Source organism: Artibeus jamaicensis, unplaced genomic scaffold, assembly GCF_021234435.1.
Source record: "Artibeus jamaicensis isolate MK-2021 breed Jamaican fruit bat unplaced genomic scaffold, CSHL_Jam_final contig_797, whole genome shotgun sequence".
Lineage (NCBI taxonomy): Eukaryota > Metazoa > Chordata > Mammalia > Chiroptera > Phyllostomidae > Artibeus > Artibeus jamaicensis.
Window position 1 is genome coordinate 87,349 of NW_026521977.1, and position 285,826 is coordinate 373,174.

General features: G+C 48.6%; 7 protein-coding genes across 18 annotated transcripts; 2 read left to right on the top strand and 5 right to left on the bottom strand.

Moving 5' to 3' along the window:
• Positions 1–14,597: 14,597 nt before the first annotated feature.
• LOC128628552 (olfactory receptor 10A3-like) lies at positions 14,598–15,566 on the bottom strand. Its single transcript, XM_053673158.1, has one exon. The coding sequence runs from the start codon at positions 15,564–15,566 to the stop codon at positions 14,598–14,600; it is 969 nt and encodes a 322-aa protein (XP_053529133.1).
• An 8,686-nt stretch (positions 15,567–24,252) lies between these two features.
• Positions 24,253–25,197, bottom strand: LOC128628551 (olfactory receptor 10A3). Its single transcript, XM_053673156.1, has one exon. The coding sequence runs from the start codon at positions 25,195–25,197 to the stop codon at positions 24,253–24,255; it is 945 nt and encodes a 314-aa protein (XP_053529131.1).
• A 9,539-nt stretch (positions 25,198–34,736) lies between these two features.
• Positions 34,737–42,478, bottom strand: NLRP10 (NLR family pyrin domain containing 10). Its single transcript, XM_037133836.2, has 3 exons — positions 42,430–42,478; positions 38,394–38,712; positions 34,737–36,701 (listed from the first exon to the last, which is right to left on the bottom strand). Exons 2-3 carry the CDS (start codon positions 38,671–38,673, stop codon positions 35,026–35,028), a joined length of 1,956 nt encoding a protein of 651 aa, XP_036989731.2. The 5' UTR covers positions 38,674–38,712; positions 42,430–42,478; the 3' UTR covers positions 34,737–35,025.
• Positions 42,479–46,270: 3,792 nt separating this feature from the next.
• EIF3F (eukaryotic translation initiation factor 3 subunit F) lies at positions 46,271–53,540 on the top strand. The gene is made up of 8 exons (XM_037133855.2): positions 46,271–46,682; positions 49,613–49,683; positions 49,919–49,998; positions 50,430–50,567; positions 51,877–51,968; positions 52,399–52,535; positions 52,670–52,783; positions 53,334–53,540. The coding sequence occupies exons 1-8, from the start codon at positions 46,301–46,303 to the stop codon at positions 53,409–53,411; spliced, it is 1,092 nt and encodes a 363-aa protein (XP_036989750.1). The 5' UTR covers positions 46,271–46,300; the 3' UTR covers positions 53,412–53,540.
• Positions 53,541–63,923: 10,383 nt separating this feature from the next.
• Positions 63,924–143,965, top strand: TUB (TUB bipartite transcription factor). 6 transcript variants are annotated; one of them, XM_053673064.1, is made up of 12 exons: positions 63,924–64,019; positions 128,959–129,010; positions 129,462–129,624; positions 132,703–132,846; positions 134,263–134,484; positions 135,420–135,541; positions 135,891–136,088; positions 136,376–136,488; positions 137,303–137,417; positions 138,830–138,928; positions 139,078–139,249; positions 139,689–143,965. In XM_053673064.1, exons 1-12 carry the CDS (start codon positions 63,964–63,966, stop codon positions 139,820–139,822), a joined length of 1,590 nt encoding a protein of 529 aa, XP_053529039.1. In that variant the 5' UTR covers positions 63,924–63,963; the 3' UTR covers positions 139,823–143,965. The 6 variants fall into 6 exon arrangements, with proteins under 6 accessions (XP_053529039.1, XP_053529042.1, XP_053529043.1 ...); XM_053673065.1 differs by lacking the exon at positions 63,924–64,019 and adding an exon at positions 119,264–119,587; XM_037133834.2 differs by lacking the exon at positions 63,924–64,019 and adding an exon at positions 119,266–119,587 and having other exon boundaries at positions 134,263–134,430.
• Positions 143,926–200,968, bottom strand: RIC3 (RIC3 acetylcholine receptor chaperone). 7 transcript variants are annotated; one of them, XM_053673069.1, is made up of 7 exons: positions 200,819–200,968; positions 173,516–173,745; positions 172,461–172,536; positions 169,841–169,934; positions 161,021–161,169; positions 147,999–148,382; positions 143,926–147,659 (listed from the first exon to the last, which is right to left on the bottom strand). In XM_053673069.1, exons 1-7 carry the CDS (start codon positions 200,940–200,942, stop codon positions 147,619–147,621), a joined length of 1,098 nt encoding a protein of 365 aa, XP_053529044.1. In that variant the 5' UTR covers positions 200,943–200,968; the 3' UTR covers positions 143,926–147,618. The 7 variants fall into 7 exon arrangements, with proteins under 7 accessions (XP_053529044.1, XP_036989742.2, XP_036989743.2 ...); XM_037133847.2 differs by having other exon boundaries at positions 143,926–148,382; positions 161,021–161,166; XM_037133848.2 differs by having other exon boundaries at positions 143,926–148,343.
• Positions 200,969–246,697: 45,729 nt separating this feature from the next.
• LMO1 (LIM domain only 1) lies at positions 246,698–282,462 on the bottom strand. Its single transcript, XM_037133835.2, has 5 exons — positions 282,178–282,462; positions 277,453–277,711; positions 251,332–251,545; positions 248,668–248,793; positions 246,698–247,004 (listed from the first exon to the last, which is right to left on the bottom strand). The coding sequence occupies exons 2-5, from the start codon at positions 277,475–277,477 to the stop codon at positions 246,899–246,901; spliced, it is 471 nt and encodes a 156-aa protein (XP_036989730.1). The 5' UTR covers positions 277,478–277,711; positions 282,178–282,462; the 3' UTR covers positions 246,698–246,898.
• Between the last annotated feature and the right edge of the window lie 3,364 nt (positions 282,463–285,826).

The following is a 285,826-nucleotide window of genomic DNA, read 5'->3' on the forward strand; positions in this document are numbered from 1 at the left end:
TGCTGGTGGGCCCTGAAAAGGAGCCACACGGTTTTCGATTAACCAGAGAACATGGTGGCAACACAGTGGATGGTGCCAGAACCAAGAAGCTGCCAGAACCACAGACTTCTACTTCTTTTTCTGAGATATGGTGCCCCCGGACTGGGCAAAGGGGAGAAGGATAGACTGTGAGTTTATGGGTATTCTAAAGGACTTTAGTATTTTTAATGAAGACATTAAGTCATTACTCTAAGTCTGTATAACTTTTTAAATAAATAATTCCTTTTCTTGTCAGGAATCTCTGGCATTGAGGGACATTTTGCCCTGTGGCAGGCAAGGCAGACCCCTGGAGCACAAGAGTGGGTCTATTCAGTAATAGTGTATCATTCACCATCCTCCCCCCCACCACAGGTCTGTTCTATAACAGCTTCACTTAATTCTCATCTGTTCTGGAGGCACTTTTTTAAAAAAATATGTTATATTCACTATGCTATTACAGTTGTCTCATTTTCCCCCTTTTATTTCCCTCCACCCTGCACATCCCCTCTCACCAGCTTTCCCCACCTTTAGTTCAAGTCCATGGCTCCTACATATAAGTTCTTTGGCTTCTACATATCCTATACTATTCCTAACCTCCTCCTGTGGTTTTCTACATACCATTTGTGCTACTTATTCTCTGTACCTTTCACCCTCTCTCTCTGTCTCACTTCCCCACTGTTCTAGAGGCTCTTAATCTCAAAAAGATATGAAAGTGCAATAAGAGATAATGAGAACATAGCCTCTGGAAAAGTGAGCATAGGATGGATTACCCTGATCTCATTAGATAACTTCCCTTCTAGGGACAAGCACACCCTGTTTGATCTCAAGTCCACTGAGTTGATGCTGAATTAAAAGCAAAAAATTTTAGAGAGTAAATTGGTAAGAGTTTGTGGATATGCCTTCCGGGACACTGCCAGGACTCTGATTGCTACTGGTGTCTACTTCTTGATCAGTCAGCTACAAGAAACAATGGAAGTGAGGTAGCGAATATATCGGTAGCAAAACCCACTCCAGTATGTGTTAGGGCTCTCCCAGAGAAGGGGTAATAATAACACATTGAACCAGCAATGAAGCTGGCTATTTTAAATTATTAAAAGAATTATTTTAAATTCACCTAAGGGTTATAGGCATTTCATGATGTCACAATAATTGCGGCAGAAACAATAATGACAAACAGATTTGAATAAACTTTTTAAAGATTTTGTTTATGATTTTTAGAGAGAGGGAAAGGGAGGGAGAAAGAGAGGGAGAGAAACATTGATCTTCTTGCCTCTCACACACGCCAAACCAGAGACAGCCCACAACCCAGGCATGTGCCCCAGCCAGGAATCTAAATGGCCACCTTTCACTTTGCTGGATGATACCCAACCAACTGATCCACACCAGTAAGGCCTCAATAAACTTTTCTCTAGTAGAAAAAGAATTGAATTTTCCAATTGAAAGAACTCACATTCTAGGCAAAAATAGGTGAGTAGAGATCAAAACCTAGATCCCTTTATATTCTCAGGGAGGAAAAGGTGAATAATAAGTAGCCTGCTTAGGACAGACACATTACTTTAAATTCACAGCAAACAAAAAACATATCAGTTGTAGGAGTTACTATCCTTTAGTTGCAAGTGGAAGAGAACACACCCACATTGACTTACACAAAAATAATATAAAATCACATAAAAGAAGGTCTTCAAGTTGATAGTAGTTCCAAATGCATCATGATGCAAGGGTTCAAACCAGAGCTTGATTTTGGGGAAAGAAACAAATACTATCCAAGTCTAAACAGAAAGTCTTTATTCAGAATGGGTTTGGAAAGAGAGTCAGTCACCCTCACTTGGGTCTACTTCAAAGGCAGGCTGCAGAGTTGGAAAAAGTAAAGATTACAAGTATGAAAAAAAAAGATTACAAGTATGTTTTGTTTGGAGGTTGATGGCATGAGAAAGCAGGAGGTGGCAAACTAGAAGTGGGCATCTTATGGGATTGGTCTGGGGATCATACTCAGCTTTCTCTAGTTTTTCTGAGTTGGAGTAGGAGTGATAATAAATAAGGAAATACCAGTCACTGATCAAAAATTAAGGAAACTGGCAGTCATTGACCAAGTTCTGACTGTTCTGGTCTGATTGCTATAGAGGGTGTAGGTCAGAGCTCTGTTGTCCTATATGGTCTAGCCATTGTATATTCAGTTTCTCTATTTATATTTATCAACTGTAATTCATGGTGTGTTTGCTCCATTCTGCATGTTTTATTCTGGTGGTTTTAAAAATGTCTCCATCAGCATTAGGGTTTAGATCTTTTCTCAACTGAGTTCATCAGAGAATATGACTCTCTTTTTCTAGAATTTCTGTTGCAGGGTGGAATTGGCCTTCGCATTTCATTAGCTCTGACTGCATCATATTTCACACTTGAGCCAACCACAGTGGTGGGCAAGTAGAAATTGTGAGTAGCAAGCATTTAGCTGAGTGTAGGGGGGAAATAAATCCCCAAACAAAATTTGGGGCTATTTTGGCTTGAATGTTAGGGTCATATCCGATAAGTTGTTATTGTAGAAATAAATGAATAATAGTGAGTCTGACCTCAGTCTGCTTAACACCAAATCTCAGAATACAATTACAATATTTTCAGACTCTTAAATAAAACTGTCATCAAAAGTAGTATCACTAGGACATGTTGTCACGTATGTGTGAAGGCAACAAAACCAAATTCTGCTGTGCAATTACTTCTCAAATTAGTCCACACTTGTATTCTTCTTAAAAATAATTACTCTGGGACTTCCGCCAAGATGGAGGCATAGGTGGATGTGCCGTGCCTTCTCACACAACCAAGTTTAGAGACAACTAAATATTAGCAACAGAAAACATAGCCAGAACACGGAAAATTGAACTTTTCGGAAGTCTGTTAACAACAGATTCTTCAGCCTGACTGGTAAGGGGAGAAACCAGCGGCTGGTGAAGCGGGGTTGCACAGGAAAACTCGGTCAGATGGACTCAGGCTCCCGGAATCCAGGCACGCAGAATCCAGGCACGCGGAATCCAGGGGCACGGAATCCAAGTGCAGGGTTGGACCTAGTGAACAACACAGCTAGCAACCAAGTGAGCGACCACGGGGGAGACAGCAGGGGAGCAGGGCTGCGTGTTGACTGTGGTCGCGCATTTATGTGCAGATAGACAAGCAAGGGAGTGGGCGATTGGACTGGAATCCAGCGGGTCCCCACAGCAAGCGGCAGGGAGGGCGCCGCCATTTCCCTGCTCTGACCCCACCTCCACATACAGCTTCATAACCCAGCAACTCTGAGTGGCCCGGCCCAGGTGAACCACCTAAGGCCCTGCTCCTCACCCAGCTGTGAGAAACAGCAGAGGGGGTCTCCATTTCCCCGCTCTGACTACGCCCCCACATACATCGTCACAGCCCAGCGACCTGGGAGTCCAAGGCGCCTCTTCTCACACTTAAAGGGCTCAAACGGACCAAAAATGGCTCAAGAACAACTCAGAGCCCCAGAGCCTATAGATCTAAGTGATGAAGAAATAGCAAAACTCTCAGATGCACAGTTTAAAACACTGGTGATCAGGATCCTCACAGAACTGGTTGATTATAGCCACAAATTAGACAAATATATGAAGGTGAAACTAATTGAAATGAATGGAAGTGCACAGGACACCAATAGCAATGAAGAGGAAACTGGGACTCAAATCAATGGAGTGGACCAGAAGAAAGCAAATAATGGCCAAACAGAAAAGAGTCAAGAAGCAAGAATTCAAAGAAATGAGGAGAGGCTTAGGAACCTCCAGGACATCTTTAAATGCTCCAACATCCGAATTATAGGGGTACCAGAAGGGGGAAAGGAACAGCCATAAGTGCAAAACTTATCTGAACAAATAATAAAGGAGAATTTCCCCAATCTGGCAAAGGAAATAGACTTCCAGGAAATCCAGGAAGCTCAGAGAGTCCAAAACAAGTTGGACCCAAGAAGGAACACACCAAGGCACATCATCATTACATTAGCCAAAATTAAAATGAAGGAGAGAATCCTAGAAGCAGCAAGAGCTAAGGGGACAGTCACCTATAAAGGAGTCCCCATCAGACTGTCAGCGGATTTCTCAAAAGAGACCTTACAGGCAAGAAGGGGCTGGAAAGAGGTATTCCAAGTCATGAAAACCAAAGACCTACAACCAAGATTGCTCTATCCAGTAAAGTTTTCATTTAGAATGGAAGGACAGATAAAGTGCTTCTCAGATAAGATCAAATTCAAGGAGTTCATCATCACCAAGCCCTTATTATATGAAATGTTAAAGGGACTTATCTAAGAAAAAGAAGTTAAAGAAACATGAACAGTGAAAGGACAAAAACTCACAGTTATTAACAACCACACCTAAAACGAAAGCAAACTAAAAGGACAGCTAGATCAGGAGTGGAAACATAGAAAGGAAGATCTCAAGGAGGGTTAGCAACAGGGGAGTGGGAGGAGGAGAAGGGGGGAGAAGGTACAGAAAATAAGTAGCATAGACAGTAGATAGAAAATAGATGGGGGGCAAGAATAGCATGGGAAATATAGAATCTAAAGGACTTGAGACACATGGTCATAAACTAAAGGGGGGGTAATGGTGGGGATGGGGGGTAGGGTGGAGGGGACTGAAGGGGGGAATAGAACAACTGTAACAGCATAATCAATAAAAAATTTAAAAAATTACTCTGATCAGACATTAAAATTATGCATTCAAGAATAGTAATTGTTTTTTTAAAAGTTGTACACTCTCCAACAAAACCAGCGAAGTTTTGTACTGACCCAGCTTCCAACTCATAATAAGTATCTTCAGGGGAAATTATACTTCAGCACCTAATCTACTCATAATTCTAAAGTAGTGAAACTTCAGGAATGTAAGTACAGTGGGTTTTTTTATTAAATTTTAGAGAGGGAGAGAGAGAAACATTGATTTGTTATTCCACTTATCTATGCATTCGTTGGTTGATACAAGAATCAACCAATGAATGAATAAATTCATTGCCTCAACCAGAGATGAACCTACAACCTGGAGTGTTTTAATGTTCATGATGGAATTTATATGAAGCTCAAGGCAAATTATTGAACTACTGATTTATATCCCTCATTATAAAAATAATTCTGTAATATATGGAAGAGCTTCCTTTCAAAGAATCATTCTGGAGATCATCATCTGAATTGTACTATTACTGTCTTCTTAAATATATACTTATAGATGCCAAAATATTGTTTGGTTGATTTCAAGTCATGGAGCTTCTACAAATTTTCTTTAGTGAACAAATACTGCCTCTCAATGAAAAGTAGAGTTAAATATCTCTCCAGAATATCCATGTATTAGTTTTCTAGGGCTACCATAACAAAATGTTTATACCATAACTAAGTATTTATCTTACCACACCTTAGTAAGTTAAACAACAGATATTTATCATCTCACAGTTTTACAGGTTAGAAGTCCAAAATCAAGTTGTCAGTGACTTTGGTCCCTTCTGACAGCTGAGGAAAAGATTAATTCCAGGCCTCATTCCTTGGCTTCTATTTGGCCATCTTGTCCCTATGTCTCTATGACTCTTCACATTGCCTTCTCTGTCTCCATCTTACCTTCTCCAAATTTCCATTTTTCTAAGGACACCTGTCATGTAGTATGGTAGCTCACCCTGGTGATTTCACTTTAAGTTTATCATCTCTGTAATGATCTTCTCTCTAATTAAGGTCCCATTCTGAGGTATGGGGGGTTAGGACTTCAATGTGTAAATTGGGGAGGAACACAGTTCAACCCATAGCAATCCTATTTAATAATAAGTATAGAAATATACAAGATATTTATGTCCTTCAGATTCTAAGTGATCCAATGATCCTAATTAATGATGACACAGAAATAAGAAACAATCATCTTGTTATTCCCTCAGAACTCTGGCACCATAGGGCACCCTCTGGCACTGTAGCTCATTCAGGATGTCAGGGGCTGGGCCATCAGTGTCTCTAGTCCCTTGCAGGTGGTCTGCCTCACTGCTGCAGGGTGATGTCAATAGGCTCTGCTGACAGATGTTGATTGAACTTATAATGCAGCCTGTCCCTAGAACTCCAGTGGGTTCTCAGTTATTTTACTTTACTTGTTTGACAAAGACACCAAACACTTGCCCTAACACCCCTCACTGACTGAGAGCACAGCAGTAGAGCATTTCTCTGACCTTCTCAACAGCATGTGGAGTCCCTCTGGAGGCATAGGAGATGAGCCTTGCACAACCTGCCCTTTCTTGCTGGCCACTGTGACCTCTCAAATGGCAGCTTAGAGAGGGGTTTTTTCCTTTCCTTCCTCTGGAACTAGACCCATCCTTATGAAAAAGCTATGGGAGCAGCCTTGCACTACCTTTAAACAGTGTCACATAATGGACATTTCACACACTGAAAAAACAATCCTATTTACACCTGAAGGAAATGGAAGACCATCCTCATAGGTCAGTGAGGGGATTCCCCCAGGAGAGTCCTTGGAAATCAGCCAAAGGGCACAGCCTCAACCAGGAAGTATGCTAAGTAGAATGACATCTTTGTCTCAGCAGGCTGCTCCTATTAATGGGAAGATCAAATAAAAATGGTCTGCCACAACCAACCTAGAGAAAAAAAGAAATTAGCCCAGCAGCAATGCACCCTGGGATCCTCAGTCCCCACAATAAGTATGTCTGTTTGTCCTTCAGAATCTGCACAATCACAGGTATTTCCAAGGTCCTGTGTAACTAGGCAGAACAAAGGACAAGCTTGTGACCTATTGGCAGGGTAAAAATAGAGGGACCTTGGAAACACAAAAGGCTCCTTATGTTAAGAAGATGATTCCAGCACTTAAGCCCAGGGCTCACGTGTCACAAGCAGTATTAATTTGTTAGGGCTGTGTGTAGGTATTCCTGCTTTTCTAAAGTTCACTTTGCGTCACTCCTCTTTTACGAAAGAGCTACATTATTATAGTGATGGCTTTTTTTGTAAAGTAAAAATCCTCTTCAAATTTCTCTTGATTAGAAAAAGCATATACTAGTTTAGGTCTTCTGTAAAAGTGAAGTGACTCAAAGTGAACTTTTGAAAAGCAGGGGTATCTGTACCTCTTTCTGCTAACCAAAAACATCCAAAGAGGATTTTTGCTTTTACACAGAAACAAAACGGCAAAAGCAAAACTAATGGTTGGTGTTTGCGTCGTAGTGAGCCTGGAAAGAGGCAGCCTGCTCCCCAAGCAGTGAGAGTGGCACTGCCAAGCCCCTGTCTCAGGACTATCCCACTATCAAGCCTGTTGGCTTTGAACCATGTCTGTGAGCCTCTGTGCTTTATCTCAATTTATTTTGTGCATTCAACTAGCAAGATGTGTCCTGAGTTATCAGTAAAGGCTAACACAGCTCTTAAGGGTGTTATACTTGTGGTAAAACTGGATTTAATTAAAAGTTTCATCATGGGGAATGGCATGAAGATATTCTGCCTCCATTGAATTTGCAGTCTGGAAATGCTCAATTTTTTCCATGTAAATTAATGGTAATTGTGTCTTCACTGTTTTAGCATACAAAAGGCTTCAAAGGAAAGCTTTGCTTTTGGATAGTGAGGAAAACCTGTATTAGTAAAAAATCTGAGTTTTCTACCTGTTGCTATTCTTTACTCTCAATCTACTACCACATACAAAACACGTCTGGTCAGCAAATGTGTGGGACTTTTCCCACACCAAGCAATTCTCCACATCACCAGCTGGGTGTCCAAAGATTGAATTCGGTTCTTACACTGTCTATAACACTTGGAGGTAGCTTTACATCCTACTGGTTAAGGACTTAGTCCAGCAAGATGTCTCCCACTCCATTTCAGATGCCAGTTGCAAGAAGTAGGTCACTAGGTTATGTATAACTTCTGTCCAGCTTGGCTACAAATCACAGGTTGCCATGACCCCTCCCAGACCTTAATTAATATATTTACCAGTTTATTAAAAAGATATGATAAAGGATACAGACGAAGAAATATATAGGGTGAAGTCTGGGGCTTCCCAATTGGAGAAGCTTCTGTCCTTAGTACATGGCTATGTTCACCAACCTGGAAGCTGTTCAAACCCCATACTCTTTGGAATTTTATGGAGGCTTCATTACCTGGGTGTAATCCGCCCTTAACTCCAGTTTTAGCCCTTTTCCTTTCTCAAGAGAATAGGTAGGGTAGAGGGGAGGCTGAAAATTTCAAGTTTCGTATCATGGCTTGGTCTTTCCAGTGACCAACCCACCACTCAGGAGCCATCTGGGATTCCACCCAGAGTTGCCTTATTAGAACAAAAAACACTCCTATCACCCAGGAGAAATCAAGGGTTATAGGAGCCCTGTGTCAGAGGCAGAAACCAATACATATTGTTTCTATTATCTCATAGATCCCTGATGAATATAGATGCTAAACTTCTCAACATAATATTAAACTCAACAGCACATTAAACAATGAACTCATCCCTGTCTGGGAAGCTCAGTTGTATGGAGCATCATCTCAATACTCCAAGGTTGTAGGTTTGATCCCCAGTCAGGGTACATGTAAGAATCAACCAATGAATACATGCATAAGTGTAACAACAAATCTATGTTTCTCTCCCTCCCTCCACCCAAATTAATAAAAATGTTTTAAAAATTTAAATATTGTACTCCAAAAATACTATGATCAACGATCAAGTAGGATATACCCCTGGAAACCAAGGATGATTCCGTGTATGCAAATCAGCAAACATGGTATATACTACAAAGGCTTCTAGTCAAGATGGAGGCATAGGTAGACATGCTTTTTCTTTTTGCTCGACCACAAGAAGAATGACAACTAAACCTCAAAACAAAAAACATACAGAACTGTCAGAAAACCAAACTGTATGGAAGTCTGACAACCAAGGACTTAAAGAATCCACATTCATCCAGAGTGATAGGAGGGGAGGAAACCTGGAGTCGGGGCAGAGAGGCTAGGTGATGTGGTGTGGTGCAGAGAGGAAGTGGCTGTGGCAAATCAGCAGTCCTACATTTCTATGTGGTAGATAAAAATCTGAAGGGACACCTTGGAAGTGAGCATTCCCAGCCCCAGGCCTGACCACACAGCCCAGGGTTCCAGCACTGGAAGGTAACCCCATAACTTCTGGGTCTAAAAACCAGTGAGGGTTGGGGTGGAGAAGAAACTGCCAGTCTTTCAGGAGAGTCCATTTAAAAGGCCCTTATGGACTTAGAACATGTGTAAACTCACCCACCTTGGGATTCATCACCAAGGCAACAGTTGGAAGAACATGAGTCACATTTGGGAAGTGGGTGAAGTGACTAGAAAAATTGAAAATACCAGGCAAACCTCCAGAAGCCAGGCAGGAACACCGTCCCCTCTCTGAGCCCTCCTCACCACACAGAGCCACAAAGTAGTGAACCAGGTTGCCCCACCCTGGTGAAAATTTCAGGCTGTGTCCCATACAACTTAACAGGTACATTAAGAGAGGGAGTCACAGGCAACAGATGGCCAACAGGGACCCAGCATATAGGAAGGTAAGATTCCAGAAATTGTAGTGGACACTGAATGACCAGACGGTGAGGAGAGGAGACAACTGCAGGTCAGCAAGGTCCAAGGGAACGGCACAGAGGCTGCAGGCCCTCTGTTGCGTCAGTCTGCCTCGGTCTCTGGGAGCCAAGGGCTGGCAGCAAGGTCCTTGGGAGAGAGCCAGTCATCAGCTCCCTGCCTACCTGGCCCTGGTGCAGATTGAAAAACGCCAGAAGAGATCTGTTTGCTTGGAGAGTCAGAGAGAGGAGTGGGCATTAGAAAGCAAACCAGAGAGCTCTGATCACCCGTGGAGACAGCCTACGGTTGCCAGCTTGGGAGAATTGAGAGTTGCCTGTGCGTTCCACCATAGCACTGGGAAAGGTTTATGCCCAAGCCTGCGAGACCAGGGAAGCCTGGCCAGGAGCACATGCCCACACCCCAGGCCAGGACAGTGAATCCTGGGGAAAATCTTCTCTCAGTGGAATGCTGGGGAGAGGCGCCAGTCTGGATCTTAGGAGGACACTGGTGAGACTGGCTGAGTTAACCCAGAAGAGAGGACAGCCACACTAATTGCCCCTCAAACTGCTGCAGCTAGTGTGACAAGAAGAAAAGTTTTGACCATCTGGAATCCAACAAGAGGTTTTTTTGTTGTTGTTTTTGGGTTTTTGTGGGGTTTTTTTTGCTTTTTTTAAAAATAATCTTTTATTTCTTTAACTTTATTATTGTTTTATCTTTAAGACAGGGAGTCACAGAAGTTCTGTCTAAGACAGAAAGAAACACAGGGGGGCTGCCAAATGGAGGAAACAAAGAAATATGGCCCAAATGAAACAACAGAACAAAACACCAGAAAAGAATGTAAATGAAAAAGAAATAACCAACCTGTCAAATGCAGAGTTCAGACACTGGTGATCAGAATGCTCAGAGAACTCACTGAATACAGCAACAACATAAAGGAAGAAATGAAGGTTATACTAAGTGAAATAAAGAAAAATCCACAGGTAACCAACAGTTAAGGGAAGGAAATCAGGATTCAAATCATTGATTTGGAACATAAGGAAGAAATTAGCATTCTACAAGAACAGAAAGAATAAACAAGAACTCAAAAAAAATGAGGATGCTATAGGAAGTCTCTGGGATAGCTCCAAATGCGCCAACATCCAAATCATAGGGCTGTCAGAAGGAGAAGAAGAAGAAGAGCAAGAAATTAACAGCTTATTTCCTAATGGTGAAAGAAAACTTCCATAATTTGGCAGAGGAAATATACATACAAGTCCAGGAAACACAGAAAGTCCTAAACAAGTTGAAATGAAAGAGGATCACACCAAGATACATCATAATTAAAGTGTCAATGGTTAAGGGTTTCCATAAGATTGTCAGCTGATTTCTCAAAAGAAACTTTGAAGACAAGAAGTATTCAATGATGAAAAGAAGCACCTACAACCTAGATTACTGCATCCAGCAAAGCTATCATTTAGAATGGAAGGGCAGATAAAGTACTTCCTAGACAAGATAGCTAAAAGTTCATCATCACCAAGCCATTATTACATGAAATGTGAAAAGGACATATTTAAGAAAGAGAAGAAGATCAAAACTATGAGTATTAAAATCACAACAAACTCACAACTATCAACAACTGAATCTAAAACAAATAAACTAAGCAAACACCAGAACAGGAATAGAATTATAGGTATGGTGATCCTTTGGAAGCTTAACCACTGGGAGAGGGAAAAGGAGGGATGGGAGAAAAGGTTTAAAGATTCAGAAGCTTAATGGCTGGTACAAAATAGACAAGGGAATGATAAGAATATATAGAAAATGGAGAAGCTAAAGAACTTATATGCACGACCCCTGGACATGAATTAAGTGGATGAATTCCTGGAAGGAAGGGGGTTGCTGAGCAGAGGGGAACAAAGGAGGGGAAATTTGGATAACTGTAATAGCATAATCAATAAAATTTACTTTAAAAACATGATATACTACATTCATAAAATTAAAGTTAAATATTATATCATCTCAACAGTTAGAGAACTTTTTGACAAAATTCAACATCCTTTGATGATAAAAGATCTCAACCAAGTGGGTATAGAAGGAACACACTTTATAATAAAACCATGTGTGATAAGCTCACAACTAACATTATGCTAAAGGTGAAGGTTGAAGCTTTTCCTCTAAAATCAGGAACAAGTCAACAGTGCCAGTTTCACCCCTCCTATTCAACAGAGTAAGGGATATCCTAGTCACAGCGATTAGACAAGACAAAGAAACAGAAGCCATCCTCATTTGAAAAGAAGAAGTAAGATTGTCTATGTTGGCAGACAAGATGATCTTATACATAGAAAATACTAAAGACTCAAACAAAAAAACTGTGAGACCTAATCAACAAATTCAGTAAAGTTGCAGTATATAAAATACATTCAGAAATTTGTTGCATTTCTATACACTAACAACAAAATATACAAAAATAAATTTTACAAATCTGTTCGTGATAGCATAAAAATAAAGAGTAAATTTAACTCAGAAAGTGAAAGATCTGTATAATGAAAACTAAAAGACTCTGATGAAAAGTACTGAAGAAGACACTAATAAATGGAAAAATACTTACTGCTCATAGATTTGAAAATTAATATTGTTAAAATGTTGATACTACCCAAAGCCATCTATATATTCAATGTAATCCCTGTCAAAATCCCAGTGGCATTTTCACAGAAATAGGAAATATACTAAAATTAATATGGAATTACAGAAGACCCAATTAACCAAAACAATGCTGAGAAAGAAAAACAAGGCTGGAAACATCACACATTCTAATTTCAAACTATATTACAAAGGCATAGTAACTAAAACAGTATGGTACTGGCATAAAGATTGACAACACAGAAATAAAACTTCACCTATACAGTTACGTAATATTTGACAAGAGAGACAAGAAGACTCAATGGGGAAAAGATAATCTCTGCAATCAGTGGTGTTGGGCAAAGTTCATAACCACACACATAAAAATAAAATTTGGGCCCCTGTCTTGCACCACTCATGAAAATTAAACAGGATTAAAGACTTAAACCTAACACTTAATACCATAAAACTCCTAGAAGAAAACAGAGAGAGAAATCCCCTGACATAAGTCACAGCAATTGTTTTTTTGGACATGAGATCAAAAGCATAAACGAAAAAGCAAAAATCAACATGTAGGACTACAGGCAAATTAAAGAGCTACTACACAGCAAAAAAAAAAATAATTAACCAAATGAAAAGGCAATTTACAGAGTGGGAGAAAATATTTGCCAATCATATATTTGTTAATGAATTAATGTCAAAGATATATGAAGAACTCATACAAGAGAATAACAGAAAAATAAAATAACATAAATAAAAATTGGGCAAAGGAACTCAATGGACACTTTTCCAGAGAAGACATACAAATGGTCAACAGGTACATGAAATTGTGCTCAAACATCACTAATCATTAGGGAAATGCAAATCAAAACCACAGTAAGATACTATGTCATACCTGTTAGAACATTTATCATCAAGAAGACAAGAGATAAGTGTTAGTAAGAATGTGGAAAAAATACAACTCCTGTGCACTGCTAGTGGAAATACAAATTCATACAGCCACTTTGGGAAACAAAAAGGAGGTTCCCTAAAAAGTTAAAAATAGAACTCCCATATGATCCAGCAATCCCTCTTTTGAATATGTATCCAAAGAATATGAAGTAGGGATTTTGAAGAGGTGTCTGCACTCCCATGTTTATGGCAGCATTACTCACAATAGCCAAATATCAAAACAATCTACATGTCTGTCAATGGAGGTATGAATTCAACAATGTGATATATATATACAACATAATACAATATGTTTGTGTCATAAAAAAGAAGGAAATCCTGCCATTTATGACAATATAAATGAACCTGGTGGGCATTACGATAAATGAAATAATCCAGACAGAGAAAGACAAATACTGTATGGTAACACTTATATGTGGAATTTTAAATAAATATATGTAAATAAAAATTTCAAGTTTAACATACAAACAGACAGTAGAATGGTTGGTTCCCAGGGGCTGGAGGGGGTGGCAGGGAGGTGTGGAGAGGTCCTGGTCAAAGGGCAAAAATGTTTAGTTGCAAGATGAGTTAAGTTTGGAGGATCTAATGTTTCATATGGTGACTATAGCTAATAATAATACATTGTATACTTGAAATTGGCTCATAGATCTCAAGTGTTCTCAGCCAAAACACAAAAAAGCTAACTATGTAAGGTGAAGGATGGGTTAATTAACTTGATTGTGGTAATCATTTTATAGTGTACATATATCAAATCATCACATTGTACTCTAAATATATTAATTTTAATTGTCCATTATATCTCATGAAAGCTGAAAAAATAAATAAAATAAGGTATTAAAAATTTGATTTATATGTTCAATGAATGAACAAATGAACTAAAGAATGATTAAAAGGAAACTCAGTGTTTAGCTTCCTTTTTGTTTGCTTATTTGTTTCAGATAAGCCTTATTTGTATTGGTTCTTTTAAGAGCTATGAGACAGAAATTTAAGATATCAAGAAATGAGATTCAACCAAACTTTCTTACTGATGCTACTTTGATGTTTGACTGAAAATAATATTATATAGCATTTGGCTATTACCCAAGGTTCAGTAATCTGTTGAAAAAAATTTAAAAAGTAATTTGGTAATATTCATGAAAGTTTTCAAATTCACAGTTGCTCTAACCCAACAAACTCAGGTTTAAAAACCTCCTCTGCAGCAATTAAAGCACCAGTATTTATAAATATATAAAAGAAGGTTTTTATTTAGCATATTCTGAAGGTACAAAAATCTAACACCTGTATGGTGTCCAATAAACAGTATTTTGAAGAAACAGTGTTATACCCAACATAAAAGGAATATAATGCATCTATGAAAAACATGTATATAGATAAGCCTACTATATTAGCAGATTTGGAGAACTTAAAAAGTTAAGCATACTCATGCCAAGAACTGCAAACTTTTCCGCCATTTAATAAACGTAAAAGAGTTCAATCAGATGGTTACCAAATAACTATTTCATGGCTTCTCAACACAGTCAAAGAGTGTGTAAGTCTACTTTTTTCGCCATAATTTCAACAAAGCTCTTTTCATCTCACTGTTTCGCAAGCTGTAGATCAGTGGATTCAGCAGAGGTGTAAGAAGTGAGTAAGCCAATGACATCAGTTTCTTGGTTTCTAGGGAGTAGCCAGATTTGGGTTGTAAATAGTTCATACTGGCTGTGCCATAAAAAAGGGTAACAGAGGTGAGATGGGAGGCACAGGTGGAAAAGGCCTTCTGCCTCCCAGTGTTTGATGGCATCTTCAGGATGGCAAAGAGGATTCGAATGTAAGACAAGAGTATCAAAAAGAAAGGAACCATAATAATCAAAACAGTGCTAATGAATGCATAGATTTCAAACCAAAATGTGTCTGCACATACAAGTTCTAGCACTGCTGGGGTTTCACAAGAGATATGATTAATTACATTGGGGCCACAAAATGGAAAACTAAACACCCATGATGTTGGTACAGCAGCCATTATGATTCCTAAGACCCACGAGAACATTACTAATTTCATGAAAAAACTTTTGTTCATAATCATTGAGTAGCTCAGAGGACGACAGATTGCAGCAAATCTGTCATAAGCCATTGTCCCCAGGAGACAGCATTCTGTCCCACCAAAAAAAAGAATGAAATACATTTGTGCAAAACAACTCACAAATGAAATTGATGCTTTCTCAGTGAAGAGAACCACCAGCATTTCAGGCATAATGACTGCACTGAAACTCACATCCAGCACAGACAAGTTCAGGAGGAATAGATACAGGGGAACATGGAGACTCTGTTCCAGGGAGATGATGACTATGATCATGGCATTTCCTATCAAGGTCACCAGGTAAACAACCAAGAAAATCCCAAAGAGTTGCTCTTGGAGTTCAGGAAAGTCTGAAAAGCCCAAGAGGATGAATTCAACCACAGAACTTTGATTTTGCCTTTTCATTTCAGTAGGAGAGCATGTTTTGCTTTTATGGACATAGTACATGGAGTTATGAAGTCACCATCCAATAGCTGAGTCAGTGTCTGCACTTACCCCTGGTGTACTTGGCAGATGATCCAAAAAGAGAACTCGCCCAGAAAGGAACTCTGTGTGGCAATTATGGAGAATGGCCAACTACTCAGATTAATGAATGTTTCAAATAGAAAGGAGGAAGTAGAGAATTCTGGCTCAGAAATCTTGTCTGTAAAGTTCAAAATATATCAAAATTCTTTTGTAACTTTTACAATATGTAGTTTGAAAATTAAACATAACCTTAAAATACATAATTTAAATTCCATCTTCATGACATTACTATCAGTATCATTCACTTTTCCCAATTTTAAATAATACAAAATTTAGGACTACAAAAAATAAAGTATTAAAAAGTTGACAAATGAAAAAAGATACCCCCAGAATTTTTATAACAACATAACAGTTCAAAGTTACCGCAAACTTGTTTTATATTTATTACAAATATTTATCATACATGTATGTGACTTGGGTGAATATGAAAATGACACAGAACACACAAAGGGGGGTTGTGCTTCAGATACACCTACCTTAAGTGATCTGTAAAAAATGTGAATTGCCTCCAGTCTTACTTGTCTATGCATAGACTGGTCATAGCCAATTACATTAAAATTGGACCACATGGGAAATTTTAAGAGCCAGTTCTCTCTGGCTCATACATGTGACCATGATGATTTAAGGAAGGTCCAATTTTGGTCACTCTGAAACTAATTTCATGTTTCCACTCTCTCCTTCTTTTTCTCCTTTCTCTCCTCTAATTTGTCTTCTCATGAAGAAGTTCATTTCATCATCAGTTATTCAACACACACTGATTAAGCAACTAAGGTTTTCTAGGCTCAGTCATCTCAGGCATACATTTGATTTCCAGAGAGCTGGAAAGGCTACATAAACTAGCATTCCACCCTTCCCTCAGTAACCTCTAACTCCTCCCATGATACGTTGCTCTATTTTCTCCATGGCCGCCAGCTGACATTATAAATATATCTTTAACATACAACTATAAACTATATCTGTAAGTTAAATATTATAATTTATATGTAAGTAAATATATTTTATATATAATATATATGAAATCTAACTCTCTTACTAAAACATGAATTCCAGGATTCAAAGACTTTTTTTGTTCTTTGCTATAGTCACAATGTCTAAAACAATCCCTGACCAATAATAAATGCTAGATCAATATTTGATGAATTTGGGAGGGAAGTGAGGAAAATCCAGGATAACTTAGGAATAGAGTGTCTTTAAAAAGTGAAACCAGCACACAAAACTTTTGGGAATCAAAAGTAATAACAAGTCGGTGGGACATTTCAAAGAGGGTCAGATTAATTCTGAATGGGTGGGGGTGGGGTGATCAACCATAACATAGGTGTCATCAGTGGAAGTCACATTACAAGGAAGGAGAAAATAGAAAAAAGGAATGCTCAGGTCAGAGGTATCTCATGGCACATTATTATTACAATCGAGGCCTACTGTCCTTTGTGTGCTGTTTTGCAAACCAGCAGACACAGCCTGGGAGGTGAGAAACCCAGAACACAGTAAGGACAAAGTAAGCTGAAGTCATTTCATGTTGTCTGAGTGCAGATCACTGGAACATTAGAAGGCAGAAGGCAGGCTGATTTTTTTCTGTGCTTGACCACAATCATCCATTAAAATTAAGTGGCTGTGTTAACCACAGTAATTAAAATTGGGATATCAAAAACTCACCTAAAATTACTAAAATGTGGTCACAGGATCAAACAGTTAAAACCCACTTCTAATGGGAAAAAGAGAATAATATATATTCAGTTGCTAATATTTAAAAATGGATAGATTTTCTTAAAATCAGAAAATCTGGGGTATCACATAAATAAAGACGAAAACCTTTTAGGACTCACTGTGAGTGTGCTATGGAACAGAATATTCATGAGTGGTAGAGAGTAGCTGACCACAGACGTTCTTATTTCCTCTATAACTTAGAAGACGTTGATCACTCCCTTCTTTCATCCTTCCAATTGAAAAAAAAGAATTAGACATATTTACCAAGTTTCCTTCCAGATGCAAACCTCTAAGATTTGGTGATTAGTTCATGCAAAATACTTCTACACATGATTTTTGTCTGAACTCCTCTCTAGAAAGAGAAAACAAATAGCATCAAAACCAAGAGTCTACTGATTCAAATGGTTTAGCTGTGTCTCTTGATTCCTGAGATCCCTTCCCTCTCTCCCTCAAGGGAAGAGGAATCCCTCCCACTGCATCTCCAACTATCAGGGAGAAGAAATATACATGGAAAGCCCACCAGCAGGCACACAAGCAGAAGCTTCACTTTCTTACCTATTGACTTAGTCTCTTTAAGTTTCCCACTACTGTATCAGGAGTTCTTCCTGTAGCCAAAGCCACCTTCTTACATACAACTCAGTGATTTAGTGCACTGATTCTAGAACGTTTTATGACATTGCATGTATGCCCTGGAGAGTCCCACCCTGGTGAATGTCTAATCATTTCAAAAAAGCTTTTCCATAATAACTAAAGAGGCTTGAACTTGGCCCCTCCAGGGAGAAAGCTCAAGAGCACAAACCTGGAGCTATCCCTCCCTCACATTCCCACAGGGATCAATGCCTCTTCACACAAGAGACTCAGTTTCACCATGACATCCCTCAACAGGAGGTGAAAGCAGAGGCTGCATAAAGGTTGTCAGTGGGGAAAGAAGAGAGTGGTGGGGTGAGGGGTGAGGGTGTGAGCAAAGGCAGGGGACCTACAGGCAGGGCATCTGACTAGATGGGGGCACAGTTTGGTTGTGGTCAGAAATGAGTGAAGGCATTCTAGGGAAGCTTTGTGGAAAGCCTGGATGCCACCCCCCGTCCAAGAACTTTTGATCATTTGAGTTCACTGAAAATTTTTGAGAAAAAAAAGTCATGACCATTGTTTTCATACATAGAAATTTTAAACTAGGAATCATGCAATCTGCACTATTTTGTATGATTAGAGCAAGTCATTTTGCTCCTCTGAATCTCTTACCTTGTCCATAACATAAACATAACATCATTAATATCCTGAGACACATGTGAGAGCCAGGGACTCAGGGATCAGTCCAAACTGCTTTGAACAATTATTAAGCCATTGGCTCAGTCCCAGCAGAGCGAAGAGATAAATGAGTCTGAAGGCATGGCTTTCTTCAGAACTGAGTGATGTGGCCAGATTACCTATGTCTACTTATCATTGCCACATGCCTGCAGTAGGATTCATTCTCAAGGAAATTAATCCCTCCTGGCAGCAATAAGGCTTCTTTCTTCTGATCTGTGTGCATTGAAAAACATACCAGTTCTCCTGAGAAAGGGAGGTTTCCATTCACAGCTTCTAATCCAAAGGCCCTTCCCATAACACTCACCATGGTTGGATAGAACCCCACGTGTGAACTAGTCACCTGTGCCAGGTGTGGGAAATGCTGCCCATGATCCATGTCCCATAAAAATCTCATGAGGGCTTTTATCATACTGATGTGTTGTATTTATTGGTCAGGGATGGTAATGCAGGTGATGTGTACTCTGTGAGAAGTCATCAGGATGTAGAGTTACAATTTTTACACTTTCCTAGGTGTGTATCACACTTCAAAGAAAAGTGTATAGAAAAACTTCAGATACATGCAAATGGGGGTATAAAGGATGTAATGTTGTTAATATCAAACTGTAATTCCTAACAATAGTATGAAATTGATAAAACAAAAATCAAAATGTGGAAAGTTTAACACTTCTTTCTCAATGATTGACATACAAAATAGACAAAAACATACAGGTGGTAATATTTTAATAATAAAAATTTGATTTAACAGATAACAATGAGAGAGTAAATATATGACAGAAACAAAACTTTTTATGCTGCTAACTATATTTTTCCCAAAATATTTATGGAATATCTATAAAAATTGATTATGTCCTTGTTGGAAAGAAAATATTAATAAATTCAAATGCATGACAATAATATACATAACATACTTTGCAACAAAACTGAACAACAGCAACCAAATATGGAAAAAGAAAGCTAAAGTCTCAGAAACTTTTAGGTAATCTGCAAGTATCTCTTACATTTACAGGAAGTCAGAAGTGAAATATAGACTACTAATAAATACATTTTAAATTAAGTGAACACATTTTCATTTATTAATGTGTCCAAAATGAACGCTTGGTGGTTTCCTAAAACCTGCTGCACCTTCATCATTCCTCATCCAAAGTAACAGCAACTTAAAGCTTCTAGTTCCACAGATCAAAAGCCAAGGAGTCCATTTTTTCTCCCAAAGCATATGAAAACCATAACCTCTCTGTGGCTCCATCTTCAAAATACAGTGTTAAAAATCCTCACCTTTCCTAGCTGTGGCCGGGTGGCTCAGTTGTTTGGGGCATTGTCCTACACACCGAAGGCTGCTGGTTCTATCTCCAGTCAGAGCCCTTACAAGATGCAGCCAACGGATGTTTCTCTTTCTCTCCCAACCACCCTGACCTTCTTCCTCTGTCTCTAAAATCAATAAAACAGCCCTGACTGGTATGGCTTAGTTGGTTGAGCATCATTCCACAGCGTGAAAGGTTGCCAGTTTGATTCCCAGTCAAGGCACATGCCAGAGTTGCTGGTTTGGTCCCCACTCATGGTGTGTGAGAGAGGCAACTAATTGATATGTCTCTCCCTCTCTTTTTCCCTCTCTAAAAATAAATAAGTAAAATCTTTTTAAGTAAGATCAATAAAACACTCTTAGGTGAGGATTAAAAATATTGTCACCTTTAGTAAAGCTAACCTTCTGGTCCAAATTACTTCCTTCTCTCATTGGATAATTGCCATAATCTCCAAATTAATCCTTCCTTCCTTCCTTCCTTCCTTCCTTCCTTCCTTCCTTCCTTCCTTCCTTCCTTCCTTCCTTCCTTCCTTCCTTCCTTCCTCCAGTTCAAAATACTCCCATAGCACCCTATCCCATTCACTGTTCAAGCCAAAGTCAAAAAATGTAGACTAAATGTCTACTTCCCTGTTAGTCTCTTGGGTCTCTGGGCTCATCTTTGGCACAATAGTTCCCCCTTGTTCACTCCTATTCAGCCATGCAGCTGCTTTGCTCTTTCTCACATCCACGAGCAATGTTCTACAGAGTCCAATGGTCTAAACATGGACTATGCTCACAGAAAACTCTAACTCTCTTATGTCCCTTTGCCCAAGGTGCATCTTCTCCATGAGATCCTCCCGAATTAACCTCTTTAAAGTTGAACCCCAACCACAACACTGTTGTCCTGATTTATTCTTTCTCCACAGCACTCCTCAGTGTAGATACATCTAAATCATAAGGATATGGAAACTCTAAACATAAGGAGAATGATACTCCAAAATAATAGTTACATAAAAGGAAATGTATATAATTATACTACAATTCAATTATAATTGAACAGAAAATGTTCAATTCTCCAAGAAGGTAGAACAATTCTAAACCTGGAAGTGTCCAATAATACAGCTGAAAATATGTCCAGGATTTATTGACTGAATCACAGGGAAACTTAAGAGTGTCAATCACAGTGGCATACTGTAAATTCCTCTTTAATTGATAGAAGAAATGAATAAATCAAAAGGAGAAAGAAAATATTCACAATGTGGCTTAGTCCTATACATGTATAGAGAACACTGTAAAAATGCAGAAGAAAGCACATCGTTTTTAATCATATGCAGAACATTTTTAAAAATCTGATGACATACTAGGCCACCAATTTAGTGATAAAAGCTTTCAGGAATAGAGACTTAGAATGATGTAACTATGTCAGAAAATGTACTAGCCAGTGCAACAATTCGGGCATCAAAAGGTAGGAAAGGATGAAGGCTGATAATTCAAAGCACAGTAGAATTATATAGTCCTTATAGTGTTGCACTGATCCCTGCAGATAGATAACCACCAAGCTGAGTCCAATCAGTGAACCAGTGAAAGTGAAGTGTGAGAGCCAAAGAATATTTCAGTGGTTCACAAACACCCTCATCTCTCACAATGACCAGGCAGAAAAAGCTGAAGTTCAAGTTCCATGAATGGGATTCTAAGATAATTCAGTGTTTAATCAAAGAAGTTCTATTATGCCAGGTTAAAGCCAAAGTTGGGAAAATCTAAAGATTTGACACGTGTGATGGGAAATCTGGATGGGTGTCTCAAACGATTTTCACTCCCAAGAATCTCTGAACCTTCTGAAACTGCAGAAGTGGCCCGTGTGTCCCATAAAGAGCAGGAGAACTATATGCAAGGTGCCACATTAAGAACCTTCATCTCCACTCCTGGACACCAGGACTGTACAAAGGGTGAAGTCACAACAAAACCCACCCAGGGACATAATGGGCCTGATAAGGAACAAAGGAGCTGTGTCATAAAGCAGCCTGGAGCTGTCAAATATCAAGCAGGCAACTGCTGTGAGATATACAGTTAAATAGAGGGCTATGAAGAAAGGACAGAATTCAGAGGGAGATTTGAGAAAAGACAGGGTTGAGGAGTTCAAGAATGGTTGCCTTAAGGAAAGGACACTTTAAGGAGGTCTAAGGAAAGAATAACAATTAATCAGGTGAAAAACATCAGATGGTGAGAAGGGCATGTTTTGACATGGTTTAAGCCAAAGGAGACATCATAGGTTTTACATTTTAAAAGTTCACTCTTTTATTTTCCACGTTGCATGTGGTTGGAAATCTCTGTGTCAGCCTCCAAGCCAGGAAAGCATGATTTCAGGTATCTGTCCTATTAGCTGCTATAAGACTAAAGTTGGTGTCACCAGAATTGCTGCTCTTTAGTGTAGAATCATAACATTTAATTACGACTTTTGTCAAAGTCACAACTAAATGGAGAACCATTGTGAGTTTGAAATCATCACGTGTACAACCTTGCCAGTTCAGCTTCTGTTCCTCACCTGAAGACAGAGGTATGGTCTGCCTGGACTCTGTGACCTCCCAAAATCAGTGATCTTCTAATCTGCCAACTTGGAATTCCTCAAGGACAGAGATTGTATTTCCCCAGGGACGGTCACATTAAGTCACCTCTAACAAAACTTGTACAATCAATGAAGGACTAAACAAATGAAGGAAAGAACAAAAATTGAAATGAAAGTTGTGTATCTGTCTTGGGATTTAGGAGGTTGTTTTTCTCTCGATGGGCCTTATTTAACTGGTCTCTCCGTAAGGGCTATGAGGACATTTCAGGACACCAAGGGACACAATCTGATTAAAGGACTCCCTAATGCCTGTTCAATGCCTACTGAAAAGAGTATATGACATTCAAATATTACACAAACTGGTTTTGACTATTTGATGATGAAATTTTCTTTTGTGGAAATCCACCAGCTTTGCATCTTTACTTCTCATTTGTGGCAAAGGTAGTAGTAATTAAAAGGTTGTTTTCCTCACAACTGAGTGACAGTGGGAATAATGTTTTACCCCTTTGTTATCTTCCTTGGAGCAGACACTGAGAGCAATAGAAGCTCATGTCTTATAAATTCAACAAAGGGGCCCCTCCCTCTTTATAAATAGCAATGCAAAATTGGAGGCAACATTAAATGTTTCAAATGTTGCTAGGTGAGAAATTATTCTTTTTTTAAAATATTTTTTTATTTATTTTCAGAGAGAGGAGATGAGGATAGAGGGAGAGAAACATCAATGTGTGGCTGCCTCTCACATGTCCCGCACTGGGAACTGGCCTGCAACCTAGGCATGTGCCCTGACTGGGAATCGAACCATGATCCTTTGCCTCACAGGCCTGTACTCAATCCACTGAGCTACATCAGCCAGGGCAGAAATTATTCTTTCTTTCTCTCCATGTGATACTTAATGACATGACTGGAGAACATGGAAAATATGAACAAATACTTAAGCACTTAGTTTTCTATAATAAAAAATGAATCATCTTAGTTTTATAAACAAAGTATCATAGCATTTTGGGGCCTACAAAGGGGAATTTAACAAAAGTCTCGACATAGAGTGGTCTCTGGCTGAAAAATATATGGACACCATCAAGTGATACTTCAGAGAAATTCCATGTAGTTCTCTGCTCACCAACATTCTGATGAGTATCTGGAAAAATACCAAAGAAGTCCTCTTTTGAATAATAACCAGTGTGAGTCCAGGACACAGAACTAGTGTCGTCTCCCCAAAATGACTACTAATTTAGCCATTCATAGAACACGTTTCCTCTCCAGAAATAAAATTCTCCCCAGTTTGTTGGTCTCTTGAAACTCAACCCTCTTGGAGGGCCTTCAGGTCCACCTGGAGTTGCAATCTCTTTGAAGAGTAATTCTACAGTAGCTATCAAAATGTGTGAGCACGTACATTCCATCCCATCAGTCCAACTTTAAGAAACCTATGCTACAGAAAGAAAACATCAGTACATGAGCACATCTTAAACTAGGTGTTTATTGGAGCTTCCTCTTAATGACAATAATTCAGTAATGACCTGGAAGATCATAATAGAGGAACTGATAAGTAATTGTTTTATATGTTATGAAAACTGATATACCCCTGAGAAATGAATGACAACAGTACATGATCAAAAGGGAGCCCTAATATATTATTGGACTCAAAAACTCAAGCAATTAAACATACTCATGCTAAGAACTGCAAACTATTCCACCATGTATTAAATTTAAAAGAGTTCAGTCAGACAGTGACCAAATAAATATTTCATGGCTTCCCAGCACAGTCAGAGAGTGTGTAAGTCTACTGTTCTTCGCCATAGTTTCATCAAAGCTCTTTTCATCTCACTGTTGCGCAAGCTGTAGATCAGGGGATTCAGCAGAGGTGTAAGCAGCGTGTAAGCCAACGACATCAGTTTCTTGGTTTCTGGGGAGTAGCCAGATTTGGGTTGTAAATAGGTCATAGTGGCTGTGCCATAGAAGAGGGTAACAGACATGAGATGGGAGGCACAGGTGGAAAAAGCCTTCTGCCTCCCAGTGTTTGATGGCATCTTCAGGATGGCAAGGAGGATTCGAATGTAAGACAAGAGTATCAGTGACAAAGGAACTATGACAATCAAAATGGTGCCAGTAAATGCATAGATTTCAAACCAAAACGTGTCTGCACATGCAAGCTCTAACACTGGGGGAGTTTCACAGAAGAGATGGTTGATTTCACGGGGGCCACAGAAGGGAAAACTAAAAACCCATGATGTCTGCACAGTAGCCACCATGATTCCTGAGACCCACGAGAACATTACTAATTTCATGAAAACACTTTTGTTCATAATCACTGGGTAGCTCAGAGGATGACAGATCGCAGCAAATCTGTCATAAGCCATTGTCCCCAGGAGAAAGCATTCTGTCCCACCAAAAAGAAGAAGGAAATACATTTGTGCAAAACATCCTGAAAGAGTAATTGTAGATTTCTCAGTGAAGAGAAGCACCAGCATTTCAGGCATTATGACTGCATTGAAACTCACATCCACCACAGACAAGTTCAGGATAAACAAGTACATGGGAACGTGGAGGCTCTGTTCCAGGGAGATGATGACTATGATCATGGCATTTCCTATCAAGGTCACCAGGTAAACAACCAAGAAAATCCCAAAGAGCTGCTCCTGGAGTTTGGGAAAATTTGAAAAGCCCAAGAGGATGAACTCAACCACAGAACTTTGATTTTGCCTTTTCATTTTGGTAGTGGGGTTCACAGTGTTTTTATTGACATTGTATGTTAATTACAAAGTTGCCTTGGAAAGTTTGAGACTGAAATTCTTGGCAGAAGATGAAATGATGACTCATTTGGACAGCTCTTCAAGTTGGCCATTTTGAGAATGGTTAGGATGTTGAATAGTTTATCTTTCAAATACAAGTGAAAAAGTAAAAAATTTTTACTTAGACCTCATTTTAAAAGTACAAAATAATAGCAGATAGCTTTCCAACTTGGGCACAGCAGAACAGCTCCTTCATTCAAGGGTACCAAGAAGAAACAGGGACAGCCTGCCACCAAAGAGGTAGTGAACAGAGAACACACTGTCAACATTCACAAGCACATCCATGGAGTGGGTTTCAGGAAGTGTGTCCCTCGGGTACTCAAAGAGATCTGGAAATCTGCCATGTACGGTACGGTATGGGGACTCCAGCTGTGTGCACTCACTCCAGCCTCAAGAAACCTGTCTGAGTCAAAGGAATAAGGGATGCCCCATGTTGCATCCAGATGCAGTCATCAAGAAATCACTATGAAGGTGAGGATTCACCAAACAAGCTTCTATATGCTTGTTACCTGTCATCACTTTCAAAGATCTACCATCAGTTAATGTGGAATAGAGCTGACCACTGGTTGTCAAATCAAGTCATAAAACTGCAAAAAAATAATAATAATACCAGCATGTATTTTCTGGCATCTATTTTGTTAAGTTGAAAATCAATCCTGTTCTTAAAACATACATAGACATTATGTTATTTAGAATCCATTGTCTAGTACATTGATGTGTACACATCTGTATACAATTTCAATCGTGTATTTATTTAAGAATTTTTAAATAAACAAGTAGCAAAAACTTTTCAGGAAAAAGTTGTAACATAATTCAAAATTAAAGCATAATATTTGAGGAATATATATTATAAATGCCAAAGCTCAAAATGCACTTATGTTACTTTATTTAAAATGAAGTATATGAATAGTGCACCTAAACAAATACAGAAACATTCACAGGGATTGAAGTCTAGATGCACTTATCTCAGATGAACATAAGTAAATTTCATCAAGCATACTGATTTCTGACTAGAGTAGATCTGACTAATTACTTGAAATTTGCCTGTCTTACAAATTGTACAGTTAATTTCTCCATGGCTTATTTTTGTGGCCATAAAGTAGCTTTCAGGACTATACAAAAAACATTTTTGGTCATTCTGACCCTGTAATTTAAGCAGTCTCCATCCCCCACCCCTGCCTCTCTCTTTTTCTGCCTTTCTCTGTCTCTCCCTCTCTCCCTCTCTCTCCTTCTTTCTCTCTCTCACACACACAGTAGGAAGTTTATTTCAGCATTAGTAGTTCAATAAACACTGGTGGAGCACCTACCTTGTGGATGCCTGTGTACCCTCAGGGATGAATTTGAGCCATAAACCAACAGAAATGTCTTCCCTGACCACAGGGCATAAAATAGCAACCTACCACAACATTGTCTGGCTCCCAACTCCCTGGTTTATTTTCTGCCATAACACTCATCACCAACTGAAATGAACCATATTTGTTTGGGTTTTATGCTTGTTTCCTAAGTCTCCCTTATGGATTATAAGCTCCAGGAAGACAGGAAATTGGTGTATTTTCACCAATTCCTTTGCTGTATTTTCAGTGCCTAAAATAGATAATAAATGACACAGTAGCTGCTAAACCAATATTGATTCAGTAGATGGAAGAGTAAATATTAAAATTAGGAAAACCCAGACTCTGCCCTTAAGGAATGTAATGCCTGAAGAAAAACTAAACACAGGGAAATAGAAGGCTGCAGAATTAATCCACAACTTTTGCAGAACATTGAGGCTCTTTGTGGGATTGAAAGTACCACTGCGCTGGGGAATTGGGCCCTCATCTTTACTCGGCCACTACCCCCAAGACAAGTGTCTGACTCTCCCTGCATTCAGGTTCCCCTGTGGGTCAGAAACAGGAAAATGACTCTACAATCTTTTCTGGCTCTGCCATGGGTATTCCTCTGATTTGTTCCTGGAAAACTTCAAGCTACAGGGCTTCCCTTCCATCCATATGACAGCCAGGCTGAACAGACCCTGGAATAGTGTCAGGTGGCAGGTAGGAGGCACACATGCTCCCTGAATACTGTGTACCAGCCAGTGCCAAGCAGAGCTGACCATTGTACTCCCAGTCCACCTGCCCTTCCCAAGCTCCTCTCTGAGCAGCACACCTCACTTCTCTCCACTTCCTCTCCCCAGTCCCCCAACCAACTCTCCCCTGTTCCCAGATCCTATTCACTGTCAGGCCCAAGGATCTTTAGAATCTGGAGTCCCTCTGGCCTCAGTGAGTTCATCCCCTCTGATATTACTCCAGCTCACTGCTCCCCTCTTCCCCTATGGCCTCCCTCCATTATTAAATGGTCTCCTAACTGGCTTCTCCATTTGTTGTAAATCCTCTAATATATCCCTCATGCCTCTGCCAAAATATTATCAGCCTCACTCCCAGAACCTTCAGGGCCTCCTCTTAACTATGAAATAAAGTGCCCACAACCTGGAACTTCAGGGAAACAAGAGTGGGAACAAGTGCTGTAGAAATTTACAGAGGAAAAAAATGACTTCCAAATGGAGAGAGTGTGTGAACAGCTATAATCATAGGATGTCACAGGTCAAAATGCCGTTAATTGGAAGGAGGAAGGCATAAGGAAGACAGCTGACATGCTCAAAGGTATGAATGGCATCTTAGCACTAGAAGAGAGTCCTCTGGTCTTGGAGTAATGCTTAAAAACCAGCAGAACTTTACTGTAGGACACAGAGAAGCCTGGAGAACAGATGGACAAGCATGCTGGAGACATGTAATGTGTTCCTGAGCTCAGATCATTAGGACATTAGTAGATGAGAGTAAAGGCAAATTGAGTTACTGAGTTTGACCATAACGATCTATATTAAAGGCAAATATCTTCAGCAAGTGAGTGCTTAGACAACTTGCAGTACACTTACACCATACAATACTAGGCAGCAAAAAGAGAGAAGGAACTCCTATGTCTTTGCAAGAGTATGGGTGGTACTGGAGAATATTATGCTAAGTCAATTAAGCCAGTCAGTGAAAGAAAAATACCATATAATCTCACCTATAAAAGGAATCTAATGAACAAACTAAACCAATGAACAAAATAGAACCACAGGCATGGAACCATAGTACAGACTGACGGTGACCAGAGGGGAAGGGGAGGGGGATAATGGTGGAAGGAAGGGGAAGGGACTAGACAAAAATATGTGTGAATGACCCATGGACATGGACAACAGTGTGCTAAATAATTGACTGTGGAGGCTGGGGGTGGAATGGGCAGAGAAGGGCAAAGCAAGGGAAATGGGACAAATCTAATAGAATAACAATAGAAAGTGATCAAAGAAATACATGTTTAAAATATCAAATGTCTGTATTAATTTTAATAATTATAAATTGGACATTAAAAAGTCTTCTAAAAGTAGACTCTGCAGGAAAAATTCAAGTACCATTTCTAAGACAGAAAAGTATTTATTGAGTTCAAGTGTATAAAAATCAAGTTATAAAAAATAATTTAGGGTATCCTATGCAACACAGACAGGCTTCAGGGGGCTGACAAAGTTAAGGAATCGATCTAAATGGCTGCCTTTGTGAGTAGTTAAGAACAACAACAGCAACTGGACCTCAACCCTCCATCTTTTCCCTTCAGCATGAAATACCTAACATGTAGCTTCTGGCTCCAGTATTTACTTTCCATGACTTGGGTCAGATCACTCCCTCTTCTCAGTCTCATCTTTCTGCATGACCAGCCTTATTTCTTAACACCTCCCACCCCAACTATAAACCTCTAAGAATTCATTATTTATGAAAGCAAAACCACTTACAGCTCTAATCATTAACCAGATGATTGGATATATGGATATGAAAGGCAGAGTAGTTGACAGCCTTACCTTAACACTGAGATATCACTTGACAAGCATGTCCAATTGTCATGTGAGTGATAAATGGTAAACCCAGTGACATTTACATAAGCAGAACCTGACCTATGAACTGCCTCTCATTTTCATCCCATTTAATAAGGTTTCACCTCTTTAGTTAAAGAAATAAAAACTCTCCCATAAATACAACTCAGAGATTTAACGAACTGATTTCATGACATATATGGCATTAAGTTGTTGCCCTGGGAGAATCCTTCTCCAGATAACTTACACTCAGTTTATGTAGACTCTCCCATATGGATATAAAAAGCTCAATGCACACACTTACAGCAACACTGTTCAGGTTTCCATGGGGAATCAACAGCTCTTCACTCAAGAGACTCAATTCCACCATGGCCTCTCCTGCCTTGTTAGAAATCAAAGCAGAGGCTTAGTGAAAGTTAGTAAATAAGCAGAGTGAAGGGAGGAGAAATGGGTGAGGGTGTGAGCAGAGACAGGGTGATCTAGACAGAAGATCTGATTGCATGGAGTAGACAGTTTTTATAATGATAGGAAACACATTGAGGCAAGTAGACTGAAGTTACTTTGTGGAAAGCCTGAATGGCATTACCAAAATGTTCTATGTCTTCTAGTAGAAATGTAGAAACACTGAAAACTGCGGGGAAGGGGTATCATTCAGAAGATTTTATAGTTGGAACTTTTTATTTAGAAGTCAAAACATCTGAACTAGTTATATGACTTCAGGCAAATATGTAACTTCTTTGGCTCTTTTATCTTCCTGCTGAAATAAAGATAATGTTATTAATCTCACAGGGTATGTATAAGAATCAGAGGACTCAGAGTTCAGTCTATACTGACTTGAACAATCAGTGAGACCACCAGCTCAGTCCCAGCAGAGTTCAGGGATGACTGAATGTTCAGGCATGGCTTTATGTGGAACCCAGATGATGTAACCAGGACCTGGATGGGTTTTCTTTCTCTGTTTCTCATCTCTGCTTTCCCAGAATAGGTGCCATTCTCCAGGAAGCTCCTGCTTCCTAGAGGCAGGCACTAGGGTTGCCAGAAACACTTAGGGATACATCCTCTCTAATCTGTGTGTTATGGGGAACACACTAGTTATCCTGCAGTAAACAAGATTCTCACTCACAAAAACCAATCCAAGGACTCCTGCCATATTGTTCACTGTTGTGAGATCACCTGTGAAAGCATACACCGGTCACTGTGGCTGTGACAAAGCTGGGAAATGCTGCTCACTATGTACTTTTCATGGTTTCTACCCCATAACTTGGGTTAGTATCAATCCCAGCTATGTATACCTAAAAGGGTTTAATGAAGAAAATTCCCCAAGAGAAATGAAAGTACTGCTGGCAGGAGAACGATGCCAATGAATGATGGCAAGTCAACACTCCAGTGCCCCTACATGTATGAGAAATTACACTGTCTCCATTAAATTATTGTATGACTAAAAAGAGGCAGATGAAAGCTGAGACCCAACCAGATTTCATTTGTTGTTTTGGCAAGACAAACTGGAAGGATAGGTAGAGAGAGTGGAAAGAAAGAACAAAAAACAAAAGGTACTTCAGGGTGCATTGATAAGTCCTGGAGGACATGGATGTGGTGGGTGAACAGCAGAGGATTTCAAATCTTGGCAAAAGAGAGGGTAGAGAATAAATAGAAATTAGGCCAAGGGAAGTCCATAAATGAATCATTTCAAGGACTTTGCACACTTTGGGGCTGGTTCTCAAGTCTAGCAGTCATGGGTAAAAGGGTATAAAAGAATCCAAGGGATGAATAGTCACACACTCTACTAATGACTGGATATTCCTGGTTGACTCTCCCTTCACTGAACAGGCTGAGAGTCTGACCTTAAAGACATTGCTAAGAGCCCTGTACCAATGAATGCCTTAGTCACCTTCTGGCATGGTAGGACACTCACTGGGATCTGGAAATAAGAAGGAAAGCAAGAAGTTAAGTCCCATCAGCAGGCAGTGAAATCAGTAACTATCCTTTTCTATGATGAGGAGTGGATTGCATTTCTGCCAATGTTCCAAAAATAGAAGTAGAAATTCTGGATTGTCTGAGAAAGAGCACTGTCAATGCCAACCATGACAAAAAAAAATAGATGCATAAAATTCTTGGTGCAGTGCCTGACAGTACTAGAGTCTGAGAGGTGTTCATGTTGATGCCCCACCAGTGGCCAAGATGAGGGCAGCAGCCCTCAACAAATTTGGTGCAGAAGGGACATACCTCCATATAATAAAGACTGTATACAACAAACCCACAACTGACATCACACTTAATGGTAAAAGATTGAAAGTGCTTTCTCTAAGATCAGGAATAATACAAGGATGCCCACTCTCAACACTCTTATTCAACATAGTAGTGGAAGTCCTAGCCAGAGCAATCAAGCAAGAAAAAGAAATAAAAGACATCCAGATCAAAAAATAACAAGTAAAATTGTCACTATTTACAGGTCATATGATCTTATCTATAGAAAATCCTAAAGACTCACACAAAAAACTGTTGGAACTAACCAACATTCTCTCTCCGAATTTCTAGCCATTTCCCAGATATCTTCTGCTAATTGCATAAGAAAATTTTAATGTAAAGAAAACATTCCAGTTGCTTTATAGAAAGAGGCCCATTTCCAAAAATGAGTAGGGGAATAGATTCTTGCTTGGGCAAAGAGGTCAGAAATAATCCTAAGAATGAGGTTTGCAGGATTCAAAAATGACTATAAAATGACCCCTTAGGAATGACAGGAACTAGACAAATTTCATTTCACAGAGGTACACAAAAATCCTTGCCTCTGGGTGGAAACCATGAAAAAAAGAATCCCCATACTTTAATTAGAAAGGGAGGGCCTACGGTGGTACATGTGCTTTTGGGGAAGGGATAAAAATATAACAAGTTTCTGCCTGTACCCTGAGTGTAGCAAGCTTAATCTTATTTTTATCCACATCTGTCCACATACTGATATAAAAAAGACACACCAAAAGCAGGAAACAGGTAGAATCAAATGACTGTTCTCTGTAAGTGTCAAGCTACCTCACACTCTTCCAACTTGTTGCACTTTCTGCCATCCACTCCTTACCTGGTAATTGTGTTCCAGATTTCACTGGACAGTACAGGCAATTGTCACAAGTAGCACACAGACCCAAGCTCAAAGTTGCCACAGATTTACTTATGTAAGTTCACTCTTGTCCTGGGAACCCTTCCCCAAATATTACCAAGTATACTCACAATTTTAACCTGTTGCAGGAGCCCCACCAGTCTGTGAGTTCCAGAAAAGGCCATTTTTCTTTAAAAGTCCCAGGGAAAGGGAGGAGAGTCAGGCAGGATTTCAGAACTAACTGGAGCTGCAGCGGCTGATGTCTTCCTCATGTGCTCAAGGCTGCAGCCCACTCCAACACTAGCCTCCTCCACTTGGGGTTGCCAGATTGAGCAAATAAAAACACAGGACTCCCAGTTAAATGTAAATTTCAGATAAACAACAAGTAATTTTATTATAAGTATCCTGTGTTGAAATATTACCTGAAATTCAAATTTAACTGGTCTCTTGTATCTTGCCTGACACCCTCCTCCACCTACCACTCTGAAACCCCACTCTTTAAAGAGTTCCCAAAGCTCTTCCCTAAGGATGGAGCTCCTTCCTTTTGGCCACAGACTTCTCTTTCCCATGGTTCATACCTCCCACTCCTCAGAGGAAGGCTAAGTAAGGAACAGGTGAGCCCAGACTCTTTCTGTTCCTGGAATCACTACACCCTCTGACCATCAGGGCCTTGTAGCCTGGTTGGGTCCAGAGTTCCAGACTTCCAGACTGCTACACACAGGGGGCTCATCGTGTCTCCCTTTTGCCCAGACCCTCAGGGAACTCCAATCCATCAGACACACTGTATCTGTGTGGCATGCTATTTTTTTTCTGTTCAAAATGCTATCATTTGGGGAGCCACTCTCCCATTCTGTGCATTTCTGGAGGTGTTGATGCTTTCTTACTCAGCCCTAGGTACATGGCAAAATGACTTGAGAAGTATGGCTATATGACCTAGGCCTTGAAAGTCAAGTCTATCCAGCCAGAGAAGTTCATCTTCCAGGCCGCAGGGAGTGTTCAAGGCATGGCATGTACCCAGGGTCAGGTCAGAACCTTCTCCCAACTTCCCTGCTGCAGCTATTAGTAAAGATTAATCCCTCCCTTTGGGATTACCAACTGTAAGGATGGTTTAAATTGAAGTTCGTAAGCCCTCCTTCTCTGACACAGAAAGGTTACTTTCTAAAATAAGAGCCAAAAGCAGCTATAAAAAGGACCAAGAGGAGAAAGAGTGAAAGCCTTGATGGTGTTGTTAGAATGAGCATGAAATACCTAAAACTGGAAATCAGTTTTTTTTAATTGAATTGAATACAGTAAATCATTTAAGTTTTGCTAAAGCTAGTTTGAACTGAATGTGAATCCTAAGTGAAATATGTCTTAACCTCAACTAGATGTTAGAACCATGTTTATTTTTTGAAACAGATCTCCTTGGCCACATGAACATCCAGCAACGTGGCTGGGCACCTTCATTGTTTCACTGTTCCCAGATTCACTATGACACTCAGGAGTTGGCCTGCTGAGAGGATCCAAGCTTGTTGGGGGGTTAACACAGCCTAGCTGAGTGATACAGTACAAATTGCTCTTCAAATAAGTACATGCACACACATACTGTTTCTTATAACACATATTCTATGTTACTGGCAAGCAATCTGTGTTTGACATGCTATGCATAAAATTATGAAATGTAGGGCTACCAAACTCCCTGTGAAGAGAAGAGTTAATCACTGGTGTTGTGGCATGCCAAGTTGACCACTCAGGGTGGAGTTCCCTTGGATTCAGATGTCTGGCAGCATCCAGTGGATTGCTATCTGTAGATTGGTATACATGGAATCACCTGACAAGGAGTCATGACAGCAATAAAAATGTGTGAGAAGCCAAGACACGTGCCTGTAACTTTCCGTGGGGCACTGGAGTCCCAGGCAGCAACAGCACTCTCAGTCCCACTGGAGCCAGCAGCAGCAGCTGGGATGGGGTGCATTCGGGGTACTTGCAGTCTTCTAGAGCCTCTGCAAACCCTGGAAATGAATGGGGCTCCTGACTTAAATTTCCTCATCTGTGATAAGGGAGTTGGGAACTAACCACACACCTACGTCTGTAATGCCTTTCCTCCTTCTTTTTTATGCAGAGGGAATCAAAGGAGAAAGACATTATGAGTTAGGGCTTGGAAATCACTGGTCTTTCCAAAAAGAAAACTCCACTAATCATACAGCTGGAGACCACAGTGGCATGTTATTAGCACAGAGGTAAGTCAAGTCACAGTACAGCCTCAAAGACCAAAGTCTGCCCTAGCCAGGTGGCTTAGTGGATTAGAATGTCATCCCATGCACCAAAAGGTTGCTGGTTCCATCCTTGGTCAGAGTACAACCTGATTTCTCTTTCTCTCCATTATATCACAGTACAATATTTCCTTTAAATGTTGACACCAATATGTTTCACATTATCTAATCTTACACAATGAGCACAATCCACATGGTATTATATTAAGGAGTTTATTTTATAAGAAAGACCCAAATGTCAGACACTGCACTTTGGGAAGTTACAAACAGCCTAGGTAGGGGGAGGAGAGTGCTAAATAACTGAACTTGAGTCATTGTTGACACCGGTGATTGTTCCTGGGACCCATTCTACATGGCTTTAAATCCCCAAGTCCTGTCTTCCAAGTCTCATCTTTTTCTACTTGTCCTTTCTATTTGCTCCTCTGTCCTTCCACTCCTGTGCGCATTGGTCTAATCTCACATCTCTCCACTCCTTTCTACTCTCTCCCCCACTCTCTTGTCTCTCTATCCCACCATCCCCTTCAGCTCTAGTGTCTCCATTTCTCTGCTTCCTGTCCTCCTGACCCCCTTGTCTCTAGTTCCCCTTCCCTCTCTGTGCCTTTTCCACTAGAAGCCTTCTTCTGTGTCCCTGTTATATTATTATCTTTGTCTACAACTGGACATTTTTGCTCCTCTTTCTTTGCTTTACTCAATCGTGTTTTCACGGATACTGTTTTCGTGCTGTCAGATTTCTCTTTTTTCGAATGTTTCATCTTAAATGCAACATCACTCATCTGAACACTCTTTACCAGATTCCTTGTCGACTCATACAGGTTGAATTCCAAATCCCAGGTCCTGCTGTGCTTCATAGAGTTCATTTGTTCTTTGAAGTTCTTCAGATCCTGCTGTATTGAAGGGGAGATTTTGAAGCAGAACGTTAGCTCAAAGTTTGAGGAGCTCTCTTTTTTCGACATGTCCAGTAAGAACTGCATACTGAGGGTCATCTCCTCATTCCCTGCCTGCACCTTGTCATCCATCAGCCTAGTCACTTCCCTGAAGGCCTCTTTCCCCAGCTGGCTCTGGTCCTGTTTCACCAGGTAGGACATAGCATGAAAAAATTCCTGGAAGCTTATGTGGCGGAAGCTGTAGAACTTCTTGATGTCAAGTCCCTCTTGGTAATCGTGGCTGGTCAGGAAAGCAGCAAGGCTGGGCCCATCCAAATTGTGCTTCCTGAGGTCAGCCTCTTCAAACAGGAACCTCTGCTGCTGGATCCCCTGAGCTGCTAAGGAGCACAGACCCCTCAGGACCTTGTGTCGGGTAGGCTCGGGGCAGCCCTCATTGTCAGTAGGTGGCAGGAAGGTGGAGACATAGGCCATGAAGATGTCAGTGTCATTACTAGGAATCTCTGGGAACTCTCCACCTCTTTCCATCTGCCCCTCCAGCCAGGAGCAGACCACCCAGCAAAGGCCTGGAACCTGACATGCTTTGTAGAGAACGTCATTTCTACATACAAAGTCAGTGGCCTTTTTGGCTTGCTCCTCATCTGTGAAATAGGAGTGGAGGTACTTCTTCTTCTCATCTTCAGAGAAGCCCAGGACGTGGACATGACGTGGTTTTTTCAGCAAGGACTGCAGGTTCCGCAAAGCCAGAGGCCGAGTGGTGATGAGAAGGGAGGATGTGGGAAGGACCTCTCTCCTAATTAGACGGTGGAGCACATCCTCTGTGCGACTGGGCCCTGGCCTTCTCAGCCTCACCACAAAAGGCCTCTGTAGCTCATCGTAGCCATCCAGGATGAACAGGAGCCTCTCTGGCTGCCTCCAAATCTCTGTGACAGGTGCTTTATTGTCCCCACAACACCAGATGAGGAGCTGGTCTAGTGTGCCCTCTGGCAGCAGGACCACTTCTCTGCAGCTCACGTAAAAGACATAATCAAACTGGCCTGGGTACAAGCTGCCAGTGGCCCAATCCAGCACCATTTTTTTTGCCAGTGTTGTCTTTCCAGTGCCAGCCGACCCTTGTAGCACCACTGTGGGTGGGCATTGGTTGGGCTCTTTTCCTGAATCAAATAGAGCCTCCAGTGTGACAGAGTCCAGCTCCTGCTCCTCAGGGACACTCTCTGAGCTGGGCTTGGCCACCAGGAGCAGCTGGTTGTAGCTGCGGCTGATGCCCTCTTCTTGCCTCTCCTCCAGGCAGCGCACATACTCTCGGTATATGTCTCTGTAATCTGAGCCAGACACATGGGGTATTAGGTGGTGAGATGGGAATACAGAAAAGAGAAAATGACCACTCAGATTCTGGACTCTGCTCTTTAGTCTCATATTCTATGCCGTCTAACTTGTACCTCCTGAAGGTTTTATTGGGTTGGCCAAAAACGTTTCTGTGTTTTTTTTCCATAAAAGAAAAGACACACTTTTCATTTTCACCAATACCTTTATTGATTTGGATATTGTGAGTATGTCAGCTATCTCCCGCATGGTGAACATTGATTGGTCTCAAGTAATGCCTCGATTTGATCACTATCAACTTCAACGGGTCTACCTGACCATGGGGCATGGTCAAGCAAGAAATCTCCAGCACGAAACATTGCAAACCATATTTGACACTTTCGGTCAGTCACAGCACCTTCTACACACACTGCACAAATCTTTTTTTGCATTTCAGTTGCCTTTTTATCTTTCTTGAAGTAATGAAGCATACTATGCTAAAAATGTTGCTTATTTTCTTCCACCTTCAATATAAAAATAGGTACACAAAAATTCACCAATTGTGATTAGTTTTTAATGCACACTGATATGACAGCTATCACAATACAGCCTTAAAAATGTTTCAAAAGAAGTGAAAGACAACTAAGAGCTACTAGGGCCTTTTGATGGAAAAAATGAAATGAACTTTTTGGCCAACCCAATACTTACAGCTTCATGGGAGGGAGCACTGTACATATATACAAATGCGTGTGCATGCACATGTGTATTTGCATGTATGATGTTCATGTGCACATCCATGTAAGTGTGCAAGGTGTGTTTAGTGTGTGAATATCTGTGGGAAGGGGGCGAATACTTGTCTCCACACATGCTCGTGGGAGTATGCTTACAGAAGCTCATATATTTTTCTGTAGAGAAGGCATGTCAGTGTGCATCAGCCAGTATATGTTAGTAAGAATATGTGTATATGCAAAAGGCTTCGTGTGCATGAATGAGTGTGCATGTGAAATGTCCTCATTTGAAATGGTGAGAGCAGAGAGGGAAGGGAAGCTGCGGGATGGGGAAGCCATAGGAGCCTGTTCTAGGTAAAGGTCAGGCCAGATGGCGCTACAAACCAGCCCCTGAGCAGGAGCCATGACTCTGAGTCTGTTGCACCTCAGATGGGCATCAGAGGAGCTCTCGGGCATGAAAGGAGCCCACAGAGGGAGCATGGGCACCAGCAGACACTCTCTCCTCAGCACCCCACCAGAAGGAAAAGGATGGGGCTTCAGGCCCACCCCACTCTCTGGGGCACCATCAGTCCACCAGTTCCTTGAGAGAGCTGGGCACAGGAGCAGGCTGTCCTCTCGGAGAGTCAGCCTGAACTGCCTGCCAGGAGAGCAGCGAGGGAGAGGTCTGGGGCCCATTCCTCTGGTTAGTGGGAACCCTTCACCAACATGCCCCCAATCTTTAAGCCCCATTCTCCATAGTCTTCCCTTCTCTGGAACTACCACTGGAGATAGGAAGTAGGGCATAGTGGCCAAAAATACCCTAATCCTTCTGTAAATAAATCACCACCCTTGGCTCAGGCCCTTCACCCCACAGTTGTCAGAGTCTTCAGCTGAGACTAGTAGGACCACTAGGACCCTCAGGCACTGAAAAGTTTTTGGAAATGTCATGGGGGCAGAAGAGTCCCAATGCCACCCTGGCCTCCCCTTGTCCCCTGCTATACTCACCATTTAGGCAAATGTGGCTGAGCTGGTCTACAAGTTCTAATAGGTTCATGACCTCCAAGACCTTGAGCACCACTTTCACAGCCTCCTGTGCGCCGTACATCGAAATCAGCCGAGAAGCCAGATCCACCCGACTCAGGCCCTCTAGCTCCCCCCGGGCCAGCCCTTGGCCCGCAAGCAGGGTTCTATCCCGTAAGTGGAACTTTAATATCTTGAAGTCATGTTCATTAAGATCACTCAAGGCCCAAAGCAATGCCTCCCGTGGGTTCCTGGACAGGGCCATGGTATTCCGTGTGAAGTGTCAAGTTCAGACCTGTGTGATCTGGAGAAGGGGGTGGGGTGAGAGGTGAGGAGAGAAGAGAGACACCTGCTGAGAGAAGAATGGCCTGAGGCGCCTCAGTCTGCCCTGCTTTCTGGGTGCTTGGCAAGCTAATAAGCACAAGTTAGGGAGAGAGATACATGCCAAGTTCCAAGAAAGTCAGGGAATGACCAGGAAAATTCCTTGACTGCTTTTTCATTATTGTCTCCGTGGTAAATAGAAGTAAGGTATGTGGGTGTGTTGATCTCTCTCTCTCTATCTATCTTTCTCCACCCCTCCTCCCTCCCTCTCACACATATTGTTTAGCAGGCCCTGTATGCCTCCTTAAACAGTTTGGGTTAAGAAAACAATTATGTTTTTCTTGGCTGGGACTTCAGGCAAGAAGGTAAAAAAAATCTATACTCATAAGCCCATTGGCCTCACATATCAGCCTCATGGACTCAGTAACACACAGGATTTCAAAGCTGGAAGTCTTCTCATTCAGATAAGGAGACAAGTTCAAAACGTGACCAAAGAAATGGCAGCAACCCTGGATGGTGTAGCTCAGAAGGTTGGGCATCATTGCACAAACAAAAAGGTCACCAGTTCGATTCCTGGTCAAGACATAGTCCAGGTACCCGGTTGGGGGCACATGCAAGAGGCAACCGACCAATTTCTTTCTCACATTGATGTTTCTCTCCCTCCTTTCCCCTCTCTCTAAAAATAAATGAGATCTTTTTTAAAAAATAAATTAAGTAAATAGAAAGAAAGAAATGGCAGCTTTGAGGGCTCACTTTGTGCTGGGCAATTAGTGTATATTATGCCCTTTGCCCATCACAGAAACTGGTCTTGGGGTGACTCCAGACGAGAAATTGACAGTCAGAGAAAAAAAAGATTTTCAGAATTTTCCAGAGCTAGACAAGGAGGCATAGAAGCGAGATTTAAATACTGGTCTATGACCTGGATAAACACAGAGACAGAAAGAGATGAAAACAGGGAGACGAAGTAGATGGCACAGAAGCCAGGTAGTTAGGCTCCATGCGGCCCAGAACTGGAGAGATATGTGGAGACAAAAGCAGCAGAGACAGAAGAGCAGGGTCTTGAGGCATGTCTGACATAGAGAACTACAATTCTGGCAGGATGGCAGTCTCCAGAGAAAGAAAACCAACAGCTGATAGGAAGATTTCAGAGTTTAGGATTACACCTATGATCTAACACCAGTGGGGACTCCATCTTGGTAGTAAAATGTCTGAGAGTAAGCACAAGGTATTTGGGAATGAGGAAAGGTGTTGAGATTCAAATATCAGCATCTTGACTATATAGCAAAAGAAGAGAAAATTTTAGCAATACGTTAGGATGCAGGGACTTTGGCTGCAAGTCATAAGGCAATGTGGAAACGCAGGCTGGCAGATGCTGGAGCAATTTACAATTAAGCCTCAGGCTCCCCTGCAAATCTCTGTTGTTAGCAGAGCTAATTCAGGAAAGAACAAGAGAAGACAGCACTAGCTCTGGCTGGTGGCTCAAGTGGTTAGAACAGAGACCCAATACACCAAGGCTTGATCCCTGGTCAGGGTGCATACAAGAACGAATCAGTAACTGCATAAATTATTGGAACAACAAATCAATGTTTCTTTCTCTCTCTTTCTCAAAAAATCTATTAGAAAGAGGAAAAATACCACTAGAGCCAGCCTAGATGTGCCCTCTAGGCTGTTCAGTGGGTGTAGGCTGGGAGAGCTAGAGGTGAGCCAGTGATAATGAGCTTCCTGTTGCAGAAGCCCAACAAGCAAGGTCTTGGGGAATGAACCGAAACAGATCCCTTTTCTGATTAGACAGCTTCCCAAGCCAGGCCTGGTTCACTAGTCCAAACCCATGAGTTCACTTTTGCTAGGTGAGGCTGCTATTAAAAGGCTGGACATCTACCCTTATCTAGACATCTACCCTTACATCAAGTATAAAACCCACCAGGCCCTAGTACACACTGAGCTAGACCAGATGAAGAAGCATAAACACCCACACACGCCATCTGACTGTCATTGGATGAACACTACTCACCAGAGGAGAATCTGACCTCATTCCTCCACATATTAAAGTTGAGAAACAAGGGAGGAGCCAAAGGACTGAATTCTTCTGTCACCAACAGAAAAGGAGCCCAGCAGACCCTCCATCTCCCTCTCTGGAACCCCAGCCCTCCTCAACAACTTGACTCCAGGCCAGGCTGGGCAGTCTGACTTGAGAAACAAAGGAATTAGGGCACTGTCACCTACACATCCTTGGCCACAACACCCTTTCTTTAAGTTGTTGAAACCACCGGAGGGTGTGCTCACATCCACCAAAACGTAAAAGGAGGAAGACAGGAGCTTCATGAAACAGGAACCCAAAGGAGGAGCAAAACAAAGTCCTAGAAGGCAGCCAGTCAGAAGGCCTGGAGAGCCTGTGGCCCAGGGAGTCCCGACAGAGTAGAACGGGGTTCTCAGAAAGATCCTCGCCATGGAGGAAGGAATTGACAGATTTACTGGTGTCACTGACCTTCAAAAAAATCCTACTGAGATGCTATTAGAAGGTACGGGAAAAACTAACAATAAATACCAAGAACGCTAGACAAGGAAGTAAAATGAGGAAATTACTAGCTCTAGAAAAAAAATAACAAAGGAAAAATAGAAGGAATTTACATAATAGTAAGTTACAACACTCAGGTGTAAATAATATTTGCATAGAAATAATAATGTAACCACTGACTTTTGTTTTAACTAAAATGTATAACTATACTGAAAGGATAATGGTGGATCACCCTGGAAGTCAATAGATAATGACTAAAATTGATGAATCAGAAGGTAATGGTATACATGCATTAGAAAGGCAGAGATGTAAGGAGAAACCTTTTAAAATCTAAAGTAGTTGCCCCCAGAAGAAAGACTGGCATAGTGGCAGGAGGGGTGGACCAGAGATCTACTTTATTTGGAGCATAACCTGTTTAATTCTAACTGTCTTTTTAAATTATGAGTATGTGACACTCTGATAAACTAAAAATTAACAACAAAAGGATGGGATAAAAAAGTGAAGATGTGTAGATGCAAAAAAGAAAAACACACACAGACAAATCTTTCAAGAAGCTTTGGCACAAAAGGAGTCAGAGGGTTTCCGAAGTAATCAGAGTGAACAGGGTTTCATTTGTTTTAACGTGAGAGAAGGTGGCAAATGCTAACAAAAACATCCAACAGAGGAGTCAGGTTAGAAATGCTGGCAGGAGAGAGAGAGAAGTGCCAGAGGAGAGAATGGAGAATGTGGATTGGGATAGGATTCAAAGCCTTTGGCAGGAGGAAAGAGAGAACATCCAGGCCTAAGGAGAGTGAGAGAGGCTGTTTGGTAGAACTAGGCAGGTCTGTGGGGTTTATTGTCAGAAAATGAGGGTAGTCGTGTCTGGTGGCCCCTGTATTCTCCATGAAAGATGAGTAAGAGCATCCTCTAAGGTGAGAGGCTAGGTGAGGAGTGGGGAAAGCCTCTCCCATGCACCTTTCCTCCCTTTACAAGCATCCCCTGCCCATTGCTCTGGGAGGTCTTCTGGAGTCCAGGAGAACAGGCAGGGACAGGAATTAGTCTCTCCCAGAGCCTTATCCAAGCTGAGGCTAGAGACAGAAATGTGGCAGCAAAGAGCCAAGCCCAAGAGACCTAGGTGGGAAAATAGAGTGAGGCACAGCCTCGTAGCTCCCATGTGTGACAGAAGAGAGGAGGGAGGCCACTTACTGTAAAGGCTCCAGGTCTGGAGATCACTGAGCCAAGAACTGAGAATCACTCCTGAAGGAAGTAGAATTGAGATGCCAAAGAACCAATTTTAATTAGAGGGTGGAGGCAGGAAATGAAATGAGATCTGCCTCCCTGTTAACCCTGTCCTGGCTATGGGCAGAACTGACAACTGGTACAACTGAGTCCCAACAATGGAAGGAATGCAGACAAAAGACTCAGAGATCAAGGGTGGAAACAGTCAGAAGAGATACAAAGAGAGAAAAGAGCAGACAAAACCAAGTCAGCGAGAGAAACCAATGAAGCTAGCTGATAGGTACCACACTCTGGCTCACACTGGAGCTTTCTCTCTCTCTCCCCTCTTCCTCATCCCTTTATCTCTCCCTCCCTCCCCACTCTCTCACATGGGCAAGCATGTGTGGGCAAGCATGTGTGCACGCACATACACACATTTATATACTCATTCTATAAATAGGATTCAGCCTACCTAGATCCCCCAGGCAGCCATTGAAAAGCCAGCATCCTGGATGTACGCACTTCCTTGTCCTGGGCCATCAGGATCCCTAGGAAGACAATGACAAAGATCTCTCTCCACCTGCCCCTGAACTCTGTGGCTGAGGAAAAATACAAAAGCTGACCAGATCCTCGAGGTCTCCAGGCTCCACTGGGTCCTCCCATAATTGACCACTGAGTGTGCCTTTGATGGCTCACTCTCTGCCCTTCTTCCAAACACTGTCCATTGACCCAAGGCTGAACCCCACCCTTGCACTGCCGTTCTCAGCAGACCAGACTGCCTTGCCTCTACTTTCCTGAGGAAAACATCATTTGACAGGAGCTCCTACAACTTTCCTTCCCTCTCCAGAGTGTCTCTGATTCTTCATCTGTCCCTTTATTCTTTCCTACCAAAAAGAAAAATCCTAGGCCATCCATATAAAGGCAAAGTTTTTGACAATGAAGTGTCCACACCCAACTCATATCCACATATGAGTAGGAGGTCCCAAGATTGTACCTGGTCAGCTGGGGCAGCAACTTCTCTTCTCCAAGGGTGGTTCTTTCCCCTCTAGTTCTCACCATGGAATGACTTCAGGGCACCAACCCAGGCTAAGGCAGGCTCCCCTCAGGTACCCATAACGGAGGTCATAGCTCAGGGCAATCTCTCCAGCATGTCCCTCACCCTGCCCAAGACCATCCCCCTCATCCAGGCTTCTCCATTTGCATTCCCCTTCCTGCCTTGTTTCATTACATGGCTCCCCTAACTCACACTTGTGCCGCGGACCAGCCTCGCCAGGAGAGGGGAGGAGGTGGAAATGAGTCAAGGACACAGGGAGTCAGGTTGGAGAGGTCTCAGCATCCCGCTGAGCCCCGAACTCCGTTTATTCAAGGCTTTTATTACAATTATGGGGAATAAGCAGGAGGGGGCCGCACCCAAGCCAGTTTCTTTGTCCTTTCTGCAAAGCTACTCCACGGAACAACAGGGGAACACAGGGTGCTATCAAAACTTCCCTGTTTTTCAAGTACCGGTGCATGACCTACCCTTCTACAGGGAAACAGGCTGTCTAGCTTATGCTAATAAGTTCTTGGGAAACCTATTGTCTACCCACAGCGGGTTCTAGGCAGGGAGCCAAGCAAGGTGGAGAGGAACTGCGGCCACGGGCAGCGGCTTTGCCAAGGGGGGCTTGCGGCGCGTCTCCACGAGCAGTGGCTATGCCGGCTGGTCCTGGCCCCCTGGCTTTGCCATGGGGGGCTAGTGGCGCCCACACACTTGCATATTCAATCATTCTCTCTCCTCTAGACCCTGACCCTTAGTTTAAAAATATATGTAAAGCCCTTCCAGCCTACATTGTCCCCCTCTCAGTCCTGCTGTTCCCCCAGGTACTGCTTCAAATGTCTCTTTTCTTTCCCAGCAACTTTATCGAGAGAGAGTGGCACCCACTGCCATTGTTTCAAACTGACCACTCTTTCACACCTGAATTCTGGTTTCCTTGTGCATACCACCCCCTACCCCCACAGCTCAGTTCCACTGATGGTGCTCTACTAGGGCTGCTGCAGATCCAGGATATCAAATCCAAGAGTCACTTTTCAATCATTCTCTGATAGGCTGTTCACCTGTATTAGGGGGGATTAAAAAATAATGTATGCCTGCCAGGGGCACTGACAGGGGAGCAGGATTATGTGAATTCTACTTATAGAAAGCATCTCCAAGGGAAAAGCCATTCTTGGGCATAAGAGTCAGGGCTAAGAAACCCAAACTCACACACCCAACTTGACAGCTGGATGCTGGGATTTGACCTAATTAAGGGAGATGATAGTTTCCTGACAAACAGATGTTATCCCTCCCAATATACCAACAAGGAAAGCGAGGCTCAGAGAAAAATTATAGATTGTCCAAAGTTAAACAGTGAGTTGGGATCAGACCTCCTTTCATTGCATAGTAATGGTACCACTTAATAACTACTGGATATCAGGCATATGCCAAGCACTTTACCGAGCATTACTGGTTTAATCCTCTCCCAAAGGGCAGGCTAGAATCTCCACCTGACCACTCTACAATTCTGCTGCAATATCTAATGAACATTTCCATGATGACACATCCAAAAATGATCTTTTCCCAAAAACCTGCTCCACTTGTAGTTTTCACTATCTCGTTAGACAATTTCTTCACTATTTAACTCAAGAAAATTGCAGTCATCTTCTCTTTCACACCTTACATACAGTTTCTCAGAAAATCCTCTTGTCTCCACCAACATCTGCTACTTCTCACTACTTGTACTGCTACTGGTTTGGTGCCAACCACTATCATTTCTCGCTTAGAGTACTTCATATCTCCTACTAGTATCTCTGCTCCTCTCTCCCCCAGTAACTTCCGCCCCCCATTATATTCTTCTCGTAGCAACCAGTGTGATCCTTTTAAAACTAAGACAGATCATGGCACTGCACTGCTCAAAACTTCACAATGGTTCCCTATCTCACTCAGACTAGAAGGCCAAGTTCTTCCTATGGCCTCCCTTCCTGGGAGTCCTTAATGATCTGCGCCCCCAACCCCTATTTAGAGACCCATCTCCTGCTACTCTCCTGCTTCATCTTAACACTCCAGCCATCAAATAGCCTCCTCAAACACACCAGACCTGCTCTACTTCCTGACCTTAAGGCCTTTGTACTAGCTGCCCCCTCTATGCGGAGGCTCTTCCTCCCCCCACCCCCATGGCCACTTCCCATGACTTTTTCAAGTCCACTCAAGCCTCATATTCTCATTGTGACTACCCTAACTCTTCACAACTCCTGATTCCTCCTTACTTTCTGCCACATTTTTACTTTCTCTTAGTACTTATCATCTTCTAACATGCTATATAAGGTACTATTTATTTTTCACTACCGTCTAGAATGTAAATATTTCAGGGACATCGATTTTTGTTTTGTTCACTGATATATCCCAAACGCCTAAAAAAAGTGTCGGTCGCATATTCAATTTGTGGAATGAATAAAACAACAGACTGACACCTTATGACGCTGTCAAAACAAAACCCTTTTTTTATAAGACACTTTTGACAGTCATGCCACTGAAGTCGGAAAACACGATTTGCGACCCTTATTACAGCTCTCTGCCTCCATCTGCAGGCAAGTGCTCAGACTGTCTTTTCTTTTCCGGCACGATCATAAGTTTGTTAGGAACTATTCGTCTAGCTCTCACTCAGTGCGCATCGGACTAATATCAAAGAGCACAAGGTCCGCGGGAAAAATGGTACTGCTGTGAAAAGCGTTACCAGCAACCAATAGGAACAAAGATCTTGCTCACGCGGTGGGTTCTCAGCCTATCGTGCTGTCAATGTTTGCTAACTTACTCCTTTCCGCTGCACGCTCCTTCTCTCTCGACAAGATGGCCACGCCGGCAGTACCTGGGAGTGTTCCTGTGGCCACTCCGGCCCCAGCTGAGGCCCCCGCCTCAGCCCCAGACCCTGCCCAGGCCTCAGCTCCAGCTCTGGCTCCAGTTCCCGCGCCGGTTCCAGCTCCCACTCCAGCACCACCCTCATCCCCAGACCCGGCGGCAGCTGCGGCTGCGAGCACGGCGCCGGGCCAGACCCCGGCCTCTGCGCCGACCCCGGCGCAGACCCCGGCGCAGTCGCTGGTTGGCCCTGCTCTCCCAGGCCCCTTCCCCGGGGGCCGTGTGGTCCGGCTGCACCCGGTCATTTTGGCCTCCATCGTGGACAGCTACGAGCGACGCAACGAGGGTGCTGCCCGAGTTATCGGGACTCTGCTGGGTGAGTGTTCGAAGAAAATTGACGTTCTCTTCTAACCTTCCCCCCTTTATTTTGCTCCCTTTCCCATCCCCATTGATCTCTTAGCTGTTTCTCTGCGATTTTTATTTTCCCAAGAAAGTTGAAACTACCTGCCTGATTGCTGTCATTTGGGGCAACATAAGGTATGTAAGGAGTAGTTATGCATTAAATACCGTGTGCTGAATAATTTACATTTTAACCTTCCCAGTAGCATTTCACGTCAAGTATGATTAGTCCCAGACTACCAAAAATGAGTTAAAACGCCGACTAGGTTATCAAAAATCCTTGACTCCCTAAGCCTGGTGACCAAGTTTCCCCCCTTATCTACGGACTAGATACCTTTCTTTTCAGGTGTTTACCAAGAAGTTTCTAACCATTTGTCAAAAGGGAGCATGTAGTGAAATATATCCCTCTTAACAAGTGACCTATTTTGCAGGAACCCATTCAGGGCTTCTGTGGTAATCTGCTTTCCTAAAAGTGTAAGCCTGATGCTCTGTCCCTCAGTCTCACTGATGCTCATCCTTAAAGACCCAGTGTCCCCCCTGAGTTGTCTCTGATTCTATATTTGGACACAAACAATTGCATTGTCTGTTATATTGCTTAACCTTCACATTGGAGAATAACCTTTACCATACCCATGTTCCACATTGGGGGGATAGGTATTTTATGTTAAAGTAATTTGCGAAACTGAGAAGCACTGAAGAGGAATTACTGACAATATATTCCTTTCTCTGGGGACTGCTGGCTCCATCAAAATCATTGCCACCTCATCTTTGTTAAAAATTCTAGACACCTTTGTGAATCCACTCCAGTTGCATGCATCATTTCTTTTTCTTGTCTTGAACTTATAACAGTCCTCCTACCTTAGGAGGCAATTGGTATGTTATAAAGAGGACACAATTTGTAGGCAGACTCCATCAAATATTAACCCTGAGCCTTGGGACAAATCACCTGAAGTCTGGTTCTTTCAGGAGCTTCTTTAGACTTGGTTTCTGTGAGAATTAGATTATTACAGAAAGCATCTAACTGTTGGCACACTTTTGGTACAAAACAGCTGTTGGCAGCCCTCCTTCACCACATCAGACCTGTACCCCCCTAAAACACCCACACATCCTCCCCCTTTTTCTTTGAGAGGGTAGCATTTTACAGAAGTTTCAGTTAATCCATTATCTCCCAAATATAGCCAGGGGTTTTCTCAAACCTATCCTTTGTATTCTCTTTGCCACAAGTGCCTTCCCTACCCCCCACCCCCTTATTTGTTTCTTTAAGTTCTACTCACCTTCCAGGTTCCCAGGAAAAGTGTTCAGTATTGGTCCTTCATCCCATACTTCCACCCTCACCCCCATTCTTAGCCTCCCAAATGTGCTAGCATTCTGTGACTGGCCCCTGCTTTTGAGCTTGTAAGAAATGATGTTTGCATCACCGACTTGGCACTCATGAGTACTTTTTCAGCTTCACTGTCAAATTTTCCAAATTCACTGGAGCTGTTTAACTGAAGAAACAGTTCTCTACTCAAGGTCTGTGCTGAATGGCCCCAATATTCCAGCAACTCTAGTCGGGGACTGTTGTCCTGGTCTTCAGATTCTCTTCCAGACAGACAGCCATCATGGCACAGTGTGAGCTGTTACAGAGGCAGTGTTTGTTGAAAATGAAGCATGGATTCTTGGCAAGGACGTAAACATTTTTCCTATTTAGACTTTAACATGTGAAACATTTCATTTAGATGAAGTTACTGGTGCTATTTATCATAAAACTGTTGGGCACTTAGAGTTCAGAGCTTGGTAATACCAGCTCTACTGAAACCTTAAGTTGAAGATGAAGGCATACTCTCCTATGCAGATAATTAGGATATAATGTGGTCAGTGCTCTAGTAGAAGGTGTCCTGGTGGCATAGAAATAGGGAAGACTTAACTATTTCAGAAGCTTGAAGCAGTTGGGTCTGTTGGATGCTAATGAGAGGTCAAGTAAGATAAAGAATATATACCCATTGGTTTGAGGGACGTAGTTTCCCTGAGGAGCCGGAGCCCTTAATAAAGTGGAATCAGCCACTAACAAGTGTAGGCCTCATGCTCTGTGCTAGAGAGGGAGGCTCTCAAAGCCTGGGGGTGGGAGTTAACAAAAAAAATAGAGAAGTCAAAGGACTCGCAGTCTTGATGAGGGCACAAAACAAGTGTATGCAGTGGAAATAAAGTTATCAGAACTGCAATAGAAGTTTGTGGTAAAAGACTGGCATGGGCGTTGAAGGTTCATAGGCAGGTTTCTGGGCGATGATGGGGTTAAGGTTAGGGCCATAGGACCAGGTGGCTGAAGAGAGGTACAGGTGAAGCTCCCTCAACTGTGTTCTCTGAGCCTCGGCCACTGTAGGGGTGGTCTGTGTAGACTTAATTGAAATCTTCCAGGTAGCTCTGCAGACTAATTACAGGGAGAAAGTCTAGAGGCTGAAAATGAGGGTCACAGTAAAGATCTGGAGTAGGGACTTAATAGTGGACAGTAAGGCAAAAGCAGACCTTGTGAAAGAAGAATAGACCTTATTGTTGATGGCTAAAGGAAGGAGTTATAGGTCTCTCCAGAGTTTCATTTCTTTGGAAAATCCTGGTCCCATTGAGGTGCATGGCTGATTTATTTTTAGAGAGAGGGGAAGGGGAAGGGAAAGAGAGGGAGAGAAACATCAGTGTGTGGTTGCCTCTCATGTGTCTCCTACTGGGGACCTGTCCTGCAACCCAGGCATGTGCCCTGACTGGGAATTGAACAGGCAACCCTATGGTTCGCAGGCCACCACTCAGTCCACTGAGCCACACCAGCCAGGGCTGTTCATAGACTTTGACTCTAAACATCTGAAAGCGTTAGGAAAGTGATCAGGGGCTGTTAGGGGCCTTTGGATTACGTAACACATGGACAATTCTCTCTTGCAGGAACTGTTGACAAGCACTCAGTGGAAGTCACCAATTGCTTTTCAGTGCCTCACAATGAGTCAGAAGATGAGGTGAGTTGGGGATTGAGCTGCCCCTGAGCAGCCATTTTTTTGCTAGGCTCCCCTTTGGGCCCTCTACCACGCGCTGATTGTGCTCATCATAACTACAGCTCCTACAGTTCAAAGAGCTTCGTTCTGTTTGGACATGCTTCATGTGCCTCTTCTGGCTGGTGGGTGGCTTCTCGCTCTTTTTATCCATTTTTTCCCTCGACTTCTGGCTTCTGAGCTTCCTTTTCTGCCTTCTTAGGTGGCTGTTGACATGGAATTTGCTAAGAATATGTATGAATTGCACAAGAAAGTCTCTCCAAATGAGCTCATCCTGGGCTGGTAAGTTGGGGTACAGAGGGAACTAAGTCTTTCAATAATTGCCAAGGTCGTCTGCCACCAGACTAGATATTGTACTCCTCGTTCAGGAGACAGCATGGAGGTGTACTAACTCAAGGAGCTGTATGAATTCAGTGTGTTTTGCTATCAATTCTGTTCCTCTGAAGCCAAAAGTGTCTCTTTTTAATTGTGGCTTTTACTGAACAAGTCTTTTTTGCCTTGCTGATGACTTGGAATTTTTCAAGAGCTCTAAGTCAGCTTTCCATTTGATTTGATAATAGTTTTCGATGTGTTTGTATTGTTTTAGTATTTGCAGTGTCACTGGGTATCACTGCCATAGGGACTTCAGGTACCACGGGACACCCATGCCACCATCGTGTTTGGTGTTGACATCACATGTAGACAGGCATCCTCAGCCATGTGTTGTTTTCCAGGTATGCGACAGGCCATGACATCACAGAGCACTCTGTACTGATCCACGAGTACTACAGCCGAGAAGCCCCCAACCCCATTCACCTCACCGTGGACACCAGCCTCCAGAACGGTCGCATGAGCATCAAGGCTTATGTCAGGTGACCGGGGTCCTAGGCCACAAGGGCATACATGGCTATCTGGTCCATGCCAGACATGGGAACCCACGTCCACCACAGGCAGTTACAACCCTCTGCCTCCTGAGGAAGCCCATGCCTCACTCAAGAGTGGTCATTAGAAGGGCTTTATGCATTTACTCTGAAACAAGATCTGTCGTGGGAATTTCCATTCACTGACCCTAGCTGTACCCCAGATTTCTATGCATTGCTCTTAACCAATTTCAGATGGCGGCCCTTTAGGTATGTGAGCGTGGTGTCATGTTCTTTGTGTCGTTTTTCCTGGAAGCCAGCTCCGCACAGTGCCTCTTGCCGATCCTTACATGGTATTCTGGTTGTGATCCTTCACCATGTTCACTGCTTTTCTGAGTTACCTTTTATAGCCTGTCCTTGCCCCCAGAACTGAGCACAGGACTTGGGGTAGTACAGATTAAATAATGCTGTCCTTATTTTGACATGTCTAGTAACTCAGAAGTATGTCCAGTTTGGTGGCTGTAACGGGACAGCGTTGACTTCCGGAGGCAGTGAGAGTGCTGGTTGACGGGGTGTGTCCGGGAAGGCTCTTGCAGCTCACTGAAGAGGGGGCTGCTCTGGGAGCTGGGAGGGTTCTATTTCCTGGTTAGAGTAAAGGCATTCATTAAGTTTGTGTGCTGTTCAACTTTGTGCTGTTTCCATGTCTGACACTGATGTAATAGTTAACTACTGTGCAGTAAGGCAAGAGGGTGGATTGCAAGTCCTTGTGGCCAGTTGGTGTACCACTAAGCTCTACCTGTTGCTTGACTTCCCTGCCTTCCCAGATATTTTATGCTCCTTTCAGATCTGGTTGAAAGCGTATAGTTAACATAGTAAAGGCAGTCACCCGTAGTGAGATGACTTGCAGCACCCAGTCTCACCTTGGTGGGCTGGAGTCCATTGTTTTTTAGATGCAGCTGAAGAGCTCAGTCCCAGAAGAGACCTGTCCTGCCTCCTCGTTTGCTGGGGGTGGGTGTCTAGCAGCTGGCCACACAGGAAACCCAGTGTCAGCCCTCTCATCACCGAGATTGCGCAGTGTGTGGTGTACTCCTCTGTCAGCACCAGGCCAGGTCCGAAGGCAGAGTCCTCACTCACAGCCAAGGGTTTGGTGTGTGCATGAGCTAAGGGAAGAAAGTGACTTTCTCCCATGAGACCTCTGGGGTTCAAGCCTCTCATGTCAGAAGCTTGGAAGCCATACTCCTGGTGTGACTGCTTTCCCGGCCGGGCCGGACGTGGAAACCGTCTCGAGGCCGTCTGTTTACCTTGACTGCTCTCTCCCCAGCACTTTAATGGGTGTCCCTGGGAGGACCATGGGCGTGATGTTCACTCCTCTGACAGTGAAGTACGCGTATTACGACACTGAGCGCATTGGAGGTGAGTGACCGTCCTGTGCCCTCCTTCAAGGTCTTCGGCATTTTTCATGGGAGGGGGTTGCTGCTCTCTAACAAGGATGGAGGGCCTTGGGTGGATTAAAGAGGAACCATTCACCTAAAGCGTGTGCTGACTAGAAGTCAGAGTCATTCTCCTACATGAAGGGGGTTCACGAAATTACATGTGGCGTCGTTAGAGATGGGGATTATCAGTACTAGAGGCTACCTGGCTATTCATATGAGACCAAAGCCAGTGACTGGCACCCCAGGAGCTGAGCCCCGTCTGCAGGAAGCAGTGCTGCAGCAGTGAGGGCAGAGCAGTTGATGAAGTCCAGAGGGAGGTAGGAGTCTTAGCAGGATGGTTAGAAACCATCTCTTTCGCACTGGAATCACTGAATTCTCTGTTTCTTCTACCTCCCAACCCAACCCCACAGTTGACCTGATCATGAAGACCTGTTTCAGCCCCAACCGGGTGATTGGACTCTCCAGCGACTTGCAGCAGGTAGCAGGCTCATCGGCCCGCATCCAGGACGCGCTCAGCACAGTGTTGCAGTATGCAGAAGATGTCCTGGTGAGGAGGGGAGGAAGGAAAGGAGGAGGGCACAGATCTCCGCTCCTGGGTCACTGAGAGAGGGGCTGCTGAAACGACAGTCCTCAGTGGTGAGAATTAACTCTGCCTCATTCAACCTTGGTTTTGGTGCTCAGTCTGGAAAGGTGTCAGCTGACAATACCGTGGGCCGCTTCTTGATGAGTCTGGTTAACCAAGTACCCAAGATAGCCGCCGAAGACTTCGAGACCATGCTCAACAGCAACATTAACGTGAGTGTAGCTTCTGGGCGCCTGTGCCTGCCTTCCCCTGCCTCGCCACGGACATGACGGGGATTGGGGGAGACGGCCTGGTTGGGGACGGGAGACAGGACTTCGCCTTTGCCCCCTTTGCTGTCCAGTTAGAGAGGAAGGAAGAGATAGTACATGTGCTCGTAGGTCCCTTCTCCTTCCTTGATTCCATTGGCGCAGGTACTGCTGATACTGTGACCTGTCATCTAGATTCGTGGTTGAAAGGAACGCTTAAATTCAGTGGTTAATGAAAATGCAACTTATTTTCCTTATCTGAGTTCGCCATCCCCCCAATAATTTTACCCATGGATCTCAACTCAAGCACCCCTAGTCTGTAAGTTATCAGTAGAGATGAGAAACTGTTCTCAAGCATTTCCCTCCATCTTCTGCCTTCAGCTCTTACTTACACTCTCCAGCTGTCGTTCATCCAGGACTGTCCTCACTCCCAGGGTCTGTCGTAGAGCTGCCAGGACCAGCTTCCTGCTCACCTTCCACCCAGCTTCTCACTCATCGGGGCTGCTTTCTCTTCCAGGACCTGCTGATGGTGACCTACCTGGCCAACCTCACACAGTCACAGATCGCCCTCAATGAGAAACTTGTGAACCTGTGAATGGGCCCCAGCAGCGTGAAGACTCAGATGGCGGCGTGAAGTGGGAGTGGCTTCTTGTGGTTTGAGTCACACTGCATGAGTCAACTGCCTATGACTCTAAATAAACTTAGCCTCTCTTTTGTAAAAGGATTCCATCTCATGTGAGTTTACTACTGGGTGGAAGGGAGGCAACTCTTCTGGAGCTCATGCAGAAACCAAGAGTGGGTACGTTGGGTAGAAGTAAGTTGTATTTTTGGCACGACTTGTGATCAGTATTGTACCCGCAGCCCAAGCCACTTGGGTTCCACCCGACCCCAGACCAGATAGCCTAGCATACTGGTTTATTGGGACAACCTCCTCACTCCCTCTGCCTATGATCAGAGCAAACCAGCTCTGCACAGAAAGTTTCCTTTACCACTCCTCTTTCAATAGCATCTTACAGAGGTAGCAGTATAAAGGGTTACCTTATGCATGGTTTCAAGTACCTGGAGAATATGAGTGAGAGAAGAGGGTGCATACAGATCTCAGTCCTGGGACCCATGAGTCCCGATAGAAAGACAGCTTTCTCCATGGTGAGAATTACCAGTGCCTTATCGAATTTTTCTCTTGGTTTTCAGCCTGGAAAGGAGTCCACTGAGTACTGTGAACCATTTCTCAATGGATCAGGTGGTTTCCACAGGAAACAAGAATGAGGATCCGCCAGGGAAAATGATGGAGAGGCTTGGATACTTACCTAAACTGAAAGAGCAGAGGGTGTGGTCAGTGTTTTAAAATAAGTAGATAGTGGGATAGAAATGTGGGCAGTGTCTGCGGCGTTATGGATGAGATACGAGATAAATTCACACGGACTACCGAGTCCTGTGGAGGAAAAGGGACCACACGGCTACTCCCTCAAGGGGGGAGCGCTTCAGAGCGGGCTAGCCACCCTCTCAAGGGGAGAGTGCGCTGACCCTTGCCTGGACAGGCTTTTATTGGGTTCAGTTAGCACAGGAATACAGGTAAAGTTCATTCATCATTGTCAGGCAGTAAGGGTCAAACAATAGATAGAATACAAAGAGATCTGAGGGCCTATTCTGAGTCAGGGTCTGTTAGCTGAAGGGCTACAAAACTTTGGGAAACAAACTCATTTCCTGCTCGGACCCTTGAGAGCATTCTTAGCAAAGCAGGTTTCACAGGATTTTACACATTTCTTTCTCAGGCCTGATCACCTGGGGAGCCTGCCCTTTCCAGCACAGGGCTGCACCGCCCTCTTATTGTTTCAGGCTTAAGTCAGGGAGTGGAAGTAAGGCAGCCAAGAGATTAGGAGACTTCTTGCAGACAGAATGAGGACTCAGGCTTCGTCAAAGCCAAGGGGTGAGGATCCATCACCTCCTTTCTCCACAGCCCCCCATGTCCTTCCCTGGGGCCTTCATGTGATCATGCCTGTCTTAGGTGGTTCCCCTCTTGGGGAATCTTACCTGTCATTGGATAACCGATCAAGCATTGGAGGCCAGTTATGGAAGGAGCAGAAGTGGAGCTCCTGCCAGGGAGATAAGCTTTGTCTCCTTAGTGGCTTATGGTCTGAAGGTCGCTCACTCAGCCTTAGCCATGGGGGGTTTACAGCTCCTGAAACCAGGCAGGGTGGTCCCCAACAAGATAGAGCTGTGTGACTCTGTGGTTCAGAGAGGCAGAATTGGGATCTCTGGGTTGAGCTTTTCCCCATTTTAGTGGGGAAAACAAAAATAAATAACTAGTTGCGGAACAGTAGGAAAGTGCTGGATCTAATATTGTGCATCTATTACATTTGGGAGCAGTTTTTATTTTCATAGTACAGAGGGAGCTGGGGTGCAGAGGAGTTGAGTACATTACTGGAGGTTACGCAATTAGTAAGTAACAGAACAGGATTTGGACCCAGGTCTGGATTTTAGTTTCACGTGTAGTTCTCTGCGTCACAGTTGAGCAGCCCAGTGATACCATTACTCTCCTGGGGCAAAAATGAGCACATTGTACGGACTGACCAGCTACCAGAGGACACCTGGGAACAGTCTACCCAGGTGTTTTTGTGTGTGTGTGTGTGTGTGTGTGTGTGTGTGTTTACTAGGATGAACGGGTAATCGAGGCAGAAGAAACAGAAAAGCTTAACCCATTCAGAACCTAAGGTGACACATGCAAGAGCCCGGCCATCAGGGCCTTCAGGCCCTGGAGGTTGGCCTTTTACCCTGGAAGTTGTGGGAAGGCACTGACTGGGTGATTTAAAGCAGGTTTACTTAGATTTGGATTTCAGGGGGATCGCCTGGTGGTAGTGTAAATAGGGAAAGAGAAGGCAGGGGGTGAGTTCGAGGTCCACTGTGACTGTGGAGGAAAGGAGAGGAGTGCCCAAACCGATGCCTAGCAGTGGGGTGGGGACAGAGACTCGGGTTCTCAAGGTTACAGCCTCAAGGCAGGCTCAGGAAGACTTAGAGATGGTTGAAACGTGGATGGTGAGAGACGGGAGCCCAGGACGTTGCCTGTTTCTGATAAAGGTGATTGAAGAGTGAGTGGTCTGTGGGAACCGGCTGCCCCACAGCAGGTGGTGGAAGCTTTGAGGACGCAGGGAGATGCGATCAGCGTTAAGGTTGGAGGGGTAGTGTGGGACCAGTTGGTGACATTTTCAATGCAAAACAACAGAATTGTGGCTGCCCTATTTTGGCAAGTTGTAGGGCTCCACCAAATCTTTCTGGGAAAGGCTGAAAAATTCAAGTTACCCACCTGCTTATGTAACACCAAATACCAAACTGTGTGCTAAGCAGAAAGCTGTGGCATTTGCTCATGGGAGCGTCCCACTCGTGGGTTGCGTGTGGCCCAGGATGGCTATGCATGGGGCCCAACACAAAACTGTAAGTTACTTAAAACATTAATGAGATTTTTTTTTGTGCTTACATGTCCTAGTGTACTTAACGTGTAGCCCAAGACAACTCTTCCAGTGTGGCCCAGAGATGCCAAGAGGTTGTACACCCCTGGGTAGGATCTGTTAGGACAGAAATCATTGCCTTGGGAATCACAGGTATTGAAGGTGATGGAAGGCATCTGCTCAGGAAATGAAATCTGGGCTGGTTGTGAATGAGGAAAAGGAACTGGAAAGAAAGAAAACAGCACTCTAGGCACAGAAAAGAGCATGTGCAAAGGCTCAGAAAGGCGCTGTTGACCTCGTGGCTCCCTTGTTGCTGACTCCTTGGGAGATGTTTGTAGGGAAAGAAACGCTACGTGTTCAGGTCGAATGAAAATGACTGTTGTTTCGCTTTGCAGCCTGTGCTTAGGCGTGCACAAATTTGTCTCTACCCTGAACGTGTCACATGTTCTCTGTTGCGTGGCTGTGCATATGCCAGACAGCGAGGCATGTTGCTTGACTTCCATGACACACCGCACTGGGCCGGTTTTCTCCCAGTGGCCGTAAACACTCCTCGTTGGTGCTGCTTCTGGGTCCTTCCTCCTCTGACCCTCAGTGTTCATTCCCCAGGGTTGCACCCTGGGCCCCCTTCGCCTTCTCTGCTCCCTCTGATCGGAAGAGCTCCGTGAAGTCGTGACAGCTACGACTGCCTGTAAGTTAAGGGGGCCAGGCTCTGGCTCTGGCTCTGGCTCTGGCCCCCACGCAGCACTGGTGTCCTGATTCTGGACTAGTTAAAGGGACTCAAGATACCTCACCTGGATGTCTCAAAAGCGTCTTACTCAACATCTTCCATGTTGAACTAATCGTGTCTTCTTCCCCCACAAATCACCTCCTGAATTTCCTGCCTCAGGTGATGAAACCCTGTACCCAGTTGTCCAAACCATAACCTTGGTGAACCTTGGATGAATCCTTGATTCACCCCTCTCTTCCCACCGCCATGCCTCCACTAGTTCATTACAACTCTGCCTTCAGTCTTGCCCTCTATGACATTAATATATATATATGTATTTTGGTCTTCATGTTCCTGGCAAGTAGGTGTTAAAGTTTCCTAGGTAATGAGAGCTATAAAGACAGTTTTGTTATTCCTTTCAATAGCACCTAAGTTTATGTTAATAAAGTGACTTTTTGGAAAGCCTCTAGATAACCATAAAATGAGGACCGGTTGCCATTCGAACCAACTTGTATGATCAGAGGTTAGAACTTTGAGCTTGACTTAAGTGCCAGTGATTTGATCAAATGTACCTGTGTAGTGAGCCCTCCACAGGAGGGTGGCGCACCCCAGATGGACAGAAGCTCCGGTGCACTGTACTCTTCCAGACCGCACTCTGTGCCTCTCCATCTGGCTCTTCATTCATATCCTTTGTAATAAATCGGTAATGGCAAGTAAACCGTTTCCTTTAGTTTTCTGAAGTGCTCTGGCAAACTAATCGAACCCAAGGAGTGGTCATGGGAAGATCCAATTTATAGTGGGTTGGGCAGAAGCATGGGACAGCCCGGGCTTGCAGTGGTGTCTGGAGGTGGGGGAGGCAGTCTTGTCGGACTGAGCTCTTAACCTGAGGATCTGACAGCTGTAGACCGTGTCTGAACTGAGCTGAATTGCAGGGCACTCAGCTGGTGTCAGAACTGCATAGTATGGGAAAATCACCTGCACATCTGGTCAGAGATGTGTTTGATGTGAGGAGTAAATTCAGAGTAGAGCAAAACAAGGGTTTTCCTGTTTGCCCTCTTTGATCTATTCTCACAGCAGCCACGCTGCTCTTTGTAAATCTGACCAGGACACACCCCAGATGAAATCATTTTGGAGAGGCCCCCTTGCCCAGGATAAAGTCCACCCTTCTCAATCACAGTCCGTGTGGTCCCTCAGATCACCTGGCCCTCCCGCTCCGTCCCTGACACTCCCACCCGGGGCTCCCTTTGCACCTGCTCCGCCCTCTGCCAGAACCTCTGACCCTCTAGCTGCCTTCCCACTCCTCACCCTTCAGGTTTTAGTCTAAATGGAGTGTGGAAGTAGATGCACCATGTTCTCTGTTCCCTAAGGGTCTCGACGTTATGGTGTAGATGCACAAAAATAAACAACAGTGACAAGAGAATGACTGCCATGAAGGATAGAACAGGTCTTGGGAAGACTCAGTACAGGTCACACTTAAATCTGCCTCAGGGCCAGAGGAGGGAGTCAACTTGCAAGACAACTGGAATTAACTGGGCACAAAAGACGAGGAAGATCCTCTTATTTAGAAGAAATAGGAATGAAGATCGAAGCATTTTGATTTTACAATGACCCATGTGTAGAGTTGTGTTTCCAGGGAGGCAGCAGCTTAGAGGTGGAAACAGGGCTGCAGTAAGAGCCGCAACACAGTCTCTGCCTCCTCGGACACCAGCTTCCTGGATCCTTCGAAAAGTGGTCTGGGACCCCTCATGAGTTCTCTGAACCCGGAGTCAATTTTATATTTTTGAGAATTTTTATAAATTTATTTTTCAAAAACATTGTATGTATCCCCTTTTAGAGAAAGGGGAAGGGTGGGAGAAAGAGCAGGACAGAAACATCAATGTGTGAGGGATACAGTGATTGGTGGCCGCTCACAGCCCCCAACCAATAATCTGGCCTGCGACCCCGGCATGTTCCCTGACTGGGAATCGAACCAGTGACCCTTCCATTCGCAGGCTGGCACTCAATCCACTGAGCCACACCAGCCAGAGTGTATTGTGGAAATTTTAATTAAACTTTGTAAAATAACATTTAACTGAACAAAATAATCATTGTGCTTGTAGCAAAAGTTCTTACAGAGCTAATCAAAGACAAATTTGTCTCTTACAGAGACAAATCACAGTTGTCCCCTTTCCCCATCCCCGTGGGGGCAGACAGCTGGGTTTGGTGATCTGGGCTGTGATTAGGTCTGTTTGTGCTGTGATCTGTCTAATCCGCCCTGATCTATCCTCTCTCTCATTGAGGTCGCTGGCCCTGTGCTTGTGATTCTGTCGCAGGACGAGGATGATGGTTGTCAGTCTTAGAACTGTTTCTGCCTCCAAGTGTTGGTGCTCCTGTCATGATGATGAACCACCAGTCCCAGAAGCAGCGCTGCCCTACGCCTGAAGTTTTAAGTCATTGCCACTAGAGGGCTCCCTCGTGCCACTTATCAGCTGGTGTTTGCTCATCACCATTCCCTCAGTTCCTGAGCAGTTTTCTACACTGTGGTTTAGAAAAAGCACCTTCAGCTTTGGAGAGGCCAAGACAGTACAGAAAAAGTGGCCAGCGCTTCTAGAGATGCTGCTCTGTCCACCTTTGAGCCATAGTGGTGATACCATAGCAGCTGCCTCTTAACCCACCTCAAAATCAGTATGTTTCAAAATGTGGTTTGGCCCTGGCTGGTGTAGCTCAGTGGATTGAGCATGGGCCTGCGAACCAGACAATCGCAGTTCAATTCCCAGTCAGGGCACATACCAGGGTTGCAGGCCGGTTCCCTGCAGGCCAGTTCCCAGCAGGGGACGCACGAAAGGCAACCATACACTGATGTTTCTCTCCCTCTCTCCTTCCCTTCCCCTCTAAAGATAAACAAATAAAATCTTTAAAAAAAAATGTGGTTTGGAAAGTTTTAGGTAAATCTAGAGTCCACTCCCCTTCCAATCAGATTTTAATCTAAGAGGCTTCTGGAGCTGCCACTTCCCAGGAGAATCTCTGGCCTAGGCCCAAATGAGGTTTCTGGGGTCCCCCCAGGGAAGGGGTGGTGCCAGAGCTGGTATACAGTCCCCGGCCCTAAAAAGGCCACAGCCTTTCCATGTGGTACTAGAGTTGTGGGCAGCTGAGTGAGGGACGCTCACCCATCTCTGGAGGTTGGAAAAGGAGATGGTACCAGTCAGGGTCATGTCCAGTCCCAGGGGAGACGCTCAACTGGCTGGGAATGTAAGAGATGGGGTACAGCAAGGACTAGCTGAGTTTGGAAACTCCAAATCTGGACCTAAAAATTCAGCTGGAGGGGTAACATACTCAGTTGGATCTCTCCAAAGCAGAACATGTGACAAGAACTTGGGGGAAGATAGTTCACGTCTAAGACAATCTATTCGCTAGTCCTAGAGTTGCAGTAAAAAGTGCCACAAGCTTGGTGACAAAGCAACAGAAATTTATTCTCTCACAGTTCTGAAGACTAGAAGTCTGAAATCAAGGTACGTTCTGAGGACTGGGGACTCAGCGCTGTGTATCAGCAGATGGTGGAATGCACGCACTGTGTCCCTGGGGACAGCGACCGGTCCACAGAGTTGCATCCCAAAGCTGGCTCCTTGGCTGAGCCTGTAATAGACCACTCTCACTTTCTCCCCTTTGTTTGCAGGTAATGAAGTGTATGGTAGGACTCCGTTTTACCAAACCATTGTTGCACATCCACACCTCCTTCACCACACAACAGACCCTTCAGCTGAAACCTCCCTGAAATCTCAGGTTGGTAATTAGATGTCTCTAAGCCATTGGAAAAGCATCATAGGCAAAGAAGATAAATCTGCATTGAGAAAAGGGGCCGGTTCCAATAAGCACACTGGGGTGGGGGGTGGGGGGCGGAACGTAGTCTGACGTAATCCAAGCACCAGAGAAGTGACACAAATGACACCACAGTTTGAGCAGACTCGGAGGTGACCACATGCCCTTGTGGTCTGTTAAGGGAGCGCCTCAGTGGTGCGATTGTAGGTAACAACTGGCTCTCTGGAAAGAAAGCAAAGCCTTGATTCATAGCATTTGCTAATTTCATGCACGCTCCACGGTGAATGCTCCCACCATGACCAGTTTAAAGCTGCCAACACGGCATTTCTGATTACAGAGTGGGGAAGAGCTGCTAGCAACGGCTCGGCTCGTGGCACTGGCTGCTCCAGGGCACCACTGAAATGCTGCAGTGGGAGGCAGGGGAAGGAGTGGGCACAGGGGCCCAGACACGGGAGGGAGGGGGGGAGGGAGGGAGGGAGGTGGTCAGAGTCCCACTGAAGCTGCGCAGCGCAGCCCAAGCCTACAGGGACACTCGGGAGTGCAAGTCCCACCTCCGCATTAGACAAGGGCCATCCGGTGAAAGTAAGTTCCTGGGCGCCTACCACTCCACGTGTGGGTGAGCAAAGCGGCCCCAGCAGAGGGAGGGCAGTCCTAGGAAGAAGAGGTGCAGGGGTTGGGTTTGGGAAGCAGACGTACGCCAAAGCTGTGGGTGAGCGTGGAAGGTGGCAGGATACACAATCGGTAACAAGGGATCCAGAAGCATCTGAGGGAATCGGCAGCATCTACTGCACCATCTCTCCGAGGGCCACACCACGTCCAGGCTCCAGGGGGTGACCACAGACAATGTATTAGACCAGCCTTTCCAGAACATTCCATCCTAGGTCACAGGAGAGTGCTTCCAGGCCAATAAGCTCTCCTCTGTCTGACCTCGTATCAGCCCCACTGCCCCCTGAACACCTTCTAGATCAGCTCCTGCACTTGTCCTCCCATGTGTAGTAGTCCTCTGACTACTACACTTTACCAGAGAGGTTCAATCGGAGAAGCAGAACCCTCCCTCCGAAAGGGCACAGAGGCCTCTGTCTATCTTTGGGTGATGTGTGCTTCCCTTTCAGCTGAGTCACACTCCTCTTTTAATGCCACGCAGCTCAAATAGTGAGACGAAAGTTTAATTACTATTTACACGTCTTGTATTAGATGGTAAGGGAATGGGAGAGGAGAAGGAAAAATATTGCTTAATACACACACAAACACACAAATCCGGGGAGCAAGGGCCCTTCCCATGGACCGGGGTGATGCTGCAGGAGCAGGGCCAGTCTCCTGAGTCCCTTCTTAGGTCTCCGTTGCCTTCCATCAGTGCTTCAGAGGAAGCTCATCCTTGGAGGCTCAGGAGCAGTGGCTTCTAGTTCAGCAGTGTCTGTGGGAAGGGCAACAAACCCATTCTCCAAACACGGAGGTTCCCCCCCACCCCTCCCCAAACAATGAAGTAAGGCTCCACACTTGAACGCCGTGTTTCTGGAGTTCCAATCCAGCACTCCTGAGCTCATGGCCAGACCAAGAGCCTCACTATCAAGATGTGCTTCAGGAACAGGAGTCCACGCATGTCAGTCTGTAAACCCCTTGCTGTACACAGCAGTTTGCTGAGGACCTGCCCCATGGTAAATACCAGCTAATGCTACATTTGGGCAGCTCTGAGGGCCATGGGAAATGAATGATTGCAGGGATGACTGTGTTCTGAATGGTGGCCAACTCCACAGCTAATGAGACCAGCAAGTTATGTAAGTGAGAGGAGCTGGGTGGCTGGGGCCTGAGGCCGTAGGAGATGTGCTCCCTGTGAGGATGGCCGCTGCTTCTCTGCCCTGTGCCTGCCTGCCCTGCTGAAGGCAGGCCCAAGGGTGCCAGCTCTTCTTAGTTTTCAAGAGAAGACAACACTGCAGGTATTAAATCTCCCAATTTTTAAATGTCATCAACTTAATCAATGAAAAGAACACCAAACCTGCACTGGACAAGCAGAAACACACCTGTGGGCTGGATGCAACAGGTGTGCTGGCTGCCAGTTGCAAGTCCTGTGATTAAGGGTTAACAGGCAAGTCTACGGTTTCTCTGAAGCTGTCCCGGATCCCCGGATTCCTGGATTAGTGTAGCTCAACCCCTACCGCCACCTCCAGGGATTTAGGCACCTCCACCCACCCCAGGTCCCAGCCTGTTAGCTCTGCCTCCCCGCAACTGCACTGAAAGGTTCTTCTTAGGCTTCCATGACCTTGCAAGGAGATTATACCTGTAAATCCCCGCAGGCCCGGGAGGGGCGGGAGGGGAGCGGGCTGGAAGGTGGCGGCCAGCTCTCTCACCCCACTTTACCCCACCCGCATGCGGACCCAGTTCTTCCCTTGGGCCAACCTCAGCCACCAAGTACAGACAAAGAAAACGCTCTCCGCTTAGTTGAGCCAACGCAGCTGGATTTAATGAATGGAAAGCAGAAAGGCAAATAAACAAATGATGGCCTAGAAATGGGAATGTTTACAGGGCCGGGTCCTCGGAACCCAAGGGGCCACGATATGCTGAAGAGCGGGGCCGAGGGAATCTAGTAGGGACCTAGTAGGGGAGGAGGAAGGGAGAAGTGGATTTCCATTCGGGGAATGAAGGTGCTGAGTCCCGACGGTTTTAGAAGTGGGATGGGAGGTCAAAGAACTTCCAAGCTTGGGGAAAGGGGGCGAGGAGAGGCAGGGAAATCTCCGGAATTCCGGGGACAGGTGTTCCCACTCCTGAGAACGGGGACAGTTGGTGAACGGATAGAGACACCCCCGACCCCGCCAGAAAGGAGGGCGGTCTCCGCAGAGGGGCCGGGAGCGCATCTCAAACTACAGGAGGAAGGACAGCCTCTTAGTCTCTGTCCCGGGAAGGTTTGAAAGAGCGGCGCCTTAGTAACGCCGGAGAAGATGGAGCGGTTGCCATGGGGACGTGGAGCACACACCAGAAATAAATAAATAATCAGCGAGGCTGCAGAAGCCGCGCCCCCACGGGACTCCGCGCGGGGGAGGGAACCCCTCGGGCCCGGGTCCCCGCGGCCCGTGCGTCCGCGCCATTGGCAGAGCCGGAGGGGGCTCCCCCCGGGGGAATGGTACGGTCCTCCGCCCGCCCGGCCCGCGGCGCGCCGGCTTCCCGCCCCGCGCAGCCTCAGCCGCCACCCGCCGAGCCCGGAGGCGGAGATGGAGGGAGTCGGCAGCCACCGGACCCTGTCCTACAGCCGCTGGAGCTACGACAGGTAGGGCGCGCGCCCGGAGGATGGGCTCCGCCGAGCCCCTCGGGGTGGCCCCACGTGGGCGCCCGTGGACACTCGCCTCCAGCGGGAGAAGCCGGCGTTCCGGGGGCTTGGGAACCGGCGGGAGCGGCCAGACCCTCCGGGTGGACTCGGACCCTCGGGCATCCGCGACGCCGGCGCCGATAGCCTCGGTTATCCGAGACCGGAGCCAAGCGCGGGCGTCCTCGCACCTGCGGGGCGGGGCTGCCGGAGTGGGGCACCCGGGCACAGGGACTGGCGAGCTGCCACCACCCCCTTCCCTCCGCGGCGTCGGTGGGCACTGGACCCGCGCGGAAGGGCGCCGAGGGGCTGCGGGGCCGCCTGGGCCGGTGGGGTGCCGCTCGGCTCCCTGCGGTCGCCCGGGTCTGCGCCCCGGGGGACCCCGTCGGCCGGGAGGCGGGCGGCCCGGGTGGAGTGCGCCCCGCCCGCCTCGCGCGAACTGAGCGTCGCTGCCCGCGTGGGCGGTTTGGAGCCGCGCTGCCCACGCACTGGTCTCAAAAGAAGGAATCATCATCCTTCCTGGTGAAATGGGAAAAATAAGGACATTGGAGTGAGTTAGTCATAGCGCAAAGTACTTATGCTGAGATTTTGTCCTTTCTACTCTTTTTTGGTGTGTTAAATTATCCCTCTTTTAAAAATGAAGCCATAATGATAGTAGATAGATTTTCGTTGCTTTTATTTATTTATTTTTAAGATGATAATCAATCTCCAGAATTCTGGAGTTAAATTTGTTAATCCATGGCCCTGAGTGACGAGAGCTGGAAAAGAAACTTCATTAGCGCGCTGCTGTCACCTCCCTGAAGATCTGCTTCCCGCCCCCCTTCTCTCTGTTACAAACCTCCTTGCGCCCCGTGGCGGCGTCGATCAGTTGGTTAGAGCCTCCTCCCCGTGGACTCTCTAGACTTTGGGTTCCATCTCAGGTCAGGGCACATATAAGAAGCAGCCAATGAATGCATCAATAAGTGGAATAGCAAACCGCTGTTTCTCTCCTCTCTCCCCACCCCTCTCTAAAATCAATTAAAAATAAAAGTAAAAACCTTCTTGCATCTCTGACAGCCCTTGTTTTCCTAGATTCAGTGGAACAGGTGTTTATCCTGCCCCAGGCCAATTCCCCTGGGACCCCTCCTTTCCCCTCCCCTTGATCCTATCTGTATCTTTCTTCCCCATCCTCACCTCCCTGTCTACTGGAGCTCTTTGCTCAGCCTGTAAACCTACCCAAGTGTGTCCAGCCTCCTCCTCAAAATGGGTGCAACTGGGCCACCTCTCTCTTTGCTTTCATTGCGGTCTTTGAGGAAACACGTCTCTCTGATTGTTTCCTCATCAACCCATCATTGCACAATCCTATCAATCTGCTTGCTGTCACCTCACAGTCCCAGGGACCTTGACCTTTGGAAAAGCAGTGCTCCCTATGGAAAGGAACTTTGAAATGATTGAAATAGTAAATTTAACAAAACCTTCAAGATTGTGCTCTGATCCCAAAACACATGCGTGCACCTATTCAGCGACATGTTCAGGGCAAACTATGCTGGGCCCTGGAGTTAAGGAGATAAAAAGACATAAACCCTCCCCTCCCCCTCCTGAGCTCACGGTCTGGATTCTGGTAGAAATGAGTGGCAGCATTTGCTGAAGTGCGAATGCATATCTACGAGGAAAAATTTTTTTTAAGATTTTATTTATTTATCTTTAGAGGGTAAGGGAAGGAGAGAGGGAGAGAATATCAATGTATGGTTGCATCTCGTGGGTCCCCTGCTGGGAACTGGCCTGCAACCCAGGCATGTGCCCTGACTAGGAATCGAACTGCGATCCTCTGGTTTGCAGGCCCACGCTCAATCCGCTGAGCTACACCAGCCAGGACTAGGAGGAAAATTTTTACATCAAGATAATTTTATATAGTTACTGAACTTTACTGGACAACTGAACAATAGCATTTAAAAATATTTACAATTTTATTGAAAAATATACAATTTTTATAGTGTTTTTGCAGTGTTTTGTCCTGCAAACACAAACAAAAACAGCTGTTAGTTGTGAACCATAACTTTCCAACCCTGTTCTCTGGCTTCCACTCCCGTATCTTTGAGTCTGGGAAACCTCTCACCTTCGGGTCCCCACGGAGGTCGATCTCATGCCACCCAGTTCTCAGGGAACCACTGACCAGAGCTGTTCACATTGCCCAGAATTTTATATAAACGGAGTCATTCAGTATGTGCTCTTTTTCAGGCCAGTTTCTTTCATGCCCCAGAGTTATTTTGATTTTCTTCCCTGTTGCGGAGTGAATTGCTCGTTCATTTCTTTTTATTGCTGAGTAATGTTCCAGTATATGGAGGTACCATCGTTTATTTACACGTTCACCTGTTGGTTGATACTCAGATTGTTCCCACTCTTTGGCTACTACAAATGAAGCTTTGTGACTTTGTGCATGCGGCTTTGCATGGATATATGTTTTTATTTTGCTTGGGAGCGGGCTGGCTGGATCCTATGGTAGGTGTACATTTAACTTTTTAAGAAGCAGTATAACTTTTCCAAAGTGGTCATGCCGTTTTACACTCCACAGAGCAATGTAGGAGAACTCCAGTTCCTCCACGTCCTTGAGATGAGTTGGTATAGTCAGTTTTCTAAATTTCAGCCATTCTAATAGGCATGTAGTAGAGGATCACTGTGGTTTTAATTTGCCTTCCCCTAATGACTAATGATACCGGACACGTGTTCATGCCCTTATTTGTGATCCGTGTCTCTTCTCTTAGGGAGTATCTGTTAAAAACCTTTTTTTCCTATTTTTAATTGGGTTATCTCTCTCCTTATTCTTGAGTTTTGACAGTTCTTTGTATATTCTGGATATATGCCCTTTGCCAGATTTACGACTTGCAAATATTTTCTCCAAATCTGTGCCTTTCTGGTCATTCCGTTATGTGTTCTGAGCAGCAGAAGTGTTTCCTTCTGACACAGTCCAGTTTATCAGTTTGCTCTTTTATGGACTGTGCTTCTGGTATCATCTCTAAGAAATCATTGCCTAACTCAAAGTGACAGAGGTTTCTCCTAGGAATTTTCCAATTTTAGGTTTACTATTTTAGGTCTGTGCTCTATTTTGAATGAACTGTTGTACATGTATGAGGCTCATTTTAAAAAAAGAGAAGATATCCAGTTGTTCCAGCACCATTTATTGAGAGGACTTTTCCTTTTTCTTTCACTTCCACTGAAAATCAGTTGACCTTATGTGCAATCTACTTCTATATTATGCATTCAGCCTCATTGATCTACTTACCTTTCTTATGTCTTGATTACTACAGCTTTATAATAAGTGTTGACATCAGGTTGTTCAGGACTTCCAACTTTGTTTTTTTCAAACCAGAATGCCTATTTATTACTCCACAGTTGTGGAGATCCCTGGGCAGTTACCACAGAGGCCCCGCCCAGGGCCCATCCCCAACCCAGAGTCAAGCTACCTGACCAGGGAAGTCCAAGATCGCTTGGCGAGTGTGGGGTCCCAGCGAGAGAGAAGGAATGAGTGGGAGAGGCTCTTTCCCCCACGCCCAGGAGAGACCAGGGTTTTCCTCTTTCTCAAAGTTGTTTCGGCTGTTCTAGGTCCTCTCCAGTTTCACACTGATTTTTAAAAGTCTCACACAATGAGACTTTTAAGTTCTACAAAAAAAGGAAAAAAAAAAAGGAAAGAAAACCTGCTGGGATTTTGATTAGGATTGTGTTGACTTCGAAGAGCAATATTGGAAGAGTTGACTCTCCCCAAAGAACGCTGGGCCTTCCAACCTCTGAACATGGTGTATCTCTGTTTTCTTTTATCACCTTCAGTTTCTCTCAACCATATTTTGTAGTTTTCAGTGTGTAAGTTTTTCACTTCTTTTGTAAGATTTATCCCTCAGAATTGCATATTTTTCAATAATATTGTAAATAAAATTTTCAACTGCTTGCTGCTGTTGTACAGAATACAGTTGGGGTTTTGTGGTAAGATGTGTATAACGACATGAGCTGTGTCAGTGATTTCCAAGAATACAACTCCGCGGCTGCAGTTCCCCGCGCTGTGCCGTGTTACCATCACCGCCACCTGCTCCCGGAACTCTTCCACTCCCCACACAAGAACTCCATCGTCGTCGGGACGTAACTCCCTATTCACCCTTCTCCCCAGCTGCTGGCGGCCTCTAATTTACTTTCTGTCTCTGTGACTTGCCTATTCTGGATACTGCATATCCGTGGAATCATACAACCTTTTATCTTTTGTGTCTGGCTTATTTCACTCAATGTAACATTTCCGAGTTCCATTCATGTGGTCGCGTGTGGGAGAACTTTGTTTCTTTTCTGAGTGATACTTCACTGTATGCACGGACCACATTGTGTTCATCCTTCTGTTGATCGATGGGCGCTTGGGTTGTGTCTTAATATCTGTTGCATACTAAGAAAATGCTGCAGGGAACGTCGGTGTGAAAATGCCTGCATCGGCCCCGTTTCTTGGTTTTTGTGGCACACACCGAGGGGCGGAACTGCCGGGTCCCGTGGTCATTGTATGGCAGCTTTCTGAGGGGCCGCCCAAATGTTTCCCACAGCAACCGCACCGTCTTACATTCCCACCAGCGAGTGTTCTCATTTCTCCGCATCCTCGCCAACACCTGTTATTTTCTGTTTCTAAAATATCATTATTATATCCGCCTGGGATGTATGGAATGGGTTTTCACTGTGGTTCTGATTTGCACTTCCCTAATGACTAGTGGTTTGAGCATCTTTTGATGCGCCGATTGACCATTCGTATCTCTGCCGTGGAGACATGTCTATTCAAGTCTTCGCCTGTCTTGTTTGTTTGTTCGTTTGTTTCTAAAAACCTTTTGGCCGATGCACGTCCTGCACAGGGAGACCTGCACAAGCCAAAGGGAAGAGCTTGGGGAGTTTCCACAAAGCAGATGCACTGCCGTAATCGCTGCCCCGATGCAGGGGTGACCCCCCCCCCGGCTTCCCTCAGACTGACTTCTAACAGCAGAGATTGGTTTTGCTGATTTTAACTTAATTTCTGAGTACCAGGAGTACTCTTTGGTGTCTTCCTATTTAAGCTCAATAGGAGTTGCACCCGGGGTTTGGCCTGCAGTGTGCGGTTTGCTCGTGCCCACGCTGTGCGGTTTGTGCCCACGCCATGTAGTTTGTTTGTGCCCATGGCTGTGCGGTTTGTGCCCACGCCGTGTAGTTTGTGCCCACGCCGTGTAGTTTGTTTGTGCCCACACTGTGCGGTGTTCTGCTGCAGGAACTTGCCACCACCATCTCTTCCGCTGCAATGGGCCGTTGGCACAACCCAAGGTTCTGGCTGTTATTCATAGTGGACAATTTAATGCCTGTGTTTTCATGGATATCATTATTGTTGTTTTGATATTTTTTCTAGCTTTATTGAGGTACAGTTGATGTATGGGAATTGTATATAAAGCGCATAATGATGTTTCCCTGTATGTGTGTCTGTTATGTGCTGTTGAGTTGACTCCTTATGTTGACACTGTACTACCGCAGCTTTGTATTAAGTTTTTTTTAAGACTTCATTCATTAATTTTTAGAGAAAAGAAGGGAGGGAGAAAGAAAGGGAGAGAAACATCCATGTGTGGTTGCCTCTTGCACGCCCCTCACTGGGGGCCAGGCCTGCAACCCAGACATGTGCCCTATTGGGATTCAAACCAGCAACTCTTGGGTTTGTAGGTCAGCACTCAAACCACTGAGCCACACCAGCTGGGGCTGCACTAAGTTTTGAATAGGAGAGAAAGGCAAGGAAGCAAGACATGACCTTACTAAACATATCCAGGGAGGGCTGGGACTCCCAAGGTTGCTGAGACGGCCAGAAGGGGGCAGTAGAAAGAGCTCGAGCTCGGGTGTTACAGGGACCTGGTTTGAATACCAGTGCCACCTCTTATGAGCCGTCCAGGTGGAACACAGGAAGGGAAAGCCCTATTGTTCTGGTTGATTATAAAAATCATATCTGCCACTTGTAAAAGTAAAAGAAACAAAGGCCCAACTGTTTAGAAGTACATCAAGTAAATTGTTACTTAATATTCTTTAGTCTCAGTTTCCCCATCTGTAAAATGGTGGTGCTGTTTTTTCTTATAGTAAAGGAGATAATGTTTGTGTACAGTTTTAAGCGGGCTGTGAATTAGCAGAAACAGACCAGATACCTATGGGCCACAGGATTAGGTAAAGTGCAGTTCCCAGTTTAATTGACCTGGAGCTTATTGGAGACAAGTGACCGGCAGTTTCTACAACACACCTGGTAGAACTTTCTTCCGGCCCAGTGGCGCCCGAACAGCGCACGCAGTTGCTGGTGCTACTCTCTGCACAGGCGGGTTTCCATCAAGTTGAGAAGCGGCCATAGTTTTATTGTGAAGGTGGCCCTTTTGCACGAAGGCTTACTTTGCCATTCCTGGAGACTTCAACACTAACAGAATATGTTGCTTCTGTCTTCAAAAGTTAGTTAGGCTCTCCTGGTTCTGAACCTACCTTGGTGACAGCAAAGCCACATCCTTTTGGCTGGGGTGCGGCTGGGCAGGGAGGGGACGCCAGACTCAGTGTCTGGAGGCTGCTGAGCTGTGACTCTGGCTTCTGCTTTCCAGTGTTCCCGAAAGCTGTCCCTTGTCCCTTCGGAGTTTTCCGCTCACCCGCACAGCATGCGTGTGTGACCTTAGGAAAGCCACTGAACAGCCACGAGCCTCCAGTCTTCATCTTTAAGTTGGATGTAGTAACAGTGCCCATCCCTCAGGGTTGTTGGGAGGATTAAATGTGCTAACACACATGAGGCTTCGTAAGTGTAGGGCAAGTGCCAGTTCATTGCTCGCTGTTGCCACGCCTTTCACCTGGCCTGCAGCAGGGCTCCTGCACCGACACCAGGACTTCTCCGTCGGTTGGGCTCTGCGGGTTCGGCCACCCCTAGGTGCAGAGATAGGTGTGGTGAGTGCGGCAGGTCCTGCCTGGGTATAACCAAGAGCGCTGTGAGGAGAGTGGGCGGGGAGGCAGGGAGACTTCGGCGGGTCAGCACAGCATCTAGGGAGGCAGTCCAGGGGCTGGAGAGGCACAACTAACAATCGGGACCACTTGTGTGACAGGGACACAGTTATAGGACTTCCAGGCCAGGGATGAGGAGCAGGGTCAGCTGAGGACTCCAGCTCCAGGGCTGGGGACTTTAGCCAGTGCCTGAGGCATGGGTGACAAGACGGAGCATCTCCAACAGGGACTGGGCCTTTCGTCCCAGGAAGATCTGGAACCGAAACAGAGTCCTCTCTGAGCACTTGGCCCGTGTCACAGCTGTAGAGAGACCACCCTGGAGGGACCCGTGGGACCGAGCCAGCTACCCCTGCCCTGACTGCAGGATCAGGACCAGCAGAGGAGCCGGCAGGGCCACGCAGCAGCAGGGCAGGCCCAGCCTGGGGGCGGCTGCACCTGAAACACGGCGGTGATGCTTTCACTGTCTGTGCACCGGGTTTTCTGAAGCAGGTCTATGGGTTGGCAAGAACACTGTGAAGGGGGTGAGGGGTCCAGGGTTTGATTCTACCTGCTCTACTCACTCCCTTTCTGGATCTGAGAAGGTCATGGCATCTCTGGGCCTGTTTTCCCTGAGGTTGCAGGGTGGGCTGGTTGACTAACCGAGCGTGCAGTCCTGGGGAGCTGTAACGCATGATCGATGGCCCCAGTGTGTGTTCTGTGATCAGAAGGGCCAGGCTGGAGAGATTAGGACAGGGCAGGCCGGGTTGGACACCCCAGCAATGGCTCTGCGACGTGGGGGCTGTTGGCAGGGGCAGCCACCAGAGGTTGGCGATGGGAGGCCCTGCTTCGTTCCAGACCTTTTAGCAACTTTTGGTGCATTTCTGGCCGTATGGGACCGATGACTAGACCCGGTGGGGGAAATGGGAATGGTGGCACCAAGCTCTCTGAAGGGCCAGCTCTGGAGGAGGTGGAAGGTTGGGGCTCAGGGTGGTGAGGGGGAGAGATGTCAGCCATGGAGGTGAGGCAAGGACTTCCCAAGTCCTTTGGGACTGGCCCACACAGAGGTGTGAAGTCTTCCGGCACCGTGGGTTCCCATGTGTGGGGTGCACACAAGTGGAAAGACCCTGGGACAGAGACATCCTATCTGTGACCAAAGGCAAAAGGAAGGGCCAGTGATGCCCACAGCCTGGAGAACAGGACAAGCATCTGCTGACAAACGGGCATCCACTGACATCAAACTCGCTCGCTCTGGGAAACCCTGTGCCTTAGTGGTAGGTACATGTCAACTGAGCCCGAGGCCCATCTGGGAGATGCTGCCCAGCATGTGTCTGGGAGACACGCTCCTTTCCTGTCCATCCTGAGCAGCAGCGTGGGCCCACCTGCCATTGGAGCAGTTAGGTCTGGGTCAGGCCTGTGCTCCCAGTCCGCCCGCCTCTGAGGCCTTGGGCAGATGCTCTGGTCTTGTTTCTTCTGAACAAAGGAAGCCCTAATGTGCGTGTATGGGGGCGGGGGGAGGAAAGGGGTTCTGTCGGTGAGTGCCAGGCCAAGTTGTGGGGAAGTCAGCAGGCTTTCGGGAACGCCCTCCCATGCCATTGTCGGGGGAGACAGCTTTCCACAGGTGAACTAAAGCACCATGCCAGCTGACTGGAACCTAATGTGAGAATGAGGGGCACAGAGTTCAAGTCAGGGGGACGGGGTCCAGCGTCTGGGGACCTTTGGAGCCAGGGAGAAGCCTTGCCAGGGTAACTGGAAGCCAGGATTATCTGCTTGCAAGGTCATATTCCTCAGCAAAGACATAATCCCAACCTGGCTCTGCCTCCAGGCGCTCTCGGGCACTGCAGACCAACTAAACACCGCAGGAGCAATGCTGCAGGGCACCAGGAGGGCGCTTTCGTTGCACCGAATCTCCCGTCCATTTTCTGGTCTGCCCTGGGTGGGACACTGTGGTATTCCCTCTCCATCACCAAGGGTTAGACAGCAGACACAGTGATGGATCAGGCTCCTCTGGGAGAAGGTTTCCGTTAGTGTGTTTCCCTGTGTGTGCAAGTGGGTGTGTACACCAGTGAGAGTATATGTGGGGCATGTGTGTGTTATGCCAGGACGTGTGTGCACAGTTGAATGTATATTGATAGAGTTGGGGCGCCTTTTGCCGGCAGGGACGTGTGCGCCACCCAGTGGTTATGTGGATGTGTGCGAGTGGTGCGTATTCCAGTAGAGGCAGATCTGCAGGAGGGAATTGACTCTGTGTGGGGGGTGGGGCTGGGAAGGAGACTGGCCTGCTCCCTCTCTCTCCCCCTCCCTCTATTGCCCCTGCGCCAGGCGGTGTGTGTGGAGGGGTGGGGGGTGGGTTAGGATTAGGAACTAGAGTATGGGGGGGCGCAGTGCCCCTTCCCCTGGCCTAGGATTTGGCAACCCCCCCTCCCATCCCCCTCGCCCTCCCTCCCCACACTAGAGAGTCGTTAGATCCAGGAACTGAAAGGTACCTGTATGATGCTGGTGGTGAGTTGCGGTGTGTGTCCTTCCCTGCCCGCGGGCCCTTCCCAAAGAATTTTGGAGCCGGGACCCCGACCCCCATGAGGGGCTCTGGGGCAGTCCCGGGCCCCATCAATGTTGGATGAGTACGCGCGCTGCCTCTGTGTGGCCTCGATACCATCTTCCCCTGTCTCACTTTTAGTGTAACTGGAGAGGCTAGGGACTGCCTGAGCCTAGGACTCTCGATCTTCTCGCCACGGCGCCACCTACGGAGGCCCGGAGCTGGGGTGGGGAGGCTGGCGCAGGCTCCGGTGGTGCGTTCCAGGACGGGGTGGGGGCCGGCCGGGCCTAGCCTGGCGGGGCAGTGGTCGGTCCCATCCTGGCCTCTCCTGGGCCCCTGGGCCCCTGGGTCCCGGTGCTGGATTACACCTCCTCCCCCCTCCAGCCACCTCGTCCTCCTTGGGGTGTCATCTGTCCCGTGGCCTGTCCTTGGGGCAGTTCAGTCCCATCCCCCCGCCTGCCTTTGGGGGTTTCCTGTTTGGGAAGGGGCTGGAGGGACCTCAGCTGGACTGTGAGCGATCCCTGCGGGGAAGAAAGGAGAGTAGCTGAGGCTGCGCAGAGCCTCCCACTGCAGGTGAGTGCTCGGGGAAGTGGAGACAGGGTGGGCCTGGGATCTGGGGACCCGCCTGCCAAGATTCTCACCACCCTGATCTGCTCTACTCTGGCCCCCTGGGACACCACCTCCGACCTTGCTCTGGGAGGGGAGGCAGCCGTGAAGTGGGCTGGGAGTCCCTTTAAGAACCATGTACTTTTGGTCATTTCTTGGGCTGAAGTTATTGGTCTCAGTGGTGGGGCATGGACAGCCACTGTGGGGAGCAGTGAGCTTGGGTTAAATAGGCCAACCATGTCCAGGCGAGCTGGCAGCCAGTTTTTGTAAACAGATAAATGGAACACACATACGCCTGTTTGTTTACATGTGGTCTGTGGCAGCTTTCACACTTGTCTCAGAGTTGAGCACCCCCTGCAAGCCTCAAATATTTCCTGTCTGGCCCTTTAAGAAAATGTTTGCCCACCCGCTCAGATATTCCCCAGTGCAGGTTCCCCTCTACCCTACACTTGCCTGTCCCCTTCCTCTCCCCCACACCTGGGCGTATTCCCTCCTCCCTCCCTCTGCATCCCTCACCCCCCTGGCTCCCCCCAGGCTGATTGCTTTCCAGCCTGGGCACTTTACTTTGGGGGCCACTCACGGCACCTCACTACTCCTTTCCTTGGCAAGGAAGGAAAGTGCTTGGGGGCCACAAGCACTGCAGAATCCAGTGGGGTACCTGAGAGCTGAGCCCCTGCAGCAGCCTTGCCTGACCCCAAGAAGAATGTGAGGCCCTCGCTAAGCCACAGGAGCAGGATGAGTTAGAGAAGCAGTGAGCACAGCTTCTCTGGGACCCCCAAATCTGTCACAGCACCTGACAGGCTGAGCAGACTAGTTCTGGGTATGGGCCTCCTGTCACCTCTCCCTGTGATAGAGCCCAGGTGCCCTTGGAGCCGTGAGGAGACATTGCTGAGGGAGCAGATAATTATAAGGCACAGCACCCCCACCCCCCCACCCCCGCCTGCAGCTCAACAACTTCCAGATCCTGGGGTATACTGTGCCCCTTTCTTCCAAGTCCCTAGCCTTTGTGAACAAAGCCGGAGCCCTTTCCCATATCCCTTTGCACAGCTGAGTTCAGGGGGTTCCGATTCGGGAGAAGAACAGGAGCAGAGGGATATCCCAGGGCCCGAAGACAGAGCTGCATTCCTGCAGCATCGTCACTAGGTGGCACCCTCGAGGTGTCAGTGCCCGCTCCTCGAGGGCGCTGAGTGTCCTGACACTTGCCTGTGGTTCACGAATCCAACTCCAGCCTGCAAGGCGGTGTTCATATGCACTCTGGATCCCGCCTGGCCTGACCAACTCCATCTGCTTGCTGAGGCAGCTCATCAACGTCTCCAGGCTCTGTAGTTCTGCACATTTTTTACTCGGGACTACCTGCAGTTGTAGTGATCAGTCGTTACCTGCCTATTTATCCTTCTACAAGGCTCCTTGAGGGCAGGGACCATCTCGTTCCCCTCTGGGCCACAGCGCCTGGCACAGCAGAGAGGGTAGATGGTATTTAGTGGTGAATGACGTGCCGCCTCTGTTTACCACCAAAGTGTGCGTGGTGAATGCCTCTTAGCATCCAGCTACCCTGCTGGGAAGCCAGGGGGAAGGGCCCAGGGAGTGTAGGCTGGGAGGGGGCTGGGGCAGAGGCCTTTCCCCCTCAGGGCTGGTTCTGGGTGGTGCCAGCATTCTGGGGCTCCTCTAGATAGGATGAGAGGCTCCAAGGAGGAGACACAGGCTGCTTCCGGAGATTGCTGCCTGTTTACTGGGAGAGTTTCCAGACCTCCCTGCTCTAGTCCGGCACAGAGAGCAAGCACACGCAGTTCATCAAGGCAGGACAGAGGGGCTGGGGTGGGCTCCACACCTGTGGCGGCCTCGTCCCTCTCACCTGGCCACAGCTCAGGCCGTTCCAGGGGCCTCCCCATTTAACAGGGAACAACTGTGTAGCTGTCCAAGGGTCCTGGACAGAGGCTTGGAGGGCTGCATCTGTACTGGGGGGTATAGCCATGCCCCCCCATGACCCCAGAAACTGCTTTTGACAGCTAGGGACAACATCCACGAAGGGCCTCCACCCAGCCCAAGGTGGGGCAGCCATTGCGAGTGAGGTCTGAGGTCTGGATTCTGCCTAGAGGCTGTGGCTGACGGACGGGCGTCCCTCCCCACTGCAGTTCCTAGGAAGAGAGGTGGGTATTTCTGTTGACTGTGTCCCTTTGAGTGAGCAGAGGCCAGGCCAGCTTGTGCTCTTGGGAGGAGGCCCCTTGTAGAAGCAATCCTGTCCCTGATGGGTTGACACCTACACGCAGGTGCCATTTCTCTGCCTAGAACAAGCTCCAGAGTTAGACTGGCATCACTCACCAGGGTAATTACTGGTTTGGGTTCGATTTCCATTCAAAACAGTAATCCCAGCCTGAGCTGGGTGTCAGATCTGAAGCTTGATTATTAGTAACACTTATCAACAGCCTCTCAGCTTCAGGCAATTAATCTGCCATTCCTGCTCCCAGTCGTGCAAAACTGCTGCCACCTCCGTTCCTCCCTTCCTTCTCCCCTTCCCTCCCCTCCACAGCCAGCCTGAGAGAGGGCAGGAGATGGGAGCCCCCCTCTGAGTCACTGTCGCCCCCGCAGGTAGGGGGCCATGTGCCTGCTAGGCACCTGTCCTCCCCACCAACAGTCCTGAAGTTGCAACATCTTGTGAAATCTGAATCTGGTTCCGTCAGAACTGAGAGGCAGGAACACACATCTCCTGGCTCCTCGTCCCGTGATGCGCTTTCAGCTGCGTCAGGCTCCCTCCTGCCCCCGCCTCAGTCTGTCTTCCCCTGCAGGCCCGAGACTAGGGAGGGGTAAGTGGGGCATTTACCCGGGCACAACATTTAAAGGAGCACCAAAAAGCTCAGCAGTTCACATAAATAATATACAAATACAATAATTTTTAAAAAGCAAAGTGAATGCAAAAACATCCACACTAAACAAAATACAAAGTTCAGTGCAGACAGGGTCCAGCCTGGCTTGCAGGACTTGGCCGTGTCACTTGCCTCGTCCTAATCCCAGCCCTGTAGGACCCTGTCTTGGTTTAAAAACTGGTATTTTGTTGAGGATGTTTTTACATTCATTTTGATTTAAATATCACTTATCTTGATCACTGAGCATTTTCGCACCTTCTTAAAATTTGCAGCCCAGGAGAATGCCTCATTCAACTCACCCTTGCTCCCCCACTTCCTGCTGGGCCTGCACCCCTCCTCCTTCAATTCTCACTCCACTGCCGCAGGCTGGGGCTCAGTTTTGCCTGGGCTGGGGCCCCATCATGGTCTGTCCTTCCTGCATGCCCACGTCCGCTCTCCACTTTGTCCCTCTGGACCCGCTTCAGCCTCAGACACCGCCAGTGAGGGGTGGCGGAGGGCTGCGGGTTGCCATGGTAACTGCTCTGGTAACTGGAGGACAGAACAGCTGGGCTTGCTCTGCTCCTCTAATCATGTCCAGCCAGGGCGGGATAAGTACAGGCATGTCTGAGAGTCGCTGATGCACAAATCCCAGCGGAATCTAAGACATTGCTGGACATGCGGAGATGGAGAAAATTGTGTTTACCCAAATCCCTCCCAGGGAGAGGACAGCGTGTGGCTAATGGAAGACTGTCATGATCTGTTTGTGACAGGGAGGAGAAACGCTGAAGTAGACATGGATGCTGGCTAACCAGCCTTCTGCAGAGGGTAGGTCTGGTTCACCCAATGGCTTGGCTTTGCCGGGCAGGGTCTGTAAGCTGAGGCATACCCGTATCCAGAGAATGCAATGCCCCGCCCCCGTCCCCTCCCCCTGTGCCCCGCCCCTAGCTGTGCTCAGCTGGTCCAAGAGTTAACCGTTTCAGAAAGATCCACGTGGAAGGGGCACCCAGGACGCCAGACTGTATCTGGGACTTGAGGCAGTGTCACGTCAAGGTCCGGGCCTAGGTCCAAGGTCACCAGGTCACTCTGTGTCCCGGTCTGCCCGTGCCGTTCTCCACAGTCTTCCCTCTGAGGCCTCCACAGCACCTCGGAGCTGGCACACTGCAGGCCCCTATAGCCTAGGGAGTAGGTCACCCAGCGCCTGCTCCACCACTGACGAGGCAGGTCACTTATTCCCGAGCCTTAGTTTTGTCCTCTAGGAAATATCAATAGTAATGTCCTCTTTCGAAGGCTGTGCTCACTCACTATTAAATCTGCTGACGTGTAGTAAGTACTATAACCCTGCAAAGCCCTGTGACAGCCAGAAGAGCCATGTTCTGTAGGGCTTTGGAGGACAGAACCAGAGTCCAAGGGAAGTGTGTTTGGGCCTGATTTCAAGGGAAGAAATTGCCAGCCACAGAGGTGGAGGGATGGCTCTGGAAAGAGTGAGCGAGCACCCTGACACTGGACGTGTGCAGCAGAGGTTTCAGAATCACCTGTCCATCAGCTTCACTTCAAAGGGCTTCCTACCTGGGAAGTGTGACCCCGGAGGGATGCGGTTAACTCAGCCCTGAAGTCCCCTGATTCTTTTTGTCTGCCCGCTCCCGGAGTTCCCCGGGACATCATATAGCTGAGCCCCATGGCAGAGGTGAGGATGGGCCACCTTGGAGGAAGCTGGCTTCCCTCGCAATAAACACGGCTTTTTCCCGGTTCACATTCCCTCGGTTAAGTCTAGACCAGTGCATGAACCTGAGATCTTGGGTAGAAAGGGCGACCAGGGAGGACACTGTGCTTGAGAAAGTGGGGGCCTGAGTGTCAGCTCTGAGATGCCCTTTGGCTCTGACTGGGAAGTCCTTTCCGCCCGCAGCAGGACAGAAGGCGTCTGACAGCTTATGAGAGACAGAGGGATGCGGCCCCTAGTCCCCAGTGGGCTCGCACATGCACTGCCCCACTGGGAGCTGCCGTGAGTAGTGCGGCTGCTCAGTATCCCTCCGCGCTGCCTTCCCCGCGCTGGCTTCGGAGCTTTGAGACTTGTGTCAAAGTGAGAGAATGGCAGACAGAGTTGAGAAGCCTGGTTCTGACTCTTCCTCCCCGGGGTTTTTCCATCTGCGACCCGGAGGGTAGGGGGTCAGATGCCCTTCTCAGCCACAGAGTCTGTGGCCCTTCTGTTTCCTGGAGGCTGTGAGCATTAACAGCATGGGCTCACCGGTTCACCCTCCTTTCCAGCCCCGTACAACCCCTGCCAAGTTCTTATCTGTCTGCTCGGCAGAGCGGGGCCAAGGCTTCCAGGGTCTAGTCAGGGTGGGGTCAGCAATGTCTGGTTTTGTATCTAGGCATCTTTTCCCCTAAGAAATCTGGAAATGAGTCCCAAAGATTCCAGATGATTGTTCTAGGTGCTCACTGGAGTGTGGCCCAGGACAGGCGAGAAGGGAGGTAGAGTGAGCTCCTGGTGGAGAAGGAGGCTGGGGGCTGGGGGGACTCGGGCAGAGCAGTGCAGCTTAGACAGGGCATGAGGCAGTGGGGAGCTTCTGGAGGGTGTAGGCAGGGTCAGGGGTCCGGGGACAGAGTTAGGTTTGCGCGTAGCTCGTAGCTAACCCTGGTGCCGCTGGAGGATGGGTTGGAGAGGCCCACGCTGAAGGCGGCCACCATCCTGATGCCGAGATCTGGGCAATGGACAGGGTGGCCCTCCCACAGTTGCGGGGGCTAGGGAAGAAGTGGCTGCAGGCCAGACGTGCTGGGTAGGTGACTTCAGAAGGCTTTGATGGTTGTCTGTGCTGGCAGGGGAGTGGGGGCAGTGAAGGCAGGAAGCTACGGTGGTGCCTGCAGGCTGGGCATGTCACTCACAGACACAATACATAGGTTGAAGGCTCAGACGCACAGGAAGTCCCACGCTGCATCTTCAGCGTGCAGTGCTGTGGGGCATCCGGGGGCATGTGTCCAGAGAGCAGGAAGGTGGTTTAGATTTTAGGAGAGGGATAGGCCCATGATGCAGGCATGGGCATTCTTAATATAAAGGTTGTGGGAGTTGAAGCCCTGTGAGGGACATTATCACCTAAGTACACTTGCAAGTGGAGAGAGGACAAAAGGCTGTGGACACAGACAAGGAAGTCCCAGGTCCCTGTTGTCGCTCGGAGGGACAGTGTGTGCCTCCCCCAGAGCAGAGCCTGCTGCTGAGCCCTGCCTGGCACAGGGCTGGCCACAGAGTGTCAGTGAATGTGGTCCTCCACATGGGGCCTTTGTCCTCAATGCACCTGGCTCTGCTTGGGTTGCTATAGTAACCCCAGATGTAGGGATCACCCTCTCTGTGTTGCTGTGGAAATTAGCAATTGGGTGTCCCTGAGTGGCATGGCTGCTTAGGCCTTGGGGACTCAGTTTGGTCCTGAAGGGCTTAGGAAGGAGACTGTGAACAGCAGAGAGGGTTTCCACATCCTAATGAATCAGCGATGGCTGTTAGTCTAACTGTTGCCTCGGTGTTGGGGGAAGACACCCCATGGCTCGTGGTAGCTTCCGGATAGAGTCGAGGGAGACAAGGGATTGCACCAGGCCTAGGTGGTTGTGTGCAGCCCAGACAGGACAGCCCCCAAACTCTGCTCATGCTGTGGCTGCCATAGGACCCAGGACCCCTTTGCTTTTTTTGTGGGTTTGCACCCTTTTGCCAAGACAGGGATTTTGTTCCCAGGAGGCACCCCCCAGCCCATGGGATCTCAGCATTCAAAGCAACACAGGAAACTGGGGCCCCTGAAGCGGGGCCATCAAAGAGATCGGTAAGCACTCAGCAGCCCTGCAGTTAGCCCGTGGGCCCCACCCCACATCCACTCCACCCCCCAATGACCTCACCCCTTTGCAGTTGGAAGGCCTCCCCTCCCCCATCACTACATGGGTCCCGCCTCGAATCCCTTCCAAAGCATCGGCTCTACACAGGTGAACAAGGAGGCTTCGCTTCTCCCCTTGCCCAGGACCTCAGGGGGCCCCTCCACCATGAGCGAGGCCTCGGCCCTGGGCAGCCCCTCACTCCTGCCCTCTGCCTCTCCGGGTGGGCTGCTCCTTCCAGCCTCCACCCTGCCCCGTGCTTCGTTCCCACAGCTCTGGTCATGACAGCGCTCATTCTAGGCTGCCTGCCTGCTGTCCCGGGCCCCACAGAGTGAGCACCCGACGGAACGCCCTCCACCCTGATCCCACTTAACTCCCACCTGAAGCGGCTGAGACCGAGGCCCTGAAGGAGGCCTTGAGTGACCCCGGTCTGGCCAGGCAAGGGGCAGGAATGATGAGGTGAGGCAACGAGGGCGTGGAGTCACCCCTGCTTTTCCTCCTCAGGAGAACAACCAGGAGGAAGTACTGGAAGGAAGGAAGGGAGATCGCTCGGTGAGCTGGCCGGGGTGGTGGGAGTGCTGGCTGGGAAAGGGCCATCCACAGGACCCTGTGCAGGGAGGTGGCGGGCGGGACGTGGGCAGCTTGGTGGCTGTGGATCCCACATGTGCTGGGGGGGGTGTGAAATGGGGCCCAGAGAAGCATGAGACACCCAAGCAAAATCTGCACTCACGGGGGCTGTTTGGCCTCATCTGTTCCTCCTGGGTCCTCAACCAGGTGCTACTTATGAGAAGGCCGAGAGTCCTGGGCTCTGCTTCCCAGCCTGTCCTGGGGCCACAAGCCAGGCCTTGCCTGGACTACCAAGGGAATTCCTTCCCACCGTCTGCAAACCCAGGCCTCTGTACCGCTTGTTCCGCTGGCAACTCCTGGCCTCAGTTCTGCAGTCAGGAGGTGGGTCTGCTCCAGGACTCGACCAGGACCTCATTTGCCATCTACTGATGGCAGGGTCTGGAGGATGTATTTTTGGCCCAAAGGATGGGCAAAAACAGCTGCCCTGTGAAGGAGGGGGCTCAGCCCTGTGTATGAATGAGACAAGATGATAGGGTCCCTTCCTCAGCTGTGTAGGGGTGCTGAGCGTTCTCAGCAACTGAGGAACCTGCCTGCCCTTCCAGGGGCCAGGCCAGAGAAACAGAGGGGCCCCTGAGGCTCTGGTCCGTCCCCTCATGGCTGTTGGTCTGGGTTTCTGATGGGGTTTGTGATGACGGCGTCCTGAAGGGGAAGCTCTGTGGAGAGCCATGGGTCCGAGGTATGGCCGCATGGCCAGGGCATCCTGTGTTCTGCTTTTCTACACTCAGCCTCAAGCCAGGGTACTTTTTAGACTAAAGAAAATCTCATGAGGAAAAAGGTGGGAGGAGTGATGTATCACTTAAGCCAACTTCAGGGAGTCTTGGGAAAGAGGAAAAGGAGGGGTGCAGGTGGTAAACCCCAGGGGGTGACTCTGCTGCATGACTCTGATGAGGCTGGAAGACTTCAACTCAGCTGCCTTCCGCAGCTGGTGCATTCTGAGTGAGATGGGAGCTGATGAGTCTTCTTCCTGAACCCACCGCCCATACACCGTCAAGGTTGCAAGAGTCTTTGAGATCCAACACCCGACCCCTTGTCTAACAGGAAAAAATGAGGCCTCAGGGCAGGGTCACACTGCAAGTTCATGGCAGAGTCAGGACTAGAGAATAGGCCCCCTGCTCAAGACTCTTTCTCTGCCCAAGGCAAGGGAGCCAGCCTTGCCGTGTGGGAGTCAGGAACCTACTCGGGGAGTGAGTGGTCCTTCGGTTGTGACCTTGCTTCTCATGGGCGGAGGCCCTGGGCGTGTTGTGGACTGTGTATCTACGCTGATGGCTGGCCGGCCGGCGTTCCCGGCCGTGCTGGGTTTCTGGGGTGACTCGTTTCTGGGATTTATTGCCTCTCTACCTAGAGCCCCCAACACCACTCTCTCTCTTCATGTTGACGGGCTCTACAGGTAACCCTTAAACACTGCGCAATTCAAGGTGGTACCCACCAGGGGGTGCTGCACCCACAGTGGCCAGTGCTGTGTGAAGGTGGACAAGGGAGGCAAGGAGCCAGGCAGCCTCAGGGTTGAGAGCTGAGTAGTTGTGATTAAGGGCGAAGTTGGATGGTTCAGCCATAGCCATGTAGGGATGCAGCAGCCCTTCTCTTCTCTGTATTTCCTTTTTTATTTTTTAAAAGCTTTTATTGATTTGTTTTTAGAGGGTAAGTGAGGGAGAAAAAAAATAAGCACCATCGATTGCCTCTCACACACCCCCAACTGGGGAGGGGCATGTGCCCTGACTGGGAATTGAACCTGTGACCTTCTAGTTAGCAGGTTGGTGCTCAATCCACTGAGCCACCCAGCCAGGCATCTTCACTGTATTTTCATTGGCTCCACTTTCCTGGCTGTTTCCATAGTAACCCAGTGACAGAACAAAACAAAAATGCTTGGACTTTACAGTCTGCTCTCTCTCCTACCTTCTCAGCTCAACCTACTAAAATCCAAGTCAGTGCTAATCATCTCCACTTCTCACATCCTGCTGTGTCCTCAATACACTGCACCCTGGCTTCTGTGCCCGTGTCACCACCCACGCTTCTCATGCCCAGGTCTCCATTGCTGCTTACTGTGAAGCCGGCAGAAGCCTTTCAGTTCCTAGCTTACCTCCCAGCAGACCGAAGCCCTCTTCCCCTGCATCGCAGGACCCCACGCTCTCCACTCCACCTGCCGCGCCGATCAGTGTTTCCGCTTCAGGAGACTTTCTTATGTCCCCTGGAAATGCTGATGTGTCTCAGGATTCTGCCCTTCCCCTTTCTTCCTCACGCTTGTCCCCTGTCCCCAGTAGTCTCACTGATTACGATGGGTGGCTTCAGTGATTACCGCGGTCTCATTGATTACCATGCCTGGCTCCAACGTCCACCTGTGAGCTGACGACTAGAGCTGCTCCTCAGACCTTTCTCCTCCGTTTTATTTCTTCCCCTTTTGGTTCTGTCAGTTTTTGCTGCGTGTGTATTGGAGCTCTGTGCTTAGGTGCATACACATTTCAGATTGCATGTGCACTCAAGAACTTAACCCCTTCATCAGTATGAAATGTCCTTTATCTCTGGTAATATTTCTTGTTCCGAAGCCCAGTCAGTCTGATATACCAAATTTTTTGGACTGTAGGACACACCGGACAATAAGATGCACCTAGGTTTTAGAGGAGGGAAATAAGAAAAAAAATTCTGAAGCAAAAAATTTGGTAAAATATTTAATAATATAAATAACATAGGCCACTATGAGCCAGGTAAGCTTATTTGGACTATAAGACGTACCCTATTTCCTCCTGAATTTCAGGGGGGTGTCTTATAGTCTGACAAATAGGGTGGTATACTAACTCTAGCTTCCTGTTGGTTAGTGCTTGTGTGGCCTATCTTTTTCAATCCTTTAACCTCTATGACTTCATATTTAAATCATATTTAACCTTTGTGATTTCCTGTAAAAAGCAAAGAGGCAGTTGTGTCATCTTTACCCAGTCTGACAAGTTTGGCTGTTTATTTGGGGTGTTCAGACCATTCACATTAAATATCAATATGCTTGAGTTTAAATCTACCGTCTTGCCATTAGTACACTGTTTGTCCCATCTGTTTGTCTCCCCTCTTTTTTTGCTTTCTTTGAAATTGGTGTATATTAATGATTCTCTTTTGTCTCCATTTTTACTAGTTGAAACTCCTTTTGTTCACGTTTTTGTGTGTTTCTCTTAGTGGTTGCTCTGGGATTTACAACATACGTCTTCACCTTGCCACAGTCCACCTCAAAATAATGCCAGGCTGTTTCCTGACCCCACAGGAGCCTCCGGCAGCATTGGCCTCCCACCTCCATCGTCTCGTGAGCTGTGGCCGTCATGCATTTCGCTTTCACCTCTGATATGAACCCAGCTACGCATCTCTATTCTTTTTGCTTTAAGCAGTCAGTTATCTCTGTATGGACAACACCTTTATTGGGATATAATCCAGATATCATACAATTCACCTGTTTATAATGTATAATTTAATGCGTTTCAAGTTGTGCAACCATCACTATAATCAATTTTAGAAGATTTTTGTTTCCTTACCCCCACCTCCTGCAAAAAACAAAAACAAACAAACTGCACCGTGGCCATTAGCAGTTACTCCATCCACCCTCAGCCCTGTGCAACTGATTGACGTTCTGTCCTTACAGATTTGGACATTTCTCCTATGGACGTGTCATATAAATGGAATCATATAATATGTGGTCTTTTGTGACTGGCTTCTTGACTTAGCATAATGTGTTCAGGGTTAATCTGTTGTAGCCTGTATCAGAACTTCATTTCTTTTCGTTCCAGATAACATGCACTGTATGGCTGTAAACATTTTATTTATTCATTCATCAGTTGGTGGGTATTTGGGTTGGTTCCACTTTTTAGTTATTATAAGTGATGCTGCTATGAATATCTGTGGTCATGTTTCATTTTCCTTGGGCGTAAACCCAGAAGTAGAACTGCTGGGAAGCTCTGTTCTGTGTTCAGCCACGTTTTGAGGAACTGCCAGCTGTCTCCCAGAGTGGCCGCACCAGCTCGCATTCCGTTCCTAGCAGTGCGGGCGGGTTCCAATTTCTCCACATCCTTACAATACGTGTTTACCTGTGAGTTTGAGTATAGCCATCTTAGTGAGTGTGAAGTGATGTCTCAGTGTGGTGTTGACCTATGTTTCCCTGGTGACTAATAACGACTAATGATGTGCTCATAGGCCATTTGTATGTCTTCTTTGGAAAATGTCTGTGCAAATTCTCTGCTCATTTTTCAAATGGGTTGTCTTTTTATTATCAACTTGTAAACATTCTTTATATAGTCTAGATACAACTTCTTTATTAGATAATGATTTGCAAATACTTCATCCCATTCTGTGGGTTGTGTTTTTACTTTCTTGATGGTGAAACACAAAAGTTTTAAATTTTAATGAAGTTTCATTTACTTTTTCTTTTTTTGTTTTGTACCATTGGTATCACATCTAAGAAATCATTGTTTAATCCAAGGTTACAAAGCTTTATGCCTGTCCTTCTAAGTTTTATAGGTTTTGCTCTTACAGGTAGGTCTTTGGTTAACTCTGAGTTAATTTTTGTGTATCTCTGTAGTGTGAGGAAGGAGGTCCCCAGTCATTCTCATTTTGGACAGTCTGTTGTCCCAGCACCATTTGCTGAAAAAGCTGTTTTCCCCTATTAAATAGGCTTGGCATTCCTGCCAAAAATCCGGTGCATTTCTTTCTGGATTCTCAGTTCTGCACTGATGTGCATCCTATACCAATACCACATCGTCCTTTTCAAAAAATTGACTTGAGAGAGAGAAAGGGAGGTGGGGCGGGGAGCAGGGAGGGAGGGAGAGAAACACAGATTTGTTGTTCCACATATTTATGCATTCACTGGTTGACTCTTGTATGTGTCCTGATTGGGGATTGAACCCACAACCTTGGCATATCTGGACAGTGCTCTAGCCAACTGACCTACCCTAGCCAGCCAGGGCCACAGTCTTGATTACTGTAACGTTGCTGAAAGTTTTGAAGTCAGGAAGTGTGAACTCTCCATATTTTTTTAACTTTATTTATCTTTAGAGGGGAAGGAGAGAGGGAGAGAAATACCAATGTATGGTTGCCTCTTATGCATCCCCTTCTGGGAACTGGCCTGCAACCCAGGCATGTGCCCTGACTGGGAATCGAACCGCAGTTGTTTAGTCTGCAGGCCGGCACTCAATCCACTGAGCTGTACCAGTCAGGGCACAATATTTTTTCTTTTCAAGATTCTTTTGGCTGTGCTGGCTCCCTTGAATTTTCATATGAATTTTAAGACCAGCTTGACAATTTCTGGAAAGAAACCAGCTGGTATTCTGATGGGGAATGCATTGAAACTGTACATTGATTTGGAGATTATTGTCACTTTAACCGAATTTCATCTTCTGGCATTGGCCAGGTGTGACAGACCCTGGCCAGCAGAGTCCACCTGTTGTGGCTTACGGCAAATGGCAAGAATGAATGCACAGGTGACAGCAATCCTGTGGAGAAAAAGGGAACAGGCACGACTACTCTCTCAAGGGGGGAGTGCCTATGGTGCCTCGGCCACTCCCTCAGGACGGGAACGCCCCAACCCTTGCCTAGACAGGCTTTTATTGTTTTCCTGGGGTCTTACATCAGAGAAAGATTTATCATCTATTACGTAGAATATTATTGTCTACGTTTTAGGTACAATCAAGAAAATGGAAATAACATGCAGAGGGGAATGGCGATGAGCTGATTAGCTCTGTCCTTGGGAGAGCTCATACAGGCTTTGGATATTACCTTGAAGATAGACAATACACATTTGTTGTTTTGGACCAGGGTGATGGAGTTTTACAAGAGCAAGCCATAACAGTCTGTATGCATTTTCTAGGCCTGATTCCCACAGGAAAACTCGGTTTGAAGGTCTGGCTCCTGCCCACCACCTCGCTTCTGTAGGTTTTCCATACAGAGCGGAGTCACATTTGGCAGGCCAAGACAACCAGTCCCCTACAGCCAGGCTGTGCAGTTGTTTGGAACGTCGTCCTACACACCAAAAGGCTGTGGGTTTGATCCCCAGTCAGGGCACACTGATGTTTCACTCTCGCATCGACTGCAGTCTCTCTCTTTCTCTCCTCCCCGCTCCTCTGCCTCTCTCTGAAATCAATAAGACCACATCCTCAGATAAGGATTTAAAAAATGAATCTTCTGATCCATAAACACAGGGTATTTTAAAATTTATTTATTTAGGTCTTTTTAAAACTTTTTAAAATGTATTTTTAGAGAGAGGAGAATGGAGGGAGAAGGCGAGGGAGATAACATTGATGTGATCAGTTGCCTCTCACATATGCCATGACCTGGGACTGAACCCACAACCTAAGCATGTGCCCTGACCAGCAGTGGAATCAGTGACCTTTTGCTTTGCGGGATGATGCCTGACCAACTGAGCCACACGGGTCTGGGCTATTTAGATCATCTTTAATTTCTTGCAGAGAAGTTTGTACTTTTCAGTCAACTAACTGTCTTACTCTTATTTTTGGAAAAAAAAAAAACTATTCCTAAGTATTTATTCTTTTTGTTGCTCTTGTACATTGAATTGTTTATTTCATTTCTTTTTTGCATTGTTCCCAGAAACAGTGTAGAAATATAAGTGATTTTGCATATTGACCTGGCATCCTGCAAGCTTGCTGCACTTTATTTGTTCTGCTAGTGTTTTAGTGGATACCTTAGGTTTTCCTCATACAAAATTATGTCACCTTTGAATAGAGATAGTTGTACTTCTTCCTTTCTAATCTGGGTGCCTTGTATTTCATTTTCTTGTCTAATCACCTTGACTAGAACTTCCAGGACAATGTTGAATAGATTTGTCAAGAGCAAGCGTCCTTTTTTATTATCTTGGGAGAATGCCTTCAGTCTTTTCACTTTTAAGTATGATGTTAAGTATTGTGGGGAGTTTTTTGTAGATGTTCCTTTATCAGGTTGAAGAAGTCCCCTTTGAATCCTAGTTTGTCGAATGATTTTATCATGTAGAGGTGTTAGATGTTTTCTAATGCTTTTTATGCATCTATGGAGATTATGTGGTGTTATCCTTTTTTTGGTTGATATACTATACTCTATCATTGATTTTTGGATGATAAGCAAACTTTGCATCCTTGAGATTAATCTTACTTGGTCAAGATAATATAATCCTTTTTATATGCTGCTGAATTTAGTTTGTTATTATGTTTTGTTTTGTAATGAGAAAAAAATGTACCTACATATTTACCATTTCCAATGATCATCATATATTTATATTCAAATTGTCATCTTGTCTCATTTTCCTTTTCCCTGAAGGACTTACTTTTAATATTTTGGGCAGTGTTGACCTGCTGGTGATGCATTCTCTTAGGTTTTATTTGTGTGAAACAGTAATGGCTTTCATTTTTAAAAGCTATTGGTCTCAAAATAGAATGAAAGTGGACAGGCTTTCACTCCCTTCAGGACTGTGAGGAGGCTCCAGTGCCTCCTGGTTCGGATGCCGCTGCCGAGAGAAGTGTGTGTGCTCACGTTTCTCCTTTGGTCCTGTTGGCAGCACCCGCAACCCGGCCTCCCCCCTCTTTTTTTCTGGTTGCTTTTAGATTTTCTCTTAATGGCTGGTTTTTAGGAATTTGATTATGAGGTACTTGGTGTAGTTTTCTTCATATTTCTTCTGCTTAGGTTCTTTTGAACCTAAGCAGATTTTGTCAGTTCATAGTTTTCATTCATTTTTTTAAAAAATGGAGCATTGTTTTCTCAAATATTTTTCCTGCCTCCCTCTTCCCTTTTTTTTTTTGTCTGTGTCTTCAATTATGTGTATAGACTGCTTGATATTGTTTCAGAATTCATTGGTAATTATTTCTCTGAGTTTCATTTTGGAACATTCCTATTTCTGTGTCTTTCAGCTCACTGGGCTTTTTTTGTACAGTGTCTAATTCTAGGCTGGGCCGCACTGAAGCCAGAGTTGTTTTTCTGAAGCTGATATAATTCTATTCCACCACGTAATGTTTTCCAGTGGCTTCTCTCAGGCTTTAGCGTAAAGCTGACCTTTAGTGGAGACAGAAGCCTCTTCACTCTCTGGGTCCGGCCTGCTCTGCAGCGTGCGGTCACCTGCAGCTTCCCCCCACGTCTTCACCAGTCCCCCCGAATCACATGCTCTCTTCCACACGGGGGCTTCACCTGTTATTCCTTCCATATCTCTGCCTGATAAAACTTCTCATTATCTTTCAGGACTTGGTATTACCTCCTCCAGGAAGCCTACTCAGATGTCTTCAGTCACACACAGTGCTAAACTCTGATATGTCTTAATCAGCTTTAATTAAAGGTTATATCTGCATCTGCTGCTGGGCTGTGAGCTCTCTGAGGGCAATGCCCTTCTTGCTTGGTTCTGTGCCCTCATGGAGGGCCAGAGCAGGTGCTCAGTATAAGTGCACTGAATGAACGAAAGCAGGTGTGAGGGCATAGCTGAGGAAACAAGGAGACCCGAGGCAGCTGCCCTTCAGTGGCGTGCATGACCGCAGGACTGTCAGGCCCACGGCAGAGGGCCTCAGTGCAGCAGAGCCTTCCTCCCGGAACTGGGCAGCTCTGGGCTTGCGGGTTCATGCCGCCGCCCTGCTCCACGCCACAGGGGTGAGACTGTCTGGGGCTGCGTTTGCACCAGCCTCAGAGGGAGCCCTGCTGTGCCGTGCCCACCTGCCCGGGCCTGAGTCCTGGGCTGGGTCTCAGGGCAGCTGGACTTCAGGCCCCTCAGCAGATCCATCTCTTCCAGTAAGGTCAGAAATTGCCACAAGGAGCCCACTGTGTCACAGGACGTTTTTATTGGAGAGGGACTTTAGAAGAGGATGTGATGAAGGGCTTTGATGACCGGGATGAGCCCCCACGCAGTGTAGCCCCTGGGGAAGGTCCCGTTTGCTCTTCCGTTTGAAAATTACGTGTTTTACTGTCATTCAGTTATGAGCTCCATGAAGGCAGGGGCCTCGTCTGTCACCCTCACTGTGTCCTCAGCCTGCAGTGCATGTACATATACAGTAAGCACTCAGCAAGTGCCTATGGATGGATAATAGTAGCCATACTAGATATTACAGTGGACCATACATGGTTCTAAGCCACATACTCATATTAACTCATACAATAGTCACGCCACCCTGTGGGGTGGATTGTCGTCATGCTCATTTGGCAGATGAATAAGCTGCAACAGAGAGTGATTAATTGTCCAAACTCACATTGTCACATAAGTGGTGGGCAGACTTTCAAAGACTTGTACCCATATCTTCTCAATGAATAAATGAGTGAATGAGTGTTTTGATTTGTGGCGTCTGCGAAAGGGGACTTAATAGATACAGGTCTATTTCCTAAAACACTCATCAGAACATCAGACTGCCCGTGATTTGGATTATCTATAATTTATTAACATATCTCTGTATTATATTTATTATTATATGCAATATTACAGCATACAATTGTATACGATATGCAACACAGTGATACTAGAAGTACTAGTGATACTTGCATCTGGTGTCTGTCATTCCTGCTAACATTGTGATCACATGCATGCCAGGCTTTGAAGTCAGTGTGTAAGAGTCTTATTTAATATTTGTGATTCTATGAAATATGTGTTAGCATCCCTGTGAATGGCTGGGATGTAGTTAAGGCTCAGGGAGGGTAAGCCCAAGGTCACAGATCTTATTACAGAGCAGGATTTCGGTCCATCTGCTCTCTGATCCCACATCTGTGCTTTAAGGGCGTTGCCTAGCTCCCTCTGTGGTAGTCTGGCTGACGCAGGGCAGCTGGGCTTTCCAAGCTCTTGCTTCCCCAGGAAGCTCCCAAATTCTAGGGCATCGTCTTCATTTCAGAACCTTCCCTGAGAGGGACTCTCAGTGCCCCAGGCAGGTTTTCCTGGGCCCTTTCCTGCAGAGAAATTGGAAGCTTGGGCAGGTCAGATACTGTAGTTCATAGTCCCAGTATTTTAAACTTGAGAGGCACCATATTGGAGCCCATTATAGACCAAGAAAATCAGAATCTCCAGTAGTGTGGGCCACAAAAACTGATTTTTAAAAACATTTTATTTATTGATTTGAGAGAGAGAGAGAGAGACATTGGTTTGTGTCTCTTAGTTATGCATTCACTGGTTGATTTCTATAAATGCCCTGACCCAGGGTCAAGTCCTCAACCTTGACATATTGGGACAATGCTCTAACCAACTGAGTTACCCCGCCAGGGCTCCAAGAATCTGAATATTTAAATAGTTCTACAACTGAGTGTAATGCCCAGACAGATTTGAGAACCTCTGGCTCAGGCTCAGGAAAAAGGAAATGGATACTTCTCAGGAAAAGAAACGGTGGCCTCTTGCCAAGGCCAGTTTCACACCACCTATTAGCAGCACGGTGGCATCATGTGTTGTGAATTTGTATCTTAAAATAACATTAAAAAAATGTAAGACTGCCCCAGCCAGGCATCTCAACTGGTTAGAGCGGCGTCCTGGTACACCAAGGTCAGGGCACGCACAAGAAGCAACCAGTGAATACATTAATAAGCAGAACAACAAATCAATGTTGTTCTCTCTCCCCCTTCCTCTTTCTAAAATCAACACACAAAATTTTTTTAAATAAAAAATTAAGATTATTGTTTATTGGTAGTAAATTTGGAATACATGAAATAATATTAAAAAATAAGATTACCTATAATCCTTACCCCCAGAGGTAACTCCTGTTAACATTTTGATTTATTTCTAGTTTTAAGCTTTTTTTGAAGTATGATGTGTATAGTATTCATAAACACGCAGACTTTTTTTTGAAGTGAAAAGGAGTTTATTAGTGAAGCAGTGAGACTGAACGTGGGCTGCCCCACAGGCAGAGAACAAGCAGAAGTGCACAGATTTTGAGTGCACAGCACACAGTGGCTGTTCGGAGTCAGACGCGGTCCTGCTGACCCAGCCCAGACGGAGGAACAGAGAACGGCAGTGCCCCAGACGCACCCTTGGAGCCCCTCACCGGCAACCGCTCCCTCCTACAGTTCTTCTGACTCCTAATGTCAAAGACTAATTGTGCCTTGTTTTGACTTTCATATCAGTGGAATCACTTATTACCTGCTCTTTGAGTTTGGCTTCTTTTTCTCAGTATTGTATTGGTGAGATTCACCTGTGTTAGGAATCTAGCCCTGTAGTTCATTGTTTCCATGTGGTGTTTAATTGTGTGGCTGTAGCAAATCGATAGATCTGTTCTGCTGTGGGTGGGCGGCCGGGAACTCAGAACCCTGTGGCAGTACACCCCGCGCTGCCGTGAGCGTTCCTGTGCCTGTCTTTCTGTGCACGTGTGTATGCATTTCCGTGGCGCATGTACCCAGGAGTGCAGCTGAGTTCCGTGTTTAGCTCAAGTAGATGCCACCAAAGTTTCCCAAAATGGTTCTGCCCATCCACTTCACCAGCAGTATGTGAGTCCTGGTTGCTCCGTATCATCACCAAAACCTGGCCTGTTCTCTCCTTCAACGTCAGCCCTTCTGGTGAGTACGTAGTGTGTGGTTTTATGGTTTTACTTTGCGTTTCCCTGGTGAGTGATGAAGCTGAGCACCTTTTCCTTCATGCACTTCTCTTTAATCCCTTCCTTAAGTTCCCACCCCTTGTAACTCCTAGTTTATTTTTGTTTAAAAGAAAGAAAAAGGAAGCAAACAAGCAAGGCCAAACTACAAAGGAAAAAACATATAATAAAGAGGAGAAAATTCAGGTTCTCTGTTACTCTTTCCTAAGTTCTAACTATAAAACCTTAAAGAAAATACATGCTCTGTTGTTGTCTGTCTTTTAGCTCTTTCTTCCCGTGTTTTTCTCAACCATTTACCTTCACTTGCTCCACCAACAGCATTGGTATCCATTTGGGGGTGCGTGTTTGCAAGCTTCGCACTAATATTCTTCCAAGGAGGGCCCTGGTGAGGGAGGGGAAGCTCCAGCTCGGGGTGAGGCAGGAAGCCTTGTGGGGCTACCGCCGAGCCGGTCACCGCTGATCTTCTGGGAGCAGTAGGGAGCTCCGTGCGGTGGAGTGTGAGGATGGCAGAACAAACTGTAAACATAGGGGGTTTTGTGTTGTGTTGTGTTGTGTTGTTACTGCACAAAACTTGCATTGAAAAAAATGGGTTTAAACTCACTTCAGGTACTATTTTGGAAAAAAATCTCAGGTGTTGCCTGGGGAAAAACTTGCAGTGTGAGTTCGCTCACAGGTGGCTGTCATGTGCTGTTCCTGTGCCTCTGTCCCTGTAACACAGCTGTGTGCCATGTTTTGTCACCTGCATTTTTCATGCAACGTACTTCACTGTATCACGAAATATTATTAGACAGATGAGGTTTTTAATGGCTGTATAATAGTTATTTTTATGGACTTACTAAAATTCATTTAACCATCCTGTTTTCATTTTAATAATTTCTAAATTCTCAATGATGAACATCTTTGTACATAAATCTTCATGCTCAGCTGATTACTTTCTTAGAATAGCTTCAGAGGAGTGAAATAAATGGCTCAAAGAGGATGACTGTCTTACAGGTGTTCATTAAAGTTCTTCGATACATTAATATGATTGCATTTCCTCCCGGAAAGACCACGGACCAGAACTCTCCCCGGCGGTGTGTGAAGTGCCTCTCTCAGCGCAGTCCGCCCGCTCGGCCTTCACCTCAGTGACAGCATCTAGACCAGGGGTGTCAAACTCATGTTCACCAGGGGCCACATCAGCCTCGCAGTTGCCTTCGAAGGTTCAAATGTAATTTCAACTCCTTAACGATGAAGGAGTCGTTACATTCATACAGTCATAAAATTATTCCAGCCCTTTGAAGGCAACCAGGAGGCTGATGTGGTCCCCGGTGAAACTGAGTTTGACACCCCCAGTCTAGGGTCTCATAGACAAGACCATTGTGTTTTAACCGAATAAAATCCACACGGTTTCTGGGTTTACGAACATGCTGAGGAAGGCTCCCCTACTCCCTACACAGGATTAGGAAAGCATTCTCTGACATTTTCTACTTATAGTTGTCTCGTTTCCTTCTTCCTAATCAATCTGTAACCCATCTGTTATTTGTATTTGTGGATGTGATGCGTGGTAGGCCTATGACTTTCGCCCCACGAATGGATAGCTCATCAGGCTCTGAAACATTTAGTAAACAGCGCAGTATTTCTCCGTGTTTGCGGGGCCCTCGCCATCACGCAGACACCGTCTGTTTGCACGTTGCGCTGATCCGTTCGCTTCTTCTCCAACGACTACCACTGTTGTTTCCGTTATTTCAGATCCGTAGGCAGGTTGGTAGCTGACGTGGCAAGTGCCTCCTTTTTCTTGTCATTTCTTTTTTTTTAACAAAATTTTCTCGGCTGCCTTGGAAAATTGGCTGATTTTTCCAGATGAATGTTGGAATGAGTTTATCCAGTTGGAAAAAAAGTCCTACTGCCCTTGTGATTAGAAATCTATAATTCCTTTGACAAAGTTATAACACTGTATGAGAAGAGAAGGCACGTCTCCTTTTATTGAGGATGTTTGTCTAGTTAAGATTTCCAGGGGCTTTATTACAGCTTTAGTGTGTTTATATGTATGTCTGAGACATTTCTTGTAAACTTTCCTAGAAGTGTTATTTTTTTCTATTGCTTTGGTGAATAAGATTCTTGTTACTGTATTTTTTTTTTAGATTTTTTAAAAAAGATTTTATTTATTTATGTTTAGAGGGGAAGGGAAGGAGAGAGGGAGAGAAACATCAATGTATGGTTGCCTCTCATGTGTCCCCTGCTGGGAACTGGCCTGCAACCCAGGCATGTGCCCTGACTGGGAATCGAACCACGATCCTTTAGTTGGTAGGCCCATGCTCAATCTACTGAGTTACACCAGCCAGGGCTGTATTTTAAATTAGATGTTTCTGGTGGGTAGAAAAATTATTTAGGGTCAATGTGTCAGGACTGAAAAGGTCAGGGTGTCATGTCACTCTCACTGAGCCCTGGGACACTGAGGCCAGGGGTTGGGGACTTGCTGCAGGCCACAAGATGAATCATGGCCAAGCCAAGTCTGGAGCCCAGACCTAAATGCCCAGCCTGTGTTTACTGGAAACCCCCCAAGCTAGACAGAGAAAAGGGCTTCTTATAATTCATCAGCTAGGAAGCCAACTTCTGTTACCACGGAAACCTAAAAGCGGCATCTTCTGGGAGGACCAGGATGTGGAGCACAGAGAGAACAGAATGCACTCGGGTGGGGCCAGTTTAGGACGTCTTGTCTCTGAGCCTGTGTGTGTGTGTGTGTGTGTGTGAGAGAGAGAGAGAGAGAGAGAGAGAGAGAGAGAGAGAGGGAGAGAGAGGGAGACAGAGACAATGAATATCCTCTAAACTAGGAGGTGGTCACCCTGCTCTCGTCCTCTAAGGAGGCTGGCCCGTTACCCTGGATCGTTGCTGGGTGGTGGTAAGCAGGCGTGGTGAGATGACCTCCCTGTGTCCATCAGGGCCCATTCCAGAGCTGCTCTTAGAGCTGGAGAGAAGTGCTCGGGGCAGAGGTGCTGACGTCTGCCCGTCATGGGCCCTGGAGCCCCCTGGCATCTGCCAGACACGGACTCCTCCTCCTCCCTCAGGTGATGGGGTGGCTACACAGATATTGGGGTGATGGGAGCAAAGACAGAACTGCCACCCTGGACTCACCTCTGTTGCTGATAAGCTGGAGCACAAGGGCAATGCAGGAGTGCAGGATGGTGGTCCGGGGACAGGACAGGGCTGACCTGCAGATGGAGCACAGAGTTGGGAGCTCCAGGGACAGGGCACGCCTTTGCCACAGCCTCAGTCTGGTGAGACCCAGGAAGGGGACAGCCCCTGGAGTCCTGGCAGCAGCAGTGAAGTTCGTAGCTGAGAGTCCTGACTTCCCTGTTCACTTCCCACCAGCCCCTCTCCACCAGCATGCTGGGCTTCTTTCCCTCCGCCCCCCCCCCAGGAGTCCCAGAGAGCCTGAGCTCCCCCTTCCCTGCAGCCTGCAGCCCCCATGGAGGCCTGCTCTTGGCGGCCTGCATGGGAGGAGCTTCCTGAAGCTGATGGGCATCTTAGTTTGGGGGTGGGGGGCTGGGGAGGGCAGGAAGGAGGGGCTGCCGGACCCACCTGTGGTAGCTAAGGCTGGACCTGAAGAAAACATCGAAGGCGTGGAGCCAGCAGTGCAGTTCCATCCCTTCCCCAGCCTTTCTTGTCCTCTCTGTGCCGCGGGCCAGGGCCTGACCCCTGGGGAAGCCCACTCCACGTTCCTGCCTCGCGCTGCCAGGATCCCCTCATGCTTCTGGTCCAGGGGATGAGCTTAGGGAGCTGGCCAGGGGTGGGTTGTCTTCTGTCTTGGACCCCGGGTGTGCTATGGGAGTGTGTGAGCTTTGTGTGTGAGAGTGGTGTGTTTGCACGCCTGTGGCATATAAGTGTGAAGAGACATAGGGGTAGGTGACAGTGTATATGTGTGCGTCTGGAGTGTAAGCGTGTGATATTTTGGGTGGGGGCAGGGAAAGGCGTCCACTGATGTGTGAGATGCCTTGTGGGGGAGGTAACAGGCACTTGGTGGGAGGTGCGTGTGGAGGCAGTATGTGGGGAAGTTCCAGGTACGTGTGCGTGTGCGAGTGTCAAGGTGTGGGGTTCAGGCTTGTGGGCAATGGCTGTGTGTGAGGTGCAGAGTTGCAGGCTAGCTGTGTGTGTGGAGTGTCTGAGCTGATGTACACGTGTACGCTTGTCTGTGCGTGATACAGAAGGGGCTGACCTGTTACTATGTGTGGTGTGGTTTGGGGGGGCTCTGTGTATGTGCATGGTGTGTGTGTGTGTTGGTGGAATGATGGAGGTGAACCAGCGCATTAGTGTGCAGAGTGTGGGTGGAGAAGGGCTACGAGGGCCTGTGGTCCTCCCTCCACTTACTAGTTGGTTGGTAGGTGTGACTTTTTTCCCTCCAAGGTGAGGGAACGGAGGCTCATGGGGGAGACAAGCAGCACCACCCCATCTCTGCCAATTCACAAGCTAGACTCCAGAGGGTGGGGTTCCGGTAGGTGATGGTGGGTCATGGTCAGTGTTTTAGGGTTATTGCCCTGACGCTGGCTCTCACTGGCTCAGGAGAATCGACTACACAATGAGAGAACATTTTTGTAAGCTAGTTATTCAACATAGCCATTATCAAGAATTAAATTACTGTTTTGTTGCTTGTTTAGACTTTAAAAAGTGATGAAAAAACTGTTACTGATGCAGAGTCAATTTTGAAGTTTGTTATGTTGGTAACTACTTTGTGTGAATAGCACAAGACCGTGAAGAAATATTCTTCCACTCTTCAGAAACTATTAGCCAGTTCAGCAAAGAAGCCACTGAAGTTGCTGACGAGCGAGTGACATTCTGACATGTGTTTGTGGTTTTGCTTCCCTCTTACCAAGGGACACTGCAGGCTGACCCTGGGACTGGAATCACACGCATCCGTGTTTGCAATCTGTTTGGCTCCATATAGAAGAGTAGGAGTGAAATCAATGAACACACTGATTTCTGGGACAATCGTCTGGCTATATGGAATTTGTGTTTGTAAATTACGCACTATACATCTTTTATCTCAGCAGAAGGTATAAGGAACTTGTGCATACACACATGCAAACGTGTTTTGGAGAACCAGGTGTTAAACGTCACTGTTTAAAGCTCCCAGAAGGCCCCACGTTACCCACAACCCCAGCCTGTCTCCTTCACTGTACACTGGCCGAGGTGAGGGGGCAGATGCACCCCACAGAGGCACTGGGAGCAGCTTCTCAGATTCTCAGACAAGCTGTGGCTTGTCACAAGCTCAGCTGTGACCTCCTCCTGGTCCTGGGCATCGGGGCTCACCTGGAGGCCCCATTCATTCAGCAGTTGCTGCCTCAGTCCCTTCTCTGTGCCAGGTGCCAAGGAGTCGCAGGGAGGGAAGGGAATGACACAGTCCCTGCCTGCATGGAGCTCACCCAAGAGGAGGACATGCTCAGTCACAGTCACTCACTTCCTGGATCGTGTGGGCCAGAAGGGAGTCACCTCACCCAGGAGGCACCTGGAAAAGGAGGGAGGTGGGGACGAGGGGAGTTGGCCTCACACAAGTGTCCAACCCCGACCAGCGCTTCCCAGCATTTAGTGTGCAGCACCCACGGGGTCTCTGTTGCAAATGCAGAGCTGCTCTTTCAGTCAGTCTGGGCAGGGCGGTGGCCAGGAGGCCGCACTGTGCCCAGAGGTGGTGAAGCAGGTGACCCTCGGGTCACACTTGGAGGAACACTGGCCGGGGGAGAGGAGAGGGTGTGTGCAGAGACACAGAGATGAGAAAGATGAACTCCTCTTGGGAGATCTGCAAGGAGAATCTCGGGGTGTCTGGAGCAAAGCAGAGGTGGGCCAGCCTGAAGGGGATTCAGAGTGGGTGGTGCAGGCCCACTGCACCTCGTGAGGTGAATTCTCTCCTGGGGGAGGAGGAGCCATGGAAGGATCCTTGTTAGCAGACAAGTGATATGCAGAGATTGATGCTGAAGAGTGTGATGCTTGTGGAGCGGACAGAACTGGACGTAGTGAGCCTGGAAGGAGGCTGGAGACACGCGAGGCATAAACTGGACAGAGGTGTCATGGACAGATGGGGGAGGGCTGGCAGGAGGGTTTCCCAGGGCCAGATGGAGGAGAGGAGTCTGGGAGGCATCTGGGGTTCTGGAGTGATTGACTGGATGGCGGGCCATTTGTGTTGCCAGGAAACAGGGGGGAGAGCCAGTCTGGAATGAGATAAGTTTGGTTTTGGAACCTGGAGAGTTGGGGGTTCTGGAGGGGCCCAGAGGCATCGGAAGCTCAGGAGAGCCATCAAGTAGTGAGTTTGGGAGCCCATGAGGATAGGTGAGGGAGCCCTGGGGGTGGAGAGGTCACCTGGGAGAACACAGAATAAAAACAGTGTCAGAGCAGGTGTCTGGATCCAGTCCTGAAGGAGCTCAAGTGTCAGTCTTAGCCTCATTTGTAGAGAGGGTGACCCAGTCACCAGGGTCCTCCTTGCGGGAGAGCTGGAGAGTGGGCGCCGCAGGTGGAGGAGTTCAGAACCATGGACAGGGTGGCTGGCTGCTTTCGAGGAGTTGCGGGAGGCCCTACCGGTTAGGAGTCATGGGGCATCGGTTCTAGCTTCAGTCCTGGCTCTGCTACCAACTTGCTGTGTGACCTTTGGCAAATTACTACCCACTCTGGGCCTCAGCTTCTTCATCTGCAAATGGGAAGGTACCAGACCAGTGACATTTCGTGACATTTGGAGCCCCAGGGTCACCTTGTACAAGTATCTCCAGGGAAGCTTGGGGAGCAGGGAAGAGGCTGAGATGGCGGCTGGGCCTAGATTAGCATGTGGGAGGGTGGAGAGAGGGAGGCCCCAAGAGGGGACTGAAATGCCCTTCCATGTCCACTGTAATAAAAATGAGGACCCTTCAAATGCAGTGGCCTCACATCCCCAAGAAACCCATGTCTGGCTCCCCTCCCTCAAGGCAGGGCCTCTGAGATGCCCACACCGTCACTGCGGGACCCCTTGGTGAGGGAGTCTGCTCCGAGGGGCCGGGAGATCATGCTTGTTTGCCCTGTGTCCCTTCCATCCAAGGTCATGTCCCAGCATACACTACCCTCCTAATTGCTGGGAACATTGTCCTGCCTGCACCCCACAGTCTAAGGGGCCCAGATTCCCATATCCGCTCCCACTGGGCCCCAGGACTCCAGGCGTGCAGACAGCCTTTTGAGGAGCCCCAGGTCTCTGCTCACTTGGGAACAGGTCAGGGGGAGATCTCAGCAGAAGTGGCCTCATCATACCATACCGGGCTCAGACAGTTGCCTCAGGGCCTCTAGGAAGACGCCCCTCCTTGCCATTCCTCTCCTTGCTCTCAGTTCCTCAGGACCAGGGAGGCCTTCTCGACCAGCTCTAAGTCGGCAGGGTGGTCGGATGGGGGCAGGGTGACGACTCTCGGTGTTTCCTGACAACAGGCTGGGGGACTCAAGCACCAATGTGAAGCTGAAGAGTATCGTGGAGACAGGGGGCTGTGAGACCAAGTCTGCCCCGGCCACGCCCGTGGCCGGGGTGTGGCCCTGGGCCTGGGGAGGGTCGCTGTTTGAGAGGAGGACGCAGCTTTATAAAATGACTCCGTAAGTATGCCCTTGGCAGGTGGGGCCAAAGGCCCCCACTGCTCCACCTGGGACTCAGGCGTGCACCAGGAGGCACCTGCAGCAGGTGACCCTGCAGCAGTCAGAGGGGAGACCCGGAGAGTTGGGAGGCTAAGGGTGTCAGGCTGGCTCTGGGCTTCTGGGGAACCAGGGAGCCCAGGCATCCACGGGGGCCTGTGGAGGGCCTGCCCTGATGTTCTAGGCCCCGGGTCTGGGGCCTTCCCTTGAGGGTCGTGTGTGTGTGTGTGTGTGTGTGTGTGTGTGTGTGTGTGTGTACGCATGTGAGGGCTGTGGTCTCTGCCACGACTGCTGACTGCAGGCTGATTTTTGTCCCCAAACATGAGCCCTCTGAGTTCAGGAACTCAGGCAGGGAGGCCTGTGATTTCTTTGTTGGGCATGAAAGGCTCTGGAACGGTGATTTGCCTCACGGGAACCACCGGGAGAGATTTTAAAGTGCGCACTCCCTGGCCCTACCCCCTGGCTCCCAGGGTCAGGCCCGGGGCGCCCTGTTTTTAAAGCCTCCCAGGCGGTTGTGATAGAGAGCTGCAGCCGAGTGTGCAGGCCGTCCCTCTAGGGGATGCCAGGCCTGGGCCAGTCTTACTGTAGGCACGTGGAGGGCTGGGCCTCTGCCTGCATTACACCCTCATACATTGGTTCCGGAAGATGGTCTGGCCGTCCAGACTCCCAGGGGATGGGAGGGCCCAACGTGCCCTCAGTGACCTCTTCCTGAGGCACAGAGAGACAGGGGGATGCCCAGGGGGGTCCTCGAGGGAGGAAGACTCAGGAAGGGGAGGGGCCTGGATCCTCAGGAGAAGGGATTCCTTCAGTCCGGGGCCTCCCACACAGGCCCCGGCTTCAGAGCCCAGGGCGCCTGCCTCCCGGGCGCTGGCACTGCCCCCAGCCCGTCCCGAGGGCGAGCCTGGCTCCGTGCTCACAGACACAGGAAAGGGACGAGGTTAAAGAGAGGCTTCTTGGAAGGTGAGCGTGCTCAAGGGTAGTTATGAAATTTCATCAACGGAGTTCCTTTTGAACATTTTTAATGTCTTAAAAAAAAAAAAGAAACCACTTAATTTAAAATGACCTCCAAAGCCCTCCTCATTCACAAGAAGGTTACTGACCTAACTGAGTCAACACGAAGTAACTGGCTGAACGTTTCCATGGTGGAGCTGGAGTCTGAGCTGGTCTGAGCGTGTCTGTTTCCGGCCTGGCCTGCCTGGGACGCACACCCCTCTCTCCTGACCCTGCACACACCTGCACCTCCTGGCCGCAGAGCATCCGAGCTGCTCACTCGACCCAGTTTGCTTAGCCAGTCCCCAAGTGCTGAATCTTTGGGCTCTTTCCAGTTTCTCACTATTATAAATATCACTGCTATGAATATCTCTGTACAAATTACTTTCTTAGTATTTTACTGGGAAGCATTTCCCAAGTGGAATTATTAGGTCAAAGGGCATGAGCAATATTACAGTTCTTGTCACACGTTACTTGTCGGTTTCCCAGAAGTATCGAATCTGTTTACCATGACACCAGTTATGTGCGTCTGTCCCCACAGCCGAGCGGTATTGAGGCTCCTTGTTTGCATTTGTGTGGACTGGTCAGGAGTGGCACCTTCAGTGGTCGGCACTGTGTGTTACGGCCATGACTGGTGGGGTGGGACATTCTCTGGAGGCCCCTGAGGACCTGGTGGGCATCGTTTGTCCCTCAGGGGTCATGGTGGGCTCAGTCCTGAGGGGAGGAGCTCACCGGGGCTGGGAGATGTAAGTTTCAGGTTCCCAGACTTTTCGGCACCCTGCTTCCCAGCAGTGGGGCAGCAAGCGTACGCAGCTACAGTTCCGGGTGTTCTGGGGCTGAGCAGGGAGTGTGCTTGGAGAGCAGTGGCACTTGTCCCGGGTGGAGACCGAGATGGCTCGCCTCCAGCCTGACGGGCTCCGCTGGGGGACGGCACTGCCACCCACACCCCACCCCAGCTGGGGGCTTTCCAGTGCATAGGTGGCCCACACTGTGTTTGCAACTGTGGGCACAGGGCTCTGTGGCACACTTGCCTGTTGCCTTGATCTGGGTGACTGTAGGGGAGCCGTGCCGAGTTTGTCTCCTGTGTGCCAAACCAGGGCTTTCACGGTGGCTGGAGAGGCCAGCTGGGTGAAGGCCAGGAAGTCTGGACCCGCGTGTCTTTGATGAGGTGCAAGCGTGGGGAGTTTGGGACAAGGAGTGAGTTGGGGAATTTTGACCCAAGTCGGGGTCCAGGATTTCGGCCTGTGTGTGATGTGGGGATGGCTCATCAGGGATACCAGCGGCTCGAGACAGAGGCAGTGGGGGTCACGGACACGAAACCCAGGGCTGGGACCTGCGGGCCGTGGCAGTGGGAGGCAGGGCCACAGGCAACCTGGCGTCTCAGAACAGGCCCCAGGAGGAGGGGGAGGACCCCGGACAGACTTGGCTGGTGCACACTGGGAACTAGTATAAGATGTGAGGTCAGCAGCCAGCGTCACAGTCAACGAACTCAGAGAACTCAAGGACAGAGAGACAGATATGGACCTTCCAGGCATTCTGGGTAGGATGGAGCAGGAGGGCAGTGTGTGCAGCAGGGGGGTCTTGGGGTCCCCGTACCAAGGGCCTGTCCGTGTTGAAGCAGGACGTGGGGGGGACGGGAGGACACGGGATGAGAATGTGATGGAGACCACAAGGCCCCATCTCTTGGAAGGGCACCAGTGTTCCAGCCTAGCCCCCGGATTTGGGCCCTGTTCCTCAGCCCACCAGGCCGAGGGCAAAGCCCACATGTTGCTGGAGTAGCAGGAGGCTGTCCCGGGCTCTTCGGGGTCCTCCGGACTTTGGGCAGGAAGCAGATCCTCTTTCCCTCTCCTTCCCAGCCTGGCTCGTGGGGCGAGGGCTTGCACGGGGCTGCGGCAGATGGTAATGGACGGAGGAGATGAGGCAGGTGCCCCAGACCCACCCGAGTGACAACTAGACCAAGAAGTGGTTGGGTGCAGCGGAAGGGTGGACTTTAGATTCAGGTAACCCGGTGTGGTCCTGGCACCATATGTCACTGAGTGACCACAGTTTAGTATCTCTGAGCCTCAGCTTCCTCTTCTGTAAAATGGGGACATTTCTCACAGGGTGGTTGAAAAGGTTAAGATGGAAAAGACTACGTGAAAGTACTCTGCCCAGGTAGTCGTTGCTCAGTGAATGCCTCCCGAGTGCCCAGGAGACAGCCGAGTGTCTCTGTAGGGCCAGGTAGGCTTCCGCCCTAGGACCCGGGCCAGGAGGAGGGAAGTCGGTGGAGGAGGCACCGCGTGGTCTTTAGTAAATCCAGGAGCAGGGCTGAAACAGAACCTCAGCTTCTGGTTAATCTGACCTGCAGGTTGTGGTGAATTTAGCCAGGTATATGAACAACATGTGAAACAGCAAGTGCATGGGTAATCCTAGCAAATGTCTGAGCCTCGGTTTTGTTATCTAAAAAATGGGTATTTTAGTGCCTCACATCCAGAGCTGCATGAGGACTAGCAACAATTCCTGGAGAGCACTAGCGCCGCTCATACACGTAGTAGGAGTTCTATAAATATGCGGCCGTGTGGTTTCTATGGCTGCCAACACCTCTGTGAACCTTAGAGTCCTGTCATGGTAAGGGATTCCTCTTCTCGGCCCCAGGGTCTAGCGTGGGGTTCCACGGACATGGGACAGAGCACATGCAAGGTGGTTAGTGCCCTGACTGGTTCAGTCTGTGGCTCATCGTGTCATCCTAGAGTTGGCTGAGGAAGGGGTGCCAGCAGCAGGTATCCGAGGCCCCTGGGACCTCTGGGGGCACTGTCAGGGGCAGGATGGGCAGGTAGCAGTTCTCGTCCTTCACATGGGGTATTCTGAGAGTGGCAAGAGCCAGCAGGTCAGCTCTCACGGGCTCAGGTCTCACGTGGTGCACAGTGGGGCAGCCTCTTCCCTGCAGGACCATTGCCAGCGTCAGGCAGCACAGAGGAGGGAGTTGCAAGTGGCCCAGCTCGGGTGGGGGTGGTGAGGATGGTGGTTCCAAGCAACCCTGTGCAGTGCAGGGGGAGCTGGCCCTGGGCTTGGTCGCTGGACCCATCGACTGCCTGTGCCCTGGTCCCAATCTGCTCTTGTGCACAGGGGACCAGGTGAAGACTTCACTCTTCTTTGGGGGCAGGAGGACAGTGCAGGGGCTCCAGACAGTGGGGAGAATCAGGCCGAGGCTGCTTTGGACTTCCCCCAGGGACTGCCCTGCCTGGGCAGCACAGTTCTGGGTGGACAAGAGGAACCAGGGTTTGGAATCCCAGTCTGTCACCTGCAAGTGGGAGACCTGGGGCAAGTGTACCCTGTCTGACTTGTCGCGTCCCTTCCTGGAGAATGCCCTCATGGGTCAGGCGCTGCACTTGTGCTGTGCATGCGTGTGGGGCAGAGCCCCAGGGCCAGGGAACTGGAGTAGTTACTGCGCCGCTCATAACTGCTGACATTCGGGGACTTCCCAGTGGTTTGAAAAGCCCTCCGAAGGGGAGGGAGGCCACTTGCACCTGCACGTGTACTTTGCAAATGGCCACCGGTCCCCATCCCCTCTGGGTCTGTCTGGACCCGCCCGGATCCTCTGAGCAGCCTGTGCCGCCCCTCCCCTGTGGTATGTAGTCGGGTGTGCACACAGCCGTCACCCTGTGGAGATGGGGCTGCACCCTCCCCCTCTGTCTCCGCCCTCCATTCCCCACTTCTCCCTCCAGCGGGCTCTACCCTGTTTCCTGGTCTGCTCCCCATTCTCCCAGCATTTGGGCCTCGCAAGACACAGTTTGCCAGTAGCCTCACCCCCTGCGTCTGACACTAAGTCCTGCCTCTCCAGCTCTGGCTCCTCTTCCTCCAACGAGACTCCAGAGCAGGCACTCTTTCCTGCACACTCCGAAGCTAGTGCGGCGGGATTGCTGATGAGCCGTTTTGCCCAGTTTCTTCTCCATTCAGTGCTGTCGGGGGCACACAGCCCTGGCTTTGGGCCCTGTCTCTGTTCCCTCTACCAGCCGTGTGAACTTTGCCTTTTGAAGCCTGTTTCCTGATCTGTAGAGGGGATAATGCAGGGCCTTCTCTGTGGGGCCGCCGTAAAGATGAAATGAGACCCTGCACATGCACAGCGCCTGGCACACAGTAGGTGTTTAATAAATGAAACTATTTGGGGTAGACAACAGGAAGAGCATCCTCATTTATTGACTCAGCAAATAGTTATTGATCTTGTCTTCCGCTCCAGGCACTGTGCCAGGTTCTGGGGGGTGCATCAGGGAAAATCCCCCTCCCCAGGGAGCTTATGTTCTCCTAGCTTCCACAGCCACAGTGTCTCTGCCATCAGCGACCCCCGCAGTCTGCATCACAGGCAGTCTCCCTGCCCTCGCTCCCCAGCCTCCTCCCGCCCTCTGGTCCCCCCTGAGTGCCATCTCCTGACCTGGCCTCCCCACTAAGCCCCACCTGTGTTCTGTCACTCACCCGGCACATGGTGTTCTGCCGACCACAGACCCAGCACATCCCAACTGGAATTCACTCCGTCCAAGCCTGCTCCTGCCACTGGGTGCCCTGAGGGGTCCCTGTCCACTGCTGTCCACCTGCAGACATGCAGCTGTCCTGTCACCGTCATTGATCATTAAAGAACTGTTCTAAAGGCTTTCGCTTATTAGCTACATCATTTCATCTCTTGATGTCTTTAAGTAGTTTCAGTTGTTGGCAGGTGAGAGAACGGAGGCCAGATGGTGAAAGACAGCCCAAGGTCACAGAACTGGGTAGGGGCAGAGGCAGGGTCTGGCGCCCAGGCCGCCCGACCTCGGAGGCTGTCTCCAGAGGCTGATCTGTTCCTGCCACTGCGCGACCCCGCCTGCGTCCTTGGGCTCACATCAGCTGGACCCGCCCACCCCATCTGTCCTCTTCCCACAGGCCCTGCTCAGAGAGAGGCCTGCTGCCTCTTCCCTCCTGGCAGGACCGTGCCATCCCCCCAGGCCTACAACCCCTGCGATTTCCTGTTACGGGGTTCAAGGCCAAACACTCAGCCTGGCCCGAATGACTGCCCCAGACTCCACTCCCTGCCATTTATTCCTCACTAGACACCCACCCTCTCCTGCCTCCTGAGTCCGCCTCCCTCCTCCCCTCTACCGTCCTTAGACTCGCATCCAGCCTCTGTGCCAGGTCTGCTGCAGGACCCTGCCCGACCCCCGGCCAGACGCCCTCTCCCTGGGCCCCACACGCTGCACCCTTGCTCTGGCTGGGCCAGTTCCTCCTGACATTGTCATTTGTTGTGTCTGCATCCATGCGTGTCCTCTGCTGCCCTGTGGTCTTCACAGGCTGGCGCCTGTCTTACTCATCCCCGGTCCCTGTGACAAACAGCCCGGGGAGCAGAGCGAGCCCTGCCACTGGAAGGACTCGGGCTTGGCCTGCAGTGTCACCTGGAGATTTGGGGCAGGAACCGACCCAGTGTGTTTCTGTTCTCCCACCTCATCCTGCTAAAGCCAGGACTGGGGACCAAGTCCCAGACGGTCGCATCCCAGGATGGCTGAGCTGGAAGGGCCAGTGGGGATCATCTGCATTAATCCTTTATCTTCGAAACAGACGGGGACCCAGGAGCGGAAAGACGCAGCCTGCCCACCAATCCCTCGGCAGGGAGCAGTGACTGCAGTTCAGGCCCCGGCCGCTCGCTCAGGGCGCTCTCTGCTTTGCTGAACTGTACTATCTTTTCTGTGTTCTTTTTCTACATCGGATGCCTACTATGGTAGCCATGGTTACCTCCACTGAAAACCAGCCACAACCTCGTAGCTCTGGAAGGTTTCCGTCTGCCCTCCTAGGGAACTACACGAACAGTGTTGTGTGCATTTGGCGTCCCTGTTTCACACTCTCACTCTTCGCGTTTGCATTTTTGTAACTAACATTTAAATGAAGTTCTTACAGAGAATATTTCTGGATTGCTTACTTTCTCCTGTTGAAGCTCAGGGGAGGCTTGTGTCCATCAGCACACGGTCTCAGTTGCCACTTTATAGTAACAGTTTGCTCTCTAGTGGGACTGGTCCTCCTCTCATTAACCATCTGTATGAGAATTTTGCTCACTTCCCTTACCTAGTTTTTTTAAAAATATTTTTCCAGATAGTCTTTACTGGGGCTGTCTAGAAAAGTGAAGGGCTGGGGGACCGTCCATCCCAGGCTGCCCTAATCGGGGCACCGACACCCTTAACTCATGGCTCTGACTTGGGAAAAGAGGCCTGCGGACTGGGTGAGACACACCAAGAAGGAAGCAGTGGTCGGAACTCCATGACCACCCCCCACACTGCGCCCCCTGTTCTGCAGTCTCAGGCTACAGGACCGGACACCCGCAGGGTGTAGACACACTCCCTTGGGATGGACATAGCTTGCGCCCATCACTGCCCAGTAACTGCAACCTCCCCTGAGGCTGGGTGCCCCCCGGGCAGCTTCCGGTGTAGGGCAGGAACCTGGGGAGCAGGCCGCCCCAGGCCCTGGGGCGTCCCCCCTCCCCAGCAAAGCTCTAGTGCAGTCTGTCCCCGTCCCTCCACATTTCTGCTTTGGTGCAAGAACGTGCCTCTCACTGCCTGTTTCCCGAAGTTGTTATCTCCAAACTAGCACCTTACCTCTTATTAGCCTACATGCTCCTAAGAACACTCACTCGAGGTACTAATTAATGTCCCTGATCCACCTGCACCGTGAGACAGACGTTAGGGACACTGTTAACGGACGCACGTCTTGGTGGTCACGTTGGCTTTCTCATTGGGACCCAAGCTCACACGTATCTGGCAACTGGCCGTCCTTTCCTTAGGTCGTCACCAAAGGGACCTTAAGAAACCCCTCTGCATTGTCAACTATCAGAATCCCCTTGGAATTTTGCTCTGAACTAAATGAAGTCTAATTTAGGAAGACCTACTATCTTTAAAACAGTCCTATGTCTGAATACATTAGGAACCTCTATTTATCCAAGTTCTTTTTATAAATCTCAATTATATTTTATAATTTTCCTCCCGTGGATCACAACTAAGTGTCATTAATATTAGTTTAAAACCTTTGATACCTAATCTTGCCATGGGAGATGAGATATCTTTTTCGTTACATTCTGTAAACGATTATAATAGTAACAAGAACGTTATTGACTGTTTTCTTTTTACAATATCTTTTCATCGGGAGATCTTGAACTTTCTAATTCCAGAGGTTTTTGTGATGAATCCCTTAAGTTTTCTCAAGGTCCCAGCACAGTGTGGCATTTGCAAAAATATGAACTCCGACTCTACCTTTCTCAGGCAGCAGACTCATGGCTGTTCATCAATCAATGTGGCTCGGAGGAACTTTAGCAAAATACCAGTACAGTCATCCCTTGTGGCTCACTGGCTTCAGAATTCATCAGACCTTGTACTCATCACATTTTGGTGAGAAAAAAAAAAAAGATGTTTCTGCACTCAGCAGTTGCTCAGGGCTGATGGCACTTGCTGGAATTTGTATAAGCCACACTGCTGCCCTGCAAGAGAAAATGCTTCATCACTCATCACTTGCTCGATGTTCATTATTTGGGCACTTGTCATGAGTTATGGAATGAATTAACAACGCATACCACACTGAGCTACCACTGTAGTTGGTCTGGCTTCATCCTCACCGAACCACAAAGTCGGACTCAGCGGCAGGGCCTGGGTCTGGGAGGGGCAGGGTGGGCAGTGGATTCCAGGCCAGGGAGGCAGCAGCCGCGGAGGTGAGGAGACCAGGAGCCTGCCTCGTCTGAAGGCAGACCAGTCTGTCTGGAGAACGGAAGCTGGATTGGCTTTGCAGATGCTTACAATTTGGGAGCCTGTGAACAAGGGAACGCGGGGAAGGGTTTTAAGCGGCAGGTGCGATGGTTGATTTGCATCGTGAAAAGATCACTCTCACAGCCGTGTGAGAACAGACTGCAGGGAGGCCGGAGGAAAAAGGGGGCGCAGATCATTATGTAACAGCTAACTCATGCATCTCCTTACTGCGTGCCAGGCACTGTTTGAAGTGGTTTACATGTATTAATTATTAAGTCCCAGGCACCCAAGAAGTCAGTGGCAGAGCCTGTTTGAAACCTGAGATCCAGCTCCGAGGCCACACTCTGAAGCATCCCCGCATGCAGCGGATGAAGTAGTTTGAATGAGGGTGGTGGCGTGGGAGGTGGCGACAAGGGGACGGATGGAAGAGTTGCATAGGATGTAGCAGCAACCAGACCCACTCATGCATTGGTGTTGGGGGGAGGGAGGAGGCCACCTGTGGCCACCTGGGACTTGTCTGTTCACTTTCCCATTGGGTTGTTCATCTCACCCCAGTCTTTCTCAAGGGGAGGGAGGGACTTCAGACCCTCTCTCGAGGGAATGTTCTGTTCCCTCGACTCGTCACGCCTTCTGCCGGGGCATGTGAGAGTGAGGGGAGCCTGCTCCGGGTGTTCTCTGCTCAGTTCTCCGAGGACGGGGTGGGAGGTGAGACATGGGTGTCCTTGTTATGCGAATTGTCAGATGGGACCCTTGATAAGGGGACTCCAGCAGTAGTGGGGGCCTTAGACATGAATGCATCCCCCTCATCTTATAGATTGATGTTGAGGCCCAGAAAACTAAGAGGATATGTCTGTCATCGGGTCAGAAGTCAGGGACTTAGAAACCTGGAACTCAGGTTTCCTGACACAAATGCATCTTTGGATCCGGTGATGATGTCAGCCAGTGACACCAGCCAGTGTCCGCTCACCTACTGGGGTGGGCACGACAGTCGTCCCTCAGTGTTCTGGCTTCAGAACTCGTCAAACCCCACACTCATCGCTTTTTGACAAGACTCGAGGCACTTGCTAGAACTTGTATGAGTCGCAACACCGCCCTGCAAGAGAAGGTGCTTCATGGTTTGGTGCTCTTTGGTTTCGGCACCCGTCACAAGTTGCAGAACAAATTAGGGATGGGGGCTGAGGCACCACGCACATTGCGTCAGAGCCGAGAGGTGTGGCGGGGCAGAGTTTAGAATAGTTTGGGTTGGGCCAGAGAAACAGGTACCGATAGCTCATGACGTTCAGGCAGGCTGAGGGGCGAGCACAGGGAGCTGGGACCCAGGCCAGAGAACCGGGGCGTTTTGGAGCAGGCGGTCAAGCAACTGAGGCGGAGTGGAGGGTGACCGCGGCTCGAGGAGCACACAGCACCTCCCAGGGCCCTGCCCGCTGGGGAACGGAGACCTCGAGAAGTCCATCTGAGGGCCAGCGCCCCTTGCCCATCTCCAGGGGGGCCTCAGAAGTCCAGATGAGTATGAAGGCTGGGTCAGGGCCGTCCGGCCTGCGATGTCCGGGTCCCTCATCTCATTGTGCCCCTGTCCCTGGGGTATGCACTCCCAACTAGCCTCAGGGCGGCAGGGGCAGGAGGGGCAGGGAGGGTGGTGCCTGCAGAGGAGACATGAGGAAGGTGGACTGTGATGAGGACCCAGAACCAGGTAGAGGGGTCCAGGGCAGCCTGGAGTTGAAGAAGGGGCAGAGGAAGATACTGTCCCCCCTCCCAGCCCTGCCAGCCCTGCTTGTGGTCTCATCCAAAGGAACCTGAAAGGGGGCTGCACACGGCCTACTCCCTTGCACGATCAGAGACACTCAGGGGCCCTCTCCTCCCTCCCGGAGCCCAGGCAGGGCAGCCACCTGGCCCCGTTCTCACTCTCAGCTGAGACGGGCCCTGGCCCAGGGCGCGGGCCCAGCAGAGGCGGCGTGAACCCTTGCCTTCGTGACCACCCACAGCACTTGTGCTTCCCTCTGGGTCGCAGCTCCTGGGGGCTGCTGCGAGCAATCAGTGAGACAGTGCATGTAACGGTTCGCACAGTGCCCGTGGTACTCAAGGGCTTAACAGGTGGCAGCTCAGATTACTAAATGTCGTCGTCACACCTCTGTGCCGCTGCAGACTTCGGACACGGCCCCACAGGTTCCCAGTTTTCGTCTCGGTTCAGCGTCACAGCCCCTGCAGTGGGCAGCACAGGCATTGTGCTGATTTAACAGGTGAGGAAGCCCCGGCGAGCCCAGTGGGTGGTCCCTGGCCACCTGGTGTGTTAGCATAACGGGGAGGACGAGAATCCAGCTTTCCTGAGTCTGGGTGTGCTCACTGCTGTGCTTCCGCTATAAAACACAAGAGTTTTACCCTCGTGAAAGGGTAAACAGTCACATGTCAGAGAAATTTAGTTCTGGAAGGTCGCCTTTGAGATCTTCCCACCTGCTTATTTTCATGGAGCATAGAGAGGCAACGTACTTACTCCAGGACACACATCACAAGCAATAGAGTCAGGACTCCAGTCCGGGTCTGGTGTTCTTTCCTCTCTACTCGCTGCCTGTGAGGGTCTAGGAACTTTATCCCCATTTCACAGATGAGAAAATGAAGCCTGAGAGGTAAGAGAACCTGACTCTAATCCCACAGCACCCCCTTCAAGACATTGATTCTTCTTCAGTGACCTGGTGGCCTTAGAGTTTGATATTTATGGACCATTAGCCACAAAAGGGAAGGGCCATGGAGCAAAAAGGTGATGTTTGGGGTAATAAACTTTGCCCATAGTTTAAAATGTATTTTAGGGTCTGATTTCTCTTGCTAGGAAGCTTGGTTTATGAATTCAGAGTAGGATTCTTTTAAATGCATTTTCCATTTTAAAGAACCATGGTTTTCTTAGATGAGGAGGAAAAAGCAGGTCAAAAATGCAAACTCACAAGGCTTTTCTTGAAAGGTTACAAATAAACTGTCCTTTGCTGGAGGATGCAAAAGCAAGGGCTCTGTGTTTGACAAAGGAGAGGGCTCTGCTGGATAAACCCTGCGTTATGAACACACGAGAGCTCTCTCCCTCTCTTCCTGATCAGCTTAACTCCTGGTCGCTTATCTGCAAATTTAATAACGCTGGTAAAACAAACCCTCCTGCAGGCTCAGCACAGGCCCTGGGCGCTCCTCCTCAGAGGCGCTTCCTATTTATAGCCTCAGGCCCCAGTCCCAGGAGAGCTGGGCTTAGCTGGCGCAGGAAGTGGGCAGGGGGACTTGGCTGGGACAGTGGAAGCTTCCCCGGGACTGAGCCGCTGTGCTTCAGGTCTGGGACTCCCAGCTCCCTGCCCTTAAAGTTCGGCTCTGCTTCTCTCATTTCCCTGCCCTCCTCCAAGGTGAATAACCTGGCTCAAAATTGCAGGTGTTTTTTTTATCCCCACATGCATTAGAGTGTGGCCACCGGTTGTCATCGTGGTAATAGCTCATGCTACACTAGGTGACTAAGGATATATCTGCTGCACGGCTTTTAATGTCATATTTATTTATGTATCAAATCCATTGTGCACCAATAGGATTTACTGTCTGCTTTTCCAACTGTGGTTGGGGAGTCATATTGTGGGTTACTAGGAGACCCCAGGAGCCAAAAGCTGGAGTCCAGAGGCCGCCCGAGCACCTGGAGGGAAAAACCACAGGGAAAGGGGGACTCGGCACTAGGGTGGCCTGGCTGATTGCGCTGCACGTGTCTCTCTCACCCTCAGCAGGTTTTTACGGGGCCACCGTTCATGTAGGCGCCAGTGGGAGGAGATTCTTTGCAGGACGTGACATTTCCCTGCAATGTGGCATCCCATCTCACAAACCCGTCCCCCGTCACTGAACTCCTGGCAAAGGATGCTTAACGATCCAACCTGTGAACACAGAATTATTGATGTAACTAAGTCCCCGTCAACAGACACCTGGCAGCCCCCCTTCCTGCCAGCTTCCCCGCTTAGAAATAAAGCTCCAACGAGTCTCCCCGTACGCAGACTTTTGACTCCATGGGACACTGTCCTTGGCTAGATTTCCAGAACAGGAAGTCTCGAGTCAGAGGTCCGTGGCTGTCGTCACGCGGCTTTCTCTGGGGGACAGCAGTGAAGCCTCTGGGCTGCAGAACTGCCCACTGCCTGGGCTTTCATTTGAACTCCTTCACTGTTGTTGGTGCGACTCCCAGCGGGTTACGTAACTCCCGGTCCTGCGTCTGTAAAATGGGGATAATAATAGTATCTGCCTCCCTGCGTTGTGGTGAGGCTTAAATGGGAGATGCCGTGTGTAGCTGCCAGGCTGAATAGGTGTGACTCATGAGATGCAATCATCAAAGCAGACCTTATTTTTGCCTCCCACGGTCTCTTTAATTTTATTCTGTGGGGCTGTTTTCCCCCCTAAACCTAGATGATGTTGGGAGAAAGTCCCATGGCTTCCCTGAGCATTTCTAGGTAACCAGCGGTCATTCATTCCGTCAGTAATTAACATGTCCTGTCCATTGTAATTAAAATGCTTAACTGTCAGTGACATGAACTCCTCTTGTCTGTCACGGTCTGCTGCAGGCCAGCTGCCTGCGGGAAAGGGGTGGGCTTGCAGTTCTGACCCTTTCCAAGGTGAAGGCCAGGAGTGGGGAGAGGACAGGAGAGGGGCGGGGAAGTTCTTCCCTGACCGAGGGTCTGAGTCGCTGCACACTCTGGGCCTTTCTTTCATTGGGGTGCTTCTGTCGGTTCTCGGAGACCATTCCACTGCTGGGGCAGCCCCCCAAGGGCAGCTCCCTTGATGTGCGTGACGCTCTCCGTCCAGCGCTTCATACGCCACTGTGGCTCCTTTCTCAGACCCTGGGAAACCTGGGCTCATCCACGCCCCCTGTGTCACCTCCCCCACCAGGACCCTCTTGGTAGGGGTCTAAGACAATCACATCTGGCCCTTGGGCTGGAACTTCCATTGGTCCACAGGAAATGATCACGTGTCCTTTGCCCCACAAACCTGTGAGCACAGGCTGACTCTTGAAGCAGCAGCACCCTCTTGGCCATCAGGGCAGCCAGCTGCCACCGCTTTTTGCATTTGTCAGGCCTGAGTCAGTTGCCCGAGACCACTGTGGCCACCTAGTAAGCTGTCTTAGGCAGCCTCCTTCAAGCACCCTTCACCCCTTGAGGCTCACTGGTCCTTCAAGGATCTCTCTCAAGTTCCTCTTAAAGCTCCAACAACCCTTTGTTCAGCCTCCCCTGTGTTGTACGTGCGGGAGCTGGGTCTGGGCTGAGGGTGCAGACCCAGCTTTCCACTGCCTCTTCCCCAAGTCCCACCTGGCGTCATCCCGCCACACTTTGGAACGTGACATCTATTAATTCGGAGGCTCAGCTGGGGAGTTCCCCTTCAGCCTCCTGTGCCCGTATTTGCTCTTAGGAAACCCGTACAGGAGCGCCTGCGTGGAGCACTCACTCAGCAAGCGGCAGTCGTGAGTGATGCAGTCTCGGGGGCTCTGCACGCGCCTTCCTTCGTCACCATCACACCTGGTTTATCCCTAGTCCAGCGGAGCCTCGGTTCTCAAACTTAATTCATTCCAGAAGCCTGTTGGAGAAGCGATCTGTTTGAAAACCAGTTCTCCTTTGTTGCCTGAGAAATGCGTGACTGACCATACAGGTGTCAGCCCGAAAGGGTTGTCAGGTTGAGAACCGATTGTTCGAGATGGAGGATGTTCGAGAAGTGGGGCTGGACTAACCTCGTTCTGTGCTGTGTGAGTTTTGTGTCTCCTCTGGTCTAGGCTCGGTTTTGGGGGGTGTTCTGCAGTGACTTGGAAAATAGACACATTGGTTTTAATCCTACCAGTGGTTACCCTGCACTTTCAAAGACACCAGTGAGGCTGCATTATCTCATTTTAATCAGGTGGAACACGGCGGTGGTCTGCGTGTACTCCGCAGTTATCCAAGTCGTCTGGCTGCCCACATTTATGCAGCCATGCTGCTACGGTGTCTGTCTGTCCGTCCGTAGCTCTTAAGAGGCGCCGACTGGGCTCTGGCTTAGGGCCCCCTCGTCTCTGCCCAACAGCCAGCTCGCAGTTTCAGTGCCTCTGGTCTTGTGTCCCTCTGTTGCCTATTTTTATCTTTCTCAAAGGTAAATCTGGGCAGTTTAGTCTTGACTTAAAACCCTCTAGTGGTTCCCGGTTGGCTGCAGGATGGAATCCAAACTCCCCAGCCTGGCTGGTGTTCAGAGTGCCATGTAATCTGGTCCCACCTTAACCTTCTAGGCCCACCTCCTGCCACACTGAGACACTGACTTACCTGCCACCACACTGGATTAGACCTTGGTTTTCTTTTTCTTCTCCTTCTTTATTAATTTAGTGATTTGGGGGAAAGAGAGAGAGGAAGAAAGATAGAGAAACATCTATTTGTTGTTTCACTTATGTATGCATTCACTGGTTGATTCTTGTATGTGCCCTGACTGGGGATCAAACCTGCAAGTGTGGCATATCAGGACGACACTCTGACCAACTGAGCTACCCGGCCAGGGCTCCACACCTTGGCTTTCAAGTGCACCAATCACATAGACTCATATCCCCATGGCGTTGCTCATATCATCCTCTCTGTCTGGAATGCCCTTTGGGCAGAGCCCAGCACAGCACCTGGCCCGTCACAGAATCTTGGTACCTCTTAAACTTCCCTCTCCCTTTCTCATCTGTCCGTCATAACCCTACTCATCCTTCAAGGCCCAATTCAACTGTCACCCTTTTTCATCCTCAGGAAAGGCTCGTCCTAACCTGACTTCCCTCCCTTTGGGACCATTGTCTGCCCCTCCTCTGGGTCCCCGGCCTCCAGCACTTGGTGTACCCGTGTTGTAACACCAGCACCTTGAAGCTTCCGGTCCCTCCTGCCAGACTGATGGCTCCTGAGGCAGCAGGACGGCGCTCGACACCTGTCAAAGGCCTGCGTGCACCTCTGGGCCCAGTCATATCCAGTCGCTGTTTGACCGGAACGGCCTTCCTCAGGCTGCATGTTTACAGCGTCAGGCTACTGGGCAGGGGACTGGGCCCGGCACCTTGGGACTTGGTGTGCAATCCGAATAGACATTCATTTATTATTCATATGCTTTTGCTTTCAAAGTGGACTTAGAGGTGGCTCAGATGCAATAAAACTGTTAAATTAGAAATAGAAAATTTAAGGCTCCACACGGAAACAGCAAGTTGCCAAAATGCCGGCCTTCCTCCCTGGGCGGTGGACTAGTCCTGCCGAGGGGAGCTGGCAGGGGCTTCCTCCAGCTGGGGCGGCCGCTGCCAGGGTCTCCTTCGAGTTGCTTCCATCCACACACGTTCCTTCCCTGCCCTACCTTCCGAATCATGGCCATGTTTGAAAATGCCTGAGCTGCAGCAAGGATAATTTAAATTCATGGCAAATACCTCTTCCCTGCAGGATGGGGACAGGTGGTGAGGAGGTCGTGCTGGTCCTGATGTGCAGCCGTGTTTCAGGAGATGATGAGTTTCTGGGGCTACATTTGAGGCCCTTCTTCAAGGGCCACGCGATAGCACGTTTGCGTCATACCCAGGTCCTGGTGCATCAATTCTCACGCGGTTTGCTGAGGTGGCTTTTTGATGGAATCCAAGGGCACACTTAAAATGTCAGCCTGGGAAGCCATTAGAACAGGAAAACTCACGCAGGTTCTGAGTAAACACTCACATACACGCCCCTTAGAACTCCCAGGAGCACACACTCTGATCTTCCCCATGCACACACGTTAGCACACCATCCAACAGATGTTCTTGTGCAGACACACTGGGACTGCAGGGCCACCTCACACACACACACACACACACACACATACACACACACACACTCGCCCGCCTGCCAGCGTACAGCCCCACTGGCTCCCCAACACCCCATGTCCTCAGGCACAGCCTCCGCAGGAAGAGAGACGTGGAGAGCCAGCGTCTTATTTCTGCACCTCACTCTGCCTCCAGATTTTGCTCCCTCAGGACAGAATCTAAAGTGTCTATTTAATAGATTCAATTACTTCAGGCTCCTGAGACCTTCCAAGTTGATTCTGATTGCTTTAAGGTGTCATAATTTGGGAATAAAGGGGAAGAACAGCCTCACATTCTTGAATGGGAAGTCTTCTAGGCTCTAGGCAGCTGTGATTGCAGCTTCTGGAGGGGCAGTCTGGAGGGCCAGGCTGGCGGCTTTTGTCTCTGCAGGGCTCTGTCCGCAGATCCTGGGCCCTGGAGGACAAGGCCCGTAGGTGGCACTTTCCCGAGCTGCCTTGGACTCTGAGGCCGGGGCCACTCCCTTTCTGCTGCCCATCCTGGGAGTCTGACAGGGATGCAAATAAGGCTCAGGTCAAGCGCCCCAGCAGGCAAGCAACAGCCCACCTTCTGCCCCTGCTCTCCACTGCAGGGTGATTTATTTTGTCTGCTCTGTGACCTCAGCAACAGTGGTGGCCCACAGAGGTTGATAAATAAAGAGGTCACAGCCTTTAGAGAGTGCCGATTCTGTGCCAGACAGAGATGGAGCTGATGGACCTGGCCTGTGCCCCAGGGGCCCCGAGAGACAGGCTGTGTCTGCGTGTGTGTGCCTGTGCCCTGCAGGAGCTGCGGGAGGCAGGAAGCAGCCGAGGGTGGGGCGCTGGACCCAGGCCGCTCGTGTGTGAATCCAGCTCGCTTCCCACATTGGCCAGCTGTGTGACTTGGGGCAAGATCTTTGCCTTCTCTGTGCCTCAGTTCCTTCTGCTGTGAAATGGGTATGATAATAGCACCTAACCCCCAGCCAGGTTGTGAGTATGAGAGGAGTTACTAATATAGGTCCTGATGCTTAGCAAATGCTCCAAATATCTTGTTTATTGTTTTTATTGTTAAAGGCAAGGCTGAAAGGCTGGGAGCATTTTGGATGGACAGTCCTGGCCGTGGACTTGGGGCAGCAGGATGAGGCCCTCCCTCAGCCAAGCGAGCCTTCTCACACCTTCTCCCACCCAGTCATGCCGTCAGGACAGCCGGCTTAGCACCAGAGGAGCCCACGGGGACACTCTTCCGGATTGGTTGGGGGCTGGAGCTGCTGCACCCAGAGAGCATGTGGGGGTGCTCACATGTAGTGTGGAGCCTCTGCCCCTCAGCAGACCCCTTCCCAAACGCCTGCCGCCCCCTGTGGATATTTCGCCCCCCACCTCCACGCACTTTACCTTGCTTTCAAGTTGGTACTGGTCACAGCCGGGACCTCCTCAGCACCGGAGACTTCAAGTTTATCTTTGTTGGGAGGTTTTTGCTCCTTTTAAATGTGGTGTGGCCCCTAAAAACGGCCTTGCAGGACAGAGACCCTAGTTCCATTTCAGCTGCATCACTTCCTAGCTTTATGTCCTTGGGCATCTTAGTACTCTTGAGGGTTTATTTTCTGGGAAGTAGAGATAAATACTTGCCTCTCAAGGCTCCTGTGGAGATTAAGCAATACCTGTGGCTTTATAAGGCCTCGAGGGCAGTAGACCGCAAATGCTGCCCTTGCTTTGACTGCTGTGGGTTAGACAGGAAGAACCCCTCAGCTGGGAGGAAAGGTCTCCTTTACTAAAACCCAGTAAAGAAGGCTTCCTGGGGAAAATGACATGGGGGGGGGCAGGGAGAGAGCAGAACAGCCCGGACCTCTTTTGCTCTCTGGGGTCATCATCCCCTCCCCGCATAACCCATATGCTTCCCCCCACCCCTGCCCGCCGCCAACGTGAGCAACGGCTTCCATCCCTCAGAGGAGATAGGTAGCTGGGTGTTAGAATTATCCCCGTCTCACAGAGGACGGAACTGAGCTCGGGAGGGCTGGGGATCTGCCCAGCGACGGTGCACACCAGTGGTGGGCGCTGGTGTCGGCGCGGTCACGTGCGCAGAGCCTGAGTCCGGCGGTTTAGCGAAGGGGGCATGAACGTTTGGGATGCCAAGCCAGCCTAGGGGTGGGGTCTCCGCTGGGGCGGGGCGAGGGGGGAGGGGCTGGCGCCACTGCTGCCACGCAGGGCTCCTACCCTCCGCGCTGGCCGAGCTGCTGTAGCCACGCAGGGCGGTGGGGTCCGCCTCTCCTACTTCCACGCGCGCCGGCGCGCGCCACCCGCCCTCACACGGCTGCCCGCGCGCCCTGCCGTTTCTTTCATCTCTCCGCGCCAGCCGGCAGCTGCTCGCCAAGCCTGCGGCCAGGGCCCTGGCGTGCGGCGTGGGCCTCGGCGGGGCCCAGCGCCCCGGCCTGGGAGGATGCAGCCCGGGGTGGCCCGGGAGCTGAACAGGGCCCCCGCGCCAGCCCCCGCGGACCCCGGCCTCTGGAGCCCTAGCCGCGGCTCTGCCCCCGAGAGACATGACTTCCAAGCCGCATTCCGACTGGATTCCCTACAGGTACGCGGGTGCTGGTCCTCAAACTCCACTGCTGAGGGCATCAGTCAGGGTCCAGGGCGCCAGGCCCGGGGTGCGGGTTACTCTCTCCATTTAACCCAGAACCGGGAGCTCAGATTGGAGGCGCTTGTCCTTCCCACCCCAACTTTGGGGGCCCCAGCAGACCGAACCTGCCTCCCCTGCTCTACCCCCTTATCCTTCAGGGTTGCTGGAGGATGCCAGTGCTCTGGGCCTGCGTGGGCCTTACCGGGTCTAGCAAGTCCATGTGGCCTCCTGCGGAGATCGCGCACACTGACGTGAGCCCCCTTCTGGGCCCCGCACAGCGGCTCACTGGCCAGTATAGCTAGCACAGTCTTGGTCTGCGGCCATGCACTCACGAGACAGTGCACTGGGCCAGAGATGCTCCTGCTGGTCCATTCACATACTCAGAGTGTGAATTCCTAGAGACAGTTTTTCTGAACCACGAACCTGGGCGGCTTGTATTACACATGCACCGTGTATCCGTATACACACATGTATGCACGCATGCTCACACAAGTGCTACATATTTGTGTACATACACATATTGTATTTGGAGAGTACTTGACACTTACGACCCACTCACAAGTACTATTTATATCTGTCAGGGACTCAGAAATCCACTTGCTAATGGGACTGTATCTGGACACACACCAACACAATGCACAGAACTGCTTTTACATGCTGAAAGAGCACTCAAGAACTCAGGCACACTCAGGGAAGCACGGCCCGATGCTGTGGTGTGAGTCAGTGACAGCTGGGCTTTCCCACCTGTGAAGGTTGGGGTGAGGAAAGGTCTCCCTGGCTTCACAGAGGTGCAGGCCTTTCCCCCATTCACTCTACCCAATTCTCTCCATTACCACCGGAAAGGAGCTCATTGCCATGGCAGCGTCAGATCCTTGGCCACTCATTGGCTCCTTGGTTGCCATGGAGCTACAGGGCCCTCTCTAGGCCTCCCAGAGAGGCATGTGTGTGAAAAGGGTCCCTGACTGCTAGAGTCCACTATGTTCTGGCCCACTCAGGTGCACATGACTGTGGGTGGTAGAAACAGACCTGCAGGATCCGCCTTGTAACAGCCTGTTCTCGGGGAGGGGGGTGGACACCTGATTCCAGTTACTGATAGAAAATAATTCTGAAAGAGCTCTTCTGTGAGTCTGTCCAGACAGCATCCAAAATGGAAACCAGCTAGAACCGCCTGAGGCTTTGTTGAAGCAGATCTTTCCACGAACGAGCACCTGCCACTGGCCGAGGGATTCAAGATTTTCTTGAGAATTGGTCTCTAATCTTGACTCCTTTGGGGGCTTCATGTCTTTCCAGGTTAGAATTTGTGGGTGCCTCTCCCACCAACACACATGTGAATGCACAAGTCACATAATTTTCCTGCAGATGCACATAACCACACCTCAGTGTCTCACATAGACCCGTCGGGGGTCTGGGGCCCGGGGCCGACTCACAACAGCTGCTGCTCCGTGGGGCATGTAGGCTGGGGGCACAGGTAGTTCTGGAACATCCTGGCTTCTGAAGGTCTCATGTGGGCTGACCTTCTAGAAGACAGTGCCGCCCCACAAAGTACGATTAACCTTTTCTTGACACCTAGCAGAGGTGCTGGGACAGTGCGTGTGGGCCGAGTGGCCTCTGGTGCTGTGGTGGAAGTACCTGTGTGGGGGTTCAGGGGGTAGGGGTGGGGGCCGGCAGGCTAACTCAGGGAGGGAAAGAGCAGCACTTGTGGCTGCGGTTGGGGTGATGTGTTTAGCATCTTGCAAACTGGGGGCCAGGCTGGCTCATTGTTTAAGGAAGCCATTCCCAGGAGCCAGGGACCAAGTTGTAGAGTGATTGCACGCGTCTTAGAAAAAGGCTGCCTCTGGAAAAGTGGGTTGTCTCTGGGAAATGGTTCTGTCCACCAGTCAGTGCTCAGGGTGCTGGCATCATGCAAGGAGTGATTTGGCACTTGCCCAGCCCAGCCCCTGCCCCTGTTCCTTTCTGGGACCCACATTCCACCTTGAGTACAGCATCCTGCCACCCCTGAAACCTAGCCCTGAGGAGCAGCTTGACACTGATGTGGCCCTGCCCCGCTTGCTGTCCCCTTGCTCTGACATCCCGGCCTCCTCGCTCTGTGGCAGGGAGGGTAGGTGTGGAGCAGGGCGTGCTGCACTCAGACGTTGCCAGAATCTCTTCTGCCTCACGGGGGTCTTTCTGAGCGTGCACTGAGCCTAAGAAAGCGCTGGACGTGGGTTCTGGCTTCCAGAATGGGGAGACCTGGGCTGCGAGGAGGAGATGGACCTGCCTCTTGCATACACTTGGCTGCCGACTGCAGTCACAGCCACATGCCTGGCTGCCCACAGAGAAAACCGAGGCAGGAGGCAGGCGCTGCAGTTTACTTGCAGGTGCGGGGGATGGGCACGCGTGCATGGGCTTCGCCGTGAGGTCTCCCTGATGTCGCAGCATGTTGCTGCAATGTGTCGTTTGGTTTGGGGGTGGGGGCGAGAGGTCTACCGATTTCTCATTAGCTCTGCTGGTGGGGGTTCTGCCCCTCTGCAGGCTTGCACCTGCGCCCCCCAGGCCTGGCTCATTTCCTCGGAAACAGTGACAGTTGCTGATAATCTTCTTAAGGGTAATTGTGGCTCAGTTTTAATGATCATGGATTAATCTCACATCCTGACTTTAGAAGGAACCATTTAGTTTATAAAGTTTAACAATTGAAATAATTTGCCCTTTTTTTTCTATCATTACAACTAAGTCCATTTCTGCTATTTTCTCTTCATCTGTGTTCTTGAGGAGTATTAAATGCTCCTAGTTCATGACCTTACCACCATGAGTTGTAGATGGAACACCGAGAGTTGGGAAGGACTGTGCTGGGTGGCAGTGACAGCCACCTTGTCCTCAGGGCTGTCTTCCTGGTCCTGCTGCTGGTGCCTGGTGTCTTTCTCACCAGCCCATGAACTCCTAGACAGCAGGGACCTCATGTGGTGCCTGGCCGTGTGCCTGGCACGACCCAGCACAGGCACGATGCCCACTACTTTGAATCAAAGTGGCACCCACAGGTAGCTTTTGAGGACTTCCTGGTTTTCTGGGCTTCACCTAGGTTCTCCGCACCCGAGGGATGCGGCACTCTCCCTTCAGAGGGGCTTCCTGGCAGCTCCAGGTCAAAGAGCAAGGGTCTTGGGCTGGGAGGGTGTCCTGTGTGAGTGCTCCCTGTGTACGCCCAGGGACAGGGCGGCCTTCCGGCAGATGCCAGCTGCGACTCTTAGAAAGGGCTTCCTGAGGGGGAGCCTGAGTGTGTCTCTGGGCTCCCCTCCTCTTGGCCCTTGTGAGGACCCTCCTGCCAGTCCCTCACTCTGTGTTCCGGGGAGCAGAATGACAACTGGCTACGCAGGACTCCTGGCTCTCACAGTTCTGCCTTTGGGGAGCCCCGGTCCCCAGATGCTGTGGCCCACCACCTCACCTGGCGGTGAGAAGGGAGAAGGAGCAGAACCTGTGCTCCTAGATCCATGGGGAATCTCTCTCCACTCCTTCCCCAAGCATTCTTAGGGTGTCCTCTGCCCGGGGTGGAAGGAGCAGAAGAAACACAAGGTGGACAGGGGCCCTGTAGCTGCCCACAGCCTGCTCTGCCCGCTCCCAGCCCAGGGCCAGCAGCCGCAGGCAGCGTGTGTCCCAGGTGCAGCCGGAGCAGGAAGAGGCTGCTGTTTCCTCCCTCGGGACCCCTGCTTCCGGTCCCTCCCTGTCTGTGGGGTGGCCTTGACTCACTGACCAGGAACCTCTAGGCCTCTATAAACAAACCCCCAAGTCTTCCCTCAGGCTGACGTCAAGCGCCGTCCTGCCTGTGTGGGCAAGACCTGGGTGTTGGGGACCCACACGTGAGACTAGACCTTCCCCTGTTAGGTTTCCGCTTGTCGGAACCTTTTGCTAGCTTTTCAAGGTCTTCTGAATTCCTACTGTCTTAGCGAACAGGTTAGTACCTCGTCACCTTTGTGTCACTGGAGAGGCCTGCCATGTCTTCATGTCATTGGTAAACATGTTAACCAAGAGAAGCAAGATGCTAGAACCCTCCTGTGACTCTGGCAGAGACCTTTGAATGTTCATCTCAGTGGACTAGCGTGCCGCTTGCCCACAGGTTGTCATCGGTTGCTCGTCCCTACCGTTCCATGCAGATGCCTTTCTGATGAGCCTGAACACGTGCGCCCTGACCTGTGTGGAACTTGGGCTTCTCCTCAGGGCCACTTGCCTTCCGGCTACTCAGACCACCCCTCCAGCTGCTCAGTGAGCCCCCTTCACAGTCTTGCCAGAGACCTGAGTTGATGCACTGATCCACAGACCGCGGTTTCTTACCCATCTGAACATAAGGCTGCGTTTGCACAACTCCAGCCTCGTAGCAACTGCCCACATTCTTTTTTGTTTCAGAGAGGTCACCAGCTGTGGCTCGTGGTCCTTAGGTGCATGGCCAAGCAGCAGTGTTACCTGTGTCACTTGCTGTTAAGGAAAGAGTGAGGGGGGGGCATCTTTCCCACTGGTTCTGAAAGTCCCCAGGCAGGGCCGAGGGCCCCCCGCAGTTTTAATGCACCTGGTACAGCCGTGAGCCCTGGGGCGGGAATGGAGACACCTCACCCGAGACTCCCGTGAGCCGCGCGGCCCCTCCCTTCCGGAGCTGCCCATGCCCACCCCACCCAGTTCCCACCCACACTGCATTTCCACTGCTAGGCCAGCGATTTCCCACCTGCGTGCCGCAAGGCCTTCTAAAACATGCCCCGTACCTGACTGTTGCATCAGGCGTGCTGACCTGTTTGGTCTTAGATTGTCCGATGAGACAAGGACAACAGACAGCATAGCAATAGCTGTCCGGTGGGAATGAATCAAAATCATACCTTTTTAATAATCAGCTCGGCAAACAGTATGTTTTTGGTGTGCTGCAGACTTTCAGTCATCAGCCTGTGTGCCGTGGGGTGGCCCAGCGGACAGTCGCCGCAGCAGGCGGAGGGGGCCTGGGTGAGCTGCAGAGGCAGGGAGGGTGTCTGGCATGGGCGCAGGGGTTGTAACCAGGCACCTGGGGTGGTCTTCCCTCCCCACTTCCCTTTGCCAAGTGGGAAGGACGAAGTGGGCTGGTTGTGCCCCTTGGTTGGCCTGGTCCCCGGGCCCACTGTCAGCTTAGGTGGATTAGCTGGAGCACACAGGGTGTGTCTAAGAAGCAGGGTAGCCAGCTTCCTAAAATATCTTGGGCATGTCTCGTTTCTCCAGCCCCCGGGACGGGGGGGAGTGCACTTGCCCTCATTTGTTGTCCAGCACGACCACTTGGATTCTGTCTGGCCCCAGGGGAAGCCCAGGGACATGGAGGGACTGTCCCCCTGGGAGGCAGAGGCTCTGGGCAGAGCACACGGATTGATAGGCCAGGTTTGACCCTCATGAGCCAGAGGCCAGCGCTTTCCGGGGCCTCCCTGGCCTGGCCCCCAGCAGGAGGTGAGGGCAGGAGGCCACAGTGAGGAAGAAGCCGCCCAGCTCAGCTGGAAGACCCATCCACCGGGCCCTGCCTCCCGTCCGACGCTCCTGGCGGGGCTGCAGCTGGCAGCCTGGGCTTGGCAGTGATTCCATAAGTGGAGCCCGAGTCGTTAAAAAGCCATTACTGTCTCCTCTCGTGGTTGGTGTTTCGCATGAACAGCGCCTGTCAGAAACGGGGACTGGGCGTGCTGGTGAGCAAGGAAGGTGTGGAGAAAAGGTGCTGGAGTGGGAGATGAGAAGGCAGACCGGTCCGATGGGGGGCGGGGGCTGGGCCTGCTGAGGAGGGGCGGGGGCGGGAGCTGCGGCTCTGTTCTCCCCGGAGACAGGCGTCGTCAATGTCCTCGTCCTCCACTGCACGCTGCTGTTACTCACCAGGGACGATGCAGTGTGCTCCAGACACATCTGTGTCAGGCAGGAACCCACCGCCAGGGACACGCTGGTCCCTGCTTGGTGACTGTGGTCCGCTCGGACCTGTGCAGCTCCGCTAGGAACACTGCGCTGTGCTGGGGACCCCTTCACCCGACCCCCGCGGTGCCCGCTCCTGGAGCGACCTCCTGTAGGTGGATTGCTGTTGGCCTGGGGGAGGGGTCTTGCGTGACCAGACGTGCTCACAGTCACCAGCACGCGTTGCTCCTCCCCAGCAGACGCCGCAGCCCCGCACCCCTTTTCCCCACCGCTCTGCCACCCCTGGCGGTGGAGGGGGGTGGGGCAGCTCACTGGGCGCTGCAGGACACCCGAGTTTCTGGAATTCTCTAGAAGCCCAGCCCCTGTAGTCGCCCATCCACTCTGAAGGCCTGTGGTTAAGTCTGTTCTATCTGTAATCTTATCTGGGGACTTGCGTTACTATTTTTTCTTTTTAAATTGATTTTACAGAGAGAGAGAGAGGGAGGAAGGGACAGAGAAACACATTGATCTGTTGTTCCACCTATTCGTGCACTCACTGGTTGTTTCTTGCATGTACTCTGACCAGGGGTCAAACCTGCAGCCTTGGGCCCCGGCTGGTGTGGCTCAGTGGTTTGAGCCCAGGCCTGCAAACCGAAGGGTCCCTGGTTTGATTCCCAGTCAGGGCACATGACTGAATTGCAGGCCAGGCTCCCAGGAGGGGGCGCACGAGAAGCAACCACACATTGATTTTATTCTCCTTTCTCTTTCTTTCTAAAAATAAAAATAAATAAAATCTTTTTAAAAAAACCCTGCAACCCTGGTGGATCAGGACAGCTGAGCTACTAGCCAGGGCAGGGCGCATGGGCACCTGCGTCATTGAAGCCGGCAGCTCTCTGTCCTTTGCCCCCCATCAGGAAATGGAGGTGGGGACAGAGGAAAAGGAAGTGACGGTATCATGGAAAACAGCCCCCTTCCCTGGGTGCAGCCTGGTGGTGAGGAAAGCCCGTGGCGAGGGGAGGGGAACAGTGATTTGTGGCAGGAAAACACCACCCACCACGGATAAGGGCCTGGGGGGGCACCGGACAGTGAAGGCCATGGCTGGCAGCCTCTTCTGTCAGTCAGGCACCACTGGGACCCAGAAGTTCCACGGTGGCTTTGCTAATGTGAGCTTTCCTCTCAGCTGGACATCCCCTTTTCTAAACACCCCGACTTGTGCACCGGAGAAGTCATTTTCTCCTGTTCAGCCAAGCCCAGTGTCGGCAATGACCCAGACGGCGGCCCTCGGCCCCTGTCCCTGCCCTGCGAGAGTGTAGGCGGCTGGCATCATCCCCGTTAGCCATGGGCAGCCTTTCTCAGGGGCAGGAAGGGGAGCCAGCGCCGCGCTGTGGAGGCGCCACAGCTCCTGTGGCCAGGCCGGGAGCACGCGCCCGAGGTTGCGGGCTCAGAGCCTGGCGAGCAGAGCACAGCTGGGCCCCAGGCCCATTGCTCCTGTCAGCCAGGTGTCACACAGAGCCAGCTGCAGTTTGTCGGCGTCACGGACACTGTGGATGAGTGCGCACTCCTCGGCCTGCAGACCATGACGGACGGTGCTTGCGGGACCGGCCCTTCGAGGGCAGTGTGCAGGCAGAAGCTTTGCCTCTCTCTGTGTTATTCAGGCAGGGCCGGGATTCAGGTGGAGAGACAGGTGGAAGAGCTGTAGTTTCCCAGACCTGGCAGGGCCCGGGCACCTTGCTCACTTTGGCACCTTCCCCCTTCCTTCGGCAGCCCTGCCGCTGCCCTCCAGCCCATGTGCGTGCCTTCTGTGACGGGACACTCACCGTCCCAGCCAGCCGGAGCTTTTTGGAGGAGCTGGGTCCCTGCCACCTGGTCCTGGCAGTGCCCTCAGGGGGTCCCAGTGCTCCTGTGTGCTGCTGTTAGGCAGGTGGGTGAGGGTAGGGAGACTGAGGTCTCTGAGCAGTGTTCTCTCCGGTGCTGGGGCAGCTGGGGTTTTGGCGAATAAGGCTGTTCTGTGCATAGACCCAGATCACAGTGGGGCTCCTCTGAGTGCAGAGGGGCCCATGCATCTCGGGAAAGGTCCTCCCGGATGGTAAGGCAGTAAGATGCTGGCAGTTTAAAATATGCAGAGTCCTCATCGGCTGTGGCTAGGGAGGTGTGTGGTGGGCTGTCTGTGATCATGGACTTCCTGCCCCTCTCTGGCCAGCCCCCCGAGCCACAGAGATGCGATAGTTTGAATGAGCTCAGGGGACATTTCGGGTCAGTGATTATCTCAGCCAGGAGGGCTGCTGCTGCTGCCGCCAGGAGGAGGTGGAGATGGCTCCGCCGTGGCCCGGGGGCGATCTGACCTCCTCTTCCCTCTCCACACACAGTGCTCCCCTGCACACAAGCACGCCTGCCTCTTACACAGTTGTGTGCATGCATATATACCCAGGTACCTGCTCACCCAGGTAGATGCACTCACACTTTCGGACACCTTCAGGCGTGTGCACACAGGCATGAGATAGCTGTACAGCCTCACACACAGACCTCGTGCATCGGGCGTGTGACTGGCCAGGGCTGTCTGGGGGTTCCCACAGCTCAGCCCCTCAGGCTCCAGCCCTACCCCAGGCAGCTGCCTGACCTTGGGTTATAGAATTTGGGGTCCAGGGCCCAGGGCCCAGGTATGTCTTGGACTAGAAAGAAGATTTAGTGGTTTGAATTACTAGCTCCCTTCTTGTACCCTGCCTTCCTGGGAGGTAGGGCCAGTGTGGGTGAGGCGGCGCCGCCTGTCCCAGCACCTTGGGGATTCCAGGCTTTGGCGTCCTGCTGCTGCCTGGTGCCGTGTCTGCGCCATGTGGTTGGTTGCTGGCCCCCATGTTGATGTGCACTGTCTGCTCTAAAGACACCAGCCCCACCAGCCCTAGCCCTGCCCTGAGCGACTGATTGGTTGCTTGGCCTCACTCCCCCTAATGAGGGGACCCTCAGCCCCAGGGAGCAGTGTCAGCGCTGCTCTGCCACCTGGAGAGCCAGGAGTTTGCTTTGGGCACATGGGGCAAGGGTCTGCCCCTGAGGACCTAGCTTTCTCCAGAAAGGACGAAAGATAAGGGGACGAGCTGCTGAGACCTGGGAGGGGGCCCAAGGGGGCCATCCCTGGTCTGAAGCCTTGGCCTTGGCTTGTGCCTGATGCCTCAACAGGTCCCCCTGGAACCCAGCCAGGCCCTGCCCACAGGCCCAAGGGGAAAGTGTCCTGTGCTCACGGAGGCCAGGCCAACGGGGAGTCCTTGGGGCAGCGGGGATCCCAGCAGATGAGCTCCCAGAGCGGCAGAAATATGGCTTGGGCCTCTCTGTCTTGAGCTGGTTCCCAGGCACTAGCCTTTCCCTTCCTCTCCCCCATGTGGACAGCAGCCTTGCCAGGAGGGGTCTAAAGAGCCCAGATGTGCCGGGTGGGCTCTGGGCGACACCCTGGCACCTCGTGGACAGTCCCTGAGTGCCCCTCTCTCCCTCTGCAGTGTCTTAGATGATGAGGGCAGCAACCTCAGGCAGCAGAAGCTTGACCGGCAGGTGAGTGAGGCCAGGGCCGGGTGGAAGGGTAGCCAGCCCTCGCCATCCCGGCCAGAGTCTGGGCTGGGATATTCGGGGCATGGAGTGGGGGCTGTCCCCATTCTGGGGGGATCCTGACTGGTGGGGAGTGGGCCCTCCTGGAAGCAGCTCTCTCCTTTACCTGACCAGCCTGGACACAGACCAGCACATGGGGCTTCTGCTAGTGGGCAGCTGGGGGCTGCGGTGGGAGGCTGCGTGTCCATGCTGCAGCCCTGCCAGGACAGCTCTGAGTTTTGCTTCCTTCTCCTGGACTCCACATCCTGGGGCACCAGGGACATGCGGCCTTGGCTCTGAGTGGGCTTTGGCCCCCCTTGGGACCTCCAGAACGGTGTGGGCGCCCAACCTCTCAGGGGAGGCAGTGGGCTGCCCTCTGCAGCCCGGTGACCTCTGTGCCTGTCCGCCGCCTCTGCAGCGGGCCCTGCTGGAGCAGAAGCAGAAGAAGAAGCGCCAGGAGCCCCTGATGGTGCAGGCCAATGCCGACGGGCGGCCCCGGAGTCGGCGGGCCCGGCAGTCGGAGGAGCAAGCCCCCCTGGTGGAGTCCTACCTCAGCAGCAGCGGCAGCACCAGCTACCAAGGTACGGCCTGCCCTCGGGACAGCCAGCAGGAGGCCCCGTGCTGATCCGGGTGGCCAAGGGTCCTCTGCAGGCATGTGCAGGCTGAGCCTGGCACCTGGGGCCCTGGGCTCCTGGGTCAGGGTGCTGGAGCCAGAAGCTAAAACCTGGTGGATCTGGGAGGTCAGAAGTCCAGGTTTCTGACCTGGAGAAGTTCACTGAGAGGAGGCAGCAGCTCCTAGGAGCAGAGCCAGCCACTCCCCACCATGTTCTGCCTCCCGAGAACAATCCGTCCTAACAGTCCACACCAGCTCCCAGCTCGTGTCTCCGTAGACAGACACACACCGCCCTTCTCCCTGGGCCCCCTGCACCTTCAGTCGGCCTGGCTTCTGACCTGCAGGGCCCTGCTTGTGCCGTGATGCCCAGCAGCCTCCAGCTCTCCCATCTTTGCACACTCACTTCTCCGCAGAGCCCATGGGTTGGAGGTGGGGAGAAGATTCTCTGCAGCTCATGGGGTGGGAGCAGGGGTGGCTCCCTGAGCTAGGGACCCCCTCTCCTGTAGGTCAGGGTAAGAGTACCCAGGGCAGAAACGAAGGGTTGGTGTCCCTGATCCCAAAGGCGGACCTCGGACCCAGTCCCCCCCACCCCGTCCCCCGCTGGTACAGGTAATCCCAGGGACTTTTCCGTCAGATAGTAGTTTTGAGAAGGTGGCCCCTGGCCTTTGCAGTTGGAAGGAACCCCAGATTCTTCAGGACCTACAGCCACTTGGAGCTGCTGGAAGCTGCCTGTCAGCTCAGGGCTAACGGTTCTCACCTAACTGCTGGCCCCACCCCCACCCGCCACCCCTGGCCCCAGCCCCACAGCGTCTTCGGGGCCTCAGGTTCCGCCAGTTCTCTGCCTTGGAAGGCAGCACCTAGTGCCGAGCGCTGGCGCAGCACCCTGGACGAGGCATCTGCCAGCAGCACAGCATGGTGCTAGGCACTCCGCCTGCATTATTTCATTCATTCCTCACAGTAACTCATTGCCGCCCATGATCCATAAGCATTTGCGCTCCAGGGGTGCCACCGATTTGTCCCTGGCACATTGCTAGTGAGCATTGGGGCAAGGCTTTGAACCCAGGCCCGTCGGACTCTAAACTGCCTTCCCACCTGTGCTAAAGTTAAAGTTGCCTCCCAGATGGAAGGTCTGTCGTAGTAATTCTGTGTGGGTGTCTGCACCCAGGGCCTCACCGGTGTGTCGGTGCTCCGTCTGAGAGGCCCTGCAGAGGAAGGGCACAGGGACCTGGGCCGAGCACTGGGGCCTCAGACGGCAGCTCAGGCTGCTCCACACAGACCCAGCCCTTTCCTGGCCGACACCCCCTCCCTCTGCCCTGGTGAGTGCTGTCCCACGGGTAGCAGGGGTGCCCTGCAGAGAGGATACCTGCTGTTGTGCAGCCTGGCCTGCTGCCCTGTGGGCAGCACAGCCCAGCTCTGCCAAGCCCAGCACCTGGCAGTTCAAGGCGGCGCATGGGCTGGGAGCCTGCTCCTGGGGCTCCAGGCTCTGCCAGTTTGGGCTACGGGCCAGCATCTTGAGGCTTTGAGAGATTCTGAGACATCGCTGATGTGCAGTCATTCTGGCAGGAGTTTCTTGAGCCCTGAAGTGTGGGTCAGGCCCACAGAAAGGACCAATCAGAAGACGGAGTTTCTGGTCATGCCGCTGCCAGCCACCTGCTCCCTGGTGACTGGGAGCAAGACTCCGACCCTCTCTGGGTTTGCTGCCTCTCCTGCAAATGAGGAAAATTCTCTGTCTCCAGACTTTGAACATTGAAGCAGCTCTTGTGTGTTTCAAGGTCTGGCCAGCGGCATGCTACTCTCTGCCGAGAGTCCAGAGCAGGCTGGGTCATGCTGCTTCTCTTGCTTCGCTGAGAGGTGGACACAGCCCTGACGAGGCTGCTGTGCAAAGGGGTTGGCTGGCCTGCCTGCCTGGGACTGCTGTTAGAGCACCTGCCTGCAGCACCAGCTGCCTCCTGTGCTGCCCTCTGCTGGCTCTTGGTGTTAAATACAAGGGGAGTTGGACAAAAATCAGAACTGATGGGTTTACCCTCGTAAACCCTTTTTGGCCCGCTGGCTAAGCTCATTCACGTTATATATTCATCCAGCCCCTAAATGCTTACTGAGGGCCCACTTTGCGTCAGTTCCAGATCAGAGGCCAGGGACCCAGGGTGAACACAGACAGGCATGGTCACTGTTCTCTTGGGGACCTTACCGCCTGTCATAGGTGTGCTGTTCGGGAAGAGTCCAGGCGGTGTGGGTGAAGGGCAGAGCCCCTGCTCCCAGAGCGGAGGTCGGGGAGGCTGCCTCCGGGAGCCGGGCCTGCAGAAGGAAGGGGGCCGGCGGGGGAGGTGGTAGTCAGGTGGGCTGTGCAGGAGTGGGACGGCCAGAGGGAGTCCAGTGGGCATGAGGCACTGAAAGAGTGTGGTGTGCCTGGGGACGTGGGGCAGGGGGCCTGGAGGGGAGGTGTGTGAGCAGTTAGGCTGAGGCCAAGGGGAGGAAGTTGGAGGAACCAGACTTACAGGAGAACGTTGGTCTTTGTCGCGCGTAAGAGCCATGAGAAACCGATCTGGGACTCGGGGTTCAGACATGGGGAGAGCGTGGAGGCCACCCAACTGCGAGCCTTCCGAGGCCTCTTCAGTGCGTGCAGCTCCCCGAGTCCCGAATGGCGGTCCTGCCTCAGGGCGCTCTGCTCCCCGGGCTGTGTGCTTGCTCTAGCTGTGGTCTTTTCCAAGATGTGCAGCCTTTTCTTTGTCTATCACCTCTGATGACCCACATTCTCCCAGACACTCTCCCTCCCGCTGCCCAGGCCCAAATGGTTTGCTGGTCCAGAGCTTCAACGACCCTGCTTCTTGGTTGATGGTGGAACGGGCAGGCTTTTGACTGTGTCACACTGGGCTGGGGGGTGCCACCTTCAGCACCTGCACCTGGTAGAGATTTGGGGGAGGGGGTACAGAGGCCCTGCCAGGGCTCAGTGGTGGTGGTGCTGGGGGCTGGGAAATGTGCTGAGGAGTGTGAGGAGCTCTGGTCTTACCTAGTGCCTGTCTCTCTGTCTCGGCTCTTTCCTAAGCAGTTCAAGAGGCTGACTCACTTGCTAGTGTGCAGCTGGGAGCCACCCGCTCAACGGCACCAGCTTCAGCCAAGAGAACCAAGGCAGCAGCAGCCACGGGGGGCCAGGGCGGGGCCTCGAGGAAGGAGAAGAAGGGGAAGCATAAAGGTTGGCTCGCCCTCCCTGCAGCTCTGCACCAGAGCCTGGTCCCTACTGAGGGTTGGGGGAGGCTTATCTTCCTGAGGGGGGGGGCGGGGGGGGCACAGTGGGAGGTCCTGGTGAAGGCACCAGGTGCACTCAGGGCCCCACACAGCTGGCTGGCTCACAGGCCTCATCTGGCTCCTGGAGCTCCTGGGTGGCCTGTGGGTGTGTGGCAGGCCCTCCAGGTGGCCAGGAAGTGAAGTCCAGCCCTGCTGTGGCCCCGGAGCCCCTGCCCAGCTCGAGAACCCTCACCTCCATACTGACCCAGGACACTTCGTCCCGTGGGGCCTCCTGCCTCCCAGGCAACCCAGCCCAGGCAGCCTCCCAGCCATCATGGGGGCTCCTTGACTCTCGTCCCAGGTCCACTCTCTAGCCCCGCACACCAGTCTGTCTCCCTGCTCCTCTACCTCTAAAGAGATCCTCAGCCATCAAGGGTGGTTACAGTGGCCCCTGCCCCGAGTCCCATCTCCAGGCCTCTGGTCATGATGGGACAGTGGGCTGCCGGGTCCGTGGGCTTCTGGAGCTGACTGCTGCTTTTAGGACAGCCCACCCACTCAAGGCGGCTGCCATCTATGGGGGCCAGGCCTTGCTTTTGTTACTGAAGCTGTGGCAGCTTGGGGAGGAAGGATGACATGGGGTGGGAGAGCCTCCATTTGGGAAGGCGAAGGTCTGCCAGCCTCAACCTCTTTCAAGGGGCTGTGTGTGTGTGTGTGTGTGTGTGTGTCTTTTAAAAGATCTTATTTTTTTAGAGAGAGGGGAAGGGAGGGAGAAGGAGGGAGAGAGACATCAACATGTGGTTGCCTCTCTAGTGCCCCCTACAGGGGACCTAGCCCGCAACCCAGGCATGTGCCCTGACTGGGAACTGAACTGGTGACCTTTTGCTTCACAGTCCGGCAGTCCATCCACTGAGCCCCAGCAGCCAGGGCAGGGGCCCCGTATGTTTCTAATGGTGTGTGAGTTTACTGTGTGCGTGTGTGTGTCTGAGAGCGAAAGAACACCAGCACTAAGGAGCTGCCCACGTCTGTGAACGAGAGGTGGTCTGCGGCCCGGATGGGTCCTTTCTCTGCACCTTGTCTTTCTCACCGTGCGGTTGGTGTGCAGATGTCCTGCCATCTTCCTAGGGGTATGAAGCACTTCACACCAACCCTCGGCAGCTGATGTGGGGGAACAGCACAAGCAACAAAACCTGTGTCCTATCACAGCTTACCCATCTTTGATAGTGACACCTTGCTGACGGCAATCACTTGTTTTTAAAGTCAGCTTTGCAAATAGTTCTGCAGAGGGTCCCCCTACTCACCCCTCACCCACTTCACGGACATCTGTGGCTCCAGCTCTCCCCCCCCTCCCCACCCGGCGGGACTCAGGAGTGCCCGTGGCCTGCAGGCACCGGCGGGCCAGTGGCTCTGGCAGAAGACAAGTCTGAGGCCCGAGGCCCAGTGCAGATCCTGACTGTGGGCCAGTTGGACCACGCCCAGGACGCGGGGGAGACAGCAGCTGGTGGGGGCGCACAGCCCCGCGGGCAGGACCTCCGTGCCACGATGCTGAGGAAGGGTGAGCCCTGTGGGGGTCCAGCGACACCCCCAAAGCTCAGTCCCAGGTTCTCAGGTACACCCTTCTTGGGGAGCACAACCTTCCTGTGTCTATTCCAACCCCTCCCAAACCTGGTGGGGGGCACAATCGGAGACCAGTGAGAAACTGGGGCAGGGGCTCCTGAAGGCCACGTTAAAAGAAAGCAGCATGAACTAGGGTAACCAGCCCTGTCTTCCCCATCCATATCGCCTGCCCCAGGGAGGCCCAGGTCTGGGGGCAGGTTTCCTTCCCCTTCGGTTCCTTTGAAAAAGCTCCTTTTGTACAACGTTCCCCTGTCTCTGAGCTAGAGGAGCAGGGCCTGGATGCCAAGAGGCAGGGCGATGCTCCCAGGAAACTTGCTGCCCAGGTAGTTCCTCCACCAGGACCCCTGCCCCAGGGAGACCTGGCATGGGATGGCGGCAGGAAGCCCAGCAGTGCCCCACATTCTGAGCAGTTGGATCAGGGACAGCTTCCCAGAGAAAGGGCCGCTGGGGTAACATGAGGCTGGAGACAGCATTCGAGTGGGGAGATGCACACAGAGGCCCACGGGCAGGCCGGGGAGAGGAAGCTTCAGCCCCGCACGTCAGGCCGAGAGAGAGGCTGGGCCTTCTCCAGACAGGTGCCTGCCAAGGCCTTTGGTAACCCTGAAATGGGGGCTCCCAGCACAGGGTCAGCTCCTCAGGCTGCTACCCAGCAGATGGGCATGGTGAGGGCTGGAGAGCAGGCATCTGATGGAGGGACAGCACTGAAGCTGGGGGTGCCAGCTTCACTGGTACGGTTCGTGCCAGTCCCAGAGTGCGTGTCCTCATGTATATGGGGATGTGTGTGGGGGTGTGTGCACGAATGTGCGCGTGCATGTTCGGCCTGTGCGTGTGCACACACGCAGGTGTGGATGGCTTGGTGCCTGGGAACAGATGTCTGTCTGGGTGTGCATGACCCGCCATCCCTTCCTGCCCTTCCACCTGGCCCAGGTGTCTCCAGCAGCATGAGCTTTGAGGAGGAGGAGGACGATGAAGACGAGAACAGCTCCAGCTCCTCCCAGCTAAACAGCAACACCCGCCCCAGCTCCGCTACTAGCAAGAAGTCCACCAGGGTGAGTGAGGAAGGACAGCAGCGTGTGCACGGGGCTGGTCATCCAGCTGGAGCGCGATGAGCATGGAGAGACACGGTGACTGGCTCGCCAGGCTGCTCTGGCCAGGCTGCTCTGCCTGGCTCCCCTGTCCTCCCGCCCTCCCATTCTCTTCAGCCAGGCTGGGAGGGCAGGGGAGCCAGGGTCCAGCAGGATGACCTCTGAGAACCTGCCCCCAGGTGTGGAGGAGGGAGGGAAGGGCTCTGCCCCATGTCCCACGACCACCACATTAGGGGTCAGCTGTGGACCCCAGGCCCCCAATTGCAGCTGCTCAGGGTCCCCAGGGCTCAGGCTCCTGCTCTCTCTCCCACAGGAGGCAGCCTCGGCCCCCAGCCCAACAGCCCCAGAGCCTTCAGTGGAAATTGAGGTCCAGGATCTTGAGGAGTTTGCACTGAGGCCGGCCCCCCAGGGCATCACCATCAAGTGCCGCATCACGCGGGACAAGAAGGGGATGGACCGAGGGATGTACCCCACCTACTTCCTGCACCTGGACCGAGAGGACGGGAAGAAGGTGAGGCTGGCCTGGGCATGCGTTCACCTGGGCAGGCGGGGGGTCCTGGGGGCTGGAATGTGGCCGGCGCTTGAGATCCAACACTGACCTCTCAGTTCCCCCAGAGACAGATGCCCTGGAGCCTGGTCTCAGCGCAGTCTTGTGTTTGCCAGTGTGCATGTGTGTGTGTGTGTGCGTGCGCAATGTATTCAGAGCTGATGGAGAGTCCCCGTGTGAGTGCCTCTGATTGTGTGCAGACCAGAGGCTGGAAGGTGGACCTGGAAGGTGACCTTGCTCTACCCCCCAAGGTGTTCCTCCTGGCGGGAAGGAAAAGAAAGAAGAGTAAAACTTCCAATTACCTCATCTCCGTGGACCCAACAGACTTGTCTCGAGGAGGGGACAGCTACGTGGGGAAACTGCGGTACCAGCTCCCCCCCGCCCCCCGCCCCCCGGGAAGGGGTTGGGGCAGGCTCTCTGTCTAGAAGGCACCTTGTCCTGGTCTAGGGCAGGAGTCAGATCCTCTCTTTGGATCTTTTTGTCTCTCAGGTCCAACTATTAGCTCCATGCCAGCCTTGACCCAGCCTGGGAGATGGGCCTCATACACCCTGCCCTGAGCTGCCCCCAGCTGGAGGGTGGGGGGCACAGGCCCACCTAGAGTGAGAGAGCAAACCCCAGGATGTCACTGATGATGTAGGCCACCATGGAGGGGTCACCTTGGCCCGTGGCCAGAGCTGAGAGACAAGGCTGAGAGTGAGTCCTTGGTGGAAGCGAGAGCAACCCTGGGGTGCGGGGAAGGCTCTGAGCTCACCCGGGGGAAAAGGGTTTGCTGAGCAACAGTGCCAGGTTTGGGGAATATAAATCAAGCTTAGAAGTAAGAAAGCCATGGAGATGGGGCTGGCCCAAGACTCACAGGCTGGCTAGGACAGACAGACGGTCCCCTCCGCTGTCCTGCCAGGTACCATTCCATGCACTCACAGCTGTACCTCCAGGGAGACATTCTGTGGAACCCAGACCTCCCAGATGTCCCTCACTGCACCCAGATGCTCTTGCATTCAACTCGGAGCAAGTCCAGGCCCTTTGCCCTTAAAGAGGGGAGTTCAGTGAGCAGTGCGCCCCCAGGTGGACTCCCAGCTCTGCCCAGAGCGCTTTGCAGGCCCCTCCCAGGACACATGCATAGCCATTTGCTGCCCTGGGGCAGGGGGTGCGTGGCCCTGTGCTGACTGCCTGTTCTGCAGGTCCAACCTCATGGGCACTAAGTTCACTGTGTATGACAATGGGGTCAACCCTCAGAAGGCACCTTCTCCTCTGGAAAGCGGAACTTTTCGTCAGGAGCTGGCAGCTGTGTGTTACGTGAGTCCTGGGTCCCTGGGTCCCTGGTCCCCAAGTTACACATGACACTCGGCCTTGCTGCCTCACCTGTGGGCTGTCCTTGGTTCATTGGCACCTGCCTGCAAGAGCTGTGGGGCCTGGGCGTCCCGGAATGCAGGGGCAGGAGGCCTGGGCTCTTGTCTGTGCGTCCCTTCACACCTGCCCGGCCCAGGGCAGGGACTCCAAGGCCCTTTGCATTACAGCCTCACTGCATGCTCAGTCTGAGAGCTCCATCCTGTTTTATTATCACGTAGATGAGGAAACTGAAGCACAGAGATTGGGTCACTTGCCAATGTCACACAGCCATACTGGAATACAAAATCCTGGGATTTCACTCCATTTAAAAATGAGGGATTGGGCACTCCACACCCCCTCTTCACACCCTCCCCCCCCCCCCCCCCCCCCCCCCCCACTTCATTGGGAATCCACAGCTGTTGCGCTGTTTTTGTACAATCCTATGGTGCCACCTGCTGGTCAACTTTGGGGAGGCAGTCCGAATTGCTTCAAACCTGAGCGCCAACTATTCCAAGTACTGTTGGAGGCACTGATGATGTCGTAATGAACAAGAGAGACATAATTTATACTCTTACAGGACTTAAACTCATAGTAGGGGAGGGGAGATACTCTATAGTATACTCATAGTAGGGGAGGGGAGATACTCTATAGTATACACATAAGCAAAAATAAACACATTCCTGATAAATGCTAAGATGAAAAAATAAAACAGGGAAGAGGGAGGTCTGTGGAGTGTGCAGGTGTGGATGAGCTCTGAGGAAGGCTGCCGGGACAGCCTCGCTGAGGCAACCCTGGGTCGCGCCCAGAAGGGAGAGGGGCGGGCAGTGTCTGCGGGCAGGGGGGGGGGGGGGTGAGGGGAGGAGGCAGCAGGGCTGCATCCTGGGAGGCTCCCTGCAGGCTGAGGTAAGACCTTCGGTGCTCACCCTACACCAGGGAGGAAAACCATGGGACTTACTGGACGGCTTGCTGCTGTGGGAGACCAGGTGACAGGGAGGAGGGGAGAGGGGTCAAGGATGGAAACAAGGAGACCTCTGCAGTCTGTTACTGGGGCCTCAGTGCGAGACGGTGGTGGTGAGGAGTGATTGGATTCTTGCTGACTGGACGGCGTTAGCTGATGGGTTGGAGGGTGGGATGTAAGAGGGAGGTGTCTGGCAGGACCCAGGTGGTCTGCCTGAGTTGCTGTGAAGTGAGTAGGAGGACTAGGGGGGGTGCTAGTTTGGGCAGAGACTCAGGAGCTGGACTCTGGACATGCTGAATTGAGGGATGCCCCTTCAACGTTCAAGTGCAGATGTTGAGAACTAGCTCATCATTTTTATTCCCTTTCGGCCTCCCCCTAGTAGTAAGTAGAGTCCTTGGGTGGCCCCCGTTCTATTTCCCAGGAGACGAACGTCCTGGGTTTCAAGGGGCCGCGGAAGATGAGTGTGATTGTCCCCGGCATGAACATGGTCCACGAGAGAGTCTGCATCCGGCCCCGAAACGTGAGTTCCTGCCCCTCCCCCACCGCCCAGCCTCTGCGTATGCAAAGCCCTGGACATCTAGGGAAGTCTAAGGATGCCAGACGCGAGCCCTGGGCTGGGCACGTGCCGAGAGGCCTGAGCCTGGCTCAGAGGCGTGTCTGCTCTCCCAGGAGCACGAGACACTGCTAGCGCGCTGGCAGAATAAGCACACGGAGACCATCATCGAGCTCCAGAACAAGACGCCCGTCTGGAATGACGACACTCAGTCCTACGTACTCAACTTCCACGGGCGCGTCACACAGGCCTCCGTAAAGAACTTCCAGATCATCCATGGCAATGACCGTGAGTGTTCCAGCCCTTACCCATTGCTGTCCACATACTAGCCAGGGTTCTGAGCTCAGGGTTCAGCTCACCAGCCCCGCCCGCATAGGCTAATGCCTAAGGACACTGGTTGCATGGCTGGGAGGCCCTGGAGGGACCTTCTCTGGAGCCCTGACCTGATTCTGGGCACCCAGCAGTCTCAGGTGTGGGAATACCCCTGGGGATGGACTCGCTCCTTCCCCATCTCCCGGTGTCTGCGTGCGTCTTTCTCCTTGGCCATTTGCTCCCTCCCGCCTGCACTTCTGCCACTTGGTCTGTGCGTTATCTCCTTTGGGGCTCCCTTGGCATCGCTGCTTCTCGCTTTCTCTTCCCTCTTGTGACCTGGGTGTCTGTCTGTCCATCTCCATCCCTGCTGTCCTCACTCTGCCTCCCTGTGTGTCTGTGCCGTGCCTGGTTCCAGCGGACTACATCGTGATGCAGTTCGGCCGTGTGGCAGAGGACGTGTTCACCATGGACTACAACTACCCGCTGTGCGCGCTGCAGGCCTTCGCCATTGCCCTGTCCAGCTTCGACAGCAAGCTGGCCTGTGAATAGAGGCCTCCGTGGGCCCTTGGGGTTGCCCAGCCTGGAGCGGAGCTGCCTGCCCATGGAGGCAGCCCTGCCTACCCCCTGTACATAGGCCTCCTGCCAGATGAACCTTTGGCTCTCAGCGGCTCGGCTCCCTGGCTGGGCCAGCCAGGAACGGGCTCCTTTGCTTCGGCAGAGGAGTGGGGGTGTGTAAAGGGACCAGACTGAATTCTTTCTGCGCCCCGAGAGCAACACACCCACTCTCGGGTTGGCACGCTGCTGCAGTTGCCTTTGCCAAGCTGGGCAGCCTCTTCAGCTGGGAAGGCAGGAAGAGGTGTGGAGAGAGAGAGGAAGCACAAGACAGGGCTGCTGTGACCCAGCCCCAAAGTCAGATGACGATGGACCCCTGACAGGGGCACAGTGTGTTTGTGTGTTGGAGGGCACACCACCTTCACACAGCAGAGGGTGTGGTAGCCAAGCCTGGCCGTCATCTGCAGAAAGTCCTGATTCAGGAGGCCTCAGCCAGGCCTGGGTGAGGTTGCTGGGGTGGGGGGAGTGAGTGGCAGGACCTTGTTCGGATCCTAGGGGCCTGGCTGTGGGAATTGGCTGGTGGCCAAGGCTGTAGCTCATGTGATTTCACTAGGTTTTCTCTCTGGGAGGAGGCAGGAGGCAGCAGGAGGCCGGCCCTCAAGGCCAGATGTCTTTAGAGGATGGGGCCTGCAAGACACAGGCTCAGCATGCAGGAGGCACGTGGCTGAGCATGGAGCAGGTGTCCAGGATCAGGCTGTCTGGGGAGCCCTATCAGCTGCCCCAGCCTCTGCACAGGAAACATGTGTGGGGCCTGGTCACCAGCCCTGGACTGCACGCAGGGAGGCTGGTGGGCTGCAGCTGCTCCTGCCACAGCCAATGTAGGTCATGGCTGCTGAGGCTTCTTGGGCCTTCTTGGGAAGGAATTGGGTAGGATGAGGAAAGCAGGACTGTTTCAGAACCACAGAGATCAGAGGTGGCAGGACCCTTAGAGATGAACTAGTACAGCTCTATCACCTTATGCAAATCACTCAGAAAATGGTACTTGCTCTGGGTCACCTGGCTGGTTAGTGGCAGAGAAGAGAACTTTTTAGCTCACTGGATTTCTTTGTTCCCCCCTCCCCCACGAAGCCCCTCTCTGTGGCTTTTGGGACTTCCTGAGGCCCAGTCCAAATGCCCTCATCCCTTGGCCCGAGTCCAAACCATTTCTGTAGGAGGTTGAGCAGTTCCCCGCCGAAGGCCACCTGGCTCTTGCGCTGATGAGGACTGACCCCTGTGTGGCCCCCCAGAGCACAGGCCCAGCCAGGCTGCTCCAGGGTGGGGCCTGAACTCTCCCTCCCAAGCTGTCCTTCTCCCTGACTGGGGAGGTTTCCTCTCGTGTTGTCCTTTACCCTGGGGGAGGCTGCTTGCCCAGATGGAGACCAGAAACCCATGGCAAGCAAGCAGGAGTTGTTCTCGCTTCAGAGTAGATGTGCCTGGAGAGGCTGTGTAGCAAGTGAGACATGAAAGTCATACTTAAACCTGCAGGCGAGGCTCTGTAGTGAGGTGAAGCTGTTTCGACATAAGTGGAAGTAGTCTGCTCGCAGTCCCTCGCAGTCCAGGGTGTCCTGTGCTGGGCGCTTAGAGCAAGGCGCGCGCCTCCCAACACTGGCCTGCCCACACCTCCGGTGATCTCACTTTTGTTGGCGTGGTCTAGTTTCTAGGCAGCTCTTTCCTTGGGATCATTTTGAGGGCTCTAGAACTTTCCATGCAGGGCTGGCCCACCTCCCAGGAAGTACTGTGGGCCCACCCTTGTCCCCAAAGTCCCAGTTTGGCTCTTCCCTTTCCTGCCTGCTGACATTTGGGATTACAGAAACCAGGTTATCTCTGATGTTGGGCCACAGTGTCCCTCTGGGCCTGTGACTTCAAGGTTTGCCTTCCAGGGAGACTGGGGATCCTGGAGGCAGAGTGGGAACATCAGAAGCACAATGACAAGCTTCCGTCTCCTGCCTTCTCCTCTGGTCCACAGGAGGGGCTGGCTGGGTATTTTGGCAGGATTAGGGATGTGCGCTGAGCTTTCCAGCCTGGCTGTGGAGGGCAGCTCAACAACAAAACCATCTGTTGGGCACTGAATGAGAAGCAGGAGCGGCTGAAGCTGGGTCTCACCTGCTAGAGACCCAGCCTCATGAAGTCTGTCCCGACAATCCCATTCCTGCTGACACTGGTCTCCCTTGACCACTGGCCTCACAGCTATGGGCCCAAAGACTCAAAGCTCCCAGGGACCCTGGAGCCCACGTGGGCTCAGCCTCTCCCACAGGAAGAGGTCTTTGCTGGTCAGAGAACGAGAGTAGAGTGAGCCGTCCCTTGGGGTGTTGGCAGGTGGGACCTCAGGCAGCTCTTCTGTGACTGCTCCTGGGGCCACGCGGGAAATCCCGACACGCTCTGCCCTGAACGGTCCTTGTGCAGAGTGGTGAAGCTCACCTCCCTGATCATCTTTTTCTTCTGGCTCCAAGGTGCTCTGTGTGTCTGCATCTCTGTGTCCGTGTGTATTTGGGGAAAGGGCAACCTGCAAACAGTCAGCTGAGGTTTGTTTTGACGATCACGTTTCCGAGAACGAAGAGGAAAGGTGTGAGGTGTACCTGTGTTTCATTCTGTCCGTGCTCTCCGGTGAGAGAGTGACCTCGCCCCCAGGGTTCTGATGCGAAGGATGCCGTCTGAGGAGGTTGTTGATCACTTCCCGTTCCGCGTCACCCGAGGAAATCCGTGTGTTGAGTGCATGCCTTTGGACGAATATGAACACACTCTGGTGAATGTGCCTTAAAAATCATGACACTCGTTCAAAGAAGCGTGCAAGGTCCAGGCCCATGTGAGGACAGGTGTCGGAATCCAGGGAGTGTGGCGATCGCAGGCTAGAAGGGAACCTCCGGAACCCGCTCCTCTAGTGACAAAGAGGGCAAGAAATTTGCAGAGGCAGAAGGTTTTCTTTGTTCTAGACATAGCAGGCATTTGCCTCCAATTTGGAGGAAGTTCTGAATTTAACAAGCGATGGTGGTAACATCACTAAGAGGTCCCTACTCCCCTCACAGTGGGGTCTGAGGGAGGGGCGGCCACTTACCGAAAGCACAAGCCCACCTCCCGATGGAGTCCCGGCTTTCCCTCTCGAGAAAGCCTCACCCGGGTCAAGACACGGTTGTGATCTCAGGCTGCCAGGTGGCCCTCTGCACACCTCTGCGGGTAGAGGAGTCTCTCTCATGGTGCCCAGCAAGAAGGGAGCCAGACTGCCCTACCCCAGGCCCTGGCTGGCTGAACAGTAGCAGCCTGGGAACGGGCCAAAGGACAGGCTCTTGTCTGAGTTTACTCAACACCGGTCCTCCCCCATGTCCAGTGTGTGGTGTTCAGCCGTCTCAGGATGCGGGGGGAGGCAGAGCAGAAGTGTTGGGGCAGGTTTGGTTTTTCTCACGAAAATTAGTCCTGTACGCAGTGGCCACGGGATTTGGCGCACACCACGTAACATTTCTAGGTCTGTTTTCTCATCCACAGAACAAGGGGCAGACTGTCAGAGCCTGCGGGAGGGTCAGGCTGGAGGAACGCGGACCCTGCTTTCATCACTACCTTTTCTAGCTCGTCACTGTGCCTTTTTTCTTTCCCCTTCTGTTCCACGCCCCCCGCCCCCCTTCTCCCACCAAGGTCCAGGCAGAGCTGGCGTCAGGCCGAGATCCAAATCCAGAGTTTCCTAGGGAGTAATTAAGGGTGGCTCAGAAAGGGAAGCCCAACTCAGCTTTTTACCTGCTTCTGGTAATGAGGGGCCTTGGTTGGGGTGGGTGACACCTCTTTTGCTGAGAACATGCGTGTAGCCAGTTTTCTCAATGCTTAGGATGTGTGTGTCTATTTGCACAAGACTGTCTTTCCCTATTTCGGAGTGGTCAGACATTTTATTTTTGTTCAAAGTCCTCTGGAGTTTTAGATGAACTTGCAAAATTGTGCTTTTATTGACTTTTTGAATAAACTCTTTGGTATTCGGGATCAATGTATTTATTTACTGGTATGTGCAATGACAAAGTCGGTATTTTCCCATGCTGACGTTATGTACGTTGTGTAACTTAAGTGTTTGTCTAAAGTACAGACCATCTATCAACAAATTAAACTTGAACTGTTTCAACACTACTGTGTATTTTCTTTTTCCTATAAAAGGAGAAAAAACATGTTTTTTACACCATTCATTCCTCTGTCCTAAGAACCTCAGGGGGAAGGATGGTGGTAACGAGGGCATCACAGCTTGTCTGGGAGCCATGTCAGGGGTCAGAGCTGTCCTCCCTGTGCGCTTCAAGACTCAGGGCCTGACCCACTTAAACAGAACTTGGACGTGCTTGGGAATCTTTCCAACCAGTGGCAGGTCTGAAGGCAAGAGCAAGGGAGGCTGCCATTGCAGTTGGAAGCAGACGGGAAAGGTCACGGTCTGACCCTGAGGGAGGTGGTCAAACTGGTGGCCCGCAGCCTGGAGGGTGTCCGAGCAGCCGCCCAGGACCTGACGACAGCTGTGACGCTGTCCCAAGCACCCAGGGCGCGCTGCCCCCGGGACAGGCCCTCCACAGACCATCCCTTGCTTCATCCTAGCTGCCCTGCAAGGTGGGTGTGGTATTCTAAATTCATAGATGAGGAGACGGTGCTCAGAGGAAAAATAAACTAACAAAAAGGAATTTGTCCTATTTGTATCAACATGGGAAAGAAACAATGAGGAAAGGTTAGGTGCATTTTAGAAAGATTTGTATAAAAGGGTCAGGAAAACAGCATGGCTACTTCCTGTTTTCTCTCGGTGTCACTGAAGTACTAGGTACGTCTCTGGAATACAGTCTGGGTTAAGGGGAAATTTTAAGAATGTGGTAGTAAGGAGGCCTGGTTTATCGCCCTCGGTTGGGAGTTTTTCTGTAGGCAAAGAGCCCTTCCTGCCGGAACTGTGGCCTCTCTCCTTGGCTCTGCCTGTGCAGGGAACAGCACACGCAGGGGATAAGGTGAGAGAGAGAGGTTTTGGTAGTGTTCGTGGTCCGGCTAAGGAGAGATCTTTTAAATACCGTGGACAGGGAGACCCTACGTCTAGGATGGACCTGATGTATCCCTTTCATCCTGGTGTAATTATCATCGAAGCTCCTTTTCCCAAGTTTCCCAGTTTGGACCATAGGCTGTTTGACACACAAGCCACAGGAGGTGCAGGCCATCTTTCCCAGAGGCCAAACGTGCTTCCACTCGTCAACACAGCTCCCGGGGCCTCGCTTCCTGAGCTCACCCATAACAGGGTGCTTTCCTTGTGCCTCCTGTTACGACCAGGAAAGAGCATCTCCTGGCTGGGTCACCCACCTGATTTACCAAGCACAGTCCCAGGTGATGCAGTTGTATCCCAGGCCGACTATTTGCCCCCTGAGGTGTGCCTGCTCTGCCAGTGGCCAAAGGCTGCAGCAGATACAGTGCCAGGGGAACGACCAAGTTCACAGCCCACACCAGTTCTGAGAAATGAGCCAAGAGGCATCAGGCTAATAATAGAAACCAGCCCCATGATTTTGGTCATCCTGGACTGTATATTCACATGCAATTGTCACCCCTGAAGGAAAAAACAACTCCAGAAAATGCAAAAAAAAAAGGCTGTCTAATTGGAAATGATTGAGAAGTACATAAAATTTCCGAGACAGAAATACGTAAGTTCCTGCTGTACGCACCCACCAAGGCCTCGGGCACCAGGAGCCACTGTGAGCTCTTGTACTTCTGGCAGGAACTACTTCCATGCGTCAGCTTCCCCCAGAGATTAACGTGCAATATAAAGACTTGGATACATAACACCTTACATAGCAGCCTCTTCAAAGTACCTGAACAACCATGTACTTCCACACCCCACTGCTTTCTCAACACCACTGTTTCTGCCAGAATGTCCTCTCCTCCTCGCCGCCTGGAGGAGTTCTCAGTTCTCAGCATGCGTCAAAACCCACACCCTCTGCAAAGTGCTTTGGCAAAGTCTCTTTTCCTGTAGATTTGGGTCCCTATCTCAGTTATAGCACAGAACCTTAGCTACCACTGACCAAGTGGTTGCCATGCGCGAGACAGGACCAATGCCATTTTATAGTCACTGATGCTGTCATTTAACCCACAGACCCCCCCCCCCAAGATACCCCCTACTGTACAGAAGAGAACCCAAGACTCGGAAGGCTCCAGGGGCTGATGAGAGCCTGCAGTTAGAACAGGCGAGGACAGACTCATGACTGACACTTCTCTGCCTGCAGAATTCATGATCTTGAGCCCTTTTGCAGTTTATAGTTCATTTAAAAAATAAACTGGATAAGGCTTCCATATTAAACTGAGTTTTTAAAAGGTAGGAAATGAGCCTTCTGTTCCCATTGCCTAGTTCTGAGCAGTGTCTGCCAGGTGAATAAATGAGTGGATTAGCTAGAAGGCATCACATGTCTCTGAGGAGGGCATCACATCCTAAGGCAGAAAAGACATTTGGAACAGGGGCCCACGACTCTCCTCATAAATCAACCCCTCACTGTGTCCGCAGGCAAACGACATGGAAAACACCTTATCCCGAGAGCACAGAGCACCTACATGATTTTTTACCCATAACATTCCATCTAGATCTTTCTCAACACATTTTCAACTCCATTTGTTAAAGTGAATCAAACGCTCCTCACAAAGGCAGATGCAATAAACTTTCTAAAGACTCAGTCTTCAGTGACTTCTCTGTAGTTCACTGATGAACGATGACCGTCTAGTAGTAACCAGTGCTGAGTGTGATCCCGTGCCTCTGACAGCAGTCCGTGCACTTGTATGTGTAATTTAAAGTATTTTCCTGGCCTCTCGTGCCAGAAACAATGAACTCTAAAAGCCACATCTGCCTTTACATAATTCCTTAAATTTCAAGTCGTCCACACGTCACGACTGGGAACGTCCTCGGGATGCGTCCTCTTTAAAACCTCAGGTCTCCCGTGTAAACCGGACTCACTCGTCCGTACTGGACAGAGTAACTGGGTGCCATCTTGCCTTAAGAAGACAGACGGCAGCTTAGAAATCAGGCCTGTAGTCTGGTCAGAACCCTCCCAGTGCTGACCCACTTCCCACTGTTGCCAGCTCTCAGAAGACCCAAATACCGGACTGCAGACGGAGAAACGGTCTCTGCCCTGGGCACCGCCGCACTGGTTCTCTCAACAGACACTCTGCCGCTTCCCTGCTGGGCTGGCACTCTGTCTACAAGCTCAGACCGGATCGTTTCTGTTTCAAGTCTTGTGGGTGTGAAAATGAATTTCCCAGAGGGCACAACATTCAAAAACAGCTTCAAGGCAAGGACCGTCCATGGCTGCCACGGGCCCCTGGCCTTCTGAGGCTCACAGCAGGACCACTACCCTTGGGCAGGCTCTGCAGGGCTAGGACTGAAGTCTCTACCTAAAGCTTCCTCCAGCCACCGAAGACAAGAGGTACAGATGTGCTTCTGGGTTTGGCAGTTCTGTTATGCAGAACATGGATAAAGGAAGCTAGAGATCCAGGCAACATTAGAGCAAAACAGCCCCCCAGCAGACCTCTGGGCTCATTTTCAAGACAGTGCCAGTCTTTGGGCCCTTGCTGTGAGGAAGGAGCTTCAGCTCAAAGCAGAGTCCCACCCTGCTCTGGCCCCATCACCCCCCAATACCAAATGTTCTTCTCTTGAATCCAGGGGACCACTAACCTGCTCAAGGCCCAGAGAATAAGGCATCCTGGACTCTGAGATCTTCACTCTTGCAACCTTAAGTCCTCACCATGTGTAAACTGATGTTCATTCACAGGTGAACCATCTGTTACTCTTAGTGCAAAGTACTGGACCTCTGCCTTTGAATGGTTCCATCTGTAATTATGATAAACCAAACATAATTACTCAGTGGATCAATTCTCTGACGGAGGAAAGGCAGGAAGATAAAAGAGCAAAGTCATCTTGTGTTCCTACTAATCTCTATGATGTTTTACAAGGTGACAGGTGAGGGAGCACCGGGGAGACATGTGATATCCGTGGCTGTCACCTGATTGGCTATGACATTTAAACACTAGGGATGAAGTACAAGGCCAAGGATGAAATCTGAGAGAGGGAGACAGGTCCTCTTGGGACTGGAGTAATGGATACTTCCCCAAACTGGCTGTTCTCATTCTAAACCCTCCGGGTTCCTCTTCCTCAGAGTGCCACACGTACTCGCTTGGTAGGCGCCGACGCTCAAGCCCTCCACTCCGAAGTCCCGGGGCCACACGTCTGTGGCGGGTCCCTCCTGCTCACTGTAGCTGTCTGCGACAAACCCAGCATTCTCTGCCAAGACAGCAGGGTCCTCTTCTTCATGAAGACAGCAGGAACATGTTTCCGGCTTTGGGTCACATGATGTAACAGAATTATCCTCCCGGGCTCTGGGGTCGGTGGGCAGTTCCCAGACCACGTGGTCAGATTCTTCTGGCATCCCCAGCCTTTCAGCTATTTCTTCAGCAGAGGGCTCTTTGGGGTCAGGGTAATCCACCAGGATTGTTTTTTGCCTACGCTTGACGCAATCTGAAAGGTCATAAATTGGGTAAGTCTCTTCAGGGTAACCTAGAGAGAAAAGTAGCGCAAAGTCTTACAAGGACTGTCTCTTCAAAGCAAAGTGTCAGCTCAAGGAGGCTTCTCAGGCTGCAGCCGCCCCATCCCAACAAATCCCATCAACACAGCTCTCAGGAAAAACCATCTCTCTCGGGTGACTAACAGCTCTAGTTTCACTGCAGTAAATTCTTAGTGGTCTGGCTGCCTGTCCCAGTGCTCTTTGAAACACAAACCCATTCAGATGAAAATCCCATCTTGAGTTCAGGGTGCTTGGGCCAGAGTGTACGTCTAGCTTCTGTAGTGCTGATGAAAACTAAGCAAACAACATAGCCCTCGGAGTGGAGGGGGGCGCCCACCAGATGAAGAGAGTATATATATAGCTCAAGGCTAATGTTTATAATTTTTTAAAGATTTTATTTATTTACTTATAGACAGAGGTGAAGGGTAGGAGAAAAAGAGGGAGAACATCAATGTGTAGTTGCCTCTCTCACACTCCCCACTGGGGACCTGGCCCACAACCCAGGCATGTGCCCTGACTGGGAATCGAACCAGCAACCCCTTAGTTCACAGGCTGAAGCTCAATCCACTGAGCCACACCAGCCAGGGCTAATGTTTATAATTTCTATTTGTAACCATTTCCAAATCTTCCTAGGAATTGGGGAGAGGGGGGAAGCACAGGAGGGATGGGCATAAGGAACGCTAGGCTCTTTGAAAAGAAGCCTCCTACGAAACTAATTTAAAAAATGGAAATGGCTTCCAAGTGTCAGAAACAGAGAGCACTTCAGCAGGACAGGCCCGAGGTCCCAGAGGACAACCACTGCAGTTCACAACACAGAATTCCTGTTGTTGGCTTCTTCATCTTCACAAAATGGAACAAAAGAAAACCACCACCTGGTAAACAAAGTGAGGAATGCTGGTACTGAATTCCAGTTACGATAATGAGAGAAGAGAAAATGTTGCCAAATTAAAGAATGAAATTATAAATCTGTGTCAGCCGAGCCGAGCATGGGCGGCAGATGGGCCGGGGCGAGCAGCGCGGCAGTGCTGGCAGCCGCCGCGCTCCCTCCCAGTGTGGGAGGCCGGATTCAACCCCCGTGTGCACATTATGACCGTCGGCAAATTCAGCCCGAGTGTAAACCACTTTCTGCCTACAAATTCTGAAAAGCAGATCTTTTTGGTGCAGTGTACAGTAAGAGGAGACATTTTAAACATTTACTGTTTTTTTCCTAATTATAAAAGTCACAGACTCATAGAAAATTTGAAAAATAGAGGTTTTGGAAAGAAAATACAAATCACCTAGAATTCCACTACTGATGATAATTTGTTGTATCACTTCTGACCTTTTTATCCTATATAAGCATATTTTTTACTAAAGAAGGACCATGCTGTATATAAAATGTTACATCAATTTTTTTTCAACATTGTATCGTGAGCATCTCTCCATGTCATTAGCTGTTTCAGAGCTGGCTGCAGAACACGGCAGCATACGGCTACACCTGACTGACCTGATTCACCCCACCTCTTCTGTAAGACATGGTTCTTTCCAGTTTTCCCTTACTGTAAGTAACCTAGCAGTTAAGAGGTCTGCATATAAGTCCATTTCTATTTCCCTGTTTCTTTAAGATATACTTCAAGAAATATGAAAACTATGAAGACCACAGAGAATGGACATTTAAAACCCCTTTTTTTATACTCTGCCAAACTGCTTTCCAGAAGAATGGTACAAATCTTTAGTCCTACCAGTGACATAAAAAACTGTCCACCTTACCACACCCACCTGGTCACAGGCAGGACCTTAACTTGCAGGCGCACGCCATGCCCGATGAAACGGAGTCCAGGTGCCCAAGGCCCGCCCTACCTCTCTGGTCAACAGCTTACGTTCTCCACCACTGAGTCCTTAGGAGAAGCCCATTTCCTGGCATGCCCGGTCTTCTCCCCACACCAAGAACAAAGCTTCCCCTCGCTATCTGCTTTGGTTTAAGGCGGGGAGGCCTGCTGAAGAAAATCGAAGTGACCCCCACAACTGCTGAGGTGGCCTGTCACCCAACATTAGTGGGTTACTCAAGAACTGCATTAAAAATATAAAAAGCAACAAAAAATGGCTGGTCCTATGAGTAAAAGCAAAAGTTTGAAACAGGGGAACCAAATGAAGCAAACTCTGCAAAGAGGCCCTAAAAAACAGTCCATGCAGGAAACAGGAGTTAATGTCGGTCAACTCGAAACTGATATTCCTAGTGATATTCAGAGGGGTAATTTGCCAATAAAACCAACCAGGCTTCAATGTAAAAAGGGAGCAAAAACAAAGTAAGACAGAGCTATTAGAAATACAAAGTCATCATTACATAAAACATTTAAACTCAATGGAGGAAGAAAATAGCAGATTGAAATGGACATGGCTAAAAACCAAATTAGTATATTAGAAGTCCAAGTTGAGAAGTCTCTAAGGCAAAGATAAAAATGACAAAGAAACAGAAATTATGAGAAAAAAGATAAGCTGCATGGAAGACTGACCCAGGATATCCAATCTCAGAACTAGTGGAATTCTAGAATGAGAAGGCGGAGTAGGTTAAATGAAAGCGACAACCAAAGAAATTATAAATGCTAGATGAAAACACTATGAAAAAATCCACACATTCATACATACTGAGACATATGCCAACGAGCCTGCCCAAACACAAAGGGGTGAGTGCAAAACCAGAGATTCCCAGGCGGAAACCAAACCAGCTCTCTAAAAGCAGGCTGCCCACGGAGAAAGCAGCGGACTCAGACAGGATTCCTCTTCTTCCACATCAGTGAATGTGGAGAAGGAAGTAATGCTCTCGTGTCTGTACAGGAAAATGGCATGATCGTATCACTTTTTTATTTGTAAATAAACACAAATTATTTGTATAAAGGTAAAAATGATATGTACATATATCCAAGCATGCAGAAAATACACCACTCTATATGGGGGTGGGATGGGGGAGGTACTTAAGGAATTATTCTGACAAATACAAAAATTAATAAAAAATTTTAATTCACGAAAAAAGATACTATATACAGGAAACTGGCAAACAATGAGTAAGAATTATTGATGTAAAATAATGATAATGTGGTTAGAAATGTAATGCCACTGTTAAATAAAATTAGAAAAGGCTAATATCTTTAAAAGTCATTTGTAGCTAAAATTCCCCAACACCTAAGAGGTAGGTAGAAAATAAAGTAATAAGGATTTTACCTTATTTGGGAACATGATTATATAATGAACATTTGCAATTTGGAGGGAAAGGAATCCCAATTTTCATTCCCTTGATCACTAGTGAGATTGAAATACTTTTTCATGTATTTTGTGGCCAGCTGCATTTTTTTTGTGCACTGCTTGTATAGGAAGATATCACTGTTTTCCAAATTAGAACTTTTTATATATTAAAAATCACTTCTTGCCCTGGGGGGTGTAGCTCAGGGGATAGAGAGCAGGCCTGTAAACCAAAGGGTCACGGGTTTGATTCCCAGCCAGGGGACATGCCTGGGTTGCAGGCTAGGTCCCTAGTAGGGGGATGTGAGAGAAAAAAACCACACATTGATGTTTCCCTCTCTCCTTCCCTTCCTCTTTATAAACAAACAAACAAACAAATAAATAAATAAATAAATATTTTTAAAAAAATCACTTCTTTTCATATTTGTTGTTAAGTATTTTTCCAGTTTAGGATTGACTTCTAAACTTTGTGAAGTTTCATCATCAGAAGGTAAAACTTTTATTTGTTCAAACCAAACTTTCCCTAACAGTTTCTTCTGTTGCTTTTTAAAATTAGCATTTTTGAGACAATTATAAATTCACATGTAGTTGTAAGAAATACCACAGAAACCCCATGTACCTTTACCCACTTTCTCCCGATGGTAGCCTCTTCACAACCAGAATGTGAATGTTGATACAGTCGATACACAAAATATCCCCACCATCACCAGGATCCTTTATGCTGCCCTTTCACGGCCACACCTACTCCCTCCGGCCTCCACCTCCCTCCTTACCCTTTAGCAATTACTATCCTGTTCTCCATTTCTACAAACTTGTCATTTCAAGAACGTTATATAAATAGATTCACAGTGTATAACCTTTTGGAATTAGCTTTTTTATTTCACTCAGCATAATTATCTGAGTATTGTAACACAGAATTGATACACCACAGTTTGTTTAACCGTTCACCTGTTGAAGGATATTTGGGTTGTTTTCAGCTTTGGGCTACTATAAATAAAGCTGCTGTAAATATGCAGGTATAATCTTTATGTGAACATGTCTTCATTTCTCTGGGATAAATGCCCAGGAGAGCAACTGCTACATTATATAGTATTTGCTTGTTTAGTTTTTTAAAGAAAATGCCACATTGTTTTCCAGATTGGGTGTAATACACCAGTAACATATGAGTGAATCTATTTTCTCCACATCCTTACCAGCATTTGGCATTGTTAATTTTTATTATGTTATTATTTTATTTCATTTTGTTTTATTTTTAGCCATTCTGATAGGTACGTAGTGGTACCTCATTGTAATTTTTTTAACTTTTATTTTTTAAATTCTATTTTATTGGTTATGTTATTACAGTTGTCCCAATTTCTCCCCTTGCCTCCCTCCACCCAGCACCCCCCACTCCTGCAGGCAATTCCCCCACCACTGTTCACGTTCATGGGTCATAAGTAGGTTCTTTGGCTACTCCACTTCGTATACTGTACTTTACATCCCCATGGCCATTCTGTAACTATCTATTTGTACTTCTTAATCCCCTCACCTCTTCACCCACTTCCCGACAATCCTCTCCCCTCTATCAACCATCAAAATGCTCTCCATATCCATGATTCTGTCTCTGTTCTTGTTTGCTTATATTGTTTTGTAGACTCAGTTTTTGATATATATTTATTGCCACCTTATTGTTCATAGTTTTGACCTTTTTCTAAAGTAAATCCCTTTAACACTTCATATAATTGTGGTTTGGTGATGATTAATTCCTTTAGTTTTCTTGTCTGGGAAGCTCTTCATCTGACCTTCAATTCTAAATATCTTTGCTGGGTAGAGCAATCTTGGCTGTATGTCCCTGCTTTTCACGACTTTGAATATTTCTTGCCAATCCCTTCTAGCCTGCAAGGTTTCTTTTGAGAAATCAGCTGACAGTCTTATTGGAACTCCCCTTTAGGTAACTAACTGCTTCTCTTTTGCTTCTTTTAAGATTTTCTGTTTATCTTTAACCTTCAGTATTTTAATTACAATGTGTCTTGGATGTGGGCCTCTTTGTATCCATCTTGTTTGGGACTCTGTGCTTCCTAGACTTGCATGTCTATTTCCTTCACCAAATTAGGGAAGTTTTCTTTCACTATTTTTTTCAAACAGATTTCTAATCTCTTGCTCTTTCTCTTCTCCTTCTGGCATCCTATGATGCGAATGTTGGATCGCTTGAAGCTGTCACAGAGTTTGTTTACACAATCCTCAATTTTACTGGGTTCTTTTTTCTTGTTCTGACATAAAAATGGGTTTTTGCATCCTTATGTTTCAAATCTTTGATTTGATTCTCGGCTCTGCCCACTCCACTGTTGTTTCCCTGTAAATTGTTTTTTATTTTAATTAGTGTATACTTCATTTCTAACTGGATCTTTTTTACACTGTTGAGGTCCTCACTAAGTTCCTTGAGCATCCTTATAACACTAAATGTGATAGATTGCCTATCTCCATTTTGTTTAGTTCTTTTTTTTGGAGTTTTGATTTGCCCTTTCACTTGGGCCATGTTTCTTTGTTTTCTCATTTTGGCAGCCTCCCTGTGTTTGTTTCTATAAGTAGAACTGCTATGACTCCCTGTCTTGGTCATGTGGCCTAACGTAGTAGGTGTCCTGCAAGGCCTAGTGGCACATTAGATGGGGGCACAGCTGCCCCTATCACCTTAGCTGGGTACTCACGGTGTGTCCTTCGTGTGGACTGAGAGTATGCCCTTCTGTTGTAGGTGAGCCTTGGTTGCTGTTGGCAGATCAATGGGAGGGATTTACCCAGGCCAGTCAGCTCCAAGGACTGGCTGTGTCCACTGACCACCATCCTCCATTCTCCATGGAGGATCAGCTGTGCGGGGGCAGGGTGCTGATGCTCCAACATGGCCTGTAGCTATCCAGTGGGTGCACTGGCTCTGGGGTTTCCTGGGTGGTACAGGCCAAGGTCAGCCCCCACATGTGTTTTGCCCAGGGCCATCCTGCCTGAACTATAAAGCAATCTAAGATGGCTGCTACTTGCGCTGGGCTTGGAGATTCCCAGGAGAGGCCAAGCTGTGAATCTAGGCTGGCTACTGCTAGTGCCAGGCATAAGGGCAACTTAGCAAGAGGTACTGGGTCTGGGGGCTCATGGAGACTTGCTGTTGCTTGTTTGAGAGGATTTCAGAGGTTGTGAAGCATTAGACAAGAGCAGCCATTCATATGGAAAAGGAGCTTAGGTGGGCCTATAAGTTGGGTGGGACAGAGTCTCAAGGGATCTCCATCTTGGGGCAAACAGTGATAGCCAGGCTGGTGGAGTCTCAGATATGGCACCCACATGCTGGCTCTGTGGCTCTAAGTACAGGAGGGCTCAGAAAGGGAACAATGGCCTCTGCCTGCCTTTCTGTTTTGGAAAAACCTATTCCCCAGCTCTTGCCTTGATGCCAGTCACTTCAGTTCCTTCCTATATGCATGCCACTGGTGCCTTTCAAGCTGCTACCCCAGAGCTGGAGCTGACAGGGCATGAGTCTGAGGAAGTCCATGTGTGGGTTCTTTAACAGGAACTGCTTAGGACTCCAGATTTCTTCCACCAATGGAATCCCCACTGGTTTTTCAGCCACAAGTTATGGGGCCTTATCTTCCTGGTACTAGAACCCTGGACTGGGGGGCTTGGTGTAGAGTTGGGATTACTCACTCCCAAGATATCCTTCCTGAATTTTTACCCATCACACGTGGATGTAGGACCAGTCCATTCTGTGTCTTGGCCTTACCTATCAGTCTGGAAGGATGTGGTTTAATTCCATAGTTGTGACTTCCATTCAATTTGATTTCTGACAGCTTTTTTAACAGTATATTTTATTGATTATGCTATTACAATTGTCCTATTTTTCTCCCCTTTATTCACTTCTCTCCTGCACCCCTCACCTCCCACCAGCATTCCCCCCCACTCATGAGTTCATGGCCATGGGTCGTACATATAAGTTCTTTGGCTTCTCCATTTCCAAAACTATTTTAACCTCTCCCTGTCTATGTTGTACCTACCAGTTATGCTTCTTACTCCCTGTACCCTTTCTCCCATTCTTCCCCTTCCTGCTCCCCACTGATAACCCTCCATACGATCTCTATTTCTGTGAATCTGTTCCTGTTCTAGTTGTTTGCTTAGTTCACTTTTTAGGTTGGTTTTTTTTTTTTGCTTTTTTAAAAAATGTTCAGGGTTTTTAAATATTTTATTTATTTTTAGAGAGAGGGGAAGGGAAGGAGAAAGAGTGGGAAAGAAAGAGCAATGTGTGGTTGCCTCTCATGTGTCCCCCACTGGGACCTGGCCTGCAACCCAGGCATGTGCCCTGACTGGGAATCGAACCAGCAACCCCCTGCTTCACAGGCCCATGCTCAATCCACTGAGCTACAGCAGCCAGGGCTCATTTTTGTTTTTTAAGGCTCAGTTGTTAATAGTTTTGAGTTTACTGTCATTTTACTGTTTGTGTTTTTGGTCTTTTTCTTAAATAAGTCCCTTTAACATTTCATATAATAAGGACTTGGTGATAATGAACTCCTTTAACTTGACCTTATCAGGGAAGCACTTTATCTGCCCTTCCATTCTAAATGATGGCTTTGCTGGATACAGTAATCTTGGATGTAGGTCCTTGTCTTTCATGACTTCAAATACTTCTTTCCAGCCCCTTCTTGCCTGCAAGGTTTCTTTTGAGAAACCAGCTCACAGTCTTATGGGAACTCCTTTGTAGGTAACTGTCTTCTTTTCTCTGGCTGCTTTTAAGATTCTCTCCTTATCTTTAATCTTGGGTAATGTAATTATGATGTGCCTTGGTGTGTGCTTCACTGGGTCCAACTTCTTTGGGACTCTGAGCTTCCTGGACTTCCTGGAAGTTTATTTTCTTTGCCAGACTGGCAAATTTCTCCTTCATTATTTTTTCAACTTCTTGCCCTTCCTCTTCTCTTTCTGGCACCCCTGTGATTCGGATGTTGGAATGTTTGAACTTGTCCCAGAGGTTTCTAAGCCTCTCCTTGTCTTTTTGAATTCTTGTTTCTTCATTCAGTTCTGGTTGAATGTTTTTCTACTTCCTTTTGGTCTAAACTGTTGATTTAAGTCTGGCTTCCCTCCCTTCACTGTTGGTTCCCTGTATATTTTCTTTATTATATTTTGCACATCCTTTACTTTTTCCTCCACTTTTCAACTATATTCAACCATTTCTGTAAGCATCCTGATTACCAGTGTTTTGAACTCTGCATCTGATAGGTTGGCTATCTCTTCATCACTCAGTTTTATTTTTGGAGCTTTGATTTGTTCTTTCATTTGGGCCATATTTCTTTGTCTGGGTGTACCTATTACGTTGTAAGGGGTGGGACCTTAGGTATTCGACAGGGTGGGGCAACCTATTTCACTGTGTTGTGGTGCTTTATGTGGAGGAGGGGTCAGAGAGGGAACAATGCTGCTTGCCTGGCTCTTGATAGGCTTTCAGTCACTTCCCCCCACTACCTAGAAGCAAACTGGGCCCCTCTGGTGCTGATTCCAGAGTGGGTGGGTTTGTGTACATTCTAGGACCCTTTGAGTCTCTTTAATGAATTCTCCTGTGAGGCTGGGAGTTTTTCCTGCCACTTGAACCCACACAGGTTTTTTTTCAGTCAGAGGTTTTAAGGCTTTATTTCCCTGCACTGGAGCCCCTGCACTGGGTTGCATAGTCTGTCTCGCTCCCCAGTTGTTTCTCCCTGTTGATCCACACACACAGGTGGGACTGCCTAGTCTTCCAGCCCTGCCTTTCCTTGCATCCTCTCCATTCCGGCTGCCTGTCTCCACCTCTCCTAGTATCAATGAATGTTTCTTAACTCCTTGGTTGTTGGACTTCCATACAGTTCAATTTTGTCAGTTCTGGTTGTTTTTTGTGTTTAAATTTGTTTTTGTCCTCCTTTTGGTTGTGCAAGGAGGCAAAGTGTATCTACCCATGCCTCTATCATGGCCAGAACTTGATTTCTGACAGTTCTGATTGATGGTCGTTCTATATTTTAGTTGTTATTTTGATGTGGTTGTGGAAAGAGGTGAGCCATGTTTACCTCTGCTGCCATCTTGACCAGAAGTCCTCTCACTGTGATTTTAATTTGCATTTTCTCAGTAGCTAATGAGTGAACATTTTTTGTATGCTTATTTGCCACCTGTATATCTTTTTTGGTAAATATCTATTTATATCTTTTGCCTATTTTTCCTAATTAGGTTATTTTTATTGTTGAGCTTTGAGAGTTCTTTATATAGTCTAAATGTAAGTCTTTTGTGGATATATGATTTGCAAATATTTTTCCCACTGTGTAGCTTGTCTTTTCATCATCTTTTGCAGAGCTGAAGTTTTTAATTTTGATTAAGCCCAGTTTACCTATTTTTCCTTTTATGAATTGTGCTTTTGATGTCAGGCCTACAAACTCTTTACCTAATGCTAGATCCTGAGGATTTTCTATTTTTAAAAAAGGTTTAGTTTTACAATTTGCATTTATGTCCACATGATCTATTTTTAGTTTATTTTTATATAAGATGGAGAACTTAGGTTGAGGTAATTTTTTGCTACGGATATCCAATTGGTCCAGCACCATTTGTTACAAAGACTCTCTCCCCTCCATTGAATTGCTTTTGCACCTTTGTAAAAAAAAAAAAATCAGTTGTGCATATTTGTGTGGGTCTATTTCTGGGCCTTCTGTTCTTTTTTTCCTTGTGTCTATTCCTATACAAATACCACATGGTCTTCTTGATCACTGTACCTATAACATAAGTCTTAGAATCAGGTATACTGGTTCCTCTCATATTTTTCTTTTCAAAAATTATTTATTTTACAGTATTTCCTCTTCCTCTCTCTATATATTTTAGAATAATTTTTTTCTCTATCTACAAAAAATCTTGCTATGGTTTTGATAAGCACAGTGTTAAACCTGTGTCGATCTGGGAAGAACAGACAGTTGTACTGAGTCTCCCCATCTGTGACATGGTGTGTCTCTCCAGGTGGACTTCTTTGGTTCCCTTCATCAGTGTTGTACAGTTTCCAGCAGACATGTCCTAACGTGTTTGTTAAATTTACACTAAGTCTTTTTCTTTTTTTGAATGATATTAATTGTGGTGTCAAATTTTTAATTTAGATGTAAACATAGTCATATTTGTTGCTAATATATAGAAATACAACTGATTTTTGTACGTTTATCTTGAATCCTATGACCTTGCTGGACTCACTTATAAGTTCTAGGACTTTTTAATAGATTCCTCAGGGTTTTCTACAGATCAATTTTCTATGAAGCTCCTTTCTTTCCACTATTCTTCCCTGTAAATTCTGTATCTTACAGAATTCTATATCTTACAGAATAAATTCTGTAACTTACAGAATTCTATATTCTATAATCATGGAATCTAAACATAAGGACAGTTTTATTTCTCCCTTTTTAAACTTTTCCTTCTACTTGCCTGACCGCAATGTTCAGAATGTTCAGCGCTGTGCTGAATGAGAAAAGTCACCCTTGCCTGTTCCCAGCCTTAGGGGGAAAGCATTCATCTTTCACCATTAAATGAAGTGTTAGCTGTAGGTTTTTGTAGCTGCTCTTTATCAAGTTGAGGAAATTCCCCTCTATTTCTTTTTTGAGAGTTTTTATTATGAATGCATCCTGCATTGCTTATATGCTCAAAAAGTCATCCTTTGCTACTAAAGAGCCAGCACATATTTTCAACTACTTTTCTAGTTTTTAAGGTTCCTCTCCTTATCTATAACTATTTAGAATATCTAGTACCATTTTGCTGTTCATACATAGACCCTTACTTCTGCTCTTGCAATAATGGAAGCATGGGGACTCCTCCCATTAAACAACTAGAAAACCAAAAGAAGCCTGTGAAGCACCAATTTCCAAACATTACACAGCAGGTAGTGTAGCAATGACCCCTGAGAAAAGGGAAACAGCCCAGCAGTCTCATTGATCTGGGAAGACAGATTAGAGTTCAGGGAGGCCAGAACAGCTAGAATTTACACGAAAGAATATTGAAGAGAAAGGAGCTTCATAAAGCAAGAGCTCCAGAGATTTGCAGAGGGAATTTTTCACGTTTTCAGCCGAGTTCTGACCTGTGCATATGTAGGAAAGAACTACCCAAAGCCAAGAAAAGAACTACTGGAAGCATTAGGCTCAAAAATTCCCGGACCTCACACACAGCTGGGAGTAGTTCACATTCCCACTAGCCAGAGCGGAAAGACCTTGTGGAGCGTTAATCAGGCAGAGTCCTGAGAATGGCAGGGCCTTACTAGGGACACAGCATAAAGGGAGCTCTGGACACACTCCAACAAACCTTAAAAATAAGGCTTAAAGGGAACCAACTGATTTCTGGTAATTAAACTGTGTGCCAGAAAGAAGACCAATACTATTTAAAGCACTAAAACAAAATCCAGGATCCAACAGTATAAAATCTGCAATAGCCATCATCCAATCAACTTACCAGGCATGCAAAAAGGGCAGGAAATTAGGACTCATAACAAAGGAAAAATAATTACTAAAAACACACTAAGAAATGACACAGATGATAAGATCAGCAGCCAAAACTCTTAAGAAGCTGTTATAAACATACCTCACATTTTTAAGAAGGTAGAAGACAACATATGGCAAATAAGCACGTGAAGAAATGTTCATCATCAGTTATTGGAGAAATGCAAATTAAAGTAACCACTGAGATACTATATATACACTCACTAGAAAGGCTACGGTTAGAAAGACTGACAATGCCAAGTGTTACCAGGATGCTGTAACTACGATTCTCACACATTACCGGTGGGAAGGCTAAATGGCAGACACACTCTGCAAAGCCAGGTGACTGTTTCTAATACAGTTGAATATATACTTATCATAAAACCTGGAAACCTCATTCCTGGGTATATACCCCTAAGGAATACAAACATATATCCAAAGAATTGTATGCAAAAGTTCATTGCAGCTTGATTCATAACAGCCTAAAGATGGAAACAACCCAAATGTTCCTAACTTAGCAAATAGAGAAACAAATTACGATATATTTATACAACCAAATATGACTCAGCAGTTAAAAAAAGTACTGGTATACTCACTACATGAAACTCAAAAGCACCATGCTAAATCAAGGAGGCCAGACCTGAAAGAAGGCATGTGCAGTGTGACCTATTTATATAGAAAAGGTAACACTAAGGGACAGAAAGCAGTTGCCACTGACAGGAGGGGGGAATCAGCTGCCAAAGGGGAAGGAACTTTCTGAGGTGATGGACATGTTCTGTGTCATGATTGTGGTATAATTACACAACTCTACACATCTGTCAAAAGTCATCCAACTATATACTTAAAATTGGTGAATTTCACTGTAGATACATTATACTTCAGTAATAAAGCTTATTTTTAAAAACTTATCTCTTTTCTGGGCTGGCAACTAACAAAAGAAATGAGAAGATGCTGTTTACCTTCCCAGTCCTCCATGTATGGGGCCTCCTCAGCTTCTTTCTCTGGAGTGAGCCTGTCAATGAATCTTCCCTCTTTCATGACCCTGGTTATTTCTCGGAGCTGATGCAGCAATCGTTTTTCTTGGTCAGAAGTCACGGTCTGTGCTCTGCTTAGAAATATCAGACAACCCAGCCATTTAGTGGTAAACACTCCTTGGCAATGAACATAAATTACATCGCTATGATCTGTCTGGATCTCAGAACAGGAAGTGAAACAGCAGCACATAATTAGTCTAGGACTTGATCCTAGAACAGCACAGCTGGTCATTAGACATGTTAGTTCAATGTTCTGATTTTACAACTGGAGAAAATAAGGCCCAGAATAGATCGAGTGATTGCTCAAGGTCCTACAATGAGTTAAGGTCAATGCTGGGACCAGACCTCAGATGTCTCAGCTTTCAGTTCAGTGTTCTTTCAGTCTGCCTCACTGCTCTCATTCTCTAATCTCCAAGCAAGTTCACTGTTACTTAATATGATTCCATTTACTACAAGCAACCTTTGTCTGAAGGAGGTCATCAAAAGCATCTGTGCTGAGCCATTAGCCTCAACAAGGGAAAAACATGCTACTAGGTCACCCCTGCAACCACCAGGCTGCATGTGCTTGTGCAGAAATAAACATACACCCTGAAATTCCATAGCTGGATCATTCTGACCAATCAATCAATTATCCAGGCCATAGAAACTGGGGAAACGGAGACCCTCAGAGGGAAAATTATACATTCCTATTGCTAGTTAATGTCAACACTTTAACTAAAGTCTCCTAACTTCTGACAGCATTCAGTGCAATTCTTAAAGCACAGTGCTCAAGTTCCACAGTTTGGAAGGCCTGGGTTTGAGTTCCAGCTTAGCTGGGAGGCTCTGGACAAATGTTGGCAAAAATAAGAAGAGGCTCAAGGATAATGGCCATTTTTTTTTGAGAAGGAAATATTGCATCACACATATGGGCAGACAAGGCCCTATACAGAAGACTGAGCACTGCCTTATTTGGGACCAGTTCTGTCTAGTGTCAGGATTTAACAGAGACTACTTATTCATCTCTTAAAAACCCAAAGCATTTGAAATCAATGTAACACTCATGAAGGAAACCTGAAATATTCTGGATCACAGCACCCCCTGGAGGTGCCATCTATTTTTCTTATCAGCCAGTAGTAGAAGCCTGCATTCCTTATGCTTAGCCTAACAAACTTTAGCCTTAAAGATCAATGGGGAAAAAGAAAAAAGGGTTTCTCCCTTCAATGTGAGGAAAATAAAGGTGCACCGTTTCTGCAGCTCTCAGTGGGAAGAAAACAGAAACGCCAGTTCTACTTCTTCCACACTAAACTGCCCCGGAGCCGTGACCTGGAGCAGCCTGTCGGTCTACCATCAGCTAAACTCATACATTATCGGGCCTCTCACAGCTCTGCTCTTCCCACCAGTCCAGGAGTCCGGACTCGCTGCAACTACTCATCTGCTCTATGTAACCCCCAATTCTTACAATGACCCACTTTGTGGGGTGCTTCCAGGCAGCTAGGTCCCCTACCCTAAAATACCCTATGCGCTTATCACAAAGCTCTTGCTCTCAGGCTGCACACGTTACTTCTCTGAATCATAGTCAGTGTATTCTGATTTTTACTGTATGAGAAACAGCCTGAATTCTGTGTCTCTTAATTCATGAAAAATCAGAGCCTTAATTAAAAAGGGATGGCTAACAGAAGCAGACACAGACAAGGGAAGCTTTCTCAGAGAATTCCAAACTAAAGCATCCTCTTCCATTTCTGATTAAGTGTACTTGTGTTGTCTGTACCACGCATTAGGCAATTAACCACGGCCTACCTTCTACCTTTCGAATTTATTTTCACAGATCCCTTATGGTCTCCACTTGGTTTACTCCTGGAAGATGGTGCCCACTATATGACTATATAGGTGCAGTGCCATGAACACCGTACGTGCTAATGTGTTGGACTGGTCCCCATTTCCTTACCATCCATTTTCTCCCACCTCCCTGCAACCTGGCTTTCATTCCATCATTTTGCCAAAACTTGTGAAAATCACCAACCATTTTACTCTCAAGTCCAAAAGCCTTTTTCTCACATCTCATTCTTCGTGATTTCTCTGTACTGTGAACCATCCCATCCTCAAAATGTACTGCTACCACTTCCTTAACCATTCTTATCTCTGATCATGGCTCACTTCTCCTTCCCAGTTCCTAAAACATGGTTTTCCTGAGGGTTCAGTCCTAGGACTCTCTTTCTCCACTGCCCCATCACACCCTCAGGAAGCTGGCCCAGGGTCACAGATCAAACCATCACATCCACACTGACAATGCCCAAACTCTGCCTTCACTCTTGACTTCTCACACAGTCAGGCTCATGATCCCCGTTATCTCCTGCGCACTTCCACTTGGAGGCCTTGCCACTACACTGAGGTTCCTTCAGTTCATTCTTCAAAACCGGGTCCTAGTTGGGCCTCAGATCATGAGCAGCTGCACAGACAGGAAGGCGAGGGGAGGTTGGGTATGGCAGATTCCAAGATGCCAGAAAAATAAAAGGTCAAGTTGGGAGACATCCTCCACAAGGGACTGAATGCTATTCACCCAGGGAAATCACCAAGCTCTGAATCTAAGAGTTAAGCACAGAGGGAATCAAACAGTTTCTGACACAACCACTCATGGCTAGAATGGAATTCAGACTAGCAGAAGACTGACTACAGGCTCCTGTCCCACAGGACGAGATGCTTCAGGACTGGGTGATGTTGTCTCTCCCCACGGCCCTTCCTCTTGCCAAACATGAGCCTTTTGTTCTGACCTCAATACCCAAATTTCCTATTGTTCTTGTATATTTTATTGTACACGGATGTTGGGAAGGCCCCTAATCATATTCAAAGCTGAACTCAGGATGCCTATCCCAAGCCTTATCTTCTCCCTCTTTTGTGCTTGTCTTAACAGTCCTTACAGTTTTGGGCTATAAATCTCCAACTTATCTTTATCTCCTTTTTGCTCTTCATTAATTACTCTTATCTAGTTAGTCATTTTCTCCTTTAGGGAGCCAACCCCTCTTCCGCTCACAGTGCAAAGGTTAGACTGAAGCCAACCACCCCTCATCCCCCCCCCTTCAAGGATGGCCAGGTGGTCCATGGCCAACCAGCACACTTCATTTCCTTGGCTGCAGTGATCGAATCAGTGATATACACAGGAGCCAAGTTGTGGCAAGTGTACTTTCTCCTAAAACTAGATCTTGAACCCAATGACACTTCATCTGAAAACTTTTCATATTAACTCCTCCTGGCAACGGTTCCTGCAGGACTGCCCATTTGTTCCTGCTCCCAAAATCCCCAGAGCTGCTCTGCTTCCTACTCCTCCTGAAACCTGGTCATTAGCTATTCCTCCCATATTGTGAGCCATCGATATTCTTCCAATAACCTCTGCTGCCTCCTCCAAATACTTAATACCCAGATTGGCTGCTTGCAACCAAGGAATCTTCACGCAGCCTGTGATTTTGTTCCTCCATGCAGTCCCCTGAATTTGGCCCCTCTTTCCCACTTCCACTGGCTTATTTATTACCTTTCACTAAGACTTTTTCAATCACCTTTTGGCATACAAGCCACTCTACACATCACTGTAAGAGTCATTTTTCCAAAGCACGGAAGATAATGGCATTACTCCCTGAAAGCACACAGAGGCCCCCGCTGTAAAGACAATGCACTTCCACCTCAGCCTACCACTCGGGCCTTCCAGCCTGGTCCTAGTTTACCTTTCCGTTTTTCCCCATTACTTACCTCTAGTCATTTACCCCCTCCCTGGTCTACCCCACTCCAGTTACTCAGGACTACTTGCTGCTCTGAAAATATGCCTTGACTCTCTCATCTTGTTCGTTGCTTGTGCTGCCCTCTCTGAAATTCTTTCCCCAAACTCTGCCTTTTACCCTCAAGGTTTGTTCAAATTCCCCCTATTCCACAGACCTTCTGTGGTTGACAGAATATTCCCCCTTGCCCCCCAAAAGTGTCCACATCTTAATCCCTGGATCCTGTAATATGTTGCCACATATGTAAGGACACTCAGGGTTGCAAATGGAATTCAGGTTGTTATTCAGATGGACTTGAACTAGAGGGATTATCCTGGATTATGAGGGAGGGCACAATGTGATTATAAGAGTCCTTACAAATGGAAAAGGGAAACAAAAGAGGTCAATGATGTGAGAAAGTCTCAACCCACTATTGCTGCATTTGAACATGGAGGAAAGGGTCCATGAGACAAGAAATGTGGGCAGCTTCTAAAGTCTAAAAAAAGGCAAGGAAACGTTCTCCCCAGAGCCTTCGAAAGAGCAGACAATCCTGCCAACACCTTGATTTTAGCCCAGTGTAGGACTTTTAACATACAGAACTGTAAGATAATAAATGTGCGTTGTTTTAAGCCATTAACTTTGCAGTAAACTGTTACAGCTGCCATTGAGAACTAGTAACACGTTCTTAGAGCACACTCTACCTCCGAGATGCATGCAGTTCCTTATAGAGAAACACTGCTTCCATGACAACTACATAGGGTTGCACAGAACAAATCAAAACAGGTACCAAGACTTGGCTGGTGTGGCTCAGTGGATTGAGTACTGGCCTGCGAATAAAAATAGGTACCATAGAAGATGTTGTTATTATTGCTGAAAATGCCAACTTTGAAGTGCTTTCTCTAGATCTGCCTCAATCACTCTTTCGACATGTACCAACACTGTCAATGTGCCAGCAAGGAACGCAAATCTGAACAATGAAGAATCCATGTCCTCAAGAAGGTCAGAGGGCATCAGGGAAAACAAAAGTTAACAGAAAATCAGAAAGTAACATGATACATACAGTACCAAACCTAGGTGGCATGGGAGTGCATAGTAGGAATACATAACCAAGTTTTGAGTCCAGGAAAGGACTCTCAGAGAAAATGATGTCTAACTTGAGACCTATGAGACAAGCAAGTTAAAATAAGTATGTGTAAGGTAGGGTGGGCGTTACACCCAAGCAAATGAAAAAAGTATATGCAAAGTTCTAGAACAAGTGGTTAGTGCAGCTGGACCACAGAGAGCATGATGGGAAAGAGGTGTGCAGGGCCACATCACCCAGGACCAAGTACAACAGAAGACACAGTCCATCTGTCCAAAAAGCAGAAAGTGAACTGAAGGGAGGCAAAATTAGAGAAAAAGGAAGCACATGAGAGAGTTCTGAACTATGTCAAAAATAACGGTATTCATTCATTCACTCACTCATTCTTTCTTCCATTTCAATGAATACTTATTTCAGAGCCTACTATGGGCCTGTGCCAGGCTCTGGGAATAAGAAGGATAATTAATCCCTGCCCTAATGGAGCTTAGTGTCTTTTGCAGGGAGACAGACTTATTAATTAGGAAGAAATGACAAGACACAATAATCAAAGAGATATGGGAAGTGAAGGAAACGGTGAATCAAGGATGACGTCTCATTTCTGCTAAGCAAATGGTGGGGCCACCTGCGGAGACGGGGAATAGTAAAGGTAAACTGAGCTCAGCGAGGGGCAGCCGATGAGTTCCCTCTCAGACACTCATTCATTGAAGAGGCACTCAACATCTGATGGGGATAAGGGCAGGTGTCAGCCATGATTTATATCATAGACTTTGAATCAGGAAATGAAGAATCTCAATAGGGAATGGCCACGATTTACTCTTTGACCATAATACATGTGCAAATGCTTGTATCAAAAGTGAATTACCTGTTCTTTTCCAACGGCATTTACTTAATACCTACCATGTGAACACAGTGAACAAAACTGACTAATCCCGTTCTCAGAGAGCTTATATTCCAGCACTGGAATATTGCAGAATCTACAGTCCCACACATACTCACCACGCCTGCCAGGGCCGCCTGCTGCCAGAGGCTGCCCTCAGGCCACACCGTGCTTCTAGGGGGTGAATAGTTACACTAGACATGCTGCTCTGGAAAGGACACTTAGCTGATCATAAGGATCTAAATGAGGGCACCTTGACTCTGATTCCTAGATCTTCTCCTTGGTCTCTGTGTCCTTGGGTTGGATACTGGGCCTAGCATCTGAGGGAACGTGGCATGATCCACGCCTTCAGGAGGCTACATTATTTAAACATGTACACAGACATACACTATTTAGAGAAAGCTGTCCAAAAGTTTTATTAGATAGTATTAAAAACCTTTCCTGTATTTTGATCCTCACACAAGCATTAAGATGGAAGTTCAGAAACTGCGTATTTCTGAAATTTTAAACAAAAGTTTGCTGATATAGAGTGAATATTATATACATAAAAGTACTTAGAAGGCTGTAAATGAACACATTGTCTTTGTCTTACACCCTCTCCTTGCCCCCCGAAAGCCAAGAGATGTGATAAAAATCTTGACAGAAAAAAATACTGGGGTGTTTTGGACTAATAATCTTAGAGGCACAGACTTGTGGAGGAACAGCTGCATCAGAATCTGGGATTTGAGGATGTAAGTATTAAAAGGAAACAACGTCAAGCATGGGGCCACCTGGCCCTTGCAGTTTTCAGGGTTGAATTCCCTGAAACGTTTTCAGCTAGGGCCTAATTGTAAGGATAAAAGGTGTCGGATAAAAGGTGTCAAAGAGAAAGTCACATCTTCATGGACTGGAAAATAAGAGATGTGGGAAAGACAGCCACAAGCTATGCTCTCTTCGGGAGAAAGGGAACCATTCTCCAGTTCCTGAGCCATACTGTGGAAAACATTTTATATAACTATCACCTCAAGGCTGGCTGGAAGGAGCCCACCCGCCAGCGTCTGATGAGTAAAGGTTTTTAGCCAGGACCTGTGGCCCCACAAACAACCAAGTGACACAATTCCAGCTGCAGGTGGGGACAAGTGCTGTGCCTTTGCACACAGAACACGTAGCAACAATCTTAGTGCAAAGAGGACAGACAATACTTAGGGTTTACAGTATTGTGTGCCTGGCCTTGGCAATGGGCAGATGGTGTACACCGGTGGGATGGTGGGGTTCTTTGATTTGAGCTAAGGGAGTATGAATGGGAATAACAGTGAGAAAGTATGTTCATGTGGTTTCCATGCCAAAACCTAGGGGTTGGGTCTCCCAGGAGGGAGGCCAGGCCCGCAGGTATTCTTCTGGGGCTTTCATGACCCATAAGTGTGGTGGGAGACTTCAGAGGGACAAGGGCCAAGTACAGATATTTTTAAAGTATCTGTACTTAAATGAGGGTCATGAGGGTCAATAAAAGCCTGGCAGTTCTCTGCCCAGGCTGTGAGTGGCATAAGAACAGAAAACATCAGAAAAGTATAGTTGCACAAACTGGCAGTCACAGTTGTACAAATTCTCATACATTAGATGATATATAAAAAGCATTTAGCCCAGATATTGGTCCTTGTTAAGTGCTCAATAAATATTAAAATTTTCCTTTTTTTTCGTACTTACTGACTACTTACTAAGGACCAAGCTCTGGGCTGAATGCTTTTTATATATTGCCTAATGTACGAGAATTTGTATGAATGTGACTGCCAGTTTGAGCAACTACACTTTTCTGATCTTTTCTGTTCTTACCCTGTGCCACTCACAGTCTGGGCAGAGAAGGAGGGAAGCATTTTCAAGAACAACTATAAAGGACACAGGACAAAACCAAGAGGGGTGGAAGCAGGGGAGGGAGGTGGGGATGGCTGGGGTTGGGGGGGAGCGGTGGGGGGTACACGCAGATCACTGTATTTGAATAAAATAATTTATACAACCACACAGTATACTCATGTATAGATATGTGCACATATCTATACCACTTTGGGGAACATTCCAGATAGTCACTCTGCTCTCTAGACTAAAAGAAGGTCAAGGCTGCTGGGCCCATACAGGCAAGGTCCATCCTCATAAATGTCTTTTCAGCAGCACTGCAGACACTGCAGGGAAAAGCCAAGACAAAAGTGTGCAATCTGAGGATGTTCACTCTTCTCTCTCACCAAAGATGGGCAAGGCTGGGGCCAGGGAGCAGAGTGAGGGCCACGGGGCTCTAGCACCTCTGAGGATGGCAGGCAAAAGAGGCCTAGGTGAGGTGGACATTTTCTGGAGCAATAAAGATGTCACAGTGAGTCCATAGGGCTATAGGGAGAGACCTTTCACAACACATTCTCTTGCTTGGGATTTGGCCCCTCATCCCTGCTCTTCCTCAGTTCTTGTTAGAAGGGCTCACTCAGACAGAATCTCTCGTTATTCTCAATCCCACATGGTGGTGTCTCCTTCCTGGCCTTCCCACACTCATGTGTTCTCAGCTGTGCCCACCTCCATCAACCTCCGAAAACTGCCTTTGCAGATGCACAGCCGGCCCTGTAGTAACAGCAGTGAGTCTTCCCTGTGGGGCGTCCTAAGGCGCTGGGTTGGTTCCTGACACCTACTTTCCGTGTCTAACTCTGTTCTGGCAGGAGCAACATAAACCAAATGCATAATCTGATCACAGTTGCTCTGTTTTCTCATTTGGTCTCAAATAGCACAATATTTAATAATCTGGTTTTACTTAAAATTATGCCTTTTTTTAGACAAGCTAGGAAACTGTCTTCCTTAAAACCTAGTTATTTAACCCATCAGGATTTGCTCACAAATTTACTCGCAATAATGTGCATAGAGCTGAACATATGCTCAAGAAACCTGAGATTGCTTATAGCATGAAAATGGACACGATACGTGAGAAGTAATATGCAAATGACAACTAAGTTGACAACTATGTAAAATGCAAAGAAGTGCCCCCAAAACTAAAGAAAAACAAAATTTTGAATTGACTCTCTATATCGGAAACAGTCTGAGTCCTGAAAACCTACCTTCCGCCATTGGGCCCCACTCGGTTGATCAATTTTTCCATGGCTTCCTCTGTCTCCTTCAGTTTTTCTTGCAGTTGAACAAGCTCAAAATTGGCTGAAAAACAAGCACCAGTCTGAGGACCATCATATATGACTCACTACACTCTTTTCAAAACATGCTGGGTGTGACACTGTAGCAATTCAGGCTGGTCCTGCGACTCAGAGCAGAGACGAGGAGTTTCTCCAGCTAATCCCATCAGGAATCAAAGGGTGCCTCGGTCTGGGCACCGCTATCTAGAGGACACGTGCATAGTGAGTGGTGAGCAAATCACTCCCTAACACACAGAAATACAGTGGGACCAGCTAAGAAAACACCTAGGAATGAAAACCTATTCCTATAGTAGCCCAAGAAGAATGAGGAAGATAAACACCCTCCTTTTCCCATTTTCTTTTTTAACTAAAATATACAGTATTAGTATATTAGTAATATTAGTTCCAAGTGTACAACATAGTTATTCAACATTAATATACCTAACAAAGTTATCGCACTAAATTCAGTAACATTCTGTCACACAAGGTCATTATATTATTGACTATATTCTTTATGCCATATGTTACACCCCCATGACTTTTTAATTTTATGACAAGAATTTTGCATCTCTTCTTCACCTTCACTTTTGTCCTTTCTCCAACCCCTTCCCCTCTGGAAATCACCCGTTTGTTCTCCACGTCTATGAAACTGTTACTGTTTTGTACTGTTTGTTCATTTGTTTTGTTTTTTAGATTCCACATATAAGTGAAATCATACCATATTTGTCTTGCTCTGCTGGACTTATTTCACTCAGCAGGATACCCTCTAGGTCCACCCATGTTGTCTCAATGGCAAGATCTCATTCTTTTTCAGGGCTGAGTAACATTCCACCCTGTACATGCACCACGTCCTCTTCACCCACTCATCTGTCCATGGACACTGAAGTTGCATCCATACTTGGCTATTGTTATGCAAATGCAAATGATGCTCAAGGGTGACACACCAAATCTGTGAAATACTTTAGAGAGCTAAATGAAATGAACAGAATTTCACCTGCACCTCGGGATGAAAACACATCTGGAAGGTAAGAGTTCCGATGTTATGCTTCCTCAGTAGAGGAAGTCTTGACCTGGGGTGAGACTGCCCGCCCAGGGCTCTCTGCCCCGGCCATGCGCAGTGAAGTGGTGTGACCCTGCCTCCCAAAAGTACTGACAATTTTCTCAACGAGGGTCAGTAGAGAGCACAGCTATGCACTGAAACTAACTTTAAGACCCTAAAAGTAGAACAGAAAAATAATCAGTACATGAAATGAACTTTAAGGCAGAAGGAAAATAAAATGTTCATTATGCAGATAATCTAGTTTTTCTGTTTCATGCCCAGATGTAGTTAAAGGTCATTACAAATGTGGTATTTCAAAGGCTTTTTAACACTCTGGAACAAACTCTTATTCACACAGGTAACATCAATAAAGTGTCTGGGGGACTGTGCCGCACAAGCGCTCCAGTTATTTTTATTTGCTGCATGATTCAAAACTGAAGGATAAGAAGCTGACAGAGCTGCCGCTACATTAGAGAACACATGCTCTCAGGAATTCATTTTATTTACTTTTCTGTTTTAAATGCATTATGTGGCAGGATACTGAATTTGCTACTCTTTAAAGAGTCCTTTAAAAATTTTTTACTGATACATTTACCATCACTGTTTGACATTATCTCAGTTAAGAACACAGAAGCTTTCTTACAGAATTCCCTGAATATTTGAGATTTCCAAAAAGGATGCAGAGTGTGACTGAAATGTCTATTTCCACAGAGAATCTGAGGAAGTACAAAAAGCAGTTGTGGCCAGAGGCAGATGCTTTGGTCCAGCCTCACATCGTTTGGCCGATGTCTGCTTTAAAAACCTCTGAGGAGGCTTCATTATCCACAGGATAAAGCCACTTGGCCTCTAAGGCCCTCGACAGTACGGCTTCACCTGTCTCCTCTCCGGGCCTTCTTCCCCATCTGCCCTGCATCAGGCCGAGTCTCGCTCGAGCTGTCCCATCTATCTGACGCCCAGACAGACAGGATTTCCCGGAAGGCTTTTCTTTCCAGGCGGTAAACTTTTCACAATTCATTTTTCCTGACATGCATCCCCAACTATAAATTCTGAGAGGGAAGAGCTATGGCACATACATTTCATCTCCACAGAAAGCACAGAACATTCTAGGTGGTCAGTAAATATCTGATGATCATGTTTCAAGAGCGAGAAGTGTTATCCTCTGTCCCTAGGGCTCCTGACTTGATCTCTCTGCCTGTGAAATCAAGATATTTGCTCCCAATATTCTGAAATCTGAGAATGAGAAGTAACCCATTCCAAATGTGAAATATTAATTTGCTAACAAATAAAAAAGTGAACTGGTGGTTTTATACTTCTTGTAACTATCTTTCCCTTGAAAGCCAACATCACTATAGAAACTTTGGAGAATTCTCAGAGCTGAGGTAAAAATGGCATCAGGTTAATTTGGCACAACTTTTGAGAACTGCTTTTACGATGTACCCAGACCGTCCCTCTGGCTGTATCACAGCTGTTTGATGCGGTAAAACCTGTGACTATGCTGACAAGGGCACTCACTTATTTTCCTGTAGGCGTTCCCGGGTGTGGCCGTAGGGCATTTCCGGTCCTCTGCAGTGCTTTTCCCCCTGGAAAGCTGAGGATTGAAGGAGGTACAGCACATCAACAGCAGCTCAGAATCTCAAAGTCATGGAACCCCTCATATTAAGTGGGGAAAAAAAGGTTGGGAGACAAAAATTAAGCCAGAAATCCAACTAAATAGAAAGAACTCAAAACAACAATTTTTTAAAAAGCCTATAGAAGGTTTTCAAGTCAAACTTATCAAGGCACGAGGAAAAAAATCCCTCTACAGACCTCCTGCCTTGCCCATGCTCATCTAAGACTCGGCTCAGGCTGCCCGCAGAATTTCTGGGCGAGGAGGGGCTCGCCTCTTACTCTAGTTGGGAGGGCAAAGAGGAACTCCTGCCCCCACTTCACAGTGCCTAGCCAGGCCCACGGCCTGCCAAAGTCCGCCTGGAGGTGGGACTCCATTAGCACAGTCTACTTGTAAAGGACCCAAACCATGACTCCCCAGAGCTAGGAAACAGCAGGCTTACTTTCAGGATGTGGCACTTCCATTTACAAGAATTACTGGAGATGATGTTAAAAAAACAGCACCTCACACTCCTCGGGGAAAAGAAGGACAAAGTGATGCTGGTGGAGTCATCTGGCCTCCCAGTGGCCACCTGAAAATCACTGAGCCAATCCTTCAATTAAGCTCTTCTTAGAGCAGCTTTATCCCATTTCAACTTGTAACAATGCCCAGTAAAAAAAAACTGGAGGTCTTTGAACTTTATTGCTAACTGGATTAGAAAACTAGAAAATCCAGGTTCAAGTCCTGGCTCTGCAGTTTCAGTTGTGCACTCTGGGGCGAATCATTTAAGCCGAGTGAAGATCTTCCCGTTGGTAAAATTGAGATAACAGCCATCCTAAGTACCTTATGAAGAGTCCAGGTTTAGGGAGATGATAGATTTGTAAAGGATTATGAACTGTAAAGGGTTTTAATGCCAACAACGATTTTTTATTACAATAATAGACTGTCACTGATGTAATATGATCAAGATGATTCCACTTACCTTAAATAGAATGTACAGTATGTATAAGAAAATCCCAAATCCATAGATTGGAATAATCTGCCCCATCAGGCCTCGTCCACCACCTCCTCCTCCTCCAGTGCCTCCACCTGATCCTTTGGCCTTTGCAAAGGCCTCTGCAAGGTGAGACCGCTGGACACGAGCCTCGGGGCTCTGGCCATCTGAGGGTGCTTGGTGACGATGCATCATGGGTGGAAAACGACCCAACTTCCCTGAAAAAATTAATTAATGGGTCTTTAGTTCTCTACTATTTTAAATATGGCTATTATGAAAACACCTAATGCACTGAGGTACCAATAGCAGAAGCCAACTCAAATAAGTTCAAGAAAAAAAGAGGAACTTGATCATAAGGACACAGAGGTATCATACAAATAATACGATGTGCCTATCTCGCTCAAGCTGCTCACTAAACCCATTTTTTCTCTTCCTTTTGGGTCCATAGCTAGACCATTTAACTTCCCACACAGTTAAATGTGGTCACGTGACTGAGTTACAGCCGTACAAATGGGAAGGACATATGCTCAAGTTCAAGGCCTGGCCTATAAAACTTACCGTGTATTAAACACCATGTTCATTTCCCTTCTGCAAGCTGGATGCTGCACCTAAGGAGACCTTGGACGTCATGTGATAATAAAAATGGCAGAGCTTCCAACAACCTGGGCTCCTGATAACTGTGTGGCACAGAGCCTTCTACTACTGCAACCCCCAACAACTTAGAAACCATCTGGATCTGCCATGGGAGGAGAACTAGATTTCCACTGTGTTAGGGCCAGTGTACACTGTGGAGTCTGTTACGGCAGGAGCCACCCCTCCCTAAAACAGACAAGGAAATGCAATCTGGTCTCAGAAGAGAACAGAACTAGACACTGGAAAGCCATCAGGCTCCAGGACAGCCACTCTCTCGTTCCCTCTCATCGTTCTCCCTCTCTGGGGGGTCACGAGCCTTTTTGTCTGTTTCTCTGTGTGTATCTTCTCCTTTCTCTCAGGACCATTTCTTTAGCTTCTTTGGGAACATGGAAACAGATGGTCACCCCAGACCCCTCGTTTGCATGTCCTTCAAGAAGCCAGCAGAGACTGGTCATAATGTCAAATTCCGGAAGGGAGATTTCTGAATGCTCAGCCTGGGTAGGTATGAATCCCTTCCCAACCTGCTGTAGCTGAGCAGACAGGACTCATATAGCACAAACAGGGTCACGAGAGTCCATCCCTGTGAGTAGAAGCAGGGCTTACAGAAAGGAGGGGATATCAGTTTTCTTGCATTTCTTTTCCTCTATCAGAAGCAGCCAAACATTAACACCAACTGCCAAACCTACTGAGAACCAGAGGTGAGGAAGAAAAGGAAGACATCTCTTCAAAAGGGCATGTAAACAGGCTTGTGTGGAAAACCCATAGAGAGACAAAATTATAAAGCAGAGAACACAAGACGGCAGAAAGACTTCATGAATCAAACTCTAAAAACACAAACTACAGAGTGAAAAACTATTGAATTTGACTTCAACAAAAGTATAGATTTCTGTTTAATAACGAATGCCATAAGCAGAGTTAAGACTGATGACAAGGAAAAGCTTCTGCAACATCTAAAATGGACAAGGGATTACGGTATCTAGAATGGACAAGAAATTCCTACAAGTAAATATGAACATCAGAGGAAACCCAATAGAAAAATGGTTACAAGATATGAGTAGGAAATTCGTATCTCAAAGCTTAAATGATTGAAAAATAGTAGAAAAATTACATAAAGGCCCTGGCAGGGTGGCTCAGTTGGTTGTAGCACTGTCCCCGTACATCAAAAGGTTGCGGATTTGATCCCTGGTCAGGGCACATAGGAGAGGCAACTGATTGATGTTTCTCACATCCATGTTTCTCTCTCTCTCTCTCTCTAAAAAAACAATAAATATATCTTCAGATGAGGATTAAATTATACAAAGATATGATCAAACTTAAAGTAAAACCAATGAGTAAAACGTAAAATACAATATAAACATATTATAGTAAAATACATATGAGACCTACAAGAAGGGAAACACTTGAAAGGACTGGCACCAATGCAGGTGCCAAGGACCGCCATTTCCCCACTCTGACCCCACCTCCACATACAGCGTCATAACCCAGCAACTCTGAGTGGCCCGGCCCAGGTGAACCACCTAAGGCACTGCTCCTCACCCGGCTGTGAGAAGCGGCAGAGGGGGTCGCCATTTCCCTGCTCTGACCACGCCCCCACATACAGCGTCACAACCCAGCGACCTGGGAGTCCAAGGCACCGCTTATCACACTTAAAGGGCCAGAACAGACCAAAAATGTCGCAAGATCTCAAAGCCCCAGAGCCCATAGATCTAAGCGATGAAGAAATAGCAAAACTCTCAGACGCACAGTTTAAAACACTGGTCATCAGGATCCTCACAGAACTGGTTGATTATACCGACAAATTAGACAAATATATGAAGGCGAAACTAATTGAAATGAATGGAATTGCACAGGACACCAATAGCAATGAAAAGGAAACTGGGACTCAAATCAATGGAGTGGACCAGAAGAAAGCAAATAATGGCCAAACAGAAAAGAGTCAAGAAGCAAGAATTCAAAGAAATGAGGAGAGTCTTAGGAACCTCCAGGACATCTTTAAACGCTCCAACATCCGAATTATAGGGGTATCAGAAGGGGGAAAGGCACAGCCACCAGTGGAAAACTTATTTGAACAAATAATAAAGGAGAACTTCCCCAATCTGGCAAAGGAAATAGACTTCCAAGAAATCCAGGAAGCTCAGAGAGTACCAAAGAAGTTGGACCCAAGAAGGAACACACCAAGGCACATCATCATTACATTAGCCAAAATTAAAATGAAGGAGAGAATCCTAGAAGCAGCAAGAGCTAAGGGGACAGTCACCTACAAAGGAGTCCCCATCAGACTGTCAGCAGATTTCTCAAAAGAGACCTTACAGGCAAGAAGGGGCTGGAAAGAGGTATTCCAAGTCATGAAATCCAAAGACCTACAACCAAGATTGCTCTATCCAGCAAAACTTTCATTTAGAATGGAAGCACAGATAAGGTGCTTCTCAGATAAGATCAAATTCAAAGAGTTCATCATCACCAAGCCCTTATTATATGAAATGTTAAAGGGACTTATCTAAGAAAAAGAAGTTAAAGAAACATGAACAGTGAAAGGACAACCAACTCACAGTTATTCACAACCACACCTAAAACGAAAGCAAACTAAAAGGACAGCTAGATCAGGAGTGGAAACATCGAAATGAAGATCTCAAGGAGGGTTAGCAACAGGGAAGTGGGAGGAGGAGAAGGGGGGAGAAGGTACAGAAAATAAGTAGCACAGACAGTAGACAGAAAATAGATGGGGGGGCAAGAATAGTATGGGAAATATAGAATCTAAAGGACTTGAGACACATGGTCATAAACTAAAGGGGGGGTAATGGTGGGGATGGGGGGTAGGGTGGAGGGGAATGAAGGGGGGAACAGAACAACTGTAACAGCATAATCAATAAAAAAATTAAAACAAAAAAATAAATAAATAAATAAATAAATAAAAAGGAGCTTATCTGAAACAGACAACAAAGAGGGGCAGAGTGTCATGGACTTTATTACTAGACAAACTAAATGTCTATTGAAAGAATGCAAAATCAAAAAAAAAAAGAGGAGAGGAGTCAAATGGGGTGAACCATGGAAGGGAACGAGACTCAGAAAAGCAGAGAAGCAAAGGCACACCAAGAAGAAAGAAGAATGTGTGCAACGAGGAAGAGATGAGAACCATGAAACGAGAACAAGAATAAATAAGGCTAACTACCAAATTATCGGGTTGGCAAAAGGTCCATTACGTTCTTTCCATAAAATAACAGGCACATTTTTCATTTCTACCAATAACTGCACTGATTTGGATATTGTGAGTATGCCAGCTCTCTCCCGCTATTGTCTTCTAGAGCACAGAGGCCAGGGATGCTGCTAAACATCTTCCGATGCATAAGACAGCCCCACAGCAAAGAATTATTTGGCCAAAATGTCAATAGTACAGAGAAACTTCATAAACCACTTTTGACACATTCGATCGATCAGTCACAGCACCTTCTCCACACATGGCACAGATCTTGTGCATTTCAGTTGTGTCTTTACCTCTCTTGAAATAATAAAGCATAAATGCCAAAAATGGTGCATATTCTCTTACATCTTCCATATTAAAATGGCTGCAGAAAAATTCACCAATTGGTAAGTTTTTTTTTTAAATGGATACTGATATGACAGCTGCCACCATATAATGTAACAAAGTTGTTTCCACTGAAGTTAAAGACAAACTAAGCACTGCTGGAGCCATTGTGTGGAAAAAACAAACAGGACTTTTTGTCCAACAGTTTGGCTCCATTTAGAGAAGTAACAGTAAGGAGAGGGAAGTGGAGAGGTAGTGTTTAAATGCTGATTTGTGGTGTGTAAATCTGATACTGTGGGTCCAGGATCCAGGAAGTGACTTAATAAGAAAGGTGTTTGAGGGGGATTAATCTAGCAGTTGAGTTGGGTCTGGGAAACCAGCAAGAGGGCAGTAACTCAGCTCTGAGATGCAAGGGCTTGAGGTGCTGGCTGTAGCTATAACGAGGAGAGGAGAGGCCAAAGGGCTCCTACCACGCACGCGATGATCGGCAGCATGTACTACTGAACAGAGTACAGAGCTGACTGGGGAGGAGGTAAGACTACCCCAAAGGCAGGAGTTTTAAGGTACTCAGAGCAGACAATGAAGAGCCTGGGAGGGTGTAAGATGACGGGAAGACTGAACACACATGTTTCACATGTTCAACTCCAGGGCTGGTGGCACATTCAGAAGGAATTGTTATTAGACTACAGTTGGGCTTGACAAGAAGCTCTGAGCTACCTAAAGTGACAAAGCTAATCAAAATTAGGTAAGTGGATCACTCCCATAACAAAAAGGTTGGAGGGATATGTGCACATTTAGGCAAAAAGCAGAAGAAAAGAAAACTGAGTTGGTCCAGAGAGGACCAGAAACAAACCAGTATCGTAAAAGAGGAGGACAGAGTTGAAAGCGACCGGGAAGTCTGGAAGAAACTGATAAAAGACTAACAGCAATCCCCGTTTTGGACACAACGCAGTCTTGAGAAAAGGTGGCTGTCGCGTGAAACCCAGACTGTCTCCCGCGTTAAACGGTAAGAGGAACCAATGTACCACAAAGTACCAGCGTCTTTAGAGTCAGAAGGAGCCTTATAAGCCACCCAGTCTTGGGACATAAAGTACAGCACATGGAATATAGTCAGTAATACTGTAGTAACTATGTATGGTGCCAGGTGGTACAGGAGTATCTGGAGAACACTTTGTCAAGCATGTAATTGACCACTCTGCTATACACCTGAAACTAATACAAAACAGCACTGAATGTGGACTATAATTGAAAAATAAATTTTAAAAAAGGTCATCCAACCTTTTTCAATAAATGGTATAGGGACAAAAGGATGAAGTTCTACCCCTAATTCATTCACAACATAGTAAATTTCAAAGTTAACTCAAAATGGTTTAAAAACCTCAATGTAACAATTAAAACAAAACTCTTAGAAGAAAACAGACAAACCATCATGACCTTGGATTGGGCAATAGCACCTTAGATATGACACCAAAAGCACAAGCAACCAAAGAAAAACCAGGTGAACTGGACTTCACCAAATGTTAAAATATGTGTGCTATAAACACCATCAAGAAACTTAAGCCAGCCCAATGAATGGGAGAAAGTATTTGCAAATCATACATCTGACAAGGGTCTAATGTTCAAAATATATAAAGAACTCCTACCACTCAACAATAAAATAAAAACAATTCATTTAAAAATGGTCAAAGGCTCTTACTAGACACTTCTCCAAAGTATATAACAGGCCAATAAGCACATAAAAATATGTTCAACACCACCAGTCATCAAAAAATGCATATTAAACCCACACGAGATACCACTTTATACCCACTAGGATGCTATAAGAAAAGACAGATAATAAAAAGTGTTGGAATATATCTCCTTGGGCAAGGGAAACAAAGAAAAAAATAGACAAATGGGACAACATCAAAGCTAAAAGTTTTTGCACAGCAAAGGAAACCATCAACAAAATAAAAAGACAACCTCCTGAATGGGAGAAGATATTCACCAGTGATACATTTGATAAGGAGTTAATATCCAACATTTATAAAGAACTCATATAACTCAACACCAAAAAACCTCTAACAACCCAATTAAAAAAAATAGGTAGAGGGTGTGAATAGATACCTTTCCGAGGAGGACATACAGATGGCCAAGGGACATATTAAAAGATGTTCAACATCACTAGTCAGCAGAGAGATGCAAATTAAAACCACAGTGAGCTATCACTTCACACCTGTCAGAATGGCCATCATCAATAAATCAACAAACAACAAATGCTGGTGAGGATGCGGAGAAAGGGGACCCTCACACACTGTTGGTGGGAACGCAGACTGGTGCAGCCGCTGTGGAAAACAATATGGGAGGTTCCTCAAAAAATTAAAAATGCAACTTCTTTGCGATCCAGCACGTACTCTCCTAGGTACAATCATATATCCAAAGAAACCCAAGACACTAACTCAAAAAGATACATGCATCCCTATGTTCACTGTGGTGTTACTTATAATCGCAAGGATATGGAACAACCCAAGTGCCCATCAATAGATGACTGGATAAGGAAGTTGTGGTACCTATATACAATGAAATATCAATTTTTATCATACCATGAAAAAGAATGAAATCTTAAAATTTGCAACAACATGGGGAGACCCAGAGGGTATTGTGCTAAGTGAAATAAAGAGGGCAAAAATAAATGAAGAAACAGAACAGAAACAGACTTACAGATGCAGAATACAAGCCGATGGTTCCCAGCGGGAAGGGGGCTTGGACGGATGGGAGAAAAAGGTGACAGGGTGAAGAAGTACAGACTGGCACTTACACAGCAGTCCCGGGACGTAAAGTTCAGCACAGGGAACACAGTCAACAATATCATGACAACTATGTATGGGACCAGGTACCTGAATCATTGCGGGGGCCCCTCTGTAAAGTACATGATTTTCTAACCACTATGCTGTACACCTGAAACTTATACAGAATACGACTGAATGTCGAAAAAAGAAAAAAAGAAAAAGTGTTGGCACAATTGTGGAGAAAATGGAACTCTCATACTCTGCTGGTGCGAATAAACCAGTGCAACCACTTAGAAAAACAGGCTGGTAGTTCCTCAAAAGGGTCAACAAAGTTTCCATACAACCCAACAATTACACTTTTAGGTACACGCCCAAGAAGAATATGCTCACACAAAAACTTGTATACAAATGCTCATAACAGCATTATTTACGATAGACAGATATGTATTAACTGACAAATGGATGAGCACAATGTGTTACATCCATACAGTGGAATATTATTTGGCCACAAAAAGGAATGGAATACAATACTACAATATGGATGAACTTTAAAACAGTATGCTATGTGAAAAAAAGCCAGTCATGCAAGACCACATATTATATAATTCCATTAATATGGAATGTCCAGAACAGGCACCCCTACAGAGACAGAAAGTAGATTAGTGGTTTCTTTGGGCTGGGACAGGGGGATGATAAAATGTTCTGAAATTGATTGTGGGGTGATTGTACAACTCTGTGATTATATTAAAAACCACCAACTGCACACTTTAATAGGTAAATTGCATGGTATGTGTATTATTGCTCAATAAAGCTATGTTTTAAAGTCATCTAGTCTAACCACCTGTGTTCAATATCCTTCCCTCCCTTAAGTGGTGGTCTTGACTTTGCTGCATCCTATCCAACAGAAAACTAAGTGCTTCCCCAGGAAGCTCATGCTACCTCGGTACCCTCTAACTGTTACACCCGTCCTGAGTTCGAGAGTAATGGGAGTAAGGAAGGAAATACAAAATAGGGTTTCAAAAGCAACACCGACTTCTTTGTGTCAAGAAGTAGAGCAACATGACTGATAAAGAGAATGTAGACTGGAATTAAGAGAAGCTGAAAAACAGGGAATACTATTTTCAAAGGCAGGAAAGGAACTGGAATGCAATGGAGCAGATGAACTAGACTAAAAAAAATGTTTTATAACCTAGGACCTATGAGAAACCCAAGCATTCTATATTTGGTGTAACAGTTCATATATTTACTACTGACACTTAATGTGCCAGGCACCGTGCCAGACACGGAGATTAAAATGCTAAATAAAACAGAGCTCCTGTCTGTAAAGAATTTACAGATGAAAAGTATAACAACATGGTGGTAACTGTGCCTTCACCATCAAGTCCAATGGCTTTTCCTCAGTTCTCACCCCTAGGACTCCTCTGCAACACAAGGGAGAGAACACCACCACAAAGGACTCATTCAGTAAGTACTGCATTCACCTGAGTGAATCCTCATCAACCCGTGTGCCTTACTCTCTACGGCTTGTTTCCCCACTAACCAGCCTACACCTATTCTGTCTTGGACTCCTGCATTGGTTCTTTAATCCACTCTCCCCAAGATTTTCTCTCAACCTCTGTTCTTTCTTTAAAAAAAATTTATTTTATATTTTCCATAACCATTTAGCCCCCTTATACCCGCACCTCAGCAATCACCACACTGTTTGTTGTCCACGTCCATGAGCCCTTTTTCCTTTTTCCTCAGTCCCGTCACCCCCTAACCACTCCCCCAGAGCCGTCAACTGCTCTCTATCAGTCTGTCTTTGTTTTGCTTGTTAGTTCAGTTTGTTCATCAGCTTCCACATATGAGTGAGATCATATGGTATTTGTCTTTCTCTGACTGGCTTATTTCACCCAGCATAATGTTCTCTGGGCCCACCCATGCTGTCACAAAAGGTAACATTTTCTTCTTTTTTTATAGCTGAGCAGTATTCAATTGAGTAAATGTTCCATAGTTGTTTTATCCACTCATCTACTGATGAACACTTGGACCTCTTCAATATCTTGGCGGTTGTATAATAAATAACGCTGCAGTGAACACAGGGTTGCTTATGTTCTTTTGAATCAGTGTTTTGGGTTTCTTCAAATATATTCCCACAAGTGGAATCACGGAGTCAAATGGCAGTTCCATTTATAATTTTTTGAGGTAGTTCCATAATGCTTTCCACACTGGCTGAGTTCTTATCAAAAGTGTACAAGGGCCCCCCTTTCTCCACATCCTCACCAGCACTTGTTTCTTGATTTATTGATGATGGCCATTCTGACAGGTGTGAGGTGATAGCTCACTGTGGTTTTAATTTGCATTTCTCTGATGATTAGTGATGTTGAGCATATTTTCATATGTCTGTCGGCCATGTGTACATACTCTTTGGAAAAATGTCTATTCAAGTCCTTTGCCCATTTTTTAATTGGGTTGTTGGGGTTTTTGGTGTTGAGTTTTATAAGTCCTTTATAAATTTTGGATATTAGTTCCTTACCGGATGTATGGGCACATATGTTCTCCTATTCTGTGGGTTGTCCTTTTGTTTTGTTGATGGTTTCCTTTGCAGTGCAAAAACTTTTTAGTGTAATGAAGTCCTATTTTTTTTCTTTTGTTTACCTTGCCTGGGGAGATACGTCAGATAAAATACTGCTACAAGTGATGTTCAGGTTTTCCTGCCTATGTTTTCTTCTAGGATTTTTATGGTTTTGAGTCTAACATTTAAGTCTTTAATCCACTTTGAATTTACTCTTGTGTGTGGTATAAGAAGGTGGTCTAGTTTCATTTTTCTGCACACATCTGTCCAATTTTCCCAACACCATTTATTGAATAAGCTATCTTTAGTCCCCTCTATTCTTTCTTTATTCTTTTTCCTCTGGCAAAAATCATTCAGTTTCAAGGCATCCATTATAATTCCCGAAATGTATACCTCCAGCTTGGACCCCTCCCTCAAGCTCCCATTTCTTATCTCTAAATCTCATTCATGTGTACAGATCCTTTTACATGTCTATCATCTCAAACCTAAAAATGAAACTCATTTTCACCTTCCAAAACCTGTTTTCCTTCTGTATTTCTTTTATTTGTAGAGTCACTCTCTCTGACCTTTACGCTTTGAAACTAAAACTTCTGCCACCTGTGACTAAGGGTATACCAGAAACAGCAGGCTTGGGTCAGAATGCTGAATTTGGAAGAGATTTTTCTTTTTGTAAAGTTAACTGTTTGTAACAGGGAGCAACCTCGCCTCTTAGATCTTAGTACTACCACTTCTCAGAAATTAACAGCCCAGAATGTTTCAAAAGTCCACGACTATGAAACATTTAGAAATGTCTAGATAATTTTTTACAAATTTTAATGAAATACCCCAAATGTACAAAAAAATAGAAATAACACATGAGCACTTGTACACCTGTTTACCTGGACTGTAACTGGGACTCCCATGCACCCTCCCCGTGATGGTCCAACTCTGAATGTGGTGACTGTTAGGTGTGCTTTTAGATTTTACTGCAGAAGTCTGCATCCATAAATAATACGTGGTATTATCTTAAGTATTTTAAAACTTTATATTATGAATGGATAGTAATGATGGTTCTAGAACAATGTGAATGTACCTAATGCCACTGAACTGTACGCCTAATGGTTAAAATGAAAAATTTTATGTCATATACATTTTACTACAATTTTTAAAACTTTTATATTATGGTATCCCAATGTACTCTTGCCCTTTTTTTTTCTGGGTGGGGAATCAATATTTTGGCCCAGAAACGTACCATGTTGATACATGTAGCTCTACTTCATTTACCCAAAGCATCTCCTTACGTACCCATGTCCCGATTTATTTACCCCCATCCCCAGTTTAGGTTATTTCTACTGTTCACTATTCAAATGTTCTACTTTATAGCTACATTATAAACAGGATTTGTGGGTTTTTTTTTAAAAAGTGTGCTTAAAAAACAACTAAAGAGATCAGAACATTAAAGATATTAAAACATTAAAATTACAGAATATCCAAAATAGAAAACAGCTGTTTTCACTATCTCTAAATGTACTTAAGTATGCTCTAAAATGGGATCTGACTGAACCCTAATTGTTTATTGAAAGCTTTCCCCATATATAGGTTTATTTAATTATTAATACTTCACTCAGCATAGCATTTAAGCGTGACTAAAAACTTAATGGATTTTGCAGAGTGAAGCTCTACTTTCCATTGTTAATAACCACCCTTACTGCTAAGAACAAAAACAAAAACTCTAGCCCCGTTAACAAAAGAGCTTTCTGAAAGCAACATTAAACCATCTGTGGCATTTCATTCTCTGGGCAAATAAATCAATAAAGATCTGAATATGTTTTGATTTCTTATTACACAGCTCAAGAAAGATCTGATGGGCTCGTCCTTAAGGTATGTAAGCTTTCTAAACGCTGAGGCCATTCCGGAGGCTGCATTTAATCAGTCTTCCTCAAGGAGGCGTTTGGGACAACGGCTGTTTCTCCAGCGCTGGTCTCCAAGGGCCTCCTCTTGCCTAGTTCCTCTCCTCTTGCCTAACCCTGCCTTGATGTTTTCTGCTAATTCAACCAGCTCTTCTTCACCTTTTGCCCACCTCCCCCCTCTAGTTCATCTTACCTATTACTAAAAGGGATGTATGTCTAAGTTGTTTAGCATGGGGCCTAGTCCATATACTCCGCCCGTGTTAACTACTACTGTTTTGTTTCCAGAGTAGTTTTCCTGAAGCATAATCGCAACTGGTCTTGCCATTTTTCTGATCAAAAGCTCTCAGTGGTCCCCACTGAGGACAACAGGCCACGTTAAGCAGGGGGCAGCAAAGTGAGGTAAAACGCGCACCAACCATCTTTTGGGTCAGAGCTATGAGTTAGACTCCTGGCTTTGCCTCCGACAGTTTAGGTGGAGGCTGAATGGAACATTCTAGAGCTCATTTTCATTATCTGTAAAATAGCAATAATGACTCCTATTTCTCAGGGCTGTTACAGGATTACAGATTAAATAACACATACAAAGCACCCAGCACATACAGTATGTACTTACCAAGTTCTGATGTTCCCTCACCACAAAAAGAATTCCTAAACAACTGAATTACATAATCTAGCTCCAAAGTACCTCCACACACTCCTCTCCTGTTGCATACTCCTGATTCAGCCTAACCAGACTCCTCACCATGCTCTGGGCCTGCCTGGTGATTTCTTGCTTCTAAGCCTTTATATTCCAGTGGTTTTGCTTTTCTGTCCAACTCCACATAATCTAAATCCAGCCTGCCCTTCAGGGCCCAGGCCACCACCACCATTTTCTCCCCATGCACTTAGAACACATTTCCCGAGTCTCTTTAACTGCACCTAGCATACCTGGCTTTATTCAAGAGTTACATGTATGTGTCATACAGAATCTATCTGAACAAATTGGGAAACAGAAATAGGTAACATCTTCCACTAATCACCGTTTCTGCCCAATTTCACTTAGTGCTGACTGACACCCAGAAATCATACCCGAGGAAAAGCAGCAGCCCCTGACATCCAGGAGCTGACTGGTACTATCAGCCTGGCCTTGCTGTTGCTGCCAGCCAGCCCGGCCCTCACAGTTCTCCTGCTAATTATAAGCAATTCCAAGACATCAACATCAAACCATCAAACAAGGCCATGTCATGATCACGCAGGACCAAGGGAAAAAAAGGACAACCCTGTAGTCTGCCTGAATACAGACAAAACATGAGCACTATCCCAGCCAAACATCAAACTGCCCCCATTCTTGGATAATGAGTGACTGCTGCTTCGTCACCAATTACGGCTTCAGTCTTTCTCTAGCCTGCCCTCCCTTCAGACCAACTCTATTAGCATACCCTATCACAGAATTGCCCCACTTCCTGACAGCATCACAAAGCCCCGCATCCTTAAACCTTCCTCAGAATCACCCAATACAAGCCCAAATCCAATATAAAGCTTTCAAACACTCCTACTGGGATACCGTGTTCTTCTCCGAGGTGTGCATTCCCCCTGCTGAAGTAATGAACCTGACTTGCTCAACCAGAGGTGTATTCCTGTCGTTCTGTGGCTGGAGGACAAACTAAGAACTTCTTGAATGAAAGTGTAGTGTTTTCTTTATGCACAGGGCCCTACTGGGCACGCTCTAGGCCTCAAGTACGGTTCCCTCTGTTGAACCGATCTGGCTGACTTACACCGCGCCCGTTGGCCTTTACTGGACTCAAGACCCAGCCCAGTCACTCTTGGTATTCAAAGTAGCTTTTTACTTCATTATCCTGAATAAACTCAACTTCACGGTTTTGAGAACAGAAAATGGCAGTCAGGGTTACTGATCAATGTGCTCCACACTTACTCACCTCTAAGTTTCTGAGCTTGAAAAGGAACCTAACTGACATGCATTCGCAGGCTCTCAAATCATCTCCTCTCTTCTTTGAACACTCTTTTAGAGTAGATGTAATTTAAGATAACAAAGAATTATGCATGTATATGCATGTTATATACGTATACACAAATATAGATGTGTGTGTGTACTTTCACATCTCAGAGAGCTCAAGATTAAGTGGGCAGGACATGAGGAGAACATGTTGGTAAGAGTCCAGGCTTTCCAGAGAAACAGGACTGCTGGGAAGGGGCTGGGAAGGAAGCCTGTTTGTACGCATTCAAAGTGAAACACTCACCAGAAAACATGGGTATCAGGGCCAGCAGGAGAGATGCCAGACCTGACACTCCTGTGGGAGCACCATGTGCAGGTGGGGGGTAGGACCCCCCCCTTGCAGCCAGCTCCAGCACAGAAGCAGCACAGTGTCATCTTAGAGGACTTCAACTACCCTGGCATCCATTCAAAGTCATAGTCAGCCAATCCTAGAACAACTGAAAAGTTCCTGACCTAGTGTGCTGACATTTCCATGTTCCACAGATACATAACGTAAAAGCAGGGCAACTGCTACTCTGGCCAAAGAAGAGACGGGCGGAGAACCACAGGAGAAAGAGACTGTTCCAACTCAGTATCTGTGGCAGCAAAGCAGGGGTTGCGCGGCACAGGCTCCAGGAAGACACAACCAAGAAGCTCTAAAAACAGGCACTCAGTCCCATGGCATGAGACCACCTCTGAAAGGAAAGCTCTTTCAGTACATTTGTTCGGGCTCTTCGAAAATCGTCAAGCAGGTAGGAAAGGCACGGGGCAAAAGCAGGTGTACAGGGAGCTCTTCTGAAAGAACAGAGGCAACAGTGTGGTGATTGCTCGGGGGGAGGAGGTGTAAGGGGACTAAAAGGTAATATAAAAAAATAAAGATTAAATTTTAAAAAAGGAACAGAGAAAAGATTAACAGAAAGACATAAGCAATCAGCAAGAAAGTGCAGCAAGACTTGGAAAAACCATACGAAGAGGCCAAGGTTCAAAATAAATTAGGAACTACAAAAAAGGTACTAAAGGGGTTCTTTTGTGAGCAAAGACAATTTGCCTAAAAATAAGATGTAATGCTGAATGAAGTAAACTTCTCAGCCTCTATTTTGCTTCCATATTCCCTCTTATAGGGAATAAATGTGGGGTTAAATGGAAGAGAATTAACAATCCTAAGGGAAAAAAAATTAAGTTCCAGATGGGTGAAGAGAATAAATTCAAGTCTACTCACTAAATAATTTCTACCAAGAAGACTGGAAATACTTGCAAACGAGATCACTGAACTACAGAGAATTTTGAGAAATTATGTTGATAAAAAGAGAAATCTTGAACAGTGAAGATAGATAACTATGTTCCAGTTTGTAAGGAGAAGGCAGATAGTGGTGTCCTCAACCACAGAGAAGTGAGTACGTTCTGGCTCTTGGGCTGGACTCTAAAAAGGATTCTTCCATTTTATGATGGAGTAGATGTGGGAGGGAAGAAATAGTATTTTTCCTTATTATAAAAGAAATGCATACCTATGGAAAACTGAGAAAGTACAGAAAAGTTTAAAGAATAACAACCACCCATACCTCATCCAGAAATAAAACCACTGTTAACATGTTAACATATTTCTTTCTGGTAAATGCATAGTGGGTGTATCTTTACCTTTCACATATAGCATATGGTTTCCTATCATTTAAAACTCCTCATGAATATCATTTACTGGATTCATAATAGTCCACGTATGCGTGCACAATAACTTATGTAACCATAAATAATATAACAATTATACTAAAAGGTAATGGTTTATAAGTGCTAATAGAGGAAGCCATAATCCCTAGGGGCCAACATTCATTAATTTACTCAATTTCCTCATCCTTTCATTCATGAATAAGTGTTTACTGTCCACTACCTGCAGGCCTGGTCTGAAACTGGAGCTACAGCAAAGAACAAGACAAACACCCCCCCCCCATGGAACCTTCTTTGTGAGTGAGAAAAGAGATAATAAACAAGATAGTGATAAATATTACAGAGAAAAAATACAGCCAGCCAAGGAGAAAATACATGTGGGAGGAAGGTTTTAGCTGAAGTGGCCAGAGAAGGCTCAGGAGATTCATGCATTCAAGTAAAGGCCTAAAGAAGATGGAGAAAAGGCAGATGGATATTCAAAAAGGAGTATTTCAGGCAGAGGAAACAGCAAATGCAGAGCCCCTGACATGGGAAATTATATGACATGTTACAGCAAGGAGGAGGCTGGTGTGGCCAAAGTAAAGTGAGAAAGCAGGAAAAGCAGAAAGCAATGGGGAAGAGGATTAAGCAGGGCCCTTTAGGTCTTGTACAGACCTTATCTCCTCCTCTGTGGTTCTGTGGAGGGGAGATATCTGGGCTTTGACGGGATCAATACACTGCAGTGTGGAGAACAGACCAAAGAGAGAAGGGACCAAGCAGGCTGACCACAGTCTGAAACGGACAGAATAAGAGGCAGAGCAATCAAACGGCCGATTGGTTGAATTACTCTTCACAAAAGGTTTCAGCAAACAGACTGGTGCAATCCTAACAGCAGGTTCAACTGACTGACACAGTAAGAAAATAATCGGAATGATCTATGAAGATATGCTGATCATAATCGAGAGTAAAATTGTAAAAAATAAAATAAAATCATGAGACAGAGATATTTGAACACTGACTAGATATTTAATAATATTATGGAATTATTGTTTTTTTATGTGTAATAATGGTACTGTGGAATGGTTTTTTTTTTAATTCTTGGGGTTTTTAGAGATGTATACAAAGTACTTAAGGATAAAGTGATCCAATGCCTGGGATTTGCTTAAAAAATAATCAAGTGACAGGGGAGGGTGGGGGGGGGAAGCAGGTGGAGACACACATGACAGGAAAAGATAGTGGCTGAAGCAGGGCGAAGTGGATCCGTTTTGCTGTGCTCTCTGCTTTTGTTTAGGTTGCAAAGTATGCTAAACACAAGTGTTGTTAAAAAATTAAGAATTGCACATAGCTGAGACAGACAAGAAATACACTGAGTGGAAAAATGGATGCTCTGAAAAACTTCAAGAGGTTAGAATTCTAAACTAAATTTAAACAGGTAAAATGCAACAGGAAAGAATATAAAGTACTATATTTGGCTCCCAAACATCAAGTAAACAGTACAAAACAGACAAAAATGTATTTTTAAAGAATAGCTTAGGATTCTAATAGCAAGGGCAGCAAGTAAAATGCCAAAAGTCTAAAGCCATCCCCAGAATACATTACATTCAAAATTTTAAGAAGGAGTATGGGAAGAGGCAATGCATTGCTTTCGTTGGCTTACCCCACTGGTATTTCTATTTTTTATTTATTTTTAAAATATATTTTACTTATTATGCTATTATAGTTGTCCCAATTTTTCTCCCTTTGCCCTCCTCTGCCCATTACCGCCCTTCCCTCCAGTAACCCCTTACCCCCACTTAGTTCATGTCTATGGATCATTAAGTTCTTTGGCTTCTCCATTTCCTACACACTATTCTTAACTCCCCCTGTTTTGTACCTACCAATTACGCTTCTTAATTCCTGTACCTTTCCCCCCATTCTCCTCCTTCCCCCTCGCAGTTGATAACCCTCCAAATGATCACCAAACCTATGATTCAGTTCCTGTTCCGGTTGCTGCTTAGCCTGTTTTTCCAGATTCAATTGTTGATAGTTATGAGTTTGTTGTCATTTTATGTTCATAGTTTTTGATCACCTTTTTCTTAGATAAATCCCCTTTAATATTTCATATAATAAGGGCTTCATGACTATGAACTCCTTTAACTTGACCTTATTTGGAAAGTACTTTATCTGCCCTTCCATTCTTTGCTGGGTAATCTAGGTTGTAGCTCCTTGCTTTACATCACTTTGAATGCTTCCTGCCAGTCCCTTTTTGCCTGAAAAGTTTCTTTCAAGAAATCAGCCAACAGTCTTATGGGAACTCCTTTGTAAGTAACTCTCTGATTTTCTCTTGCTGCTTTTAAGAATCTCTCTTTAAATTTTTGACCTTTGGCATTTTAATTGTGATGTTTCTTGGTGTGGTCCTCTATGGGTGCACCTTTTTGGGGATTCTCTGTGCTTCCTGGACTTGTATGTCTATTTCCTTCACCAAATTAGGGAATTTTTCTTTCACTGTTTTTTCAAATAAGTTTTCATGTTCTTGCTCGTCTTCTTCTTCTTTTGCAATCCCTATAAATTCAGATGTTGGTTTGTTTACAGATGTCCCAGAGGTTTTGTGTACTATCTTTTTTTTTTTTTTGAATTCTTGTTTCTTCTTGCTTTCTGGTTGAATGCTTATTTCTTCCTTATGTTCCAAATCGTTGATTTGAATCTTGGCTTCCTCCCCTCCACTGTTGGTTCACTATAGATATTTCTTTTTATTTCACTTAATATAACCTTGTCAGCCCCCCTGTGTTTGTTTCTGTGTACTGGGTGGAGCTGCTTTGACTCCCTGTCTTAGTAGCATGGCCTGTTGTAAAAAGGGCACCTGTAAATTGTGTGGGGCAGGGCCTCAGGTAATGGCCAGGGCAGGGCAACCCGCTTCATCACGTTGTGGCTCTGTGTGGAGGGAGGGCTCAGGGAGGGAACAGTGCCGCTGCCTGGCTTTCAGAGGTTTGCCTGGCACTTGCCCCATTTCCAGTCACTTTACCCACTCCCCATACACGACTGGCCCCCGTCCAGCTATTGCCTTGATGGTGAATCTCAGGGTTGGTGGGTTTACATTTGTTCTAAGTCAGTGTGGGCCTTTTAAATGGACTCTCCTGAAAAACTGGCAGTTTCTTCCACCACCCTGACTCTCAGTGGTTTTTATAGCCAGAAATTATGGGGCTATGTTCCAGCGCTGGAATCCTGGGCTGCGTGGTCTGGCCTGGGGCTCGGAATGCTCACTCCCAAGGCATCCCTACCAGTTTTTATCCACTGTACGTGAATGTGGGACCTCGAGTTCCTGCTGCTGCCTCTCTGTGCCACATCATATCCCCATACCTCTCCACCCGCCCCTGCATCTCTGCCCCTCCTTTGCATCTAGATAAATGCGGTTCCTTTAAATCCTTGGTTATCAGACTTCCATATAGTTCGATTTTCTGACAGTCCTGGGTGTTATTTTGAGGTTTAGTTGTAATTCTCTCTGTGGTTGCGTGAGGAAGCAAAGCACATCTACCTATGCCTCCATCTTGCCCAAAAGTCCCACTTGGTGTTATTTTTAAGTAGCTATGTTGAGATACTTGCAACCTATATCATCACATATATATGGAATGGAAGGGGGAGCTACAGTTGTCAATGTAAGAAAAAAGACTGAAGAAGGGGACATTATACTAGTCTTCAAATTCCTGAGCTCACCATTTTTCCCCTTAAATTTATTTTTCTTCCATCACCATTTATTTATTCACCTGAGGCTAATCCAAGATGCCTCCCTCTCCCTTGTCTTCCCCTTGTATTTAAAATTGTCTCTTAGAATTGTTCTCCTCCTACCTACTGTTGAAAGCCTTCCTGCTCCATTTACTCCTCTTCCCCTGGTACTGCTGTTTTTGAGGGGGTGGGGGATCACGCTTATCTTCAGAGTAATCAGCATATTCTTTCTACCCAAACACTGCAAGTAACTTAATTCAAGCCATTATCATGGATGAATATGTTAGCTGGAACTACTGAGGACTAAGAGTAAGGTGAAAATAAAGGAAGACACACTTTCTCCCTGAATGGAATGTGAGGTGATGTCTGGAACTGTTGCGACCATGGCTGCTACCCTGGAGGAGTCAGATGGTAAAACCAACTTGAGAGGAACCCAGAAGTGAAAAATCACAGTTGGAGCCTTGATGAGATTGTGAATCTCTGGATCGAACAACAATGGAGGCCAGTTCTAACAGAGTCTATACGTTTGTCCATCCATTCATCCATATCCTCACCTGAAGACATGCTTACTGATCTTAGAGAGAGGGGAAGAGAGGGAGAAAGAGGGAGAAAAACACCATTGTGAGAGAGAGAAACACGGATCAGTTGCCCCTCCCACATACTCAACTGGGGACCAAACCGGCAACCTGGGTATGTTCCCTGACAGGGAATCAAACCCACAACCTCTTGGTTTACAGGACAATGCGCTGACCAACTGAGCCATACCAGCCAGGGCAGAGTCCTTTCATTTATATAACACAATAAATTCCCCTTCTGTCTTAAGACAACTCAAGCTGATTTTTCTGTCACTTGTCATGAGTATCCTAACTGATGAGCCCAATGGCATTAGCCCAATGCTGCTCATGGCGTCTCAACTGCATTACTGCAACACTCTTCTCCCTGAGACGTCGTGACAGTGCAGCCTCCGTACTGCAGCCAGGGTGCCTCTTCTAAACCCAGACTGGATGTCTCTCTTCTACTTACAAATGGCCTCCTCTGACTTTAGAGTAAAATGCAAACTCCTAAAGTATGGCAGGAAAAAATCTTCAGTTTGGCCCCTGCCAATTTCTCTGGTCTCATCTCTTACAACATTAGAGCTATTTCAAGGCTCTAAGATTTTTTCCCTCTGCTTGGAGTGCCCTTCTTACTTTGGATGATAAAAACACTTTAAGAGATACAATCTCAATTTAGACGAGAAATGAAAGGCTGATTTAATATCCAAAAATCAATCTGGTAATACATTATATCAATGGAATGAAGGACAAAAAGCCATGATCATCTCAATAGGCATAGAAAAAGCACTTGACATAACTCAACATCCCTTCATAATTAAAACACTCAACAAACAAGGGAACAGAAGGAAACTTTCTCAATCTGACAAAGGGCATCTACACAAAACCCATACCCAACATCATACATAATGATAGGAAAGCTTTCTTCTCTTTTTTAAACTGAAACTGGGGTGACATTAGTTCATAAAACCATACAAGTTTCAAGTGTACAACTTAACACAACATCAACTGCACACAGCATCATGTGCCCATTGCTCCCAGCAAAGTATCTTTCTGTCCCTCCTCCCTACCTCCTTTTCCACTGGCTATCACCGCACCGTTGTCTGTGTCTATGTGATGTACATATATCTATATATATATCTGTATCTACGCCTATACATCGATAGGTATAGATATAGAGGGAACTGATCAGCATGACAATAGTGAATGTAGCCCTATATTGATCTGGAAAACCAATCAATGTGAGTGGCACACAGGGGCCAGGTGTGCAGATCAGCTTTCCCATGGGGAGTCAGGCCTGCATTGTACCTAGGCTGCTTTAAGACTTGCTTTTGCTAAAACTCCCTCACCCCGAGTTCAGACTGCAGATGTTTAATGTATATCTCTGAAGCAACTCCCTAAAGTCTGTGCTAAGATGTCCCGAGGACAAAATGTAACCAAATCAATCATTTTTATCATTCCCTTGCATTTACAACTTTTTTCGTTATCTGTAAGAAGTAATCACTTAACTACATCTAGAAATAATGAGAACCTTCTTTGATGTAATGCGACTGGAAAACAATAAAAGCCTGTCCAGGCTAGGGTTGGTGCACTCTCCTCTTGAGAGAGTGGTCGGGGCACTCAGAGGCACTCTCCCCTTAAGAGTAGCCATGCCCTCCCTTTTTCTCCACAGGACTCGGTAGTCCATGTGAATTTGTGTACCGCATTCACAACACACAGACTCCAGAGGGCTGGAGTCTGCATCATAGATATATATGGGGTTTTTGCTTAATCCCTTAAGCTTTTTTCATTCAACTCCACAACCTCCATCCCTTCTGACAGCTGTCAGTCTGTTCCATGTATCCATACCTCTGTTTCTATAATATTTTATCCATTTTTGTCCATTAGATTCCACATATGAGTGAAATAATATGGTATTTGTCTTCCTCTGCCTGGCTTATTTCGCTTAGCATAATAATCTCCAGGTCCATCCATGCTGCTGCAAAAGGTAAACTTTCTTTTTTACCGTCAAGTAGTATTCCATTGTGTAAATGTACCCCAGCTTTTTTAGCCACTCATCTACTGATGGGAACTTGGGCTGTTTCCAGCTCTTGGGCTATAAAGGCACTGCAAGGAACAGAGAGGCACATATATTCTTCTGAATCAGTGTTTCGGGTTTCTTAGGATATACCCCCAGAAGTGGGATCGCTGAGTCACAAGGCAGTTCTATTTTAAATTTTTTAAATTATCTCCATACTGCTTTCCATAGTGGCTGCACCAGTCTGCATTCCCACCAACAGTGCACAAGGGTTTGCCTTTCTCCACATCCTCTCCAGCACTTGTTTGTAGATTTATTGATAATAGCCATTCTGCAGGCATGAGGTGGTATCTCCTTGTAGTTTTAATTGCATTTGATGATTAGTGACACTGAACATTTTTTCCTGACTCTTAGCTATCTTTATGACCTCTTTGGAGAAGTGTTTATTCAGATCCTTTACTCATTTTTTAAATGAGCTTCTTATCTTCTTGGTGTTGAGCAGTATAAATTCTTCATATATTTTGGACATTAATCCCATATCAGATGTATCAATGGCAAATATGTACTCCCATTCAATGGGTTGTCTTTTCATTTTGTTAATTGTTTCTTTGGCTGTGCAAAAGCTTTTTGGTTTGATGAGGCCCCATTTATTTATCTTTTCATTTCCCTTGCCTAAGAAGATATATCAGCAAAAATACTGCTACAAGAAATGTTTTTCTTTTAAGATTTTTATGGTTTTTCAATTTAAGTCTTTAATCCATTTGGAGTTTACTCTTGTAAATGGTTTAAATTGGTGGTCTAGTTTCACTTTTTTGCATGTACAATATTCCCAACACCACTTACTGACGAGACTGTCTTTACCCCATTGTTTGTTCTTGTCCCCTTTGTCAAATATTAATTGACCATAAAGACATGGGCTTATTTTTGTGCACTCTATTCTGTTCTATTGCTCTATATGCCTGTTCTTGTGCCAATATCATGTTGTTTTGATTACTATGGCCTCGTAGTATAGTTTGATATCAGGTAGTGCGATTCTTCCAACTTTGTTTTTCATTCTCGATTGCTAAGGCTATTCAGGGTCTTTTGTGGTTCCATATAAATTTTAGGAATATTTGTTCTAGATCTGTGAGATATGTCATTGGGATTTTCATAGGAATTGTGCTGAATCTGTGTGTAGATTGCTTTGGGTAGTATGAATGTTTTAATTATGTTAATTTTTCCTATCCATGAACACAGTATATGAAAGCTTCCTTCTTAAGATCAAGAAAAAGACAAGGATGTTTACTCTTACTACTTCTATTAACACTGTACTAGAGGTTCTAGCCTAGGCAGTTAGGCAAGGAAAAAAGAAAAACACGCAGACTGAAAAGAAAAATAAAATATTTCTATTTGCTAATGACATGACTGTATATTAGAGTAAATAATTCAGCAAGGTTGCAGAATACAATATTAATACACAAAAATTAATTGTATTTCTACACACTAGTAAACAACCTGTAAATCAAATGAATAACTCAATTCTCTGTAACATCAAAAACAATAAAATACTTAGAAATATATTTAACAAAATAATACTGAGGACACTGAAAATTACAAAATTATAAAATTATCAGAAGTTGAAAGCCACTAAAGACCTAAATATAAAGAAATGTTGTGTTCATAGGCTGAAAAACTTAATATTGTTAAGATGGCAATACTCCCCAACCTGATGTACAGATTCACCATAGTCTACCAAAATCCCAGCTGGCTTTTTTTTTTGGGGGGGGGCCAGAAATGGACAAGCTGATTCTAAAATTTATATGGAAATGCTGGGTCACAGGACTTAGAAATCAATCTTGAAAGAGACCAAAACTGGAAGATGAACAATTCAATCTCAAAATTTACTACAAAGTTACAGGAATCAAGACTGTAGTACTGGCATATATATATATACATATACATCTCTCTCTCTAGGCAGCAAACACAAGGCCCATGTGCCGAATTTGGCCCTCCACCTTGTTTTATTGGGACCCACACCTTGTTTCTATCTGTTGGCAGCGCCACGCTCCTTGCCCCTAGTTAAGGAGTACTTACATTTATATAGCCCTAAAATTATACTCAGCCCTTTGAAGGCAACTGTGAGGCTGATGTGGCCCCAGTGAAAATGAGTGTGACACCCCTGCTTTAGACACACATATATTAATGGAACAGAACTGAGAATCCAGAAGTAAACTGTCACATTTATATTCAATTGAATTTTGACAAGGGTATCAAAGCAGTTCAATGTAAAAAGAATAGTCTTTTCAACAAACGGTCCTGGGATAATTAGGTAACTGCATATCCACATGAAACTGGGTTTCTATGTAACACTGTATATTAAAAAATAACTCAAAACAGATTAAAGACAAATGTTAACTGCAAGTACTGTAAAATTTGAAGACACAGGCATAAACCTTCATGACTTTGGATTTGACTATTATTTTTTAAGTATAAAACCCAAAGCAGAGGCAACAAAATAAAATATAAACTGGACTTCATCAAAATTAAAAACTTCTTCTAAAAGTACATCATCAAGAAAATGAAGACAACCCACTCAAGGGGAGAAAATAATTGCAAATCATGTATCTGATAATGGACTTGGATCTAAAATATAAAAAGAACTCTTAAAACTCAGTAATAAAAATAACCCAATTTAAATATGGGCAAAAGATATGAATAGAATTTTCTCCAAAGATATGCAAATAGCCAAAAAACACATGAAAAGAAGCTCAACGTCCTTAGTCATCAGAGAAATGCAAATAAATCCACAATGAGATACCACGCACACCCATTACAATGCAATAATCAAAAAGTCAAACAACAAGTATAGACGAGATGTGTAGAAACTGGAACCTGCATACATCGCTGCTGGTAATGTAAAATGGTGCATCCACTTTGGAAAATAGTCTAGCAGTTCCTCAAAAAGTTAAATATTGAGTAATAAATTGCATGACCTTGAAATTCCATTATCAGTTCCAGCCACACTAAATTGTTCCTATTTCCCAAATGTATATACCCAAGAAATGAAAACATGTGTCTACACAAAAGTTAAGAACAGCACTATTCATAATAAAAAAAATATAAACAACCCAAATGCCCATCAACTGATGATAAAATGGTAAAAAAAAAAATGGTACATCCACATAAAGGAATCATACTCAGCCATAAAGAGTATTGAAGCACTGACACCTGCTACAACATGGACAAACCATGAAAAACACTGTGCTAAGTGAAAGGAGCCAGTCATAAAAGACCACACAGTGCATGACTCCATGTACAAGGAACGTCCAGAATAGAAATGCTAAGAGACAGAAAGTAGATTAGTGGTTGCCATAGGGCTGAAGCGGGGATGTTAGAGGGTGATGACTAAAGATTACAGGATTTGCAGGGGTGGGGGGTGAGATGTTCTAAAATTGGTTTGGGTGGTGGTTGCACAACTCTGAAAACACACACAAAAAACACTAAACTGTATACTTTAAATGGATGAATTGTATGGTATGTGAATTATATCTCAAAAAAAGTCGGGAGAAAAAAAACTACACTCTCCCCCTCTATGACACTTTTCTTGCTCTAATCAAACTGACCATTTGAACCATGTTGCCACCACTCCCTGCAAGGACTTGGGGACCTACATCTGACACTAACTGAATTTATTTGTCTGTTTTCCTCCATAAGCTGTGGGTTCCTCAGAGATTTGGCTTATTTTTCCTTGAATCCGCAGTATATGCATTCTATGTGAAAGTGTACTTCATAAATATTTGCTAAAACACTATCTTAACAGCTGTCATGTGGAAAAGGGACTATGCTTTTTCACATATTCCAATGGGTGGAAATGGAAGATCCAATGACACAAATTTTAATAATTTTCAAATGATGGAGGCTGCCCCTTTCTTAAAGCAAGAATTTCTGAGTTCTGTGACTTCTCCGAATTGATACTCAAATCCTCAATGTGTACATAAAAATTATGTGCATTTTTCTGGAGAGGCAATCCGTAACTTTTATCAGATTCTCAAAAGGATATGCAACCCAAAAATGGTTAGGAGTCACTATTTTGAAAATGCCAGTATGCCAGGGCAAGGATTTAAGTTAACAAATTTCAGTTACCAGAATACATCATTCAAGATAAGTTTCTGCCTAGATTAAACTACTTCAGCAACAAATGCAAAAAGAGAATTCGCAATTTAGGAATTTCATAATCTTAAATTATTCATTTAAAAGTATTTATTGACTGTTATTTTAGCCCGGTGCTGAAGAAACAATGCTAAAGAAGACAAAGCCCCTGCTCTCAGTGAGCTTACATTCCAGAAAGCAGAAACAAATAAACAAATGAGTAAACAAGATAATTTCATATAGTCATCCCCACAATAAAGAAAATAAAACAACACAGGAAATGTTGGATAGGAAATGGTGGGAGTGGAAAGAATTATTTTAGGTAGGCTCCTTAGGGAAAGTCTCTTGGAGAAGGTCACATATGAGCTGAAACTTGAGTGACAAGGAAGCTGAGGGAAGAACGCCTCAGGAATAAAGAGAACAGAAAGTGCAGATTCTAAGACGACAACATTGAATACCAGCACTTGAGTTCTCCAGGGAAAGAGCCATGTCTAATTGCTATACTCTCCGACAGTCACAAGAGTGTCTCCCACCCACATTCAATAGAACATATTCAAGATAATTCAGCATAATGGGAATTCAATTCAGTAAAACGCTGTTTTGGAAGAATCTTTACTGTGCAAGATCATCATGAATTTACTTCTCTTCAAGACAGACAATGCCATCAGACAAATAAATAAAAGATTTGGGATTCTGTAATAAAACAAAAAAATAAGAACAAACATGTAAGGATATTTTCTGGGAACCTCTTCCATGTAAATTGTTTCTGCAAGTCCGCCACCCCTAGAGCCTAGTTCTCTGTATCTGTGGTATTTATAATCTAGGATGTGCAAGCGGGTGGAACTGCAGCCAGTGCGCACAAATTAAAGGGAAGTGGATTTCAGTTTAAAAGGAGCTGTCCAATAATCAACAGGTTGAACATGAGTGCAAGTGTTAGAGACTATAAAACCATGTCTCTAGGATGTTGCAGAGATAATTTACAGGAGAGAGTTACAGTAAAACTTCACACCTATGGAGAATTGTTCCAGCTCCCTCTCCCAACTTTTGGCGTCCGCCTTTACACTCACTCATTCATTATGTAAAAGCCCCCGAATGCGACCAACAGGGTGGGTTTTTTAAACACCACATACATCATGCCAATAACAAAAAATTAACAAATAAACACTTATTTAATTGAGCGGACGGTAGTGATTTCTTCATCTCGGTAATTAACATTTGGATTAAATCTTGAAGTTACAAGTATATCTCGCTTTATTGAACTTCTCAGATCTTTCTTTCTTTTCTTTTTTTTTTTTTTTTTTTTGAACAAACTGAAGGCAAGCCTCGCCCGCCCCGCTCCGCTTTATTAGGATGGTCTGGAAGCGAACCCTCAATATCTACAAGGCACACCTGTATATTTTTAAAGGCACAAAAAAGAGCCTGAAGCACTCAGCAACCATCATTAAAAAAAAAACAAAAAAACGAAACACATTACTAATTAAGGTTACCACTACCAATTCAAACGGACTTTATTACATAGGAAAGCACAGCAGAAAGTATCCACAAACTTTAAAGAGGGGTCCCAAGTGGGAGCCCTCCTGAAGCTAAGCACCTGAAAGAGTTGAGATAAGCCGAGGAGGGGAAGGGGCTGCCAACAATGGGTGTGTGCGGACCACTGAGAGGGTGCCCAGCACGGAAGCACGCTTTCCTGGCCCCTGAAGGTCAGCAGGGACGGGAAACCGGGGGAGTCGCCCGCTGCCCACCGACGCCAGGGGAGCCGTGGGGCTCGCCACCTCCCAAACGTCTGCCTTCCCCAGCCGGTTTTGCGGGTAGGCAAGTGGGGACCGGAGGCTCCCGAGTCACCCCGCCTCCCTCGAGCAGCGTTCCCCCTCCTTGTAGCAGGGATGCTGCCGGCTCCAGGGAAGCTGGCCTGCGCTTACCTTCGGGTGCTGGTGGCGGCTCCTGTCGCTTCCCGCGGGACAGGAAGACCCTGGGCAGCAGCAGCGACATTGCCAGGACGAGCCCCGAGGCCAGCGCCACCCTCTGCACCGTGGAGTACGCCATGGCCACTAGCCCTCACCACAGGTGCGGACGCGAACCGGAACCGGAACCGCAGCCCCGGCAGCCTCCCACGAGCAGACGGTGGGCTGCGCCGACGGCGACGCGCGAGGGACAAGAGCGCCAGGCGCCCGCACCTCCCGCACGCCAGTGCTGGGCGGTCTACTGCTCCCGCGAGGTTTCACGGTAAACGGTGCCGGCCACTGGAGTGAACAAACGAGCACCCCATCCCTGTGCATCCTACCGCCCAAATAGCCGACACTCGTGCCCTCCCCTCCACCTCTCTGACCACCGTGGCTCACTACCATCCTGACCTCACCATCAGTTTCCTCATTATTTCAGCGAACTCCCGCTTCCCCCACCCCAGTGGCCCTCGCATCCATTCTCCATTTGCAGCCAAAGGGGGTGATGCTCAGGTCTAATGATCTCGCTCCACAGCTTAAAACGTCTCAACCCCTCAGTATCCTCAGAACACCTGTCAATTCCTTTCTATGACCTGGAGGCCCCGCATCACCTGGTCTTGCCAATGCCCCATCAAACTAGATCATTTGCTATTTCTCTAGCAAATGATCTTGCTCCACTTGTCCTGTTCCAGCTGCATGGAAAATCCCTAAAGTCATATCCACCTGTTAAAAACTTCTCTGATTAGAACAACTGAAAAATACTCTTGTGAAACCTTTTAAGTTAGCCTCTCCTTCCTCTGTATCCCTGCAGTTCTTCCTTACTGTCTTTACTGATCTAGTGAATACACATTGAGTTCTCATTCTGTATTGAACCCTGAAATGGCACTAAAGGGTCTGATGCGCAAGATGGATCCGTTATGGAGCGGATAGGTATCTCAACAACAAAGTGCAAGAAATTTAGGGTTGCCCAAAAGTCTACATGCTTTTTTTTTCTGAAAAATAAAAGATACAATTTTCATTTTCACCAATAACTTTATTGATTTGGGTATTTTGACTATGTTGACTAACTTACACTGTTGTCCTCTAGTGGGTAGAGGCCAGGGGTGCTGCTAAACATCTTCCAATGCATGAAGAATGCAGCCCCACAACAAAGAATTATTTGGCCAAAATGTCAAACCACTTTTGACATGTTCAATCAGTCACAGCACCTTCTCCACACACTGCAAAAATCATTTTTGGCCTTTTAGTTGCATTTTTATCTTTTTTGAAATAATAAAGCATAATATGCCAAAAACATTGCATATTTTCTTCCGTCTTCAACGTTAGAATGGCTGCACAAAAACGACAGTTTTCATGGGTTTTGGGGATTTTTGGGGGCACACTGATGTGACAGCTGTCACAATACAATCTAACAAAATTGTTTTGAATGAAGTTAAAGACAACTAGTCACTACTAGAGCCATCATATGAAAAAAATGTAATGGACTTTTTGGTTTAGCGGGTCAACCCAATATTTTGGACTCTGGAGAAATCCAGTACACCTGGAAAGAGGCAGAGTCAGGGAAAGCTCCTGAGAGTAGGTGAAATTTGAGTGAGTTTTTGAAGAATAAGTTACTAGGCAGTCTGGTGGGAGGGGTAAAAGGGTATTTCAGGAAAAGGATACAAAGAAAGCAAAGGCATGAAAGCTTGAAGCTCCCTAGCATGTTCCAAAAACTAGTATTAATAGCTCATTGTGTGGGGGCCAGAGGGTAGGTGACAGGACATAAAGTGATAAGACTGCAAATATAAGCAGGAGCTAGATTGTAAGAAGCTTGGATACAACTTCCAGTTAAACATAGCAGTTGAAACACACCCATTTATCTTTGCTTTCCCCAGAAACCTTACAAAAATGAAGATAAAGAGATACAGTGTATCAATTTTAAGATGAAAGAGAATGGGAGAAAACATGACAGCAGACGAGAAATGTCAAAATTTTGTAAGATGCAACATTATCCAATAGAAATATAATGCCAGTCACGGGTAATTAAAATTTTCTAGTAGCCACATTAGAAGGTGAAAATAAACAGGTAAAATAAATATTTTATTTAACCCAGTATACCCAAAATATTATTAGTCTAATATGTGTAACACTAGTCAATCACAGTTAAATGGCTTAATAGAATGCGTGATTAGTGGCTATCATATTGGACAGTGCAGGTGTACAGTGAGGTGCCTATTCATTAAAAGTTAAGTCCCACAGAAAGAGAACCTCTAAGAGGCAAACTAATTTGCCCCTCAGAACCTACAAAGTCTTAGGAATTAGAGGCACTGAGTTCCTTTAAAGGCAGGAATGTAGAGTGGAGATGAATAAAGAAGGTTTGGTTGAAAGCCTAGTTAAGAATCAGTTGATAACCTCCAACTTCTTATTTTAAAGTTATTTACTTTTAGAGTGAGGGGAAGGGAAGGAGAAAGAGAGGGAAAGAAACATTAATGTGTGATTGTCGCTTGCGTGCTCCTTACTGGAGACCTGGCTCGCAACCCAGGTATGTGCCCTGACTGGGAATCAAACCAGTAACCCTTTGCTTCGCAGGCCTGTACTCAATCCACTGAACCACACCAGGCAGGGCTGCTGGCCTCCAAATCTTGTTCCTCTATTGTGGAGCCACAATTAGGGACAACACCTGTGGTTGCCCCACAGGCGTTGTTGAGGCACCATCACTGTTGATATTATCAACATCACTAAATGTTATCGAGTACTTACTATGCTCCAGTAGTTTACATATCATGACAGTCAATTCTTCTAACATTCTTCTAATGTTATGAAGTAAGTAATATCATGATATATCCACTTTACAGATGAGAAAATCAAAGAATAGAAAACTTAAGTAACTTGACAACAATTACACAGTATAAATTAGAAGCTACTATTTGAACTCAGGTGTACTTACTCCAGGACTTGCCCTCTTAACTACCAGTTTTACTTTCCGGAACCAGAGAAGCTCTGGACTCATGGACAACATGTGCAGCTTAGGAAGGTGGTGTCTGATGGGCTATGGCTTCTACAAGGTGCAGAGGAATCTGAGATGACCTCCAAAATTCTGGCTTGGGTGACTGGTTAAACACTGATTCCATATACCAATATTTTGAGAACAGAAGAATCGAGTTTGTGAGAGGAAGATGATGAGTTCAGATTTTGACTACTTGAATTTGAGGTTCCATGAAATATTTGTGTAGGGCTATCCAGTTAGATTTATGGGTCTGAAGCTTGGAAGAGATATTTGGCCTGGAGACAGACTGGAAGGGATTTGCTCATCAATAGTAATGAAGTCTGGGAGAAGATCATATTAGCAAGGGTGCTCATGAAAAGTAGTAAGAGGCCACCATGGAAACCTAGGTGACACCTTTATGTTGAAGTTCCCAAGTATGAGGACAGAAACACAATGAAAAGAAGATAGCGACCAGGTGTTAAAGTTATAAATGAGGAGTTACTGGAAGGTTGGAAGATGACAGGAGCAGAGGGTGTAAATGAGCAGGCAGGTGAATGCTCTTCTAAGGAGTTTTCTTTGTTTTGGGAGTAGTTGTCATAGCAGCTCAGCAGGCACTCATAGGCATGATTCTAAGTGCTGAGTGCATACACAAATGCATTGATGATAATACAAAACTTCCCAAATAAACGCCAGCTCCTTATTAGTAACCACTTCATTAAATACTATTCTTTGTTGTTCTGAGCTCATTACAAGTCTGTTTTCCTCTCACCTGAAGTCCCACTGTCATGGAACTTGTAAATTACTCCCTAGTAGCTCTTGCCTATGTGGATGGCATTCTTACCCCAGGGCTAAACGCCTTCCCAACATTCCTGATTTATCTCCTTTCTGCTTCTTGGCACTCAAATTCAAGACAGAAACAAACTTCTCCTGGGCTGTAAGATCCCAGGAGGAGAATCTTTCCTTCTCTGGTTGGCAGTTGGAGGCAGAGAGGGGCTCTCCCAGCCTTACGCCCCAAGGAGTGGAGGGATTCTGTTCCCTACCTTCTCCTTGGAATCCACTTCTACTCTGCCTTGTACTGACTAGCAGGGCTTCCCGATATAAGACACTCAAGGCCTTGCAGCTGCTGCCAACTGAGCCTGGCTGTGGGCCCTGAACCATTCCTCTATGTGGGGCCTCAAAAAGTCACAAAGTGTGAAGTCGACATATACATAGTTATTGATCATAATCTGACCTTTAGCTCATTCTATTGACTTACTTCTGTGACTTGCATTAGTGATGCTCAAACCTGACTTTTCTGATGACAGATCTTGAGTACAGAAAGCACCATAAGCAGGAGGTTCAGGAAGTCAGGGGTAGGAGATAGAGTCATAGTAAAATGCAGACCGAGCAGTATGGCCATTTGAAAGATGCATGGTCTGGGAGGCTTAGACTTAGGATGGTGGCCAAGGTGAATGGGCAGGGATCATGATCACTAGTTGTGGCAACAGTCTAGAGCAAAGTGGCGACAAAGTGGTAGTCCAGAGTGTTTAGCTGGGACCACATTCATTGTTGCAGCCAAGTGGGGTTTGGGTCTGAAGGAGACAGGAGTCTCCTCTGGGGGCCAGGGCTGTTAGGCAGCCCATGGAGCTGGGGAGGCTTAGGGTAGAGCCCTGCTGGCTGGTGGTGTGGTGGAGCAGCAGTGCATTACATATAACTCAAGTCCTCTTAAAAAACTCAGATCTTACCCTCGACATGAGGGCTCAGTTTTTCCAATAAAATATCCATGGAGAACTGAGATCACAAGTCTGGTGGCTATAGGCTTAAAAAGGAGTGAATGACAAGGAAGTAGAGATGGCAAGTCCCGCCCACACTCTATGGAGCTTCATGGAAAGGAAAGCTGAAAGGTGTAGTGGTAACTGGAGGGTGTTTGAGGTTTGAGGGAGGTTTGTTATTTTCTAAACTAAGAGGCTTGAAGATGTGTATACAGTTAGGGGGAAGACATTAGTAGGGGGAGATGGAAAGTGCAGGAGCAAGGGGACCAGTGTTGGAGCAAAGCCCAGATTCTGGAGCAGACATAAGGAACAGACATTAAGAACCCAGCAGTAGGGATCAGCTCAGAGGAAGAAAATGGGAGTGAGTTCAGGCACACGTAAAAGAACTCAGGAACAATAAATCAAAGGGGTCCGTTTTTTATTGGGTCAGTCTTCTTGGTAAAGGATATGGTCAGACCATTTTCTGAGAATGAGCAGGGTGGGAGAGGACTGGTTCAGTGTGGTGAACATTTGGAAGTGGGATAAGAGGTATTCAGAGCCACCCCAGCTTAGCAAAGGGGTTCCCTTTGGGGCTTAAAGACAGCCAGGGACTACCCAATCTCTCTCTCTCTCCTAAGAGCATCTTCCAAGCAGCACATTCTGGCCAAGACCTGGCACCCCAAAGTGTCCCCTGAGACCTGTAGCCTCCAAAGGATCCATGCCAGAGAAAGAGGAGATTAGAAAGGCCCTTAGAGTTTGTTGAGCTGTCTTGTTATTGAACCAAAGGGAGAAATGAGGTCTGCAAAGGAGAAGGGATCATGGTCACCCTGATAATTAATGGCTGCATCAGGATTGAAGCCCCGGTCTCCCAACTCCCAGACCAGGTCTCTCTCTGCACTTGCAAGTCTGCCAGTTCTTTTGGGTGGTAATGAAGAAACTGTCTTCAAAAATAAGAGCTAGACCCTTTATTTGCTCAATTCAAGAAATCTGTTGCTTCTTGGTGCCCCTTTCCTATCTGGCAGCCTGTGGGGAAGTACCCCCAGAATGTTTATCATGGTGAGTCAAAAGTCTTGGTCCATGAAATCAACCCTTAATGTCAAACTTTATTAACATCAGACATTGGTTTAAATCTTACAGGGGGCAAGGGAGGCTGAGAGAAATATAATTCAAGACATTTACCTATAAATAATTGTGAAATGAACTCCTAGGATGGAATTGATGGCTGTTGCTTTAACTCCTGAATATGAGGTCTTCCTGGCAACCAGAAGGACAAAGGAGAACTCAAACAAGGTATTTGGAGTAGGAAGGATTCCAAATGGGAAATAAAAATAAGGGAGGCGGGGAGAACGTGGAAGAAAGAAGAATAAGCCCAAGAAGAAAAAATGGACCTGAAACAGTAGCGTTCTCATAAACCCCCTGCCACAGGCTCCCAGGTCCTGTCCAGACACAGCTAATATTCCTGAGTCCAAGCTCTGGACCCTACTCTGCTCAAAAGTCTCCAGTGACCACCTTTTGGCAGCTATGTGAAGTCCCAGTGCACTGGCGCCCCTTTCAAAGGCCTGCATATTCATCCTCTTGCCTCAGTTTTTGCTCTCTTCCTTGGACCTGCAGAAGCTCTGCTAATTTCTCTCTCAGGATACTTCTTTACCCAATTCCCTTCCCTCCTCCCTTTCACAACCAATCCTTCCTAATGCATAAGGCCCAAATAACGCATGAGCTCTCCTGGACACTCGCGCCTGTACTGACTCTTCCTTCCACTGAATTCCTGTGCACACTGTTTCTCATGGGTCCATTGGGCCTTTTCACCAAGGCAGGAACCCCCGGAGGATAGGGTTGTCTTCTCCTCCTGGCATAGTTGAGCAGAGGACTGTGCACAGCAGGTACTTGGTAAAGTATGAGGCTGCTTGTTTTGCAAACACACAGTTTCTGCTGCTGCTCCAAGCAGCTAAATGTCTTTCTAGGAATCAACAATCAGTTAATGTGGTGGGTCACCCCAAACAGTACAAACTTATAAAGTGAGTCCTTGGGATGTGATGTACTATAGTTAACAATACTGTTGTTTTATACTTAAAAAATTTTTAAGAGCAGATCTTAAAAGTTCTCATTATAAGAAAAAATTGAGCAGTGATGGGTATTAACTAGACTTACGTGGTGATCATTCTGCAGTATATGAAAATATTGAATCACTTTGTTGTACACCTGCAACTAATGGAATCTTGTGTGTCAGTTGCATCCCTTTAAATTTTTTAATTGATTTGAGAATGAGACAGAGACAGCCATTTGTTGTTTCACTTATTTATGCATTCATCAGTTGAATTCTTGTATGTGCCCTGACAAGGGATCGAATCCTCGATCTTGGCATGTTGGGACCATGCTCTGACCAACTGAACAACCTGGCCAGGGCTAAAAAGGACATGGTTAAAAACAGAGGCACCCTGAAGAGTCTCATTTAAAAAGTCTTTGATTTTGCCCAGCATCGGTCACTGTACTTATCTATCAAATTTGTGATAATGAATTTTATGTGTCAAGGTGGCTGAGCTCCAGTGCATAAATATGTGGCCATGCACTATTCTGGGTGTTACTGTGGGTGTATTTTGGATGATATTAACATTTAAGTTAGTGAATTTTGAATTATGAAGAGTGTTCTTTAATGTGGGTGGGCCTCACCCAACCAGTTAAAGACCTGAATAGAACAAAAGACTGATCTCCTTGAGTAAGAGAGAATTTTGCAGCAGATTTGTGGACTTGAACTGCAGCATCAGCTCTTCCTGGGTCTCTAAGCTGTTGGCCCACCCTGAGATTCTGGACTTGCCTCGCCTCTAGAATCACTTCATCCAATTCCTAAAATCTCTCTCTCTCTCTTTCTCTTTCTTCCTCTCTCTCATACACACACACACGTACATCTAATTAGTTCTGTTTCTCTGAAGAACTCTGACTAATATAGTGACTTTGGCTATTTCCAAAAATGGAAGACCCCCTGTGATTGAGGCTTTTCCATCTCAGAGGGAATTCCAAAGATGTACTTTGTCTCTGGAAACCATTTTACAGCAGAGCTCATAAGTAACAACAGTGGTCCCATTGTAGACAGTCCTGCACCCTTACTGTAGGCAGGACATTGGGGTGGTTGGTAGGGAAATGAGACCCAAGTACCCAGGACACTGAGCAGAAGAGGGCCAGCCCTGTAGCCCCAAAGCCCCGAATAAAGAGGCCAAAGAAGGAAGGTGGGAGAGTGACAGGATGCCCACGGAGAGGGTTGGAGCTGGACCTTGAAAGAGGGATAGAATTCCTATCAGGGAGGAGAGGACTACGATAAACACCTGTCAATTGTGGGTGTCCAGAATTTTTTTAACACCTTTGTGTGTGTGTGTGTGTGTGTGTGCGCGCGTGTGATGCTATCCACACTGAGAACCTCACGTTCTCATTGTTTAATCCAACAAACTCGATTTCCCCTTGCCACCAGGGCGCAGTTATATAAGCCTGTTTCCCCAGACACACACCCATTGGTTTGGAAATCATCCCTGAGAACAAACGGCAATGCCTGGGCTGCCTATTTTGACCTGCGTAGGGGGCAGCAGAGGACAGATACTCCTGCGGTTGGAGGAGGCCACGGGCAGCTCCCTGACCGGCAGAATGGAGGCTATGCAGGACTGGGGTGAGTGGCAGCAAAGCCCCCTGATGCGGGCAGCCTTGTAGTGGGGTTCCTGGAGTCCTTCCAAGCTCTGGAGCCCCTGTGTACTCATCTGTGAAATGGAGTCTGTGCAGCTTCTCTCCCCTGAGGTAGCAAGAGTGATGGAGCCTGGAAAGCAATCGTGTGTGAGACTGGAACAGCAGCAGTCACTGCAGCTCCAAGGCAGGTTGGAAGGAACAAAATTGGAATCAGGGAGGGGAAGACAATTTCAGAAGAAAACCTAAAGGGAGGAAGCTTCTAGAAGGCCCATATTCCTCACCTAAAGCCATATCCAGCTGGGACTAGGTGGGTAAAGGTCCGGGTATGAGGACCCAGGCTTCCTGGTGGGGAATGGTGTAGGTGAGAACGTCCACACTGTTTTCCTGCCTGTCCCTGGCCACCGAGACAGAGCAGAGAGGTCACAGTTGGATACCTGGGGCCTTTCTGCCTTGAAAGAGAAGAAATAGTCTTTGGCTTCAATTAATTAAGCAAACTGATAGAAATTCCCCTCTTAAGTCACACTTTGCATATCCATAATCTCTGCACTATATTTTCTGTGTACTTTACCCCTGGGTAAAAATTGGTGAGCATTTAAATGCTTCCTCACATAATCTTGCTAAAGCACATTCTTGCCTATAAATATTCATGCCACTGCCAAAACATTTGCAAGCTTTCCCCAAAGGTGAAATGTGTGTAATGTACTTTGTCTTCTGGGTATAAATATTATCCAATACATTTTGGTTAATATGAATACACTAATTATTCCTGTAACCCTTTTTAAAAGGGTCATCTTCATGATGTGAATTTTTAAAAAATGTAATTACAGTAATTGGATACTTAATCTAATTAAAATTTGCTTTATCTTTAATGGGAATTTTTCTAAAGAGGCAGAATGACAATTGGCTTTTTGATAATGACTGTTTTCCCTCTGCAGAGGGACCAGGTTGGTGCAGACTGAGGAACCAGGCAGCTCTGCCACTGTCAGTGCCTTTCTCCTTCCAACGCAGTGCTTCCGCAGTGAATATGGGTTTTAGGTACTGAGGAGGGTGGAGGAAAGGACAATGGGATTCTTTTCTGTTTTGACAGATGAAGCTACTACTGGAGCTGGAGGAGCAGCCTCTCCATGCTGCTTTGGGTGCCATGGCGCTGGAAGGAGTTGTAGTGGACCTTACGGGTGTGTCCCGCATACCTCATTGGCCCACCTCTGAGCTCACTCAAAGACAGTTTCTATACACAGGTTGGGGTCCTGTGTTTCTCTGTATAGGGCTGTTCTCTGGCTTGGGGAGTAAGCTGGATCTACTGGAAAGCTATCATACACAGAGCAACTCTCAGATGATGAGCTGGTAGATAAATACTTCAGCTTGCTTGCTTTATAGGTGGGCAACCTGAACGGTTGGTTCTCTGCACCTTTTTTCTGAGGCACCCCAGTGGGATTGAGGCCCAGATGCTCCAGCTGTAACCTGCTCATTCACACATCCATTCTGGGGCTTTCTCTCCTTCCTGTCTCACTTTCTGACTCCCTCATTGTGCCCCGTGAGTAAGTACTGCACCCACATGGAGTACTGCCTCCAAACTCTTGCCTTGGAGTCTGCTTTAGGGGAGCCCAAACCAAGACAGATGCAAGGCTGGGGTTGCTAGGCAAGTATTTTCCCCACCTTGTAGACTAGGCCTGTCTGAAGGTTAAAGACCAGCAGAAAAAAGCAGAAACGAGAAGGATGGAGAGTGAGCCTGCTGGCGTTGATCCTGGCTCCACCTCCCAAGACTCTCCAGCTCCTTCTTTGATTCATGACCTGCCCTGAACCCTTCTCAGCCATGAGAGCCAACATACTCCTCCCATATTGTTACATGTTAAGCTTACTTGATTTGGAGGTCTATCTCTTGCAGCTGAAAGTACCCTGACTTGCAAAGAATAAGTAAGTCTGCATGCATAGCACTTAGAATTAAACTTGCCTCAGATTAAATGCTGCTACCACCACTGCTACTATTATTAAGTGCATACTGTTATGATTTGATGTCTGACCTGCTTCCTGAAGGGATGGATCAAATGGACTTAGAGCCTTAGGAGAGTCACCACGCGCACACACAAACTCCAGCTTAATTCTACCTAATTTTCTCCCTTTTGTCTTTTTTCATAACTTAATTGGGTTGATGCCCATTTCTCACTGGGAGATATTTATGTAACCAATAATTATATCTTTTTTTAAATTTTTTGTTTTTATTGTTGTTTAATTATAGTTGTCCCCATTTTTCCCCATTACTCTCCCCTGACCTACTCACCCCCACCTTCCACATTCAAATGCCTCCCCCACTGTTGTCCTTGTCCATGGGTCCTTTATATGTGTTCCTTGACTTGACCCTAACCCTTCTTTCCCCCCTTATCCTCCTCCCCTTTCTCTCTGGTCACTGTCAGTTTGTTCTTTATTTCAATGTCTCTGGTTCTATTTTGGTCATTTGTTGCTTTTGTTGATTAGGTTCCACTTATAGGTGAGATCATATGGTATTTGTCTTTCACCGCTTGGCTTACTTCACTTAGCATAATGTTCTCCAGTTCCATTCATGCTATAGCTTTTATTGTCTTTTATTGATCAGTAACAATGCTCAATTAAATATGATTCTATTTTGCTAAAGGGTCACATTGGGTTTGCTGTAATTTGTTAGCAAACGGGGGTAGCCGAGGCAAACTGTGCGGTGTGAATGCCCCAGTCCGGTTCAGGCCACGGTGGCCTGACTGGCTGCAGGGCCACGTCGGGACCACCACCAGCCCTGGCTGCTTTTTGCCTTGATGGGCCCCATCCTCCATAAAGCATGTTTAAGATTGTATTTTATGGCTGCATTAGTATAAAAACAAATATGTTAATATTACGTATTAAGACATTTTCTACCTAAAATTTCTTTTTCCTTCTAATTAAAAAAATTATATTGTTGTTCAGTTACAGTTGTCTTATTTATTCCCCATTTTTCCCTTCTAATTTTAAGAGACATTAAAACATTTTAGTGATATGGCTTTTGTTTTATGTTTTCCATAACACATAATAGTTACTTTTTAAATTTTTTAAAATATTTTTTAAGTTTTTTATTTTATTTTTTATTTATTCTTTATTGTATTTTTCCATAACACATAGTTTTTAACCGTATCAAGCATCACAGAAGTAAAAAGTTGCCAGCAGGTGTTTCTGCATTCTGAGGATGGTAGAAGACTTGACCTTGGCACAGGGAAAGCGCTTCTGTGAATCTTCCAATTCAGCAAAGACAAGGCCCAGAGGGTCACCTGGGCTGAGTAGAGGTTGAGACAATGAGGATTAAGGGGTTTGTCAGAATAAATCAGTGTTTTCCTTCCATGGGAGTTTGCCATGTTGTAAAACTTGGGACTTCTTCTGGTGGTCTAAAGGCAGGAATTTGCCAGTCTGGGGGCTGAGGAAGAGAGGACAGGGTTTGAAGACCTATGGTTTGAGGAGGAGCTGGGCCTAATAAGAGACAGCCCAGAAAGTGTTTCTTGCAATGGGAAATCCCTGGCCACTAATGATTTGGGGTAAGGCAACATCCGGGTTTTCCTCCTGCATTGTATTTCTCTAACAGTTTCTTCAAGCCTTTAGAGCAGTCTGTCCACACAATGGGCTTTGTCATTGTGTCAAGGAATAGGGAGGGGACTGGTCCCTGCCTGGAGCAGGGGATTCTCATCTTATAAAGCCAGGGCGGAGGCAGCAGCCTGGAGCCAGTGGAGAATGCTAACCCTGCCAGCCAAGGTGACTAGAAGCAATGGGAGAGCAGGGCTATAGAGAGGCCAGGTGAGAGCAGAGGAGCAGGCTGCAGTGTATCTGGTCAAGAATGCATTCAAGACAAAGGCCTTTTCTCCCAAATGCACTGGAACACAGTGATCCTTGAAGGGAAAGGAACAGAGAGAAGGTTTGGATCCTGCTATTATGTGGTTAGGGTCCCCCAGGCCACCAGAGTTCACAAACACCCTCGCCTCTCTGAGCACATGTCCTTGACCTCCCTTTGCTTCCAACCTCAGCCCCAGTGAGCTCCTTGGTCTTGCTCACACAGGCCTGGGCAGTGCCACCCTGAGCCCTTGCTTGTGCTCTGCGGCTGGGATGCTCTTGCCCCAAACATCTTCTGGCTCGACTCCTCACCTCCTTCAGATCTCTGCTCAAATATTTCCTGTCTTCGTGAGACCTTCCCTGGCCAACCTATTCAAGGTAAAACACTCCTTGTTTTCCTGCTCTGTTTCATTTTTGTCAATGGCACGTATCTTAGCCAGTTCAGGTGGCTGATAAACAACAACCTTTTATTTCTACTAGTTCTGGAGGCTGTCAATCCAAGATTGGGGAGCCAGCAAATTTGGTATCTGGTGAGGCTGCTTTCTGGTTCACAAAGAGCCCTTCTCCCTGTGTCCTCCGGTGGCAGAAGAGGCAAGGGCGTTCTCTGGGTCTCTTTTACGTGCACTAACCCCACACATGAGACTCATCATCTCATGACTTAATCACCTCCCAAAAGCTCCACCTCCATGTTCTGTCACATTAGGGGATTAGGTTTCAACCTGTGGATTTGGGGCAGACACAAACAATCAGGCTATTGCATCACTTATCACCTTCCACTGCTTATTCCTTTTGTTTCACTCTTGTCCTTCTTCTCTAAAGTATTTGCATGAGCTGCATGAGGGCAGGGAGTTGGATCCATTTTGCTCACTTCTGTGTCCCCAGTGTCCAGAACAGTATCTGGCACGTGGTAAACATCAATAAATATTCTTTGGATGGATAAATGAAGATGACGACATCTAGATTCTACAGGTAAAGTGATCTGAAATGGCTCCTAAACTAACAAGAACTAAGTTCCCATGCATATTTCATAGCAGCTGAAAGCCCCAGTTGGGTAAACGAAGGGGAAACAGGTTTCCACTGAATCACTGATCGTCCGCATTCTTGTGTTTGGCTTAGATGGTGTACAGCATCCTGGAGCTGTGTGGTCTTTAAATGGCATTCAGCAGAAACTCACGCCGCTGGGCTTCCTTCAGTGCTTGTTCTTAAGTTCATTTTCAAGTACATTTTTAACTATGTTCAGAATAAAGCACATATATGTGGCATAATCTAAATTTGAATATATTGGCAATTCATGATGCCCTAGTCAGATTAAGTCACTTAAAAAAAAAAAGTAGAGCCTAAAAATAAAGATTCTTCTGCCGCTTCCACAAATATATGTCGATTTCTTATACATGTGTTCATAAAAGAGTCTAAGTTTGGAGGTCAGCATCGGCAAATTTTTCATAAGAAATGCAAGGTGTTAGGTACCTTTGGCAGTTCCCTATTGGGAAAACAGGTGAGTTTAAAATATGTTGTCATTTTTATGTACATTTTCGAAGGTATCAGGATGTCTTTACTACTATGTGGCTAAAGCGAAAGGCAAAAATAAATTAGGTGCCAAAACTGGTAAAAGAAACTCTCCTCAATAGCTGTTGCTTTCAATATTTTTTCAAATGGTAATTATTTTGTATTTGTGGTAGTTGGGGTGGCCTTGTGTTTGTATTGGTCAATAACTGCACAACAATGTCAGGTAACAGTGTCAGAGTTCATTCTGATCTGATTCTTGATGTGGATAGAAATGACTCTGTTTCAAAATTATGAATGATGATTATACCTAAGGAAATTGAAGCAGTAATAAAAAAAACTCCCAGCCAACAAAAGCCCTAGACCAGAGGGCTTCACAGGTGAATTCTACCAAACATTCTGAGAAGAACTAAAATCTCTCCTTCTCAAACTATTTCACAAAATTCAAGAGGAGAGAAGGCTCCCCAAGTCATTTTATGAGGCCAGCATTATCCTAATTCCAAAACCAGATAAAGACACTACAAAGAAAGAAAATCATAGGCCAATATCCGTGATGACCATAGATGCTAAAGTCCTCAATAAAGTATTAGCAAACCAAATACAGCAATGCATCAAAAAGATCATACACCATGATCAAGTGGGATTTATTCTGGAAATGCAAGGTTGGTACAACATTTGCAAATCAATAAATGTGATGCACCATCTAAAAAAGTGAGGGATAAAAATCATATGATCATATCAGTAGATGCAGAAAAAACTATTGATAAAACCCAGCACCAATTTATGATCAAAACTCTCAGTAAAGTGGGACAGAGGGAACATACCTAAACATAATAAAGGTCATATGTAACAAACCCACCGCCAACATCATATTCAATGGGAAAAAACTATAAGCGTTCCCCTTAAGATCGGGAACAAGACTGATCTTAAGAGATCAGAGATGTCTGATGAAGACGTGTCTGTGTTCACCTCTCTTATTCAACATGGTGCTGAAGTCTAGACACAGCAGACAAGAAAAAGAAACAAATGGCATCCAAACTGTAAGGGAGAAGTAAGACTGCTTTTATTTGCAGATGACATTATTCCGTACATAGAAACCCCCAAAGATTCCACCAAGAAACTAGTAAACTGGTAAATGAATTCAGCAAAGTAGCAGGATATAAAATTAATATCCAGAAATCAGTTGCATTTTTATACCAATAATGAACTAACAGAAAGGGAAATTAAGAAAATAACCCTATTCACAATTGCTTCTGAAAGAATAAAATACCTAGGAATAAACCAAACCAAGGATGTAAAAGACCTATACTCGGAAAATTATAAGACACTAAAGAAAGAAATTGAAGAAGATGCAAAGAAGTGGAAGCACATACTGTGTTCATGCATAGGAAGAATTAACATCATTAAAATGTCCATACTACCTAAAGCAATCTATAGATTCAATGCAATTCCTATCAAGATTCCAATGGTGTATTTCACAGAACTGGAACAAATATTTCAAAAACTTATATGGAGACACAAAGGCCCCGCATAGCAATGCGATACTGAGATATAAGAATAGAGTTGGAGGAATCACACTACGTAAGATCAAACTATACTACAAGGCCATAGACATCAAAACAGCCTGGTACTGACATAAAAACAGACACAGAGATCAATGGAATAGAATAGAGAACCCAGAAATAAACCCACACCTTTATAGTCAATTAATATTTGATAAAGTAAGCAAGCACATATCATGAGCTAAAAATAGTTTATTCAATAAGTGGTGTTGGGAATATTGGACAGATACATGCAAAAAAAATGAAATTATCTCACCTTCTTACACCACACACAAGAATAAATTTGAAATGGATTAAAGACTTAAATATTAGACCAGAAACCATGAAAATCCTAAAAGAAAACATAGGCAGCAAAATCTCAGACATTGCTTGTAAGAATTTTTTATCGGATATATCTCCCCAGACAAGGGAAACAAAAGAAAAAATAAACAAATAGAAGCATATCAAACAAAAAAGTTTTTGCACAGCAAAGGAAATCATCAACAAAATAAAAGGACAACCCACAGAATGGTAGAACATATTCTCCAATACATCTGATAAGGGGTTAATATCCAAAATTTATAAATTACTTACAAAACTCAACACCAAAAAAACAAAAACAAAAATGAAACAAACAGCCCAATTAAAAAATGGGCAAAGGACCAGAATAGACACTTCTCCAGAGAGGACATACAGATGGCCAATAGACAGATGAAAAGATGCTTAATGTCACTAATCATCAGAGAAATGTAAATTAAAACCACAATGAGATACCATCTCACATCTGCCAGAATGGCTGTCCTCAATAAATCAACAAACAACAAGTGCTGGTGAGGATGTGGAAAAAGGGGAGCCCTTTTGCACTGTTGGTTGGAACGCAGACTGCTGCAGCCACTGTGGGAAGCAGTGTGGAAATACCTCAAAAAATTAATAATGGATCAGCAATCTCACTTCTGGGAATATACCCAAAGGAACCCAAACACTAATTCGAAAGAACATAAGCACGCCTATGTTCCTTGCAGCGTTATTTACAATCGCCAAGATATGAAAGCAATCCAAGTGTCCATCAGTAAATGAGTGGATAAAACAACTATGGGACATTTATGCATTGAAATTCTACTCAGCCGTAAAAAACAAGAAAATTTTATCCTTGGCAACAGCATGGACGGACCCAGAGAACATTATGCTAAGTGAAATAAGCCAGTCAGAGAAAGACAAATACCATATGATCTCACTCAGATGTGGAATCTGATGAACAAACTGGACTAACAAGGAAAATGGGGATAGACTTACAGATGGAAGGCAGGATGATAGGTATGGGGGGCATCCAGTTTAGGGGGTGGAGGGATTGTGCAAAAAGGAAAAAGGACTCATGGACATGGACAACAGTGTGATGGATGCCGGGGGGAGGAGGGTACAGGGGATTAAATGGTAATGGGAAAAATATAATAAAGACTAAATTAGAAATAAGAATAATAACTTTTCATCTGAATACCTATATCTAGGTATATGGATATGTCTAAATTATATTTCTTCATTTTAAATCACTCTTGCATTTTTGCTATGAATTTCACTTGGCAATTGTTATATTTGAAAATATGTTGCAAACTTCTGTTTGCTAATATTTTATTTAAGATTCTTGCTTTGTTATTCAAAAGCAAGATTATCTGTACTTTCATGTCTTGTCCAATTTTGCCATCTGGACTTTATAGCTTTGTGGGGGGCGGAGAGGAGACGGGGTTAAGAAGTACCAATTCCCAGTCACGGAAGTGTCAGTACAGCGTAGGAACTACAGTCAGTAGCATAGTAACAATACCATCTGGTGTCAGATGGGTGCTAGGTATATCGGGGTGACCCCTGTGTGAGTGATATGTGTTTAATCACTGTTATACACCTGAAACTGATATATTACCGTATGTCCACTGCAATTGGAACTTTTTCAAACCTAAAAAATTATGTTACTACCTTTGTGACAGATAACCTGGAGGTCCCCTTTTCTTTTCAGTCATTGGGACAGTCTGATGTCAGACATCTTTGTTCCTCACAGGCGTGAATGAACTCACCTGTAAAACTCTGTTTCATGAACACGGGTGCAGATACATATAAGAGAAACATTTTTTGGCAATTTTCTCAATACCTTCCATGATTATTAACATGTCCTTGTCAATTTTGGCAATAACAGTTTTCTAGAAATAATTTTACACAGTTTTGAAAATACATTAATGTAGCATATAAAATTTTAAATTGTAATTATTTTAATTTTGTACCTATTTATGGTTATTTCCCTGTTTTGTGGGCTTGTGCTTCTTCTTTTTGATCTAATTAATTGATAATGCACACATTTTATTTTAGTCCTTTCATCTGGACAGTTAATAAATTGTTCTTAATGGATTGGTTTCGATTTTTATTATTATTGTCTTCTTACTACTTAGGATAATATTATTTTTTCTAATTTCTTTAGTTGAGTGCTCAAGTCATTTATTTTCACTGTTTCCCGTCTAATGTTTAACGTGTGGCTGAGACAATGCTCTTGGATACATACGTGCTATTTCCCTACATAGTACAGGGCCCCTGAAGTTTGGTTTCAGCCATGTGACTAGTTCCAGCCAATGGACTGTGAGCAGAAGTGATGTACATTTTGTCTGGGCTGAGATAGTTAAGACCCAGTAAGTTTTCTCCCTCCTCATCCTTCCACTTCAGCACAGGTTTGCAAGCCTGGTGTTTCAGATGGCCCAGCTCTAAGACCAAAGGTCCTCAGTCAGCCTGCACCCCTGCGTGATGGACACGGACATACAGCAGGAACAGGAAATAACCTCTGTTGTGTGAAGCCTCCGCAGTTTGGGGGTTTGCCTGTTGCATTAGCTATTAATTATCTTGTTGAACAATGTATTTGAGATATGGCTCTTCCTGTGAGTATAGCTTCAGACATATCCAGAGGTTCTGATAGGCAATTAAAATAAAGATTTAGTTTTTGCTGCTCAGAGATATAGATACCAGTTCTCCTTTGCTCTGTCTCGTGGTTGCAGGACACATCTGCTTGGTGCAGTTCTTCAGACTGCAGTCTCGCCAGAACTCCAGGTCCTCCCGCTCTCTAAATACAACCTGTGATTGCCCACCAGGCGCCTCCTTGCCTGCTGCATCTGCCCCTGACTCACTCCTGCTCAAACGCCATGCCCCACCAGGTTACCCACTCTGGGCTCCATCTCTCCTTCACAAACCTGCTTCTTTGCCTTTGGTCTCGGCCTTTGCAATCCATCTGTCTGATGTCTCGAGACTATCCTGTAGACTAGCTTAGATTCAGTTCACTCTCTTCAGATGGCCTCAGGCAGCGGGCGCCCAACCCAGCCCTGCCTGGCCATCTCAGGAAGCTGGTGTGGGGAAAATGCTGTCCTCAGGGTTCCCTGTGCATCCCTCCTACTCTCCTTCCTCCTCCTTCTCACGTTCCCTCTACTGAGGGTCAGAGGTACATGCTGCACTGAGTGAGTGCATGGGGAGGCCTAGGTGTCTCAACTGGGCATGGTGAGGGCCTCCTGCAGCTCCACTGGGAGGCCCGAGGGGGGATGGAGACACAGTGACCCTACCACCACTGTTTTCACAGCTTTGCAACAATTTGCATTCTTGAGGGAAACGTCCTTAAGAGGGAGTGTGGGAATACATCTGATTTATGATGCAAACAATATACACTGACAGGTTTGCATGAATAAGGGGTGAATAAATAAAGTGCAGGGGTAAATAAGCCTCCTGCCTTGGCCTTGCTCTGAGCAGTGAGGGAAGTAGTAGGAACATCACATAGCAGAGCAGGGCAGGGCAGGGCAGGGCAGCTGGCGGCTGCTGCCTCAGCCTTCTTCCTCACCAGAGCCTGGGCAGCCGCCCTACCCCCTCCATCCTCTGCAGCCCCCCTGTCCCAATTAGCCACCCAGATCCTACATTAGGAGCTGGCCTCTTCAAACTGGGGCAGTCAGGAGCCCAGAAAAAGCACAGGACACATACTAACCAGCATCTCGACCTTGGGCAGGACAGCATTCCTCCATTCTGCAGCCCTCCAGGCCTTGGCTTCCCCACCTGTAAGTGAAAGGATCAGACTAGATGAACTTTGAGTCCTTCAGGGAAGAGCTTTCACAGTTCCTCTTATCAGAGGGTTGGAGTGATGTGCCCCATTTCTGAGCCTCAGTTTTCTCATACAGAAAGTGGGGGTTCTGGTGGGAAGTCTCGGAGGGTCTTCCCACTCCAACTCTCCTGACTTCCTTCCAGATTCCACAGGCAGGGACACGCCCCTCCCCTCCTGCCTTCGGTGCAGCCAGCTCTGGAATGGGTTTGGTTCTCTGGACTGGCGGTCCTCAGGCAGACTGAGTACCACATCCAGGGAGCCTCCTGTCCGGACCTATGGCAGGTCAGGCCCTGCGGCCTCCTCTTCCCTGCCTGGCCTGGTCCAGAGGGGACAGACATCATTTCCTGTTCAAGGGGCCACACTCCCAAGCCCCTGTTCTGTGCTTGCACTCTGTGCTGGGTCAGGGAGCAAGTACCTAAGGTGGGGATTTGGGGAAGAGGAACCGGAGCAGGAGGGAGATCAGTGCCCTAGTGGAGCATGAGAGAGTCTGGGAGGCCAACGGAAGCTGGCAGGGAGTCGGGGAAGTGAGGCTGCAGGATCGGGGGGCTTTTCCTCCAATGGAAGTTCTGGCTTGAGCCCAAATGCGGGGCAGCCTCTGGGTTGTTCCTCCATCCTCCCAGCAGATGGCAGTGTGTGTATGAGAACCACAGTGAAGACAGCTCCTGGGATCACCAGAGGATGATTTTACAGGCTAGAAAGTGAAAAGAGGACCACTGTCCTTCTTGTCAAAGAACTGGATGACCAGATAAGGGATCCTCTAGCCTACTGAAGAGTCAGCAACTGCCCTGGTGAGCCCCTAAGGGGAGGCTTGTCCAGGAGGCGCTGACCCAGTGGTGGAGGTCCCTTCTGTCCCCCAGGGGTCCCATCCACCTGCCCTGTCCAGTGCTTGGGCTCCCGTGGGCCTGGGTGGGGCCAGGATTGGTCGCAGTTCCTCCAGGCACCCCTACATGGGGAAGCCCACCACTGCACAGCTAGCTCTGTGGCTGCAGCTTTCCCCGGCCCTCAGATTAATGCTGCTTCTGGGTAGCTTCCCCCGTCCATCTGTTCTATGCTGTCTCCTGGGCCCCATAGCAAGGCTGGGTGTGAGCCTGAGCTTGTTTCCAGTGGCCCCTAAAGCTCAGCCTCACTGATCTGGCCCCTTCTCCAGACACAACTCTGTATGTCCCCCACAGGGCCCAAAAGAACAGGCCCAGAGAAGGAGAGAGCCGGATCTTATTGCTGCCACCTCGCCCCAGAGCCCCAGGCTGGCCTCTCAGCCCGGACTGTTGAGAAGAAGGTTAGCAGGTGGGCAGGGATGAGGTTCACCTGACTTGGGCTCTGTGGGGCCTCTTTTTTTTTCCCTTGGGGTCTTTGGTGTAAGAGGAACAGAGCAGCCCAGGGAGGGAGGTACGTAAGCAGGGAGTCTGGGACTCACAGCAACACAAGGGCAGGGCCCTAATGGTACAGGGAGTCAAGGACAGGACTGGAAATTGGCCCCAGAACCCTGGTGGCTGGAGGACCTCAGTGGCGGGCCTTTCCACTCCTCACTGCGGTGCTCTGTTGCTAACCAGACCGAGTGCTCCCTGTGCGCCTGCTTCTCTTTCACATGCCGTCTGCATGCCTTCCGGGTTTCCATCTCCTCTGTACTCATCACTTCTCAGTTTTGGCTCCCCACGACCCTCCATGGCCCTTCAGTACTGACGACCCCCATACTCAGCTGCAAGACCTTTCTGGCACATCTTTTTTACCCTCTATTACTGTTCACTGTTTTTTTCTCCATGTTCTATGATCCAGATTCCAAAAGCAAGACTCTGATTTGCCATCTCCTGATCAGATACCAGACTCTTGTTAGATCGGCCAAATGGGAGGTTGCACAGTATACACACAATGCCTGGGGAGAGTGATTTCAGGCATGTCAAGAGGCTACTTACCGAGGGCAAGTGGCGCCCTGCACAAGCGTGCCTGGCCGAGGGGCACGTGGGGGCTGTCATTCCATCTGCACTCCCTGGCAAGCCATGCAGCTTTGTGTGGGGCTGCATCAGCCCAGAGGAAGGGAGGATGGGTGCCTTGGCAGAAGAGAAATGGTCCTGTGATGTTTCAGGTACTATGATTAGCACATTATCTTTTTATTACTTAGGACAATGCATCTTGTCCGTTTCCATTCCACCCTGTGTCTGCTAGCTTTGGCTGCATGATGAAACGCCCCTGCTATGCACTGATCATTTGTGTCCCCTCCAGATTCATATGTCAAAGCCCAATATACCTTACGTAATGGCATTCAGAGGTGGGACCTTTGGGAGATAATTAGGTCAAGAGAGTGGAGACCTCATGAAAGAGATTAGTGCCCTAAAAAGAAGAGTCACAAGAGTGATGATCTTCATTCTCCTTCACATGTGAGGTTACCACAAGAAGGTGGCCATCTACAAATCAGAAAGAGAATTCTCATCAGGAACCAAATCAGCCAGCCTCTTGATCATGGACTTCCCAGCTTCCAGAACTGTGGGGGAAAAGTGTTGGTTGTTTAAGCCAACTGGCCTATGGTATTTTGTTATAGCAGCTCAAGCTAAGAAGTGACTTAAAATAACCACCACTTATTATTGCTCATGAGTCCATGGCTGAGTGGATCTGCTGATTTGGCCCTGGATTCATTGGTCTAGGTTTAGCTTTTCTATGTGTCTGCCTTTGGCTGGAGGCTTAGCAAGGGGCTGGATCAATCATTCATGTGGCTGACATTTCTGTTTCTGAAAGTTGGCCAGTTGTCAGCTGGGGGACCAGGGGCAACCGGCTCCATGTCTGATGTCAGCTGGCAAGGTAGCCTGGAATTACTCACAAGGCGGCTCAAGGTTCGAAGAAAGTGAGGGAAGCATGAAAGGCCTCTTTTGTACAGACTCAGAATTTGTGTAATGTCTCTTTTGTCAAATTCTTTTGACCAACAAGTCACAAAACAACCCAAGATTCAAGAGGTAGGAGAAAGACTCTTCATGCAAGAGGCTACAAGTCACATTTTAAAAAGGTGAATAAAGGAAGTATAATTTGCGACCATCTCTGCAACCTACCACACGCTACTAACTCTGACTGTGAGGTTCCTTTGCAAGCAGGCAGATGGTGACCAGAGAGGAGACCTAAACACAGCCCAAGGGAGCTCTTGTGGGTAGTCCTAGAAACAAATAGGACTGTTCCTAAGCCTTGTATACAGATCTAGTGTTCTTAGATACAGGCTGGGTGTTGGGTGGGGATTGAGGAGAGGAAACCATGGAACTTCTTGTTCACTAAGTGCCATATCTTTGCTCTCACTGTTCATATAACATGGAATTCTCATAGTTGCCAATGGCTTCCTGAAACCTATGACCCTAGGACATACTCTTAGGTGTGATGGGTGGTGGGGTGAGAGGCTCTGGTATCTAGTAGAGGCTCAACTTAATACCCCAACCCCTCAGTGGCTCATCCTCCTTTCTCCCTCTGCACACGGCTCCATTCCCCACCTTCACATTACTTTAGCAGCCCTTGCCTAGAAACACACTCTGTTTTTTTAAGGGTTTTATTTATTTATACAGAGAGGGGAAGGGAGAGAGGAAGAGAAACATCAGTGTGCGATTGCCCCTCGTGCACCCCCCTTACTGGGGTCCTGGCCCACCACCCAGGCAAGTGCCCTGACTGGGAATCGACCCAGTGACTGTTTTACAAGCCGGCACTCAATCCACTGAGCTACACTAGCCAGGGCTAGAAACACACTCTTGACCCTGTCTGTACCCAAAGTATTTCACCTGTTGAAGTCTCCTTCTCTAGTATTTCTTGGTGACTACATTATGTGGGGGTATCGCCCTTACTTCTACTGATTTGGTCCTTTCTGAGACTGGAAATTCTTCAAGTTCTTTTTCTAAAAATGTCCATCTTCTCCTGGCCTCAGTTCCTCTTGATCTTTCCATTGATCCATCACTTTTACAGCTGTCTTGTCAACACAGTCAATTCAATTGACCCCTGTTTTCCCACTGCCCTTGTTAGTAAACTCCTCATCCTGTGTCAATCCAAGCATTCATCTTTCCTTCTCTGAATTTAGGGAGCTGAGTGTGGGCAACCCAAACACGAGGATCAGGGTACTACCGACTATGGGCTCCTTTCTGCAGGCTCTTAGTACCACCCATCCCTCCCTCTGTTGGAACCCAGTATCTCTGTCTCCTGCTGTCCACAGAAACTATCAAATTTTTCTTCCTCTTCTCTAGCTTCCCTCTTATTCACTCGTATCAGAAAACCTGAGGTATAGAGCTCTTCATCTGGCAGCTCCTTTGATGGCCTTCTCTATCAACAACCTAGCGCAACCTGTCCCAGTCCACTGGCTCTGCTCTAATAGTTCTCAGACTCCATCTCTTTCTTTCTCTCCTAGTAAGCCACCCTGAAGGTATGCCCACACTGGTCATCTCTACAGGTTTAGCCTAGAGGGAACACGGCGCTGTACCTGATGTGGGGGTCTGAGTGCCATGTGGGGGCTCCCACCCAAGGCAAGACAGAAAAACTCTAAATAAGTCTTGATTTCAGGAAAAAACAAATTCCGTGCACTAGAAACACCCAGAACAAACTCACAGATATCATTAAAAGAATAGTGGCAGGAACAGAGTTTGGACTGTGGAGCAAGAGTGTAGAGTCCCATGAGACAGCTCCACGAAGAAAAGCAGATGAGGAAGGAACAAGGGAGAGTGGATCTGGATGATTTCTCTGAGCAGCTTTAGAACATTCAGATATTCTTTCTTGGCTTTTGGGTGCCATAGGCCAAAAGGATAGGGGTACAGGTTGATTTAAATGTATGGGGAAAGTGGGGTGAAAGCAGGTTTCCCCTGGATTCTCGTTCCTAGGAAAAGAGGAGGTGGATGGAGCATTCTGCCTTCCTACCTGGCCTGTTTCTCTCATTGACAAGTGCACTGAGCTGCTCATGGTAACCTTCCCTTTCTGGGTGGTGACAGCCAGACCAAAGGTGGGATAAGGGAGAGGGAAGAGTCTGGGGGTTGTGACAGGATGTCTTACACATCCAGGATGTCCTGCAGGACAGTGTGTGTTACATACTAGGATCTCAGTTAATATTTATTGAATGAATAAGAGATGACTCAAGACACCCATACAGCTGTGGGCATATCTGGAAGAGGATTTGACCCTGTGTTGCTTTCTTCCATCCAGATGAGGCTATTTGTACCTGGCTTCTGGAAGACTCATGCTGTCTGGGTGGGTCCCAAGGACCAGAGGAGCTCTACCCCATTCACACCACACTAGATCAGTCCTGGCAGAGCAGAGGTCTCCCCCTCCCACCATCTCATCCAGAAGGTGGTTGGCTTTTGTGAGAAGAGTTCTGGACTCAGAATTAAACACTGGTGTCATGGTCCCTTAATCACCACTGACTTGTTGAGTGAGCTTGAAAAGGTCACCTACTCTTGGGTCTCAGTTTCCCCTGAGAATAATGATCTCTGTCTTTATAGGGTCATTGCAAATTTAAATAACTCAATAAACCAAAAGAGTTTTACAGATCTTAAAACATGGTACATGGGGATAGGACTGTGATGGTAATGATATCAAATGTGGCATCCAAGATAACATCAAGTCTTAGCAAATATGCAAGCTCGGTGATAGCAGAGCCTGTGGGTAATTCTCTGTAGTCCCTCAGGACACATTAAGGGAAGTACATAGATGCCAAGTAAGTCATCAAATGGAACTGAACTTCTTTCTCAAAAGACCTTACAAGTAACAGATCTGGAGTTTTTAGGCCCAAGAAAGGTGAGATATTCCATCATCTGTTATTCCCCAGGGACTAGTTGTTCTTCCTTTGACTCCCATCCACCTATCCCTCTGTGCCTCAGGGAAACAACCTGGAGCCTGAAGCCTCCAACTGCACCAAGTGCCTCTACTGGACCCTGACACTGTGGACTACCACCATCACTGTGTGCAATGTAGCTGGCTACCCAAAGGGAGAGAAATGCACAGCGTCAGCATCTGCTAATCAATCACTACCTTGTGGAAACACTACTCAATGCAAAACTGAAAGCAACAATCATGCTAACTACATCCATCTCTTGTTATTGGAAGCTGTTCAATTGAGTAGCTATAATTATTGTACAGCTATGTATCATCGAACAGTTTTTAATTTCATAGCTTTTTTTGACCAAAACTTGATAAATACATAAATTGTAGCCCAGCCCGCTGATTTATACCTTGCATGGGACCATGGGACACCCCCTGGAGCTGCCGTACCACTGCCCACATGCCTTTCCCTCCCTCTAGAGCTGGCCATTGAAGATGCCCAACCTGAGCCACTGGACATTGTCATGGGGCAACATTGAGAGAAGAGAAGAAGCTGAGGTTTAGGTGGCTGTGAGAGGACAGATTTGACCTGAGCCCAGAGAGCAGACCTGGGGCTGAGAAAGAGAGGACTCTCAGTGCTCCAAAGGTACATGTGGCGCAAGGTATCTCTGATGTTAGTGGACGATTTCCGGTCTGTTTGCAGCTGATCTGGATGGGGCCCCTGAATACAGGGAGGCTCTACTCTCCAAACCTAGTCAGTCACGGTGGCTTATGGTGTGAGGGTTCTGCTCACCTCTTCTCCCTTCCTTTGCTCTTCCCAGATGATGCCCCAGCCATTCAGTTCCTGGGTCTATCTCCCCACAACTACCCCTCTAGCCATGTCTGGCCCCATATTTAACTCTAAGAATGAACCTGGCAGGGGACAGATTGGTGGAGCAGAATGCAAGGGGCCTCAGCCCAGTGTTCAGTGGCTTAGCAGTGTCCGGCCAGTCTGTTTCCATGCACCGCTCTGGCACCAGAGCCTTAGGCACCCCTGTAATCAGTCCTTTATTCATACACTGATTCAATGAGCGTCAATTGAGCACATAGTATGTACCAGGTTCAGTTCAAACACATTTGTTGGCTGAAGCATGTGGAATACTTATGGGGCATTTTGGTATCAGGTATAATGTCAGGGCTGGTCGACTGTGGAGTCAGAACTCTTGGTTTTCTAAAGATAGCACCTGGCCCCACTTACTTGCTCTGCAATTTGGGTAAGTTATTTAATTTCTGTGCCTCATTTTCCTAATGCATAATGTGGTAAGAATTAAATGAGATAATTAGGTCGGACCATGTAAGATTGCAACCAGTTGACTATTTTTGAACTATCTGATGTTATGTGGTTTAACAAAGCGCTTAGCACAGGGCATAGAACAACTGCTTGGTATGTGGTAACTGTGTTTCTCATCATCCAGATGGTACAGGCCTAACAGTGAGTTCTGTCATCTCAACTGTTTGCCTCTTACTGACATTTGGAGATGAAGCTCTTTCTAGCATCAGGAAGGTTTTGACTCAACATTTACATACTCAGTGGCTTAGTTTTACTCAGGACCAGGGATGATCACATTAGAGCCGGGAGTGACAGACGACAGTTAAAGGCCAGCCGAGGAGTGACCTGTTGGTGTCTAGGACTTGGCATTCAATGTGGCATACATCAGCTAAGCATAAAGTTAACTATTAATGCTAATTAATACTCTCTCGATTATTTTAACAGAGTTTTACTTCTAGGAAGTCATAATGGAATGAGAATTATCTCTATACTTAATCACAGATAATGTATTCATTAATCACAAATGTATATTTTTTAAGTGCCAGGAAGAGGCAGAAGCAGCTCATGTTGACCGTGAGCTGGGAAGTGTACAATCCTCAGACCTACAGGGGCAAGAAGGGGACTGGGAGATGGGAAGAGAGCCTGTTTTCCAGAAAGCTTGACTCCAGGAGGAACACAGGGCCCTAGACAAAGCCCTTCTTTCTCGGTGTCTTTTTCTCTTGAATGACCTACTGGGGCAGCTCTGTCCCCAGAAGTGACAAAGGCTCTAAGCTGCCAGAAACCAACCCATCTAACCTTGTGTCCAGAGCTTCTCCCACAGCAGCACTGATCTCCGCTCTGATGCCCGGGGGTGAAGAGCTAGATAGCACCTGTCAGCTTTTCCGAGAGCACCTGTCGGCAAGGCAGGCTTCCTGGGGCTTCATGGACTTTTCTCAACGCCCCTAGGGCTCTCTTGCATCCCCTCCATCCAGGACGCAATTCCGAGTTTTCAAGGAAGCGAGGCGAGGCTGCTAGCGCTGTAGTCTCCCGGGGCCTCTGGCTTGGCAGAGCAAAACTGGACCAACACCTGCTGCAGCTGCCAGCCCCTTCCTCTGTTCCCTCACCGCCCTCCTCCAGCACGTTTCCAGGCCTGAGAACGAGTCTGTTGGGGACCCTGAATTTCCTTTGGCTTTGAACAAAGAGGCTGTACTTTTGTTTACAGTGCCAAGAAGCTGAGTGGTGAAGAGAAAGCAGAAACACGCTGTGGTTTGCCAGTCCCTCCCTGAGAGCAGGAAAGTCCCACCCCACGTGTTGCACAAGAGGCAACGGAGGCTCAAAGAAGGGGAGGGGCTCACCCAAGGTCACACAGTGAGTCTCTTTTCCTCGCTCTAATAAGCTTTTCTTTCCACAATTCTGTGTTAAGTGCCAAACTGTAGGCCACCCCCAGAGAAGAAGAAGAACAAGAGAACCAATCTCAAAGTCTGCATCTCAGCCATAGAACCCTCTGTGTTACGAGGCCCTAGAGAAATGCAACCGCCCCCCAAGTTTGAAGTGAGGAGGCCCCCTCTTGAAAAATCAGTTAAAATACCCTCCTTTATGCACATGCCAACTTTGACTTCAAAAAGACTTTATTCCCAAGGATAAACAACCCCATGTTTGTGTAATATAATTAAGTGAAGGCATCTTTAAATGTCATAGTAGCTTGTGCCCATTTCAAATTGTTATGCATCAACAGAACTTAACGAGATAGCCAAGCCTTCTCCGTGCTGCGAGACTGAGATAAGCCACAGCACTGTGGGCCCTTTAATAGATTGCCAAAATAAAGCATTTTCTATGCAAATTATTCATGCCGTGGGACAGTTAATCGCTTGCCAAGAGCCCGCCCACTGCCTCTCTGCAATTAGTCGTGAAGTTGAAGGAGCTCCAGACTCTGCAGGCGCACTCAGGGCCTCCTGCTCCTACTGCTGGTTTTCAGGTGAGTAGAAACTTTCCTTCCCCTGGTGGTGGGGCCTGGACTCCCCTGCACGGAGACAGGCGAGGGGAGTGAGGGGCTGGGTAGTAGGTAGAGAGTGAAAGGTGAAGGGGGAGGGCCGTTCCTGGAGTGCTGTACTGACCCAGCACCTGACTCGGTGTGTGCAGTGTGTCCTTGGGCAGCCTCAGTTTCTTCATCTGTAAAGTTGGGATGGACACTGGTCTCAGGCTCAGATGTTTCAGGGACAAGTGGCAAAGGAAATTGAGAGCAAGCTTAGCCATTCTTCTAATCAAAGAAGCCACTTTGGGCTCACAGGAAACCGGACTCTCAAGGTTAAAGACAGGAAACAATACTCTTAAGAATAGGGATTCAGGGTGTCCAACCCGTGACCCACAGCCAAGGATGGCTGTGAATGAAGCCCAACGCAAAATCATCAATGTACTTAAAACATTATGAAATTTTTGTGTGTGTGTGATTACGTGTTACAATGGATTTATATGTGGCCCAAGACAGCTCTTCTTCTTCCAGTGTGGTGCCGAGACGCCCAAAGGTTGGACAGCCCTGAGAGCTTCCCTTCCCCTCACACAAACCAACTCGCTCTCCCCCAAGTCTGTCTCTGCATCTCTCAATGGCTCTCTCTCCATGTCTCTGTCTGTCACTGCCTCTCACTGTCTCTCTTTCTCTTTTTCCCACCCACAGCGGGTCAGGGGAGCCTCTCCAAGAGGGGCTGGCATCCAGCAGCCTACTGAAACATAACCAGAGCAGATTTTATTTGGGAAAAGATTGGGGTGTTTTGCTCTCAAATTGGCTTGTGCAGGACAGCACCTCCTACCTGGGATCCCACATTTACTCCCCAGAGGGAATGGGGCCAACACCCTGGCTCACCTTTGGCCTCCAATCCCACGATTTGATGAGACAGATCGAACACAAGTGGTCCAAAGAAGCAGAGTTGCTCAGTGAGGGACCAAGAAGACCCATGAGGGTAAAGGTCACTGGTGTGCACACATGTGGGAGAAGGGACTATTTGGGGGTTCTGGGCAGCTTTAGAGGCCAATCGCTAACTTGGTAGGTTAGGGCCTGTGCAAATCCCTGGGTTCTTAGATCCATGCTTTGCTTACTTAACGCAAGGTGATTTTTCTCATTAGGGTTTGTTAATACATCAAAATGGCAGTCATTTCACTGAGCAGAAAAGAGAATGATGGATACTTGCCTTAATATTCTTCCACAGCCTTTTGATGCACCCAGAGCCCCAGGGAGGAAGCCGATGAAGGGATCATTTGGTTGGGTCCCCGAGAATCCTTCCCATGCTGAGCACTGGCGACTCCAACAGCCCCCACGGGCAGAACACGCTGCTGAGCCTCACCCCCACCCCAAGGCCGGGGGCAGCTCTAGAAACACCTGACACCTGTTCATTCTCCCAAGAAGAGGTCAAGGACCTGAAGGCCGCACCTTAAGACTGAAACAGACTCAAGACTCAATGGGAGGAGCAGCCCATTGAGTCCCAGATGCTGAGTCACATTTAAAGACAAAGGAACTGCTTGGATTAACCAGTGGCTGCTTCCCTGGGCTTCCTTCCTTCCTTTCTCCTTGGCTGCTAGACTCCACCTGTGGCCTCCATGTGGCCCGGGAGGTATCACTTCAGTCTCACTCGGTATCGCATCTGGTCCTTGCTTTGGGCCCCAGGGCTGATCACTTTATCCTAACTTGTAATGGAGCTCAAGGCCCTGCCAATTCACCTGCCCAGGATGCCAGCTTCCTAAGCTTAGAGCTGCCCTTTGGGAAGACCAGCTTTGCCTCACCAGCCCCACCTCCAGCTTCTGTGGCTGGGACCATATCACTTGCTGATGCCCAGCCCTCCTTGCACCCAGCCTTAGTTCTTGAAGCATGATGGCCCAGCAATCTGCAGACACTTCCTCCACTGAGTGGGATCTGGGGCACTGAGGCTGAACTTGGTTATGCCCAGTGTTTGCCCCTACCTATGGCCTCTTGGTTTCTATTGCTTGACTAGCTCTCAGGCAGCATCTGAGAGCAGGTGGGGGGATGATCAAGCTGGGGATTCTCCCTACTTCCTCATCTTAGGCTGGCTCCAAATTCAGGCCCCTTAAAGCCCTTTTCCCTCAGTGACTCAGGCTTGCTGTTTCATTTGTGGATACACCGCCAAGCTGCCTCCTGAGTGCTTGTGACCCTGGATATTTGGGTCTGGGCTGGGGGAAGGCAGGGAGAAGGCAGAGCTGTGGTTCTCTGATACCTACGGGCAAGGGCAAGCCTGTGAGGCTGCAATGATAGAGGATGGTCCAGGGGGTGAAGAGAGAAGATAGGGCAGGAGGGGCAGGAAGGACACTGAGGAAACTTTGTCCACTGAGAAGGTAGCTGAGGCCTGAATCCGTGTTGTCAGCCTCAGAAAGAAAATAAATACGTTCCCCCTCCATCCTCCTCTTCCCTGACTTTCTCTATTTCCTCCTCTTCTCTTCCCCATCCCACGGACCCTTCTGCTAAGGAGATGTGCTGAGACAGCTTCCCCATTGGTCCCATGGTACCTAGGCATTAGCCTGGGGACCCATCCTCCCATGTGGGCATCATTTCTGTGGAAAATGCACTGTGAATACTTAATGGCTTCCGAGTGGTTTCTGGAGCATAAATCCTGTGTAGCCAGGGCTTGTCTACACTGTTGGACACGTGCAGCCTTGTTCCACTGAACAGGACTCGCAGTGGACCATGACCATGGCAGCCTGCTATCCTGCCTCTTTGCTGGCCAGTCCTACCATTCCCAGAGTGCCCAGCAGTGCTCAGGACACACACCTCAGTGGGTGAGGGAAGGCGACTCTCCACCCCATTACCTAGGAATGTGTATATTAAATTCTTCCCCACCCCAAGTGAGGAAGATAGCCAGGAGTGAAAACTCTGATCTTGTCTATTGCTTCTTAAATTTTAGCCCTGGCTGGGTAGCTCAGTTGGTTGGAGCATAGTCCCATACAGCAAAAAGTTGTGGGTTTCACTGCTAGTCAGGGCATAAACCTAGGTTCCAGGTGCAGAGGAAACCAATCAATGTTTGTCTCACATGGATGTTTCTCTCTCTCCCCCTCCTTTTCCCTCTTAAAAAAAAAAAAAAACTGTGTGTGTGCATCACAACCATCTAGAGGGCTTACTAAAGCATAGACTCCTTGGCTCCCACCTGTCTCAGATTCAGGAGATCTAAGGTAGGGCCCAAGAATTTGTGTTTCTAGCAAGCACCAAGGTGATGGGTGCTGCAGGCCCACAGGCCACGCTTAGAGTAGCACAGGCCTGGTCCAACCTCTCGGCCAAGCAAGGCTGGAATGCTGGCCACCTGTGCAAATCCCTGCCTGTGAGCAATCGGGTTCCCACTGAGGAGATCAACAAAACTCAAGTTAAACCCAAGCAGGCCATGTTGCCACGTGTCGGGCCTCTGGCCTGGCCCAGATGACCAAGGCTTCAAGAGTGGTGGCCACTGCCATTGGCTGGTTCCTCAACAACTGATTGTCACTGTTGGCAGAAACAGTGGCCAATGGCAATCAATCAGGCGGCCCGCGCTGCCTTAAATACCAGCAGAGCAAACAGCCTTAGACAAAGCTGTGCTGTATATCAATTACCAAGAGGCTGCATGCTCCTCTGGGCGGAGGGAGCTGGAGCAAGCGGCCAGGGCTGCTGCCCCGGCTGATAAGGACCTGCATTGTTTGGGGACAGCTGGCGGCCCGATAAGGGCCTGCTCGCCGGAGATAATGGCAGTGGGCAGGCGCCTCACGGCAGTTTAGAATTTCTTGGGTCTCCAAGAAAGGTTCTATTAAGCCCACTGACCCCAATTGAATATTAATTAGCTAATTAACGGATTTATTGTTCCACGCCATTTCTGGAGAGGCCATTTTTTTCAAGTGCCATTATTTTTGTAAATGATTTTTTGCATTGTGCATAATTGAATCTTTGCAGCTGCCAGCATCTTCTGCATGATTTGGCAAAAAAAAGGAAGCAGAAGCACTTAGGGCTTTTTCCCCCCCTCTCTCTGTCTCTGAACAAATGTTTCAGCTCCTCCTGCTAATGCTGGAGTGAGGAGGGGGGAAGGGGGCTGGCTCTGTTTCACAGGTTTATTTTTTAAGCTGAACTGCAAAGTCCGCACTCCTTTTTCCTACCTTTTGTAGGCATGTGAGGACCGGGGCACTCTGGGCGGTCCTGCTTTAGGCCTTTGTCTGGCCGGCTTCAAACTGGCCAGACTTAGCTTTTCTCAGCCCAAACTCCTTAAAGGCATTGTGCTTTATATTAGGGGGTAGGTAGAGGGAACGAGGCCTGAGCTTGTCCCACCCAGAGTTCACCATGGAGGGATGCTAGCGCTGACCAGCAGGGCAGCACCCACTACGGGCTCCGCCTCAGTTCCTGCTCTTACCTGCCCCAGCCCAGCCTCCCTTAGTGGATACCTACCCTGGATCTGGACGATCTGGGGGAACACCTGGCACCTCTCTGCTGCTCCTTAATAAGGCTTTGCTCCAAATTCCATGCCCGGGCTGCCTGACTCCCTGGAGCTGGCAACTGCCCATAATAAATTGACCCAGACGGTCTCACAGGCAAATGGCTGATGAATCAAACCCATTCCTGAGCAGAGGATCTGGAATGGGGATGGGGGATATGTGTACTGGGGTGGGGCTGGTGTCAGTGGCTCAGCAATATTGTCAGGCCACACTGAGGAGCCCCCTTGGACCTCTCAGCCCCCTCAGCATTGTTAATGAAGCTGGAGGCAGGTGCAGGCTCCAGGAATATTAGTCAGGGCCCCCCCAGTGGGTGGGTCTAAGGAAGGCTTGTGCCCAGGACCTGCCCCTGGCCGCCAGGGGCCTCAGAGCTTTATTGGGATTTTTTATTAAGCCACCTCTTCCTGCCCTCATCCCCATCCCTATCCTGCTGCTTGTGCACAGAAAGAAGAATTCTGAAGGCCTTTCTGAGCAGAGGTAAAGCAGGAAAGAGTTCTGGCACCCTCCTCTGCACACTGTGACTGGGACCATCTGCCCATTTCCTTTGCTCTGGACTGGAAGAAAGTCCCAGGAGACAGGGTGACATGGGCATCCCCACCAAGTGCAGAAGTAGAAAGAACCCCAAAAGTCTGACTAAGAACAGGAGACAGCCTTTCGAGTTGGGCAGGGGGCTTGGGCAGCCTGTTTGAACACCTCCAAGAATGGGAAGCTCACAACCACTGAGGCAGCTTTAATAATAAGAAGGGTTGTCTTTTCCTTGGCCAAAGGCTCAGTTGATTACAGCATCATCCTGTGTACCAATAGGTTGAAGGTTTGATTCCTGGTTGGGGCACATACAGAAGGCAACTGATTGATGTCCTCTCTCTCTCTCAAATCAATAAACATATACTCAAGTGTGGATTTAAAAAGCATATAATAATAAGAAGGGTCATCTTTATATAGGGCCTGCTATTCCTCTCTATGAGCCCCCAGAGTCTTCCTCTCCCCATAATGGTCATTCAGCTAATAACAGTAATAACTGTAGCAGTATCTAATACTAATTGAGAAGCCACTATGTGCCACATGCAGTACTAGGCACCTGTCATGCATCACCTCATTTAGTCTTCCTGATACACCTGTGAGGTGGGTGGGATTCAGAGGCTCAGGCACGTGATGTAACCTAGGCAAGGTCACTGATGAAAGCAACAGCACCAGACCCCAGGCCCCACGTGGCTACACCTGAGCTCTCACTTCTGACCACTCTACGCTGCAGTCAGAAAAAACCATGGCCCCGAGCTGCTCTACTGCAGGGTAAACAGCTCAGTTGCCACAGATGCTTCTTGTTTAACAAGATCTTCTCTCTGTTGTTATGGAACCTCTTTCTAAAGTTCAAAGCCCAGAGGTGGTCTGGCTAGGAGAAAGCAGAGTGAGCCCATCACTTTCCACATTTCAGACACTCTATTGTGCTAATGCAGCCTGGTGGCAATAAGGTTCTTAGCAAGGGGCCACACCCCTTTACAACATCTTCCTACCCTCCAATGTTCCGACTCCTTGTTTTGAAAAGGAGCCAAAAAGATCAGACTTGAAGAAAAAAAGACATCAGAAATAGGGTGGTCCCCAGCTATAAGCCACCTGAGGCTTAATGGAGCCACTGAGGACATGGCTGCTGCCATTCCTCCACTGGGTGACACTAGTTCCGTCCTGGGTGTCAGCCTCACTTCAAGGCTTATTTCCTCTGTGGTCCTAAGGTGCCTCCAGTGGGAGAGAGGGCTGCCCGTTCTCTTATTCATACACGGAAAGGAAAGAGAAACCCTCTCCTCCAGTCACAGGACTACAAGTCCTTAGTTTGATCAGGATGACATGGATACTTCCTCACCCTGGTAGGCACCAAGTACACACTTTTGCTTGTTGTGGAATGGAGGTTGGGAGCCCAACAAATGTCCACCAGACAGGCTGTCTCGGCTGGGTGGTCACATGTGAGAGAACGATGTTTGCACTTTGGCTCTAGCTCAGCCTCCCGAGCAGACACGCACAGCTTCCTCCTCGGTTTACCCAGAAGTCCGCCACCTCTGCAGCGGCTCTGACGCTCCCCAGACAAGCCCTGCGTGTTCCACCTGCTGTCCGCTTTCTTTCCTCCCCAGTAACTGTGACCTGGAATTACTGTGCTAAGGAAGCGTTTGACTCATTTCCGATCCTGCTTTCACAGGATCCTCCCTTCGCAGAAAACGCCCCACCCTGAGTCACTTGGGACATTGGCACCATTCTCTATCCATTTCTCTGTGAGCCCCCATGTCTCCCCTGGTGATGGGGGGAGAAGGAAGTAATGGGGGTGGCCGTAGTCCATCTCAACTCACCCCTAATTGTTTGCCCAATGTGGACGCCTTACCTTCAGCCATTTTACTCTCTGTGCTTGAAGAGGCCCTAGAAGCAGGGCGTGGGGGGAAGTCCTTGGGAGGAGACAGGGGAGGCTGCGTTTTCTGAGAAGGGAAAAAGCAGACCTTGCAAGCTGCCATGCTGGGGGCAGCGTTTCACCTTTGCATCCCCAGGAGGCTTCGAGCACACGTTTTTTGAATGGACATAAAAATAAAAGAGCCCAGCAGGGGCTCATGAAGAGCAAGCCAGGCAAAACTCATTTCTCACCTGGGCAATTGAAACTGCAGGTGTTCCCACCCCTGGTGTCTGCTCCCTCTGATTCACCCTGTATATCACCCCAGAGTGAGCTTTCAAAGAGTGCAGATCTGATCATGTCCTTATTCTGCTTACAAAGCTCTGACATTTTCCTGTTGTCTCGAGGATAAAGGCCCATCTCCGCAGCTCGCAGAGCCCCTGCCAGCAGCCTCGCTGTGGTCTGCCAGGGCCTCCGCGTCCTGTGTTGCAAGCACACGGAGCTCAGGACCACCCTCCACCCAAGCCCCACTCTCCGCCACTCTGGGTCTTTGCCCACTGCCTCCTTTGTTGGATGGTTCGAGGATCCTTTCCTCAAAGACCTTCCTGTCTCCCAGGCTGAGTTAGTCACCTTCTCTCCCTTTCTGATGCCATGTCTTGACACCGATCACACCGAATAATGGCTTTTTGTTTTTATTCTCAACCAAGGACATGCTTATTGATTTTAAAGACAGAGGAGGAGGAGGAGAGACAGAGAAGCATTGACATGAGAGAGAAACATTGACCAGTTGCTTGTTGCACGCGCCCCAACCAGGACCAAACCCGAAACCCAGGCATGTGCCCTGACTGGGAATTGAACCTGTGACCTTTCAGTTATGGGATGATGCCCAACCAAGTGAGCCACACCAGCCAGGGCTGAGTAAGGGCAGATTTACAAGCTGACTCCTGACTCCCCTCCTTTCTGTGAGAGTTTCTGGGGGTGGGGACTTTGCTTAGTTTCTTTCGTACTTGCCTTACACTACATTAGATGCTCAGCATCCGTTGGGCAGACGGAAAGGCAGCTGGAAGGAAGAATGGAAGGAGTGAGGGAAGGTAGGAGGGATGTCGAAACTAACCCCACTTTTTTCTGACTAGACCAATACATACCCATCTGTTGACCTAGTCAGGGGATGCTTTCAGATATCTGAACTTTTGACACATTCTTCCATAACCTCACCTGTGCCTGTGATGGAAAACTGCATTGGACAGGGTACTACTCAGCTGTTTGGAGAGCTGCACCCCAAGAGCACCGGACAACGGTGCCTCATAGGAGGTGCTGAGTGACCAGCCACAGGGCTCTGACGTAGGCCATACCATACCCAATGTTTAGCCAAGAGATTGGTCTTTTAATTAGTAATATTACCCCTTGGCAGAGGCCATGCTTAAAAACACCATCATATTGTGCTGAACTCTGCCACCTGCTGAACCCTTCTGGTCTATCAGACTTTGGAGTCCTCCCCAGTTAAAGGCACCTCCTGACCCCATCATGTGCCTTATTGCAAAGACAGAGATGACCAGGACCTCTATGAACTGCACCCCTCTTCCTGTAGCCTCCTTCCCTACAAGCATACCTTGGCAGGCCCTCCCCCACCAGTACCCCTGCCTTCCTGTCCTCCAGGTGCTGCCCAAGCACAGTCCCACCTATATTCGTTTCCACTTGCTTTTGTCTCTCAGCCTGAAGTGTTCTTTGTTCATGTCTCCACACAGATAAACCCTAGACCCAGCTCAGACAAGCCCATTCTGCTTTGTGGGCCCCAACCCGACCCACCAGAACCTTCTTCCTCAGTAATCTTGCTCTACTGCAGGTGATCACCTGGCCCTTACTACACAGAGCCTTCATCAGTGATGCTCAGCGAGTTTCTCTGTGTGGCCTGCGGGAAAGGACATATCCATAGGATTCATGACTCGGAAAACAGAGGACTGTGTGCCACGTCCCGCTCAAGAACCTTGCACAGCTCTGTTGCCTCACACATAGAGGCTTAAACTCTTCTGCTCAGCTTCTTCCCGCTTCCTTTCCCGCACCTCAACGCAAACCCATTCCACTCCCCAATGTCTACTCTTCTCTTCCAGGTAGTCAGGATTCCAGACATCCCCCTGCACCTGCAAGGCCTATCTCCATCTCTCTAGCTTCTTTCTACAAGAAGCAACTCAGTGTCTGCTCCTCTCAGGCCACCTCTTCAGAGTTCCCACAACATGACACATAGTCACTCGTTCTCACTGTGCATTGCTTTATACGGATAGTGTAGCCCGTGATGCCACAGTGCAGGTGCCCTGTCCCTAGGCATGGAAGGGCTGACTTCTGTTCTCTCCTCCACCCCAGCTTCATTCCAGTGAGTTTTAGCTCCTCATCTATAAAGTGGCAATATTAACCTGTGCACTCCCAGGGAGGTAGTAAGACACAAAATAGCACTGGAAGTGGCATGTATTTAATAAGCAGAGACGTTTGAGTTATGGGAGCTGTCATTAGCCCTGCCAAGTGGGTAAGTTCCTGAGAGTACAGACTTGTGACCTCAGGAGAGTAGACTGCCCACGCAGAACGAAGGCCCTTGATATAGTCCCTCAGGTTCTCTTAAGGCCCAAGGGCATTATTTCGCTGGACAAAGGGGCTACTGACGAGCAGGAGGGGTTGGAAATGTGAGCATTCTCCTGGGGAGTAAAGGCAGCCGGAAGCACAGTGGGGATCTGGTCATCAACTTGATGCGGCCAGGAGCCTGGGACCTACATCTTTTGTGGGACTCTGGAACCGGTGCTCCTTCCTCTGTTGGAGTTTTTGTCCTCGCCTGTTTTCCTGAACAAATCAGAAGGCAGAGTTTGAAAGGTGTCAGGACTGGGAGGGTGTAGGAATCGGGGTTAGGGGTGTGAGGCTTTACTCTTCAATGTGCTGCAGGTGGTGAGGGTCCCCAGAGACCAAGCCAATGGTAAAAGGTAAAGCCTGAGCCCTATTTACACCGAGGAGGGCCCGGGGCTTCACTGCAGAGGGCTCAGGGTCCCCAGCAGGACAGATCGTGCCACTTTTTCCTTATATTCCTACTCTAACAGGGCCTGGGTATGGGCCAGACATGGCTGGGCATCCGCTGCGTAGGGCTGGGAAGAGTGCAGGCAGTGACGGCCCATCGTCAAGTGCACCTTGGGAGGGGACTCCAGGGCTCTCAGAATGTGGGAAAGGGGGAGACCTCGTGGATTGCGTGGCAAAGTCCCCAAAGAATACAGGGGGGCAGAGCCAGATGGAGTCAATAGCCCAAGTTGAGGCCTTAAGTAAAAGAAAAAAGAGTTAAGGCATTCCCTCTGTGATTTAAAATAAGTATAATATATAAAGCGTGAAGTAAAATTATATTTTTGAGACAGAACAAACTTAACATACGTAAGCATAACTTACATACATGCCGAAATTAAGAACTCCCCCTTTTAGTTAGCCTGCTTTTCCAGTTTGGTTGTTCCACCTTGGTCTCCGACAGGGGGCACAGGGGGAGAGTCACAACGGTCACTATGAAGGGCAGTTCTGGCATCATTTCCTGGAGTCAGCGGGGCCTGAGCAGCGGCCTCCCTGTGTGGGACCAGGCTGCGTCTAGAGGCCGTGAGCTCCTGTTTCCTGGCAAAGTCCACATCGTAACACTTAGAGGTGCTTTCTGCCACCCCTTCCACTCTGTGCATCTGACCCTGAGCCAATGGCCTGACCAGAAAACTTCAGGGCCATGGATAGCTCCAGATGGAGCTGCCCTGCACGTCTTGTTACCCTGACTCCAGGGTGCGTTCAAGCCTTGGATTTGGGCGGGCTAGTTTTGCAGCACCGAAGCCCCCGAGGGGCTCATGGCCACTATTCAGCACTAGTTTTCCCTTTCTGCCTCTTCCCCAACACCAGTTGTTCCTCTAACCCCGACATCCTCCCTGCACTCACTGAGATGTCTGCCTGGAGGGAGAAGAGCCTTTGACACTTCCACTGCCTAGAAATGCTTCTGGGAGGAGCCGCTGGCTGCAGTAGGGTGGGTGGGAGGACAAGGAGCACGGTCCCTCTTCAGAGGGGAAGTGGTAGTAATTAGCCTTAACGGGGAGGGAAGGGTAACCCATTACACTGCAGGAAAATGGGATTTTTAAATCATTTTAAGGGTTGTGTCAGCTCTCAAATGGCCTGTAGTGAGGCCTCAGAGGGTCTGGTAATTAACTTTCTTGACTTTAATGAAAGCAGAGGGGAAGGAGGAGGGCTCACTTAATAAACACAGGGATTAGCTTCCAAATAGGCCTTAAATAAGTGGGCAGGTGCAGGGGAGGGAGTGAGGACAGGCCTGGGCCTCCTGAGCCCCAGGCTGAAGGGCAGCCAGCCCGTGAACTTGGAGAAGGAGGCCCAGGGTCTCCCGAGTCCCACAGAACCAGTGCCCACCCCCAACCCTACTATGCACTAAGTTCCCCTCGCGTCTTCACTGTGAGAGGCCAGGCGTGAATGATGGCCTCCTCAGCCTCAAAACGAGGGGCTCTACTCTCAGCTGGATTCTAGAAACCACAGGCCTGCATGAAAGCTCACAATGAAGTGGGGAAAGGGGGGCACAGGAGCCAGAAAAAACCATTTTCTACAGGGGGCACCTTCAGGGCATACCGTGGGCAGCAGGGAAGAGACCCCGCACTTCCATCCAGTGGTGCACACCCAGGAGCAACCCACCTGCCATGACCCTGCCACTTCTGGGCCCCAAGAGCCAGGAATGTCCATTTGGAGCCCTGAGGCTGAGCCTCAGCCAAGAGAGCCTCTCCCTTCAGAAAACACCAGCCAGGCCAAAGGTGGTGAAGTCTGGAGAAAAGGAAAAGGAAGGCCTGTCATGCCAGCCCCCATGGCCCGTGGCCCCCTGGGCATGGCCGTTTCCTGCTTTTACAGCACATCCTCTGTAGTACATCTCTGGAAAACTGCTCCTCTGAGCTCACCTTCCCTGAGCCCCAGACACACAGCTCAGTCTCCAGACCGCCCCACTGGCACTGCGTTTTGCACAGAATGTGGCCTTTGCAGAAAAACTGTGAGCCCTTGGGCTGCCCTTGGCACCTGGGGCGGGGTCTGTACTCCCTCGAAGTCCTACAGAGCCTACTTTCTTGGTGTGTCCTCTGCCTCTGTGGAGGCAGTAATTCCAAAGGGTCAGACAATCAGGCTAGAATCCCTGGAAGTTGAGGATCCAGCCAACATGTCCCAAGTTAGTGGCCTTATGGGGCAGGCAGGCTGGTGATGGCAGCCAAGAACGCAAACCCAATTTTGTGGTATTTTAAGGAATACTATTTATTAACCTGGAAAACAATAAAGAGAAGCACTGAGCGGGAGTCAGGGCCGAGCTGCACTTCCTCCGCACCACGCAGTGTGCCTGGGCCACATCCTGGGCTGGAATGAAGTCTCAGGAGGCAGCACCCGGGCCAGGCCGAGGGCCGGGGTGTCCGCTTCCAACCCGGGCCAGCTCCAGTGCACTCTGGCCATCACTTTCTCTTTGGGCCTCAATTTCCCCAAAACAAGCACATTGGATAAGATGGTTTCTAAGGGCAGGTGAGAAAAGATCATTGCTTCGCACTGTCTAAAGTAGGCGTCCCTCCAGCCACTTTCTAGCATTCAGCACAATCCATAGCTTGTTACCAATCTATTTATTAGTTTGCTGTCTGTCTCCCCCACTGTGCTGTAAACTCCCGTCGAGAAGGACCCTTCTGCCTTCTCCACTGGAGCTTCCACACCTCAGCACCTGGCACCAGCCTGGCACGGAGCAGGCACCTGACTCACGCTGGCCGACTAACTGGCAGGCCGGCGTCCTGACCGACTGAATGAGGATGCGCCGGGGCCTGGCTCACTGGGAAACCTGCCGCCCAGGGACTGGATGAGCTGCCCAGGGTCGGACCACTGCTCCACCCTGCACTGCCCTCGACTGCATTATCTGTAACAGCTCCTCCCACCCAGCACCCAGCACAGGCCACCCAGCATTCAGTGACGGGCTCAGTTAGGATGTGCAATGAGGAACAGAAGTGCCCAAGGGCCCCCCATACCCAAGGGTCAAGTCCTCACTGTGGGTTGGGTTGCGGGGAGAAACACAGGCTTTGTTTGTTGTGGGTAAAATCTACCAGACCCTCCCCCTGTGGGGTTACCTCTCTGTGTCAGTTTTACCTGGAAATAGCCTGCATGGAGCCTGGAGTCAGGTTCTGTTACTTACTAGAACAGCTCTGTGAGACTCAGTTTCTTCACCTAAAAAATGGGGATGAGGATAACGATAGCTCCCAGAGCGATGGGGACAATACTGCCTGAAATATAAGAAACTCTAAGCTCAGCAGGGTTCCCCTACTCTCTTCACAGAGCAAACCCAGGGCATCAGGGTCTAAAAATGAGGCCCCAGGCAGAGCCCCTGGGCCAGCTCCTCCCTGGAATCTGGCAGTGCCCTGAGCGAAGGCAGGGGACGCAGGGAGTGCAGACCCCACCCCGGGTACCACAGGCAGCCCAGGGGCACCTGAGCCCCCAAGGGCACACAGTTTCCCTGCAAAGGCCACAGGCTGTGCAAAACGCAATGCCAGTGGGGAGGTCTGGAGACCGAGCTGTTTGTCTGGGGCTCAGGGAAGGTGAGCTCAGAGGAGCAGGGCCCCGGCAGCACCCACGGCAGTTTCTCAGTAAAGGGCCTCATGACTCCGGCCCGCCCCTGGTGAGCGCTCTGAGCAGCAGCAGCGTCCCCCTTACTAGGTGTGGCCCCAGCCCCCTGGGAGGGCCACGAGGCCTGGCCCAGGCACAAGGAGCCCCAGCCAGGGTGTGCCCTGCTCCGTGAAGGGGGTGCAGGGGCTGAGAGGGAGAAACCACGGGGTGGCACAGAGTCTGACGTGAAACTTACAATGCCAGCCCTGGACCTGGCTCCGAGGGGAGCAGGTGAGTGTTGCAGCCCCTGGAGCCTCGTGGGTGGTCAGCACGGTGGCCAGCAGAGGCAGAGTGGCGCTATGTGGGGCCGACTCATGGTAGGAGGAGCTGTTACTGGGTGACAAAAGAGGCACCAACCAGAGTGAGCTCAGGGACAGTCTACCCTGGAGGTAGAAAGAGTTCGAGAGATCTATGCACCCTGTACCTCAGGTCTGGGGCAGGTGCAGGAGGCCCCCACCCTTGATGAGGTCAGGCAGTTTGCAAGTCCGCCCCAGGGCCCAGGTGCAGAGTGAGGTTTGCTCAGGATGTTCTGGTGAACTCCTCTCTGGACTTCAGCTGTGCCCACCAGCCTGCATGCCTGTGTGTGTGTGCACGCACTTGTCTGTGTGCATGTATGTGTTTGGTTTATCTGATCGTGTTCTCCTGAGGAACCAGGCTGGACCAAGTTTGTCTGTTTGTTTTCTGGACCAACTTATCTCCCAATCAGCCTATCTTTACTCATTCACTTTTAGGCATTTCCAGTTCTAGAGGTAATGTACAGCTAAATATCAACTTTCACATTGACAGTGTTCTCTCACAGAAATTTTCACCAAGGGTGACGTGCGGTCACAGCTACACAGCATCTTTCCTGAACCTGCCCTCACTGGGTGGCAGCCTCCCAGCTGGGCGGTGCTCCCCCGGCAGAGTTAGTTAGTCTGACCATAACCGTTGTATCTCTCATAGCTTTGAGAGAGAGACAGAGAAAGAGAGAGCAAGCAATTGTCTCCAAATTGAGATGAGATTCACCAGCTAGAATTTCACGTGGATTTTGCCCATGTCCCCCGTGTGTCTCAAGAGGTCAGACATGCTTTTCTGGGACCAGGCCTGGGAGGAGAGAGCACCCATGGAGATTTCACGATGGGCCCTGCAGCAGTGTCAAGATTAGAGTCAAACTTCTTTCCCAGCACTGACTCTGGTTCAGCCTCAGTCCAAGGAGTGGGGGCACAGGCAGGTGTCACATTCCATGGGTCTCAGGCCCTGGTGTCTCTGACACCAGGCCACCGAGGGAGACAGGAGGGGAGGCAGGGTCCCATGAGCGGGTTAGAGGAAATGCAATTTGTGCTCAGCTAGAGGTCAAGGCCCGTCCACAGCCCACCACCCACATGCCCCAGGCATGGATCAAGCCGTCATAGCCTCTAATGGTTCATGTTCCGTGCTCCCTTGCTCCGCTGTACTCCAGTCCTCCGTGGTGGGCGGCTGCCCCCAGGCCAGGCCTATTCATGCCCTGTACTTAACCAAGTTTCTCCCATGCAGCAGCTGGCGGACCGAGTTAGGCGGTTAGGCTTTTCCTGGGTCCCCCAGGGAGACTGCAAATCCTTTCCAGGCGCACAACCCCCAGCCTCCGGTAACCATTCCAACCCTACGTGGTTGCCCTGCTACAGAGAGAGCCTGGCCTCCTCTCGGCTCCCTCCCCTCTCCCCACTGGTTCCGTGCCTGCACAGGCAAGGCCTGTGTGGGTCCTTCCTGGGGGCAGCTCTGCACTGCCATGAGACTTCCTGGATGGAGGGTCTACTTAGGACCCCGTGAGGGGCCGCAGGATGGGGACTCCTGCCCGTGGAAGCACAGCACTTCACCGTGCACACATCGGCCTCGTGGCCGCCCTGGGAAACGGCCATCCCCATTTCCTGGGCGAGGATGGCGGAACAGCGATAAGTGGGACCACGATGCTGGACCTGGCAGGTTCCAGGCCATGGTGAGCTGGTCTGGGGTGGACAGAGTGGGGCTGGGGTCCTTTTCAAAGGCCAGTTCTGCTCTTGGGGGCTTTCAAAGCCTGGCTGCCTGACTTTCGTCTATCTCATTGTGAGTGAATTAATTGTTGTGCAACCTAGAGTGGTGAGACAAGTTAATTACATAATTACTACAAAATGACATGTTATTTCATGACTGCAATATGGTAACTCTGTTGGAAACAATTGTAATTGCCCAGAAACTGCATTCAAGTGGCTCCGTTACCTCTCGATAACCATGCAATTAACTTGTGTTACAACTTTATCTGCAGCAAACTCTGAAGTTAGTAGTCAGGAAACTTGGGGTACACATGGCCATCCAGGACCTAAGGGCCCGGGGAGGGTCTGGCACTTGGGGTTCTGTTACAGCACAAAAAGAGAACTTGATTTTTCATGTTGCACATGGAAAATTCCTTATTAGGGACTCTGGCCCTCAAACTCACTTGCAATCTCGTACGGGTAGCTCCCCAGTTTCGTCAGACTCACGTCACACAGAAGGAGCCACGGTAGCCAGGCCGACCGGCTCTCTGCCTCTCTTCTCTCTCACACACATGGATGTAGTTCCTTCCCAGGAAGGAGAGACCCCAGGGTTGAGAACTCCTACCCTGAGATCCTTGGCCCTTCCAAACCCTTCCCATGGATGAGGCCATGGGCCACACAACTACAACTTGGAAGCACAGCCTCTTCCAAGTACCCATAAGAGCCCAGCCATCCTCAGGCAGAGCTTGAAGAAGCAGACTGGCTTCATCAGCTCTGGTCTCTCTTCTGCGGCCAGAATGAAAACAGTCTCTGGGGAAGGACAAGCAAGTTGCCTGATGGTGGGGGGAGCCTGTGCATACAGCCTTCCCTGTGAGGTGTTGGACCCAAGGAGCCCCCCTTTTTAAAATACTGCTCAGTGATACTTTTCCAGTTCTAGGCCCTGTGCTTGGTGCTATGGCCACAGCCAAGACAAGAGAGCAGGTCTGCTGCCCTGGGTGAGCCTGGCTCAGCAGCTGGACTGACAACACCCTGCGTGTCTGCCTGTCCGGCCTCTTCTGGCCTGAGTCGAATGCCTGCCAGCTTACCTGTCTGTCCCAGCCTATTTCTACCTACATACCTGGCTACATGTGTGTCCATCTCTCCTGCCTGCCAGCACATGTACCTGATGGTGTGTCCACTGGCTGATCTGACTCTCCAGAGTCGTCACGAGTGGTCCCGTGTCCACTGGAGGGAGCTGGCCTGTCCCAGGCTGCCCTGAACACTCATCCTCACCATGATGCGCACTGTTTGTCTTCCTGGCTTCCTCTCTTCTTCTAGCGCCCAGGCTGTGTCGATTCATGATTCATCCTCAGGCCTGGTGCTTACGGCATGGGGCTGGGACGGGTGGGTTAAGGTTTGCCGACTGAGTGAACGAAAGCCTCCAGCCCACGTGGGCTGAGTTATAGGGGAGCAGGACTGTGCTCCATCACCCAGGAAAGCAGAAAGCTGGACCCCAGGTCAGGCCCAGGCTGCAGGGAGCGGACAGTGAACACTGCCCACTGCCCTGAAAGCCAAGAGTGGTTTCAGGATGGGGCTTCTACGGTGGGCTGCTCGGGGTTTGGGGTCCTGCCGAGGAGGAGGTCAGAACTAGATTACTATCTAGGCAGAGAGGGGTCTCGGTGAGTGGGTGTAGCAGAAGAACCCAGGGAAGGCGGGGCTCCATCTTGCCTCTTCATCTTGGGGGCCCGTTCAGAATCAGGGTATATGCTTTGCCAGGGGGAGGAGAGGGAACCCCAGTTCCCACTTCCGGCTGTGGGGTGCGTGGGGGTGTCCCCTTCTCTCCAGTTTCTTCCCCCTAAAGCCCACCCGGAGGGCCCCATGCCATGCTCCCTGTCCCTCCACCACTCCCCCGCCAAGGGCCAAGGGCAGAGCCTGCGCACTCCCAAGTAGAGGACAGGGGCCCAGGTCAGTGGCAGTCATGGGATCAATGCAGAGTAACCTCCCCGGAAACATTCATAAGTTTAATCCACGCCAGTAATAAAATCGCATTACATTTCTCATAAAATAAATGTTCCCATTTATATACAGTAGACAGACTGTACAGGCCCCGCCTGGCCCCAGGAGGGTCACACACAGACGGGCAGCGCGGAGGGAGGGCCGTCCCTCCCACGGAGGACGGAGTTCTCATCAGCGGGAGAGCGGCTGGCCGGCCAGGCAGGCGGGCAGGAGGACAGACGGGCCTTGAGGGCAGGCGCCGGGCATTACTGAACCTGGGAGTCAAAGGTGCCATTGAGCTGCCCCTCCTCATAGTCCATCTGACACAAGATCATGTTGTTCTTCAGGAAGAATTTGTCTCCCACACAAAATCTGGAAAATCCAAGCAGGAGAGAGAGGGCATGGAAGAGTCCCCGTGGCAGTGGGGGCTCCAAACAGGGGAGGGGGACATTCGGGGCTGGAGGTCCTGGGGCGCTTGCTCCTTGAACTTTCCAGAGGGGGCCCCAAAAGCCCCTGGGTCAGCCCAGCCCTCTGCCAGGGCCTGAGGCAGCCTACCATAAAGGACAGACAGACAAGCCTGGGCCACAGAGGGGCGGGGTTAGTGGGAAGGTGGAGGAATAATCCCTCCCTGTCCCAGAGAGGTAGCAAGAGATGGAAAGGAGGAAGGGATAAAATGGTTGATTTTTTCCCACCCTTCTGTCCTCTCTCCAATCTAAGAGGATGGTTCAGTGAAGGGCAATTTCTTTAAACAGAACCTACGGGCTTCCTGGGGCATCCTTCCAGGAGGAGGTGACCGGTCCCACCATCTTTCCTCCCACCCAAGGAAGGCTCTGCTTTGCCCTCTACCTAGTCTTCCTTAGGTACTGGAGGATTCAGCCCTTCCCTCAAAAATGTCCCCAGGGTGGCTGAGCCTTTAGTGGGACCCCAGGGTCACAGGCCTAGTCCCAGCAGATCCCAGTTCAACCACCAGGTGGCGATGCAACTTCACAGAGCCCTCCTAGCAGCAGGTCTGGCCAGAGCCCCAGCCAGGCCAGCAGCTCTCTCTGCACCTCCCTCCGGGAATACTTGTATAAACTGCTTCCTGACCTGGGGGCTCCTGAGAAAAGGGCCTGCCTTGGGAGGCTTGGCCTCCAGCCAGGAGTGCTCTGGCTCCACAGGTCCCTGAGGCGTCCCACAGGGTTGGGGCACTGAGCAGGAGCCAAAAGACCAGGAAGGAGGCTGCGCTGGAACTATAATAGACTTGCAAGAGAAGGGTCTGTAATGAGGGGCTGTTCCCTGAGGGGATTTCACCCACCAGGCCTGGGAACCCCTCCTTGCTGGAACATATGTCCACATGGTACACTCACAGGGCACGTACACAGGACCCTTGTACAAGCACGTTTAAAACAGGTCTCTTCCTCCACATTTCCACTCCATGCACACAGAGCACATGCATACCCCCATTTGCAGACAGACAACTAGAATCATGTACATATTACACCGTGCACATGTGTCTGTGTGGACATGGACATTTAAAAACACATGTGTGCCCCAGGTGGTGTGGCTCAGTGGATTGAGTGCCAGCCTGCAAAACAAAGGGTCGCAGGTTCGATTCCCAGTCAGAGCACATGCCTGGGTTTTGGACCAGGTCCCCAGTTGGGAGCGTGTGAGGGGCAACCAATTGATGTATCTCTCACACATCAATGTTTCTCTCTCTCTTTTTATGTCCCTTCTCTCTAAAAATAAGATCTTTAAAAACACACACACATGCACGCACGAGACACACTTGCACGCACAGAAAGCTCATGCATGTTCCCATCTATTACATTCACACAGAAATGTGCCCCACAAACATGCACATTAATACTGGCACACACACACATTTGACTATAAGGCTCAGGCTTACATAAAACACACATATGTACACACGTGCTCAGGACAGCATGCACATAGCAGCCACATGCACACACAGAACCCACATTTGCATGCAGGCCTCCACAGGAGTTCGGCTGGGGTCAAGTGAGTGGGTTGAGTCTCCTACCAGACTAGCACTCACCTCTGGTTGCAGAGCTGGCAGGCGAAGCAGTCGAGGTGGTACACATTGTCCCGGGCCCGCATCACCATCTCGAAGGCTGGGATCAGCTTGCTGCAGGCAGCACAGTTTCCCGTGGTGCCAAAGAGCCTGAGAGGGAAGGGTGCAGAGGGCTCAGGAGCAGCCAGAGATCTTGGGAGAGGGTGGCAGGGGCAGCGCCTCCTCCCATGGCCCCATTTGTCTCCCTAAATTCGAAGGGATCAGGTTTCAGAGAAATTGGCACATGGACTCAGGGAGGGGGATGTGGGGCTCCGGATCAGCTAACACTGCCTGTCTCTGGGCTGGGATGACAAGGCCTCCCCCAGGTTCCCATGGGGGTCCCTCAAACCCTCAGGGGGCCACCAGAATACTGGGCTGGACCATGAGCAGGACTTCAGAGTTACACAAGCCAGAATATAGAGGCAGTTGGCCAATCATGGGCTGCGTGTCCTCAGGCAAGTCACGTAGTCTCTCTGAGCGTCATTTACTTTGACTGTAAAACAGGGGCTGAAATACAACCTTCACATGCTTTTTGTAAAAGTTTCTGTAAATGCTCAGTTGCAGCCCGTGGATCGTAGCCAACACCTACATACTGTTTACTATGTACCAGGCCCTGTTCTAGGGGCTTTACAAAGATCGACTCATTTAATCTTGACAACAACCCTATGGGGAGGTCTTTCTCAGCTACCAACTCAACTCTGTGACTTACGTCAAGCCCGTTTTCCTTTCCCTGGACCCCAGTCCATCCTTCTTTAAAATGGGGATACTGGACTAGATAATCCTGCTCAAAGGTGTTTCTACAACAAGGCTGATGTCAACGGGAAGTTCTAAAGACTTCTGGCACAATGCCTCTTTGAGACGGACAACAGACAATCCTCCTCTTAGCAGCTGGTTGCAAAGTTCTAGGGGCAGGGAGCTGACACTCTCCCCGTGCAGGCCAGTCCTTGGCTGGACATTTCAATAGTCTGAGCCAGCCAGGCTCCTCCTTGCTTCTTTTCTACACACTGGCAGAGAAAGCCCCAAGTGAAACAAGGGGGCTGAGAGGCAGGCGGAAGGCCCCTCTAATCCCTGATTTGTCCAGCTCGAGCTCTGGCGTCTGCAGGCGAGTCTGGCTCCATTATTCATCAGTCCGAACTGCCTGGTAGCTCAGATTAGGGCAGACAAAGGCTGGGCCAGGCCACAGCATCTGCCGAGAGGGGCCGATCTTGCCCCCAGTCCAATGAGCACGCTGCAGAGGGGGCAGGGTCTGGAGAGCCATTTTCTGTGGCTGAGATGCTCAGAGAAGCCCCACCCCCATTCGGGACCACTGGCCCCATTCTGGGCCTACCTGGCCCCAAAGTCCTTCCGTGGCCTCTGCCAGAACCCAGCAAAATACCTTCAGGCTCCAGTGGCTGGCAGGGCCCAAGATGCTTGTGGGTGCTTCGGCCCTGCTGACAAGCCCCTCCTGCACTGAGGCCTACATCCCCAGGCCCTGTGGACCCATCAGACGGGCAGGTGCAGCCCCCTGGCCATGGCCTAAACCTCCAAGCTCGGATGTCCTGTTCAGGTCATCGAGGGGCGAATTCCCAGGAGCCCCTTCCCGAACCCCTCCTCCTGGCCTCAGCCCCCCTCTTCTGGGCCCAGCCAGAAGCACTGAGTCACAGGCCCTGGTTCATTGCATCTCTTAAGAAAAAAAAAAAAGTCCCTGCAAAAGGCAAAAGTTAAAAGAGAAGGTACAGGCAAGTAAATCTTAGGCTCTTGAGGTTGATAAACCCCACAACCTACCCACACCTGAGTGGAGAAAGCCCCAAGAATCTTTGTCCCGACCCATTAATTAATGACTTAGGCCTTTCTGCCCCCCACAAGGCCCAGACACCACCCAACAGCTTGTGTGAGAGCCAAATGCAGGTGCTGGGCCTCAGCCAAGGCCCTTGCTCTGTGGCCTCCTTCCAGCCCTGCTGATGTCATGGATGGCCTGTGGGAGGTTAGCTGGGGGAGACAGCCCCAGGGAATGGGATTTAGGCTGTGGGGGAGGGTCGATAGGGGAGCTCTGATGAATGTCAAGCAGGAAGTTATTCTTTTCACCACTTCACACAGGGGTAAACTGAGGCTCAGAGCTAGTTCAAACCCAGGTCTTTCAGCTTTGACAACAGCAATCCTCCAGGATCTGGCTGCCTGCCAGGATCTCCAGGCATCGGGACATCAAATCCCAGGACCCTCCTAGAGAGGTGGGGGGAGCTGGGCCCTGGGGAGAGGTGGGAAGAGGGTCCCAGGGCAGTCAGAGCTTTCCCACCTGCCACAAAGCCCCTCTGAGACATCCTCTCCCAGACCCAGGCACAGGGCCAGTCAGAAGCCCCTGACAAAGGTGGGGCAGGGGCAGACACAGGCTGGTGTCCTCAGGAAGCTCCTCTGTGCCTGTGGGTACTGACACCTGCCCAGAACCTGTGCTGGCCACTGAGTCCCAGGAGTTTAAGACACGGCCCTACTTTGGGGGGCTCCTGGGTGTCTGGTGGGGGGCAGGGCAAGGGCAGGGGCAGCACAGTCTGGGATGAGCACACAGTCAGGCTGTGCACTCCGAGTACTGGGTCTGCGGCCAGGGCAGGACCACGCTGGGCCCAGGAGGATGGGCACTCTCTGAGCAGAAGGACCAAGCAGCAGGCGGTGGCCCACCTCAGGTAGTCTCGGCGGCACAGGATGAGGTTGGCCTTGGTGTAGAGGGTGGAGCCCACCTCGCCCAGGCGGCAGTCGCAGCAGGCGCACTTGAGGCAGTCCTCGTGCCAGTACTTGTCCAGAGCCTTCAGTAGGTAGCGGTCCTTGATCTTGCGGTTGCAGCCGGCACAGCCCTTCTGCTTCCCTTTGGGCTGGACAGACAGCATCGGTACGCCTGCGGACGGACAGACAAGAGACAGAAGGACACGGGTGGGCCCTGTGTCTCTGCCCTCTGAGAATGGAAGCCCAGTCTTGGGTCCTGCCCTTCGGGCTGTGTGGCACAGCCTGTTCCCCTGCCCTGTGAAGGTCCACCCAGAGGCTCCAGGTGCACGGGGGAGCCCCATGTCTGCTCCGCTGCAGGGCACACGGGTGGCCCAGAGGCCTGCCCCGCCGTAGGTGTTCCCTGCCATACAGCACTGCCCCTCTGCTGCCTGAGCTACAGGAGGCCTGGGCCTCCTCATGCAGCCGCCGTCCCACTGGCTCTTTCTGCAGCCCCCAAAACGAAACCTCCTAACAGGCAGGGGGCCCACTAGAACTCCCATGTCCTTTTGCCACCTCAAGACTTCCACACACAGAGTGTGTGTGTATCCCTCTTAAGCCAAAAAGTCAGGCTACAGCCTGTTGGTTTACTCATGTAGAACTGTGGAGGTGTCACGAAGAAAATAAGATGCCCTTGTGACAGTCCCGGGGGGAGCGGGAGCTGCGGAGGCAGGTGTGTGCTGGAGGCAGCTGGGCCGGGCCCAGGTGGGGCTCGCCTCCGCAATGCCCTGGCCCGAGGGAGGACCGGTGCCCAGCTTCTGGATCTTGGCTCTTCCCAAAGTTCTGAGTCCCTGGCCCCCTCCCAGGACCCAAACAGCTTCTCAATATACAAGAAAGTGCCAAGTACGAGGGGCTGGATCTAAGCCTGGCATTCACCAAGGAAGGGGCAGACCTCCCCACAGGGTAGCGTGTGCACCCCACACTCACACCCCGTACACACAGGCACAAGGAATGACCACAGGGAGGGACAACTGAAGAGGAGATGGGGACAGATGACAAGTGTCATCCAGGAACCTGGGCATCCACATGGAGCCCTGAGGCTTGAGTATGCTGAAGACTAGGCTCGGCGAAGAGTGCGGGGAGTCTCAGAACCCCGACCTGGGGGGTGAGGTGCCTGTGAGCATCTCGTGAAGGGGAGGGGGAGGGGGAGGGGGTGAGGGAGGAGGTATTGACTCTGGAGAGCGTAGCTCCCCACTTCCTGCCTCCCTGGCTTTTCAACCTGCTCATGAATTCTGCCCTCCTCTTGGCCCCACCCTCTCCAAGGGGTCCCTGCACTCTCCAGGTCTCTGGCTTCAGCTACATCACCCGCACCCCTGCTCTCACCCCACCCCCACTGCGGCAGCCCAGAATCTGAGCTGCTCCCTCAGGCTTCCAAGGAGAGCCACAGTCTCCATGGGGCCTCAGTCTCAAAATCTACGGGTGTCAGGTCGGATGGGCCTTCAGATTTCTTTTAGATAAATTGTCCCACTCTACAGATGGGGAAACTGAGGCTCGGACAGTCCAAGGGGTTAGTGTAGGCCACCAATTAAGCCGGCCTCAGGAGCCCTTCCCTCCTCCTGAGATTTCTCAGCCTCATTGCCTCCTCTGACTTCTCTGGGAGAGGTGGTGGTCCTCGCACCCAGGGGGTCCTTGCACCCGGGGGGCCCTCCCGAGCCCAGAAGCAACAGGACAGGTGAGGGCAGGGAGGAGGTAGCACAGGCTGCTGTGGGCTCTCTCCTCCCTCCCTCCCTCCCTCCCTCCTCCTCCGGTCCCTGCAGGGCTGTCTGTTAGCTGGGAAGTTCACTGCCTAATTTCCTTAATGCAGCTCTAAAGGTTAATTGGTCTGAGAGAGTGATGGGGCTCAGAATGACTGTCCCCAGGCCTGCCTGTGTCTCTTCTGGCAGGGTTCAGCCCGGCCATGTCTCTGAGGAGTCCATGGATGTCACCTTGGGACCAGGCACCCCTGAGAGCTAAGGGGGACCTGAGGGGCTCCTTTCAAGGCCTGGCCTACAGGTGTGCCCAAATGGCAGAGGAATTAAGAAAGCCGGACGTGGGATCGTCTGGGGGTCTCAGGACAGCAGTATTTTTCTCTGGCACCTACAGAAAGAGCATCAAGCCAGCATAGCTACCAGTTTGGAAAACCTCAGGCCAGGCCTCTGGTGTACAAGCCCAGGGCTGATTTCCGTACTTACCTGGGCTGGCTGCACTTGTGCTCTCCCTGGTAGGGATGGGAGGGGTGAGTGGCTGAATATCCATCCATCTGAGGGGATACTCCTGGCCCACTAAATTATACCCGAAAACAGCACTAGGGTCATCTGCCCTCTCCATCTTCCTCTGTCTTGGATCCTGGACAGAACGCCTGGCCACCGAGCCTGCAGGGCCATGAAGTACAGCACTAGCCGGCACCTTCATCACCGGTGGGACCTGGCACCTAAAGGACGTAGGGAGGCCAGGGGGAGCAAAGCCACAAGCTTCCCCAGGTCCCCCGCCTCCTACCTGCGCCCAGGCTGGGCCTGGCACACAGCAGGTTCTTGGTAGGGCTTGGGCGCCCTGCTCTAGGGTGTCAGACTCTGCTCCCCGGGCCCTGGAGAACTCTCAAGGAGCCGTGCAGCTTCTGCCAGAAGTCCGCGAGACACGGAACACCAGGGCCGGCCTGGCTGAGGAGGTCTCACAGCATCTGGACCTTGAGCTTTCTCTGCCTGAAAAGGCTGAGGCCCTGGGAGAATTCTGACTCTCCCTCCCTTTTTGGTGATGCCCCATCCTGGGGTGGGTCCCACTGGGCTAGTCCAGGAGATGGAAAACACTCCTGGAAAGCTAAGGAGTCTCTAAGGGGCACCGCTGGGCTCCTGCTCCCCAGGGGGTCCAGGCTCCCCCTCCCTCCCTGCACTGCCTCCTCAGCAACCCCCCTCCCAATCTGCCGGTTGGCCCTGCAGACACCTCTTCCCACCCTCCTCCCCTGCTTGGCTCTCGGAGCTGAGCCTCGGGCCATGCACTTTCCATTAAGGAGATAGCATCCCTTTGCTGAAGTCCATTTGGGATCCATTTTAGTGTTATCTAAAAATCAAATCTACATGGTAATCCTTTTAATGTACTCCTGACTTTAGAAAAAAAAAAAGCAGGTTTGCGCTCCTTCAGGAAAGGTTTTAAAGCATTACGCAGTAATTACCACTCACCCATGAAAACACTGATATTTTACGGTGGACGATGCGTGTGCCTCCCCGAACACACCGGCACACACCCAGACCCACCCAGGGACCCGGCAAAACAAACTGGTTCATTCAGCCCGTGGGCGCCCCTCAAACCTCAGGGCGTGGAGGGAGATGGGCCAAATGCCTGCCCTGCCACTACTCGGGGCTGGCAAGGGAAGGAGGCAGCCTCCCAGGCTGACTCATCCAGCTGCCAGACACTTACCCTCAGCTCTTTAATCTGGGGAAAAGCCAGACAGCCCAGGTGACTGGGAGGGACTGCCAGAGGTCATTCAGCCCTTCCTACACCCTCCTCTTCACATGGCCTCCCCAGGTGGTCTGCCAGCCCGCCCATGTCCTTAGCAGTTCCTGCCCGCCCATTCCAGGCCAGGCCACCTTTCGGTCACCACAGGTGGACTGCTCCAAACTGCCAAGCCCGTTGGCTCCTGATCCTGCCAGTGCCTCCAGCGTGGCTAGGAGGCTGAGGCCGGCAGTGGAGCACTCTGGCCCCCTCCCAGTGAGCTCCTCCAAGGTCTGTCCTCCTACCCAGAATGCACACCCCGCCCAGCCCCAGGCCACTCAGGCCTGCCCTGTGGCTCCCCTGCCCGAAGCCACTGGCAACTCCACCTGGCATTTGAGGCCCCCTCCCACATACCAGCATGTCCTACTGGGCACTGTTGGATCTGCTCCCTGCAGAATCCTGGAATTGCATCCCTCTCCGCCAGGCAAATGGACCTTGTTTGCTTCTGTCCCAGGGCCCTCACTGCACTACTGCTCCTGGACACAGTGCCTGACCCTGCACATCCCACTGTCCCTCCAAGGTCAGAGTCCACAGTGGGGCTGAGGCAAAGAGCACACACCTTGAACTCAAAGAGTTTACTTTCCAGTCCGGGAACTGCCCCCAGTACCTGGAGGGTCTGGAGCAAATCCCGGCACCTGTCAGACCTGCCTCTGTGAAATGGGAGCAGTGATGGTCGCCTCCTGCACAGACTGTGGTGACGCTGGGACGAGGTTGTGCACAGGAGGCCACGGCACAGAGCCTGGCACCCCCGGCGGGAACTGGCCATGTCCTTGATGTGCACTCCAGGCCACCTGCCCGCCCTGCTCTGCCACTTGTTTTCTTTTTGTCTTGATAGAATTCCCAACATGCAGAAAAGTTGCAAGAATAGAAAGAATTCCTATATATTCTTCATCCAGATTGTCTAAATACACACATTTCACATATTTACTTTCTATCTATAGTATTTTTCCTGACTCATGGGAGAGTTGGCTTTGGAGATGGAGTTCTATATATACCCTTTAACACTTTGGTGTTATTTCCCCAAAACAGGGACATTGTCCCAAACGATCAGAGCACAGTTACCAAACCCAGGAAACTATCACTGACATAATACTCTTATCTAATCTATAGACTTTATTCAGATTTCAGCAATGCTCCCAGATACCTTCTGTGGCAAGATGCAATTCTGGATCACGTACTGCATTCCATCAAGTTCCATCTACTTACATCTGGAAGGATCCCTGAGCCTTTGGGCTTCGAGACACTGACATTTTTGAAGACCAGTTATTTTATGAGATATCTTTCGATCTGGGTTTATCTGACATCTTGATTGTATGTCTTCAGCTCCTCTGTGGCTCGGTTTTCTTTGTTATACAACGAGAAGGGAAACACCACTGATCTCACGGAGTTACCACGAGGAGTAAAGGAGTTCACGTACGTCTTTAGGACTAGCTGGACCAGGAAGTCAAAAGTCGGCTCTCATTAGTGTCATCCCACCTCATTCACGGGAAGGATGACCTTAGTCACAGCTCCATCTCAGGTCCCTAAAATCATGCTGGACTCTTATTTTGAGGAAAGCAAACTGACATGAACATGTCACTGGGGTAAACATCACACGGGCACCAGCTAGAGTCCAGCAGGACCCAAAGGACAGTCCTGTGGTCACTGCAAACGTTCAGGAGGAAGTCAGCCCCATCTGTCTGACAGGCGGTTTCGTGTCCAGTCAAGTGGGAGGGGTTGTTGTGGCAGCTCAGAGGGTGCTGGCTTAGGGTAGGTCCCTCTGGCTGCTCTGGAGCAAGGCCTGGGGGCACAGGCAGGTGTGACCCTGGCGTTTCTCATCATCTCTCTTTGTGCCTCAGTACTGGTTCCAAACCCGTGCCCGTGCGGTGCAGCGCAGCTGCTCAGCACAGCTGTGGGGCTTCCTTTGGTCACCATGGCTGCCCGCCCGTCCGCAGGTGCAGGCGGGGGGCCCGGGAGCCTGGGCTGGGGTTTCCCAGGGCTAAGAGCAGCCTGCAGGGAGAAAACACCGGTGGGACCATGAGCAATGCTCAACTCCTAAGTGCTTGCCTCATGAGGTAGATATTATCATTCCCATTTAACAACAGGAAAACGGAGGCACAAGAAAGGTTACAACTTGTCATGGGGGACACAGTGAGTATGAAACAAAGCTGGGATTTAAACCCCGGCAGTCTGTGTTCGGGGCCCAAGGACGGGACTCAACTGCTGCGCTGCCAGCCTGGGTGTTGCTACCCTCTGAGGTGCTGTAGACCCAGGTGGGAGGCATTACAGAGATTAGGAAACCCAGAAGGTACACAGGTGCAGGACACACATGCATGTGCCTACAATGACACACATGTATACTCTGTCTGCAAGAGGTGGGACTGTGTCTGTGTGCTCTCCCCACGACAAGTATATCCCAGTGCCCGGCACAGTGCTAGATATAGTAGCTGCTCAGTAAGTTGCATAAAAATGCATATGCATCCATGCCAGTCGTACATACATGCTTGGCTGAGCGTGTGTAAATACACACACATATGCACAAGCAGTCACGTGCACCTTTAATGGCCTTTTGAAAAACCACATTTCCAGAACGTGGAACGTAACTGGAAATCAAGCTCCAATTTGAACAAAAGGCCTCAATACCACCTCCCCCCAAAAATGGAAGAGAGAGTCCCTGAGGTTTCACCCATGTGGACTCACTATCTGGAAAGTCCCACAGTGATCACACCCACTTCTGCTGCTGCTGCTGTGTGTGTGTGTGTGTGTGCGTGTGTGTGTGCGCATGTGGGTGTGGTTGGATGTCTGCGGCCCTCAGGAACCTGGGTCCCTACCACCTGCAAGGTGTTTGTACCCACTTGGGTCTGGAACTGCAGAGCAGAGTCCAAAATGGAGCCAGCCAGCGCCCCCTCCTTGGCATCAATCCCGTTTAATAAGGAAATTTGAAAGTGTAATCTAATTCTGCAGAATCTCTTTAAATCTCGTTTTCTCAGAAGTAACTTCATTTCCCATGGACACATCCAGCCTTGTGAGAAGGCCTCCATTTCACACCAGTTTTATCTCCACAATTTCTCGTCTCGCTGCACTCCTATCCCAGGGCCGTGCCACGCGGCAGACGAGGCCTGAGCTAATAGCATTTCCTACTCATTTGGAATCAAAAGCCAATGAGAACAACTGTTGAAACGCTGGGCTACAGCCACCTAGAGCACGCTCACTGCCGCCCCTCTGCGCACCCGTTTGCAGGCTTAGGTGAGGGAGAGAAGCGCGGTCCCTGTGGCCTTCGACTCCCTGCTGGGGCAGTGAGGGCGGCTGGCAGGCTCTGCTCCCAGGGTGGCAGGCAGCTCAGTGGTGGAACTGGCCCCTTTTCCTACAGGGGATGTGAGAGGAGAGGTGGGCAGTGGAGATACTGAGACTGTGGGCCCTGCAGACGCATGGCCTCAGCTCGAATTCCATCGCTTCCTGGCTCTACCTCAATTTACTCACCTGCTAAATGAGCACAGCCTACCTGCAAGGGTTATTCTGAGGATTAAATTATACCATGAACGGGAAGTCCTTATAACCATGCTTGACACAGTAGCTTTATAAAATCAGCTGAGAAAACTTATGTAGTCTATATTTCATGACCCACCAATTCTATTCCTGGCTATATGCCCGACAGAAAGGAGAGCTTATACCCACCAAAGGAGATATATGAGGATATTCATAGCGATTGTCTTGATAATAATTCCCAACTGAGAACAACACAAATGTCCATCAACAGTAAAACGGGCAATAAATTATGGTATATTCATATAATAAGATAGCCCACAGCAGTAAAAAAGATGGGCCATGACACTCATGGCTATATGGATGAATCAGACAGCGTAATGTTGAATGAAAGGAACCAGATGCAAAAAGGCACATGTTATATAACTCTACATATGTAATCCCCAGACGGGCAAAAACGATCTCCGGTAATAGATGTAGAATAGCTGGGGTGTATTATCGCCTGGTGGGAGGTGTGCGGAAGCCAGCTGAGCTACTGGAAGTGTCCCCTGTCTTGACCTGGGCGGTGTGTAAGTGGATGCACACACGTGTAAAAATTCACTGATTGGACAGTTGAGACATGCGATTTACTGCATATATTTTATAGCTCAATTCAGAAAGAAAAACGAGTTAAGATGGAGGGAGACCTCTCAGTCAGGACGCTGCTCCTCAGAAAACCCACCACTTCCTCGGCATCTCACTGAATCTTCACATTAACCCCAAGGCATGAAATGATCATCCTCACTCAACGGATGAGGAAGCAAAGGCCCGGGGAGGTTCAGGCCTCTCCCCAGGGCCATACAGCTGGAAGGCTGCAGCCCCAGCCTGCCAAACTCCGGAGCTCAGGTTCTCATCCAGCACATGCCCTGGCCTCCCTGCCCAGCCTGGGTAAGGAAAGCTCCCTGGGGCAGCGTCTGGTGCTCCTGCGCAGTCTGGATGCCAGATGATGCTGAGCAGGGTGGGGGACGGGGGCGGGGGCACGCTCAGAGCAGGACCTGGGCTGAGACCGGGAGGAACTACGGCCCAGGCAGGACACTCTGCGTGCTCGGGTGGGTCACAGGTTGTTTCTGCTTATCTGTGGGTCCTTTGAAAGCTATGGCTGCTGTGGGACCTTAAAAGGACATCTGGGCAAGGTCACATAGGAGACACGAACCAGAAACTATGGCTGGGAAGGCACAGGGGCTGGGAAGGAGCAGGAGGGCTGTGTGGAGGCAGACCTGAGATGTTTGCATTGTGGCCTTGACAGGGACCAAGAAGCCTTGAAATGGCACATGTCCTCAAGGGAGAGAGGCAAGCTGTGAGGGGAGAGCTGGGGGCCCCAGACCTAAAGCCACAGTGGTGGGTGTGCCTTCAACCAACAGGCAGGGGCTTGTGTGCTAATGAGGGGACTGCGAAAGGAAAGGTCCAGAGAGGGGCGGGCTCAGGGTAAGACATTTAAAGACAGCCCAGCCCTGCTTGCCTTCTCTAAATCCCCCAGTTCGTCCTGGTCTCCGCAGACCACCGCAGAAGGGGAGGCTGGAGGAAAGCACTGCCCACTGGGGTCCCCAAACATCTGCAGCCACCGTAGCCATGCTCAATCACATATTAAATGCCTACTATGTGCCATCGCTGAGATCCGGGAAAAGCACACAACCTGTGGGCGGAGGGGGGCAAACCTGCAGGGGCCCAGGCGGCTTCGGACCCACTGGCCTCGGCCCCTCCCTGCTCTCTCTCAGGGCCAGAGGCAGCACCGCACCATGGGGACAGTGAACTTCTGCTTGGACCCAGTCTTGATCCTGCCAACATAAGGCGGCTCTAAAAGGCCCCTTGCAGGGATCCATCAGTCAGGGTGGGCTTCTGGCCCCCCAGTACCTCCAGGGGAGCCATTCATGCACAGGACTACAAAGCAGCAGGCATTTTTGCAGCATGTTTTGGTGGAGGCAAACCTTAGGAATGGAGTGTCCTGAAACCTGAATGTGCAGCGACCTTCCACCGTAAGTACATCATGGGGCTGAGGAGCTCCATACCCCTCGTGCTGGGAGAAGCCAAACCCAGCACAGCCCTGGGTCAGGCAGTCGGGGGCCCAGTCGAGAGCTGACAGGGGCCTGGCCAATGCACTGAGACACTGGAGCAGTTACAAATGGAACAGGCAGGTGCACGCAGTGTTCTCAGCTCTTCGGTGGTGAGGGGAGCTTAAACATCAGAAGCTACATGTGCTCTTTGGAGCTTCTCACTGCGAATGATGCTTAAATTAATTGTGTAGTTATCTACGGCAAGGTGGGGGTAGGCATTTTCTTCCATCTCTCTGGTGGTCTCTGTGAAGCCCCAGCTATATTTCAAAAGCAATAGGCCCACTGTAGGACTTCAGACCACCTCCTCAAAACCAGGGCCCTGAATGCTCGCCCAGGCTTCCCTCCACTGCACTGACACCACCATCGGCCCAGGCACTCAGGCCGGAAACTCGAGTCACCCTCAGATCTTTCATCACCCTGGTCCCCCTTCCCCGCTGACTCCCGTTCTCCATCCCAGCTGCTTCTTTTCACCCCCAAAGTTACCGCCACCTTTCATCTCATTACCAGCTTCGCTCCCGCCAGACTCTTGTGTCTAGTATCCATAATCCATTCTCCACACAGCAACTGGAGGAATCCTTCCAAACAAAGGAGGTCATGTCGCTGCTCAGCTTGAAACCCTTCCATAACTGCCAGTGGTCTGAGAATAACACTCACGCTCTTCACTGAGCCTGTGATATCCTCATGTGGTCCTGCCCCTGCCTCCCTCTCATACTGTGCTACAGCCACACTGAAGACCTTCCTACTGCCACAGGACCTTTGCACGTGCTGTTTTCCCTTTCACAGAACAGCCTTCCGCCTCTTTCTGTGACTGGCTCCTTCTCATCTTTGGGCTTCGGCTTAAATGTCATCTCCTCAGAAAGGCCTTCCTTGACCTACTTATTTCCTTGTTTAATGGATTCTCTGGTCATTTCCTTTTGAGTTTTTATTACAATTTGTAATTGTTTTACTTTTCTGTGATTTTATTTATGAAAAATGATTGGTCTCTTTCCTAAAACTGTAAGCCCTGTGGAGGCCTATTTAGGTGCTCTGTCTGTCTTATTCACCATTGTGTCCCCAGCACTGGGCCCCGTAGCCCAGCTCACCTTTTAACCAGCAGTTCAGTGAATGAATGAAGACACTCATATTCCTGGCAAAAGCCTTCTGGTCAGAGCGGGCTGATGCAGACAGGCAGGCTCCCCAGAGACAAGGGCTTAGTCAGACTTGTTGCTGCTTCTCGCCACAGCCCCCAAGGCACCTGTAGCTTCATGGCCCTAGCAAAGCAACATGTAGGTCTTACCTGCCGCACTCTGGATTTGTGAGAGGCCCACCCCAGGGCTCCAACCGAGACCAGACCGCTCTTGTGCAGATATAAAATGCCTACCCCTTAGTTAAAGCAAAAGGAATCCCGCCCCTCCGCCCCTGCAGACCCTGGAAGAATGAAGCCCCCTCTGCACCTCCCAGCGCATGTAACTACTCCACCCAGCCCTCAGGGAGTGGGGGCTGGAGCCCGAGCTCAGCCGTCTGTGTGACCTTGGCAGCTCGGTCTTCCCCTCTGCATCTGCGGCCTGGGCACCCTCTCCTCCCTGACACAGACCTAACCTCCCCAACCCCCACCTGGGGGTCCTCTTGGCTTCCAAATACAACCACTTTTCTGGCCTAGTCTAAGCTCTGGGGGCCCCGTGGGAGAGAAAAGTCCCTGAAATTGGCCATGGAAAAACCCCAGGCCCAAGCTTTTCTCTGCATGTAGCCTCTACCAAGCCCCCTTCCATCCTGGGCTGCAGCACCCAGCCCCCAGGTCCCTTGACAGGATGCTGCCTGGAGCTGCACAGCTGTGAGTACCAGCAGGGAAGTGTCTGGAAGGTACGTTCCCCAGACAGCAACTCAGCTGTTCCCTGGGCACCCGCACAGCCCACATCACCCATCTAATGAAACAGGGCTCCCAAGGGGCCTGCAATCTCCGTGGACAGGGAGGAGGGCATGGACTCTCAGGCGAGTCTCAATTTCACAGCATCAGGGACGTGAGCACCAAGGCGCTGAACCAGAAAACGAGAGTCTGGCAGGAGCGGCAGACACGCCGTGAGCGCTAGGGGATCTGAGATTAGGGCCCTTCAAAATCAATTTTGAATTCAAACTTTTAAATGTGTCCTCCAGATGCAAAGAAGGGACCCTCCAGTCAGGCTTGGCCCAACCAGCTGCCAGGACCTGCTTCTTCCATGAAGCAGCCTGGGCCCACCTGCTGGCCACTGGGAAGGAGACTCCAGACCCCACCCCAGAAGCTGCAGGGAGGAGCCACGGGACAGGAGGCCCTTGGGCTCTTGCTGACACAGCACAACCTCTGAGGCGCCTGCCTGAGATGCTGTCCTGGGGCCTCCTCATGAGGCCTTGGGGGCTTCTCCACCCTCCTTTGCAGACCTGGATGAGAGGAGCTGAATGCAAAGTCCGTGTGGGCTGGATCCTCATCCCCAGCCTGGCTGAGGAAGCTGATGGGGTGTCAGTCCTGGAAAGCACTTAGAATGCTAGCTTTGGGAGTCAGACAGACAGAGATTTGCAGCCTATCTTTGCCCTGGGCTCCCAGGGAGAAGATTCTGGTTCAGAAGAGAATTTCTCTTCTGGAAACCTGGCAGGAGAACTCCTGCAGTGAGGGTCTTAGAATGCAGGTCCTGTGAAATAAGAGTGGTCTAAAGCCCCCAGTGCGAAGGGAGAGAAAGTGTCGCCTGGGTGTGAGTCAGCTGCTGGGAAAGCTGGTGGGGCCACAGGCTGCATTACCCGAGGCTTGGTGCCTGCAGCCAGGGAGCTGACAAGCACGCTGTCTGGTACTTGTGTGACCATGTGTGGAGTGCTAAATACCGGTCTGGGCCCAGCACTGTGAGGTGCACAGGGATACACAGATCAGCAGGCCTCATGTGGAAGCAGAGCAGAACAGACTGCTCCAGCCAAACCTTGGAGTAGGCCCCAGGGCCCGCAGCAGGGGAGTCCGGGTAGCCCCAGCTATGGCCCTCAATCCTGCGTGGGTCCCCACTCAGCCATATTTGTTCCTGCAAGCCTATGATCTGCCCACCACTGAGGCCTTCCCCATATCTGGGTAGGGAAGCTGGTCACGACAAGCCTCTCTGACCCCACTGACCTCACAGCCCCTACCCTCCAGTTTTCCAAGCCCATGACTAAACCCCAACTTTAAGCCACACTCCTGAGACATAAAGATGAGTGACTGTGAATGACTCTTCTGCTGACAGGCAACAGGAGGGGTGGCCAAGGCCGTGGGCCTGCAGAGACCTCACAGGGAGCCCCTCCTGGAACGAGGGGTGCTGGGAGGGAGCTGGAGCCAGCAGACCACATCCCAGAGAGGAGGCAGGGATGCCCTAACCCCTCCCGCCCCAGCTTGGGAGTGGGCTGCAGGCTCCGTGAGGAAATTACAACACAGGCCTGGGTAATGCTCCTTTTAGTTACAGCATAAACTGCAGCAATAAAGCGTACCTGGGGAATGTTTAGAGAAAGCACTAATGATTTCTTCCCCAGTGGTTAATAAATTCACTTCCAGATCAATTTGTTCGCGATAGAGCCCGGCGAGCGGAACCTGCGCGGCGGGCACAGCCGAGTGTGTCTTTTTCAGTATAAATGATTTATTACGATGATTAGCAGCACATAAACAATTTAAAATACAACGCTAATTAGTTTGGGGAAGAAAGGAGGGGGAAAGCTACCCTGCCTCTCTCCCCATTATGTTCTACTTCCCTAAGTGTGTACTTTTTAATTAAATCCAAATGTCACAATAAATTTAAAGTGTTTTATTACCATTCGGGCTAACTGAGGCAGTCATGCAAGCCCCCCTCTAAAGCATCTGCAGGCTGGGCTGGGGGTGAGGACTGGAGTACCAGCAGGGTCTGCCCACAAACTCTCCTCAAGGCAGGAGGTTTTCAGGAGACCCCTAGACACCCCTCCTGGGTCCTGGCAGCCCCAAGCTCGAACTTCCTCTGAGACTTCCCACTTTCTCTCACCTTCCTGGCTGGCCCCGGTGATAGCTCCTCCTTAATGGCGGCCCTGAGCAGCCCAGAAGCCAGGCGTGTTTCCCCAGGGTCCCACAGTGCTCTGCACCCGCTTCAAATCCTCCCCAGGTGCTCTATAATCATACACCTAACACCTTCCGCAGGCTTGGCAGCAGGCTTGGCATTTCCCGTACATCTTACCATGTTCTCGGTCCAGTGTTATGAGTAGTAATTATTGATTCAATTTTGTGGATGGAGAAATTGAGGCTCAGAGAGGCGGAACAATTTATCTGGAGTCACACAGCTAAAAAGTAGACTTTTGCAACATCTTTATTCCTATATGACCCTCTGTCTCAGAGCCCACACCGAACCACATCTGGGCCCTGGCTCCCCCAGCACACAGAATGAAGAACAGAACACAGTACACCCCTGAGTACAGAGCCCTACCTTGCCCAGAGACACATTTGTGGCAGAATTTCACGCCAGGGACCTGGACTCTGATGAATCTGGGTTCAAGTTCAGGCTCTGCTATTAACCTGCAATGCGATAAACTCACTCAAGTTCATTAGTCTCTCTGAGCTTCAGCTTCCCTGTCAGCAGAACTGGAGTAATAACACCCAACTCACGAGCAAAAGAACCAAAGCAGCTAAAGCAAGCAGAGTGCTCAATCCTGACGTGCTATGTAGGTAGAAATCACAAACAAAAACCCTTGCAGTGAGCAGGGATTCACAAGCACCCCATTCATCAGAAAACTGATCACGAATCAGAAAACTGAAGCCAGCGGGGGAAAGGACTTACCCAAGGACCCACTGAACCCAAGACGCCCAGGGCACCGAGTTGCAGGCAGCCTCCCTTTCAAACACTCAGACAGCCAAGAATGGTTTCTCTTCCAAACACTCTCGCACTGTTTATTTCACGTTAAAAACTAATGTCCCTAAGGGCAGAGTTACCATAGGTCCCAGCAATTCCACGCCTAAATACATACCCCAGAAAAATGGAAACAGGTGTCCCCAGAAAAACGTGTTCATGAATGTTCACAGCAGCGTTATTCACAACAGCTGAAAAAAGAGACGCAACTCAAATCTCCATCAGCTGACGCGTATGGGTAACTAGAACGTGGCGCATACATACCACAGAATATTATTTGATCATAAAAAGGAAGCGCTGCTATATGTTGCAACATGAATGAATCTTGAAAACATTATGTGAGGGAAGGAGTCAGCCACAAAGACCACACCTTCTGGGATTCCATTTTCATGAACCAGCCGGAATCGGTGCATCCACAGAGTCGGAAGGTAAGTGAGCGGCTGCCGGGAGGAAGGGAGTGGGGGGTGGGGACTGAGTGCCCACGGGCAGGGGATTTCCTCTGAGGGCGATGAAACGTTCTGGAATCAGGTGGTGGTGGTGGTGGTGCAACTCTGTAAGTATCCAAAACCCACCGAACTGTACAGTGAAAAGAGGTCAATTTTGCGCCATGAAAATTGTATCTCGGTAAAGTTGTTAATAACAAACAAAAGCAACTCTGAGGACAGGAGAAATCAGTTCATAAAAAATTAAGTCCTAAAATCAGAGAGGGGCCCCGGGAGGTTTGGCAGCCGGGCCTCGCAGCGGGGCCGGGCCCTCGTCGCCGCCGCACCTCCTGTGTGCTGCTCCAAGGGAGGAGAGACCTCCAGAGCACGGCCGTGGCCCCCTCCCCAGTCTCCCACATCCAGAAGTCTGACCATACTTACTTTCCCAGCCATGCTCCCCAGAAAACTCAGAACCTGCTGGATCTACCACTCTATTCAGGGTTTGTTTTCCCAGATCTCTGTTGAAATTTCTGCATCCTCTGAGGCCTGTGCCAAACCTGCAATGCCCTACTGCAAATTCAGCATGCCCCTTGGGGAAGGGTTCCCCTTCAGACTTTGAGCTTGTCCTGCCCTGAGTACCACATGTTATGGTGCGGGCATAATGACCAGACCCCAGTGGGGCCCTCCGGGCCTAGCCAAGTTTCAGTAAGCGGTGCTGCCCTCTCCCAGGACCTGTGAACCCTGCCCCAGACAGGAGTGTGCAAGCTCAGACGCAGGCCACGGAGGCCAGACGGGAAGGCAACATCTGCCTTTGGGTCCAGTGAAAACCCCTGGAGGGAGAGCACACAGTGCCCAGGCTTTACCTGAGAGGAAGACCCAGGAGACGAAGCATCCTGGCCAGCAGAGGGCTAGTTTCCTTGGGGGCGGTTCCCTGAGACAGTCTTCCACCATGAGGCTGCGAAGACTCACGGAGCCAGCCTCACGTCCAGAAAATGGGCATTTGGCCTCAGGCCCTGATACTGCCCTCGAGGGACGGGAGCCATCCTGTTCCAAGGCACCCTAACCTAGGGGAAGCTCTGCCTGGAAACAGCAAGGGATGGGACCATCCAACCAGGCTCCCATGTGGCAAGACCAAGTCCGGAGGGCCAGGGGTCACCAACGTCCCTGGGATCTACTTTCCTGATGTCGGGACACCAAGCCAAAGAACCCTCATCAGGTGGTTCCTTTCTCCTGGTTTTGGCTTCACCACACCTGTCCCCACCAACTGCCATGTCTCCATACACAGCACCACACATGAGGCATCTACAGCCAGTGACCCTTGAAAGGGGAAACCTAGAGCCCGAGAGGGGCAGTGACCCCCCAGGGACATACTGAGAGCTGGTAGCAGAGCCAGGCGGTGGCTGCTGGAGGTCCAGATCCCAACCCTGCAACCCACTGGAGAGCTTCTCTCAGCCCTGCTCCCACTCAAGAAACTGCTGAAGCAGCCTCTGCCCAGGACAGCTCAGATGCCGGCTCCATTGCACCTGGCAACAGCCGGCAAGGGGGTGAGGCCCTCAGTCCAACTGCTTCAGGGAGGGTGGCTCAGGAGGGAAGCCTTCATCTCTTCCAAGGGTATGGTCACCACCAAGTGAGAAGAGAGGCACTGGGGTGATGGACAGTTGCTTCCCAGGTTCCCAGTGGCCCTGGCAAACTTGCTATTTATTTAAAAAGAGAAAGGAAAAGGAATGCAGCTGCTCCCACTCCCAGCCCGACCCCTGTGTGTACGTGTTTATAATCAGTGCCATCCCCTCTCACCACCAGGGACAGGGAGTATATTTGCCACCACCTCCCAGGCTTGTGGCAAGAGGCCCGGCTCTCATCTGCACTCTGCCACATACCAATGTGCTGGGCTACCCCAGGCAAATGTCTCTACCTCTCTGGGCACAACTGACTCCTCTGCAAAATGGGGCTAGTGCTTGATTTCCCAGCCTCCCATGGATGCTGTGAAGATGAAATGAAAGGCTCTGAGACATCCGGGGCCTTCCCTGGCACCAGGTGATGCAGGAAGCAGAGGCACTGGGCCTCCCAGGATGAGGCTGCTGATTCATTCCCTCTGGGGGCTGCTAAACTGCCAGGCACCTGGAGCCTGGGGTGCGATTCCAGAGGCTGACTGTTCCCAGTAGGCCGACCTCTGAGGTGGTCCCCAGTGACCCTCTGTCTCCGGATATCAGCACTCTTGTGTAATCCTCCCCCCACACTTCCTTGAGTGTGAGCTGGACCAAGCGACCTGCTCCCAAGAAAGAAAATACAGCCAGAGTGATGAAATGTCACATCTGTGATTAGATGTGTCACATCTTATAAAAGACTGTGACTTCCTGCTTGCTAGGAGACACTCTGCTAGATTTAAGGAAGCCAGCTGCCAGGCTGGAGAGGGCCGTAAGGCGAGGAACTGAGGGCAGCGTCTGACCCACAGTCAGTGAGGAATGGAAGCCTCAGTCCATCAGCCCCTGAGGATCTGAATCCGGCCAACAACCCAACGAGTGAGCCTGAAAACTCAGTTCCCAGGTTAATCTTGATAGGAGGCCACAGCCTCAGCTGATGCCTCGATTACTGTCGGAGAGACCCTGAGCAGAGGAGGACCCAGCTACGCCGTTCGGGGACTCCCGAACCACAGAAACGGTGAGATAACCAGTGGATGTTGTTGTAAGCTGCTAAACTGTGATGTGTTTCAGAGCAATAGAGGACTCGTACACCTCACCACACACACGCACACACACACACACACACGCACACACACACACACGGGTCGGGGGGGGGGGCCTCCTCTCTCCTGCCAGACGGTCTCTGCCCCACCACCCACGTCACCGTGAGCTTCCCTCTGGAGCCCAGTCGAAGCTAAACTGTTGGACATGTGGAGCCTGAGATGCTGGTCCGGCCCTGGAATGTCCTGAGGAGACGCAGGCGCCCTGGGGACAGAGCCCGCTCCCCAGCCTGCCCTGGCCAGACTCTCTGCTCTCTGCTGGGTCCACCTCCTCAGGGTGCCATAGCCCTGGGGCCTTTCCAAAGCACACCCCCGAGGGCTCCGAACCCCAGGCACACCTGGAGCAGGGTAAGCACTTCAAAGGTACTCCCACTTCCATTTCCTCCCGCCCTCACCAAAACCCTAGGAAGGTTAGGGAAACTGCACCCATCACCTTCAGGACCATCGAGAGCTTTGCCTGTGGAAGCCTCCACAGCCTAAAAGGTAGTCATGACCATATCCGTTTGGGTAGTTAGAATTACTATTGTGATTTACTGTTAAGAATGACCGCGCGGCAGAGGCAGGATTTGAACCGAGTCCGTCTCATGCAAAGCTCATGCTGGTTCCACTTGTTTCACACACAGGAAAACTGAGAAACGGAGATCAGGTGGTCTGACGGCGCTGTAGGCAGCCCCTACACAACCCTTCCAGGACGACCTGTCACCCGGGGTCAGAAATCGGAGCTTTTAAAAATTCAGGGGGGAGGAGAGACAGAATGGAGCAGACGCTGGCCGTGGGCCCTAGGTGCTCCAGCCAGAGCGGCTCCCACTTCTCTGGGAAAAGCGGCCTCCCTCCCCCTCTCTATCAAGTCATTGCGCCAGCCGGCAAAATTGAATTATTAAAACTCCCTTCTGGGGTACCGCGTGGATTTTTCTCCACTGAGACTCGGAGCGGAGGGGCGGCTGCTCCCGCCACACAATATTAAAATGTCAGGAGTGTGAGGCCTGCATTGGTTGAGTCATAAGTTACCAGCACCCAGTAAGGGCCGACAGAATGCCTCCCTTAAATTATTAAGCAGAAAGCGTCAGACTGTAATATTTTGCTAAACCAAAGTACAGACACAGACAAAGATGTCATTTCAATATTTGAAACCAGCGAGTTTAATTTAAAATAAGAGCAAACCAATAAGCTCAGAACACAGCGGCGTATGAGAGGAAAATTATACTGTGAGAGGAAAAAAAGTGGAAGGACTTAAGAAATTTATAAAAGTAATCTCCAAGTGGAAATTAGAAATCAAGGCCTAGAAACAGAATAACACAAAAGAAATATTACTGTCCACTTTCTAAATCAATATAACACTGCTCCACGCCAGAATTACCATGGTAACTCAAGTAAAAAGAATCAAGCAATTCTTATTATTTCAAAATAAAATCACAGCCTGAAGCCTGGGTTTTATTACAACCACTGATAGATCGCTGGCTTGTATTTATCTGAAATATTGCTTTTCAATCAGCTGGTTTATGAATGTACACAGGCCTCTCACCAGCCCACTCACTGCCCCATTCTGAGGCAAGGGGCTGACCAATGAACTGAGTCCCGCCTGGCTGCATCTGCATATGTGCCCCGGTCTAAGTTAGCCACAGAGCTTCGCACCCTTTCTAACCGTCCAGTGGTTTTGCAGAACAGAGAAGAAAATCCAGAGAAGGCAGTGGAGGCAGACCTCCTGGTGGGCTTCCTCCCCTTGCGGGTGGAGGAATGGGTCCAGGGCTCTGGTGGCTGCCCCAGACAAATGCCCCCTCCAGCAGCCTCCCCCCACCATCCTCCAGAGTCATTCTCTCGCCGGCTCCTCCTCCCCGTGTCCTGTGAACTCTCCCTGAGTGTCCTTCTCCCCACCCCCAAGCCTGCCAGCTGGAACCGGGAGCTGGTGGAGTGCAGAGAAGAAGAGAACACTCCATAGTCAGGCAGTGTGGGTTCCCAGCCCAACTCTGGATTTGCAAGCAATGGGACCTGTGGCCAGGGACACAGCCTCTTTCTACGGCAGTTTTCTCATCTGCAGAATGAAGATCATAGTAGTAGCTTTTTCCTAAGGCGGTTAAGGATATTAAATGAAATCATGCATGGAAGATGTTTTGGTGGATTGAGTACAGAAATGGCCCCAATTCTCTACCCCCTGCCAGTCTCCACACCCTTTGCAATGTGACTTTTCACCTCCTTTTTTCAAGGGTACGATCTATCTCCCCAGCCCTTGAACTGAGGTTGGCCTCATGATTTCTTTTAGCCAACAGAATGTGGCAAAAGTGACAACATCCACAGCCAAACGTAGGCCTCGAGAAGCTCTGCGTGCATCCACTCTCTCCTGGACCTATCACCACCATGCAAACAAGCCAGGAGAACCTGCTGGATGAGGAGGGACATGTCATCTTGTCACCCCCAGCATCCAGTTGATCAGCCACCTGCTAGGCATGGGTGAGACCCCGAAAACTGCTCAGCCAAGTGCAGCCTAAACCACTGAATCGCAGATTCAAGAGCTAAATAGACACTTGTTTTGAGCCTCCAAGTTTTGAGGTGGTTATTTATGCAGCAATAACTGATTGATAAACAGGCATAGAACAATGCCTTATTTTTTAGTAAAGATTCAGTAAAATGATAGCTGCCATGTTTCTCAGATCCGCTAAAGACCCAAAGTGAAAGAGCTCACACCGTAACTGCGGAAAGCAATGCCCCTTCACACTGGTACGAGGCTTTCTGGCTTATCAAGTGTGTGTGGGCACTGGGTACCAGTTAGGTGCTATTTCCATTGCAGAGATGGAAAGTTGAGGCCCAATAAGTAGTCCAAAGTCACACAGCAGCCAGCTGGGACTAGAATCCAGGTCTCCTGACTCATGCCAGCAGTGAGGAAGGGGCAGGAGGAAGGAGCGGGGGGGCCCTGGGCCACCTCTGCTACCTGGACCAGCTGCTTACTCCTCCCATGCCATCTGCTTTGACTTTGCCCCTTTGTGTCAGCCACTGTGCGCTCCTGGCTTGGAACAGAAAATAAACACGTCCCGCCCAAATAAGAGAGGAGCTTGTTGCTCTGTTTGGTGGATGTGACTCTGAGCATGGCCTGGAATGGCTTTGGTCACGTGTAGGCTCCTACGAGGCTGACCAAAGGGGAAAAGACATGCCAGACAAAGGGGTGAATGCAAGCAGGGTAGAAAGGCAAAGATCTGCAGGGCAGTCAGTAGGCTGGCTAGGGCCGTAGCTGGGATGCCCAGGCACACGGTGCCAGTCCAGCTGACATTCCTCTTCATCAGAGTTTTCTGTCCCCCAGCCGCATCGGGCCTTGGGGCCAGGGCAGAAGGCACACAACCCAGAAAGCTGCTGAAGCTCTGGGCTGTAACTCACTATGTAACTCTGGGCAGCGTTCTTGCCCTCTTTGTGCTCCACCTGTTCCTCTATAAATGGAGGGACTTGTAAAAAGCCATCTTGGAGGCTTCTCCCCAAAATGCTAATCACCTTGGCCATCTGGGCAGTGGTGAATAGTGCAGCCAGGCTGCCTCTGGGACAGCGGTGATCAGTGGCCATGACAGATAAACTGTGAGCAGAGGTGATGTTCCAGTGCCCAGAAGTGAGCAAGGCACCAAACCGGGCACAGGGCTGTCTCAGATCCTACTGTGACTGTGAGGGAGCAACATCACCTCACACAGGCGGGAGGCTCCCTGGTTTATCAAGTGTGCACACAGACATTATCTCATTTAATCCTGATAACAATCCAGCCCTGTAGATCTTGTTGTTCCCACTGTAGAGGTGAGAAGGTACAGGGGCAAAGCAGCCTCGGTGCTGGGTGGACATGGATCACAAAGCCACAGTGGACACATTGGACCTGACTTGTCTAGCAGGATGGCAGAGGGGGCAGCCAGGCCAATAGTGCCGGCACACAGGGTAGGTACCCATGCCCTTTCTCTACCTTCCTTCTTAACTCCTTCCTATCATCCTAATGTCCCTGATCAAGAGTTCTTGGGAGACCCTCTGGCCCCTGGTCAGAGATCTGAACAGCAGCCTCGACTCCTGGCTACTTGAGGGCAGCCCTGCTCTGAATGGGCTGTAGGTGCAGGCTCCTGCAGAGGACCCCGCCATGGCTCGTGTCACTCCCCCATCCGCCACCCCTAGCTGCACCACACAGCCCACCTTCTGCACAGAGAAGACCCGGCCTGTCCAACCACGGCCATTCTCCAACCCCAGCAGCCTTGTGCCAGCAGCCCAGCTGCACTGAGACGGAACCTCACGTCCCCTCTGCCCATGACCACAGAGAGTCAGCCGCCAATGCTGGCTGGAAATCATTCATCTGTTCCAAGGGAGAGAGACCAGAATAGACCTTCTCTCAGTCCTGCTCACACATGGGGCCTGCTGAGGGGCTCCTTAAGTGGAAGCGGGTGGGGCAGCTGCTGGGTCTGACTCTGGGACACAGGGTGGGGTGGGGAATCCACTCTCTGGAGGGATAAGAGGCAAGCCCCGGGTCTAGGAAAATGCACACTTCTATGTGCTAAAAGCATCTTTATGGGACATGTTCAGAGAATGAGAGACAGCAAGAGAGAAAATCGGCTCTTGTGGCCACAGAGGCCAAGTGAGTGGCCAAGCTAGCGCCAAGGCCATCCAGCATGCAAAGGGTGAAGCTTTTAGGCGAGCGGCAGCCAGTGATCTCAGCTTCCCCCAGTCCTAATGCTCCTGAAAGGCTCTCTCCCACTCCCTGTAATTGGGCATCAGTAGTTAATGCAGTATTGACTGCATTACACGCTCCCGTGCCTCCCCTCGCTAATGCCAATTGCATCACCTTGTACAGTCACCGGCTTGCTTAGCCAATAGCCGTTAAAAGCAATCCAAATCATGAATCATATGGGAAACTTTTAGCAAGACACTGCCATCCAAGGAGACAATTTACAGTTGAGTTAATCTGGGTACATTAGTGAGACATGGATTCCGGACGACAGACCAATTTATGTTGTTTCCCTGTCCCCCCCACACCACCCTTAGGGCTTCATGTGGGCAAATGAATGGAAGAGCAGGGAGCAGAGAGAAGCACCTGCTTCTTAACCCAAGGCTTGGGGAGGGGCTGAGGGAGACCTATCTTTACAGACTTTCGCCTGGCTGAGTTTGGGCAAGAAGGGGAAGTGGCTATACGTGCTGCGCACGATTTGCAATGCTTCATTCCCAGCAGTGAGGAGGTGGCTGCTGCTGAGGTTGGCATGGTAGGTGTAGATGGAGACCCTCCTCTTCTGGGCACAGCATGAGTGCCAGGCCTGATCCCCATTCTTCCAGCCTTATAAGGCCTTTCTCAGGCCTCAGAAGGCAGCAGTGCCCGCTGGGGTCTCTGGGAGAACAACAGGGCTCACTTCCTGCCTCCACTCCAGGGCCAGGGAGGTACTGGGCACATTCTGTCAGGAGAGGCCCTCAGGACCCTTTGTGGTCCAGAGCATGATGGGATATCCCAGGAGGTCTTGCAGGTGAGCACCTAAGCATAGACGAGAGCCTGCCCTCACAGATCAACTGAGTCAGCTAGGGAGACTGTGCTCATAGAAGTCATTAACAATTGAAGATGTGCTGTCTGGTCCTCCTCAGGCCAGTTCCACTCTCCTTAGGCATTTTCACTCATTAAAAATGCTCTAGGAATCACATCTGGTGTTTAGTTCTACAACCTGCCTGCTGCTTCCTGTGGTCACCTGAGCCTTCCTACTGGGCCTTTGCAAGGTGGTTTACACCCGCACTCACCCAGAGGTGTGTCTTCAGCACCTTCTTCTGCCCATTTCCCCATCCAAGGCTCTTATTGTTCTTGGGGTCACTTGGACCCTGTGCTGTCTGCCCGTACGCACAGGACTCTTCTCCAATAGCCTGAGGGCTGATTTGACTCCTGGGACTCAGGGCAGTAGCTCTCTTTGCTCCCCTGGGACTGCAAGCCTCACCGGACAGCCCACAGCCTGGTGCCCGTCTAAGATCAGGTGCCAGGGAAAGAAGGGCTGTTTCTCTGGGAAAGTGGGAGCCAGGCTCCCTTTGCTGACAGGCAGGCCCGACAGCTTTTAGGAAGCCTGGACCCTGAGTTCCAGTAAAGTGGAAACGGCTAGGCCAAGAGCAAGCATCCAAATGAAAGCAATTAATCTTAAAACCCGAAGTTTAACCGTTTGCAAAACAGATCTTTCCTCTCTGTGGTGGCCCTTCACTGCTCGACCTAATGGATTACTTTATTAATAATGCACTGTGCTTAAAAGCAAAAAAAAATTTTTTTCTGACGATTCAATACTTCAGAAAGTCTCTTAAACCCGTTGCTACGGCAAAGCGATTGATATTTTATTATCTTTCAGAAGTGCAACATGAAAGCCCAGCAGCCCAGCAGAGCAGGAGCTTTGGTCCGCGGCAGCTGGCAGACCCGACTTCAACCAGAGGGGCCCCGGCCTCTCCCGACAAGATGCTGTCAGGTGGAGAAAAGGCATTGGGGGTGGTTAATAAGAGCCCTGAGTCCCTGCTGCAGCCAGACAAAGGGTGCAGGGCCCCAGACCCAAAGAACACACTCTTTGGGGGCCCATGCTGCCACCCAGAGCACATGGCCACCTGCTGGGAGGGCATAACTGCTAGGAAGAAATTAGGAAGCAGGTTAGAGGGGCAGGTGAGTGCACCCAGAGCCTTTCTCCCTCTCCCAATTAGAGGTGCCGACTTCAAGGTTTCCTGCAACTGGGAGAGACCAGACTCCAGCAGGGAGTGCAGGGTGGATTTATGAGCAGAAAGGTTACTTTTGGAGGACAGTTCTGGGCTGGGCAGGACAAGAATCCAGTGCTCTTCAGGGCTCCAGCTGTCTGCTTTCCTTATGCCGTAATGGTTTGCATGCTGCGCTCAGTCCACTGAGCCACACCAGCCAGGGTCTTGTGCCATACTGGGCCTCAGAGCCCTCTGGCATCGACGACAGCGGGCACCATATTGTTTAGACTGGACAAGATGGGGGACTGAGGGGCATCGCATGCTCTCCACCACAGGCCCAGCGGAGAGTAGAGGAAATGCATATGTCTGGGGAGGTTGAGGTGCACTGCAGGCCGGAGGCAGGAGATTGGCTAAGATGACCTCCAGAGAGCCATTCCCACTCAGGGCTCACCTGGAAACTTTTAGTATCACAGAGCCCGAGGCACTCTGGGATGCCTGGACAGAGAGCTGGCTCCAAGGCTCAGGGTGGCAGTATTGGGGTCCTCTTGTGGGCATGAGGCCAATCTCCCCGCCCACGGTCTCCCATGTAGAGGGCTGGGACTTGCGGATTTCTGGATTGGGCCACATGACTGCTGCTAAAGACATATCCTGATTTCTACACGCTTCCCACAGTGGGAGCACCCTCCCACACCAAGGTGAGACCTCCTACACTGGCTTCCCCGAGCCCGTCACATTACCAAGAGGCAGGGTGACATCTAGAGAAGAGCATGACTGCTCCAAGATAACACGGGGAGTTAGTTAGTGACCAAAGGGGCTGATTTAAGGCCTCCTTCCTCCCTGTGTGGCCTGAGCCTGGCCCCTTCTCCTTTTTATTCTATAAACAATGCATCAGTCTAGTCCTCTGATGGGTTATGTAGGGCTCCAGGGGGGTCCCTAAAAGGAGAAGGGCAAACTGGAAATGGGTGTCACACCCCAGGTAGATGCTGGCAACTGGATTCTTTTTGACCAGAAGCATCGAGTTCCCCCTTCTTTTACTACACATACACCGAGAACCAGCCTTCCTGGGCTTCCTGGCCATAGGATCCCACCACAGGCCACCCTCGGGCCAGACACTGTAAATGTCCCTCCCTGCGACATGTCTCAGAAGGTCATGAGGAGTCCAGGGGCATCAGTGCATGGTAGCAGCAAAGTGAGCATGCTGTGTGACCTTGAGCAAGTCACTTAATTTCACATTTTTACCCAGTGACCATGTCAATAGAGCCATTGACCTGTTGACCTGGGGCCCAGCAGCCACTCGCTAGAAAGTCAGAGGACAGCCCCCACAGTTGCTGTAAGAGGAGTCCCTCTGACTCACAGAAAACCCACCCTCTCAGTTCCTTTCAAGTAGAAGGCATGTGGCAGCCTACGTGCTAACAATTACATACCCATACATCTCCCTTCAACACTAATGAGCAACCCTTCCAGGAGGGCCTGGGACAGCCACTCTTCTGACCCTGGGGGCTGCACTTGGGTCACAGGGTACCCACTTGGTTTTCCTCTCAAGAGGGGTGAGTTCCCCAATTTCTCCTGTGCACACCAGGACACCTACTGCAGGGCATTCCCAATCAGAAGGGCTTTAGGACAAGTGAGACCACATGCTAGTGGCCTCCAGCAACCACAGGCCCTCTCCGTTCTGACCTCTGAAGCACCCGGAGGGTCCTGACCACAGCTAATCCATGCCCCCTTCGCGGGCCACTCCTGCAAGAGCGCTACTGGCCTGTAGCGGGACACTTTCTTCCTGTGGGCCAAACTCCTGCCTCCCGCTGAAGAGACAGAGACACAGCGGGCCCGCACGGGAGACGTCTCTTTCCCACCGAGTCATACTTGCGGTAGCTGTCTGCCTGAGGGTCCAGCCGGCCCAGCACCCCGGGCCGAGCGCTGATTTCCTGAGCGCGGCTTGCCGCAAGCCCTGGAGTCCAATTTTCTCGAAGCCACTGATTTGCCCGGCGCCCAGCACCTCTCAGGTTACACCGCGGCGCGAGGGTGATGGCTGCGGTGAGAGGAGCAGCCGCAAAGACGAAATGCTCTGCACAAACCGCCGCTGCGTGGAGATCGGAGGGGAGCCGGAGCCTTCCCGCGGCCCGCAGGGCACCACCTGGGCGATGCACAGCTCGCCGGGCTGGGGGCGGCGCAGCCCTGGGTTCACGCGTCGCGCTCCTCTCGCGTCCCACTCGGCCCTCCCCGCTCCCCCAAGCCCAGCGCAGCCTCCCCGCGGGCCGCCCTCCCACCCCCCACTCCCCGGAAATCCCAGCAGACTCTGGCAGGTGCGCGCCTGTGTCCCGGCGTGTGTGTTCCCGCGCACCGCGGCGCAAGGCCGGGGGTACCCGGCATCGGGACCCCCGCCCGCCACCTACCGTCCTCCTTGTCCAGCACCATCATCTCGGGCGCTCCGTGTCCAGCCGCAGCTCGGCTCGGCCGGGAGAAGGGCACCGACTCCGGGCGCGCTTCGGCGGGGCGGCCGGTCCTCGGGCAGCGAGCGGGCTCTAATTACCCGCTTGTCCGGCTCTTAACCTAGATTGCACTCAGCTAGAATTACATTCAGGAGTGAAGCACTTCGCAGATACAAAAGCAGTCTCACCTACTTTTGTGCCTCAGAATTGAAGGAACTACGAACTGCAATTTAGAGAGAGAGAGGGTGAGGGAGAGAGAAGGGGAAGAGAGGATCAGAGTCGTTTCTTTGATTCTCACCTTCTAAATGGCTCAATTTGCCCAGTATAATCTGTCTTAATGTAATTGCCTTAGATAGCTCATAACCCTGGCTCTGGCAACGACACAGCTTTCAGCCTCATAAAGTGTTTTCCCCTCGGATTTAATCTGAATCTCAATCTAAAATTATATTCAAAGAGATGGGGGAATCTCGGCGGCCGTCTCCCGCTGCCTTTCTCTCTCAATGTATGAGGTTTGCACTCCTGCTACTGAATAAATGCACACATTTCCCGAGGCCCCCCCTCCCTCCCGGGTTAATGGGGAATGGAGACGCGCGGCTGCCTGGCTCCGCAGCGCCACCTGGAGGCCGCTCTGCTCCAGCTAGGCGCGTGTCTCCACGCAGGACCCAGGGTCCGCCTCGCCTCATCCTGGTGATTTGTCTGGTGGACCACCGGTCTGTCACTCCCAGCCTCTCGGCCTTGATTTCTGCTCCCTTCCCACCCTGGCAATCTTTCTGTGACCTCCTACCCTCTCTTCCTACTTGCTCTGCCCAGGGGTTTCTGGTTGTTTCCTGGATTATTTGGCAAAGTTAACACTGTGCAGGGCATAAACTCTCCCACCGTGAGTCTCACAGGACGACCTTTACCTCAGCAACCGCCCCCTCCCCAAGAACATCCTGATTCCATAAAAACCAAGACCCCATCTCGACTTCTCTCTGAGCAAGCACAGCATGGCACTGAAAGCTTTTCTCATTCCACAACTGTTTACTGAGCATGTATTATGTGCTAAGCACTATTCCAAGGCAATGGGGACACAGCAGTGAAGAAAGCAAAGATCCCTGCTATCACAGAGTTGACAATTCTTGCTCTGTAATTCAGGAGGCAGGAAGGGAGACGGTCTCCAGCTCCTCTCCTCCTGAACTCCGTTTCTCCCCAGAGCCCTGGGAATGTTGTTCAGGCTGCCTATTCCAAGAAGACCACTCAGTAACCAAGAGCTTCTTTTTTTTTCTTGACAGTACAGAGTTCCAGGATGGGATGGAAATCTTAATGGCTTTATTTCAGCTCCAGACACATATGTCAAAGGTACAATCCTGGCAGTCACTTATAAGGACTTCTCCAGGCAAGGAGTAGGAAGCTGAAGGGGCAAAGGGCTGCCAGCTGTGATTTCATGCTATCTCTGCCTATGAGCAACAGTGGACCTCTAGCAAATCACTTTCTCTATCTGGGCCTCAGTTGCCCTGATGGTGAAGTGGGAGACCTACTCATCCATCTCTAGAAGGTTGCTTTGGGGATCGGATGACATAATGTATGTGCATATGCTTTGCAAGCTGTGGCACCCCAGACAGCAAGGGGGTTATTAGGTACAAAGGAGACCTGGAGGCCAGGCGGTGCCCCTTAAGTCCTGGGTGCTTGACAGGGCCGGGGTGTGGGGAGCTGGAGTGGTGCTGCAGCCCATCTTCCTCTATCTAGGCAGGGAAGTCAGACTCAGAAAACAGGAGAGAGGCTGCTTCTAATGAGATGCTTCATTCGCAGCTCAGACGGTTTCACTTTCCCCTTCATCTTGAATACTTAATCCTAATAGTCCTTGAGTATATTTGATGTTAAATATATCATTTTTCTCAGCCTGACTGTCCCTCAGGACTGTGAGCTTGATCTCTCCCCTGCCACTGCAGCTGGAGCTGTACCCTGAGGGCCTGAGGGAGGCTTTGGCTCTGCTGCCACTGGCTCATCTAGTGTGAGCCCCTCGCCCCAGCCTGAGCTGGGGGCCAACAGTGCCTCAAGCAGACAGGCTGTCAAGGGGCAGCTTCTTGCCGTAGACACCTCTGGGTGACCTGGAGGCATTCACTTCACAAGAGCTGCTGCTTTATTCCTGACCTCCAGGACCTCTTCCTCTCACTTTCAGGGTCTGGCCTTGACCCACAAACCAGGATTTGACAGCTGGGGCCACTGTCCCACTGGTTTGTCCATGTGTTGTACTTGGGACTCTGTCCCAACACCAGGTCCCCCAGGCTCCAAGGTACCCAAGCCAGCATCCCTCTTGGGAGTCAGGAACCCCTGTGCCCCAACTCAGCAACTGGAGCAGGCCTGGGGTATTGAGCAATGGGCTACAGAAGCAGTCTGGGTATGTCAGCAGGGGTTTGGTGCTGAGTGTGAAGGGCTGCTTGTGCCCACAGGTAGCTCTCTCTGCACTGCCAATTTTAAGCCTTGAGCTCCCACACTAATCTGGAAAAGGGCCTCCACAGAGGCTTTCTGAGTGGTGTGCAGAGCTACTCACTTTGAGGGTGTAGATGACCAGAGAGCCTGGCCAGGAAGGGGCCTGCTGGGTTGATAGCCAGATACGAGTCTCCTTCATCCAGCAACCTCCCTCCCAGCTCACAGGGAACTGCTGGGCAGGCAGGGAACCCACGTGCCCATGCTCGCCCCCACCCAAGCTGCCTCCAGGGGCATGCCCACGACACCAGGATGGAGTCCTCAGACCCCCCGGGGCTGGAGGAGGTAGCTCGCACCTGACACATTCCACAGGTGATGAGCATTCACACACTTGGACACTGCCAAGAGTGCTCCAAAACGCCCTCAAAATGCCTCTGGGGACAATAGAGGGAGGCCACTTGATCAGCACCCATTGTTATAGCGAGGAGAAAGGGGGTGCTACTGGCTGTCTTACAAAGTTCTGGGCAGGTCCTAGCAGTTTGTCACTGCACCTGGCAGGAAAGTACTGAAGAAGGAAGGGTTCCTGCACTGGAGGTGGGAAGGAGGCCGGGAAAGGTGGTGCCTGAGGGTCTGAGTAGACCAGATATTCCAAAACTCTTCAGTGGAGGCTGCTCATGTGTCTCTGCCTGAAGGCACTGCTCCCAACACAATGCAACTGTCTTCAAGATGGGGTTACAAGCTGGTTTTACAAACGATACTGAGGGTATTCAAACGACAAGGGCCCCTTCCCTGTGGCCACCACAACTGACATGACAGAGTAAACCTATGGTACCATCAGGACTCCTGCTGGACAAATTCAGATGCTCTGCCCTGCCCCTTACTCACATAAAATCAGCCCATGCACAGAAATTTGCAACCAGCTGGAGTGGAGAAGTGCACACTTTTCCTCTTTGGTTTCTGAAAGCCCTAGACAGGTCTTTTAGGAGCTGCAGTTATAATTCATTAGGCCTAATTCATCAGACCTTGTGGAGGCTTAGGCCAAATGTGTACCTCCCCCCCCCAAAACAAGTCTCTCCCACCCCCTTGATGAAGGCCAACCCATGCCTACACAACAGCTCTGAGAAAGTTATGGATGTAGGCTGGCCAACTGTCCTGGTTTGCCCAGGACTGAGCAGTTTCCCAGGACGCAGGACTTTCAGGGCTCAAATTAGGTGGTCACCACAGAGGGAGGTGGTAGGGTAGGACAAGGAACTAGTGGAACCAGAGAGAAGAACCAGGCAACCAGGCAGCCAGGACGTTCCCCACAGACCAGCAGCTGCCTCCAGATCCCATTTTCCTCAGCCATCCGGCTCAGGGCTTCCTTTCCCAGGCACCAAGGAACTGCCCTAGGCCCTGGGGATGGCCCATGGGCCAGCAGGGCTGTAAGTTGGCCTGAGAGACTGGCAGTTAGAATGGAAAGCGTGTGAGTTGGATCCAGGGCTGGATCCAGATTTTGCGAGAGCCAAACTTATACAATTGTGGGGAGTGAGGCTCTTTTAAGAAAAGGAATACAAGATTAACAACGAAGGACTGAAGCTTAAACTTCATTCGCTTCAGGGTAAATCCTCCCCTGATGTTTTGGATATATGGTCCACCTACTTACCCCAGACCCAGTAGGGCATCTCCAACATGCTAGGCCTGGGAACTGATGGCGAGCGCCCTCCCCAGCCTTGCCATGGGGAAGCAATGTCACCAATCCCTCAGCTGTCAGTTCCAGATTTGGGACCCTGGGACCCTGGGACCCCAGGACCATGCAGGTTGACTGCACCCTCACCCCTAGGTTCTTTTGGCACCCCCCGGGGGAGCCACTTCGCAGTCCGGTGCAGAAGTGAGACGTGCAGATACCTAGGGAGGCTGCAGGGGGATCTGAGGGTGGGTGGATACTGCGGAGAAGCCTATGGCGCGGGTCGGAGGGGCGCTCCCAGTGCCTCCAAGGCAGCAAGAGCCAGTGAGAAAGTTCCTGGCCGGAGGGTGTGGGGCTAGCGGACTCAGGGTGGTCCGTGGGGCTTCCTAACCTCGCTGAGGAACGTTGGGGACTGAGCCTGGCACCATCGTCACACACCCTCAAGCGCGCGTCCAGCCGCCGCGCTTCCGGGAAGCCGCCTAGCGGCCCCAGCTGCTGGGACTGGCGGGGGCGCCGCCGCCGAGAGCTCGGTGGCCTCCGTGGGGCCCGCGCTACCTCTGCACCCCCCCCCCCGCAGCGCTACCCTGCTGCCCACGCCCCGCGCGTCCTCTGGCACCTACCGTGCTCCTGGTCTAACACCATGGTCCCTCGGCGGCTCCAGCCCGTCACGGGCGGAGGACGCGGAGGGCGCGCGGTTCGGAGTCCGCAGCTGCCCGCCTGCCCTGTTCCTGCTGGCCCCGCCCGGGCTCCGCGCCCCGCAAGCGGCGGCCGCGGACCGGAGCGGGTGGACCGGCGCCCGGAGCTGAGCCCTGCCGGCAGGGAGCGCGGGAGGGGGGCAGGGGTTCGGGGCGGAGGCAGGGACGCGTCTGCCGGGCCGGGATCGCCGGAGCCGTGCAGCTGGGGCCAGCAGCCTTTGCCCGGGACCGGGCCGGGGCCGGAGCCGCGCTCCGGTCCTTTCTACACGCCCGCAGCGCTCGCCGCAGCGGAGTGAAGCCTGCGTTTCCCAGGGCCCCTCAGATTCCCCCTGTTAATTAAATCAATTCATTATGCTCAGATCTGATTAGCGGCCCTTCCCCCCCTTTGAATCAATTATTCAATACACAAACATAATTGCTTGGGCCAGAGGTGCCCGCCATTAGCTTATTTAACTCCAAGGACACTAATTACCCGCAGGGCACGGGAACTTTTCTCATTAATTCTGACAAAACACAAAAGCACGCCAGAGTGTGTGCATGTGAGCTACTGTGTGTGTGTGTGTGTGTGTGTGTGTGTGTGTCCGTGCGTGCTTGTGTGTGTGTGACCGCATGCCAGAGTGAGGGCTGTGTGTGGGAGCCGAGGCTGAGACTGGGGTGGCGGAATGTGTGCGGCTGCAGGTGGGAGTTTGGGGATGTAGTTCTGAGTCCGTGACTCTGCTGTTGCGAGTGCGGGACTCCGTGCGTGTGATTGTGAGGAAGGGATCGTGTGCCTGCATCGGGCGGGTGTGGCTCTGGGTCTGAGGACTGGGCCGGGGTTTGAGACCCGCCACAGGAATGTATGAGATCCTGTGAGCGCTTGCTTCTACGTGTGACTTTGTGAATGTGAATCCAGGGCTACTGTCCCAGGCGCCCCACCCCCTTCTTTTTTCCTAACTGACCCACCATTGTCCGTTTCACGCTCAGACCCACGGAGAAAACTGCGGACCACAGAGGAGAAACCGAGGAAGATCAGGAGAGTGGGGGGTGGGTGGGTAACGCCGGAGCCCGGTTGCAGCAGCGTCCCCTTACCCACCCCAACCCCCATCACCTGTTTGTGCTATTCCTCCCCCCCAGTTATAAACCCAAGGTTCCCGTTGCCCTCTTCCTTGCTCTTCCCGTTGCACACCCCGACATTTCCCCCACTCTCCATTTTTATCCCAAAGCTCTCCGTGCCCCTGCACCCCTCCCCCACATTTCCACAAGTGCCTGACACCCAGGGACCCCAGCCCAACTGCATTCACCCTACGCCTAGGGCTTCATCTCCTGTCTGCAAGGCTGAACCAAGGGTGTGCCTATGGTTGACCAATTTCTCCACATTTACCTCCCAGGAAATCTCTGCTGAGGAGAGGAGTGAGAGAGCCCACAGAAGCAGGGACACAGAGGGTAATTGATTCCCCCAAATTAGGTTTCTGCTTTCTAAAGACAAGCATTGTTCCTGTTCTCAATGTGCACAGAGGTATTGAAGGTTTCCTTTTTGTTTCCTCCGGCAACGAATGAGCTTAATCCATTTGGCTTTATAAATCAGGAAACTAATATTCGCTCCTTCCAAAGCAGCTTTTTAAAAAATTTAATTGCTGGGGGAGGCACAGTTTGTCACCCTTATGCTGTCCCCAAGCCCCTACTTATAAAAACACGTTCTGATTGAGGGGTGGAGAGAAAGCTGGAGCAGGGAGGGGGGAGGGAAGGCTCCTTAGGATTCCTCCTGCCCTTCTCCATCCTTGCACACGGACCACATGGCATCTGGAAAAGTTTGTGAAATGATCAGATGAATTATGTTCAATTCAATGGTGAAAAGAAGGGGTGTTCTGAGGTGCTTTCAGAACCACCTTCCAGATCTTCTGTTCTCAGTCTCCCACTCGCACTGAAGGTAGCCATGCCACGCCCAATTTTGGCGAATCCTTCTCCTTACCATAAGCCTCTAGAGACATCTTGGTGCCAACATCTGACCCTGCTACTTTCCTGCCCAGACATCTTCCGTGGCTCCACACTGGCCATTGACAAAAGCTCCAACTACTTATTTTATCGTTTTAGGCCCTTCACAGGATCTGAAGAAGACTTTGTGAGCTAACCACTACCCTTCACTTCAGTTCAACTGGGATCTATTTTTAAATATGTTTTTTAAATTCTCACTTGAGGATATGTTTATTGATATGTTTTTTTTTAGAGAGAGAGAAGAAGGGAGAGAGGAAGAGAGAGAAAGAGACATCTATGTGAGAGAGAAATGTTGGCTGGTTGTCTCCTGTAAATGCCCTGACCAGGAATCAAACTCCAAACCTAGATATGTGCCCTAATAGGGAATTGAACCCTTGACCTTTTTGGTGTATGGAACAATGCTCCCGCCAGCTGAGCCACCCAGCCAGAGCCTCCTGACACCTACTGATCAACAAAAATCTTACCTCCCTGCCCCTCTGGACTGCCTTACTGTAATGGACCAGGCCTTGCAGGTACCTGCTCCAATGACTCTTCCTTTAACATCCCTCTTCTTAGAAAACCCTTGCCCAGCTCTCAAAGTGTGCTGAGGAAATAGCTCCCTCCTGTTCCTCGGTGTGGGTGTCTCTGTGTGAAGGCTTGGTTACTGAGTGGAGTGTGGATTATTCCATTGAGTCCTGGGGCATAAGACCAGCCCTTGGAGGCTCGGTTTTGGCTGTCTTCTAGAGTAGGAGGACAGATATGGTATCAAGAACTTACATGGATCCCTGGAGAAAATGGGAACTGCAGAGGCAGGAAAGGGATTTAGATACAAGGACGCAGGCTCAGAAGGAGAGACCTTTGAGCACCATAATTTTCCCAGGATCTCAGATGGCAGGGGAGCAGAACCCAGGCACGGGCTTCCTCTGGAGGCCCACTAGTTGGATCTGCATGCTGTTTAGTTCTTTGTGCAGCTACACATGGCCACTGCCTAGATTGGTGCCAGCTGTTCTCCGCACTAGGGCATCTGGCCAAGGGGGCAAAAGGCGGCCGGAATTCTGCCCTCTCTTTGCTCTCCAAGCCATACACCTGGCATGGACTGCACCCACCCAGAGAGGGCACCCTTTGCTAATTTGCACAAAGGCACCCCTGGACTAGTATGGCCCTGCAATTGGATATCTGCGCTTGGCCAGAGTTCCCACTCAGAGAAGCCAGCCTGAGAGGAGTAGCCAGGTACCCCTTTCTCCATCCTCACTGGCACCAAAGGCCTGCGTACACTCTTAGAAGACAAAGGCTTTCATAGAGAAAACCATTTCCCTGGTTTTCATAGAGAAAGAGAAAACTCAGAGAGACGAACCATTTTGGAACAGTCAGGGACATTGAAACAGATGCCCAGTCCCATCTCTGAATTTATATCGGGCCCCAAGCTCTGGTGAAAGACACTGAACTCAATTCACAGCTGGGATTCAGACAGAGACAGACCTACTCCAAGGACTAAGTCCCCAATGGGGGCCATGCTGGGGGAGAGACAGTGAGGTTCCTGGGAAGAGACCCTCATAGGGGGGTTAGACTGAGCCGCAAGGCCTACAGTTTTCAAGGGCAAAGCTGGGCCTAACCAAACGGGAAA

Excerpts from the sequence above, each read along its gene's own strand:
- LOC128628552 (XM_053673158.1), bottom strand. The coding sequence starts at position 15,566 with ATGTACTATGTCCATAAAAGCAAAACATGCTCTCCTACTGAAATGAAA.
- LOC128628551 (XM_053673156.1), bottom strand. The coding sequence starts at position 25,197 with ATGAAAAGGCAAAATCAAAGTTCTGTGGTTGAGTTCATCCTCTTGGGC.
- NLRP10 (XM_037133836.2), bottom strand. The coding sequence starts at position 38,673 with ATGGCCCTGTCCAGGAACCCACGGGAGGCATTGCTTTGGGCCTTGAGT. Across the intron at positions 36,702-38,393 it reads CAGCCACATTTGCCTAAATG|ATTACAGAGACATATACCGA; the intron begins GTGAGTATAGCA and ends TGTCTGGCTCAG.
- EIF3F (XM_037133855.2), top strand. The coding sequence starts at position 46,301 with ATGGCCACGCCGGCAGTACCTGGGAGTGTTCCTGTGGCCACTCCGGCC. Across the intron at positions 49,999-50,429 it reads AATGAGCTCATCCTGGGCTG|GTATGCGACAGGCCATGACA; the intron begins GTAAGTTGGGGT and ends GTTGTTTTCCAG. Across the intron at positions 52,784-53,333 it reads TGCTCAACAGCAACATTAAC|GACCTGCTGATGGTGACCTA; the intron begins GTGAGTGTAGCT and ends TTTCTCTTCCAG.
- TUB (XM_053673064.1), top strand. The coding sequence starts at position 63,964 with ATGGAGGGAGTCGGCAGCCACCGGACCCTGTCCTACAGCCGCTGGAGC. Across the intron at positions 134,485-135,419 it reads GCTCAGTCCCAGGTTCTCAG|GTGTCTCCAGCAGCATGAGC; the intron begins GTACACCCTTCT and ends CACCTGGCCCAG. Across the intron at positions 138,929-139,077 it reads TCTGCATCCGGCCCCGAAAC|GAGCACGAGACACTGCTAGC; the intron begins GTGAGTTCCTGC and ends CTGCTCTCCCAG.
- RIC3 (XM_037133845.2), bottom strand. The coding sequence starts at position 200,942 with ATGGCGTACTCCACGGTGCAGAGGGTGGCGCTGGCCTCGGGGCTCGTC. Across the intron at positions 169,935-172,460 it reads GAACGCCTACAGGAAAATAA|CCAATTTTGAGCTTGTTCAA; the intron begins GTGAGTGCCCTT and ends CTTGTTTTTCAG. Across the intron at positions 148,383-161,020 it reads ATACATGGAGGACTGGGAAG|GTTACCCTGAAGAGACTTAC; the intron begins GTAAACAGCATC and ends TTTTCTCTCTAG.
- LMO1 (XM_037133835.2), bottom strand. The coding sequence starts at position 277,477 with ATGATGGTGCTGGACAAGGAGGACG. Across the intron at positions 251,546-277,452 it reads GGTGCTGGACAAGGAGGACG|GCGTACCGATGCTGTCTGTC; the intron begins GTAGGTGGCGGG and ends GTCCGTCCGCAG. Across the intron at positions 248,794-251,331 it reads TGCCGCCGAGACTACCTGAG|GCTCTTTGGCACCACGGGAA; the intron begins GTGGGCCACCGC and ends CTTCCCTCTCAG.